The 267,829-nt window shown below is 38.5% G+C and overlaps 7 protein-coding genes across 13 annotated transcripts; 6 read left to right on the forward strand and 1 right to left on the reverse strand.

The window, feature by feature from the left end:
* The first annotated feature begins 584 nt into the window (after positions 1–584).
* On the forward strand, positions 585–78,926 carry LOC127651195 (intersectin-1-like). Of its 4 annotated transcripts, XM_052136909.1 has the most exons (41): positions 585–742; positions 22,349–22,412; positions 25,275–25,370; positions 28,451–28,514; positions 28,928–29,088; positions 29,379–29,513; positions 29,643–29,721; positions 29,808–29,914; positions 31,977–32,040; positions 32,228–32,365; positions 32,556–32,665; positions 32,859–33,121; positions 34,755–34,904; positions 35,132–35,272; positions 35,708–35,795; positions 37,298–37,437; positions 39,255–39,341; positions 39,969–40,052; positions 42,111–42,220; positions 42,330–42,535; positions 46,734–46,855; positions 50,729–51,039; positions 51,204–51,384; positions 52,629–52,834; positions 53,166–53,248; positions 53,388–53,554; positions 55,456–55,501; positions 55,746–55,867; positions 56,225–56,348; positions 56,925–57,116; positions 64,534–64,655; positions 67,233–67,339; positions 67,674–67,857; positions 68,010–68,108; positions 68,516–68,683; positions 70,610–70,822; positions 70,910–71,031; positions 73,558–73,640; positions 73,761–73,844; positions 73,950–74,123; positions 76,690–78,926. In XM_052136909.1, the coding sequence occupies exons 2-41, from the start codon at positions 22,385–22,387 to the stop codon at positions 76,836–76,838; spliced, it is 5,310 nt and encodes a 1,769-aa protein (XP_051992869.1). In that variant the 5' UTR covers positions 585–742; positions 22,349–22,384; the 3' UTR covers positions 76,839–78,926. The 4 variants fall into 4 exon arrangements, with proteins under 4 accessions (XP_051992869.1, XP_051992870.1, XP_051992871.1 ...); XM_052136910.1 differs by lacking the exon at positions 39,969–40,052 and having other exon boundaries at positions 29,379–29,558; XM_052136911.1 differs by lacking the exon at positions 39,255–39,341 and having other exon boundaries at positions 29,379–29,558.
* A 1,022-nt stretch (positions 78,927–79,948) lies between these two features.
* si:dkey-22n8.3 (uncharacterized) lies at positions 79,949–85,634 on the forward strand. The gene is made up of 7 exons (XM_052137832.1): positions 79,949–80,180; positions 80,338–80,418; positions 80,884–80,989; positions 81,318–83,716; positions 84,933–85,008; positions 85,102–85,226; positions 85,456–85,634. The coding sequence occupies exons 4-7, from the start codon at positions 81,757–81,759 to the stop codon at positions 85,485–85,487; spliced, it is 2,193 nt and encodes a 730-aa protein (XP_051993792.1). The 5' UTR covers positions 79,949–80,180; positions 80,338–80,418; positions 80,884–80,989; positions 81,318–81,756; the 3' UTR covers positions 85,488–85,634.
* Positions 85,635–85,803: 169 nt separating this feature from the next.
* Positions 85,804–103,291, forward strand: LOC127651573 (homeobox protein PKNOX1-like). The gene is made up of 11 exons (XM_052137472.1): positions 85,804–85,895; positions 88,748–88,861; positions 89,896–90,029; positions 90,163–90,334; positions 92,651–92,821; positions 92,912–93,026; positions 93,159–93,256; positions 93,500–93,628; positions 96,891–96,967; positions 97,052–97,215; positions 101,230–103,291. Exons 2-11 carry the CDS (start codon positions 88,811–88,813, stop codon positions 101,430–101,432), a joined length of 1,314 nt encoding a protein of 437 aa, XP_051993432.1. The 5' UTR covers positions 85,804–85,895; positions 88,748–88,810; the 3' UTR covers positions 101,433–103,291.
* A 126-nt stretch (positions 103,292–103,417) lies between these two features.
* LOC127652103 (transmembrane protease serine 3) lies at positions 103,418–118,849 on the reverse strand. The gene is made up of 13 exons (XM_052138158.1): positions 118,765–118,849; positions 117,245–117,472; positions 113,938–114,078; positions 113,614–113,733; positions 113,314–113,437; positions 110,300–110,428; positions 109,576–109,622; positions 108,999–109,164; positions 107,416–107,585; positions 107,234–107,329; positions 105,624–105,754; positions 105,369–105,518; positions 103,418–103,942 (listed from the first exon to the last, which is right to left on the reverse strand). Exons 1-13 carry the CDS (start codon positions 118,847–118,849, stop codon positions 103,877–103,879), a joined length of 1,653 nt encoding a protein of 550 aa, XP_051994118.1. The 3' UTR covers positions 103,418–103,876.
* A 4,220-nt stretch (positions 118,850–123,069) lies between these two features.
* Positions 123,070–148,702, forward strand: LOC127651644 (pyridoxal kinase-like). The gene is made up of 11 exons (XM_052137584.1): positions 123,070–123,437; positions 124,372–124,426; positions 130,703–130,807; positions 139,181–139,264; positions 142,077–142,111; positions 142,295–142,380; positions 142,618–142,663; positions 142,984–143,095; positions 143,339–143,475; positions 145,033–145,099; positions 146,695–148,702. The coding sequence occupies exons 1-11, from the start codon at positions 123,357–123,359 to the stop codon at positions 146,805–146,807; spliced, it is 921 nt and encodes a 306-aa protein (XP_051993544.1). The 5' UTR covers positions 123,070–123,356; the 3' UTR covers positions 146,808–148,702.
* Positions 148,703–152,992: 4,290 nt separating this feature from the next.
* Positions 152,993–193,114, forward strand: LOC127651974 (1-acyl-sn-glycerol-3-phosphate acyltransferase gamma-like). Of its 3 annotated transcripts, none has more exons than XM_052138040.1 (10): positions 152,993–153,203; positions 178,699–178,757; positions 180,317–180,573; positions 182,679–182,848; positions 183,430–183,591; positions 184,283–184,436; positions 186,924–187,026; positions 187,380–187,455; positions 187,805–188,003; positions 191,295–193,114. In XM_052138040.1, exons 3-10 carry the CDS (start codon positions 180,396–180,398, stop codon positions 191,384–191,386), a joined length of 1,134 nt encoding a protein of 377 aa, XP_051994000.1. In that variant the 5' UTR covers positions 152,993–153,203; positions 178,699–178,757; positions 180,317–180,395; the 3' UTR covers positions 191,387–193,114. The 3 variants fall into 3 exon arrangements, with proteins under 3 accessions (XP_051994000.1, XP_051994001.1, XP_051994002.1); XM_052138041.1 differs by lacking the exon at positions 152,993–153,203 and adding an exon at positions 170,775–171,323; XM_052138042.1 differs by lacking the exon at positions 152,993–153,203 and adding an exon at positions 172,945–172,964.
* Positions 193,115–194,330: 1,216 nt separating this feature from the next.
* LOC127652097 (leukemia-associated protein 7-like) lies at positions 194,331–197,051 on the forward strand. Of its 2 annotated transcripts, XR_007971660.1 has the most exons (3): positions 194,331–195,116; positions 196,074–196,340; positions 196,555–197,051. XR_007971660.1 is itself a non-coding variant. In XM_052138156.1 (2 exons), exons 1-2 carry the CDS (start codon positions 194,823–194,825, stop codon positions 196,284–196,286), a joined length of 507 nt encoding a protein of 168 aa, XP_051994116.1. In that variant the 5' UTR covers positions 194,331–194,822; the 3' UTR covers positions 196,287–196,408. The 2 variants fall into 2 exon arrangements, 1 of the variants encoding a protein (XP_051994116.1); XM_052138156.1 differs by lacking the exon at positions 196,555–197,051 and having other exon boundaries at positions 196,074–196,408.
* The last annotated feature ends 70,778 nt before the right edge of the window (positions 197,052–267,829 follow it).

Raw genomic sequence — 267,829 nt, forward strand, 5'->3', positions numbered from 1 at the left:
GGATTGCCCCTGTAATAAGTGCACTGTAAGTCGCTTTGGATAAAAGACAATGCATAAATGTAAATGTAAATAAATGTAAATTGGAACAGAAGTTCTGGCGCTAAACGGTCAATGGTGGATGTAGAAAGAAAGTCCCACCTTACAGGTAAAAGAGTCAATCACCTTTTAGATACAGACATTGCCAGTCAATCAACTCGAGAACGCGCAGGCAGACTAGCAATACAAGCCAGGAAAATATAATTTGTTTTGCGTTATCTGAGGTAAAGAATCACAATTGTCATTAAAAAAAACACATAGGATCAGAGGTTTTGGACTACAACCTGAACAGCACACTTTTTGAGCCGTAGCGCGCCACCTAGAGGAGGCCACACTTTTTAGCCATCCTACTTAGAGCTTGATACTGTCCCAGTGTTTAAACATAGGATGCATAATAACAGAAAACAGAACTTGAGATCATGCACTGAGGTATGTCATCTTATCTGGGCCGCATTGCGCCCCCTGTCTACAGTACATGCTCATACACGGATGCTGAATGAAGTTTAAACGTTTCTTTTTTCCTCCTTTTTTACCACACTAATAGCGAAGCTACTTGGGGGGAGCGAGCAGCCTGAAGGAGCAAATATATAATCCTGGAATTTATCTTGACCGTTAAAATAGGAAACGAAGAGAACTTCTCTCATCCCATGTTCCTCGTGCATTCTTCCACAGAGTGCTTGAGATATTATGGAAACTGAACGATGAGGTAAGAGTGTTTGTGTGTCGCTGGCCGTTTGTCCTTTTTTGACAGTGACCGCGGCCGCTGCGCGAGCGAGTCATCTTCGGAATTTTAGCGCGCGCCTCGCGCGAATTCAGTGATTTGTTCGTTCGCGTAGCGCAAAGGACACTTTCAGTGGTCACCCCTATGGTCCGTTCACGTTAGCAAAAATATTAATATTTTTAGTACTCGGTTATTCGTGAAAGAGGGCCTCTTTAAGCTTTCTCTCCACGCAGTGATCGCAGCTACACTCCTGCACTGATTTAGTGGTTCAGTTAGCACACCGGCTAACGGCTGCTGGTGTGTTTTTATGGGTGACAGCAGTTTGAATACTGAGATCATTTGGGTTTCTGAGGTAAAACTCATGGATATAGTGGGGTATTGGGTGTTTGACGTGCTTCAGTAATTTGTGTTAATTGTACGATGTAGTAACTGAGTAACAGCCAACGTGCTGGTGTTCCTGTGAGATTGAGGCGTAGATGAAGGTACTCTGATGGGGCAGTTTAACACCAGTAACCACGTGCTGACCACTGCATCTCTCTTATCTATACATGTGTGCAGCTCTCCATGCACATAATGTATGTAGCTGCATGTTCATGTGTGCATAACTGCAGCAGCATTTCTCCATATGGCTCCATGTAGCAATGTGCTCATTTGCCAGCTTGACTACATTGCCAATCATGCTCTGCAGTTTAAGGCAGAAGTTTACATACACCTTAGCCAAAATATTTAAACTCAGTTTTTCACAATTCCTGACATTTAATCTGAACACATTCCCTGTCTTAGGTCAGTTAGGATCACTACTTTATTTTAAGAATGTGAAATGTCAGAATAATAGTAGAGATTTAAGCTTTTATTTCTTTCATCACATTCTCAGTGGGTCAGAAGTTTACATACACTTTGGTAGCATTGCCTATAAATTGTTTAACTTGGGCCAAATGTTGTGGGTAGCCTTCCACAAGCTTGTAATTTTGGCCCATTCCTCCAGACAGAACTGGTATAACTGAGTCAGGTTTGTGAGCCTCCTTGATCGGACATGCTTTTTCATTTCTTCCCAAAAATTTAGTTTATAATCAGATTGAGATCAGGGCTTTGTGATGGCCATTTCAATACCTTGACTTTGTTGTCCTTGAGCCATTTTGCCGCAAATTTGGAGGTATGCTTGGGGTCAATGTTCATTTGGAAGACCCATTTTCAACCGAGCTTTAACTTCCTGGCTGTCTTTGAGATGTTGCTTCCTCGTTATGCCATCTATTTTGTGAAGTGCACCAATCCCTAATGCAGCAAAGCACCCCCACAACATGATGCTGCCACCCCCATGATTCATGGTTGGAATTGTGTTCTTTAGCTTCCAAGCATCACCCTTTTTCTTCCAAACATAATGATGGTCATTATGGCCAAATAGTTGCATTTTTGCTTCATGAGACCAGAGGAAGTTAATTAAAAAAGGAAGTTCTTTGTGCCCATGTGCACTTGCAAACTGTAGTCTGGCTTTTTGATGGTGGTTTCAGAGCAGTGGCTTTTTCCTTGCTGAGCAGCCGTTTTGGTTATGTTGATTTAGGACTCATTTTACTGTGGATATAGATACTTGTCTACCTGTTTCCTCCAGCATCTTCAAAAGATCTTTTGCGGTTTTCTGGAATTGATTAGCACTTTTCACACAAAAATACGTTCATCTATAGGAGACCGAATGCATCTCTTTCCTGAGCGGTATGATGGCTGCGTGGCCCCATGCTGTTTAGATTTGCATATTATTGTTTGTACAGATGAACGTGGTACCTTTAGGTGTTTGGAAATTGTTCCCAAGGATGAACCAGACTTGTAGAGGTCCACATTTGTTTCTGAGGTCTTGGCTGATTTCTTTGGATTTTCCCATGATGTCAAGCAAAGAGGCACAGAGTTTGAAGGTAGGCCTTAAAATACATCCACAGATACACATCCAATCAGAAGCTAATTGCCAAAAAGGCTTGACATCATTTTCTGGAATTTCCCAAGCTGCTAAAAGGTGCAGTTATCTTAGTGTAAAGTTATGTATGTAAACTTCTGACACACTGGAATTGTGATAGTCAAATAAAAGTGAAACACTCTGTCTGTAAACAATTGTTGGAGAAATTACTAGTATCATGCACAAAGTAGATGTCCTAAACGACTTGCCAAAACTATAGTTTGCTAATATGAAATCTGTGGAGTGGTTAAAAATGAGTTTTAATGACTTCAACCTAAGTGTAGGTTCAACTGTACATGCTCATATGTCTGAATGTCCATATGACTGCATGTTGGCCTGGAGAAGCAGCAAAACAAGTTTATTATACTCTTCTGATTATGTCTGCAGGAAGGTGATTAGGGCTCAGATCCTGTAGTGAAGTCTTGCCCTGGATTTGGGTGGTTTGTCTAAAGGTGAGACTGCTGGATTTAACCTCAAGACAAGATCATGTTCATTCTTAGAAAAAATATAGCTTGACCTTTGGCCCGGGTCATAAACCTGGTTTGAAATGACTATGACTAAATGAGTAAAGTATGACTATTTAAATTTTTAGGGGTGAACTATCCCTTTAAAGAAACACTCAAAAAAATGATACATTTAGTCCTGGTTTACTTAGCGTTCACACCGCATTTTTAACACCAAACCTAAAGATACAAAACAAAAGGCATCAGGATAAGGTCACAACCTGATTGGACAGCTTTTATGAAGGATATTTTGCAACGGAACTTGTCAAACATCCAAAACAATGCTGGCTGCTGGCGAAATGCGCTTATTAGATTTATATATGTATATATGGTGGTATTTTTACCAGCTGACAACAAACAGAAGAGCTAATAAAATGTGTAAAGGAGTCAAAATAGCACCAGAATTTCCTCCTTTGCACACACAAACGAAGATATGCTGCAATGACGGCTGACGGCGGTTCCGACCCCTGTACCGAAGTATAATGGTGAATATAGCTCCTATAAAGAACCAGGTATGCTTGAGGTTAGTATGAGGCAAATTACTTCCTGTTATTGGTCCGTTTAGACGTCTTTGGTCTATGCTGTGTTAATATATCAATCGAGAGTTCGTTTTGAAGGGACCCTGCTTGTTTGGTGCACACCAAGATTCGGATGACAGCGTTCACACTTGTTCAAATGAACCACATTAACAGAGCAATTGGACCAGAGTTCATTTTAATCAAACCAACCAAACCTGCCAAGTGTGAACACACCCTTGTGTATTGTAATTTTTAAACATGCGTATAAAATCATGAGCATTCACATAAGATGAAGACTCCAGTTAGATCAACTTTATAAAATCTGTTTTATTCTACATGGAGCGGGTCTCCTAATGGGGGCTGCCATTTAGAATCACATGACCAGCCGAATCCTACTCGTTTAAAAACCACACTGTTACTGGACACTTTTACTCAGGGATTACATTATGTCTGACATTGATTTGTGAATTTCTATTTCTAGTTTTCATCGGTAACTGAAAACTATTCTTTGAATGATGCTGCATCCATGCCACTAGGTGTCAGCGTAAGTACAAAAATAAATTTTCAAAAAATGTACGAGTGCTTTTTTTAAAGAGAGTTCACCAAATAATGAAAATTCTCTCATTAACTCATTTCAGATGTGTATGACTTTATTCTGCTGAACACAAACATTTTTTTAAGAAGAATATTTCCGCTCTGTAGGTCCATAGAATCCTTAGAATCCTTTATTTTGGTCACAAATTATACACAGTTATTTGCTCCAAAAAGCACATTAATGCAGCTTTAGAAATTCATATGACTCCAGAGGTTAAATACCTGTCTTCAGAAGTGATTGTTTGGCCATTTAGTTAATGAGCCGTTGGAGGCTGTTTTCTACAACCTCAAGTTTATCTGGCCACTTTCTCTCTTTATCCCTCATCCCCCACAGGTGTACAGGAGAGATTTAGTCAGGGGTGCGAGATAATAGGGATCTCCACTGTGCACAGATCAGTCTCAGCAGGATGTATATTATACGCCAGCTATGCTAGCTCTTTGTGTAGGGATGGTCCTTTTTTGTTTACCACTGATATTTGTGATGACATTTGCGCTACCCTTTTACTGCTCACTTTGAAATGTGATTCTCTTTGTACGATCGTTGGCTCAGATGCAGCTTTTTGTCGGAATAATTAGGTTTAACAGAAAGCGAGAGTGACACTTAGTCTTTCACCCCAGTGGTCTGCTCCGTTGGGCCTGAATAATTTCTCTTATTTCTATCTGCTTTATGGCTGACAAGAATTTTCCCCTGCACTTTAGCATGGCTATAAGTATAGATTAAGGTATATGAGAAACTCTTATTATTTCAACTTTGATCATTTATATTGTCTTTTAAAGAACATTATTTTGATATACTGTATAAAAGTAATGTAAACCTTTGAATAAATGAATTAGACAATTCCTAGAAGTAGAGGTCGACCGATATGGGTTTTTTCAGGCCGATGCCGATAATTTGAAATCCGGGTCGGCCGATGGCTGATAAATGCTGCCGATTTATTTTGGCCGATATTTGGCCGATATGTGCTTGTTTTTAACCTCTTATTTGAACCTTTTATTTGAAAGATAAAATGTAACACAAATAATTACTTAAGATAGACAAAATTTCTCAACAAATACATTTATTGAACACTTGACCAATCTGCACTTGTACACTTAAATTAAAAATGTATAATGTAAAAACATATTGTATAAATAATGTATAACAAATATATTAAATAAACAAAGCAGGTGTTACGAACTGCTCCGAGACACGAAGGTTGAGATCCAAATGCAGCTTTAATTAAGGGGCAATCCAGACACGTAATCCAATATTCAGAGCATCCAAGAGAAGCACAGTCATAGGGATGGGTATCGTTAAGGTTTTAATGGTATTACTATCTTACCGATACTGCTTATCGATCCGGTACTTCAACTGTATTCTTAACGGTTCTTTTTAAGATAAACGTTATATAGGCACAGTGATTTAATTTCAGGAAGGTCTACTAACATTAACTGTTCAGGTGTGGTCTAAAAAGAAATCTAATAATCTAGTAATCAATTGTAAAATAACACTGCATAGTTTATCATAGATAGATTAATGCTTATTAATGCAGAAGTTATTCATTCAAGAGCTGTAAGTGATTTTCTCTTTGCCTTTTGTTGTTTGATTCGCAGTAATGACTCAATCATCACATGTTTAATAGACAGCTTCCCCTTTAAGACCGAGTCTAATAGACTCCTGATGCAGCATATTGTCTCCCAACTATTTCCATAACTACGTCCATTTAAGACATAAACTGTGTCTCCAAGCCGGTCGTTTTGACCTATTTTTGTGTATAGTTGATCGTTTAGACGCACGCGCGCATAACCCAAAGTAGCCTATACTTTGCTTGTCTCGTTGCGGTCTGTTTCGGAGCGCGCGCCGCCTTGGGAATGGTATCTCTTGCGCTCTTTTTATTAATTATTATTTAGCAACAGTAGCTAGACTGCATTTTACAACAATCACCTATCGTGCTGATTCTGACGTTAAGTTTGAGTTTTAGCGAGAAATGTCAGTGTACCGCTGTGAAGGGAAGGAAGTGACAGAATGTGGCTTATGTATAAATATTCTTTTTATAATCTTTGGAAGGCGAAATCTAAAATAAAATCAGACTAATATCACAGATTTAAAGTGTAACCAGTTCTGTCTTTCGTCGTCAATCATTAAGCAGGGCTCGTGTTGTGCTTGCTGTGGCACCGCGTGAGAGATCGTCTCTCTCTCTCTCTCTCTCTCTCTCTCTCTCTCTCTCTCTCTCTCTGACTGTGAATAGCTAAATTGCATCACAGACAAATGGTTTAATATTATACATGGAAATGGCTGGCGAGATTAAATAACTTTCTTTTTATAGCAATATTAAATGTATTTTCTTAATTTCTCCAGTACCGACAGCAACTTCCGAGCTTACCAAAGCCAGTCCTTCAATAGACTATAGTGCAACCCTCTCAAATATAAGACACACAAACAGAACAAATAAAAGTCTCAGATTCACTGTCTGTAATTGCAAAATTCTTGCTTACTTATTGTGACATGATAGCAACCCTTCTGCTGTGATAATGCAACTTCAACTACACTATCAATATCAAAAGTAGCCGAACGTCATGTCGCCTCGCGTTTTTTCTCGAAGTTGGCAGTAACATATCAAAAGTTTTTAATTAAATATAAAGGAGTTATAAGAATTTAATCCTTACTGTTTTCTCCAAGGAATTTAGCTCCTTCCTTAGGCACTGGATGAGGTCTGCTCACTCTGCTGGAAAATGACTCTAGGGGCAGTGTGCGTTGAACACGTGTTCCACAAAAACACTAGGCTTCCCACAGATGTGCCTGCCTAATAATCTGCTTGATATACTTGGATATTGGCCGATTATGTTAAAAAATGCAAAAAATCGGCCGATTAATCTGTCAACCTCTACCTAGAAGTAATCAGTTTTATTGAATTAGCGATATAGGCCTACAGAGGTAATGAAACTGTCCCGCAGAAGCTAAAGAACTATTGCCACTCTTTATTTATTAGTTAACATAGTTATAGATCAGACATGAACAGGACTGTCGTGATTTATTAAATAATCGCTCTGATGGCAGACAGTTGATCTTAGGTGACTGTTGTTATTGTGCACTCCAAATTCCAATCACATTTTAATGCCCAAATAAGGGAATTTTGAGCTAATATAGAAATGCATCAACGACATGTATGTGTTTCGTTCAGTTATCACTGAGCCACATTACAGACGTCAACTAGAGTAGCTCCTGTCCAGAAAAACACGTGAAGCACTTCTCAAGTGCTCTCATGCATGCACTGTCACCAGACGCTCACACCAAACTCTCGAGAAAATATAAACAAACAAATATAGGCTGTGTACATTAATCCGGATACATTTGAAAACACCATTTTCGTTTTCGAAGTGCTCTCTGTCCACTGTCGTTTTCAAAAATTTTCCAAAAGTTGCTTGTCCACAATGAAACATATAAAAACACTTTTATCCCCATACTGCACATGCGAAAATCGCTGTCGATTGTACAGTCTGAAACACCCGTCGCCGGACACCAGTTCCAAGTAAACTTCCTGTTGCCTTAGAAGGAATGCAATGTGAATGTTTTACAAAGTAACATAAACCTTTATAAACTCGATCAAAGTGAATATCGGGCACAACAGCGCCGCTAATACACGGGCCACAATCTTGACTGTTTTGGTTGTAATGGATCTCATGACTGCTTCACATGATAACAAATACATCATCGTTTTCAGATTTATCTGTTTTCCCAGTCCACATTATTTTTTATGGCATTCACAAGTTTTTAGAGCCTTAAATGCAAATCCAATATCCCTGTTTTATTATTTGATTTATATATTTGAAGTTAAAAATGTAAAAAAGACTTCTTGACTTGGATTAAGGACACATGCACTAAGAAATATGACAATAATCTTGAAAGCTTTTAAAGAGACAATTAATCATCATAGCCCTAACACAGACAATACATCGTCATAATAGCAATTTTTCGTTTGACATTTAATCATCAGCCAAATTTGATCATTGTTATCATTGTGAATTTTTCGTGTGTGTGTGTGTGTGTGGCTTCTTGCGCAGAGCAGTGACTGTAACCTTGCCTTCACATTGGACAGAAGCACAACAATACAGGCTCTTTTCCGGAAGCTGTCATGTTCAGTCTGATGGTTGATACTCTGTATCGGCTCATATACTGCTCTGCCAAAACCAGCAGAAGCCATTGAAGATCAGCTGCAGTATCTGCCTGCGCTGTTATAGCTGAGCTGTTCTGCTGACCTCAGCTTCAGAGAAAGCACTTCTGTTTCTCATGTTTATGGCCTTTCCTAACTGCTTCAAGATGGACCTGAACAAATGTTGGACTGAGGGGTTAAACTTTAGAACAATGAAGGGAAAGGTTTGGGTTAGAGGTGGACCGATGGTGGATTTTACAGATACCGATAACTAAGTTGGGCAGTACCTGCCGATAACGATTCATCAACTGATAGTTTTGAAAATTGATACTGAATGAAAAAAATAAAGTAAAATAGTGCTGAAATTTATTGCAAAAATAAAAATTACTGACTGAACCATAAAAATGTATTGTACTTTTTTTAAATGAAATAAATATAGAAATAATATATATGAAACTAATATTCTAATTTTAAAGTCAGCTGAGTTTTTAATTGACATTGTTTCCTTAGTCCACTAGTGGGTGCAATAATTACATAAACCATTCTGCACCGTTAAATTATACGGGGCTTCAATAGACACATGGTCTTACACTTGCACTGATTCCAACTACCCCAGACTCAAGCTTTATAATAATGGTGAAATACCACATTTTTTTTATTCAGTACAGTTGTATGTAGAGTAGCAATATTCACAGGTAGCAGTGGTATTCGGCTGAACTCGTGGTGAAGCGGCTCAGACTATGAGACTGAGACTGGTCTATAATACAACAGACTGGAACTGAACTCGTTGATCTCGAAACACACATTTCCAAGTTGAACATCATTCCTGACAAAGCATTTAATCGACTCATTGCTTAAACTGAGAAACGCTTATAAGAGAACAAAACACAATGGCCAAAGACCTCCACCAACTGTAATGGGCTGTTCACACAGAACGCTATTGCAACCATCCATTTGTTTTTCTATGTAAACGCGTGCTAGATGAACGTTTTTGTTTCACTTTGTTTTTGTTTATTCAGCGTCTCATGTAGGATTGCTTTAGATAATTTTTTTGTTTTTTTTAGATGATATGTCTAATTTATTGAGACACCTGCTTTCTGTTAAACTGTATTTGTTGTGCTGTGTCTAGCCTTTTTAGTGCAAGAATGTGATTGATCAGAATTCATCGTATTACATTAAGAATAAAAATGCGTTATTGAAATCGGATGTGTTCCTGATTTGCTTAAATGTTTCTCTCGGCTGCATGAAGATATGATTTGCTTTCTCACATCACTAGCTTTAAATATGCAACTTAGCTGGCTAACAAATGCATAAATGTGACCAGTTGGATCACATAGATGGTAACAATCGTGACATTTAATAATTTGGGTAGGACTTGTTTGTATTTTTGTCACATTGTTCTAACCGCTTGAGGTTAGCTTTAATGTTAGCGTGCTCTCAGCCTTGTCGGCAAACATACTGCTGTTCTCTACTAATGCAGCATCTAGTCAACAAATTAATTACTTCATAATTATATGACGACGTGTATTGTAGTGTAGTTTGATGTTGAGGTTCAGATCCGCATCTGAAGTGTTCTGCTCCATGCAGACTGTAGTCTCACATGTCAAAACAAATACCACACGACATCAGTGAAGTGATCTTGGGGCCGCTCTCATACAGTATAACAACAGTGGACCCTTCCCAGATGCTCCAGCACCGGACGCAACAGGGAAAAACTATTGATGTGGATTTTTGCCAATAACCGAAATCTGGTATCGGTGCAGATTAATCGGCAAAACCGATATATCGACGACCTCTAGGTGGGGGTGCTTTGAAGATCAAACCGAATCCTTTATTAGCATTCATTTTAAGATGGATTCACCTTCATATGTCTACTGCATTTTATGGGTGGGGTACAGCTTGTCTGTGATTTGTTGAGTGGTGACTGTAACTGTTGGGGTGTCAGTGCTACCATAAGCATCTGAATGCTCTGCGTCTTTATAGCTTGCAGCAAAGATGGCTCGCTTCTTTGTCTGTTATGCACTTGAAGGAAATCTGAGTCTCTACAGTGGTGTTGTTTTGGTTGATGTTGACAGAGTTGTACTTGTATTCATTCTGCAACTCCTCAAATGACTGTTTGTGCAGTGAAAGTGACCTTTGTGGAGCTTGTTTAAATACCGTTCTCGCTCTATGCTCATGTTGAGTTTTTCAGCATAAGTTGTATGTTACATTACTCTAGGTTCAAATCTAAACACTATCCAGGACAGACTGTTACTCTTTTGTGAGGAATGCAAAAACATGTGTGGGTGCGTCTGGCTGTGGTGTGCTCATAGACGACCCCAAGTCTTGAAAGAAATGCAGACAGGCAATGTGTGTGTGTTCAGGGCTCCAGACTTAAAGGTATAGTTCACCCAAAAGTGAAAATTCTCTCATTATTTACTCACCCCCATGATATCCCAGGTGTATGACTTTCTTGCTTCACCAGAACTCATTTGAAGAAAAATATCTTAGCTCAGTAGGTCCTTAAAATGCAAGTGAATGGCAATTTTTCGTATGGATGTCGTTTATGCTGACTGTCTGTGATTTTTGTAGCTTCAAAAGAGAAATCTCCCTTCACATGTAGGGCTGGGCGATAAAATGATATCGATATATATCACGATAAAGAAAATCCACGATAAGCTTTTGAGGAATTTTCAATATTTACTGCGTGTCGCTAAAACACAATCAGTTCGGCTTTCTCAGGCTGCGTTTCCACTGGGGCAGATGAAAACCGCTCAATGGCGCTCACAGCGCTAGGAGAGAGCTTGCTCCACCGCTGCCAATCCTACGATCCACCTTGCGAGCATGACGCTCGGCTTTCATAGGAATGAATTGAAAACGCTCTCAGCTTCGCTCACAACGCGCTAGTGGTAATGTAGTGTCAGACTGGGTGAACTTGCTAATGCTAGCTGCCTTGCTAACAATTAGGTTACGTCGGACACCGGATTGATTCTATCCGCACCAACACAACAGTGATGTGGACAACAGCTCTGCTCTTTCTGCGCTGTAATCTTGAATATTGTTTTCTAGCAACAAACATGCATCAATTCTACCCTGTCCCGCTCCACACACGTTGCCTCTTTTCCCTGCATGTGTGTAGACATGAAGTGCCGAATGAGTAATCGTGGTTTCAAAGCACCTTTTAGACCAAAACGTTTTTCCCTTCTAAATGTATCTTTATTAGTCAGCATGTTACGAGCCTTTAATAATAAACAAATCGATTTCTGTTCTAATTTTGTGAAAATGTATTTGATGTCTGGATAAGGAAATACTAAAATTACATTAAGTCATACACACCTTAGCAGTCTTTTCCTATTTCACCACCTTTCAAAAAATAACAACCATGAATTCACTTCAGTAACACTAACTGTATTAGTATTTTAGGCAGAAATATATTTTATAATAATTATTATATTGCTATTATAACTCTATAGCTCTTTCATTTGCCCTCAGATTTCCAAGAGATGATTGAACTTGAATTAACAAGAACCTGATGAAAGGAGTCTCAACTCAGTCAGAGTTGGCTAATTTTAGCCCTATATAAATTAGGTGTAATCTTATTACTCTTTATGGATGTTATTGATAACCTTCCTGTTGTTGATACCAGTAAATTACATCTGCATGCTAAATCAAAATCAATGCCTTACTGACGAATGAGCATTTTAAGTAGGGCAAAATATGCAGTGTTATTCACTTTTATTATTGCAGTAGATTCTGATGCTACCAAATGAGGTCTGCAGCCCTGATATACATCTTTTTTGTATGCATAAAATGTTCTTAGTATTTTAGGGCTGCAACAACTAATCGATAATTATCGATAATGTAAATCATCGACAACTAATTTCATTATCGATTAGTTGAAAATGTGTGAACAGCAAGGAGAAGCTCCTTCAGTGATGTCACTTTTCAGCCCAGTGAAAATTTGTTTTATGTGGTGCATAACGAAACAAATTTGAAAAACACTGAGACAAGTTGAACGCAAGCAAGTCTCCATTAAATTTCATGGAGTGTGCGTGTCCGCGTCAATCAAACCAAACACAATCGAGAAAGAGAGCGCAATCACTTTGATTAAACTGTGCTTTGCTGTTAGTATTTTGTGCAACATCATGTCTTGATTCCGGTGTCAATGTAATCAATTGTGCAGCTTTCATGTATATCCCTGATGTCTCAGAGGTCAAGGTGTGCCTGTTTTGAAGTGTTTTAGATGGTTTATTCATGTAATACAATAAGCACCGGGATAAGAATTTTTAAGCATGAATCTGCACTAGAGGTCAACCGATATTGTTTTTTTCAGGCCGATGCCGATCTTTTGAAATCCGGGTCGGCCGATGGCCGATTATTGCTGCCGATTTATTTTGGCCGATATTTGGCCGATATGTGCTTGTTTTTAACCTCTTATTTGAAAGATAAAATGTAACACAAATAATTACTTAAGATAGACAACATTTCTCAACAAATACATTTATTGAACACTTGACCAATCTGCACTTGTACACTTAAAATTAAAAATGTATAATGTAAAAACATATTGTATAAATAATGTATAACAAATATATTAAATAAACAAAGCCGAGTGTTACTGAACTGCTCCGAGACACGAAGGTTGAGATCCAAATGCAGCTTTAATTAAGGGGCAATCCAGACACGTAATCCAATATTCAGAGCATCCAAGAGAAGCACAGTCATAGGGATGGGTATCGTTAAGGTTTTAATGGTATTACTATCTTACCGATACTGCTTATCGATCCGGTACTTCAACTGTATTCTTAACGGTTCTTTTTGTTATATATATATATATATATAACAAAAAGAACCGTTAAGAATACCGTTTATATATAAATAATTTTATTTCAGGAAGGTCTACTAACATTAACTGTTCAGGTGTGGTCTAAAAAGAAATCTAATAACTAGTAATCAATTGTAAAATAACACTGCATAGTTTATCATAGATAGATTAATGCTTATTAATGCAGAAGTTATTCATTCAAGAGCTGTAAGTGATTTTCTCTTTGCCTTTTGTTGTTTGATTCGCAGTAATGACTCAATCATCACATGTTTAATAGACAGCTTCCCCTTTAAGACCGAGTCTAATAGACTCCTGATGCAGCATATTGTCTCCCAACTATTTCCATAACTACGTCCATTTAAGACATAAACTGTGTTTAAGTGAATTCTCACATATTTTTGTGTATAGTTGATCGTTTAGACGCATGAAACCCAAAGTAGCCTATTTGCTTGTCTCGTTGCGGTGTGTTTCGGAGTGCGCGCCGCCTTGGGACCGGTATCTCTTGCGCTCTTTTTATTATTAAACGCGTCCCGCAATTTAGCAACAGTAGCTAGACTGTATTTTACAACAATCACCGATCGTGCTGATTCTGACGTTAAGTTTGAGTTTTAGGGAGGAATGTCAGTGCACCGCTGTGAAGGGAAGGAAGTTGTGCTAGACAGAATGCGACTTATGTATAAATATTCTTTTTATAATCTTTGGAAGGCGAAATCTAAAATAAAATCAGACTAATAATCACAGATCTAAACCAGGCTACGTTTGAATGTTTAGTTCTGTCACTCATTTAGCTGGGCTCGTGTTGTGCTCGCTGTGCGCGAGATCTCTCTCTATCTCTCTCTCTCTCTATGACTGCGAATAGCTAAATTGCATCACAGACAAATGGTTTCATATTATTATACATAGAAATGGCTGGCGAGATAAAATAACTTTCTCTTTATAGCAATAAAGAATGTATTTTCTTAATTTCTCCAGTACCGACAGCAGAACCAATAATGTCCGAGCTTACCAAAGCCAGTCCTTCAATAGCCAATAGCGCGTTGGTATCTTTTTTATTACTTATTTCTCTGCATTGAGTGACAACCCTCTCAAATATAAGACACACAAACAGAACAAATAAAAGTCTCAGATTCACTGTCTGTAATTGCAAAATTCTTGCTTGCTTATTGTGACATGATAGCAACCCTTCTGCTGTGATAATGCAACTTCAACTACACTATCAATATCCAAAGTAGTCGAACGTCATGTCAACTATCGCTTTGTCACATTTTTTCTTGAAGTTGGCAGTAACATATCAAAAGTTTTTAATTAAATCTAAAGAAGTTATACAAATGTAATCCTTACTGTTTTCTCCAAGGAACTTAGCTCCTTCCTTAGGCACTGGATGAGGTCTGCTCACTCTGCTGGAAAATGACTCTAGGGGCAGCATGCGTCGAACACGTGTTCCACAACAACACTAGGCTGCCCACAGATGCGCCTGCCTAATAATCGGCTTGATATGCGTGGATATTGGCCGATGCCGATTATGTAAAAAATGCCAAAAAATCTGCCGATTAATCGGTCGACCTCTAATCTGCACTGCGCTTACAGATGATTGTACTATATTAAACTGTGTATTATGCTGAATATAATGAGAAATAATGCTAAGGGTGCTCTGATGATGCCAAATGTAATGTCTGATTTCAACAGTAAATTTATACTATGTCAAGCATTATTTTACTAGTGATTATACTAGTGACGGTATACAAGCAAATGTATCTAATAGGGGTGCAACTAACGATTATTTTGATAATCGATTAATCTAACAATTATTAGAACGATTATTCGACTATTCGACGATTATTGCAATGATTAATCATTAGCTCTTAACCGATTATTCCGCTTGTGGCCTGACATAAAAGGTTGGATTAAACATGCTTGCTAACAATAAAGAGGACAAAATCATCTTTTTTTTGTATAATTCCCTCATACTTTGTGATCTACATCACCTGAAGCTGTTTGGAAAGTTTAGAGTGCATCTGGACTCTGAGCCATTTACTTCCTATCCTCAGTCAAGCGCGAGCTGCAGTGCTACTCTCGCGCTCCATCATTACAGTTTAATGTGATCCCATGTTATATTAAATGAGATCAAACGACTATTCAACAAGACATTTTTGTCGATAATTTTTTGTTGTCGATAATGTCGACTAATCATTTCATCACTAGTATCTAACATAATTATGTATTTCTCAGCAGGGCAGAATTATTAGTATTTCTATTCAGGTGTCACCATTGCCCTCTACTGGGCTGATGTTTAGTCCCACTCCATCTCCAATGGATCTTTTTACTCTTTGATGAGCAGTACTTTTTAAGTTTTACAAGAAAAAGAAAGCAACTGTTGTTCATTTGTCCTGAAATTCATTATTATAATAAAATATTTAAACCAAAATCTCATGATTCAGGCTTTGTTCAAAGTTTTGGGAGAGTATAGAATTGTGAATTCTGTACTGTAATTCTAACCAAATCCTTACCCCCTTATTTCTTTAACCAAAAACATCTTAATAAAATACAGGAAAATATATATTTATTTTTTAATCCAATTAATCGAAGAAATAATTGAAGATTAATCGATTATCAAAATAATTGTTAGTTGTTGCTGTTAGTTTTTCCTTGCTGGGACAGACACAGAGGCTGCAAAAGTCCAAATTGAATGAAATCTCAAAAGCAGTTTATTGTGCTCCCAAAATCCTAATAATAACCAGATAAAACAAGATTTAATACATAATGTGGAACATTTAAATATATACGATCCTGAAATTGACTGGGGACTCTTATTTTGAAATATCTGCGCTTCCAGTTTTGAACTCACTGATGGCTGATTCTTTGATTCCAACTGCTAACCTGAGCTCATTGGTTCTAACTTGTTTCGTGAAACTTTCTGACTGATTTAAAAAAATAAAAATTCAATCGAAAGATTCAAAAGAGTAATTTGTTTGCGAATCAGACATAATGGCGTTAGCGGAGTTATGGTGCCATTGTTTGTCAGTGGAAAAATAGCTATTATCTAACCCCAAGTATAAGCAATAATAATAATAATGCTGCACTAATGAGTATATTAATCAAGCATAGATAAAATAGGCTTGAACTCTTGACCCAGTTTTGTCTCTCCTAGTGATAGTATTCCAGTCCTGTGACATCACCACAGTTATCACCTCTCGAGGGCATGTTCTGATTCTAAGTCTGGATCTTCATCAGTGAGACTGGTAATGAATAAGAGAAACTAAACTTGACTGAGGTGTGCAGGTCATCTCAAAGCATTGGTTTGTTTGAGTTTCTAGTGTGTACCGCACAACGTTTCCCGTTTCCTGTGCTTTTATTTAGATTGTCTGTGTTTGAGAGCATTGTCCTGAGGAAACAAGCTTCATTAGAATCAGAGAAAGGGTGACTGGCAAAAGTAGGTCAGATACTCAGACACACACACACATACGGTCCTTAATAGGGCCGTGACAAGGGACAGTTCTACAGTGTGAATGTGTCACTAGCACTGCAGTGTTTGGCACTGCTCTCTGCCAGTAAGAGCGAGAGAATGTGTCACCACCAGTGTGCTGTTTAATCAGGGGAAATGGATGTTTTCAGTATTGAGTCAAGTTTTCCGTGGAGGGCTTAGTCCTCCATCTTGAGAAATACCCCACTGTTTCGGATTAAACCTCAGACAGTATAAACACGCCTTGGGCAAAATGGCATTCAAACAAAAGTGATTTCCACAAATACGATGTGGAAATTAAAATACCATATGAAATGTGTGCCACTGTCATGTCACAAATGTTCTGAGGCACAGACAAACCATAAAGGGCAAAAATGTTACTAAAATCATGCTTAAACATATGCAAAGCAATACTTCAGGTTAGGGGTGGTGGAAAAATTCAATTCTGTTACAAATCACGATTCTTAGGCAAATGACTTTAAAATTGTCTCGCTGGTGAAAAATCTTTTTTTGTTTGGGGTGATTTTATCCCCAATTTGGAAGTCCTCATGGTGGCGTAGTGACTCGCCTCAATCCGGGTGTCAGGGGACGAATCGCCTCCGCATCCGAGACGTTATTCCGCACATATTATCATGTGGCTTGTTGGCTCATTACCGCGGAGATGTATTACATGTGGAGGCCCACGCTATTCTCCGCTGCATCCATGCACAACATACCACGCGCCACACAGAGAGCGAGAATCACATTATAGCAACCATGAGGAGGTTAGCCCTTATTGCTCTACCCTCCCTAGCAACCGGGCCAATTTGGTTGCTATGGAGATCTGGCTGGAGTCACTCAGCACTCCCTGGATTTGAACTCGCGACTCCAGTGGTGGTAATCGGTGTCAATACTCGCTGAGCTACGCAGGCCCCTAAAAAATGACACATTTAGCTTATTATTAATATAAGGATTGAAGGATAAAAATAGGAAGCTATATTTTTGCAAAGTTCAACACAAACAGGTTTTCTCTCTGAGAAGTTTCGTCTCTTTATTTCTTCACATTTAGTCCTGTAATGCCCCACTAATGCATCATCAAAGTGCCTCTCTTTATTAACTGTTCGACCTAAAATCCTCCATTGAGGTAATGTTCCTGTTACTATGCATAATCCACAGGTTTATTTGTGAGGTATTGTGGAGAGTATTTGTTAAGAATCATTCTGCAGATTCTGTCTGACACTGCATTAATCAAACTGTTCGATGCCATGAACAACATGGCACACCCCACAAATGTATAATCTAACAGCTTTGCACTTCTGAATGCAGAGCTGATTGCCATGTAACTTCAAGAACTCCAGTTGCTTGAAGCGCGTCATTTCTCCGAGATCTGCTAAAGCACATTGAAGCACGTCATTCAGCGTCGGGGATGCGCATAAGCGGATTTGTGTCGCTCTCTATTGCCGCTTTTCATGTTTCTTTTCTTACTTTAATAATTTTTTGGGTTATGGTTATAGGTGTTTAGCCTATTTAATTGTTGAATATCCATTAGTTACTAGTTACGCACTTCCGATCCTATATCTGAAATCGCAGTATCTCCCGATCAGATACCAGTGTTGTTGTTTTGGCATAATCAGATTAGAATGTCTTTACCTCATTGTGTGAAAGTAATTGGGAGTACTCTTTAATATGTAAAGAAACACAAACCTCTAACTACACACTATTTCAATATAAATGTATTGCCTATTAAGAACATTTTTGTTAACTATTCTACTGGATAATGTAACAGCAAAATTAACAGTAATTCCAGTATAAGTCTTCATTAGAAAAGAAGCTTTCTTTGCAAATGTTGGTCAACATAACAAATAATAATGAGTATTATTATTACTGAATTTTTAAATACAACAATTATATGTTTCAGTCGTGCACCTTTAACCTTTAAACCCTCCTGCTTTTATTTTGACGATCCTAACACTCCAAGAAGACCTGTAAGTGTCTATATGTGGGTTACTTCAGTTGTTTAATTTGCTTATTCAAATTCTGGTAAAATGATCTCCCGGTACCATTCTTATTGCATTATATATTATAAGTGAAACGAACTACTGACATCTGAGATTTGTGTTTGTGAGTAGCGCTCGCATGTGAAAATAGCCGTGAGCTCTGAGGGCTGAAAATAGCCTCGATCGCCTCACCAGCCTGCGCGTTATGTTTATGTCAGCGCCATTCACTAACTCGTGCTGCGCATGCATACTACCTGTGTATATTTACTTATTAAACAGCCTTTTGTGATTCAGAAAACTATCGCATGTCTTCCAGTGCCTTTTGAATAAAATGTATGAGCCATATGGACTAATTTAATGGTATTTTTATGGTTCTTTTATGTCAGTTTTGTAGCTTGACGATAAAGAACACGACTAACACACAGTATCGGATTTGGATTGGTCTTGTAGGAACGTCGATACCCGATCCGTCTAAAAACATCAGTATCGGAGCATCTTACACATCTGATTGTGTAACATGGACATATTGCAGCCTTATACATGGGTTCCTTAATACTGATTAGTCGACTTATCGCTGAGACAATGCGTCGACTGGTCAGTTAGTAGTTTTTAATTGGTAGTTTTGCACATCCCTACCTTGTACCTGCAAAATCTGTATTATAGGGTGAAAGGGATGTCATGTCATTTCTTCACTTACAGCAGTGGTTCTCAACCGGTGGGGCGCGGACACTCTCCCGGGGGGGGCGCGAGTAGGCTACAATGGAAGGGAAAAAAAACTGAAAAAAAAAAAATTTGGGGCACATTTTTTTTATCACTAAACTACTGTCATATAAAGTTATAGTTTTGTATATACATTACTCCTGAATAAAAATGTAAATGTGTTTGGACTGATTTAAAAAAAAAAGTTTTGAACAAATTTAATTGGTTTGTCGATAGTGAGCGCAAATGCAGCTGATAAGCATAAGCGGTTTCATTAAGCGAGTCATTGAGTCGTTCATTCAAACGATTCGTTCAAACGGCCGATTCATCAAGAATGAGACAGATGTTTGTGAATGGGTAATTGAGTCTTTGACTCAAGCGATTCGTTCACAACACTGAATCATTCAAAACGCTTGAGTATTGCTGTGAGATGCGCTATGGCTATGCTGTGATCTTTGTTTGGATTCATCGGATCTATTTTCGCTGCTAAAATAGACCAAAACAGTCATTATTTCATCTAAAATGTAAGTGACTTAATATTATTAACTTGTTTGTTGAACTGTCATATGAAATCAGTGTCACATTTTCAATCGTGAGGTGGTGGTAAATTAAGTGATGGTCGGTTGTCAGCTCTCTTGGTCGTCAGGTCGTGTGATGTATGTTGCTGAACTGTATTCAAATGTTATAAATATAAAAACACCACATTTTGAAATTTAACTGCAGTATGTCAATTTAGTTTATTTGTGTGTGCTGCGCTCATAGACTTTAGAAAACGGCGCTCATTTGTTTGATTTCAACCTGTCTTTGCGAAACTCATATTTTGCTCCTTGCAGACAAATTGCACACCTTCACACAAAAACTAGACCTCTGGCATCAGTCATCAGTCGAGGGAACTGCGCCATGTTCCCCAGCCTTGCAGACTTTATCACTGATGCAGGCACGTCACACGATTTCTCCTCCCTATTTCAATCAGCGTCTGAGCACCTGTCAGCAATGAGAAAACAATATGTGACGTACTTTAAAGAGGATTATCGCTCTTTTGCGTGGGTTTGAGATCCGTTTGTGTGCACAGCAAACGAGCTATCAAATGATATGCAGGAACAGCTTATTGAGCTGAAGAATGACAGTAGACTGAAGGAACTCTTTAGCTCCTGCCCTCTTTCGTCATTCTGGGCAGCATTGATGCAGGAATACCCTGAACTCCGTGACGTCGCCTTGAAGATTCTCCTTCCTTTCGCGTCGACATATTTGTGTGAGACAGGATTCTCAAAAATGACTGCACTCAAAACGAAATACCGCAATCGTGCACAAATCGAGGATGATTTGAGGCTATGTTTATCAAACATTGAGCCAAGAATTGAGGATCTTTGCAAGGCAAAGCAGGCTCAGGTCTCACATTAACATCACCTACCAGCAAGCTTCTGTAAAAAATGCAGATGATGCCTACTATTAGGCCTAGTAATAATAACAATAATAAAGCATAAATTAATATCAGAGGTCTGGTGCCAATTCCCAATTATAGCAATAGCCTAGTAATGATAATAGGCCTACTGATGATGATGATGATGATGATGATGATAATAATAATAATAACAACAACAATAAAGCATGTAACCTCATATAATTATATAGCAATAGCCTAGTAATGATGATAGGCCTACTACTACTCATAATAATAATAATAATAATAATGCCTGCAAGCTCACATTAGAAGTCTGGTGCTACTGCCTATTATTATTATTATTATTATTATTATTATTATAATAATAATAATAATAACAACAACAATAAAGCATGGGGCGGGGGGCACTGGGGCCCCAACTGCAATGAACCGGCATTGGGGAGCCCAGCTTGCAAAAGGTTGAGAACCCCTGACTTACAGAATCACAATACTTATCAAATTGGCAAGTAAATATCGTTGTAATATCGAATCAGGATGTCTGTGCCAATTCCCAGCCTTGCTTCAGATAGTAATTGTGTTCTAGTGCGTGCGCTTTTTCTAAGTGAAACTGCTTAGTATAAAATGTCAGATCTAAAAAGCCCAAAATGAAGCACATTGCTGCATCAACATTTTTCTATAGTTTAAAAGCAGGATAATGTGATAGGGTGGGGCAGAATGATGCAACATGTGAGTGTGAAACATCATGGTTTCCACATGCCTTCAGTTTCTGCCCTGCTCTTTGCTAGCCCTGCAGAACTGTTATTAAAACTATAAAGAGGTGCAATAACAGGAATGGTGTTTAATAGGAATATAATAAAATGTCAAGACATCGATTATTGATTGGCATGTTAAGTGAGGAGGAACAGTGGAAGAGAGAGCGAGGGCGAGCAGTCTGGCACTGATTAAAATGCTTTGCCTGGCTGCCCCTGCTGGAGACAGCTTACGTGTGTGCGCTTGTGAATTCTCCTGGACTGCGTTTACACAGCTGGGAGATAACGGGTCGCATACCGAGGCCTTTAGATATCTCCTCCTTTGTTTGTTTCTCTCCCTCTTTCTCTGCCATGTACTCTCCCAGTCTCTGGTTTGGTCTTCTATGATGAGACAGGTCAGTTGTTTTGTGTAGATGTGTCTCTGTGGCGATAGGCTACTTTAAACTGAAATTACACCTCAACAAGACAGGGTTTTGTCTGTGTTTGAGTTTGAAAGAAAGAGTGAATTTATTTGGGTTAGTTGGTCTCTGTTTTGTTCTCTCATTGTAAATGTGTCTAATTTGCTCCTTGTTAGGTGTCTCAAGTCTCTTTTACTCCTATCTGTATAGTGATCCAGCGATACAGAGTATTACCAAAATTGACTCCTTCCAATGCATACACACTAAAATGTAGTTTTTCAAACTGTATATTTTTTGTTTTTTACATGGACCCTAGACTATTCAGGTTATATCTTAAATGTTAAGCACGTTGAGTGAGTGAATGCTTAAATCAATATAAGAATGAAAGCTCACGGTGTCTTTATGCTGTGTTGCAGGAGTTTGCTGCTGGACGGCAGCTGACGGACTGAACCATGGCTCAGTTTCCGACGCCCTTCGGAGGTGAGAGTGGCTGCTTACCTTGACTGACTGTTTTGTGTTTGTGGGTGGATAAATTATTAATAATGCAAAATGTATTCTCTTTTGGGTGTGGGTTAAGGTTAGTTTATAGTAATCATAGTTGGCTTTATATAAAAACAATAGAAGTCTATGTTTTGTCCCCATTTAGAAATCTGAGAAAATGTGCGTGTTACAGTGCATCCAGAAAGTATTCACAGCGCTTTACTTTTTCCACATTTTGCTATGTTACAGCCTTATTCCAAAATTGATTAAATTCATTATTTTCCTAAAAATTCTACAAACAATACCCCATAATGACAACGTGTAAGAAGTTTGTTTGAAATCTTTGCAAATTCTTAAAAATAAAAAAACTACAAAAATCACATGTACATGAGTATTCACAGCCTTTGCTCAAAACTATATTGAAGCACCTTTGGCACCAATTACAGCGTCAAGTCTTTTTGTGTATGATGCTACAAGCTTGGCACACCTATTTTTGGGCAGTTTCTCTGCAGGACCTCTCAAGCTCCATCAGGTTGGATGGGGAGCGTTGGTGCACAGCCATTTTCAGATCTCTCCAGAGATGTTCAGTCGGTTTCATGTCTGGGCCACTCCAGGACATTCACAGAGTTGTCCCGTGGCCACTCCTTTGTTATCTTGGATGTGTGCTTGGGGTCACTGTCCTGTTGGAAGATGAACCTTCGCCCCCAGTCTGAGGTCCAGAGCTCTCTGGACCAGGTTTTCATCAAGGATGTCTCTGTACATTGCTGCATTCATCTTTCGCTCAATCCTGACTAGTCTCCCAGTTCCTGCCGCTGAAAAACATCCCCACTGCATGATGCTGCCACCACCATGCTTTACTGTAGGGATGGTATTGGCCAGGTGATGAGCGGTTCCTGGTTTCCTCCAGGCATGACCCTTGTCATTCAGGCCAAAGAGTTCAATCTTTGTTTCATCAGACCAGAGAATTTTGTTTCTCATGGTCTGCGAGACCTTCAGGTGCCTCCAGGCGGGCTGTCATGTGCCTTATACTGAGGAGTGGCTTCCGTCTGATCACTCTATCATACAGGCCTGATTGGTGGAGTGCTGCAGAGATGGTTGTTCTTCTGGAAGGTTTGATTCCAAAGAGAAATGCTGAAGCTCTGTCAGAGTGGCCATCGGGATCTTGGTCACCTCCCTGACTAAGGCCCTTCTCCCCCGATCGCTCAGTTTGGCCGGGCGGCCAGCTCTAGGAAGAGTCCTGGTGGTTCCAAACTTCCATTTACGGATGATGGAGGCCACTGTGCTCATTGGGACCTTCAATGTTGCAGACATTTTTCTGTACCCTTCCCCAGATCTGTGCCTCGATACAATCCTGTCTCAGCAGTCTACAGACAATTCCTTTGACTTCATGGCTTGGTTTGTGCTCTGACATGCACTGTTAACTGTGGGACCTTATATGCCTGTGTGTGCCTTTCCAAATCATGTCCAATCAACTGAATTTACCACAGGTGGACTCCAATCAAGTTATAGAGACATCTCAAGGATGATCAGTGGAAACAGGATGCACCTGAGCTCAATTTTGTGTGTCATGGCAAAGGCTGTGAATACTTATGTACATGCTATATTTTAGTTTTTTATACATTTGCAAAGATTTCAAACAAACCTCTTTCACGTTGTCATTATGGGGTATTGTTTGTAGAAATTTGATGAAAATAATGAATTTAATCCATTTTGGAATAAGGCTGTAACATAACAAAATGTGGAAAAAGTGAAGCGCTGTGAATACTTTCCAGATGCACTGTATATAGTCGTCGACTGATGTAACAGTTTTACTGATTAATTGGCTCCTAAAGTTGTTTTTTGGAACTATCGGTTATCAGCATAAATTAACACTGATAGTTGCTAATAGTTCTGGTTTTTGTGTGTTTTTTTTCTGTTTTGCTCTGTTGAATTTAAAAATGAAATCTGCATCTGGGATTTTATTGAATTTGTCTCCTGTTGCCTCTTTGCCTGTGCTCATCACAGTAAAAAAAGACTAAGAAATATTTTAACATTCAATAAATCAATTATAAAAACTGTCGGACAATTCATTGGTAATCTGTCCACCAGTTTAAATATCGGGTCCGGCAAAATCCAATATTGGTCGACCTCTAGTTTTAAAGGAATAGTTAACCCAACATTTAAAATTCTCTCATTGTTCACTTACCTTGATGCCATCCCAGATGTGTAAGACTGTCTGTCTTCTGCAGAACACTAATTCAAATTTGTAGAAAATTGTTGAAGCTCTGTAGGTCCTTATAATGTAAGGAAATGGTGCCATCAGGCTGCTGGCTATTTGACGGTCCAAAGTCATATTTAGGCAGCATAAAAGTAATCCACACGACTCCAGTTGATCAATTAATGTATTCTAAGCAAATTGATTGGTTGGTGTAAGAAATAAATCGATAATTAAAAGTTTATTAACTTTAAAAAATCACTTTCCGCAAGCAGTCGATGCATCACTGGTGTAAGCGCAATGGCGTGTTCACGCGAGAAGTCGGAAGCTAAAAAGTTAACTTTTATAGTAATAGTAATCAGAATTTGATTCTTATTTCATTATTTACTTACTAAATGTCAATTTTACTTACAATGCAAAAAAGGCTAAAACAGTTTTTGTTTGCTTTGTGTAATGTACAAGTTCTTATTTTTTCTTTTGATGTTGTAGTGAAACATTTGATGTTGTAGTGAAACATGAGATTCACCCAGTTAGAGTTGGCCTCTGTGTGCTTTAAACATTGTCCCAATCTGTGGTCTGTCCCCTTAATGAAAATATTGACAAGTTAAACCCTTGTTGATGCATTGCACTGATGGCTGTCTCGTATCTCTTTCTCTCTCTCTCTATAGGGGGGTCCGATACATGGATAATATCTGTGGACGAGAGAGCCAAACATGACCAGCAGTTCCACAGTTTGGCCCCCAAATCTGCTGGCTTCATCACGGGTAAACACACACACTCACACACAGTTGGTTTTCTTTCAATCAAAAGGTGCTATGCAAAGTTCTGAATGCTCATTAGTGCTGAAGTTGTCTAAAACCCTGCAGATCTTGATGCAATCTGAAATTGTAAGATGCAAACAAATCCTTTGATTCCTTTGAATCCTGTGAATCTGCCATTGTCAACAGTCAGAGTCAAACACACAACTCTGGGAGACAAACAAATGTATTTCTGAATATCAGACACAGAGCGGGAATAGCAAATACCACATCTACACTGTCAGATTTGAAAGCTAAAAACAAAAACATGACAGTGACTTCCACATTCCCATTATCTTCCACTCCACCCTCTCCCCGATGCTAATAAAAATGCCATGCACATTGATTTTGATATTGATAATGACCGTCTATTAAAAGCCTACCACTTCCTGTTTTCTGCCCACGATGGATGGATATCCACTTATACTGGTCTAGGTTCAGTCTCCCAATAGTCTAGTATGAGTAAAACAGTATGACTCTTTAGAAAAGTGTCAACTGATCTCAGGTAAGACTAAGCACCACATCCACCTCTGCACATGCGATCGAATGAACTCTCACCTTGCTGCTGACCCACAATAAAACAATCCTACATTTACATTCGCCAGAAAAGCAAACATAAAATGCTTATGCAAATGCTTGCGCAATGCAGAATTATCAGAGTTCAAATTCTGATTCCCTGCAAACATGTAGTGAAAGCTACAGTAAAAAGAGAGAATTGCGAGTTGCTGTGTGATATTCACAGAAGCAAATAGATGGCGAAGGAGATAGATTTGGGTGTGGCATGTTGATTTCCTCACAACAGGTTAAGAGGAGGTCAATTCATTTCACAATTAAAGCCATACTGTCATGAATTTTTGTTTTTATAGTCTCCGGTTGATGCTTTGACTTATTTTTAGAAAGTCTTAGAAAGCCTCCTTTTCCTTGGGACTCTCAAAAATGTCACCACTCTTAGAAAATTCCATAAGCGTCTTGAGTACGTCTCTGTGAAAACTTTTTCTCAGGCTTACTTTACGAGTGAGAGAAAGACTGATATACAGTATGTCAAACTTTTCATATATTAGACTGAAAGAAGCATTTATAAAACACAACTCAAAAAAATCCCTTCATGTACTCTTTGCGTGATGTAGAACAAATGCATAATTAATGTGTAAACAGCCAATCAAAATCACAAAATGCAAATAGGAATTCCAGCTTGTTCCGGCTGGACTTTGGATGTCTAGTGAAGAGATCGCACTTGAGTGTTTCCTGTTGACCAGTGGATCTCAAAGAGCCTCTTTGTGTTGACTGAAGGATGGCTGAGTGGCCCACAGTCAAGCAGGCACGGACAGGGACTTTGTTTTTTTCCTCTAAGGGTATAAAGACGCTCTGTGTATGTGTATGTGTGCAAAGACACCTGTTATCAAGAAGAAAAGTTTAATGGGAAAAAAAAACTGCTTCATATAATCGGCGCATGTTATGCCTGATGTTTTGAAGCAATGGACCAGTACACAAAACTTCAGACTAAGTATCATAGTGTATTTATTTTTTTCTGTTTCACTCAAGTGCTGTCAATAAACCCTGAACATGTTTCGTTGATAGAACCATCTAAATGAGATTATATAAGTTATTTTATTGGGGGGCCTGGGTAGCTCAGCGTGTATTGAAGACGTGTATTGTACTGGAGTCGCGATTTCGAATCCAGGGCATGCTGAGTGACTCCAACCAAGTCTCCTAAGCAACCAAATTAGCGTGGTTGCTAGGGAGGGTAGAGTCACATGGAGTAACCTCTTTGTGGTTGCTATAATGTGGTTCTCACTCTTGGTGGGGCTTGTGGTGACTTGTGCATGGATGCCGCGGAGAATAGCTTGGGCCTCCACATGCATTACGTCTCTGCGGCAACGCGTTCAACAAGACACATGATAGATGCGTGGATTGACGGTCTCAGAAGTGGAGGCATGCGGTCTATCAATCGTGGGGCAAAAGTATGAAGAGTAAAAAATTATAGAACGGTTTACAAATCTGCAAAAAGATTTGGATAGTGAGAAGTGAGAACAGCACTCTTAATGCGAGAGCAGACATTACCATTAAACCCTGCACTGCTTTGAGACTTCACATTAATTCATAGATATTTGTTCTTCTAAGGAGTGTTTCAGGTTTAATACAAGTGAAACTATTGATTAATTACAACAAAATAATTTAGACTCGTCCCTTTTACTAAAGACAAAAATCATGTTCAGTAAGGCACAAAGTAAACGGGTCCAATACACAAAACTTTAAATACACAGATTTTCAAAATTGCAGCTGCAGTACTTAAGAATAATGCATGGTAACATGCTAAATTGTGATAAAATTGCTTACTTACCTAGTCTGTGTAAAGTTATGTTGTGTTGTCATGTTTATGATCAGACATTTGGAGAATAAGTGATTGAATCAGCCCTCCGTCTAACAGCCTCCCCTAATAAACAGTATGTTTGGAGCGTGCAGCTAAGAAACGCTCGCTCCGGTCCAGTTATGGACTGTGGTCCATTCTGATGAGTGATTTCGATCTCGTCACGGTGTTTAGTGTTAAAGTCCGCTCTTATATCTGTTCCGCGAGTGCTATTATAGTTTTGCGCCTGCCCGGAACAGCTGTTACGTCATTGAGTTTGAACTCTCCGCTGTAATGTGAGCTCATGCACGAGGCAGCGCTGTGATTGGATGGAAGCATGAATATTGTGCACAAATGCTCAGAATCTACTGACGTACATGTGTACCAATCATAACATTTTACGCATATACCTAATTTTTGTGACTTTCATTTTTGACTTTCAAGATCCCGATGGCAACTTTCATTTTTAAACCGGATGAACAAATGGCTCAATAAAATAAAAATAAATGCTGTGAGTGCTATCATTGTTTTCAATCATTTGCAACTTGTCCATATCTGTTAACATCTAAACATCTGTTTTGGGGATTTCACAACCCTTAATATCTCAACATTAATTTTGGGTTAAGGTTTGTTGAAAATCTGAGATTTTTATTATATATGTAATTATGTTTGTTTCCCTCTTCTCTCATTTTCTCTCTAGGTGACCAGGCCAGGAATTTCTTCCTCCAGTCAGGCTTACCTGCTCCCATCCTTGCCCAGATATGGTACACAATTCCTTTAAGCCATATTCCTTTCTCATCCAGACTTAATCCAGCATATGCAACAGTAATTAGAAGGGGTGTAATGGTGTATCTTGGGACGATACATCGTGGTTCAAAACTGTGACTACACATTGTGGAGATTAGAATTTTTTTATTATTATTATTATTATTTTTACAAGCATCTGTATCAAAAAGTGCAACGTCCTATGCAACTAGGGCATACACATGGAAATCACTTGCATGCACACAAGGAGCTTCTAATATGCGATTACTATCTGAATCTGCGAGAACTGAAAGTGAAACCATGTAAGCGAATGTTATACAGGGAGTGGGAGAGAGAAGCATCTTTTTAGTTGCCTGTTACTGCCTGTCAGATGGGAGGCACATCATTAAAGGGTGTGAACCTTTTTTTGCAGGGCTCTGGCCGACATGAACAACGATGGGAAGATGGACATGCATGAATTTTCCATCGCCATGAAGCTGATTAAACTGAAGCTGCAGGGTCACCCCCTCCCTCCTTCCCTGCCGCCCTCCATGAAGCAGCAGCCCCTCTCCATACCCCCACAGCCTCCCTTTGGTGAGGACGCTGAATGTCACTGAATATCATGTAACATATTGAGACATAGATTATGTCTTAGTCCATTACTACAGTAGACTAGACCTAGTCTCTGTCCTAAATCAGTCACTCAGATTAAAAAAATCCTTACAGAAAGTGCACACCATAGTCCTGGCCAGTTAACATATCCATTCAAGTTTTCATTGACGGATCATAAGTAAAGGTTTTTGAAGAGTCAAGCCTTACAATATAGACCTTAGCAGACAAGATCCATCTGTTAATATGCATTTGTTTCTGATTGCTTTCTGCAGGGATGCCCAGTATGGGTAGCATGCCAGTAGTGCCACCCATGCCCTTGCCCCCTCTGCCAGCGGGTGTGCCAGGGATGGGTGTGTCTCCTCCTCTGGTGTCATCAGTAACCCCACCTGTACCATCCCTGGCCAACGGTGCACCTGCTATTATACAACCTATTACTGGATTTTCCCATCCATGTAATCTAAACACTCACTCAGTTTCTTAGACCTGCTTGGGCTGTTAAGCATGCTAATTTACGAGTGTTTGTCTCTGTCTCTCAGCTGCTGGACTCAACAAAACCTCTTCGTTCAACCGTTCCAGTATCAAGCTACAGAAGGTCCAGTCTGTAGAGGCACCCAGGTGCATACACTCACACTTCACACAGCATTAACAGACAATTAATAGATGTTAGCACACCAACATTATCTGTCTCTCTCACGCTCTAGTGTTCCGACAGCTCCTCCTACAGACTGGGCTGTGCCTCAGTCCTCTCGGCTCAAGTACCGGCAGCTCTTTAACAGCCACGACAAAATGATGTGTGGTTATCTCACAGGTACACCTTGCATCACACAAACAGTCCATACTCATGGATGGGGTTTTTAAATGGCTGATGGCTAAAGAGCTGGGTGGTTGATGGCTGATATAATACTGATATGTGTATTATACAATTTAATGATAACCAATAAGGCATACACAAAATTGTGAGAATTTAGTGAACACCTATTTTTAGGGCTGTCGATTTAACGCGTGAATTTAGTGAGATTACTTATATAAAAATATGTTAAAAAAATTAACGCAATTATTCATGTCCCCAGAACGTAATATGGAATATTCCAACCGTTGGAGCAATTCAAGCTTGAAGTACCACCAGTTTTCAGCTGGTGTAGTAAGCGAAACTCAATATATACATTATATTACCTTCCATATATTGTCTGCAACAGTAATGTAATGAATTTTAGTTATCTAAATGGTTATTGTTATAATATATATGTTATTTATATTTACTTAAATATAACTATCAATAATTAGTAAATCATAAATTCAGTTATTGTTATTTGAAGGCCCTTCTCATCAAATATTTATAAATGCGATTAATTGCGATTAATTTGATTAATCGGCATATCATGTAAATAAGTTGATTTCAAATTTCAATTGATTGACAGCCCTACTTATTTTACACAATATTTACTTAATAATGGAGGTCGACCTTTAGTGGATTTTGGCGATACCGGAAACTAAGGTGGTGGGAAAGACCAATAACCAATTAATCGGCCGATAGTTTATTAAACTGATTTATAGTATGTCAAAAAATATATATATTATTCTTTCCTTACTATGAGAGGCACAGACAAAGAGTCCTAAATAAATAAAATACCAGATGCAGTTTATTGTTCAACCAAAATAACCAGAACAAAATTAAGATTTGGTGCAGAATGCTGGACTTTTAAGTTGAGCCTAAATCGGTCGGGCACTACTTTTAAGTATAAACTAGCCCGAAACACACGAGGGACTCTGATTTTGAAAAGACAAAATTATAAAAAAACAATCTGCAACTATCGCCATAGATTTGTCCAAAAAGCAACTATCGGCACTGATTAATCTGTAATACCAAAATATCTGTGTAACAGTTAAAGGATGGTAAAGGAGGAGGTGGGAACTGACTAAACAGTCAACATAAGTTTTAATGTAAAACTCAACATAAAACAAACATAAACAAACACATGCTGTGTGGCCGTGTGTGTCTCACTCTTTCTTGATCTGGTGTCTCCGGCTCCCCTTTATCTCGATCACCCTCTGATCGTCAGATTCAGCACAGGCCGTGCACCCTCACGGACTGGCCACGCCCTCCTCTTCACAATCGGTCTACCTCTACTTAATATTTGAAAACAGAAAATTTTTATCTGTTGACAAGGATGTTGAGAGATTTAACACTTTTTTTTTTATTTTTTTTTTATATGGGCAAGTAGGTATGGTTGTCAGCTGATGATCTGAAAATGGCCAAATATTGGCTGAATCAGTAATTGGTTGGAATATATCCCCGCCTACTCTACATAGCTGTACACTCCTATCAAAATGCCCATTAAAATTAGCTGTGGATTTTACTTTCATTGAGGACATAAAAATTACTTGATACAGTACTCTTGTCACATTGTTCCTACTTAGGACAGCATGTTGCACAAAACCTTAACATAATGTTCTGGCTGACAGGGCTCAGTTGTATCATTACTGCCCTTAGTGGCGATGGTTGGTTTTCATTTAACCTAAAGAATTAAGACTGTTTAGGTGTCATCAGAAGTTTTGAAGAGATTAAGCAGTTTTTGTTTTAGTATGATCCATAGTGGAAAAAGAATAAACTAGCTCATTCCTCATGTCATGGAAAATCAAAGCACTAGTCAATAAATATGTTCACAATGTAAATTTAACCTGTGTCCACTCTATTTTCTCATTCAGGGAACTGATTTTTTTAAATTCGATGAGCTTGCAGACATTAGAGTACTCGTGATGAGTAACATTGATTACTCAGTAAACTTTACAGGAAACAAAGGGTGCTAATTCAACATGCTCAACAACCTCACTTTCACATCTGTTTCTTTCTCTCTCCTTTTCTGCTCTAGGTCCACAGGCCAGAACTATTCTAATGCAATCCAGTCTACCGCAGGCCCAACTGGCCACCATCTGGTGCGGTTCCAATATATTCTTATTACTGTGTCTCAGTCTCGTATTTAAAACCCAATCAAAGCTCAGAGCATTCTGAGATGTATATCAGTGTAAATTGTTCATCAAACTGTTTTTTTAACATGCTGTTCTTGAGACCTTTGTATTGCTTTTTGACTCCCTAACATGCACCACCTTTTTGTCTCTATAGGAACCTGTCAGATATAGACCAGGATGGAAAGTTGACTGCTGAGGAGTTTATTCTGGCCATGCACTTGATTGACATGGCCATGTATGGTCTACCCCTCCCCCCTTTACTACCACCTGACCTCATACCTCCAACATTCAGGTGAGTGACCCAATGGTGCATTCATCATTATCAGCATGTTTAGGATTATATGCAGTCTCATTTGTTTCAGAAAGGTTAATTTAATTTACATTTTATTACAATTGTGGAAATGTACAGCTCAGGTTATAGATGTTTGTGTTTATTTTTGGCATACATTCACTTGATTTCTCTTGACATGACTCTGGTATAGAAGAATGCGCTCTGGCAGTGGAGTGTCTGTGACCAGTATGCACTCAACAGACCTACGGTCACAGGAAGAGCCCGAGGATGAGGAGAAAGAGCTAGATAAAAAACTTCCAGGTGAGGCATCAAGGGTCAATCCTGAATATTTTCATCAAGGAAACTCACGTCTTGTTCGCTTTTTAGCCACCAGATTAAATATTTGTGGACTCGATCCTGAGCACAAATGTAACTTTTTATGGTCACCTAGCAGTGACAACTGCTACATTATTATGTTTAAATGTCTTAAAATCTTCTTTGTGCCCTCCCCCAGTCACATTTGAAGATAAGAAACGTGAGAACTTTGAGCGGGGAAACCTTGAGCTGGAGAAACGTCGGCAGGCACTGCTGGAACTGCAGAGGAAAGAGCAAGAGAGATTGGCAGCACTAGAGAAAGAGGAGCAGGAGAGGAGAGAGAGAGAGCGACTGGAACAGGAGAGACGCAGACAACAGGAGCTGGACAAACAGCTGGAGAGACAGAGAGAGCTGGAGAGACAGAGGGAGGAGGAGAGACGCAAGGAGATTGAGAGAAGAGAGGTGAGTAGAAAGAATTCATCCCTTGTATGTGCGAAATCGTATCCAACCTTTCAACCCCTGTCTTAAACATGTTCACCTGCGTAGAGCAGTAGTCCTACTGTTGGTAAGTTATGTAAGGTGCATATCAGAATTATTTTAATAATAATGTAGTAATTGACCACATGCCACAGATGCTGCCAGTAGAACTTGTATGAATGCTCTTTTAAAAAGGGGCCATATCCAGCACATTTTTAATAATAATTGATTTTTTTCTCCCTGAAATCTTAATAATAATAATATATATCAGTTCAGTTCAGTCCCTTAGTCTGGTAGACCATTGGGGCACCACACAACCAGCTTCCTCCATTCCTCTTGGTTCTCTGTCTTTCTCAGGAAGTCACTCAATGTCAAGCCTGTCCACTCTTGGATGTTGTCTTCCCACCTCTTTCTCTTCCTGCCTCTCTTTCCCTTCCCTTATACGGTGCCTTGCAGGATTGTCTTGGAAAGTCCTGATGATCTTGAGACATGCCCGTACCACTGCAGTTTGTGCTTTTTCACAGTGGTCAGGAGGTCATTATGAGGTCCAATGGCTTGTCTGATCCTTTGCCATATCTCTTCATTGCTGACATGATCTTTGTTTTAGTCGCCAAGGATCTTTCGGAAGCATCTCATCTCTGTGGCTTTAATCCTTTTCTGTTAAGCTGTTATGGTCCATGATTCACAGGCGTAGAGAAATATAGAGATTACTAGTGTGTGCATCAGTCTGATCTTTGAGCTGAGTGCAGTGTTCTTGTCGCTCCAGATGGGCTTCAGTTTTGTCAGTGCTGCTGTTGACTGTGCAATCCTGGAGTATACTTCAGGCTTCGATCCAATTCATTACAATTCCCACCAAATACTTAAAGCTGTGGACTGTTTCCAGCTGCGTACCATTGACCCTGATGTCAGAACTGAACCTTTGGTGTTGTTGGTCATCAACTTGGTGTTCTCTGGACTGATCTCCATGCCGTAGGCTGTAGAGGTTTTGTCGAGGCTCTCTACTAAGCTTGCAAGCTCTTGTTCTTTTCCTGCTAGTCCATTAATGTCATTGGCAAAACGTAAGTTGGCGATTGTTCTGCCTCCGATGCTGACTGTCCCTTCATGCTTTTCCGGCACATCAGCAATGAATCTTTCCAGAATGATGTTGAAGAGTGTGGGAGAGAGCAGACAGCCTTGTCTGACTCTGATTGTTGTTCTGAACCAGTCCCCAATGCTGCTGTTGAAGTATACTGCACTGGTGGCCTTGTCATAGAGGTGCTCTATTGCTGTGGTGAGGTTAGCATTGATGTTGTGCAGTCTCATGGTCACCCTCAAGGCTTCATTCCATACCCTGTCAAATGCAAATAATATATATAATGATACAAATATTAATGTTGTTGTTCAAGGTTCTATAGCACCAAAACCTATAATAGTTCAGCTTTTCATGACCAATTCTCACATTCTTGCAGCAAGGAAAGTTGTTTTCATGATATGTCCCTTTTAAAAAGACAGAAGGAAAAAAGCACTACATACTTTTTTGTTAGGAGAAAAATCTTTAGTCTGTTGCACTTTCCTTGTGAAAGTTGACCTTTTAATGTATGTATATGTGCATTTAACCCTGTGTTTGTTGTGTGTGAAGGCTGCTAAGCGTGAACTGGAGCGTCAGCGTCAGTTAGAGTGGGAGAGAACACGGCGACAGGAGCTGCTCATTCAGAGAAACAGAGAGCAGGAGAACATCGTCCTGCTCAAAGCCCGCAAGAAAACCCTCGAGTTTGAACTGGAGGCTCTGGTACATACGCTTCAATACATTGTTTTACATTTACAAGCTTGTACATTTAAATAGATAAGCTTGCTCATGCATCAGATGTACTCATATTAGTAAGGCAACTTCAAACATGCAGACGAGTGCTAAGCTCAAAATTTGCATTTGTTCTGTTAAATGTCACCAATTCTGATGCTCATGAATTGGATAGTTTACCTCATTCTTCTATTGTACTTCTAATTTGTTTTCCACAGAATGATAAGAAGTCTCAATTGGATGGTAAACTCCAGGACGTTAGTTTCCGACTTTCGGCCCAAAGACAAGAGATCGAGAGCACCAATAAGACTCGAGAGCTCCGCATTGCTGAAATCACCTGCCTGCAACAGCAGCTGCAGGTTTGTTTTTGTCTGTTCATCCATTACTTCCCTCTTCTTCCATACTCTCACCTCATACAGAAGCATCATCACAAGTCTCTGCTTCCTTTCAGTATTCACACCATTTAAATTAGTGGTGTTGCGTTATGTAAGCAACAGTTTTGGGGACGTTATTGCATGTTGCATGCAGTGCAGGAAACGCTTGTTTCCTTCAGTCCATCATATTATATACATATTTACAAACACATATACACACATTAAAGATAGCAATGTTTTGATTAATATAAAGCAAGACATATTTACTTGTACAGCGCTTTTCACAACACGTCATTTCAAAGCAGCTGTATGGAAAATTATGCTAAAACAGAAAATAAGGCCAATAATATGTCACCATTGTGCTATTTGATAAAAACATGATTGTTATAAAGCAATCATTGTATTTTTTCTCTCTCTCAGGAGTCTCAGCAGTGGTTGAGCAGGTTGATTCCTGATAAACAATGTCTGAATGACGAGCTGAAGCAGGTTCAGCAGAATAGTCTGCACAGTAAGAATACATTCCTCCACATTGCTTTAAAGATCCAGCACTCTTGGCCAGTGTCCCGGTCAAATATTAACAGAAGATCAGGGTTAGATACCTCTTCCAGGATAAATAATATTTAAGCAGTCGCTGAAAGACTATGCTTCCATATTTGTGGTGCTGGTGGCCTGTTAAAGGAATATTCTGGGTTCAATACAAGTTAAGCTCAATCGACCGCATTTGTTGCATACTTGTGTCAAACCCAGAATATTCCTTTATATCCAAGTGGATGAACAACCTATTAACAGGAAATTTCTGTGAAAGACAATTCCTACTTTTGTGCAAAATTCTGAATCTGAAAAATTGGCCCATTTGGTGTAACCATAAAACTACTGTATTCTTTGAGTATATTTATTAAATCTGCCAAAGAATTATTGTCAGATGCTTCATATGCAATTAAAAACCCCAAATGAGTGACTCCAGCCAGGTCTCCTAAGCAACCAAATTGGCCCGGTTGCTAGGGAGGGTAGAGTAACATGGGGTAACCTCCTTGTGATTGCTATAATGTGTGGTTCTCACTCTCGGTGGTGCGCGTGGTGAGATGTGCGTGGATGCCGTGGAGAATAGTGTGGGCCTCCGCATGCGCTACATCTCCGCGATCACGTGCTCAACAAGCCACGTGATAAGATGTTTGGATTGACGTCACAGACGTGAAGGCAGTTGAGATTCGTCCTCCACCACCCGGATTGAAGCGAGTTACTACGCCACCACAGGATTTAGAGCGCATTGGGTATTGGGCATTTCTAATTGGGGTGAAAAGGGGAGAAAATAAAACAAAAACAAATGAATACTATGTGAAATGGTATATACTGTACAGAATCAAGTCCAGAGCTGGACACGCATCATTCACATCTGACCATGTCATTTTGGACCCTATTTTGTATCAAATTCTAATCTCTGCATTGTCGGTGTTCACCAAGTTAGTTGAATCTGAGATGTGTTCTACGTTCTGCCAGTTATCGCCTCTGATTAAGGATGAGGATCGTCCCAACATGCCTTATGCAAACAGCTTGAAATTCAAGACAAAATTAAAGGTGTATTCAAAGTACATAACACACCCACATAAATCATTTGTAACAATAAAAACCACAAACTGTCACTGTAATCTGCAATTGAAAGCATCTAGTTTTTGCTTGAAAACTACTGTGCCCTCAAGTTCACACAGGTGTCCTTGCAGAGTAACCACTGTGTTCATCACATTTACTAAAGACATGTTTGACAACAGGCAAGTGTCCAAATATTTTTGTCTTGATTTTGAACTGTATTATCTAATATAGAGCCTAAAGAAATAATTATTGTCCAAATACTGTTTGGGCTGATTAATATCACAGCTCCTCCAATCACAAACTATTTTTCATTGTTTTTTGTGTAAATGAGTGAAGAGTGAAGCTCTTTGTTTGTCGAACAGTTTAGGATATCATGCTCTCAGGATTGATCTTTAATGCTTATCTGATTGTCTCATTTTTTAGGAGACACCTTGTCTAATCTTCAGAGAGCCATAGATATGAAGGAATCAACCAAACAACAGTTGCGAGAACAGCTGGATGCTGTGGAGAAGGAGACACGGTCCAAACTGCTTGAGATAGACGCCTTCAACACACAGTTGAAGGTATCATTTGAAATTTCTAAACACAAGCACAACACATTCGCCTTCTGAATTTTTATTACGTTGGTTACTTATTGAATTATTACTTTTACGTTTTGCATTTCATTGTGTGTATGGAAGAGGAAGAAAGAGAGAGAATGCATTGTGAGACATCATTGGCCTTCCACACAAATATATGCACAGGGTCCAAAATTAAGTTGCAAAACAACAAACATGAGTAAAAATGGGCTCTGATAAGACGTTAGCTGGCAGAATAATGCATTATTGAAATCACAATGGCTATGCTCACACCGCACCTGAATGTGACCTAAATGTGATTTTTCTGCTTAAATACATTTTTTGGGAAGGTTGTTCACATGACAACTAATGTAGGTCATATCACTGGTCTGAACTGCCGACGCCCGTTAACTGACCCACATGCCTATCAAACGCTGGCATGTTAAATATTGGAATAATCGCATAAATTGCATTTAAAAACGTAATTAGCCTGGGTTTTTTAAGTGAATTGGACACTTAATGCTAATAATATGTCAGCAAGTGATGGCAAAAGACCATCTTGATGGATAAAGTATTTTTAAATGAAGTAATTTGCTTTCTTATGGTGCAGTTTAATTATCAGAATTGAATTTTACTTAAAAAGCAATACACACCATACAATCAAAGGACAGTAGGAAAAACACCATAACATAAATGTAGGGTAAGAAGAGTTGTCTATAATTATTTCATATTTCCATTGACTTGCTTGCATTCACGTTTTGATGCCAATGGAGAAAGATAGAAACTGTTTTCTGCACGAGTGACATGTGTAGAGCATTTGCATAAATCTATCTCTGCATTTTTTTCATCTGCCTATTTTACTAGTTTAGTCCAAACAAATCACTGAACCCAAAAAGTTGAAACCATAACATGTCTAAATTTGATGGAAATCAAGTATACAAATGATGAATGTTGAGTTAGATTGATGTAAAAATCACATTAAATCTAACCTGGCTGTGAACACTGAAGGCACATTGGAAGAAATCAGATGCATATACACATATTAAAGTGTCCCAGATTGGATTTGAAAATTTCAGAATCAAAGCACTTTTGGCTGCTCACATGGTCCTCCAATTAACAGATATGTGCCACATGTTAGTGAAATAATTAGATATGGGCCACTTTCAGCTACGGTGTGAACATAGTCAATGTACTCAAAGAACTATATTCCAATCTGCATCTTTTGCAGTATACAGTTTCCTGGACGGTACATTTGTGGGGGCAGTGGTGGCTCAGTGGTTAAGGCTCAGGGTTACTGACCAGAATGTTGGGGGTTCAAGCCCCAGCACCACCAAGATGCCACTGTTGGTCCCTTGAGCAAGGCACTTAACTCCATGTTGCTCCAGGGGGGATTGTCCCTGTAATAAGTGCACTGTAAGTCGCTTTGGATAAAAGCGTCTGCCAAATGCATAAATGTAAATGTAAATTTTCTCAACTTACTCCCCAATGGCAGGAATGGGAAAATGTTGATTTTGGACCCTGCATGCACACATTGGATACAGTAGACCATTCTTGATTTCTTCTTTGTGCATTCAATCTGGTTTTGAGAGAGAGAATGAGAGTGAACGACAAGTAAAACCATTTTGAGAGCGTGAAACAATCAGTTGTTCTTATCACTGTATCTGCCTGTTGCTCATCCCACCCCTCATCTTCCTCACCCTCATGCTTATACTCCGGGCCGAGTCCCTCTCAACTCTCCCTCTTCCACGTTTATACGGCTTGGCTTGTCGTCCTTGTTCTGGCTTGTCCGTGCCTTCCCTGCTTCACCCATCCTGGTGGTACAGTCCTTGGGGCTATTCTATCAGACCCATGCTACCAGAATGGAGAACCTACAGTCGGAGCTACTATTTGAAGACCAGATGGGGCGACAGGTAGACAACCGGAAATGCTGTTACCCTCTCCAGAAAACTACCATCAACAAACTCTTACCCCTACTCACAGCACTGTGCTCTCTGCTGCCCTTTACGAGGGGAGGTAGAGTAGCACACTTCCAGTAATGTCTTGTCTTGACTACTTCCCTTTAATAAGCATTGAAAAATGTTCATACTTATGGAGGATTATAGCGCAAGGCTGTTGCTCACACTAAATTAACAGCAAGGAACTGGCTTTACTTGGGTTCCGCTTGGGTTCAAATGTTGTGTCTGGTCTGTTTGTTTCTTGCTCCAAGTTTAAAGGGTTAGTTCACCCAAAATGAAAAGTCTGTTTTCATTTACTCTTACCAAACCCTTATGACTTTCTTACATGAACACAAAAGATGATGTTTGGCAGAATCTTCTGTGATTTATGAAAGAAAGCAAGTCATATTGGTTTGGTACAAAACGAGAGTAAATAAATGATGACTGAATGTTCATTTTTGGGTGAACTACCATTTAAGGTTATTTTTAATAACTTACAGTACTGTGAGCATCAGGGCAGAGTTCAAACAATGATAAAAATGATGAGGGTGGTAGTGTGACTTTTGACCCCTCACCATTTAGGTGGCTCTTTGTCTCTTGCAGTCAGGGAGCTCTGTGGACGAGGTGCTGTTGGACTGTCTCGCAGCACTGCTGGCCTGTTTGAAGCACATACACCTCTATTTCCAGGTCATCCTTCCCTCTCCCCCCCCGACCTTTGACCTCACCCTAAATTACGCTTCACCGCACCTCCTCCAGCTCCCTTTGAGAAGGCTATCAAAGGCTGCACTGCACCTGTTTTAAACCTTCACGTGTCAATAGAAGGCTAGACCTTGTTTTTGCACTGATCTGAGACTATTTTTGCTCTTTCTCTAATGGACAGGTTTAACTTCTGAGAGTGGAACGCTGGTCTTAGATCAGCGTAATTAATGCATAAGGTTGATCGTGCTGCTTTCCTTCCAAGCCTTGTGCTACTTTGTCAATTGAGTCCGAAAGCAAACCAAGGCAAGCCAATTGAGCTAACTACCTTATCCATGAACCCGGACATAATTTTTTTTGTTTTATATTCTTATTTATTTATGTTATTATTTATTTAGATGCATCATTTTAAATTATTATTGGAAATCTTAGCTTTTTTTGCATCCTCTATTGTTTCAAGGGCTTTGCTTTTTATATTTACATTCTAGTCACCTAGTTAGTTAGAGCTTGAATAGCTTGACATTAGGCCTGTTTAAACCAAGTCCACATTTTTGGTATGAAGAAAATGCAAAATTGTATATATTGTACTGCACTGATTTCTCTTTTTTTTTTTTTTTATTCGCTGGTTGGGTTGATGTATTGATATTATGTTGTATTGTTGAAAGTTGAACAATTAATTTTCGTATGCAAAGTTTATATTGGAACAATGATAAAAATTCAGCTTAATTGGTATTTTAGTTACATATCATTCCATTCACGTCGGTCTTGGTATGATCAGGCCATCACCCTGTTTTCGGGATGTTTGCCTTTGCATAATTAAGAACATCCTGTCGAAACATGCCCAGCAAAAATTACATGAACATTGTATTAAATGGATAAACAGGTTTAGGTGGCATTTACTAGAGACATTAACTGTATCAGTAAAATGTTTTCGAATAAGCAGGCCTCACATTTATAGAGAGTGAATTCTCAAACACTTTCGAAATTGCATGTCTGGTTCATGAAATCTTAACACTCTCTGCAACTGACACAGCCTCGGTGTGTGTGCATGTATGTGTGTGTTTTACACTCAAATGGCTAACTCTATATCCTTCTGGAGCCTTTATCTGTTACCAAATTGTTTGCTCTGATTTTATGAATGTTTAAATGCAAATTACGCTTGTGTGACATTCAATATAATACTTTTATTTAATAGATGTGCACATCTGACCAATACTTATTGCTGGAAATGGTATGACATCATATAAGCAGCAGTGTTTCCATTGGTCTGCTTAAACACGGTCCACTTTTTTTTTTAGATTTCCTGTGTTGCAACTCAAACTTTAGTGATTCATCCCATGCAGGCATTGCAGCCTGCCTTCATGTATGTGATGTACTACTGTATGCAAGTGTACGAAAAACAAGATATTTAAGATTTTTACACCATTTATACTTTATGTGCTCGACTGTATTTATTAAATTTTATTATAAAGTAGTGGTGCTATAATCCTACGAGTTCTAATAACAGTATCTTTAAAGTCTACAGATAGCACAGATTATTACATTTAAATAAACAGTAGAAACCTCTGAAATTTCAAATAGCTTTGTAAAATTGTTACTTATAACCTATTGTCTGCATGACCTGCATAGTTGAACAGAGTTCAAATCAGGGTTCAAAATTAACATTTTGCCACACCTGCCAATGCCTGGTGAGTCGAGACCATGAAACTGTGTTTTGCAGCATTTCATTAAAACATTATTGTCACTATTTAAAATGACTTCTAAAGAGTAACCGGCCAGTAGATCGTGTAGCAGGTCAATATGTTACTCACATTTGTCACTTAACGAGTGTTAATTCTGGACCCGGTTTCCATTATTATCTGGAGAAATGGAGACTAAGCGACTGAGACCTTAAACATATTGTCCCGACAGCACGTGTAGGGCACAGCTGCGAACATATTTAATGTGTGTGTGTGTGTGTGTGAGAGAGTGAGTGTGCAAACCGAAAGATCCACATTACCCCCTATACTTCCCTTTACCTATCCTCCAATATCCTATCGTGCTTTACAGGAGCTGAGAGAAATCCACAATAAACAACAGAGGCAGAAACAAAAGGAACTGGAGGCTGACATCACCCAGCCATCACTTGACAGGAAGTACACAGAGCTACAAGAGTCCAGGTGTGTTTGTATTTGTGTGACATTATGATTTGATAATGCCAGTGGATTGTAGAATTACTATGTGGCAGTCAAAAATCTAAACTTCAGGTTCTCTCTTTCTTTCCTCCAGGTTGTCTGGAACAGATGAGGGTGTGTCTCCGGCTTGGAAAGATGATGGTGTGCGTAAAGTTCCCACTCCTCCCGTGTCTAAGGCCTGGATGAGCCGAGTGAGTGAAGAAGAGAACCACAGCAGATCTGACATACAGGATAATCTCTCTAAACTCTTCATACAGCATCCGGGCAAACTACTGGGCCAGTCCCCTTGGTCTATGGCAGGTGAGAGGAAAATACATTTTTAAAATTGATACGTTTATTTTTATTTTGTTGATTCAGTGAGAGTTGAATTGGATGTTACTTGCGGCTGATTCCATATTGGAATGTGTTATGGTTACCCTTGGGCCCTGATTTATTAAAGGTTTGTGTGTACAAACTTGATGGCGCATGCAAAAATAGGTCCCGACTGATCTACTAACGTAGTCTTCTGAGGATTGCGTCTATCAGATGCACAAATGGAATGTTTTGGGAATTGTTGTGTGTTACCCCTAGAGATGTGCAATTGACTAATTGAGTACTCGTTCTGCCCCTGCTACTTGAATGTTAAAAACACTACTTGAATATCACATTTATTTTCGCTTTCAACGAAAACGCCTTGAGCAACGCTGAATTACACTGTCCTTCTGAATCATCTACCACATCTCGCCGTTACAATTGAGTCCACTAGTGAGCGCTGTGGATGCGTGTCATCGAGGTGTTGGATGAGAGATGATGACATGATGGGCTTTTGAGAGCAAAGCCAAGTGTAGAAATATTTGTAATATTTTGATTCTTATAGAGTTACACTATATTGGCATTCGGTTCATGTTGGAGTCATGCAAAACAATACACGGTGAACTGCTTTTCTGGTGGAATGAAAATGCGAAGCAGTAGGAGGAACCCTAATGCCATCAGAATTGATTTCAAAGAAAAGCCAGCACTCCACTAGCCAGTTTTTCCAATGATTCCAGTGAGTAGACTCAAAGTTTATGTACAGGTGAAACACGAAAAATTAGAATATCGTGCAAAAGTTCATTAATTTCAGTAATTCAACTTAAAAGGTGAAACTAATATATTATATAGACTCATTACAAGCAAAGTAAGATATTTCAAGCCTTTATTTGTTATAATTTTGATGATTATGGCTTATGAAAACCCCAAATTCAGAATCTCAGAAAATTAGAATATTACATGAAATCAATAAAAAAAAAGGACTTTAAATACAGAAATGTCGGCCCTCTGAAAAGTATAATCATGCATATGTACTCAGTACTTGGTTTCTAACCCTAACCCTTTTGCATTAATTACTGCCTCAATGCGGCGTGGCATGGATGCTATCAGCCTGTAGCACTGCTGAGGTGTTATGGAAGACCAAGATGCTTCAATAGCGGCCTTCAGCTCTTCTGCATTGTTTGATCTCATGTCTCTCATCTTTCTCTTGGCAATGCCCCATAGATTCTCTATGGGGTTCAGGTCAGGCGAGTTTGCTGGCCAATCAAGCACAGTAATACCATGGTCATTGAACCAGGTTTTGGTACTTTTGGCAGTGTGGGCAGGTGCCAAGTCCTGCTGGAAAATGAAGTCAGCATCTCCATAAAGCTTGTCTGCTGAAGGAAGCATGAAGTGCTCTAAAATGTCCCAGTAGACGGCTGCGTTGACTCTGGACTTAATAAAGCACAGTGGACCAACACCAGCCAATGACATGGCTCCCCAAACCAACACAGACTGTGGAAACTTCACACTGGACTTCAAGCATCTTGGATTGTGTGCCTCTCCATTCTTCCTCCAGACTCTGGGACCTTGGTTTCCAAATGAGATGCAAAATTTGCTCTCATCAGAAAAGAGGACTTTGGACCACTGAGCAACAGACCAGTTCTTTTTTTTCTTTAGCCCAGGTAAGACGTTTGACATTTGAAGCCCATGTCCAGGACCCGTCTGTGTGTGGTGGCTCTTGATGCAGTAACTCCAGCCTCAGTCCACTCCTTGTTGAGCTCCCCCACACATTTGAATGGCCTTTTCCTGACAATCCTCTCCAGGCTACGGTCATCCCTGCTACTTGTGCATCTTTTTCTTCCACACTTTTCCCTTCCACTTAACTTTCTATTAATGTGCTTTGATACAGCACTTTGAGAACATCCAACTTCTTTTGCAATTACCTTTTGAGGCTTTCCCTCCTTGTGGAGGGTGTCAATGATGGTTTTCTGCACAACTGTCAGGTCAGCAGTCTTCCCCATGATTGTGAATTCAACTGAACCAGACTGAGAGACCATTTAAAGGCTCAGGAACCCTTTGTAGGTGTTTAGCTGATTAGAGTGTGACACTTTGATCCTACAATACTGAACCTTTTCACAATATTCTAATTTTCTGAGATTCTGAATTTGGGGTTTTCATAAGCTGTAAGCCATAATCATCAAAATTATATCAAATAAAGGCTTGAAATATCTTACTTTGCTTGTAATGAGTCTATATAATATATTAGTTTCACCTTTTAAGTTGAATTACTGAAATTAATGAACTTTTGCACGATATTCTAATTTTTCGAGTTTCACCTGTATGTGCGTTACCCTAATGCCATCAGTATTGATTCCTAAGAAAAGCCGGCACTCCACTAGCCAGTTTTTTCCAGTGATTTTCAGGTGTGAGCTTCAATCACCGGCCAGGCGGAGGTAGACAAAGCACGCATTAGCATCTCTCAGCAAGAAGTGTTGATCACTTGACCATCAGGACTCCCTGCTGAGTTAATGGTTCCCTCAAAGGAAAAGTAATCCATAGTGATTCACCAAGCGTTTTCACTGCCTTTTTGTCCTACACTAAAATGACATTAGAAAGCGGAGTCTGTTTTTGTTGAACATTTTCTCTGAAAACTGCATATCGACAAACGTGTTCTATGGCAAGCCTCGTGGGGATAAATACGCAATTACACACTTTCACAAGGTATATTACTCCATGAATTGTACACCTGGATCGTTTTCAGCATTTGTCTCTGAACCTTGGGCATATTTTCCTTTGGTTTGCGTCGTTTAGGCCTTTATGTACACTGTAATCACACTTGGCTCTGCACCAAGACAATTCGGGCCGAGACCACTTGGATGGAAAAGAAATATGTAGGTCAGCTCGTCACTGTAATTCGGCATCAAAACGTGGATACTGCCTTTTAGTGGCTATATTGTATAGGTCGAGCTTCATAATCGCTACTCTCTTTTGGATAGTGACAGAACAGACACGGGTGGAAACGTGGCTCTTTCTGTGCGAGTGTTTGTGTGCAAAACGTAAAAGCAATTAATGATGGATAAAACAATTTTTTTAGGTCTGTTTTAAAATATAAACTTGTGAAAGTTAACCGAACCATGAAGAAAATGCAAAATGATTACTTTTTCTGCCCCTTTTTCATAAGAAATTAAGCAAGCTACAGGTAGGCCCTAAATCACTCTTACATCATTATTGTTTATGCTTACGAGGTAAACGGGTTACTTCGGCAAGCTCCACGTGACTGGGATTATGGACTCCTCCCACTGAAGAAGGCGAGATATCAGCAAAACAGTTTTCAAGTGTGACACCCTTTGCCAAAATAGAGTTGTTTGGAGTTTGCTTGTGTGACGCTGCGAGTTCCCACACGTCCTGGAAAACTTGGAATTTTGCAATGCAATTTTCCAGTCATGGAAAAGTCATGGGAAATTACGATTTTTGTTACTGCGTACAAAAACATGGTAACTATCGGGACTCTGAATTGTAAAATACACAAATTCGTATCGTGTTGACCCTGCCGGCAGCTGCACATTGTGAAACAATATCAACCTTTAACTGTCATGAACGAATCCCTGTCACATACTTTCTCATCTGCTGTCATCTCTGCTTTGCTCTGATGAAATAGTTTACCAGTAAGTATTGATATAGTACAAAATATGATTTCTTTCATTCCAACATTGCTGTTGTTTTGACCAAAAAAACATTATACAGTAAGTGAGTTAAGGGTTAGAAACTTTAGACAGCGATTACAGTTGGACCACTGATTCACACACTTATTTGGTTGCTTGGTGATTCGGCCTTCACACCTCATTATGTGAATTAATTTTCAATAATTCAGTGACACAATCAGCCTATACCTCATTATATATATATTATCATTGTATTTTTGCATAAATATGTAACTTTTTTGGTACATAAAATGTCCTGGAAAATTGTGCCTTGATGATAGTTGGAATCCTGCGCTGGCTTTAGAAAGTCACCTGCAATACGGCCACAACATGCACACCAATTGCATAAATTGCACAAGCAAATTTGTACCTGTTATCTGGGACCTCAGTAGATCAGGGCCTTAAGACCAAAGTATACTTCGGCTGTCCTCGTTGCTGATCGCAAATTTTGTCATGCACAGACCAGCAGCGTGCTTTCCAGATTTTCTCATCCACTAAGTTTATTTATTTGTGTCTGTGTGTTGTAGACAAGCTCCCGGTGTCTGGTTTTAACCAGGAGAATGTAAAGGTGGTCTACTACAGAGCACTGTACCCCTTCGAGGCCCGCAGTCATGATGAGATCACCATCCTTCCTGGAGACATAGTGATGGTAAAACAACTGTCTGTTGATGTATGTATGTATGTATGTATGTATGTTTGTTTGTGTGTGTGTGCGCGCGTGTGTGTGTGCACCTGAGCACACAGTTACTGACTTTGACCCTGCCTTTGTCCTTTCTGTGCTCACTCTGGCTGAAGGTGAAAGGAGAGTGGGTAAGTCTAGGTTTTCTGCCCCTCATCCACCTTTGTTTCTTGTTTGACTTGTTCCTTGTTCTTCGTCGTTGGCCTAGGACTGACCCTGTACAGAGATCATGATATATGGCTACATGTTCGTTGTTGTGAGTCTTTTGCAGGGATTTCAGAGGCGTTTTCAGAGTCTCTGGGCTTTTCTAGGAACCCATGACCATTTAGCCAATTTCCTATAGACCATTTTAAGCATGTAAGCAAGTTTTTTGGCAGCACTTCCGGCATCATTAACGGATCCTTTAAATAGGGCTCCGAGTTAACATATTTACCTCAAATAACGTCAAACGTTTACCTGAATTGACTTATCCAGACGTGTTGTTGATTCTGGGAGTCTACAAGAGAGAGGCGATGAAAATTTATCATTCAGATGCTCACAATTATTTCCTCATGAATGATCGCTCCTGTTATAACAAAGGCCATGTACACACTACAATGTTTTGGGAGTGGCAACTGCATTTAAATGCAGGAGTGAATCCTCTAAATCATCGTTCCATATGTGTACGGAATACAGGATTGACTCCCGCAACAATTGCGATGATTGACAAGAGTAGCCAAAGCAACGCTGCAGCATCTCACGCCTGTGAAACATGGGTGCCACCAGTTTAACCTGTTTTTGTTTGCTGTTTTTGAGCAAAGATTTTATCCACTGCAGATATATTATCATCCGACAATGTTTGTTTGCTGCCGTCGACAGAATTGTTGTAGAATATGGTTGTCACTACCATATTTATCAAACTGTACTAAACGGTCAACTGACAATGACAATCGAATTCAGCTACAGTATGTACATTTCCAAAGTCTTTTTAGGCAAGTCTGGTTACTCGGCAGCCATCTTTGGATTGCTCTCAGCAGATATTTTCTATGTAAACAAGCAGCATACAAGTGCAGCGCCTATCTACTGGGAAAAGACCAAAATCCCCAAAATGGTTGGTCAAGACCACTGGGTAGCTCAGTGGTAAAGACGCTGGCTACCACCCCTGGAGTTCGCAAGTTCGAATCCTAGAGCTTGCTGAGTGTCTCCAGCCGGGTCTCCTAAGCAACCAAATTGGCCTCTTTGCTAGGGAGGGTAGAGTCACATGGGGTAGCCTCATCGTGATCGCTATAATATGGTTCGTTCTCAGTGGGGTGCTTGGTGAGTTGCACGTAGATGCTGTGTTGGATGGCATGGGCCTCCACTTGTGCTATGTCTCCGTGGTAACGCACTCAACGAGCCACGTGTTAAAGAGCAACATGCAGGTTGGACACCCCTATATAGCATAGTGTATGTTGATGATAAAACAACTAGATTTTCTGAACTGGAGTAATATATATTTAGCCATTAACAATATTTTGAGATAAATTGTGATAAAATAACTTCCGCGTCTATGAAGCACTAACCGGAAGTGAAGATGGCCGAGGGAGTCTGGTCAAGCTCAAGCTCAGGTTACAATGGATGCGAATGAAGAAACCGAGTTCTCCGGTGTGGACGAACATGCCTATGATGGCCCACAGGCCTATAATTATGAGCCTCCTAGGCTAGATAGAAGCCAGGGGGAGGAACAATGGGCAGAGGAGAGAAGTAGAGTTGTGGTGTCAAGAAAACCAGTGCCGAATAGGGCAAGTGACTTGGTGAGTTAATGTAAGTTAGCACCGTGGCTAACGCTGGTTCATCTACTGTAGGGCTAGTACCTTGGTGTTATGCAATAAATCTGCTTTAGCAAACATACGTTCGACCTTGTTCTTGATTAAACATCCATTTAGATTGTCTTAATTTAAGCCAGCAACGTTTTGTCTTCTCATATTCTATGCTGACAGTGATTATGCAGTCCATCCAAGCTGGTTAGCACTATCTACACATTGACCTAATGTTAGCTACGTTGACTAATGACCATGCCATAACAACAAATAGCTATAGCATTGAGCAAACTACTAAATTCATTTCAGAAGGCAGACAATTACGTTACGACAACCTGTCCTAAAGCTCAGTCTCTCTCCCTCTCTCTGTATTATTATACTAAATAAATATTAAATATTTAATATTATAAAAAATATATTATATAAAAATATTATACTATTATTATGACGAAATTACACAAATTAAGAGTTAAAATAATTAAAAGTAAGACTTACTCTGCTAAGTGCTCGTTTAGTTGCACAGAATGTCTGCTAACGTTAGCACTTGGTCCTCCAGTCCCGCCCGCGCCAAAATCCGGTGTAAACTTTGACGGTGGACTTGATTCCATCGAGTACACCGAGGGAACAGCATCAGTAATCAGCCTCACGTGATCCTTACTCCGAAATCCCATCCGAGACTCCAACAAATCTCCAGGTCGATAATTCTCCGGAGTGAAATGTGCGCCACAAACGACCGAGTGTGTGGTAACAGACGCGGCAGTGAAGTCTGCTCTCTTCACCTGCACAAAACTCACCCAAGACCGAAAAGCCTTGTTTTTCCTAGAAGGAAAATGATTTACACGATGTCCTGACAGGCTGGAATTCGTGCAACCAGCACAAACACAATAATTTACCATTATGGCTTCTCTAAAACTCGATCTAAAACTTTCTGTCTCTCACTACTGCTCTAACTACATCAACACCCAACAATGAGAGAGCTGACCTCAAGCTCTTTTATTTGCCTCGCCCTACGTCATATGACGCGTTGCTATAGCGGGAAAGGCGTATTCCAGAGCCTAGCACATTTTCATCAAAATCTCTACATCAAATGAGATTTCATTAGTAATTTCTACATGTGTGATTTTAAAAGACCTCTGCAGACAATATAAAGTATTAATTCAGTTATAAATTCAACCTGCATGTTGCTCTTTAAGATGCACGGGTTGAGAGTCTCAGATGCGGAGGCAGCTGAGATTTGTCCTCCACCACCCGGATTGAGGCGAGTCACTATGCCACTACGAGGACTTGAAGCAAATTGGGAATTGGACATTCCAAATTGGGAGAAAAAAAATTTGTGCTGCTTATCCTCAGATTACACTAAAAAAACAATTTTCCTGGGGCCTGGGTAGCTCAGAGAGTATTGATGCTCACTACCACCCCTGGAGTTATGAGTTCTAATCCAGGGTGTGCTGAGTGACTCCAAAGCAACCAAATTGGCCCGGTTGCTAGGGAGGGTAGAGTCACATGGGGTAACCTCCTCGTGGTTGCGATTAGGGGTTCTCGCTTTCAATGTGGCATGTAGTAAATTGTGCGTGGATCGCAGAGAGTAGCCTGAGACTTGTCCTCTGCCACACAGATTGAGGTGAGTAACCACGCCACCATGAGGAGGCTCAAAAATAAGGCCGATCTTACAGCATAAATATCATGATTGTTCTCCCTTCAAAGTGTCCTTCAGAGGGTGATTTATCCCATTTGGAATGCACAACTATCAGGAAATGTTCAAGGAACAAAAAGACGTCACTTCCTGAAACCCTCTTGAAATGATCTAAATCAAAGCAACTTATTGAGTCCATCATGTTGATATCATACATAGTGATTGTGCACTGTGTATTGTGATTCACGTGTTTGTACTGTATGCTTTCGTCCATTGTGTATCAAGGAGTGTTTTCTGCTGTTCGAACTCACAGTGAAGCTGTTGTGGTTGTTTGTGATTTCATAATCCTGCATCATTCAGAAATCTTTGTTTTGTGTGCTTTCACATTCTATGTTTATGATTTACATTGTCTTTCTGTGTTTTTCTATTCAGGTGGATGAGTCTCAGACAGGTGAACCTGGATGGTTAGGAGGAGAGATTAAAGGGAAGACTGGCTGGTTCCCTGCCAATTATGCAGAGAAGATCCCAGAAACGGAAGTTCCTCTTAGTCTGAGGGCCAGCGCTGCGTCTTGCTCCGCTCCTAAATTAGTCTCTCGTTTGACGTCCTCTTCAACTACAGCTGCACCCATTCAGCCGATTTCCCCAGACCCTGCATCAATAGCCCCGACCTCTTCAGCCACAGCCCCTCCAGGCCCCGCTGCCTCGTCCTCAACGTCCAGTAACTGGGCAGATTTCAACACCACGTAAGTTTACTGAAATTGTGCAAATATTTGTTTGTTTCTTTAACTGGTTATTTCTTGTTTTTCAGTGGTACATTATAAATAAAACTTGAGCACCAGTCATTTGTGAAACATGTTTGCACTTGCAAAGACTTTCATAGATCAAATTGATTATTTATATTATTCAGATGGCCGTCTAACTCTGCTGTGGAGAAGCAGGATAGCGACGGCTGGGACATGTGGCCGACTCAGCCCACTCAACCCTCACAGCCGTCCCTGTCCGTGCCCAGTGGAGGACAGATGAGACAGCGCTCTGCATTCACCCCTGCTGCACTCTCTGGCTCCTCACCCTCACCTGTACTCGGACAGGTAAGTAATTTTTCTCTCAATTACATTCTCTGTCCCCAAATGCACTTTTAAACAATTTTTAAACTTGTAGTTTTTAAACGTTTCATAAGATTTAGGGTGATAAGTTCTAAAGATGATTAAAGGATTATTCTTGGTTATTTTTAACCTTATGTGTGTGTGTGTGTGTGTGTGTGTGTGTGTGTGTGTGTGTGTGTGTGTGTGCGCGCTTGTGGCATGCTGTTTGATTACCACAGACAGAATTTTTAATTTGTACTTCAGACAGCCAAGAAATGCTTGCACTGCTCCGGTTATGGACTGTGGTCAATTTTGTGTAGGGTTTTTGATCTAATCATAGTGTTAAGTGTAAAAGTCCATTCCCTGAGTGCTGTTAAAGTCTCGCAACTGCCCAGAAGAGCTGTTAAATCCATGAGTTTCAATTCTCCGCTGTGGTTGTAATGCCAGCTCATGCACGAAGCAGCGCTGTGATTGGATTGAGGCATTCTTTCTCATGAGTAATGATGGAAGAACTGTCCACAGCCCTGTGTGAAGCATGTCCATATCTGTTAACATCTCAAAATATTTGCTTTGTTTTATGACCCTTTAACTAGTGAAGGCAAAAAGGGGAATAAAAATGGTGAACCAGGAATGGTGACAACAGAAAGCACCTAAAATATGCACTTTTTATGTGTTCATATAAATTTAAACCAATTTAATTTTTATAAAAAAAACATCATCACAAAACATCATCTACACATCATCTACCCTTAATTCGGAAATATGTTCTACGAAGTGTAGTTTTTTATTTTATTTTTTATATATATATACAAGAAAAGGTAGTCCCTCTTCATCTTCACAAAACCAAAGATGTCTACCAAAGGCTAAATATTATTTAGCATTATGATTAATATTGAAATATCCCTGATGTTCCAAATGAAAAGATGAAGTTATGATGTTTATTCATCAGTAAAAATAAAACCGGGCTAAATGAGCTGTGAAATGCACAAATAGAACTGACTAATGCTGGTAATGATACGGATCTTCTAATTTTGTACAATGTAAAATATCAATTTGACAAGTTTTGTCTTATTTTTTCATCACTTTGGTCATTTTGGAAGACAGTACACACACACCCACATATTGTTAGGCCTGTAGGAGAAAAGGGCAGCGAGGAAAAAAATCAAGATCAAATGAAGAATGAATCATAATTTGATTTTCTGTATTTTCGAATTTGGTACTGTGTCCCAAAATCTCCATCTCTTTTTCAGGGCGAGAAGGTGGAGGGTCTGCAGGCGCAGGCTTTGTACCCATGGCGGGCAAAGAAAGACAATCACTTGAACTTCAACAAGAGTGATGTGATCACCGTACTGGAGCAGCAGGATATGTGGTGGTTCGGGGAGGTGCAGGGACAGAGAGGATGGTTCCCCAAATCGTACGTCAAACTCATCTCTGGGCCCGTCCGGAAATCTTTGAGGTGTGTTTTAGAGGGTGGAACTGAGATGGGCTGATTTTTAGTCTTAGTACATCTCTAATGGATCATTTTGCACTTTTAGCTTAATTTTAAAGGAAAGGAACAGTTCTGAACAGTTTTGCATACGTCTTCAAATTGAAAAAAACAACAACTTTCAATTATAATTTTCTTGATTCAGGCTTAGTTTAAAGAATTGTGAACCAACCGTGAGTTCAGTATTGTGAATTGAATCATAAGATCGTTAAAGCCCTATTAGCTTAAAGTATGATGATTGTATAGTTTGATATTTAGCTGGGATTCTGATGTTGAACATGTGAATGCTGTTTCGTTTCAGTATTGAGTCTGGGTCCTCAGACAGCCCTCCCAGTGTTAAGAGACCCATTCCCTCTCCGATCAAACCCACGGATCTCGGAGAAGGTGAGAAAACAGTCTCATACAAAAACACAACATCTGAACACGTGTATATACTGTATATGCTCAATGAGTTGTATCACTTCTTCTCTTTTTTTACCTCTTTTAATTGTTGGGAATATGTTTTTTTTGCATGGCATTACAGAGTATATGGCCATGTATACATATGAAAGCAGTGAGCAGGGTGACCTGATCTTCCAGCAGGGGGATGTCATCACAGTCACAAAAAAAGAAGGAGATTGGTGGACCGGCACAGTGAGTGGGAAGACTGGAGTCTTCCCCTCCAATTATGTCAAACCTAAGGAATCTGAGGTAGTGACTTGAAATCTGTCTCTAAAAACATAATTAACCTCATCAGTGGAAGACTCTTTTGTCAGAGAACCCCCTTGTATTTTAAGGAATGTTAAGCTTTCAAAATATTCTCATCATTTACTCCCCCCTAATGCCATCCCAGATGTGTATAACTTTCTTTTTTCTACAGAACACAAATTAAGATTTTTACAATAATATCGCAGCTCTGTAGGTCCATACAATGCAAGTGAATGGTGACCAGAACTTTGGCAGCATACAAGTAATCAATAAGACTCCAGTGGTTTAACCAATGTCTTCAGACACGATATGATAGGTGTGGGTGAGAAGGAGATCAATATTTTAGTCCTTTTTACGTTAAATGATCCTCCCTACCCTACCTCCCTCGAATTACCAAAAACAAAAGAAGAACTCTTAGGATAGAAGAGGAGGGCTGGTGCAAATGAACATTATTCAAAAGACTTAAATATTGTTCTGTTTCACATTCACACTTATATCTCTACTGAAGACATGGATTAAACCACTGGAGTCATTTGGATTACTTTTATGCTGCCTTTATGTGCTTCAAAGTTCTGGCCAGGACCTACAGAGCAGAGATATTCTTCTAAAAATCTTCCTTTGTGTTCTGCAGAAGAAAGTAAGTCACAGATCTGGAATGGCATGAGGGTGAGAATATGATGAGAGAATTTACATTTTTACGTGAACTATTCCTTTAATTTTACATTTTTTCACTTCGTTGTTCTTATTGTTATATTTTAATGGTCCTTTCAAACATCTATTGTTCTTAAAAATAATATTAATACATTATATTTAATATAATTCTCCATTGGCATTTCTATCCCAGTCAGAGACTGCTTAACATATAAATATTATCCATCACAGTAGTAAAATTTACAACAAAAAAAGCTTGTTAAATGGTCTATTTTGATCTGTCATTTCTGTTTTCATTTCCCTAGTTCTTTTATAAATGTATGTCATTCCATTTTTCTATGTACATTTGATGTCTTGGTATGATTACATTTACATTTTCAATAATTGAAAAATTACTTTTCATAAATGTAGCAAAGCCAGGTCTGTAGCAACCATTATAACCTGGGGTGTTGGGGACATATCCCCCTTCTAGAAATATGTTTAGGAAATGAAACATTGTGTTTATATTTTTAGGATTTATACATTATATTTTAAACGTTTTGGTAGTCATGCAAGGAAATAGTTGCCAGCCGCTTAAACGATACCTTTAAGACCCAGCAGAAGCCTCCGTCAACCGGTCGGCTCTGCTGTGAACCGAACCAACGCTCAAGTGGTACAGTTACAGCCATCGCCTATTGCTTTCAGGACTACAGGGCAAACAATGTCAGGTTAATGACTCTAAGATTACTTTGAAAACATATTGCATTTCTGATAATGGAAGTTAATATGTTACGTTATTACATTGTATGGAGTGTAGTGCGTAATTTTCTTTTGCATTAAAAAGTGACGTTTTCTTACTGCCAGTTGAGAGCACTCGCTCTTTCGCTTTCTCTCATACACGCATACATGGCGAGTAGGTTTAAATTGTTCTTTCTTGTTTGTTTTTTTTATTTGTCAATTGACATACATTTTAATTATCCTTCAATGTTTCTAAAATTTTGTATATTAGGGAACCTCTTCACTCTCTCACAAACCCCCATTTAGGAAACCCTGGAAAAGAGAAATAATACAAATAGAAAATTATTAAAATCAGACCTGCCGTGCATACGGAAGTAACCATTTAGTCAGATACTTTTTGTACATTTTGAAAGTTCATTTATACCTGATGCACAGCCTGTGTTTAAGCATTTGTATTGTAGTCAAGCAATGGATGGACATTTTTAAAGCTGTAATATCAGTATAATCATAAGTCTTTGTTCTGTCTCTCTGCCTAGGGTTTGGGATCTGCTGGGAAAACGGGAAGTTTAGGGAAGAAACCAGGTGGGTTGTAATGTGCCCATATGTTGTAATGTGCCCCTACTGTAAAACCTGGAAAGGATTTCATGTCTGTAAATGGTCAAATCATTTACATTTCAGAATATTATCTTTTCTTTAAAGCTATTTACTGGACATCAAACCTGAAATCTTGGAATAAAATGGCATGAAATAATTGTATGAGAGTTTGATCCAATAGTCCAGTCCTAATCTTTTCTCCTCTTACCTTTTGTTTCTCCTCGGTGTTCAGAAATTGCCCAGGTGATTGCCCCTTACACAGCCACTGGGGCCGAGCAGCTCACCTTGGCACCTGGCCAGCTCATTCTCATTCGCAAGAAAAACCCTGGAGGCTGGTGGGAAGGAGAACTTCAGGTTTGAAAAACACACAAACAGATATGCTAATGAATACACCTGCGCTTTCTGCCACATTAACACAAACCTTTGGCATGATTTTTCTACCAGAATGCCAAAAAAGCTTTTGGTATAATCTCTTTAGTAGTCGTAGAAGCAGCAGCATGTATTTGGTTCTCTGTAGTGTAACCTTTAGTTATTTGTAAGTTTTAATAAATGATGACATTCATTGCATGTTTCAGTACGTTTGTGTTGATATTGAAATGGCTATTAGTGAAAAATAATCACTGTCTTGATGATATATTTGTCTTTGTTATGATATTGTGCTGGAATTGATTTAAAATTCGCTTAATCGCCCACCTCCGTTTATTTCTGCAGGCAAGAGGAAAGAAGCGTCAGATTGGTTGGTTTCCAGCTAATTATGTGAAATTACTGAGCCCCAGCACCAGTAAGACCACACCCACAGAGCCCAACCCACCCAAGCTGCCAACACCCAATGCAGGTACAAGTCATAGAAGTTACTGTACACAAAAAGAACGGGTTTCCAAGGGCACACATGAGTTGAATGACATCTTAAATTTTTTACTTTAGAAAGCTAGCACAGGATTAAAGGAATAGGTAAAAATGCTCATCATATACTCGCCCTCAGGCCATCACTGATGTGCATGACTTCTTTCTTCTGCTGAATACAAATGAAGATTTTTAGAAAGATATCTCTGCTCTTTAGGTCCATACAATGCATGCGAATGGTGATCAGAACTCAGAAAGTCCAAAAAAAGGGCATAAAGGCAGCATAAAAGTAACCCAAACAACTCATCCACACAGTTGTATGGATTACTTTCATGCTGCCTTCATTTCCCTTTTGGATGTTCGAATTTCTGGTAACCATTCAGTTTCATTGTGAGGACCAACAGAGCTGAAATATTCTTCTAAAAATCTTTGTTTTCTGCAGAAGAAAGTAAGTTATACACATCTGGAATGGCACGAGGGTGAGTAAATGATGAGAGAATTTTCAGTTTTGGGTGAACTATCCCAATTGATAATTTTGACTACAAACATGTGTGTTTGCCTACCACAGTGTGCCAGGTGATTGGCATGTATGACTACACGGCTCAAAATGATGACGAACTACCTTTCGGGAAGGGCCAAATCATCAACGTGCTGAGCAGAGAGGATCCTGATTGGTGGAAAGGAGAGCTGAATGGTTCTGTTGGCCTTTTCCCTTCAAATTACGTCAAGCTGACCACTGACACGGACCCCAGCCAACAATGTGAGTCTGGAATTTTCTCACTCTCTCACGAAACTTCTCGCTATCCTGTCTAATTAAATATCAGCTACCATATAAATTAAGTTCCCTTTGCAAACATTTTTAAATTGGCCAATTAGATCCATTTATTGTCTATAATGCTTCTGTAACAAACATTGAAACCTATTTGAGGAGCTTCTCATAGGTAGCTTTAGGTATGTCCTCATGGTGTGGTGCGTTATATAGAGCGTTCAATGACCAGTCCTTATCCTCTGTCACACTGAAGCCCCTCCTCTTCCTGTCTCCAAGCAACCTCACACCTCCATGTTGTAGAGTATTACGTAGAACAACCTCATCTCTCTCTCTCAGCTTGCATGCTTGTGTCCTTGTCATTGTGGTGTCATGTGAAAAGTGTCTTGCAGATTCCATTTAGTTATCCTAGCTCGTAAGATTATTGCACATTGTGGTTTTTTCTTTTTTTTACTTTTTTCTCCTTTCTTTTTCTTTTTTTTTTTTTGCTTATGTGCTGTGTTTTCCTCTTTCTAGGACTCTTATGTTGCCCATATCCCACTCAGCCTTGAAAGTCCTCAAAGCGACCCACTATCCCTAAAACTGTGCCCAGCGGGATGATGGGAGATGGAACATTGATCATGTGACTGCCCCCCCCAACTGGCTTTGTGGCCAGAAGAGATGAATACTACAGAGAGCGTTAACCACAATATTCAGAATTGTAGACATTTGGCAAAATTGCCAGCCAGCATCCTCCGCATTTTAGCAATTCAATAAACAAGAATGCCTAATATTTGAAGGATTTCTTTCTTCTTTTTTACAAATTCATGAAATTAACCATTCACACTGAATTTGTATAATAAATTGAAACACTAATCAAATGAAAGTGCTGGATAGTGGGTCCTTTTGTGGCTTTCTGTGATATAGTACCAAAGCCCCGCCTCTGTAGGTAAAAAGCAGTTTTGAAGCGACCATTCGAAACAGTTCCATTCAGTGTTAAGTTCCACCACTCCATCTAACTTAAGTGTGCGTTTTGCTCCTTCAAGCCCTGCCCCTACTCCTACTCCCCACCGATTCATCATTAGATCATAGCACCACAGAATGACCCACTATTCATGAGTCATGACGAAACGGGGTGCAGCATCTAACGTGTGTCATAACTGTCATGCTTATTAGTGTCACTGCAGACGCATGAGGGCTCTGATATGTGGGTTTGAGATGTAGTGAATTGTGCGGCATATCCGACCAAATTCAATATGAAGATTTCACATTAAATGTCAAAATCAGTATCGTCTTTTGGGAAGCGAAAATATGTCTGTTCAAAATAAGTCACGAGAAGTGCTCTTTAAAACAAATATATGACATTTTAAGTGTCCCCAAATGGTCGGATATGTCTGGACTTCATGTAGAGTACTATTGTGTGTCATTCAGAACAACCTGCTCCCCCATCCCTCCAGTACACACAGGTGCTGTCAGTCAATTTGACGGACAGGATGGAATTTCATCCGTACCTCCAGTCCAGTCACGTGCCTCTCAGTGTCATTGTTTGTTACATGTTCATACCAAAACTGTGAATGAATAGAGTGGTTGTGTGCTTGCCTTTTTATATATATATATATATATATATGTATATGTATGTATGTATGTGTGTATATACATATATATGTATGTATGTATATATATATATATATATGTTTGTTCCGTTGTGTCTGTATGACGGGGTTGAGAATTTGTGTTGCAAACCAAAAAAAATAACTGCACAACTGCCACTTAAGGATAATGGTACAGTGATAGACAAATGTACGTACATGTTGTATTGGGAGTTACGCATGTGAGAAGGGTTCCCTCGCCTGTTCAGAAGAATGATTGGGGTTTCTGACGGTTAAATGTTAATTTCCTGTATAATTGCATTTCCCATGCAGATGAATGAATGCTTTTGTTTTGTTAATCTTTAATTGTTTACTGTCCTTATGTTGATTGAATTTGCAATTATTTTTGAAATGTTGATGTTGAATTTGAAGAACACTATATTTCAAGTTGTTCTTAATACAACAGCTTACTATTTTTATAATGATCAAAACTTGTTATGCATAGTATTTAAAAAAAAACATCCACTGTAGTATGTAGGACAATGTCCCTTTCCAGAAAACATGCAAATGAAAGTACAAGTAGTGAGTAGAGAACATTTATGAAATCACCAAATTCTGTAAACAAACAAATTGCTAACTTTAGACTTTTTTGAAATTCGCAATGCTTTGACTAAACCATATTGAACTGAGCAAACGGCATAAATGAAAAATAAATAGTGTACATGAATAATACCCTTCTAATCACAAATGGTTATGAATAAATTGAAGTTTACAAGTGAAAAATGAGACTGGAATTTTCTATTAAATGTAAGAACAAGAATCTTTGGGTTGGTCATTTTAGGGCAACTAGATCATCAATGTGTTTTTTCTGCTTGTTAGAAAATCTTGGCATTAATTTATACTCCAACAATATTGTACAGACAACACATGAGCGCTGATTTTATTATTTTGTTCTTTTTTTGTTTTATCATAACAGTATTGTCATTTTAATGCTGAGAAACAAAGACATGAAATTCCCTTCCAAGTTTATTCCATATCTGTGTGGTTCTTCTGTTCAACATTGCAAAATAATTGGAGGTTTGCTGCTTTATTATTGACTGGATTGACTGTCCATCATGTCCATGATCAGTCTATTGGAGGGTTTTCTTTTGTTTTTATTTTAAATAAACTGTAAGCATTCTTGGACTATAGAAGCACAAGTGCTTCCTTCCCATCCAATATCTACAATACTATGTAAGAATGCATCCGAATCTCTCACAACAGTGTCCAAAACATTTACTCTTGTATTTGGTTATTAAAGCATTTTATTAAACATAAAAATGAATGTACAGTTAAAAACTATATACAACATCTCCTAGCTTTAAAGAAAGTGTCATACCACCTTTATAAAAAATAAATGATGTGTAACCATTAAAGTAATCCATGGCAACTGCAGACTTGGTTGTTTATTTTCAATCTGCTAACATATACATTTGTCATTCTCAAAGCATAATCAATCAAGGTTATTTGTTTTGTTTTTTATGCAAAATAAAAATAATGGTGCAGTATATGCCTTTATGTATGGTGTTCCAAATGGCCACATATGAATACTAATTCAATTCGACGGTAGAACATATTCTTTTGTGTACTGTACACGTGGTTACGTGTACTCAATAGCACTCACAAGCAGCAGATGATTGTTTGTCATGTGGCACTCTGTACCACCTGTCCACTGCACCCCCACTGTACAGTACCAGTTTGCTAAGCCGTAATGGATGAAGACACAGCATGGGACTGTATAATGACAGTCGTAGGCTTTTCTTTCAGCACAGAAGTCCTGTTTTAGACCGACTCCCTTTCACTTGAAACCAAATGCTGGAATCATGTATAAATATAGATCAACATTTGATTGGCCCCGGAAGGGACTCTTGGCGCATACACAGCAGCTTGTTGATAAGCTTGTGAAATTGCATGACTTTGGGTATGTTGGGAATGACATACTACTACGTGTTTTTGAAAGTATGACAAATTAACCAAAAACTATATTTAACACAATTTTTAAGAGCGGTTTTAACCACAATCTCTTACTTGTCTCATTATTTGATTATATCGGCAAAATATTTTTTCTTAATAATTCATTTTAATAACATTAACCTTCCCAATCGTAGATAAATGTAGTGTAGCCTGCCAACACTGCTCGACAATTGTTTTATTAAGGAGTCAAACTTAACTAAATAAATCACACAAACTTGCTATGGAATAAAATGCCCGATACTTAATGCCCTGTTTGGGCCATTGGAAAACGCCCGGCTGAAAAGATGTTACTGGACATTACGCTGTCAGAGCCAAAGCTTCGGATTTAGACCAATTGACTATGTATCCTGAGAACTTCGAAAAGTAATTATGCGCCATACCTCCCACCACCACCCCTGGAAAATCATCTTCCTTTCTTATCGTGGTTGCTAAATGTTCCAGGGCAAGCCAGAACAATGGGGAAAGAGGGCAATCCTGCCGGGTGCCCCTATCCAGAGAACAATAATGTGAAATTAATCTATTTTTTTGTACCGCCACTACCTGGTGTCTATAAAGTAACTTAATCCTTCCAATCAAAGTATTCTCGAACCCTTATATTTCCCAAATTTTTTAAAGATTATCCCATTCTACCATATCAAATGCCTTTTTGGCAACAAGTGAGATGGCAGTGACCACATAATATTGATGAAACTCCAAATGTTATTAGAAGAGCTGCGGCCCTGAATAAACTCCATCTGATCTACATGTATAAGAGATGTCAACTTAATCGGTTATCGAAAAATCTTGACAATATTTTTACATCTAGCTGGATCAGGGAAATTAGACGGTAACTCTCTTACACTCGCTTGGACCATTGTCCTTTTTAAGAATCAGACTTTGTCATGGTTGGTGGAAGCTTTCCATTCTTTAATGATTCCATATAAACTTCTAACAATAGTGGAGCCAATTCTGTAGCATAAGATCTAAAAACAATTCAGAGGCAAAGCCATCTGGCCCCGGAGTCTTGCCTGTAGGCAAGGCCTTAATTACGTCGCCAAGCTCCTCTAAGGTTATCTCAGAATCAAGAGAATTTTTTTTGCTCAGCCGTCAGTTTAGGGAGTTCTAATGGTTGCACAAAATTTCTAATATCTTCATTAGTAGACGAAGACGTGGAGCTATAGATATCAAGATCTTTAAAAGCATTATTAATATCAATGGCCAAAGTAAATATTTCACCACCAGCAGATTTCACTGAGGGGAAAAAAAAAGACTCTCTGCTTTATATATCTAGCCAGAAGTTTTCCTGCTTTGTCCCTCAACTGACTTGCCCTGAATAGCCAAAACTTAAAGTCCCCACCCAATATTATATCATAAGGGTGCCACCGGCTTGCAACATCCCTTCTAGATCTATAAAAAAAAACCTGATCATCAAAGTTAGGTGCGTACATATTAGCCAAAATCAACCTTTGCCCCTGAATTTCTGCTAAAAACAATTATGACTCTTCCTAATTTATCTTTAATCTGTTTGAGACATTTGAATGTTGTCAGTATAATGACTCCCCTGCTCTTACTTGAGCCAGCGCTAAACATGTCCACCCCATATCTTCCCAAATTTTCCAGCTTCCTGTGGGGAAAGATGGATTTCTTGAAGAAACACGAAATCATATTTCTTACGTTTAAGAAAAGAAATAGGCTTACTTCTTTTTATGGGGTGCCCCAACGTATCCACATTCCATGTGGAGAGAGACAATCTGCTTATATTAACATTTGACATTTTGACAAATGAGTGTGTCAAAAATAAAATGATAAAGACCACATTCCAACATTGGTGCAAACAATCAACCTTCGATCATCCCCCAGAACAAAAAAAGAAAAACGTGTGCATTAACCCGCGCACAGCAGCAGCAACCGCTGTCCATCTCTCTAAAATTTAAACAGTCCTCTACAATTCTATACAAATTTTGTGAGACAGAATTACACAATAGAAACTAATCTATAAAACAAACTGCAGCCAATATACAGAATAAGCACAAAGAATGTGTAGATTCATCCACATAACTGTCCCGAAGGTGTTTTCCTCCACAAAACAAGCTCTAGCCGCTAGCTGTAAAAAAAAGCCATTCAGTTTCCTCGGGCAGTCAAAGGAATGTTCAGTGATCCGGCCCATTCGGCTGTTACATGAGTGTAACAAATGCCCTAATCACTCTGATTTGCAAGAAATATTCCACAAAACAAACTCCATCCAGTTGGAGGCATAAGCACAAAAAACGTGCAGATTCATCCACAAATTGTCCCGAAGGAGTGTTATTCCTCAAAACAGAAACAGCACAAGAAGAAACAAAAAGGTGCTCAGTTTCCTCGGATAGTCAAGTGAATGTTCAGTGAGTCAAGCCCACTCTTCTGTTATATGAGTGCAACAAATGCCCTAACCACTCCAATGTTTGCAAGACATATTCCTCAAAACAAACTCCATCCAATAGGAGGCATAAGCACAAAGAATGTGCAGATTCATCCACATCACTCAAGGTTTTTGAATGCACTGTAACATGCTGTTATTTTGTTCTTAAAGGTACATTCCAGTCATTTTTTCCTCATAAAAATTATGAGCACTCACATGAGATGAGGACTCTTGTCATATCGGTTACCTTATAAAAGCTGTTTTCTTCTACACGAAGAGGGTTCCCTCATGGGGGCTGCCATGTTGAGATCACATGACCTACTGAATACTACCAAAGTCTTTCTAGCAAGTCAGTCCTCTGCCAGCCATCTTTGGAACACTCCCTCGAGGCTGTTTCCAGTTATGACAGTGTAGCTCCTTTCTACTTGAATGAGGAAAGACTGAAATCTCCAAAATGGTTGGTCAAGATTACAATCAAAGAGCATGTTTTAAATATCATTTTGGTATCATAAATTGTGCTTCTTGACCTCATATTACACAATTTTCCTGGCTTGTATAGCTAATGCGCATGCACGTTTTTTAATTGATTGACAGGCGATGTCTGTATCTAGGTGATTGGCTCTTTTACCTCTAAGGCTGGACTTGCTTTCTACATCCGTTGCGTGCTAGATCTTCCAGTTTCTCACATTTATTTTAATTGAAGTGCCCCTTCTCTGCTAAATAGTCTCTGATACTACTCGCATCTCAGTTACCGCCCTGTTATTGGACACTTTCACTCAAGGATTAAATTAATAATGACTCACTGTGAATAGTGAAATTCTGCAGTGGCAGCAGTAACTGAAAACTATTGATTTTGAATAATTCTGCATCCAGGCCACTAGGGGTCAGTGTAAGTCCAAGTTGACATGAACAAAAACATACTGACTGCACCTTTAAGCCAACTTGTGCAAGTACAGAGGAATGAGTATTTCTTGAGCAATGATGAAGAAATGAATTTGCTTTATAACATGGCTTTCTATACTACCTGGTACTGAATGGTCAGATGCAACTTTCTGCAATCAAATATTTTTCTATAATAGCCTCTAAATTTTATATTTGACTCTTATCATAGATAACTGATTTCCACATATTTGAGCAAGTTTTATGTCTGAAAACATTATGCACTTTTTCTTTTATTGTAGTTATTAAAATTTGAATCAGTATATAATGTCCCTTTATTTAGTAAGTAGCCATGTAACAAAGCAGATAAATGATTAAGTCTAAAGTGTACTTGAAGCATTTATTTCCAGCATGATTCATAGATTTTCCAAAATAGCAATACAATTTTGTGCTTGAATTTTGTCTGCTTTAATTACAGATGAATTGACATGCTAATTAAATATGAATCTAATCATTAACATATTAATATAAGCTTGTGAGATTTGACTGTGCATGACCTCTGTACATTCTACAGGGTGTGCCGACCTCCACCTCCTTGACATGCTGACACCAATGGAACGGAAGAGACAGGGTTACACACATGAACTTATCGTTACAGAGGAGAACTATGTCAATGACCTGCAGCTAGTCACTGAGGTAAATCTGGCAGGAAATTACAGTATAAACACTTCTATCCAGGCAAAAATACATGCTAATGATAGGCATGTTAGATAAACTACGATGATATGATGTAATGTCATTAAATAATATGTATTATCAGTATTGTATGAGCATATAATATAGTTAATGGGTTGAATCTCATTAAGAAATGTTGGGTCATATTTCACCACAACAACCAAAATTCTTTTTTTTTGCAAATAATTATTTTTTGCATACATTTATTTAGGAATTTGTATATATATATATATATATATATATATATATATATATATATATATTATATCAGCAACTTTCAGCCTGAATATAGGCTTCATTTTCTTGATGCTTATGTGTGCGAGAGAGAGATATAATCACTGGGCACTTTATTAGAAGCACAATACTCTTACTGGGTAGGGCCTCCCTTTTCTCTCAAAACAGCAAACAAGTTTTTGTGGCATGAATCCTGCAAGAAGTTGGAAACATTCCTTTGAGATTCTGGTCCAAGTTGACATTGTTAGGGGTATAACAGTTATGACCCGGACCAGATATGGAGAAAGAAAACCAGGAGTCGAGAAATTCAATTAAAGAATCAAAATTTACTGAAGAATAGTTTGCAATGAAATTGGTAGAGCCAGCGACAAAGTCTCACGAGGAGATCGAAAGCTAACTCGTACCTTACACAAAATCTTACATCAATTATACCATTTGCAAGGACGTACATTCCATTATTTTACTCCTGATTGGCTAAAAGAACATAAAGTCACAACATATAGATAGTTAAATGGCCTATCAACATTAATCAGCGCACTTGTCGTCCGCGCCCGAGATTTACGTCTGAAGTGACCTCGCAGATGGTCGCGGGGCGTCTTCGAGTCGGCCTGGTGTGCATCCCTGGTTCAAAACCTGGGTTGAAAGTCAAACGCACACACAAAACACTGACGAACGACAGTCCTTCTCTGGGCACAAGACAGCTAGAGCACACATTATCAGGCCATTTAAACCAAAACAGAGAGATAAAATATTCACTCCTCGGGCAGAGGAGAGGGTTGAAATAACATACATTTCTTCCCTAAAGAAATAATAATAGAAAATCACACTTCTACTATTCAGGTATTATTACATAGGACTTTAAACCATATACTTAATCATAGAAAAGTAACGATCAAACACAGAACATATGTTTAACATTCTCCCTGCCCCCTCTCATCACATCTCATAAGAAAATAGAATTGATTATGTGATCATGCATATAGTTAATTCATCACTTTATTAAAGAAGTTAAGCAACAGAATATAGATAGATATTGATATAAAAGGTATATATATATATATATATATATATATATATATATATATATGTATTGATATATCTGAAGAGCCAAGGGATTTTGACCCTCACCCTTCAACATGATTGCATCACGCAATTTCTGCAGATTTTCAACTGCATCCTGTGAATCTCCCATTTTACCACATCCCAGAGATGGACTATTGGATTCAGATCCTGTAACCGGGCCACTGAGCAACAGTGAAATTATTGTCATGTTCATGAAACCAGTTTGAGATGGCTTTGTGACATGGTGCACCATCGTGCTGGACGTAGCCATTAGAAGATGAGTAAATTGAGGCCATGGAGGGATGCACATGGTCGGTATCAATACTCAAATAGTCTGTGGCATTCAAGCGATGATTGATTGATATTAACGGGCCCAAAGTGTGCCAGCAATACATTCCCCACACCTCCGCCGCCAGCCAGGACTGTTGACACAAGGCAGGTTGGGTCCATGGATTCATGCTGTTGGTGCCAAATTCTGCCCCTACCATCTGTGTACCTTAGCAGAATGTTTTTCCAGTCTTCAACTGTCAATATATTTTTTTTTTTTGTGAGCCTGCATCCACTGCAGCCTCAGTTTTCTGTTCTTGGCTGACAGAAGTGGAACCCAATATGGTCTTCTGCTGTTGTAGCCCATCCGCCTCAAGGTTCGACGTGTTGTGAATTTTCTGCTCACTACAATTGTACAGAGGGGTTACCTGAGTTACTGTAGCCTTTCTGTCAGCTCGCACCAGTCTGGTCATTCTCCGTTGACCTCTCCCATCAAAAAGGCATTTTCGCCCATAGAACTGCCGCTCACTGGATGTTATTTGGTTTTTGGCACCATTCTGAGTAAACTCTGAAACTGTTGTGTGTGAAAATCCCAGGAGATCAGCAGTAACGGAAATACTCAAACCAACCCGTCTAGCCCCAACAATCATGCCATGGTCGATATCACTGAGATGAAAATATTTCCCCATTCTGATGGTTGATGTGAACATTAGCTGAAGCTCCTGACCCGTATCTGCATGAGTTTATGCATTGCACTACTGACACACGATTGGCTGATTAGATAATCACATGAATAAGTAGGTGTACAGGTCTAATAAAGTGCTCGGTGAGTAAACATTTTGTATTTTGGGGTGAAATATAACCTGGATATTTCCACACTGCTTTCTTGAGATTCATATTTTAAGATTTACATTTGATTAAAATATTGTTTTAAGAGAAAGAATATTTCAATGCTGTGTTATGGTTTGCTTTCAGATCTTCCAGAAGCCTCTGTTGGAGTCAGAATTGTTGACGGAGAAGGAGGTGGCCATGATCTTTGTCAACTGGAAAGAGCTGATCATGTGCAACATTAAACTGCTCAAGTACGCCCCTTTCTGGTTGATAAAATAGAGCCAACTCTGAATCATGACCTTTTAACGAGCTCATCACAATGCTGTTTACCCCCCTAACTATTGTCCTGCATTAAGCTCCCTCTTTGTTTACTCAATGATGAAACTTTCTCTAAAGCCAATAATGAGAATGCAGTACACTGGAGTATTTATTAAAGTAATGCAGTGTGTCAGGTCATTTAATGAAATATTCACACTTCACAGCTTTATTAGAGAGATGGTAGAACAAATATAAAAATTGACTGAATGTAATTCTATATTATGGGTGTTCTGTTGCTTACCCATAATGCTCCTATCTGGCCTCCAGGGCACTGCGGGTAAGGAAGAAGATGTCAGGTGAGCGGATGCCGATAAAGATGATTGGTGACATCCTGACGGCTCAGCTTCCTCATATGCAGCCTTACATCCGCTTCTGCAGTTGCCAGCTCAACGGCGCCACCCTCATTCAGCAGAAAACAGACGAGGTGCCTGAATTCAAAGATTTTGTCAAGGTGAGACTGGCAGCTAGTCACCTGGTCTATCCATGCCATTGCAAAACTGCCAGAAGTACTTTGTACTCGGTTTGATTGTTATATTAATTTGTTTAATCATTTATTCTGATAAGCATATTGCTGAAATTTGTGGAATGTTTGTGCATTTTCAGAGGTTGGCGATGGACCCTCACTGTAAGGGAATGCCCCTGTCCAGTTTCCTGCTTAAACCCATGCAGAGAGTCACTCGATACCCCCTCATCATCAAAAATGTATGAATACACTTGTTGATTAAGGAATGTTAGGTGCTAAATACAAGTTAAGCTGTATTTTCCACAGAAAATAGCTTTGACTCATTTCTCGATTTGTAAAAATCAACAAAAAACGTGTACCGAAATGCATTTACAGAGGAAGTCTATGGGGCAACCGTTACATATAACATTTGCCCTGTAGATTTCCATTTACCGTTTGTGTGAGGTACATGCCACAGATACTGTTGATATTCCTTTCATATACTAGCACACTCTCTTCCACCTCATCACTGAAAACACACTCTTTCATTTGTAAAGCCAAGCATTTAATCTTGTACACAAATATTCATACACACTTTTATCAGTATGTACACCCTGAATATTACGCACTGTAATGTAATATCTCATGTCTCTTCTCTCTTACAAAGATTCTAGAGAACACTCCGGAAAGCCACCCGGACCACAGTCACCTGCGGCTGGCTCTGGAGAAGGCAGAGGAGTTGTGCTCACAGGTCAATGAAGGTGTGCGTGAGAAAGAGAACTCGGACCGGCTGGAGTGGATCCAGGCACATGTGCAGTGTGAGGGGCTGTCAGAGGTATGAAAACCCAAATATAGCATATATACATATATAGCAGTCAGAGGCTTTGTTCACAGTACACATCATATATACCTTTAGGATTGATTGTGACCTCACTGTCATTTTGCAAGTGATGAAATCGGACTAGGGCTTTGAATTGTTTAAAAAAATGTAACTAATTAATTGCACAGATTTCTGTGATTAATCGTGGTAGGTGGTACATTAAAATAAACATTCAAATATCATCATAAATATATTTTATTTATTTATTTGCTCTGGCCAGGCCCTTCTCAGTTTCTTTCGCACACACACACACTGGGTCTCTCTCGTGCGGTTTCACTTTGTCACTGGTACAGATGAAGGTGAGTGATCATTTTCGGCCGATGCAAATAGATATGGCAGCTTGCCTGTTACACTCCCACACCTGGCTCACCACTTGCAGGTGAAGTCTCCATTCTCTGTATGGTAAATCCACACCTGTGTTTATTATTCCCAGGACATGCATTGCGTGTAATAATTAAGCGTGCGTTGCTCCACACAATCCGTTTCCATGCTAGAATGTGCAGTCGAGTCAAACGTGTACCTCCTGTACATTTTTATATGCCAATTTTAACCACAGAAATTGGGGAAAAGACGGAGCATGTACGATCACTTGTTGCCACACCCAAGCAGAGATGCTGTCAGCTTTCTAAAGGTTCTCAGTGGAAAAATAGCATCGAAGCGGGGGTAGAGTCAATCACTATAGAAACCGCAATGTCCTCTGCCATTTTAAACAGCACGCATTGTGCAATTAATCAGTCTGTTGTGTCTCTCAGCTGTGATGAGCCATAATGCTGAAGTTGTTCGTTTAAAACCGCTTAGCTTAAGCTATTTTCTAGCTGTAGTAGTGTAGTATGTGTAGTAAGCGATCACTAAGAGCTGTATGTAACCGGCTGAGGCGGATTCATTTCACATCACCTAACTGGCTCATATTATACACAAAAATGATATTTTGCCACCACCAGCTGGCTAACATATGTAATGTCAAAAAAAAAAGAAAAAGACAAGCAGTAGCTCTTATCACATATGCGCTGCTCTTACACTTTAGTTTAGAACAGCACAAACACAAGCAGAGTGATACACACACAGTGAAGTGTCAGAGTGCTGATGGTGTCAGACCACCAGTGCTCATGGAACGTCTCTCGTCCAATCAGATTCCAGGACTTGAACTAACTGTTGTATATAAAGTAACATCTTTAGAAAAAATCTTAATATTAAATATATCCCCAAAAATGCATTAAGATTTTATTTGTCCACCTAAAATCAATTAATACCCTAAATCTCTCTCTCCTGCATGCATGCACACACTCCATGGGCATGTTTGGAATAAACGTCACCTTTTGCAGGCTGAATGATTTTTTTTTTTTTTGCATTAATTTTTAATCTAAGGATTCCTTCATAATCAAAGCTCATGCTTATGTTCTATTAAAAAGAGAGAAGCTGCATTTTTCAGGCAACAGGATGTGTTGTAATTCCCAAAAATGTAGTTTGATAAACCCTTGGTGTCTGGTTTCATTCAAAATGATTGGAACAAAATTAATTGGTTATTCACCAGTTACCAGCATTTAAAAATAATGTTTTCACTCTGGAACAATTTTCGTATACTTTCTGCAAAAAACTTCATTCCTTTAACCTTTTTATTCCCTGTTCTCAAATGAAAAAATGCATTTGACTTTGACTTGAATTTAAATCAAAAATGGATTTTTGCTAGCTGTCTGAACAAAGCCTTAGTCAATATTTGGACCATAGTTTTCACATAAAATACTTTTCACTAGATTCTATTTTATTATTGTCCAAATATGTTGGAAAGCGACTGAATTTTCACCTTGACACCACTGAAACATAGTAAAAGTTCTCCTTGAAGTCGTCCTCATGTCCAATCTCAAGCTTTCTCCCTCTTTACAGCAACTTGTTTTCAACTCGGTCACAAACTGCCTGGGCCCTCGGAAGTTCCTGCACAGTGGTAAACTCTACAAAGCCAAGAGCAACAAGGAGCTTTACGGCTTTACGTTCAATGACTTTCTGCTCCTTACGCAGATCATCAAACCTCTAGGATCTTCTGGAACAGACAAGGTCTTCAGTGCGAAATCCCACCTGCAGTATCGCATGTACAAAACGGTGAGATGTTCACACAGATCTCATTTACATGCATAAACCTTTTTGACTCTTAATAACATATTTGATCTGACCCGTTGACCTCTGCAGCCCATCTTTCTGAACGAGGTGCTGGTGAAGCTGCCCACTGATCCTTCAGGAGATGAGCCCATATTCCACATATCTCACATCGACAGAGTCTACACCATACGTGCTGAGAGCATTAACGAAAGGTATTTACATACACACACACATACCATAAATTACAGTATATTCTTAACACATCAGTAGTAGGGCTGGGCGATTTGACAACGTAATCGGCTATGACGATATCTGAAAAATATCCCAGTGTCGATTGCGACACTCATTTACATTATGATGATTGACAATATTGGAAAATTACAAACCCCGAGCTGGTAAGTTGGCAAATATATTAAATATCAGCACAGGGATTGAAATTAGCGCCCTCAAAATGCGGGTAGCCTACATCATGCACTTGGCGGGCAATTTTGCTCATTTACCTGGCACTGTAGCGGGCTAACTGTAAGACATCTCGGAATGGCACATAGCAAGAAATGCTGTAAGGCACAAAGAGAAACGCTTGGAGAAACACACTTTTTACTTTGAAAAACAGACGACAGAAAAGCCGTCGATGCGCACTTCTGACGCACTGTTTGTTCAGAGGTGTGCAGCGGGAGCGTGTCTCGTGGAACACGATTGTAAAAAGTTCTCGCTTTTTCTTTTCTGTTTCAGTCTTCTGAAAACTTTTTGCAAGAATAGTGTCGTCTATGAGAATGCTGCAAATTACCTCAGACCATCTCAGGAGGTGCTCAGAGTTTATTTCGCTTTATATCCACAGAGTTTAACATGGATATGAACTTAACTCTGCATGTTCAATTTATAGCCTAGACATGTGTTTACAATTAAACAAGTTCACCTTGAACCTAAAATTGATTTATATTTTTGATTGATTTATCTTTATTAATGTTATGTTTACAGATTGCAATCTTAATTGGTATTTGTAATTTTCCCACTGATGTAGGCAGATACTTGCGTGACGTCAATTGAAAGGGTGGTTATGTAACGGGAGCCAGCTGGTACGTGATAGCTGTGTGGTATTTGTAACCCTCACTCCCCTGGCTTCAAGAGGTGCACTAGTGACTGATGCTAGACGATGTAGCCTTTAGCCTCCTCGTTAAGTGTGCCCGCCTCCCATGCCGGCTGACACCGAATCCCGCCTGGAGCGGTAAAATTATGAAACAGTAAAATGTCTTATACATTTTTACATTGTTACTATTAACAATAATCAACATTACCCAAAATTGAACCTTTTTATGCTGCTTGTTTAAACTTATTTTGCAGCTTTGAAGATTTATGACAAGAACACATGAAATGTTCCGTTTAAAATGATTCTGACAGTCAAACTAAATCTAAATGGCATAATGACTAATCATCAATAGGGATGTGAACTCTCCGTGTGAGAGTGACAGTCATACTGTGTTTGTAACGTTTGTTGGAGTTCGGTGTGTAAATTAGCCATTAAATGCCTTACAATAAGCCTACAATTTGCATGAAATTAATCGTATAATGTAATCACGCCTGCTAAATCACACACATCTGAATGATCAATCGTGATGTTCATGTCTTGAGCTCAAAACGCACTTACAAACACAAACAAGTGTAACAATAAGATGAAATAACATCCGACTTGGATCTGATGTGGATTCTGATCACAGAATGAAGTAGAATTCATTATTGAGTTATATGTGATGCTTACTCTTATGCATACTTTCATACTAAATATACTTTAGGCCTATACTAAAACAAATAGCAGAGACCGCTTAGACAAATGTCTCATGTGCTGAGAATGTGCTAATCATAAAAATATAAATCATAAAAGTTTAAGAACCACTTCATGGTCAGAATGGCGACCTTTTGAATCACGCTCGCGCCAGAGAATTATTGCACCTCGACCTGTAATTGGCCAAAATGCTCCGTTCGACATTTCCGAGACCCTCTACTCTTCCCTGTGGAACACGGTAGCTTGATCGCTGACCCACTTTCTGTAGATCTGAATTTCTGAATATTGAATATTGAAAAACGGGATATTTACAGTGTAAGAATTCAGAACCAAAAATTTGCTGTTTGAAAATACATATTTATAAAATTGTGCCATAAAAAAAAAAAACAATTACATTTGGTTAAATATGAAATGTCCAGAGTTTAAAAAATTCAAATTCAAACCTATTTAAAATACAACGTAATATTAAATTTGGCAAAATCACACTTATAATTCGAATTCAAAAGTCTATAATTCAAATTTACACAATTCAAATTCAAATTGTTTTGTCATATTTCTGGCTTCATATGATTCTTGCATGTACTTTAACTTGGAATGCAGCACATAAGTCATATACCTGGAGACTACTTTCATGGGTTTTTGTTGCTGATGTTGAAACTTGACAGTGCTCATTGTAATTCACTTTCATTGTACGGGAAATTTAAAAAACATATTGTGGTAACACCAATTCCACGGAACAAAAAACCTCATATGGGTTTGGAAACATTACAACTTGAGGGTAAGTAAATAATATTTGGGTTAAATATTCCCTAAATTAATCAAGCCTAGAGTTTTAATTAGATGTGCACATTATGTTTCACAATATTTGAGGAACACATACACAAATCTCTCATTAAAGCTGTCAATGACTCATAGCTACAGAACATGATGTTCTCCTGTTCTATCTATAAACCCACAGGACTGCATGGGTGCAGAAGATCAAAGCTGCTTCTGAGCTCTTTATTGAAACGGAGAAGAAGAAGAGGGAGAAAGCCTACCTTGGTCTGTTTCACAGATCTCTCTCTATGCACTCAATAACAACACTTTACTGCATTTATGAAGTTCTATGAATGTTCTCAGGGTTTACTTAGCACTGGTTCTGTGTTCATAATGTGATTGCAGTGAGGTCTCAGAGGGCTACAGGTATTGGACGGCTGATGGTGAATATTGTTGAAGGCATTGAGCTGAAGCCCTGCCGTTCAAATGGTAATGAATGAAGCCATGTTGAATGATAACTTTTGGTTTATACATTTAGGGTACTTTTACTGGGTTGTAACGATCATTGACTACAAATGTCCATTTTGTGTGCAGGTAAGAGTAACCCATACTGTGAAGTGACGATGGGCTCTCAGTGTCACGTCACTAAAACGCTGCAGGACACCCTGAATCCTAAATGGAACTCAAACTGCCAGTTCTTTATCAAAGACCTGGAGCAGGACGTGCTGTGTGTCACTGTGTTTGAAAGGGATCAGTTCTCCCCGGACGGTTAGTATTAGGGGTGGGCAATATGACCAAAATCTTATTGTTTTATATCAAGTAATTTTACATCATGGTAACTGTATATATCGCAATATACCATAATTTTTTATGGAAATTGGTTAATTGGTTTGAAATGCCTATTTATTATAATCCAGAGAATGAAATATGTTATGAATGAAAGGTACTTCATTTGATATTTTGATTTCATTTGAGTTTTTTTATTTGATTTGATCTTTTTAGAACTTTTTTTGAACTTGATGGACGCAAACCAAAATATAAGATTATTCTTAATAAAAAAACTATAAATCTGGCATCAGTGCACTAGAAACAGTTTCACATTATGTTCCACCTGAGTTGAAAGATTCAAAACTTTAAAACTTACATTATTAAATGGATAGATCTGAATGAATTCTGATTGGATTAGCCAAGCCACATTTAGTCCCATTATACGAACACCTGTGACCACACTTCAGTTGAATTCAATTTTATGTGGCAAGTTCCAGCACCACTAGCACCACTAGCACATTAACAAGTTCTTCCTCGTCTTGACTTGTTTGTGACTGCTCTTTATTTTTACACACTAATTTTTTCTGAACAATGCAACGGACATGGATATGAAGTCACATGGTAGGGCTTCTGATTTGAATAAATAATACATCACAAATAACTAGTGCTGTCAGTCGATTAAAATATTAAATCACGATTAATTGCACGGTTTTTCATAGCTATTCGCAGATTTCGCAAGTGCTTAAATTTCACTCTATATTTATACTTCTCTTCCTGTCAAAATGTATTTAGTTCCTTATTAAGAGAGAAAAGAAAATATGTAACAATAACATTTAACAGTATAAAGATAGAAATGCCCTAAAATTGCACCAATTCAAGTAACATTAAACATTTCCCAGAATCTAAGTTGGAGGTTGACTAAATGAAAAAACTAGTCCCATAGGTTGAGTATCCATTGTAATGGACATTATATTTCTTAAAGGAATATTCTGGGTTCGATAGAAGTTAAGCTCAATCGACAGCATTTGTGGCATAATATCGATTGCTATGAATGATTACCACAAAAAATTTATTTCGGCTCGTCCCTCCTTTTCTTAAAAAAAAAAAAAGCAAAAATCTGGGTTCCAGTGAGGCACTCACAATGGAAGTGAATGGGGGTCAATTTTTGAATGATAAAATACTCATTGTTTCAAAATTATAGCCACAAGACATAAACAATATTTGTGTAAACATGATTTTAGTGTGTTATAAAATCACTTACTAACCTTTTCTGTGTAACATTATAGCCGATTTTTCAACTTAGCCATGACAATGTAATGTCAACAATACCTGAAACCTTAAAATGACTGTAAAAATCATGATGTAAACAAATTTACAGTTCAAGTAATACAAGAGTTTTAACAGAAGAATTAAAATTTTAAAATTATAAGTATCCCATTTCTGCCTTTAAACCCTCCAAAAATCGGCCCCCATTCCATTGTAAGTGTAACCTTGATTTTTGCTTTTTTTAAAGATAAAGAGGGATGAGTCGAAATTCCTTTTTGTTGCAATCAACATTAAGCTTAAATTGATTTGACCCTGGAATATTCCTTTAAACCTTCATCCTCCACAATGTTAATCATGGCTATCCCCTTTGCTTCGGCAATTGTAAAGTCTCTTTCACATGATTTGTGCCATTTTGAACTCCACATGAAAAGCGCTTGCAGAGAACTTCTTGTTTTGCTTTTAGCGCTAGCACTGCACATGTAATTCTCCAGTAAGACAGAAGCGTGACATGATGCCGGGAATGCTTCACTCGAGCGAGTCATGTGAATGCCGCTTTTGAAAGGTCCCATCTGGGTTTGTTTTGTTTAAAAAATATGGTTAAGAGGTCCTTTCTTCATCACTTGATCATTGTGTTATTGAAAAATGTCTGCCCCATTCCAACCAGTGTTTGAAACTCGGAGCGGAATAAAAAGTCAGAATCTAATGTCAAATTGGTTATGCGTTATAAATACACGTAAAAAAAAATTTTTAATTGCATACTTTAACGCGTTAAATTCGGCAGAATTTTTAGTGTCATTAATTTATTCAGTGTGTAACGTTTCAACCTTGTATTGGTCACACGTCTTCTCGTCATACATGTTCTTCGATCAGAGTTCACCAAACTTGAACTTTAAGAAATACGAAATTTCTTTGCGTGAGCTAGCGTTTCTGGTCTCCCGTGTTTGGATGCATGTGAAGGGGAGTGAATAATGTGTAGTGTGAATGTGGCTTCACTTCATATTTCTTTGCCACTCTCAAGTGCAAATCATGTAATCATGTAAATCAGCTGCGCAAATATATCTACCACGGTTTTGAATGGTTATAGCAAAATATCCACCGGTTGAGACATTTTTACTATCACATGGTATATACTGTAGCATCATACCATCCCGGTTAGTGTGCTCGCATATACAGTACTCACTCACATAAAACATAATGTATGTTTTAATATATATTTACATTGTTCAAAGACACACAACATTTTGTGTTATATTTTATCTCCTTTTTCTCACCCCATTCCTCTTCTTTATTGTTCTGGTAGATTTCTTGGGCAGAACGGAGATTCGGCTAGCCGACATTAAGAAGGACCAGGGCTCTAAAGGCCCAATCACCAAACGTCTGCTTTTACATGAAGTCCCTACGGGAGAGATTGTGGTCCGACTGGACCTTCAGCTCTTTGATGAACCCTGACCCATGTTGTATGACCTGACCTTATGACCCCCAGTTTCCATATCCGATACTCCTCCGTGGTGAAATCTCACCAGCCTAACGTGACAATCCCAACCACCCAGCATCATGAGTCGCAGAGTGTGAATGTGCATATTGTGTGAGTTTGCAGACAGCTGCAACAGTCTTAATCAGTTATCCAGATTGAATATTTATGTTCTTGGTACCATTTAAAGACTTGTCTAGTGTGTGAGTGTACTGTAAATGAAGGATGTACTGTAGTTGAATGGTGGACATCTCAGGATCTGTATGTCTTAAAGAGTCTATACTTTCTCATTAGAGAGCTACTGCTGATAAATATAGTAAAAGCACTCCAGGAACAGGAGTTCCATTTGCCTCAACATTCTCAGAACTCTTTGTTCTAGAATGCAGATTCATTCTAGGATGAAGACACATTCCAAGCGATGTGCCATTCCAGTGAAAGTCTTAGTCTCATTGCATTTTATTTCATAATTTGAGTTGTTAACACTAAAACCTCAAACCTGGTTTTTCTGGCAAGCCTCTCTAGTGTCTCTAGAACAACTAATTTATTTGTTTAATTTATGTTTACTGAAAGATATTGGTGACAAATGGCCAAATGGTTTGTTTTTGTGGGTCAATTAAGCATGAGCAAATTTATTTGAATGGGGAAAAATATCTAAGTTTTAGCTGAATATGTCCACAAACTCTCCACGACAAGATTATTTTAATATATGCAAAAATGTATCGTGGGAGGAAAGTTGTTACCATTGTTTGCTTGTTTTTTCAGCATTTTATTTTGTGGAGAATGGGGCAGAAATATCATAGCGAGTCTCAAGTGGTTTTTAATGGCATAGAGACTAGCAGAAGCCCTAAATATGTTAAATATCTCTGAAACGCTCCAAAAAAGCCATAGTGATAACCTCAAATATTTGGTTCCACCATGAGTTTATTGGTTTGAGCAATAATTCAGCCAATTTGTTACTTTTTGTGTTCTTAGTTTTGTTTTGGTACATACTGTAACAGATTAAGCTATTTAATATATTGTGCTATATTTAATTTGATACTGCATAACTAATGAGTTCATGTATGTTTTTTTTTTTATTCTTGTACTGTTGTTAGGCATTCGTGATAAAAACTGCAGTAATGTCTTGGGAAATCTCAAGAATTCATATTTTGTTAAACTGTGTTCTTATTTGCTTTTGTCTTGTTTGCAAAGTATAGCAAGATGTAATATAGTGTTACAGATTTGCAAGGGTGCAGTACCTAGAAATGGTATTACAACAATCTGTTTAATCCTAAATCATAACTCATATCTGCTGCAAATGTCTTCAGTTCTCCAAATATGCACATCACAGAAAGAGCCCGCTGTTTTTACATGGTATGATCAAATGTGTATAATCTGTGTGGATTTGTTAGTTTGCACCCTATTTATCGCACTACTGTGCCTGAGAAATGTGCTGTTTCCTTTTAGACTGTAGGGGGGCTCTGTATCATTACATTTTTGTTTATTTTACTTGTCTAGATGCAATACACACAATACATTCCACTGCTGTGCAAGTGAGATGCCAGTGTGATCAAGGTGAACAGCTATTTTGGGGCCAGCAAGTTAGTCCACCATGTGTCTGAGTGTGTGTGTGTGTGTGTGTGTGTGTGTGTGTGTGTGTGTGTGTGTGTGTGTGTGTGTGTGTGTGTGTGTGTGTGTGTAAGAGAGAGAGAGTGATTCTGAGTGCTGTTTTGCTGGGTCACTTTCCTAAACCCCCTCTTTCAAAGAATATTTTAGATGATGCAAGGGGTCATGGTTACATGTTTTTCCTAAATCCCCTTTTCTCTTTCTCTCATGACCTCCCCCACGTTGCCCCATCTGATGTCTCGCACACTGTACATTTCCAACCAGAAGATTTGCCCCCACCTTCATTATTTTTTAATGAGCAAAGTCCCATTGATTCAGATGTAAAATGTGTCTATGTTTAAATCTTTGAATGGAGTATAATATATTACAACTTGAGAAGTAAATATGTTGATGACAGCATATTGTTATCAATGTAGAAGCAGTGTGTTGTCTTAATGTTGCAAATAAATCTCACTTGGACCAAGGGAAATATGGTTATCCATAACATAATTATTATTTGTCGTAATAGTAAGTAGTATTGTTGCTTACAGTATTTCTCATTGTAAAGTTTACTACAATGGTATTTATTCAGTATAATGTTACATTGGTAGTGGAAAAATGTACATTCCGGTTTAAACTTGAAATTAAAAAACAATTGATGAAATGTAACATGTCCCATTGCAGTTTAAAGGGATAGTTCACCCAAAAATGACAGTTCACTCATCATTTACTCACCCTCATACCATCCCTGATGTGTATGACTTTCTTTCAGCTGCAGAACACAAATGAAGATTTTTAGAAGAATATTTCTGTACAATGCAAGTGGCCAAAACTTTGAAGCTCCAAAAAGCACATAAAGGCAGCATAAAATTATTCCATACGACTCCAGTGGTTAAATTCATGTCTTTTGAAGTGGTATGATAGGTGTAGGTGACAAACTGATAGATATTTAATTTTTATTACCATAAGTGTCTGCTTTCCCTTCCACATTCTTCTTTTGTTTTTGGCTATTCGCATTCTTCGTGCATATCGCCACCTACTGGGCAGGGAGGAGAATTCATAGTAATAAGGACTTAAATATTGTTTCTGAAGATATGGATTTATGGATAAGGAAGTTGAATGGGGTACTTTTATGCTGCCTTTATGTGCTTTTTGGAGCTTCAAATTTCTGGCAACCATTCACTTTCATTGAACGGCTCAACAGAGCTGAAATATTTTTCTAAAAACCGTTGTTCTGTGTTCAGCAGAGGGGAAAAAAGCCGTACATCTGAGATGTTATGAAAGTGAGTATATGATGAGAGCATTGTCATTTTTGGGTGAACTGTTCCTTTAAACGACATGCCATCTGGTAATTACCGTTGTTCTGACACTGTACTTTTGATAAGAGTAATTTTACGATAAATTTGCTCCTGTTTTGTTTTTTATGGTTTGAATTGCTGCTCTTGTGAAAAAAGAAATGCTTGGCCACAGTGACACTACTTGCCATTTCGGGGGGCGTGCCATTTTAGAGCTCGATTACGCAACGGGACTTCACAAAATCAAAAATGTACATTTATTATACCTAAACTTTTCTTTGTTTGTACAGAAATCCTGCTTTTGTTCGTCTCTGCTCATGTAATTCAATGAAAGTCATTATAATCCTATTTTAACATCAACGAAACGGGCATTGAGCGCGAGCTGTCCTCGTTCATGAAAAATACACGGTCGAAAGAGACCAAGAGTGAAGCGCAGAAAGGGTAAAAAAAACTATGGATTGTGACATGGCCTTGGACTACATTGTGTTATATTAGACTGATTCAGTGTTGTCATCTCGTATGCTTGTTACGAGTTTCGTTGTGAGGTCTCCATGTTCTTCACGAATGCCCTTCATGTACTGTTTACTCTCACTATAAGAAGGAATCGTCGTGTTTGCTGTTCTGAAGGATGTTTGCAGTAATGTCCTTCCAGAGAGCTGGGCGATTAAGGGGGTTGAAGGTAAAAATGCACGCCTGTGAATCAAGTTGAACACTTAAACTATTAGGTAAATTGTGAAAAAGTAACACACTTTTGTGTGTGTCCCGTAAACTTTCACAAATCCCATATTTGATCAACTTTTATCTAACATAATACAGCATGAACAGTAGGCCGTTTTAAAAACATCAAATATTTCTACCCCCTGTCCCACTTCAGTTAATTGTAGTAGGCCTATTACAATTTTTTTATATATATAATAATTTTTTCCATCAATACATTGCAAACCTCATATCCAGTAAATAGAAAATGAAGCACCTCATGTAGTTATATATATATTGATAATTTATTATAATTTTTTTTTGTAGATTAAGCACCTCTTTTCATTGGCATTTCGTTGAAAAACAACAAAAAGTTTGACTTTTGTATGGTACAATATTGCAGAAATCTCTGTTGCAATTTATATGACTATGTTTCTCTCTCCATCAGTTCCTTCAGCTGGAGGTTTCTCGGATTCAAAGGAAAATTCCACCATTTGTGGGTTTCAGCACCAAAGCAAATAACATAAACAAGCCTGTCCGGTATACAAGCATAAGTAAGTCCATGAGTTATCTATTCACATTGCGAAACAATATCTATTTAGATGATTGACAGTTATTTCATATTCAAAATTTATTAAATGGTATATATTCCACCATATACAGTATATGATATATTATAAATGCCATTTTTGGCATTTTGTCTGTGTTAATAAATATTGAGGCACCTTGGAGAACTAAACGTATTAGTTTTTGCTCAGAATTGATAAAGGGTCGTTTCTAGTACCTATGTTCTACTAAGTCTGCAGCATGAGTTATTTGAGTAATATTGCAGTTTCTTGTTACATGCGTTGATATTGTTTTTTTGTGTTATCTTTACCCTAGAAAAGGCAAAACCCAAAACTATACTTGATATTGCCAAACTACTGCAGCTAAAATCTAAGGAATTAAAGAGAGGAAACAGTCTTTGATCACTGCCACTGCTCTGAAAGCTGCTGCAAGTACTACCAAACCTTCCACACCAAATCAATATAATGCTAAGGTTGATGTCGCAGCCACCTTTATTCCTACTGCAAAAGATACAGTTTTGACCAGTATCCCTCAAGCAAACGATGCTGTAGAAGGTTTGTCAATAGCTGCCAGTCTTGTGGACGAAGGACCTTCTCAGGACATTGCAGATCTGGGGGGGGTAGCCAGCCCTTTAATTAAAGATTATTTTCGAACTGAGGCCTCCACATCCAATGAGGATGCCCATGTTCCTCAAGCAACAGCAGAGAATAAAACTGTCTTTGAAACTACTCCTGCCCCTACTGCAGCACATAAAATGACCTCAGTTGCTTTTGCTCTAGATGTCACATATTTAAAGGATGTAACACAAAATCCAAAAAAGATGTCTGATAAGATTTTAGATGTAAAAGTTGCAGGACCTAAAGTTGTTGCTGCTTATTCAGGAGTAGAAGCACTACCTGTTAGTGCCTTAGCTTCACAAGAGGCTTGGAGTCAAGGTGATATGACTACAGACGTCATTTCATCTTATGGGGAAGTCGCTTATGTATCTAAAGATGTATTTGTTTCTAAATTTAAACGGGACGTAGTTGCTAGTGATAAAACCATTTACACTCCTGATAGTATGGCATCCTCCAAAGGTATGGCAACTCCTGAAGTTTCTGCTGGTCCAAAGACTGAATTAAAGATGGAGTCTTTTGATGTTTCAGAAGTGGCTGAAGCAACCAATGAATCAACTGATTTAAATGCTGCATCTGCACAGGATCCTAGAAAGCTTCAAGCCAGACAATCTCTTGAGTCTCTAGCTGCCTCTTGGTCTCCCAAGGATGCTATGTTAAATTCAAATGTCCATGCAGATAAATCATCTTCTGACACAGAGACTGGGTCTTTTCCAGATGTTGCAGTTGACTCTGATTCCAAAATAGATATTTCCACCGGTGAAGCTGTAGCAGTTAGCTATGGTAAAGTTGCAAACCTTCCAAAAGTTTGTCTTAAAGAAGCCTTTGCAGTCACTGACCACAACCCAGAAGTCACTTTACCTGATCCAACTGAGGAACCTCCCATTTTTAAGTCCATAATGGTTTCTGTAAATGAAGCTGACAAGGTAGTTGGTGTGACAGAAAGGATTGATGATGCTCCAGCCCTTGATCATTTGACTGATCTGATTATAATGCAAACTGAATTTTTAGAGAAAGAGCTGCAGACAAATTCAGATGATGCAACTGATACTTTCCCAGATGGCACAGCTGACTCTTATTCCATACTAGACATTACCACATCTGAAGTTGCAGCAGTGATTTCTCACGAAGTTCCAACCCCTCCAGAAGTTTGTATTGAAGAAGCCATTGCAGATGCTGACCCCATCCCAGAGGTTTCTTCATCTGAGCCAACTGAGGAACCTCCCATTGTTGAGACTATAACGGTTTCTGTAAGTGAAGTTGACAAGCTAGTTGGTGTGACAGAAATGACTGGTGATGCTCTGGCCTCAAGTAATTTGACTGATCCGGTTCAAATGCAAACCAGAGTTTTAGAGAAAGAGGTGCCAACAGATCCAGTTGATGCGCCTGTGTCTTTCCCAGATGGCACAGCTGACTCTGCTACCATACTTGATATTACCACTTGTGAAGCTGCATCAGTGATCTCTGATGAAGTTCCAAACCTTCTAGAAGTTTGTCCTGAAGAAGCCATTGTGGTCGCTGACCCCATTCCAGATGACTTTTCACCAGAGCCCATTGAGGAACCTCCCATAGTTGAGACCATATCAGCTTCAGTAAGCAAAGCTGAAAAGATTGTTGATTTGACAGAAACAGTTGGTGTTCCTCCAGTCTCCAGAAATGTGACTGATCCGGTTCAATTTCAAACTGAAGTTTTAAAGAAAAAGATACTCACAGATCTGGTCAATGCAACGGTGTTTTTCCCAAATGGCACAGCTGACTCTGATTTCATACTCAACATTGTCCCTCCTGAAGATACAGTAGTGATCTCTAAAGTGCCCTCCTTTCCAGAAGTTTCTCCAGAATATGTCGTTACAACCTGTTATGCAACACATGTAAAAGCAGCAGTCTCTGACCTCATGCCAGATGTATCTTCATCTGGACCTTCTGAGGAACCTTCTGTTGTTGAGACCTTATCGGCCTCTTTAGGTGGAGCTGACAAGGCAGTTGGCATGGCAGAAATAACTGTCGATGCTCCAAGCTCTAACAATTTGAAGGACCCGGTTCCAGTGCAAACTGAGGTTTTAGATGAAGGGGTGCAGGCAGATGTAGAGTTGCCTGAAGGTATGTGTCACTTTTTCTGCAATCAGCACCTACATAAATCCATATTTTCCAAATAAAGAAAAATCCTAATTAGATTTTTGCATCATCCTTTATTTGAGTAGACAGTCTTTGCTAGATAGCATGATATTTTAAGATAATACAAATGTTAAATTACCATAAAGATAGCGTTCACAAGGTTTATGTACTTTATATAACCACATAAAAGCCAGAGGTGAAATTGAATTAAATCTGTCAATTTTGCCCTATAAATATGCCATTCTATAAGATGTGTGCACCTTGTTGTGCTTCATATTATGCTTCTGTTATTCGCCCCTCCGACACTAAAATGCAGTAGATTGGTCCTGATGAAAATACATTTACATTTATGCATTTGGCAGACGCTTTTATCCAAAGCGACTTACAGAGCCCTTATTAAAGGGACAATCCCCCCGGAGCAACCTGGAGTTAAGTGTCTTACTCAAGGACACAATGGTGGAACCAGTGTCCTTCTGATTACCAGTTATGTGCTTAGACCACTACACCACCACTCCCACAAATACGATTGAATATGATTGTGTTCCTTCTTTATACAAACCGTTTGCATGTCTAGTTCTAACACCTGGGTTACCCAGCCTTATTTTTCTCATAGTAAAACGTATTTATCCATGCTATCTTTATAAGTATTTTAAGATTCCTAATTCTAACAGAAATGCAGACCTGCCATGCAATGCCATAAAAACATGAGGCAGGGAATTTGACATTTTATCAGTCTGAAATATTTCAGAATCTAAGAGCTGACTTGCTATAACAACAAAGTGAAAGCTTCTGTAAACATTTTCTCAAAACACAAATACAGTATTTGATTGTGCTAATCTGTGTTGAATCAGTGTGGGTGACTTTGTAACAATGTCTTGTCTCATGGAGGCGTTGTATCGCTTCAGTTATACTGAACTGTACCACAAGAGGGTGGACTAACCAAGTACTTTGGGATCCTTTATCATGAAAATACTCTTTCTTATGGGTGAAATTATTTTGTTTGTTTCATAATGCAGATAATTTGTGTGTTTGTCATTTGTTATAATTGATTACTATGTTTAAATATTGTTTTGTTTGAATTTCAACAGGCATCGCAGTGAAGTAGAATTATAATAAGAATTCTATCTTTAAAGTTGCTCAACACAGTATTCATAGTTATTAAAACTTATGATATCTCTTGTGCTTGTCTTGTTCTCTGCAGTACAATCTGCCGTACAATTGGATCCAATACAGAGTCTCTTTCTCGACAAGATTCGTGAATTCTCCATAAAGAGCCAGTATGAAAAACCTTCCATAAACCAAATAACTTTAAAAGTTCCTTTAATTACAATGGATTCAATATGAATAATCCTGTTCATGTTGCCCCATAGAGCGTCTGGTGGTCTTTTAGATGCTGGACCAGAGTATGAAAAAGCTTTCAATGAAGAACTTGCCAAAATCCAGAGATTTTACGGGGGTGGAGACTTAACAGTGTTCCCAGAATTTAAGTTCTGTGGTGGGTATATCTCCTTTATTTATGTTTATATATATATATATATATATATATATATATATATATATATATATATATATATATATATATAATATTATTATTATCATTATATAAAGTGACATTGCGCTTACTCTATTGAGTTGAACCACATTTTCAGTTATTGTGCATATTCAAGTTTGGATGATCCCAGAATTATTAGTATCTGCTAATTTTATGTTATTCTATTTTTCAGAGCCTCAACTGGTTGAAGACAGCTCGAAATGAAAAGCACCCATGCTGGCATTGAAGTTTCTAATTCGAATTATGAAGATTATATTTCAAGAAGCAATCATATAATCTTTTAACTTATTATGCAGTGACAGAACTATACACAGTAAGAAAGCAAGCAAAACAATAAAGTTGTTTGCACCATTTTCAGATAATATGCATCTGTTATTAAACTCTCTGAATGACCAACAACAAGTAACTAATGCACATTTTCAACATGTTACATGCCCCACATTGAAGTCTCTAGGGGGCGAGCACTTTTTCTCAATACCGTTATGTCTCCGCCCTCTCCATAAATATACATGAGGGAAGTTGCCTGCGTGCCGTTACGCTGTGACGACATGGAAGAACTGCGGGTCCCGATTGCTGCAGCCGCTTGTCATTGTGACGAAGATTGGCACTAAGGTAAGCTGTCACTCAAACTCTTTTCCGACTCCCTATCAATCAGGCGATCTGGGCCGCGCTCTGAAAATGCACGCGGCACATAAGAACGAGGTTTGCGCAGGAGGCACGCGTTCTGGACACTTTTGGGCTGAAATCAGATATTTGAAAGCGGTTTTTCTGGCTCGACACAGTCTAGGCCCAGCTCTTTTTTATGATCTTTTGTAGAAGTGCGAATGGCGGCGGCGGTAACACTGGTGGGGAGGGATAGCCTGGTGTCCCTTAGATTGATTGATAGGCGATAATGGGCAGGCGTTTTATTATATTTAAAGGGACAGGGTCGACTTTATTTTTAAAAGTGAGCGAAAACGAGTCAAAGCAGCAGATGTTTTCCATTATGACATAGATAAATAGTTCTTTAGTATATTAATGATATCAGCGATTCCCATGATTATATAGCACTTCGAATGAAAACGATATATTTACATGAACATACATGCAGTGGTTCAGACTAAAGGCTCAGTACAAACATGGCGCCTACAGTAATATTGTAAGAGAGACCATCTGATACAACTGTGGATGAAGAAATAGACCAAGGCGAATATACACGACCACGGTTTCCATTACAGCAACCTAATGAGTCCCTACTACTAATACCCTTTTTTTTAGGAACAAATGAATATATTTTTATTCTCAAATTCAAAGACAAGCACTCATTGAAATCCTACTGCATTGCAGACACGTTATTTAGCGATGTTACTATTTATAATGCAAAACTGTATTTGGTCGCAAACGAGTAGGTGTGTTTATCCAATTACACATTATCTGTCTGAAACTGCACAAGTTCATCGTACAGATGTCTACACACCAATAAGGAATTATTTTATGCATCTTTTAGTTACTTTCAGATATGCATGCAAAGAACAATGTTTCGATTAATATGCATACAGAAAATGTAAAAATAGCTTTTTTTAAGATTTCCTTTATTCAGTCAATGTAAAGTATCATCTTATTTTTAATTTATTTAATTGATATAGTGGTGTGTTATAGTCACAGATGATACTCAGTATTTATAATGGCAAGTAATAATATTCACTTTTTATTATACGTGGAGTTTAAGAGTCTTGAACTGGTTTGAAATGTGGATCACTGTCAAATAAGGTTGTCCGAGGTATTAAAAATAGGAAATCTTAAAAAAATAAATAAAAAAAAATCTATTTTAAAACCCTTGTGTCAAGTTCTTAGAAATGTTATCTTTGTGTCCAATTTGGCTTCATACATTTAATACATCATATTGCATTTAAAAAAATAAAATAATGTAATGTGGTGTAAGCATGAAGTATTAAAATAGTTTCCTTGCACCTTGAATACATGAGTGAGTTAAAAACTCAACACTTGTGCATCAATTTAGTTACTCAGTTACTCAGAGGTGCTTAGATGACAAAAATGTCCACATCAAAAAACTGCCATAATGATATTAAATATTAATATTAATTTCAAATTTCAGTTAGTTAATATTTTTTAACCAACATCAGTCCTGATCTTAACTACCAAATATTCATTCATTTTCAGGATTTTAACCCTTTAAATGCCAGTCAGTTTATTTAACGCCACTGTTGTTTGTGCTCGCACACATACACACAATTCTCAATACGCCCATACAAAACACACTCTGACATCCATACCAATACACCCACACAATTTTTCTATAGGCCTGCTGTGCTCTATAATACAGCAAACAGAAAATAGGGGGAAAGCATGTATTTGCTCCATAGGCTATACGGAAAATATAAAAGCAAGGGCTCCGGAATGAAAGCAAAATATCAAAGAATTCATGATTTTATGCTTTAATGGCACTGGGATCAAATTCTGCAGTTATAATGGGTTTCAATGGAGACATTTTTGTCCTAAAGGTCCTAAGTGTAACTATTTTGTGTACACAGTGTATTATAGATGTATTTTAAGAAATATCAAAATTCCCCAAAAAATACACACCTTTGGCAAACTTTATGCCATTGGCATCGACACAGCCAAAATGATCAATAAAACATAAATGAAAAAGACAAACATGTCCTGAAGGTTGCACAAGGGTTAATCCATTTATTTAAAAAAAAAAAAAAAAGTTTTCAAAAAAATGTTAAGGTGAAAAGTATTTTTGATTAAAATCATGTATTTTTTAGTAAACATTTTCAAGACGTATTCTCAGGGTTACACCAAATGACCTGAACAAAATGTGCGTTTTTATAAAAATGTTAAAGCTTCTGATTTTATTCATTAATTAATTCATTCATTTTAACTTCATGCTCTCTGTTTTATGGTTCTTGTCAGCTTACATCGTGGTTATGCCACATGACTGATTTGGTGGACAAAATCAGATTTGTTTCACTGATTATTTTTTTAAAGAAATAATAAAATATTAGTCTGCACTACTCATGCCAACATTTATTTTTTCAAGAATGTTAGCTTTAAAAGAGACTTTGACTTTAAGCCCCAGAAAAAAATACAAAAATAACTTTAAATTTAGAAATCTGAAAAAATGCTCATCTTGGAAGAAATGCCTGTTTCGTGTGCACTCTTTTCTACTCCAGCTACTGTCAAAACTTGGCAGTCCAATACTGCAGATATTGTTGATTTTTGTATGACCAATTGCTTGTTATGTTCCTCATTTGTAAGTCGTTTTGAATATAAGTATCTGCTAAATTACTAAATGCAAATGTAAGTAATTGTTTTGTGTGAATTGCCTTTTTTTTGGTGGTATTTTTGAACTATATAATAGAAGAAAAAAGAGGGTCATGTCATTTAACCACGTAATAAAGAGTTTTAAATGTCTTCTTACAGCTCTTCCAAATAAATGTTTCTCTTTGTTGTTGCTGTAGGTTTAGTGGTGCTGAAGCTCTGCTTTATAGAATGCCCAAGCGTTTTCCACGGCAACAGTAACTATGATGACATCCCCATCAATGTCCATGGAGGATTACCAAGAGTCTGAACAGGTTTGTGTTGCCAAAGAGCTAGTGCCTTTTTATACTGCTTATGGAGTACTACTTTGTTTTGTGTTTTAGTTTTAGCTTGACTGTGGATACTGAATAGTCTAGGAAAAGTAATAGAAATGGTAACACATCTATATCTAAACATCCAGAATCCACTCTTTCAAATGAACAAAATTGCATTGTGTAGCAGGTGATGGCAGAAAAAACATTCATAGGTCAGGATTGCTTTATTTGAATGATATGTGCCTCAGTCATTAGGCTTATCAGGCTCCATACTGTTTTAAATAATTGATAACCTACTTTATATATTGCAGTAAAATCAACACATGTTGCTAAAATCTCACATTCTGATCTCCTGTTGTGAATTCTGAGAATGTTGACCTCTGTTTTATCGGATGGAGAGAGAGAGACACTCGAGACTAACCCGAGATGTTCCTGCTGTTGTGACATATTTTTAACATTTCCCCCATTTCAATCAACACTATTGTTGCTCTCCATCACATGCACTCAATCATGTGGGCCTTTCCAACTGCCTGTCCAAACTCTAATGAGAAAACATAGCAACAAAGCTCACTGTTGTAATATGAAACTATTATTCTATATTAATCATGCAAATTATCCCAAGAGACAAGAGATATGTGCTCAACTGCATTTTGGACTCCCAATAGTCACGTAAGGGGCAGCTAGCCACTTTTTGTCCTGCTAATGTCTGAAACTAATGTGGAAAGTCATCGTGCTTAAACTGTGAAACCTTTTTTAAATCTGTCAGACAATGATGTAGTAGTCTGAGATGTGCGAGAGAAGCCCCTCTGTGAAAATTAGGTTTTATTACATGCTTTGAAACCCCAGGGTCTCGTTCGCCCTGAGGTCTGTCCTATGAAAGAGAATCTGTGTTTATGGCTCACACATGGACGTTAGTGCCCGAAGACATGGCGGCTGACAACGCTAACTTTCACATACCTCACCCAGCACAAACAGACTGCTTTCAACATCTTCCTTTTCCAACTCCTTACACCCCGCTCCACTGTCCCGTGCAGATGCAAATGGGGGAACAGACAGCGGGACAAGCAGAAAAGAGATTGGAAGAAGAGGAGAGAGAAGAGGAGGAGAGCAGCGCAGCACCTTCTGAGCCACAAACTCTTATGGAGGTCTACAAGACAGCCATTTATAGGTAAGATATTTGTTTCTCACTCTCACTCTTGGGATATGTTTTTGAGGTGTAGTTGAACAATTATTCATGCATGTGTGTTGAAAATATCATGTGGTGTGAATCTTCGGCTAAACCATGAGTTTGTTGACTTCAGACACCCCTTGTTTCCTCTGTTGGCGCTGCTCTTTGAAAAATGTGAGCAATCCACCCAGAGCTCCGATTGCGTGACCTCGGCCAGTTTCGATGTGGACATTGAGAACTTCGTCCGGAACCAGGAGAAAGAAGGCAAGGCTTTCTTCAGCGAAGACCCTGATTTAGACAATCTGGTAAGTGGCTTACTACCTCTAAATGGACACTTGCCTTTAAATAGCATAGATTGGGCCCGTTTGCTGGGCAAACGGGCAAACTGGTCGCTAGTAAATCAGTCTGCATTTTCAGCTTGTCAAACACCAAAATTAGACACCCAAGGAGAGCTAAAACCAATTGGGCTAGCTTAAATATCAAGATCATCTTAAAGGAATATCCCGGGTTCAGGGCTGGACTGGTAAGAGAAATCGGCCAGGGATTTTACATGGCAACTGGCCCAAAACTTGTTGAGCGGGGGGTGTTCGCTGTCCTATTCTGCATATCGCAGTGCAGTTTTGTGGTCCGTTCTGCATAACGCGGTGGCTCATTTTAGCTTATCGCGGCCCATTCTGCATATTTCGCGGCCAGGCATATTCCCAATGGCAAGTCCGCCCCTGATCGGCCCCAAAGTGTGTCAACCCAATGGGAAAATGCCCGGTATGCCAGATTACCAGTCCAGCCCTGCCCGGGTTCAATCCAAGTTAAGCTCAATTGACAGCATTTGTGGCAGAAGTTGATTACCAAAAAACATTATTTCGACACGTCCCTCCTTTTCTTTAAAAAATAGCTCAAATCTGGGTTCCAGTGAGGCATTTACAATGGAAGTGAATGGGGGCCAATTTTGATAATTGGTAAAATACTCACTTTTTTAAAAGTATAGCCAAAAGACATACAGGATTTGCATGTAACAATGATTTTGGTGTGGTAAAATCACTTGCTAACCTTTGCTGTGCAAAGTTTTAGCCAATTTTACTACTTCGTTACTATGACGATGTAATGTCAACAGACTCTAAAACAACTGTCAAAATGACCATTTAAACAACTTTACTGCTCAAATAATACACAAGTTTCAACAGAAGAATTAATGTAAGTGCTTTTATAGAAATTATAAGCTTCACATTTCTGCCTTTTAAACCCTCCAAAAATGGACCCCATTCACTTCCATTGTAAGTGCCTCTCTGTAACCTCGATTTTCACTTTTTTTAGAGAAAAGGAGATACAAGACTACATTAATTTTTGTGTATCAAATATTATTCTATAAATGCTGTCGATTGAGCTTAACTTGTATTGAACCTGGAACATTCCTTTAAAGCACTTACATAAATTATTTAGTTAAAACTCTTATTTGAGCAGTAAATTTACCGGGAATACAGTGCTTAAAGTGTTACGCCATCAAGGCAATAGCAATTTATACACACCAAAATCATGTTAAAACTCATATTGTTTACATCTTTACCTTTACTTTTGAAACAGTGAGTATTTTAACATTTACAGATTATTACTTTCCATTGTAAGTGCCTCATTGCAATACAGATTTTTAACTTAAAAAAATAAAGACATTTAATCCCCTTTTCTCCCAATTTGCAATGCCCAATTCCCACTACTTAGTAGGTCCTCGTGGTGGCGTGGTTACTGACCTCAATCCGGGTGGCGGAGGACAAGCCTAAGTTGCCTCCGCTTCTGAGACAGTCAATCCAAGCATTTTATCATGTGGCTTGCTGTGCATGACACCGTGGAGACTCACAGCATGTGGAGGCTCATGCTATTCTCTGCGATCCACGCACAAATTACTACTCGCCCCATTGAGAGCGAGAACCCCTAATCGCAACCGTGAGGAGGTTACTCCATGTGACTCTACCCTCCCTAGCAACCGGGCCAATTTGGTTGCTTAGGAGGGCTGGCTGGAGTCACTCAGCATGCCCTGGATTTGAACTTGCGACTCCAGGTGTGGTAGTTAGCGTCAATACTCACGTCAGTGGGAAAATTTGGTCTGTTACTGGCACAAGCTGGTTAAGCTGGTTATTTTTGCAGGTAGACCAGCTTGTCCAGTGTAGCCATGATGGGTGACCAACCAAAACCAGCATGAAATTGCACATCGCATGCTTTATACTGATCAATAAAATAGGGTAATTTAACATTTACAGTATATTGACTGGTGAACGAGCTTAGACCAGCTAGGCTGTTTATTATGTTTTTAAATTCCCCCCAGCAGAGGATTTGACAAAATGTTCGGGTCATTTTTGGGACAGTTATGTATATCTTTGGGTTTGCATGAAAATAATATTTTATTATTTTAATTTTGAATGAAACTACAGTACTTATATAATTCTGAGCATGTGCACAAACACTGTCTACCTGAGTGTGCTCACTCAATAAGGAAATGAAAAGAGGGTGAGCTTTTCCCTGTTTGGATTCGGTTTTCGAATTTGACTGGAATGGTGGGGTCGGGTTGGTTTACTGATAATGTCTTGGTATGATGTCTTGTTAACTATGCCGTATGCTTTGACTGGGCTCAGATGGTGAAGGCCATCCAAGTGTTGCGGATTCACCTGCTGGAGTTGGAGAAGGTGAGTGACCTGTGTAAAGATTTCTGCAGCCGCTACATCGCCTGCCTCAAGTCCAAGATGAACAGTGAAACCCTTCTGAGCGGGGAACCAGGAAGCCCCTACTCCCCAACACAGACACAGGTACATACAGAGACCCCTTAAATCTGTCTCCATCTTTACTCAGATGTCTATCAAATAGGTTAATGTCATTTGCATGTATTCTCTTCTCAGCCACCAAGCTCATTCTCTGGAGCCCTGAGTCCTCAAGGTATTGTAGTACCAGCATCTGCCTTACAGCAGAGCAACATTACCGTCACAGCTTTAAACCCCACACAAGTGGTCACAGGTGTGTTATTTTTTGTTTTTACTCTTACACTTTCTCTCTGTGTGTCTTTTTTATTTTCTGTGTATTTACATTTTTTCTTTCTGTCTCTCATGTCTCCATTTATTGACTGTGTGTGTGTGTTTGTTTGCTCAGGTGGTACAGTATATCAGCCCGTTACAGTTGTTACTCCGCAGGGGCAGCTGGTCACACAGACTCTGTCACCTGGAACAATACGCATCCAGAACTCACAGGTGAGAGATGTCCTAAACTAACACAGTCTTTCAGGAGATGGCACATATTCCAACATTAATGAATGAAAGTAAAGTTTCTTTGAGTGGCTCCACCTTGATTTTAATCAGGGTGTGCAGATATATATACTCTTAAAAGATCATTCAGAGTACTGCATATATTATATATGAGTAATAAATTATTATGAAGCATCAAGACACACATACACACACAGACTCCTGACACTTGTGTTTGTTTGCCCACAGCTTCAGCTGCAGCTGAACCAGGATCTGAGCTTTTTCAGTCAGGAAGAGTGTTCGTCTAAAGCAAAGAGAGGCATCCTGCCCAAACACGCTACCAACGTCATGCGTTCTTGGCTTTTCCAGCACATCGGTGTAAGTCAGAGTCTTCTGTCTTTTACAACTGCACTGCTTTATAGTGTTGGATTTTGGACCGGTCTTAAAGACAATTGACGAAATGACACTAATTGCAGACGAAAATCACGAACGCACCTATACAATTTAAACCAAGTGTGACACATTTTTTATCTTGGAGAACAGTTTGCATTCCTGAACAAAAGTGAAATGAAATCTGGTCACGTCACATGCTTTATTGCAAAATGTAGAAGCTGATCATCAACAGATATTCAGTACATTTTGGAGAAAAAAAACAGAAATAACATTTTCCATGATCTTTTGAATAAATTGTTAAAGGGATTGTTCCCCCAAAATGAAAATTCTCTCATCATTTACTCACCCTCATGACATCCCAGATGTGTATGACTTTCTTTCTTTTGCTGAACACAAAGATGTTAATTTTAGAAGAATATCTCAGCTTTGTAGGTCCATATAGTGCGAGTGAATGGTGTCCAGAACTTTGAAGCTCCAAAAAGCATATTAAGGCAGCATAAAAGTAATCCATACGACTCCAGTGGTTTAATTCATGTCTTAAGAATCGATATGATAGGTGTGGGTGAGAAATAGATCAGTATTAAAGCCATTTATTACTATAAATATACTCTTTCACCAGCACTCCTATGCATATTCAGGAGAGGACAGAGTTCTTGTTCTTCTGTTTTTTAGTGATTTGCATTCTTCGTGGATTTCGCCACCTACTGGGCAGGGAGGAGATAAAAAGGGAGGGATAAAGCAAAGGAAAAGAGTAAATAAATCATATTAGCACAACAGCCCAGTAGGTTGCGATATGTACGAAGAATACAAATCGGCAAAATACTGAAGTAGAAGACCTCTCTTGAACATGCATTGGGTCCATTGTACAAAGGAGCCTTTGTTTGTTCCTGGCAGGCATCAGATGCCCTTACCCCGCCCCCACCCTTATCCTAACCATATGGAGCCTCTGAGGCTGAATACTCTGCCAGGAACAACCTTTCTCCCATCGCGGTGCATTGGAGGGCTGTTTGAAATTAGATTTATAGTAAAAATAAAATAAAAAAATACATAAATATTGATCTGTTTCACACCCACACCTATCATATCATTTTTCTTAACTGATTAAACTGCTGGATATGGATGCTGCCTATCCAGTGCATCCGGAAAGTATTCACTTTTTCCACATTTGTTATGTTACAGCCTTATTCCAAATGGAATTAAATTCATTATTTTCATAAAAATTCTACAAACAATACCCCATAATGACAATGTGAAAGAAATTTGTTTGAAATCTTTGCAAATTTATTACAAATAAAAAATGAAAAATGTACTTAAGTATTCACAGCAAGGTGCATCCTGTTTCCACTGATCATCCTTGAGATGTTTCTACAACTTGATTGGGGTCCACCTGTGGTAAATTCAGTTGATTGGACATGATTTGGAAAGGCACACACTTGTCTATATAAGGTCCCGCAGTTAACAGTGCATGTCAGAGCACAAACCAAGCCATGAAGTCAAAGGAATTGTCTGTAGACATCCGAGACAGGATTGTATTGAGGAACAGATCTGGGGAAGTGTACAGAAACATTTCTGCAGCATTGAAGGTCCCAATGAGCACAGTGGTCTCCATCATCCGTAAATGGAAGTTTGGAACCACCAGGACTCTTTCTAGAGCTGGCCGCCCGACCAAACTGAGCCAAGATCCCGATGGTCACTCTGACAGAGCTCCAGTGTTTCTCTGTGGAGAGAGGAGAACCTTCCAGAAGAACAACCATCTCTGCAGCACTCCACCAATCAGGCCTGTATGATAGAGTGGTCAGACGGAAGCCACTCCTCAGTAAAAGGCACATGACAGCCCGCCTGGAGGCACCTGAAGGTCTCGCAGACCACGAGAAACAAAATTCTCTGGTCTGATGAAACAAAGATTGAACTCTTTGGCCTGAATGGCAAGCGTCATGTCTGGAGGAAACCAGGAACCGCTCATCACCTTGCCAATACCATCCCTACAGTGAAGCATGGTGGTGGCAGCATCATGCTGTGGGGATGTTTTTCAGCGGCAGGTACTGGGACTCTAGTCAGGATCGAGGGAAAGATGAATGCAGCAATGTACAGAGACATCGTTGATGAAAACCTGCTCCAGAGAGCTCTGGACCTCAGACTGGGGCAAAGGTTCATCTTCCAACAGGACAGTGACCCCAAGCACACATCCAAGATAACAAAGGAGTGGCTACGGGACAACTCTGTGAATGTCCTGGAGTGGCCTAGCCAGAGCCCAGACATGAACCCGATTGAACAACTCAGGAGAGATCTGAAAATGGCTGTGCACCGATGCTCCCCATCCAACCTGATGGAGCTTGAGAGGTCCTGCAGAGAAGAATGGGAGAAACTTCCCAAAAATAGGTGTTCCAAGTTGTAGCATCATACACAAAAATATTTGTGGCTGTAATTGGTGCCAAAGGTGCTTCAACAAAGTATTGAGCAAATATTGAATACTTATGTACATGTGATTTTTGTCAGTTTTTTTATTTTTAATACATTTGCAAAAATTTCAAACAAACTTCTTTCACATTGTCATTATGGGGTATTTAATAAATTTTGGAATAAGGCTGTAACATAACAAAATTTGGAAAAAGTGAAGCGCTGTGAATACTTTCCGGATGCACTGTATGTGCTTTTTGGAGCTTCAAAGTTCTAGCCACCATTAACATTTGTATGGACCAACAGATCTGAACTATTCAGCTAAAGATCTTCTTTTGTGTTCAGCAGAAGAAAGTCATACACATCTGGGATGGCATTTGGGTGAGTAAACACTTTTTACTTTTGGGTGAACTATTCCTTTAAATATAGTATGAAAACATACTGTAACTTTCAGAGCTCAAAGCTTTATCTTTAGTGAAACAAACACCACTTATTTAAATTAAGCTGAAAACCTGACCTGTAATTTAAGCAAATTACTGTAGTCAGATAGATGAAGATGTTAGCTCATGCCCGTCCATATTGACACATCAACAACACATAGGTTAGTGTTCAGAAACTTGCTTGCCTGGTGACAGTGAGTTAATTCAGAGATATATACTGTTTGTGTGTGTGTGTGTGTGTGTGTGTGTGTGTGTGTGTGTGTGTGTGTGTGTGTGTGTGTGTGTGTGTGTGTGTGTGTGAGACTGTGTGTGTGTGTGTGTGTTTTATTTTGTTATTTATAATTTGTAAAACACAAGAATATACTATTTTTACTAACACTAAGTTCAGATCTTGTTTCTTTCCCTTTTAGCACCCTTATCCTACAGAAGACGAGAAGAAAAAGATCGCCCTACAGACCAACCTGACCCTACTGCAGGTTAACAACTGGTGAGCTATTAGAATAGTGTAAAACAGAAACCAGACACATCTTGAGGTAGGTCAGTGTACATCTGATTGGCAAAATCTCTTCAGGTTCATAAATGCACGGAGACGGATCCTGCAGCCCATGTTAGACGCCAGCTCCTCAGACACACCCAAGAGCAAAAAGAAGACGCCCCAGACACGCCCCCTCCAGCGCTTCTGGCCCAACTCCCTTGCCGCCTCTTTCTCCCAGCAACAAGTTACCATGGAAGACGGTACGGCTATAAAGAACTTCATAAATAAGAGCTGTCACACAGTATTAGTTTAGTTGAGGGTACAGTGGATTATACATTTTAAGAATATAATTATATTTAGATTTTTACATTTCTGAAGAAAATGTGTGTTGTGTTTGCCCATGCAAAACTCGCCAACATGCTGCTAGGGTGTTGTGGATGGTTGCCAGGGCGTGCTAAGCAGTTGCTAAGGTGCTCTGACTGTTTTTATTGTTACGGTCAGGGTTCGCACAGTGATGGAAACCCCGGAAATATCAGGGAATTTTAAAGGCCTGGTGAAGTCATGGAAATTGATCATATCTTAATAAGTTATGGCAATTTTTTGTAGTGATTTTTCTAGTTTTCCTCGGTTCTATAAAATATCTACTCAGCTAGATATTGCTGTTGTGTAGAGTAAGGTGCCATTCAGACTAGAGGTAGACCGATATATCGGTTTGTTGCCAGCACTGAAGGATTCTACAGTTATAACGGTATGGTAATGCAGTATAACAGCGGCCTCTAGAGGTGAAATAAAAACAATCACGTAGGATTCGCTGTATTTAAATCTTTCATCATTTAAAATAATTATCTAAATTTGAATCCTCACTGCAGTGCATATTTTGCCAATGTATTTTGAATAGATAATCAAGTTGAGTAGTTCACAATTGAAGTGAGGATATGCAAAGAAAAATTTGACTATATGGCAACGTGCCCCGTCAGCACATACATTGTGTCATTCATATCTTGTGTAAATCAAATATTGAGCATTGTAATGGAGCCAAGTCTCTGCCATTTCAAAATGAGTGCCCCTTGTGTGTTTTGGGCTTGTTTAAAGTTGAAAGTCCTGTGTTATGCACCAAATCTTCATTTTTCTGGTTATTATTGGGAGTTCGCTTGAACAAAAAACTTCATCTGGGATTTTACAAATTTGTTTCAAAACTATCGGCCGGTAAATCGGCTATCAGCCTTTTCCACCTAGAGCCGAAGCCATTTGTTTTGAGAATAATGGCTGGCTGATGAAGTTATTGGCTGACTAGCCGGCTCAGCCAAAACCTAAATGGCTGCTGCAGCCACCAAACTTTTCATAGCTGCAAATGGCTGATGCTGCCACTTCATGTCTACAGATGTCTATGTTATACTGATTTACTAGATCTCAATATTTCCAAGCAATGCACGGGTTACACTATATTTCTACAAAATGCAATACAATGTAATAAAGAAAACACCAGATTTTCGCTTTTATTGAAAGTGTTTTTACATTTTGCATCACCTGCTGGTTTGGAAATGTCACAGTGAAGCAAAAAAGTTCGCTTAGAAAGGTCTTGATTACTGCGAGTAAATTAATTGGTATCCCTTTAAGAGGTCTTGAACAAATTTATAAAACTAGATGCCTTAGTAAAGTAAGACAAATTATATCAGACAATAGACATCCTCTGTTTGATAAATTTGAGATATTACCCTCAGGTAGAAGATTCAGGATGCCAGCAATTTTTAAAAACAGGGGGAAAAATTCCTTCTTGCCACAGGCAGTAAAATTATTAAATGATAGGTAGTGTGGGTGTTCACTGAGCGGGTCTCAGTGAAGATTAGAATTTGTTTTTATTTATTTTGTATATAAATCTGCATATTTGTTACATGTATATTGTTGGTCTTATATGTACGCATGTTGAAACACAAGGGGATAATAATAAAGCAATCAAATCGTGAATTTGCAATGTGGAAACGGTGGTTTGTTACTGCAGCAATATCACGTTCAGTGCTATAAATCTCTCCGTTCCAGAATATTTGTTTCATAACATCAATCTTTGATTCAGGTGTTTGTGCAACCGTGCCCTGAAGATTTAACAAAAGTCTGGGTAGGCCTAAGTTAAAAAAAAAAGTAAGTAGGAATTAGGAAAGTATGTGAGAAGTGAGATCAAAATTACCTCGCTTTCTTCTTTCCGCCATTTCACCTCAGTGCGAGAAAAAAATGCATCGCTTCTTCTGTACGGAAAACAAGCAATTTTAATTGGTCGTCAATTCACTGTGAGTCTGTGTATCGTAGCAACGAGCACAAGACTGTGCTGTTATGAATCCAGTGGGAAAATAGATCTTGTGTATTGTTTATATATTCCTTGTGTGTATGTCCCTATGTGATAGAATTATTATTTGATGCAAATAATTCTAGCCGGCTCAGCCAAACTTTATCAGATGGCGGCTCAATTTGGCTTACGAAATTATTGGCTGGCGGCGGCTGAAATTCTAAATGGCGCAAATAGCGGCGCCTGGCGGCGGCTTCGGGGTCTATTTCCACCACCTTAGTTATAAGTATCGGCAAAATCCACTATCGGTCGACGTCTAGTTCAGACAGAATGCGTTCTTGCGCTTTAAAATAGGTATATATATATATATATATCATGATGCATCGAGAATCGTTTTATAATCGAATCGTTACCCTTTGAATCGTAATCGAATCGTGAGGCCAGTGATGATTCACACCTCTACTGACGTGGCATCTAAACACGGCACTCCTGGGCGAGATGCTGATAAAACTGCGAGACGCTGCGCAACAGTCAAAGACGTCCCTCTAGTGCATGTTTACAAAGAAAAACTATACAAAAAAATGCAGACGTATGTTAACAGCCCCTGAAATTTGCTCGCAAGCCAAAATTATTTCAGATTTGTGAGACAATCGTTCTTTTGGGACAAAAGTGATTCATTAGCTAATTGGTCTGAATAATATCATCTTCTTAGAAAAGTGATAGTACACTTCTCCTCAAGAAGCCACAGGATTTGAGGTATCAATCATGTCCATAGCACAAGCGATATGGACGAGTTACATGCCGAAGTTTAATATAAAGTATCAGGGGTTTGTTCACATCCCTAACCCTAAAGCCCAAAGTATACTTCAGTCTTTTGACATCTGAGTACAAGACGAGTGACGCAAATTTCATCATCAGTAGAGTGCCCGAGCACCAAGTGTGGCCCGTGCAGCCCAATTTTGCATCACGTACTCTGAATGCGCAGTATACACATAGAATAATTTGCACTTATGAGTGGGTCCATGAGATGGAAGAACTCACATTTGAACTGATACTTTCAAGAAGAAGCGCTAAAAGATGTAATCGCTGCCAAACAACAGGAGACGAAGGTAGAAACAACAACAGTGGGTGTCAGAGGGAGTCAGGAGATAACGGCATTTGTATAGCTCAAGTCTGAAGGAATATAAAGACATCTTTATGGGTCTAATAGTCCAGTATCTCATAGCATCCCAGCACACATGCACCCAACCGCCAGTGTATGCACACACAGTCAAATTAAGTAAACTTTAAAAGGCTACCGTTCGCCTGTGCGCAGACGCTAAACGTTTACGTCAAAACCAAAGTATACTTTGGGCTTATTACTGCCTTCATGTGCTATTGGAATTTTTCTACTTCCTACTTCTGAGGTGGTAATTACGAGCATGCCGTGTTCACGTGCTTTTTGTCGGAAAGAACAGGAAACATGGACGACGCCAGCTTCATTTATTCATATTTCTTGATGAACTTTTATTTTGACACCGTAAAACATGTTACTCGGTTAGCTTGCTGACGATAATGGCATTTTGGTCAAATTCAAGCTATTTTTACGGTGTAAAACCGTACAACATGCATAGAATGGTTGCAGATATACATAAATGAATATGACCAAAATGGCAAGCGGTAAAAATGAGCTGCATTTAGAAAAAAGAAACAAAACCTGTCATTCACTACAGAAAATATACTCCCCTACGCCATGTTGGAAGTTTAGGACTCCTACCATCTCAGCATAGAATTCCGAATTATCCACTTGAACTTCCGACTTGGGTCATTCGTGTGCTCTGAACTCGTAATTACGATATTTCCGAGTCCACATGAAGGGCGCATTAGTATTAGCAATAGCAACTTAGCAAACATAACTAAGGTTATTATATGTAATTACAATAACTTGCATGAATGATATTATTACATTTTTGTCTGTTTTAGCAAGGTTTGAACATTTTGGTTGTCGTTAATTTAGGTACCATGGTGACAGTCGGTGTGGGCGAAGATGGGCTGCAGACGCTCTCATCGGATGGAGCTACGCTGGCCATGCAACAGGTCATGATGGGAGGTCACAGTGAGGAGGATGATGATGAGGAAGATGATGATGAAGATGAAGACAATGATCCTTCTCACTCCGACATGACCAGGCTGGGTCTGGAAACTAGCGACTCGCTGTAGTATGACCACACACACACACACATTCTCTGAGAGTGATGTGGAGAAAGACATTAATCAGAGGAGTATAAGAGCACTAAAATGAAAGAATGTGGAAGGAGGTAGGTAGACATGACGAGAGAGAGACTTTCAAACAAACAAACCTTGGCTGATGTTTTGATGGTCGGTCACTACACACATCCTCAAGTTGTCAAACAGCTTGTTTGGAGTACAGATAAAGGGCTTTAAGCCATACACACACACACACACTCTAACGACCCACACATGCACCTTTATAGTCAAAATGAAGAGCACAAGTCTGCAGTCATTCTCTCTCGCGGTCGAACACAAGCATAATTTCCTTAGCCGTGTGCACTTTTTTTGTATGATACTGTAAACTTAAAGTGTTCAAAGCACAGTTTGAAAGAAGCAATGAGGAAGGAATTTAAAAACAAATGGTCACCCAAAAATGTATATTCTGTCATCGTTTACTCGCATCTTTCCGATCCTGTATGATTTTTTCATACGCGTTTGGAACAACATGATGGTGAGCACTGTAAATAACGACAGAATTTAGATTTTTGGGTGAACTATGGCTTTAATGCTGGATGATTTGGCTGTATTTCTCCTAATCATCTTGGATACCTTGACAATGAGATTTCGTCTTGCATGCCTGTGTTTGCTTTAATTGCCAGGCACCAGGAAAAGAAGGAACTATTTTTATAGTACACTGTCATAAATGATTGGTGCCAATTTTTCATTTGTTTTTTTTTTCATTTGCTTGGTTTTCTCTGGTTTGATATGTTTTGTAAGGAATATTTATATATGAAAAGACACTTTTAATGTGGTCACCCTGTTTTGGGGGGGGGTTTGGATTGTGGTAACGAATTACTTTGTATAACGAAATAAATTCTACAAAGTTATTGACTAAAGGTGTAGACTCAGAAGCCTTATGTGATTACATGTCTAATGCCACAATGTGAGACGCTATCATATTTGTTTAAAAGATCACTGATGTCCTGTGCAATCGAGATGGAAAACATTGTCCAATAAGTTGATCATATTTATGATATTCAATGCTTGTAATTGTTGTGTGTCAAAAATACTTTGTATTTATGTACATTTTTGGCAGAAAGACTCATTATTGGTGCATTCAGCTCCAAAAATTACAGATATTTTCTTTTTTCTCCAGAGTTATCTCAGACAGTTCCTAAAGAAATATGTTCTTAAAGGGACAGTTCACCCAAAAATGAAAATTCTCTACATTTACTCATACTAATGCCATCCCAGATGTGTATGACTTACTTTCTTCTGCAGAACACAAACAAATATTACTAAAAGAATATGTCAGCTCTGTAGGTCCATACTATTATTTACAAAATATGCTCACATGCTCACAATAGATTACACAAAATCTATCACACAATGTAAAGCCCTTGAGATTTGTACTGTTGACCAGTTTGAATTATAAATAAACTTTCTCAGTGTTATTTTTCGTGCATGGCATATCAAGTTTTTTAAAAGCCAATTTAGAATTTGACATGTTTTGCCCCAGTTTTTGTGCTTCTTTTTTATGAACTGATATTCTTCTTTACAGATGTCACTTCATGAATTGACCTTGTATATCCTGTTTTATTGTTACTTCGCATATTCTCTGCTTTAGGCCATCTTTTCTAAGCGGCTTTTCATTTGCAGCAATAGTCTTGTGATGCCATCAGTTAGATGACTAACCCAAAAGCAGACACTCCTCCGTTGGTTCAGCATGGGGGGTTTAAATGCTGCTCTTTGGGCTGTGAGCATTTTTTTTATTTGCTTCTCTAAAGCACACAGACACACTCAAATTTGCCTTTCAAACTCTTCATTTTGTAATAAAGGACACATACTTGAAGAACATATTGTTGTGCTTGATTTTCTTTATTTAAATTGAGTTCTTTAAAAGTACATTTGTAATGTAGATCAAGAAAAGAGGAAACTGTATATGGAAATCGTTTTTTCACTGTATTTGTTTCTCTGATTTTGGGTTCATTAAGATCATTATTCATTTTTGAGGAACGTTTTGTGTATTCAATACAAAAACTGAAAGTGGAAGGCAAAAATATGGAAATTTTGGAGGAGCAGAATAGAGACTCAAGAACTTTAGTATTATATGACATAAATCTCTACATAAATACATTTGATGCATCTTAAGTGTGTGTACAATTGTTGGCCTTCAGTACCAAAATATACACCGAAATGCTCAGACATGCATGCATAGAGCCAGTGATAAATATGCAATGACAAATTAAATGATGAATTTGGTCACAAATAAATTAATAGTGCAATAAATTACAAAGAAATTGTCAACTGTGAATATTTGTATCAGTGTCTTTGAACATGACTGTAAAACACATCACTATATGACATAAATTATCTTTCAAAAGCCTCATTTGGCTACTAGGTCATGCCAAACTACAAATTCTTTCAGTTGATCAGATCCATAATTCAGCAGGAGCTCGTCCACCATGAGATGCTCCCTGACTCTGATCTTCTGCTTTCTAATAATAAAAACATAAAAGAGAATCTAGATTAGCATTTTCTCATGGAGTTCTGGAGATGGAAGTCTTCAGACATCCTTTAAACTTTTGATGGTAAATTCTACACCGAGGTAAAATATTTGTGTAGATCCAAAAGTAGCGGCAGATGTTTCCTTTAATAAACAGTTCGATTTGAATTGTGCATGTCACTTTATTTAGCGAGTGTTAGATTATTGTACTTTCACTTTTCGATGTAAAGCATAGGCCTACGATTTCGGCTTCAGTTCTGTAAATACTTTGACGACTAGACTCTTACGCCGTTTTATTCCTACTATTAAAACGTTATTACTACTGCATATATAACATTTTCCTGGTAAAATCATAAGATATTAATATTGCCTTTCTGTTGGCCAACCTCCAGTGAGAGCCGCTGTTACTAAGGTCCACCATTACCCCTGATCCAACGCCCCTGTCTGACTGTACACGATTTCGGACACAGGGACTGATTCGACGGTTAACAGTCTGTTCCTCACACAACACTATTGTGACATTTAGCCGCCATCTTGTAAATGAACAATGCTCCTATCCTCACTCTGAGGCCTGCGGTGACTTATTAATTCATAAGAAAAATGTGTCTGCAGTTACCCATTGGAATAATTCTTGTGTTTTTGTGTAAGCTTTCGGGTGCATCAGTCCGAAGATGTCTTTTATCTTATATTTGCAGAAGTTATACGGCGATAAAGGCCCATATAATTGTGCAGCTAAAGACCCGTAATGGCTGAATGGGGGAAAATTAATCTAGCTAAACTTAACAAACTTGTGCCTTTAGTGTCCAAAAGCTTATTATGTGTTAATAGAAGAAATAGTGATGTTACTTAGTGGTAAATACTCGACTGTCCCAAATTTTTTGGAGCGAGTTGCAATCATCTGTTTTGAAATGTGTATTTAAAGAAAAACATTAAAAATGGTTAATCTCAGTGTATATTTAAAGGAGAATTATCAACATGAATTTGTTAATTTAAGTGACTTTAACAAGTGGATATTTTCATATTTTATGTAAGCCTAGATTGGAAGCAAAATAAACTCTTACTGGTACAATAAACTAAATTAAAATACAAGCCACTGTCTAGCTTGTTTAAGAAGGAACAATTAAGTGTTCACTATGACAATACATTTGTCCCACTTTACCAGTATTGACTGACAAAATCTGGTATTTGATAAAAAAAAAAAGGATCCTCAAGGGTTATTTTTTCTAGTATTTTTGCTTTTGAGTAAGGTTCAAGAATCCTAAACTTTCTATAAAGGTATAAAGTCAGGTTATATGCCATTTGAATCATGATTAAAAGTGCCAGGAAAATACATTTCCAAAAGTGTCCCACTTTGCCCATATTCACCTTACTTGTTCATAATTATGACATCCAAACATGACTCATCTAGTTTTTTTAACCTCCATTTGTTGGTGAATCCACATAAGAGCTTGTGTTATGCTGGTGTAAACTCCTGGTTTGTTCTCCTTTCCACAGCTCTGAGCCGAGCTGGCTGCCCCCACCAGTGTCCATAATGACCCCCGACAGGCCAGATGCCCTCCGCTGTCCCCCTACAGACACAGAGGAGGTGATGCCCAAATATGTTCAAGTTTACCTGTTTCAATAGCTGAGCACACAACTTCCATTCCACACAACTTCAAACACATACTCAATACCTGACATGTTCCAGCCCCACCCTTCAGGTATCCTGCACAAATGTCCCATGAAGAGAGACTCACCAGCCTGCGGCACTCTCCACTGGAGAGTAAGGGCACCTGAGCAGTGTGAAGGGATATACTGGCCTCTCCTACACAACATACACACAGGAGCATTCAGAACAGTCATCACCAAAAACACACACATTTAAAACTATACTATCCACCTCAGCCTGTCTTACGTCAGCAAAATTTGTGAGGTTTGTTAAACGCAACCAATTGTTGTAGGAACACCAGCTGGTCAATGCTTATTTAACCCTCCTATTTTGAGCAAGAAGGGTGCGTACTTTGCTGTTCCTGTTCATTTTTGATCAGACACAGTACAGGTGTTACTTTATTTTTTTCTTTTCTGAAGTAAAAACAATAAAATTGTTCTCTTCTTTTGTGATTTTATGATTTTTAGATCTTATTTACATTTAGGTTTTTCAAATTCACCATTAATTTGCTTATACAAATAAGCAAATGTATGCAACTTCTAAAGAGTAAAAACCTACACTTCGTGAAACATGAAGGAAATATGGGAAAGTGTCATGTTTTGGAGCAGATTGCTGCCATCTGGTGAAAACAGAAAAATAACATGACTTGAAAATAATGTTATGACAATAATTTCCAGTTGGTGGCTACAGTGTTCTATGCAGAGTAGTAATTCTACATTTTATCAACATTTTTGCATTTAAAAATATATTTTGACAGTATCAAACTATTATTTGTCAAAAGTTTAACATTTGGTTTTTTTCTGTTTTGAAGTGTCATTTTTGCAATAATATCACATTATGCTTATTATCAAACCTAACTTGGTGTTACAAAGAGACGATTTTGTACCCAATCATTTATTTCAAACATCATAATCTAATAACTTAAAGTAATAATGTCAATAAAATGAGCAGTAATAGACCTTTTAAAATTTCAAATGGACTATGAAAATTCAATAAGTGGATAAAACAGAAGACTCAGATTTTTCTCTTTGTTGTGTGTGTGTGTGTGTGTGTGTGTGTGTGTGCGTGTGTGCTTGCTTGAGTATGTGCGTGTGCGCATGTGCGTCAGTGTGTTCATGTGTGTGATTGTGTGTGTGTCCTTCTGTCTATGTTAGTCTCACCCATTTATTTCATTGTGTGTGTGTGTGTGTGTGTGTGTGTGTGTGTGTGTGTGTGTGTGTTTGTGTGTGTGTAAGTGTGTGTGGTGGTGGGGGAGTGAATGTGTGTATGTTTTGCACTCTGCATGTTTTATAGTCTAACCCCTTTATTTCTGTGTGTGTTTTTTTTCTGCATTGTGGCTGATTTATGTGTAGTTTTTGACAAAAATACAAACAAACAAAACATTCATTTCCTATGGTCGGCCAATTTTGACCATAAACTGCAAAGGTGTCGCTTTTTATTACGACCACATAGACTTATTGAATCTAGTCCAGATACATTTTGTGTGTTCAGATGGCAAGTGGAGGAAAAGTCTTGTTCCGCTCAGATAAACAAAACCATATTTATTACACAGGAAAAATTTATCGAACAGAATAGGAAGGTTAAATTAAGTGCCGTAAAGATGAACACCTTATGACCCACAGTCCACACACTTACCACCATCCTGTGTGGCTCCCCAGCCTGAGATCAAACACATCTGTCCAGCCTCAAAGGTTTCACCATAACCGGGCAAACAGATAGGTACCACCTGATCTGAGGATGAAGGGGGAATTTAAATTCCCATTTAAATATCTATTTTCAGAAATATATCCAGCCAGTGATATGAGGCAGACTCTTACCGTTAAAAGACAAAGGAAGCTTTAGCTTTATTAATGCTATGTCATAGTTGAGTCCCTCTGGATTGTAGCTAGTATGGTAGATGATTTTCTCCACAGAAAGAGCTTCAGATCCACTCACTGGCTGATCTATAATCCCAGCATGCACTGACCATAACAGTGGCTGAGCGAAACTTCAAACAAAAAGAGGAAGATGAAAAGACTGTTTATGTAAGATGCACATAGTTAATATGACCTGGATATATAAGGTTGTTGTGGATTAGGTTTGCTGTGATTATAAAGTTTTGCTGGTAAACAACATGGCAATGCCAGTCCACCAGCTTTACAAGGACAAGATCAGAATAAACTAATCTAGATGAGCATTAGACCGGCATAAACAAGTCTGGATAAATATCAGACCAGCATAAACCAGCCTGGAGCAGCATCAGACTATCATAAACCAGACTTGTTCAGCCTCAGACAAGCATCAGCCAGTCTGAATGATCATAACACCAGCATTGGATTGGATCAACACCAGCATAAACCAGGCTGGATTAGCACTGGACCATCACAGACCAGGATAAACCAGCCGGGAGCAGCACCAGACCATTTTAAATCAGTTTTGATTAGCATCCGGCCAGCAGAAACCAGTATGTATTAGAACCAGGCCAGTTTAAATCAGTTTTGATCAGAACCAGACCAGCATAAACCAATTTTAATGAGCACTGGACCATCTTAAACCAGTCTTAATAGCCTGAACCAGCATAAAGTGGCCTGAACCAGCACAAGACCAACATAAACTAGCCTGGACCAGCACTATACCAGTATCAAACCAGTCTGGAGCAGCACCAGGTCACCATAAACCAGCCTGGATCATCTTAAAACCAGAATAAACCAGTCTGGATTAGCACCAAATCATCATAAACCAGTCTTAATCAGCACCAGACCAGCATAAACTAGCCTGGATCAGCACCAAATTACCAAATTCAGAAGGGACCAGCACCAGACCAGCATAAACCAGTCTGTATTAGCACCAGACCATCTTAAACAAGTCTTGATCAGAACCAGACCAGCATAAATCAGTCTAGATCTGCACAAGGCCAGAATAAACTAGATTGTTTTAGCACCAGACCACCTTAAACCAGATTTGATCAGAACCAGATCATTATAAATTAATCTGGATCAGCACTGGACCAGCATAAACCAGTCTTGATGTACCCAAGACCAGCATAAACTGGCCTGGATCAGCACTAGACCAGCATAAACCAGCCTGTGGGTGATTTTCATGAAACCAGTAAAGAAAATGTCCTGGTCCTATTTTACTCAAAAATCAAGTTTTAGGATTATTAAGATTTTTTACATTGTGACATTTTCATGACAGTTATGCACATTTTACCCCCCTAATTTTCATAAACATAATGCGGGGAAAAATTATCTATTATTCATATTAAATATTTATACATCATAGTTGGCCTCCCTTGGTACTGCATTACATTTAAGATGATTATAATTAAAACAGTTTCAATTAAAATCAGCCTTATTAAATTATTATTATTATTTATTTTTTTGCAGCAAAGAAGTTATATTATATTATGTATAACACTTACCCATAGACACAGTGAGCAGCAGTGACTATCCACCGGTCACTGATGATTGATCCTCCACAGAGATGCTGGTTCTGGTAATGCAAGCTGACCTGCCATGGGACCTGCCCAGGGCTCGAAACATTTCCCCCTACAATACGACTCCTGATAGCTGGCCTGGAGCCACACTCTATACAACAGCAAACAAAACTAGATTTGTATATATTATTATTCTGGAGAAAAATAAATGGTGGTGTTTGCCCATGCAAAATCATCGTCCTGATGCCATTGTGTTGCTATGCGGTCTATGCTATGAGTGTTTTTTGTGCATTGACATTCGGTTGATGGGGTGTTCTAGGTGTTACAATGGTTGTAATGGTGTTCTGACACTTGTTGTAAGCACTTAATAGGGCATACTAATGATCAAATAATGCCATATACACATTGCCAACATCAAAATGGATGAAAACTTTATTAACTCCTACAACATTCATGAATAAAATATACTGTATGCTTTGTGTATTTGTATGCAGTGTAATTATTGTTAATTTTATCCAAATGTTTTTTCAAAAGAAAATAAAAAAAACCATTAGCCACTTACCTATACATTTGAGAACAGTCACTGTACCAGAACTGCACCGAGTCTTTCTGTATAGATGGAAAATAAGCTTTTAGTGGCATCAATAGTTCTGTCTGTAACACACACACACACACACACAGACACACAGTTAGTTTTCCCATTCTACCTCATTTATATGCCTCTATTTAACATCATTTTAAAGCATATCGATCTTAGCTGTCATGTCAGACTGTGCCACAGCTCTCTCATTTATCATCCATCCCTTTTCCTTATTTCAGAAAGGAGTCGAGATGCCCTCTCTTTTTTAAGACACATTAGTAAAAAGACAGCGTCTGCTTAAAACACCCTCTTATCTGCTAAGTGTAAGAACAGGCAGCCGTTCTTACATCTCAATTAATTATTGTACTCTAAGTCTTAATTCACTTCACGGCAGAGAAACAGAGAGTACCGACTGCTTTTTCAGATGCAGAAGAGACTCTTGAACATCAGTTTGTCTACTGGCAGACTTCAAAATGTTAGGATACAGTAGAGATCAATCTGCCATGTAATGTGTCAGTCACTGGACTGATCTTATTGGACAGTTTTTGGCCCCAAAGGTTTGATCTGATATAGACTCACAGACTGAAGCGCCCCTACTACATTTCGAAAGGTTTCCACAAATCATGCTGATTTCAATTTCAAATTGTCAACAGAGATGAGTCATTTCAAAAGTTCTATGCAAGCAGGTATGTAAGTTTAGGCTCACCTGAGGAAGGAGGCGGTGTGGATCTTGAAGTTTTCTCGAAGGGCTTGTTGGTTGATGTTAAGAGCTACTAGACTGTTCTTGAAGATGGCTTCAATGGATGTGATAGGAATGGCATTAGAGTTCACGTAGCTACAATGAGAGCAAGACAGAGGAATGATAGAACAATATCATTTGCTATTCAGAAGCAATTAAGAAACAATCGGATAACACTTGAAAACGCTAATGAACACACAATCAGAAAATGGCTTTTCGCTGATTGCAGTGTAACTGGCTGTTTAATAATAAGTACACTCATAAATAAAAATGCAACCTTCTCATTCAGATAAAATACACCAATTCTCACAATTTATGTTCAAATATTTAAAGGGGTAATGAAATGGAAAAAACGTGACTCTATCCAACCTAGCAACCAACTGGTTGCTTAGTAAGCCTGACTGGAGTCACTCAGCATGCCCTGGATTCGAACCTATGACTCAATTTTTTTTTGGCATGTAACTTGCATTAGACAGACGTCTTTGACCGTTGTCATGTTTATCGTGATACTTTAAAAAAGACGAGGTGTCAAATTATAACTCAGAAATGGAGATGCCATTCAGTTTCATTCAGCTGCCCATTTGTGCTATTTTTTTATTTTCTTCTGATTTTCTCCCAACTCTAAGTCCTCGTGGTGGTGTAGTGACTCACCTCAAACTGGGTGGCGGAGTATGAATCTCAGTTGCCTCCGCATCTGAGACCGTCAATCCGAGCATCTTATCACGTGGCTTGTTGAGCACGTTACCACGGAGACATAGCACATGTGAAGGCTGTTGTACTCCACGGCATCCATGCACAACTCACCATGCGCCTCATCAAGAGCGAACCACATTATAGCGACCACGAGGAGGTTACCCCATGTGACTCTACCCTCCCTAGCAACCAGGCCAATTTGGTTGCTTAGGAGACCTGGCTGGAGTCACTCAGCATGCCCTGGATTCGAACATGTGACTCCAGGGGTGGTAGTCAATGGCTTTACTCGCTGAGCTACCCAGGCCCCCATGTGGTGTATGTAAACAAGCACTAGCTGGGCGTCTTTGATCTAAATATGATGGGTGCATGTGGGCGACCTTAATTTCTTTTTTGCTATAATATTGTTTTGCTCTGTTACGTTTTAATGCTTAACTAAACACATTTTAGACACTTGGTAATGCATCATAATATTAGGCTTAATAATTAGTCATACAATTTGATTAAATTATTTAGTATTCATAATATTTGTTTTTTAATATGCTGAAGACCAAAATAGAAATGGTGGGATGATTTGCACTTTACAGGAAAATTGACACACAAAAACCCACCTGGGTTAAGGGTAAATTCACTGGTCCAAAAACTTAATTGTGGCTAAGAAACAGATGTGCACAATTATGAATAATGAGGCAGAAAACTGCACAAAACATTCTTAATTAAAAGTGTACGTTTGTTTCCTCAGCCCCACATCTGTTACGAGACTGCGCTTGTAACCTGAGATGGCTTTGTTGAATATTACATTTCATAATCAATGCATCAAAATTTCAGCATAATATTGATGCATTTTTACACGCTTAGATACTATTATTAAGCATAAAATGTAATTTAATTTAGGTGTGAAAGCATTCATTTTGAGTGTCATTTGCTATGCCACTGCTCCATCAGATGAGCACCTCATTAAAAGGGCAGGGCTTCAAGCCCCTAGAGCCACCCCCTCTGCACCTGCCTGAAAACGATTGTTACATTCCCATATAAAGTAAACAGATTTGACTTACTGTCCACAATGGATGGGAACAAACTTCACTTTATACACTGCACTTACAATAACTATCAACTCTGGCCAAAATATATTACGTAGTAATGGCAAACAGTGATGTCAAACATATTTAGACCTTATGAGAACAAAGCTCTAAAATTAAAGGAGAAACAAAATAATATAGACGGTTCAATCTTGACCTATTTCTGGTGAAAGTGTTTGCAATAATGATAATTCTTTCTTTCATTTAATGGGAGACTGATTTTAATTGGATTAACTATGCAGGTAACGAGGCCACCGGGAACAGAGAAACATTATTATTCTAAACTCCCACACTGTGCAAGGAAATACACATGCACACACACACTCAAGGAGAGAATCAGCATATTTCTGTGTTAATTAATTTTCCTTAAATAGCATACATGCACAGCATTGATGCAATGAGTGCAGTGGCGGATTTAGGCATGGGCGGCATGGGCAGTCGGCCAGGCCATCTTGCGGGGTGTGTGTGTGTGTGGGTGGGTGGATTTCTGGAATTCACACGAGAATTCCAGAATTACAACTTGTAATTACGAGTACTACGAAGACGTGAACGCATCTTACAAGTTGAAATCTCATAATTACATTAATTCCGACATGACTTGAATGCACCATTACATTGATTATGCATAATAAGCCGGTAACGTGTAAGTTTGTGTAAACGTCATAAATGGTTTATGCAAAAAACGGTCGGCACACGTAGAGTTTTGCTCATTACCTCGATTCTGTGTTGCACGTAAACACCTTTACCGGCGTTCTTACCATCTAATCCAGTGTGTGCAAGTGTTGCACACATGACTTCTTACGTATGTCAAAGCAGAAATAACCTGATGATTTTAAATCTTATGTAAACACGGTTTTCTTGCATTGTCAGATTTTTTCAGTAAGCTAATCTTTGGTCATTGTCAACGTATTGGAGTGCATCCAAACATTATCATTATGTCATACTTCCTTATACACTGACAAGTGCTTGTTCGCTGTGAAGTCCACACCAGTGTGGGCTCGGAAAAGAGTGTACGTGCAAATGGAGTGCCCTACATTCTTCATTTGAGCGGAGTTCACATGAACTGTGCAAATTGCAATAGAGCCAACAGTTTCTGTTTTTAGGGTGTTTTTATAAATATGTTGGCGTGTCCCAAAGGTGGAATCTATCTGAAACTCACCCACTGAAATCAGAGAGACTCAATATAGCACATACTGTAGTATTTATTTGTACCTGTTGTATCCCAGTTGTCTGCATGCTAAAGAGCTCAGGTTGGTATTCCAACCTTCAAAACACACAGTCCTCCATGAACCCCTGTTGAACACCTGCAGAACTGAGCTCTTTCCACTCACACGCACTGAGAGAGAGACAAAGAGAATGATTTGGGATAACAAAGTTTGTCAGTTCATTGTTTGCAAAGAGCAGCAGTTCTAGGGTCAGGTTATGATGCTTATGCTGGTAAGTATAAAATGTGTGGAAACTTGATTGGATATTATCTATATAGACTGCAAGAGACTGAGAGTCTCGACCCACCACAGTTCAGTTCATCTTCTCCTTCTCCACAGTCCTGGACTCCATCACAAACAGCAGCTACACTGATACACCGAACAGACAACACACAGCGGAATTTTCCGGAACAACTCTCCAGACCCACTATAGAGAAAAACAGACAGACACACTAACACACACAGACACATCACTGAACTTAAAACAACCATCTGTTACCAGAGTGACCAAAGTAAGTCAGAGAACAGGGTGGAGCTCATTAAACATTTACAGTTACCAATGCTCAAGATGAGTATCAATAGCTAAGAAGGACACTAACACACTTACGTTCACATACACAAACACACTCACCTCCTAAACCAATTCCTAGAGCCAGAGTCAGAGCTATTATCAAACCTAAGCTAATGAGCAGTGCCAGCAATCTGCGAGATATGTACGGCCAACACAAAGACTTAAAGTCTGAAAGGTCTTCTCCTAAGAGAGACAGAGAAAGATATACAGAGAGAGGGAGAGAAAGAGAGAAGTGGGTGAATGACATCAGCCTGCTAAAAGGCCAGTGCTGCCAGCAGTGTAAGACTGATTAGATCAGCGTCAACTCCTCAAGTAGTTGTCCTCTAACCCCTGAGTAATCAACTGTGTAAGCACAGGCTATAGCTGTGCTGAGAACGTGTACAATCTAATTTTACTTGTGCAAAGTGACAGAGCACCTCTAATGTAACTATCAAAGCATTTCTTGAAATGTTGGCTTTCACTTTGACTTTGATATGCCTTAGATGAAATGTTAACTACATAAAGAATGTAGTTCTATTCTAAAAGGTTGCGTTCCCTCAGAAGAAGTTTTGCCTTCCCTCGCAAACACAACCCGATTCCGAAAAAGTTGTGACTGTCTGAAAAATGCTAATAAAAACAAAAAGGAGTGATTTGTAAATTACACTCACCTAAAGGATTATTAAGAACCCCTGTTCAATTTTTCATTAATGCAATTATCTAATTAACCAATCACATGGCAGTTGCTTCAATACATTTAGGGGTGTGGTCCTGGTCAAGACAATCTCCTGAACTCCAAACTGAATGTCAGAATGGGAAAGAAAGGTGATTTAAGCAATTTTGAGCGTGGCATGGTTGTTGGTGCCAGACGGGCCGGTCTGAGTATTTCACAATCTGCTCAGTTACTGGGATTTTCACGCACAACCATTTCTAGGGTTTACAAAGAATGGTGTGAAAAGGGAAAAATATCCAGTATGTGGCAGTCCTGTGGGCGAAAATGTCTTGTTGATGCTAGAGGTCAGAGGAGAATGGGCCGACTGATTCAAGCTGATAGAAGAGCAACTTTGCCTGAAATAACCACTCGTCACAACCGAGGTATGCAGCAAAGCATTTGTGAAGCCACAACACGCACAACCTTGAGGCGGATGGGCTACAACAGCAGAAGACCCCACCGGGTACCACTCATCTCCACTACAAATAGGAAAAAGAGGCTACAATTTGCAAGAGCTCACCTAAATTGGACAGTTGAAGACTGGAAAAATGTTGCCTGGTCTGATGAGTCTCGATTTCTGTTGAGACATTCAGATGGTAGAGTCAGAATTTGGCGTAAACAGAATGAGAACATGGATCCATCATGCCTTGTTACCACTGTGCAGGCTGGTGGTGGTGGTGTAATGGTGCGGAGGATGTTTTCTTGGCACACTTTAGGCCCCTTAGTGCCAATTGGCATCGTTTAAATGCCACGGCCTACCTGAGCATTGTTTCTGACCATGTCCATCCCTTTATGGCCACCATGTACCCATCCTCTGATGGCTACTTCCAGCAGGATAATGCACCATGTCACAAAGCTCGAATCATTTCAAATTGGTTTCTTGAACATGACAATGAGTTCACTGTACTAAAATGGCCCCCACAGTCACCAGATCTCAACCCAATAGAGCATCTTTGGGATGTGGTGGAACGGGAGCTTCGTGCCCTGGATGTGCATCCCACAAATCTCCATCAACTGCAAGATGCTATCCTATCAATATGGGCCAACATTTCTAAAGAATGCTTTCAGCACCTTGTTGAATCAATGCCACGTAGAATTAAGGCAGTTCTAAAGGCGAAAGGGGGTCAAACACAGTATTAGTATGGTGTTCCTAATAATCCTTTAGGTGAGTGTATATTCACCCTTTGTTATATTGAAAGCACTTCAACTACACATTATATTAGGTTTTCCCTTGTGAATTTCATTGTTTTTTTAAAATGTACAGTAATTTCATGTCAGATTATTGCAACACGCTCCAAAAAGTTGAGACAGTCATGTGTTTACCACTGTGAAACATCACCATTTCTTCTAATAGCACTTGTATTTGGGCATTGAAGATACAAGTTTATTAAGCTTAGAAAGTGGAATCCCCCCCAATCATCCATTATGCAGGTCATTAGCTGCACAATTGTACAGGGTCTTCATTGCCATATACTTTTTGTAATGGAATATTTGTTTTTAATACAAAGATGGTTACTGTAGTATATATATATATATATACACACAGGGTTGGGAGGATTACTTTTGAAATGTATTCCACTACAGATTATAGAATACATGCTGTAAAATGTAATTTGTAACATATTCCATTAGATTACTCAAGGTCAGTAATTTATTATAAATACTTTGGATTACTTCTTCAGCACTGGTAGATTTTCACTTGTTTTGACTATAAAAACTCTGTCAGTACAGTAAATCAAAATACATGTTAAAAATACATTCTCTGAAAAACCTAAATATCTTATGCAGTGTTGTTTCTAAAACAAGATGAATAAAATGTATCTTGTTTTAAGGATTTTAAGATATTTTAACAAGAAAACAATACAAAAATTATTATCAAGAATACGATTTTCGCCCTAATATCAAAGGACTTACTAGAAAAAAACTGCTTTTGATCCAACATGAATTTTCTTGATAAAATAATATGATCGTGTTTGGTAACATGTGCATGTAAAATGGCTAGAAATAGCATTTTAGCTTAGAGTAAAGCTGACAATTTACACAAAGTTTATTTCAATTTCTTCTGCTCCAAACTTACTTCAAATGTACTTCTCTGTCTGCTCGTATGAATGTAACACATCATAAGAAAGTGTTTCACCGCTGTTCAAATGCACTTTGGATCGCATCATTTATATGTATAAATGTTTTCCATATGAAAGGACTAAATATTAAATGAAACAAATGACAATAAAATGAAAAATAATCTCTTCAGTAATCAAAATACTTTCTGAATGTAACTGTATTATAAATACCAATGATTTAAATTGTAACTGTAGTTGAAAACAGTTACTTATATTTTGTATTTTAAATACATAATCCCGTTACATGTATTCCGTTGCTCCTCGACCCTGTATGCACATAGTATATATGGTTAGTTTCCTTTAGGGATGGGTAAAACTATTTGTGAAGGAACAATCCTTGCAAAATGTATTGTGAGAAATTTAAACTATTGTGAGTGAATGTAAAGGTTTAAATAAAAAATTCCTTCCCTTTCCTCTAAGTAGCTCCGTACTTATGCATATTTTTTTGTCTATATTTTTTATCATCGTGTGGTATATATGGAAAACAACATAAATAAAAGCAGACAATAGTTTACCATTTGTTATTAGTAGTCAGTGAAATTGTTCTAAGTCTGCTTACCATCAAAATAGGGCTGGACCTTGATGATGGGCACACCTGGGCTGGGTGGGATCTGAATGTTAAGTGTTTTATACACAGGCAGTTGGGCGGACGCCTCAGTGGGCAACTCATCAGGCACATGGGGGTCCTGCGTGCCCGGGCCATTGAAGTGAATGAAATGACTGTTTTGACTGCTAAAGGAGCTCACGTTGAAGGTGGTGGGGGTCTCAACAACAGGAAGGTCCTCATCTGTAACAGAGACCACCTCAAGAGCACCAGATTCAGTGCCGTCTTCTACTGGATCTTTCTGAATGTGTGTGTGTGTGTGTGTGTGTGTGTGTGTGTGTGTGTGTGTGTGTGTGTGTGTGTGGGAGAGAGAAAGGGATTATCAAGGTGGGGCAATAATGTAAAAAATAGAACAACTTTGTCAAACTCTATTACAAACTCTATTAGGAACATCTATTACCGCATATGATTTAAAAGTGTCTCAAACTTAAGCCACAGACAAGCCATAAACAAAAGGACACCAGCTAGCACTCTGACATGAAATACCATTCTTCATGCTTCCTTACCCTCTCCTCTGGGCTTCCTCCCTCTGAAACTGGCTGCTCTGTCTCTCCTGCTGTCTGGGAAGAAGCCATGACTCTCCTTTCATTGTCTCATCTTCTCTCCATCTTGGATGAATGAGTCAAATGTGAGATGACAGTAACACCGACCAATTTTGAAGCAAGAAATAAAATAAAATGGTGTCATGAACTGGATTCCAGGGCACTCTGTCTGTTTAATCCTTGACTGGAAGAATGAAAAACTGATGAATCCAGAGTTATATCATTCCAGTGCCTCCAATTACACTAACTAAACTTGTTCCTAACGGCCTGTGAAAGACTAAATGGAAGCTATACAACTGTCCTTCTGAGTGACTTTTATCTAATTCTTGTTCCGCCTCTCTCTCTCCCTCTCTGCCACACCTGTTCTTGAGCACAAAATGACACCAGAGCAGGTGTGCAGCAGCGTTTTGTTGTGTCACTACAGCTGTGGATCAGGTAATGCTGGACGGTCTCCGATTTTGAGGTCCGGTTACACTGCAAGGGGTCACAGGAGCAGGAGGACACCAAGCTCAAAAAGGTCATCAGTCTTTGGGCTGTTCCCTAATTGTTCGTTCAGGACCAGTAGTTATTTCATTAAGGACCTTGGAAGTTTCTAGGTTAGCTTTTAAATCCAAATAAAAATCGGAGAGTATGATTAAAGGAATAGCTCACCCAAAAAAATACAATTCATGAAATCATTTACTCACCCTCATGCCATCCCAGATGTGTATGACTTTCTTTCTTCTGCAGAACACAAATGAAGATTTTTAGAAGAATATCTCAGCTCTATAGGTCCATATGCAAGTGAATGGTGACCAAAACTCTGAAGCTCCAAAAGGCACGTAATTGCAGCAAAGAAGTAATCCATACGGCTACAGTTGTTTAATCCATGTCTTCTGAAGTGATCCAATCGGTTTTGGGTGAGAACAGACCAAAATATAGTTCCTTTCTCACTATTCATCTTGACATCAGCCATCTCTTTGACGATCCTGATTTCAGGCTCGTTATATTTCCTAATGCCATCTAGCACTCTGTGCATGAGTTAAGCACAAGGAAGTGTAATGGAGCTTGAAATCTTGATCGTGCCTAGAGACTTCAATGGCAAGATGTACAGTGAAAAAAGAGCTATATTTTGGTCTATTCTCACCCAAAATCGATTGGATCGCTTCAGAAGACATTGATTGAACCACTGGAGTCTTTGAATAATTATATGCTGCCTTTATGTGCTTTTTGGTGCTTCAATGTTTTGGTCACATTGCATATTAAAGACCTACAGAGCTGAGATATTCATCTGAAAATCCTCATTTGTGTTCTGCAGAAGAAAGAAAGTCATACATATATGAGATGTGAGTAAATTATGAGAGAATTTAAATTTTTGTGTGAACTATCCCTTTAAGTCGTTCATGCAGTATTTGTGTAGTGTCTTTTTCCAACAACCAGCGGCACATTAATGCCCGGACTTCCACAGGCAAAAGCCCAGAGTACCTTACTGAGTACCTAATGATTATCCAATGATAAAGTCATAAAACCTTTGTTGTTAACTTGTTAACAGTCTTATATATGGAGGAATAGCTGTTGGATTTGTTCAAACTATTAATCTCATGGGGGACAACTGCCTCAGTGTCAAAGAGAGTATCATTACATCAGTCTGTTACTGAGAACCCCTGTGTTTTGATCCTCTTTTAGTTTTCCATCATGCTCTAAGAGCTATATCTGGTGTCCTGGTGTGGGTATGTGCGTGCATGCGTACTTAGCTTTAGTTTGTGTACAGTATTGTCCCCAAAAGTGAGCAAAAACTTGGCAAACCCTACATTTACAGACATTTAGGAACATCCTTAATCGGAAAATCCACTCATAAATAAATGCTTCTACTTTTTAAATTCCAAAATTGTGAAATGTTTTTGTTTAAGGGTTTAAATTAGTCTGTAGTAATTAGCTCCTTATCATAATCTATAGTGTGTCCCTTTTTAGATTTATAAGTAAACGTGTGTGAGTGTGTATAGGCCTACAGGTATTCATACTTAATAGGGCATCTTGAGAGGACATTTGGTGGTCCTCACAGTTTGAAAGGTTCATAAATTGGCCAAGTTATGCTTTAAAATCTACTGATAATGATATTAACGGGTTTCTGTTACGTTATACACCACCAACATGTGTGTACATACAGAACAGCTTCCCTTAATGTATATAGTAGCACATATGCATGTAATTACGCCGTTTCACCAGCAGACGTCACTGAAGTGCTTTAATTCGTCACGTCTCCGCATCTGCATGACTCATCATTGTTCGAGAGATTTAGGCAGTTGTTCATGAGTCAGCGGCTTCTCAATTGTTTCGGGTGAAGTGAGCTCTGTGGCAGAGATGACTCAAATGCTTGTGTGATAACGGAACCGTTTTTTTGCGCGTTTGTAATACGTTCCTCCTCCCCCCTCCTGCGTGCAGTCACGACTACAGGATAATCTGAAATGCGTTTGACTCAGCAGCATGATGGAATGACAGAAAAAAACAACACTGAGACTGGAAGAAAATCTGAAAATACCCACATCAATATTTAATTACAAACAAAATGAAAGAAATAAAGAAATAGATATCGTGATATTGAACTTATACAGATATGAAATAATCATAAAAATATTAAAAAGCAGCACTATTACCTCCTAGGGTCTCTAATGGCCCTATACACTTTTTGTACTTAAGCAATTATAAGAAATATACTTTTTGCCATTTTGTGTGTGTGTGGGTAGGTTTAAGTGGTTTATGAGGAATTTGTTTTAGGTTACAAACTGGTAATTACATGGGTATTATGCTATAAATGTGGTTTATAAGGACATTTATAGATTCCCCATAATTCAAATCGCATAAAAAACATACTAAACAATGTTTTATTAAAAATGTAAAAATGCAGAAAGTTTTCAAACAGTATAAAAATCGTAATGTCTATGGAGAGTCCTCATATTGATAGCTGCTCCAACACGTGTGTGTGTGTGTGTGTGTGTGTGTTACACTATTCATAAGAGAAATGTTAAGGAATACTAATGGGGTGTACTACTGCACAACTACTGGGTGTAATGCAACATCAAGAACACATAATTCACCTCTCTTGAAATTAGAGACATGACAAGTAGCTTTTATAGACCTCTATACAAACTAAATATACATACTGTAGTACTGATTATCTCATAATTTCTGCAGATAATTTATGTTTGTGTGCTTCTACCATACTGTATGTACGAGCACATTTTTACTAAAAAATCTGCCCAGAAGCATCTGATTTTTAAAAAAATCCAAATTCTTGAGCAGATATCTTTACAGAGATCACACATCGTTCATAAATACAGTAAATCATGTTTTTTAATGCTTTTGTAAAAACATTGTATAAACAAAGCTATTAAAACAATTCTAAGTAACATTCTAAAGATGACTATTCTAACATTCTGACAGGTTTATTCTAAAAAACATTCTAACACTCAAATTCTTATGTTTTTCTACTAAAAATACAAAATGTCTGGTTATGGATTAGGATTAAGATCCATAACACTCTTTTCCAATTATCTGTTGTCCAATGTCTGTGTAACCTTTTCTTTTTGTTTTTCTGTTTCAGAAGTGTCTTTGTCTTTGCAATTCTTCCCACAAGATCCCCTGAGTCTTCTCTTTACTGTTGTACATGAAACTGGTGTTGAGCGGGTAGAATTCAATGAAGCTGTCAGCTGAGGACATGTGAGGCGTCTATTTCTCAAACTAGAGACTCTGATATACTTATCCTCTTGTTTAGTTGCACATCTGGTCTTCCACATCTACAGTATTTCTGTCCTTGTTAGAGCCAGTTGTCCTTGTTTTTGAAGACTGTAGTGTAAACCTTTGCATGAAATCTTCAGTTTTTTTGGCAATTTCAATAAAAAGCTTGTATAGCTTTCATTCCTCAAAACAATGATTGACTGACGAGTTTCTAGAGAAAGCTGTTTCTTTTTTTGTTGTTGCCATTTTTGACCTAACATTGACCCTAAGACATGCCAGTCTGTTGCATACTGTGGCAACTCAAAAACAAACACAAAGACAATGTTAAGCTTCATTTAATGAACCAAATAGCTTTCAACTGTGTTTGATATAATGGCAAGTGATTTTCTAGTACCAAATTAGCAATTTAGCAGGATTACTCAAGGATGAGGAGTTGGAGTGATGGCTGTTGGAAATGAGGCCTGTCTAGAATTTATCAAAAATGACATTTTTTTAAATAGTGATAGTGCTGTTTTTTACATCAGTAATGTCCTGACTATACTTTGATCAGTTGAATACCACTTTGGTGAATTAAATTACCAAATTCCTTCTGAAACAGCAAAATCTGTACATTATTCCAAACATTGGTATTGTAGTATATATGCTTCGGGAAGGCGTGGAGTTATACAAACTGCTCTGACCTCTTCAGTTTTAGACTTTACAGTCAGGTACATAGGCTAAAGAACAAAGATAACAAGATGAACTGTTTCTGAAGCCCAAAGCTAACTGCCCACCTTTCCAAAAATAGTTGAATCCCAACCTGAGGCTGTGCATATGAGTCAGAATATTTTAGCTTCAGTTGATGAAAAAAGTTTTTTCTTGTTTTTGTTTTTTTCCTCCAATAAACCTAAGCTAATTAATAAGAATTATTGAGGATTAAGAATATGAGTCAGCATCGTTATGATCTACTTTGAAATTTAAATTACATGTAAAAAAAATAAATAAAAAATGACAACAACTAAGATTTAAAATTAGCAAAAGAATTAAATTTCAATAGACAGAATTAACTGTTCAGAGAGTTTATTGGATGTATGGACATGACAGTATCGACACTGGTGACGTCAAACATCACCCGTTCACGGCCTGACGTCACTGCTGACCGCGGTAATGATTGGATTTTTTCAGAGCGCGTCTGTACGTAGAAGGACCCCACTTCCGCAATACTACAAACCCTTGATTTAGCTTACATTTTTTGCGCTAATAAATCGCTGTGGAATATGGTATTTATTAAGGGGACCACAAACAGCATTGTTCGTGCTATAAAGCCCAAAAGAACGTTAATAAATAAATTTTCTGCAATCCAAACACAAAATATCCAATGCTCATAATTTCCCAAAGAGAGAGAAACCCGGATTTTTTATGGTTTTGCTATGGTTTATGTGCAAGAGTCCTATTGAAATCAGCACTTTTTATTCGGTCCCTCGTTACTACCTGAAATGCAGGATAAATATAGCCTTCGCTTCCAGAAAAAAAAGCAAAAACATAAGCGCGCGCTGCACGACCGTCGTGATGTCAATGAATTTTAGGTGCCCCCTCAGGATGCCTGAGTACTTGCGCTCGCCAATGAGAGTCTCCAGTGTGCATGTCCTTCATTTCTATCAACTGAACTTGCCTTCACGGAACCCAATTTGAATAAAAATAAAATAAATAAATAAAAAAAGAGTAGAGAAGAAACATATCGCTCAGGTTCGTCGCTGCTCCTCGCGCTGCCCTCGAGCTCCTCGATCGCGTGACATTCTGGAGCGTTTAAAACAACTTTAACTGCGCGTGACATGGAGTGCCGAGTGCTGTCGATTCAGAGTCATGTTGTGAGAGGATACGTGGGGAATAAATCGGCATCCTTCCCGTTACAGGTGAGAGCATCGTTTATTGAAGGCTCGAGACCGCGGGCACTGATAGTGCACTCATTTAATTATGTTAAAGAAGCATGACAGCATGCAGCTGGGTAAAAGAAAGGTCACATGGTCAAAATCCTCTGGTTTGATGGCTTGTGACATGCATGCAATTTACGTGCAGTTTGTTTGTAGATACGTATGATAGCAATAGAACTGTCCACTGTATGCTTGTTTCAATGTTGCACGAGACTCAATTCAATGCTTCAACATATAGTAAATTGGCTAAGTGATGGCCATATAAAAACTTCCTCTGGTTTGGAAATAAAGCGTTTATTATCATAACACCAGTGGCTGGCAGCGGGCTGAATTGGCACAACCGTTTGTGGTGAGACCATTATTACAATGCCGTTAATCATCTCCTGAAATGATTCGGATATCGTTGAAGCTCGATTTCCGTAAAGATAATTTGGCATGAGGGATCGTGCAGTGTCCAAAACTATCAAATAGGCTAATTCACTTCTGAATGGCTCCAGCTGTCATGCTGTCTGCAGGAGCATTGCGAGCCCTTCTGCATGTTCGAGCTGTCTTCTTACGTTTCGAGATTGACGTCACAGCTGGGGGGACTCAATTCCAGCAAAATCGTGACATATTTTTTCTTTTTTTTCTTTTTAAAGGTTCTTCCAGCCTTGCCAAAAACGCGCGCTCGTGCATGATTTTCATCTTTCCTTAATGATGCAACAGTCCATGTTCTAAATGGAACATTCAGTGTTTAAACTTTGAGCCAACGTGATTCAATGGGAGAATGATTTAGAATTAGATTACATGATGTAAACTGTGTCATTGTTTATACCACAGACCACAGTGGTTGTTGCATTTCTGATTCAAAAGCTTCTATGCATGTGCTACATTCTGAATGAACTGCTTTCAAATAAGTAATGTGTTTCTTTTTCAGGTTATGGGGTTTGAAGTGGACTCGATCAACTCTGTTCAATTCTCCAACCACACAGGTAGGCTGTACTGACCAAACTAACTTTCTACTGACAGATTTCAGAAAGACATAAAGGTTTAAAGGAATTAGGAACTAAAAATGGTTCAAGGAACGAAAACGAACAACATTCTTTGCAGAATGTAACAGAAAAACGAATGATTTTCAATTGTTCCAGAGTGAAAACTGTATTTTTAAATGCGGGTAACCTGTTATAACCGGTTAATTTTGTTCAGGTTGTTCATGAAACTGAAGGCCAAAGGGTTTGTCACAATACATTTTTGGAACTATACCACTTCATGTTTCCCCAAAAAATGAGACATGTTCTTTGATCCTGATGGAAACTGCTGCTTCACACAATTCTTTGCCTTTTCGCCCATTGTGCATGTTGCGTTCTCTGAATGAAGACCTTTTTAACAACCATGTATATTTACTACATATACATGCATTGCTAATCCAGGTACAAGGAAAACATTATTAGAGGTAAAAAGAAAATTTCTCAGTTGTTTCCAAGTCTTCACTGCATTACTGTGTTAGATACAGTATGATGCATTAATACAGATTTGATGCTGCCGGGTTTTGACTCCAAAGCCGATCTGTAAATAAAATTATACTTAACTGTTAATTAACTGCTTGTAATGATTTGTATGCCGATAAATCCACCACACAGGAAATGTATTTATTTAGCTTATTTTGGTGAGGCAAGTGGGTTATTTTGGGCTTGTTTTTCCAGGTCGCTTGATTCTCTTGCGAGATCTGGCAACATGACTATTGTTATTTCACCCACCCCTTTGCGCAGAGTACTGTCACTTTAAAAAGAACGTTATTAACTCTTCTTTTATTTCGTAACCTTTTGAAAAGGAGACTGTGGGAAAAATACAGTTTTTCAGCTCTGTAGGTCCTTAGAGTGCAAGTGAATGGGTACCAACATTTTGAAGCTCCCAAAAATACATGAAGACATAAAAGCAATCCATAAAACTCCAGTGGTTTAATTAATGTCTCCATAAGTGATATGATATGTGTGGGTGAGAAACAGATACAATTTTTAGTCCTTTTTTTTACTATAAATTCACTTACCTGCCCAGTAGGTGGCGATATGCACAAAGAATGCAAATTGTCAAAGACATGAAGAAGAAAGTGAAAGTGGATATTTATGTTACTCAACCATACTTTTCATATTGCTTCTGAAGATATGGATTTAAGCATTGGGGTCATGTGGATTACTTTGATGCTGCCTTTATGTGCTTTTTGAATTTTGATCACCATTCACTTGCATTATATGGACCTACAGAGCTGAGATATTCTTCTTAAAAATGTTGTTTGTGTTTAGCAAAGGAAAGAAAGTCATACACATCTGGGATGGCACGAGGGTGAGTTAAGAAGAGTTTCATTTTTGGGTGAACTATTCATTTAAGTAGTTTCAGTAGAAGAGAGGAGGACTTCATGAACAGATGCTTTATTAAAGTGTTATTACATATTGCATTTACTGGTAACACTTTACAATAAGGTTCCATTTGTTAACAATAAACAATAATGATTAAGCAGTTATTAATCTTAATTAATGGTAATTTCAACATGTACTAATACATTTTTTAAATCAAAAGTTGTATTAGTTAACATTAGTTAATAATTTGGATAATATTTGTTTAGAGTCTGAAAAAGTCATTTGTATGACAAATTTAGATGATTGAAGGGTGTTGTGGGCGATATTTATTTTGTTTTTGATAGTGTTTTTATTTGTAAATGTAGAATACAATTTCCATTTGGGATTCCAAATTTGGATGATAGAGCTTCGAAAGAAATACATTTCTTATCATGGATGAGATGGTGGAGGTGTGTTAATTTGTTCCCACTTGCTAACATAAAGAGTTAATTTATTGGACTCAAAGTCAGGATTGTGCCAGATTGGTGTATATATATATGCAAGGTTGTATCTTTGAGTGTGTTATTTCTAGAATTTTCCACCAGACTGTCAGTGTTGAGGAGATTTAAAGTTTTAAAACACTCGTGACCTTTGATATTTGTACCAATGAAGGGTAGATCACTTAGTTTGGTAGTATGCATTAATTTAGTTACAGTTCAAGCTATGCATTGTGAGAAGTGTTAGGATGTATCAATTTAAAAAGATATTGTAATTGGTTTGACAAATAGTAGATACAAAAATATATAATAAAGTGAACAAACATTACATACATTTATTTTTAGCTCTTTTTTTATAATGACTTTACTATGCAAATTAATGACACTTTTATCAATTGTTTTGGTTCGCCTGTTAATATATCAAAAATATTAGGCTTTATACAGTATATATCATAAAATTGAATTAAATCATTTTTCAAATGATTCAATATTTTTTTTCAAAATATGCTGAAGATAAAAATGTAAATGGCGGGGCAATTTGCACTATACAGAAACTAAAATACATCAGGTTTTACATTCACTGGCTCAAAAACGTAATTTTGCTTTTGAAATAAATGCACAATGAACTGTGTAGAACAGAGGAATGCACAGTAGTAAGAAGACTTTATCTTTTCTGAACATTAGCATTAAGGGAGTACATGTTTTTTTTTTTTTTACTGCAAATTTAAACAGAAAAATATTAGGCAACTAATATTACATTAATTATTGAGCCAACACGAATAAGATGCAAACTAACAAACGGAGAACAGACTATATGTACTGTAGACCGTTCTATATGCATAATAGATTTGCATATTATCTAAGGGGAACAATTATGGAACCAAAATGTCACCTATATTTTTTATATAAAAATTAAACAGGATCACAAAATTTACATCAACAACAATTTAATGGTGTACTCCTGTAACACATTATGAACAAATAATGATCACAAGGAAAGGCACTTTACAGTAGCCTACCATTCCAAGTGTATTCTCCATATATTCCATAATATGCACAATACAGTATATTGTAATTGTGGAACAAAAAAGTACAACAATTAACTTATTTTGCTCATATGTATGCACACAGCTTTTAATTATGACAGCCAAACTTGGTTGCATAAACTTAAATTTAAAGTGTGCATGTATTTCATTAGCCTTGCGCTTCTCGCCTGATCCAAGAACATGCGTTTAATCTGACACCTCTGTAACACACTGGGTAATAAAGTCATTACAATCGATTAACAAATTTCACAAATTATTTACGTCTAAGCATCATATTGGTGCATTTTACACCCCTTTTGTTAAGCATCAAAAAACGAATTTAATTTGGGTGTGCAAGCTGATGTTTTGTATGGGGCAATTCCACTGGTTTTGCTTAATGCCCCTTTACTACTTCATGCTAGAATTTTTCAGATGGTAGAAATATTCATTTTTAGTGGTACTAAAAATCAACATTGTTGATTTGGTTAATTGTCTTAATGCATTCTTTTTTTTACATCACTAATCACATTAAATTAACGTGTTAAATAGACAGCCCTAATAAACCATGCCTTATTGTGTCTTGACAAACACTTGACAACATTTGTTTACAAGAGCAGAATACATTTATTCAAGAAGACTTAAAAGATCTCTTTTAAAAATGACATAAAGACTGAGTCTGCATCAGTTATTCTATACATTTTATCACCAAAGAGTATCAAAACACTTAGCCTACATGAAAACACACAAAAAAATGAAATGGTATTTCCATGTTTTTTGGACATGTACTATTTACCTGTGAGCACCAGGTTAATACAATGGTATATTCATTTGGTAATCATTTTTGTTTCTAAAAAAACATTTACTGGCATAATATAATACAAGTATATACTGTCCAGTACATGCCATAAAACCATTTGACATGCTTTAATTAAAAGTTGGGCAAAATCTTCTGGCATTTAACTGTGGACTTTTTAAATAATAGGATCACTAACTTATATGATAGGGCAGATTAAATTCATATCAAGCTTTATTGCCAAGATAAAACTTTGCCAAGGCATTATTATACATTATACCGTACATACAGATATAAAACAAATTGAATGCTGAAGTATAATTTGCTGAAGTTTAAAATCTCAAAACTAATATTTTCTCTGGGTGCAGTTCAGTCTGTACAAGTTTACCTGGCTGCAGCTTGCTGAACGGCCACATCCTTTTAGTCTCTTTCTCGCACACTCTGGGTCTCTATCACGTGTTTTCGCTTTTGTCACTGGTTCAGATAACAGTGAGTGAGCGTATTTGGGCAATGGTAATAGGTACGCTGCTTGCCCTTATCTCTCCCACACCTGGCTCACCACTTGCGGGTGAAGTCTCCAGTCTCCGTACAATAAATCCGCTACCATGTTTATTATGTCTGGGACATGTGTCGCAGATTATAAATAATCATGCACTGCTCCAGACAATCAGTTTCTTTGCTAGAATGTGCAGTTGAGGTCGAGCGTGTACCTCCTGGAAATCTATATATTTAGCCACAGGAGGTGGGAAAAACAGTGAAGTTTCAAGAAGTGAAAAATCCTAAGCAACCAAATTGGCCCAGTTGTTAGAGAGGGTAGAGTCACATGGGGTAACCTCCTCATGGTCACTATAATTTGGTTCGCTCTCGGAGGGGCGTGTTGTGAGTTGTGCGGGGATGCAGCGGTGGATGGCGTGAAGCCTCCACACGTACTATGTCTCCGTGGTAATGCGCTCAACAAGCCACATGATAAGATACGCGGGTTGACGGTCTCAGATGCGGAGGCAACTGAGATTTGTCCTCCACCACCCAGATTGAGGTGAGTCACTACGCCACCACGAGGACTTAGAGTGCATTGGGAATTGGGCATTCCAAATTGGGGAGAAAATCACTCCAAAAAAAAAAGGGGAAAAAACTGATACTGCATGAATGTTTTTATTTTACTTGTCAAACAGTCAACTATTAATTGCAGAAATTGACGCTTTAAATTTACCAGCCCTTAAAGTATTTTATTTAATGAAAACATGCAAGATGTGATAATTTTTTAGCTGGCCAAAATAACAAAAGTCTTACTTTTTTTTTGACTTTTATTTGTCGTGTTTGAGGGTTTTTAATTTGCAACCATAGCTGTAAATTATACACCTTTAATATAAAAGCTTTATTCACATTCACACTTTTGCTGGAAAACATTGGCAGACGAAGTTAAACATTACTTACTGGTTTACATTTTTTTACCCATTTTTACTGATGCTTCCAAGACTATCATAAGTCAGTCTCGCAATTTCAACAAAACCTCATCAATGTGTAACAGTAAGATAATGTTACCGTGGTGCTAAGTTTAAATCAGCAGAATTCGAAACAACAATGTTCAATAAATAGCATAATTTCATTAGAGGCTTGAAAATACAATCAGCAAACGTAAGATTTTAGTAACGACGCAGCACAGGCTCGATAGAGCAAGTGACAATTCCTTCAAGTGGCCCAAAACTCGCCCTGTCACACAAAACAATGTCCCTAGGTTAGGTGGCTATCCTTATCATTAAGCCCTGAATGGTACATAGTCATTATTATTTTTAGCACTTTTTTGTTAATTAGTATCCTGGTAATAAAAGTGGGAACTAAATGTACTTTTTGCCTATTGATGATCTCCAAACACTCTCTATGACTTTGTTTGTCCTTGGTGATTCATTTACAGATGGTTGCAGGAGTTTTGTCTGTGTGTGTATACAATTTATTAGTGCTTTCCCTGATCTTTATTTGGTGTGAAATAGAGTATCTGCATAATATGTGTGGGAGAAATTATTTGGATTAGAGGTTTGAGTGTGTGTGTGTGTGTGTGTGTGTGTGTGTGTGTGTGTGTGTGTGTGTCGCGTGTGTGTCCTGCAGAGAGGCATTGCAGAATTGCGGCAGTAGAAAATGATGACGACAGATGCCGGTCTTATCACAAAGATTTCCCTTTGCAGCCATCTTCCTCCCCAGATCACTCAAACACTCACATCAATGCCACAATGATGCATACTTTTTTCATCTAGCTCAGGCTTTCCTCTGTTCTGTTTATTAGAAACAAAAAACACTGTGTGACTAGCTTGGTGACTCACCTGAATTGTGACATCACAGCACCTGTTGCAAATGTAATGGCCTCTGACGAAACAGTGGGGCTTCTGTCCATGTACTCATAGATGCGAGGGCAGACAGACAAGCAGGCATGTGTGTTTAAGTGTGACAATGGCCAGAGATCTCCAGAAGAGATCTGCATACTTATACTCATAGCCAGTGATAATACATCACTATCTTACTATCTAAGGACTTATCAGCGGTCACTCTCTGTACTTGACCTCTGGATTTGATTTCTACTGTTGCTGAGTCTGACTGTGTGTTTGACACTTGATCTGTCATTATCTAGGGTACTCACACTGGAAAGGACAGGAATTGACTGCAGATGAGCTCCACGTCCTCTATGAAGGGATCAAACTGAACAATGTCAACCACTATGACTATGTTCTAACAGGTGAGTACTAACACCAACGCAGCATTTTTAAATATGTCTGACACTGGCACACTGCTGTAGATATTATTTGCATACTTGCATCATGCATTGAGCTTATATTGTGTCTTCATTCCAAAAATACAAATCTATTCAAATTGATTGCATTATGTAACTACTTTGAATATGCATCTAATGCAGAACAGTGAATTTCTCTTTTTGGGGTCATTCTGTAAGCCCGTTTATCGGTCCAATGGCGGTCTCCAATAATACGGGTGAAGGTCTCTGCGCGTTACTGTCTTTCTTGTTACGCAACACAACAATATTAAATGAAATACATTTTCTCTTATGTATTACCTCATTATTTCATCTGACTCCATAAATGAAAAAGGGTTTTAATGATATCTGAGCATCATTAAAAGTGAGCAAACGTTTGATTATTCTTTTAACTTTAAAATTAAAATTAAAATTATACTTTACCCATTTAGATTAAGAAACTATGTTGCTTTGAGGTCCTCGCGTGTTTTCTGTACACCGCGGGTCTCACGATCACAAGCGGCCAGTATTGGATCATCAAACAGAGGTAATTGCTATATACCTGAGATCGGTCACGTTCAAGTTCACACAATCAAAGATACTTCAGTATAGCCCCATGGAATTGCATACACTTGAATGTAACTTAACGTTTTCTTCAGTAGAGGTCAGGGCCACTATTACAAATGTAAGTTGACCAACATAACTTCTCTTGTAATAGCTTTGGATTGGCCATGCGTGGTTTCCCACGTAGACTTATCTGGAGAAACATCAAATTAAAACAGAGGTAAGGCACACCCGAATTTAGATTGGTCAAGCAGCGTTTGCTGTTCTAAACGGAAATTCCCTTTTTGTCTTTGCAAACCAAGTACACTTGAATCGATGCCAAATATTAGTCGTCACTAATCTGACGCAGACTTGCGGTAACATACGAATAGTTTAATCTGTTTGGGAAACACAATGTCAGAGTCAGTCAGAATCAAATCAAATGTTGACAATTTATTGATCAGGTAACAATCAATTCATCAATTCCAATTAGACAGTGATAAGTCAAAGTTAGACATTTTATCAAAACATAAGAAATTCGAATTGCAATCGCCTGATATAAATTACACACAGTAAACTGTGTGGGCTCCTCTGACTACAGAGAACCCTGAGCAATGTGTCGCCTTTCCTTAAATACCCAGATAATTCAACATGCTTACCAAATGGTGGTGTCTGTCATTATAATTAGATTTTGGTCCCCTGTTGAGGGGGTTCCTGTAGATTTATAGGGGGACTATAACTCCAGAAGTATCTCAATATCCTTTTAGATTTTGGCTTTGGACAAACTTTACTGGGTGTATCTTTATTTTCAAGATCCAATATGGTAAAATCCCAGAGATATGGGGCTCTCAATGTGACTCCATTTGTATATTTTCAATGCTACACATTTTCAGTTGTCAAAAACCAAATGTGGTCACATGGTATAAAGCTATGTTTTGTCTTGTCTTGTCCAACAAAAAAAGGACTGCAGTACAAATCATGTTAAAACCAGAAATATACCTCCACATAAAAAATAGGCTATCATTCATTTATCAATATCTAGGCTTGTTTTTGGACATAACAAATACTGAGAAATTCTAGGATGTTGTCCTTATCTCGCAAATTAATCAGCACTGCGTATTTCCTCGCAAGTTGTCAGTCATCATCAGTTCTATACTGAAAATCAATGGACGTGGACTCCAGTTGAATTACTGCCCATTCATTTAGCTCTGATTCAAGAAATCTCAGTTTTATTTGCCCCACACTTATTTGTGTCTGCTTCCTGCACATATATTTTGTCTGTCTGCACTAGCGCAACATCTGAAGTGTGTGGCATTGTTTAAGCTGTACGTGCACAGCTTAAAGGCCATATTGGTCCAGACTGATTGATTCTTTGTCCTGTGAGTCTAGTAGGTTTGTCTTGTGTTGTCTGGGGTAAGAAGCAGAGAGACCGTGAACAGATCTCTTGCTCTCTCACGACACTCCTGTTCAGCACTAGGAGAAGATAGAGGACACATGTTCCTAGCACAGTAGACAGAGATGTTGTGCTCTGTTGAGTGTGTTAGGTGGCGAGAAATCTCTGGTGCATGAATTCTCCTTTTTCATCACCTTCTGAGGAGAGTAAGAAAGGAAGGGGTGTGTGTGGGGGGGCACAAAGTCCAAATTTTATAAATGCAACCTAATAGAGGGATATTTCACATATACATTTGTCTTTTTAAAAAGAAACAATTAGTTTAGCTCATTGGAACACACAAGGAAATATTTTTAAGTATGTTCACTCTGCTTAATCGATACAATGAAAGCAGAATAAATGCAGTCCATATGCCTTGTGCACATATTCAGATTTGGCCCATCAAGACTTGTCAAGGTTTACATCAGTGATTCCACATGGCAGTGGCGCTTGCTTGTTTCCCAACTTAATGTAGCATATTTGAATGTAAGCAAGTTTACATTCCCATTTACATTTACAAATTTGAGAGCTAACGGCATAGGGAAAAAGATGATTAGTGAATTACGACTTAAATTCTGGGCTGTTCCTCACACAATCTACATGCGCAGAACATCGCAGAAAATTATGCAGATTTCCTCAAAGCTGCAGTGTCAGTTATTCACAATTTTTAAACATTCTCCACCTCTTGCATCTTTGTTTATTAAATATTTTGGCTAATTTGAAAAAAATTTCAGGTACCAATAAGAGCATGGATCTTTCAGCTCTGTTTAACACATTTTAACACGTTTAAATACATTATGCAGAATTCTGCAGATTTTCCCTTAAATCAGCGCAGAGAATGTGAAAAAAGTCAGCAGAATTTTCCGGCGTCTACGTATTGCTTCTGAACACTTGAAATATAGAGCATTAGTTGTATGGACTGTTTTTATGGGCCATTCACACTACAGGCCTGCACTCCCTTGGACCCGGCGCAACAGTTCAGTGCGGGACAAGTTTTGATTGATGAGTGCGGGTGCGAAGACACTATGGCCCAATTATACTTCACGCAAGTACGCAGACGTGAGCACTTTGCCAATGCGAAGTGCTGTTGTACATACATTTTGTGCGCGTTCAAACCTCGGACCACAAGATGGCGAAAGAGTTTTTAGGCGCCACAAAACCGGATGTGGTGCAGCCATTATGTCGGCAGTTGAGGAGTATGTGCTTTGTATTTGCTAAAAAGAAACAGAAAATTATGTTTGTATTATCTAAATTGTTCGGCAAGACTCTCCTCAAACTGCTGCTCTGCCATGGCAGATGTTGAGTGAAAAAAAGAAAATCTGCTGTAGCGCTCCTTGTGGCAATGCTGAGAAAACAGCGTGTACTTGCGTTGAACAGCGCTCTGACACATTTCACAACGACGCGTGAATTTGAGCTTGCATAGCAAGATGCATCTGCGTTCACGTACATATGTAGAGTTTGGGCCTTAATGTATGCATGGGGTGCCGGAGAAAGAAATGACTCATGGGACTCCTGCAAAATATTAATTTCTAAAAATGAAACGAAAGTTACTCAAAATTATTTTAAGTTTTTAAGGTGCAAAATGTTATTGATGCTATTCGTCTATTTCGCAAGAGCAACAAAAAGTAAATGAGGCACAGGGTTGATGGCAAATTCATACAAATTCTTCCTAGTGCTTCATGCGACTAAACACATTTTTCTATTTACATGTTGAAATGAATGGAAATAAAGAGTGTTAGCGAAACTCTCTCTCTTTCTCATGTTTTTTGCGTGTGGAAATAGGCCAATTTCACAAGAATCAGAAACAACATCACCGCAGGGCAAAGCTACTTCCGCTACAGGTTTGCGGCTATTGGCTGTAGTTTATGTTTGCCTTTTGTAATGTTTCTTACCTCTTCTGCATGGTCTGTTTTACACATACACAGAAATTATTTGTCATCTTTTCCCAACTGATTCAGCTATTCAGGCCTGCGATGGTTTCTTTGCCAGCTCACATCTCACATTCCTGCCAACAAGAATATTCATTCGGCAATTTCCCTCTTCTTGTCACCATATTATGGGAAATCAATTCAAAATCAAAATTTTGTTAGTCATCTTGTCCTGTTTAACATGTTAATTCAGTGCAATTAATTATATAAAAAATAATGTGTTAAAAAAAAATAACGCATGCAATCATGTCCCCAGACCGTGATAAGGAATATTCCTTCCATCTGAGCAATTCAAGCTTGAAGTACCACCTGTTTTCTCCAGGGGGCAGTAAGCAAAACTTCAGCTGTTTGGGCAACACGGTTATACAGAGAACAAACGACACTCACCGACAGCAGATAAAATAAGACGAGAACACATTCTTGCGTTCAAACACAGCTTGATGGAGTGCAAATACGGACTCTGGGATCTCAATGATGTATATAAATGCATATACTAAGCTTCAAACTAGACACTAGTTTGAAGCTTAGTATATGTCCATGCGCCCTTAGAAAGGCGTCTCGAGACCCCTGCATTTTGTTATCTGTCCTATGTATTGGATTACTGATTTATTTATTTTCATTTTAATTAACTTTGGGAAGGTGAGGGTTAATTTTATTTAAAGTAGAGACTGGAAAAATAGTGTATATATAAGCTTTCCACCACTAGAGTCACTAGACTAGACCAGTGGACAGACACTGTTTGGAGCACATGTCAGACAACTCTGGCCTCCGTTGTTGTTGGAGGTCAATTGGTATTGCTTTAAGTACCAGGAACAGCCTAATTGGTTTTTTTTTCAATGACCTTGCTTTATTTAGGGACACACACCGATCCGATACCTGGATTTTTATTTTAAATACTGTTTTTATTTGCACCTCAATGAAACAAAACTGCATTTTGGAAGGCTGTTTCTGCTTCATGGTGTGATTCTCTATGTGACTGCCTTGTTCGCCATCACCCTGCCCAATGGAGTAAATCATTGTCCATTTAAACCATATAAATCAACATACTTTATCAAGTGACCATGATTGGCTGCATTGTTTTATTCAGTTTGCTCAATATTCAGTGGCAGTTTAGTGTGAAATCTTTTAACTGATTTTGCAATCTTGCTGCATACCTCAATTCCTAGTGGCTTATATTGTCACAGTGCGATTTTGTTTGTGAAACATGATATCATGAAAGGCAGTGTGGGTCAGATGAGTCGGAAATGTAGAGCTCATGTGTAGCATTTATTTTCCTGACCATAGAGACTGAGCAGCCACATGGCCAACAGCTGCAGAGTGACCCCTGAACTTCTGGGGATCTCCAAGGAAATGCTTACACCTCAGATACTATAACTGGATATTTGTATTTTTTTGTCACTGACTTTGATACAGTGCACAGTTTTGGTGTGTTTAAAACTAATTGCAAGTTCTGGGCCTGTTAATAAACAGGTTTTTAATGCTTTTTATACAAAGTGAGAAGATTACATGCTGAAGCAATTAATCTAAGTTGTAGTGCTTTGTGTTGCTGTAATACTTTTCCAACCGATAAAGGAAAATATTGTCCATTCTGCCATACTATAGAGTGCAGTTCTGCCATACTATAGAGTGATGGGTCTCACTCTCTCACTTTTCAGCCTGACATTCAACCAATGACATTTGTTTTAGTGTAAATGTCTATAAATGATTCAAATTTTAGCTTGTATGCAATAGCTTCACTGTATGATGTGATAAATGTAAATGATATATCATTATAATCAAGATGTTTTGAGTCTTTTTATTAAACTAAACTCAGTCAGCTGACTTTGCTAACTTTTGTGGGTCATTCTCAGGAAACAGTGTCATTTGTGCTTTTGTACACAAGAAGATACAATTGAAAGGATATTTACTAGGATACTACTGAACCTAGTCATATTATAGATTTGACTCAGTTTAGTGTGTAATGCAAAATAATAAAACAGTGAATTGAATATCAGAATTTGTCTTTGTTCCTTACTTTACTAGGGACCCCCTTTTAAATGTAATGCTTGATCTTTCTGACAGCATAATTGAGGCACACATAACTTTTAGACCACATGATTTTAACAGAAGCAAGTTGTTCCTTGCGGTCTTTATCATTATTTCACCAGATAATAACCTCATGAGGCTCAAAAGTTAAACTCTGTTACAAGCACACTAAAGCTGAGTGGACTCCGTTATCTGTTCATATTTCAAGTATATGAATGCTGAACTTTATGTGATAGGTTTGAAATACAGAAGTGCTTGAAGGGTTAGTAACCATAAATAACTATTGATACTTCGAAAAAACTAAAAACTTTTATTGACCACTAATCTAATTTTTTTTACTACACTGTAAACAATTTCGGTAATTTTAATGGTAGAAGACTGTTATTTGGTTAACGGTAGCATCTATGTGAACTTCTATAGCGAATCCAGGATGGACTTCAAAGACGTTACTCATCAAGCTTACAGTTCATACAAAATATTTGTTAAACACTGGCCCTTAACGCTTACTTATTTTACTAATTTTAAACCATGACCTGCACTGCACATAAATAACTAATATTGGCATTATATTCATGATGTTAGCCAGAGGGGAGCTGGCGCCCACAGTGAGTCTGGTTTCTTTTTCTGGTTGAGTCTGGTTATTTTTCTCCATTAACCAACATCTTATTGAGTTTTGTGTTCCTTGCCACAGTCGCCTTCAGCTTGCTCACTGGGGTTATAAATACAATTATTATTTAGTTATTTTTTTTATACTATATTTATTTTCTGTTAATGCATGATTTTCTGTAAAGCTGCTTTGAAACGATTGTTGTGAAAAGTGCTATAAAAATAAAAATGACTTGACTTGACTTATTACCTTACAATATACATACGTTAAAAAATAGAATACATTTAAAAAGACAATAAATGTAGTTTTACGGTCAAATTAAATGATAATTGGATGTAAAAATGTATTTAGATTTTCCCCTATTTATTAATGGTAAAAATGTATACAATGTTTAAAAAGAGAGTACATGTACTTTTCACATGAACATATTATTGTTACATTTACAGTAAAAAACAATAATCAGGTGTTCCCTGAATTCCCTGCGTGACCCATTATATTTCATTGTATTTTATGCTAATAGTTGTTTTGTTTTTTTATCCCCTTTTCTCCACAATTTTGGAATGCCCAATTCCCACTACTTACTAGGACCTTGTGGTGGCGTGGTTATTCGCCTCAAACTGGTTGGCGGAGGACAAGTCTCAGTTACCTCCGCTTCTGAGACAGTCAATCCGCGCATCTTATCACGTGGCTCGTTTTGGATTACGCCGCAGAGACTCGTAGCATGTGGAGGCTCATGCTACACTCCGCGATCCACACACAACTTACCACGTGCCCCATTGAGAGCGAGAACCACTAATCGCAACCATGAGGAGGTTACCCCACGTGATTTTTACCTTCCTTAGCAACTGGGCCAATTTGGTTGCTTAGGAGACCTGGCTGGAGTCACAGCACACCCTGGATTCGAATACAATACCTTATAAAGTGAAAAGTAGATTTGTACATTTTCAGAAGGTTAATATATCAAGTTTATCATTTAATAATATAAACAACGGTAATGTACCGTAAAATAAACAGGCAATAAAATTACATCCTGAAATTAAAGCCTGAAACGTGGTTAATGGATTTTTTACGGTGAATCTCTGACAACCACAGATGCTAGTTTTTTACCATGATTTTAACAGGACTTTTGTCTATAGTGTAAATTTGCTCACGGTATGGTAAGGAATCGTCCGGTTAAATACAGAATCATCCTATTTTTAAAGGGACAGTTCACCCAAAAATCACCCTGATACTATGGACAAGGAACGGAAATCTTTAAGAGGTATAAAACTGGGATTGTTAAATTAATGACGGTCATTTCTGTGTAATTTAGAACCATAAATCTATCAAATGCCTTATAAAATGTAGTTACCACTGCTGCGATTGGGTTCCTAATACAGCTGCCGAGGGAATGACAATAAATTTGACATATTTTTTTCTTCTGACTGACTGACTACCGACCTAATGGGAACATACAAATAGTATTTGCTGTGCATCCTATTCACAGTTGTAAAATGTTACCCTGCTATGTGTTTCTTCCGCTTCCCAAACTAGAAAAAGTGTCCATTCTTGAAAGTTCAGCAGTAACCTTTTCAAATGAAACAACATTTTTGGGCACAAATGGCACTCTGTCTTGACAATGACCTTTGCATTAATGCTGAGTATTACTATATTAGTATGGTGGTCTGTGTTTTTGTTGTACATCTTTTAGCAAAAAGAGCTTTTTTAATTAGCCCTGGAAATAATCCAGATCCATATATTTAAAAGTCAAAGCCTTTCAGAACAAGAGTACGTTTTTGGTTGGAAAACAAATGTGTTAATATAAGCTTCTCCTTTTCCTGTCGCTGTAGGTTATACTAGAGATACATCATTTCTGGAGATGGTAGTTGATATTATACAAGAGCTTAAAAGGGCCAATCCCAACCTTGTATATGGTAAGTCTCACTTTCTCTCCTTTTAAGATGAAATACAATATCAGTTAAAAGTTTGGGCACGCCTACACATTCTTTATTAGTACTGTTTTCCACATTTTAGAAAAATAGTGAAGTCATCTTAACTATGTATATAACACATATGAAAGTATAAAAATGATGTAATGACCAAACAAACACAGCAAAACAGTCTTATATTTTGGCTTCTTCAAAGTGGCCACCCTTTACACTACAGCTCTTTACACTGGGCATTCAGCTTCATAAATTCAAATCTGGGTTTTGCAAAGTGATTGATACATAATGTGTATAACTTTCTTTTTTCTGCTGAGCACAAATTAAGACTTTAAATGAATAGTTTAGCTCTTAGTTTCATATAATGCAAGTGAATGGTGGCCCGAAATGGGACACTCCAAAAAGCACATAAAGGCAGCATAAAAAAAACTGTACGAATTCAATCCAGATCTTTTGAAGCAATATGATAGGTGTGGGTGAGAATCCTTTTTTACTAAAATCTCCACTTTTACTTCCACAGTCTTTTTAAAATTATTTTCTCCCCCTTTCTCCCCAATTTGGAATGCCCAATTCCCAATGCGCTCTAAATCCTCATGGTGCTGTAGTGAGTCACCTCAATCCGGGTGGCGGAGGACGAATCTCAGTTGCCTCTGCGTCTGAGACCATCAATCCGTGCAACTTATCACATGTTTTGTTGAGCTCGTTACCGTAGAGACGTAGCGCATGTGGAGGCTTCACGCTATTCTCCGCAGCATCCACACACAACTCACCACGCACCACACCGAGAGCGAGAACCACATTATAGCGACCACGAGGAGGTTACCCCATGTGACTCTACACTCCCTAGCAACCAGACCAATTTGGTTGCTTAGGAGACCTGGCTGGAGTCGCTCAGCATGCCCCGGGATCTAACTTGTGACTCCAGGGGTGGTAGTCAGTGTCTTTACTGGCTGTGCTAACCAGCCCCCCTTCTCTTCCACATTCTTGTGTTTTTTTTTGTTTGTTTTTTTTTCCACAAGCTTCTCACAATAAGTTGCTGGAATTTTTTCCCATTACTCCAGACAGAACTGGTTTAACTGAGTCAGATTTGTAGGCCTCCTTTCTCGCACATGCTTTGTAAGTTCTGCTATCGGATTGAGGTCAGGGCTTTGTGATGGCCACTCCAATACCTTGACTATGTTTTCCTTAAGCCATTTTACCACAATTTTGGAGGTATGCTTGGGGTCATTGTCCATTTGGAAGACCCATTTGCGACCAAGCTTTAATTTCATGGCTGATGCATTGAGATTTCGCTTCAATATATCCACATAATTTTCCTTCCTCATGATGTCATCTATTTTGTGAAGTACACCAGTCCCTTCTGCAGCAAAGCACACCCACAACATGATGCTGCCACCCAATGCTTCACAGATGGGATGGTGTTCTTTGGCTTGCAAGCCTCACCCTTTACCCTCCAAACATAACATTGATCATTATGGCCAAACAGATACATTTTTGTTTCATCAGACCAGAGGACATTTGCCCAAAAAGTAAGATCTTTGTCCCCATGTGCACTCCCCATGCAAACTGTATTCTGTTTTTTTATGGCAGTTTTGGAGCAGTGGCTTTTTCCTTGCTGAGCAGCCTTTCAGTTTATGTCGATATAGGACTTGTTTTACTGTGGATATAGATACTTGTATAACTGTTTCCTCCAGCACCTTCGCAAGGTCCTTTGCTGTTGTTCTGGGATTGATTTGCACTTTTCGAACCAAACTACATTTATCTCTATGAGACAGAATGAGCCTACTTCCTGAACGATATGGTGTTTAAAATTGCATACTATTGTTTGTACAGATGAACGTGGTACATTCAGGCATTTGGAAATCACTCCCAAGGATGAACCAAATTTGTGGAGGTCCACAATTTTGTTTTCTGAGGTCTTGGCTGATTTCTTTTTATTTTCCATTATGTCAAGCAAAGAGGCACGGAGTTTGAAGGTAGGCCTTAAAATACATCCACAAGTACACATCCAATTCAGTAAACCTCCAGTCAGAATCTAATTAGCTAATTGTCTAAAGGCTTGACATGTGGCAAGGCACAGTTAACTTGGTGTATGTAAACGTCTGACATTGTGATAGGCAATAAAAAGTGAAACAATCTGTCTGTAAACAATCGTTGGAAAAATTACTCGTGCACAAAGTAGATGTCCTAAACAACTTGCCAAAAATATAGTTTGCTAATATGAAATCTGTGGAGTGGTTAAAATAATGAGTTTTAATGGCTTCAACCTAAGTGTATGTCAACCTCTGGCTTTAACTGTAAATATTTAACTTTTTCTCACCCAAACCTATCATATCACTTCAGAAGACATAGATTAAGCCACTGGAATCAAAAGGATTACTTTATGCTGCCTTTATGTTATTTTTCGAGCTTCAAATCTCAGGCCACCATTCACTTGTATTGTATGGAACTACAGAGCTGATATTTCTCCAGAATGTTTTCTGCTGAAGACAGAAAGTCATACACATCTGGGATGACATGAGGGTGAGCAAGTGATGAGAGAATTTTAATTTTTGGGTGAACTATCCCTTTAAAGTCTTTAGGGCATGAAAAACATTTCAGTCAAGTGTGACCAATATTTTGACTCTTGTCCTGTACATGACAAGATACTATATCATCAACATGTATAATGTCTTAAAAAATAGTATTTAAGAGTAAGAAACATGCAGCATAACAGCACAGAAAGTATCAGTAGGCAGTAGGCACGATAACTCATTAACCTTCTTGTAAAGTATAACCTGTTTCTGTCTGTTTTTCTTTCAAGTTTGTGACCCTGTCCTAGGTGACCATGGTTCAATGGTGAGCTTTCCTGATAACTTTGTACTCCTTTTTATCTCTTTCCCTCAGTCTCAAAGCATTTCATGATGACATATTTGCAAAATAGACAAGCTCATTACACAGGATTTAGAATTTGCTACAAGATGACATTCATATTCCATAGCACAGTTATCCATCTCTTTTCATATGTCATCTTCTTTGCAGTATGTTCCTCAGAATCTACATCCCGTGTACAAGAATAAAGTGGTACCAGTGGCTGATATTATCACACCAAACCAATTTGAGGCTGAGTGAGTAGATACATCCACTCTGCTACTTTGTGTGTGTTTCTTGAGTGTGCGATTTGGATGTTTCTTTGCTGCAAATGTCAAACCTGTATCCCGTCACTGTTGCAGTAAGATTGCTGATAATACAGTGGTTGCTTAGTGCCATCTGCTGGTCATGCACATGTTAAGTCACTCCCTGCTGCTCAAATCACACTGGTGCAGAGTCGTGTCTTCAAAGTCTGTACAAATTCATTATTTCAGGTTATTGACTGGGAAGAAAATCAGCACAGAGAAAGATGCTGTCCAGGTGAGTTTTGGTATACAAAAACACAGGAAACTCCCTTTGCATAATGTCTGCTTACAAAAAAAGTAGGGCAACAAGAAAACAATCAACAGTATTGGATGCAACTGCAAAACCCATTCGATTTCCTTAGGCTTTTGCTATAATTTAGTTTTGATGTGCTTTTGAACCCTTTCAGGTTCTTTAGATTTCATAGAACTATTGAAAATTTTGAGACACTAAAGCACAAACATTATCACAAAGCTATTTCAAGCAAACTCAGGCATATGCTGCTGGTTATGTTAACTGGTTTCAGTGAAGGTCTCTGTGTGTGTGTGTGTGTTCAGGTGATGGACCTGCTTCATAAAATGGGTCCAGACACTGTGGTCATCACCAGCTCTGATCTGCCCTCTCGACTCGGAGACAGATTCCTGGTGTCTCTTGGCAGTCAGCGCATTTGTAAGTGTGTGTGTGCTTCCTGTGAACTCAAAATTGCTTTGTCATGACTTTAAAAAGAAAAAATATAAATTGCAAAGCTGTCAAATTGCTATAGAGTAGAAGATAATATCACTGCATGTAAAATTGACAGATAAGCTGTATAAAGAGTCCTTATTTGAACCGCCTCTGTTGACACTAAATTCCAAAAGTCTGAACAGAAATAAAATTATTATTTATTCTGTGCATGTGTACATATTATTTTAGTGATGCCAGACGGTACAAGGACAACCCAGCGGATACGAATAGAGGTACCGAAAGTGGATGCTGTGTTTGTGGGGACCGGTGATCTATTTGCTGCTATGCTGCTGGCATGGACTCATCATTACCCAACAGACTTGAAGGTGCACCATACATTGCATCATCATTATGGCATAAATGCATTCTTATATGGCATAATATTAGTCAGAGACTTGGAAGATCAGTCTGATTTTTTGCATGTTCTGAGACCAAAACTTTAAACTAACTTGTCTTAGAGCTTTCAAGCCACATGCACCAAATTTTTCACAGACCTTAAGACTGTTGACTTAAGACTTGATTTGTCTTTTCTAATTAATCGGGCTTACAGTTTCCACACAGCAGGCGATCAAAAAACAGAAAAATCCCATTTACTTACATTGACGGAATGCTCAGATAAGATAAGACTTTTCAAACTCCCAACTTTCAAAAAACAAAATCTATTTATCACTCCATCACTCTTTTCTATCAAAGTGCTAAAACATGCTAGAAACACCTAGCAAGGTGCTAAAATATGCTTGCAATACCTAACAACATACTAGCAACGTCTAGCTACATACTAAAACATGCTAGCAACGTCTAGCTACATGCTAAAATGTTTTAGCAACATGCTATCAATGCCTAGCTACATGATAAATCATGTTTGCACCATTCTATCAATTCCTAGCTAATAATTAAAACATGTTAGCTATGCCTAGCTACATGCTAAATCATGTTAGCACCATTCTAGCAATGCCTAGCTACATACTAAAACATGCTAGCTATGCCTAGCTACATGCTAGCAACTATCTATCTGTAAAACCCCACGTTTTTAAACTTACATTAAACGTTGGCTTTTTAAAAGCCATCCACAATGTTTGTCTACAAACTTTGAAATCTAGTCATACACTACTCTAAGACTGTGCTTAGCTTGGTTTGCTTCTGTATGCAGACTAGGGTTGTGCCGATAGACGATGATCTCGAGGATCGACAATGATCAGGGTGATCGCCAATAGCTGATGCCTTTGACGATGTCAAAACGATATTTGACTAATTTTTCCTTTAATGTATTAAATTGTTATTATTATTGGGCTTTAATTATTATCAAATTAATATCATAAAGCCATGATGTTAAGACGGATTCTTGCCCGACAGTAAATGGAAAGGTGTATATAGATGTATGTATATGTATATATATATATATATATATTATTCTTTTATCACTTAATTCTTTTAATTGCTTTTTCGTTTCATTTGTAGTGCAATTTGAATTTAAAAATGTGTTTGATTTATGTTTTTATTTTTTTAAATATATTAATTTCATTTTCAATGCAAAATCACAAAAGCAAGAATATTCACTGATCTCTCAGCCCAGGGGTTGCCGATGTAATTGGATATTGCAAGATATATATACATAAATCGTGAAGGAGAGAAGAAAAACAAATTTATTTACACATATGATGTATTTTCCCGGACAATTAAATACCCGACCAGTAGAGAATGCACAGATGAAGTAGGTTCTTTGCCAAAGAGATGTTGCCCTTCACAACTGTTGTAAAGCCATCTTTCAAAAAGTTGAGCAGCACACATTTTAATTGCACTTAATTTTTTCCCAGTTTAATCTGGTTTTAACGTGAACTGTTAGCTCTTTATATCTTCCTCCCTTTGTTTCCTTGTTGTTTCAGACGGCATGTGAGAAGACTTTCTCTGTTATGCACCATGTAATCCAGAGGACTATCTCTTATGCCCATGGTAACGCATCAGCTAAAAGCTGTATTGTGTGTGTGTTTTTATGCTTTTTTATGTAGGTTGGATTTGGGTAAATTACACCACTTTTTGAAAGTCATCTTTAAGTCGAAAAGTGTTCCAATTTACCTGAATTTACATATACAGTGGCCCATAAAAGGATTTAGACACTCAACCCCTTAAACTGATGGGGCAGGGTGTTTGTAATAAGTTTATGCTTAATTATTTCAGAACACTGTCACGTTTGTATTTGTTTCATAAAATAACAGGATAAGATCTAAAAACCTCTGCAACGCAAATGAGCGCCACGCTGTGGTAATGACGTAGAAATATGAATATTTAGCATTAAAATATACAAGTTATATATATGCTGGAACACCACCGGTTCGAATGATTATCGAAAGATTCCCAAAAAGAAAAATTATCTCTGTAAGACAATAAAGACAAACATCCCATGTTTCCTACGATCGCTGCCTATGTAATCCTCAAGTAACCACAAACTCTGTATCAGCTCTTACCTTAGGTATCTTTTTTCAAAACAAGACAATTTCTTCTTGTCTGTGAGCTTGCATGGTAAATAATCCAATGGAATGTCTTGGGTGTACAAAACAAAATAGGCAGTCCAGCAGAAATGCATGATATACAAAATTTTTTCTCACAAATTGATGAACGATTATACAGCATCCTTAAGTTGAGAATCTCAGATTTTCAATGACATAAAGACAAGCTACTAGTCCGCTCAGAGGCCAAGATATTGTACGAAATACAGGTGCGTGGGATCACAACATAGACTGAATGGTCTAGCTAAACACATGGTGAGGGCTCAGCTGCGTTAGAGCGCCACCTACATTTCATATCTGTATAGTGTGATGGAAGGTGATGGAGGAAAATGTATTTTCCCGAGAACTTCCTGCCATCTAGTGGAATGAACTACACTTTTGGCTGCGACATAGAGCAAACACAGCCAGGATTTCAATGACGAGATAAAAATTGTATGTTCATCTTAAGATTTTAAACATACAATATAATTTATGAATTAATGGAATTTTTTTTTTATTAGTGGGGTTTTCTGTAAAATGAGACCAATATTTTGCAATTACTCCACTGGAAATGGATGGGTAAGGTGAACTTTTAATTTTGGGTGTAAAAAATTGCCGACGGCAGCCAAAATATTTGATAATAGTTTGGTTTCTCTGACAACTGTTTGAATTTGAGGTAAACTGACATCGTACATTCATTAAAAACACTGATACCAGTTAGTTAAAAGTCATTGCAAAATTGACTCAGAAAAGGGAAATTAGTTCTGAGAAAGCTCTAAAATAATTTTTTTGCAGATGCCACTTTGGTATTTAAAAAAAAAAAAAAATTATGTAATGCAATGTAATTAATACATTTTAAGTGTGATTTATGTGTCGAAATATTTGTTGGGGCTGCTGTATGGGTGTATATGTAATACCGAGTAATACATGATTATCAGAATGAATATGATCAGTAGTAACTTGTATTTCATTGTATAATGTTCTTCTCTTGCTCTCTCTCTCTCTCTCTCTCTCTCTCTCTCTCTCTCTCTCTCTCTCTCTCTCTCATTCTCTTACTCTCAGAGATGGCAGGCCCTGGTAGAAGACCCAGCCCGGCCCAGCTGGAGTTACGAATGGTACAGAGTAAAGCGGACATAGAGGATCCAGCCATAGTGATGAAGGCCACTGTTCTATAGAGCTGCCGCCACACTCCACATCTTATCCACACATCACCCTCCACTCACAACTGCACAATGTATAGATGTTGTACATTTGGATATGTAATGTGACATTGCCTTAGAATCTCAGCCAGAGCACAACAGTTCCATTTCAAGAGATTCAGCAGGGTACAGCCAAACAAGCCAGAGGGCGAAAGCAATTATAACACAGAGAAAAAAGAAAAGGGGAGAAATGAATGGGAGAGATCACCACCCTTTCTCATTCACTCATTTGTCCATTATTACCATTTCTCTCTCTCTCTCTCTCTCTCTCTCTCTCTCCTCTCTCCCGAAGCTCCTCAAGATCTTCTGTTCATCCTGCACATAAAGCCCAGTCACTGACATTTCCACACCAGGTCAGTTATGTACCGAAACTGCCGTTGTTCTAGTTAGGACCAATGAAACAAATTATTGGCATCTATAAGAGTATAACGCTTGCATCTACTTTCAGTATTTTGAGTGAGAGGAGCAAGGACTGTTGAGCTTTTTTAACACAAAAATCAAGATGTTCAGTATGAGAGACCTGGACCTACTTTGAAAAATATGTTGAAAAGCCAAACTTAAAAATAAGCAAGTACAGTGTTGAGTGTGTATTATTGACCCAAAGCACTAATTTGTGTAAAAGAGTCCAACAGTGTCTGAAATCTGTGTATTTTATTGTTGTGTGACTATTTTCTCCCACAAAAGGGAGATTTTATTGAAGACATGCGCTGCTGTATTTGTGACTTTGATGTTTTTTAGTGAGAAGATGTACTGTAATAATTTGTAGGCCTTGCTTATGCTTATGATTTAATTCTCTTTCCATTGATTTCATTTTACATTGAGCATTTATATGGAACTTAAGCATTTCATTTTTGTTCGTCAGTGTAATTGTTAACATGGTCATCTCATTTCCTTTGAACTGATTGTATTTGCATCGATAATCTACTTGTTTGTACAGGCAGAAAAGACTTATAAAAGTAGTTTTAACTTTTGATTTGACAGTATTTTCATATCTTGCAAGAAAAGACTTGTATGAAGTCAGTTACTGGGGAACTTCTTAAAAATGCCTTGACAAAAATAGCTGTGTATATGGTAGTCTGGTGACCTGCACCAAATTATCTCTCTGTGTTGGAGAACATATTGGTTTATGGTTACAAAGCTGTGAGAGAAAATAAAAGGCAGATGAGTTATAATTTATTATATTTGTTCTCCTTTATTCATTTCACAAGGAGATTCAGCCTTTTTACTTTACAATCAGCTTCTTCTTTTCCTCCTTTTTTTTGTTCTCAACATGGTTATTATTTTATTTTTCTGGACTTTTGTCCTAAATAATGCTCTTCCAAGAGTCAATTTTTATGTACTTTTTTTCCCATTTGTTCAATCTGATAATTTTTTTTGTTGTATTTGTGTGGTCACTCCCGATTCATTCTGGGTGAATCTCACGACAACACATCACATTTCCTTCCAAAGTCAAAAAGAAAATGAAGCCAATTTTAGGACCATTAAAGGAATATTCCGGGCTCAATCGACAGCATTTGTGGCATAATGTTGATTACCACAAAACTTTATTTCGGCCCTGCTTTTCTTTTCTTTTTTTTTAGCTTTTTTAAAGAAAAGGAGGGACAGTTTGAAAATATTTTTTGTGGTAATCAACATAATGCCACAAATGCTGTCGATTGAGTTTAACTTGTATTAAATCTGGAATATTAATTTAAGATTTTATTTGCATTGTGACTTCATTGAGAAATTCTCATTATTGAAGAGCAGAGAATAATACAGTGATCTCGTGAAAATTCGGGTTTATTGCGTTGTCAGGTTTTTGCTTGTTTGGTAGTACAGTAATAAGGTTTTTTGCATTGGGGTAATGAGAATTTAAGGTTCAAATTGTGTATAATTGTCATGCAAATGTCACAATGCAAAAAAATAAATAAATAAATAAATATATATATATAAATATATATATATATATATATATATATATATATATATATATATATATATATATATATATATATATTAGGACTGCACATATATATATATATAGACAATTTCTCAATTCTTTCTTTTGGTTTTTGGGCGAAATATGACCCAGCCATGTCATCATTGAAGTTTTGTGATGTTCACCTTTCATCTAGATTTGGAAAAACCACTAGCCTTTCACAATGTTTTCCTTATCCAAAAAGTATGGCCATGTGCAAGAATAATGAGGGGTTGGCATTGCTGTCGGCATTGCATACTTGATGTGTACTTGTACATGGTTAGTGTACATATGTGTGTGTACTTTATGTGTGAATGACAAAGGATCGTTCTACAGTGAGTGAGAGTATTTGTGTTCTTTGTAGGAATATGAGGGTGTAAAAGGATCAAGTCTTTGCTGACATTGAGGTATACAGATGATTATGACATAAGTGATGAAGTCACTGTGTCGGACTGAACTGTACTGGTACCATTTGCTCTTGGCACTGGCCAAAGATGCTAGACTAGTACAAAATGTCCACTTCTGCCTAAAGATGCCTTGGGGAGCAGTTAACATTATTCCCAGTAGCAAACTTAATTCTGTCTGGACAGCCATGTTGTGCACAGCTTGTGTATTTAAAGATGTCAAGCTCACTATGCTTAAAGTTTTTCATTCAAAAATGGAAATTCTCATATAATTTACTCACCCTCATGTCATCACAGCAGTGTATGACTGACTTTCTTCTGCTGAACACAAACAAAGATTTTTAGAATAATTTTCCAGCACTGTTGGTCCATACAATGGAAGTGAATGGGTACCAAAATTTTAAAAGAAAAGAAAGCCTAAACTAAAGAAAAAGTAAGTAAATGTGGAAATTTACACTAAAAATGACTTTGATATTGATCTGTTTCTTACCCACACCTATTATATCACTTTTGAAGGTATAGATTTAACCACTGGCATCATATGGATTACTTTTATGCAGCCTTTATATGCTTTTTGGAGCTTAACATTTATGGTCACCATTCACTTACACTGTATGGACAAACAGAGCTGAAATATTCTTCTAAAAATCGTCAATTGTGTTCTGCATAAGAAAGAAAGTTATTCACATTTGGGATGGCATGAGCGTGAGTACATGATGAGAGAATTTTCATTTTTGGGTGAATTATCCATTAATGTGTTAAAGAGATAGGTCACCCATAAATGAAAACGCTGTCTTTGTTTACACACCTCATATCCTTCTTTAGTCGGTGGAAGATACAAAAGCAGATATTTACTGTATAGCAGAATGTCCAAGCTGCTCTTTTCCATACAATGAAAGCGAATGGTGACCAGTGCTGTCAAGCAAGATGTTCCTGACTCAAAGCAATCATATGACTTTAGAATTCTCAGAATATAGTTCACAGATGGTTTGGACTACTTTTATGGTGCCTTTATGGTGCTCCTTTGCCCTTTTTGGAGCTTGATGGTTAATGGCCACCATTAACTTACATAGCATTGGTAGTGTGAACATTCCTAAACATTTCTCCTTTTTTGTTCCATGGAAGAAATAACGTCATACAGGTTTGGAACGACATGACAGAATTTTCATGTTTGGGTGAACTATTACTTTAAAGTTAATTTGGTGAGCATATTCCCAGACCAGCCACTGCCAGTGTGTGAAGAAGAAAAAAAAAAACTTTGAAGAAAAGTGTGGAAAAGTTAAGTGATGAATGTTGTGGTTGTCTTGATAGGACCAGGGTGGCTTGATGTAAGAAACTCTGTCAGAAAATGATTAAGACAAAAACAGAAAAGTTAAGATGCATGTTGCTCTCTTAGTGGGCAGCCAAATATTTTGACTGTTATCACAGTGATGTCTAGTGCATTCCCTGAGGGAAGTGTGGTGAAGAATTTCTTGTGAGAACTACAACATTTTTGTTTGTTCGGTATAAAAAATGTATGTCAAATATATATTGGACATGACATTCCACATTAGTCTGTGGAAATTGTGTGTTGTCTATTGTAAGACTGTGGATTGAAGATGACCAAATGACGCTGAGCTCCTTCTAGTGAATGGGAGCTTATATCTTCTGGGAAAAACCTTTCCACTTCAACTAATTAGGCCATAAACAAAGTGTCATATAGACAAGACCTTTAGCACGTAAGGTTAATTATTACTGTTCTTTTTAAATCGGATGGGTTTAAACAATGTCATTACTCCACAAAATCCCTTGTTATATTGCTTGTACATATACCTCACCATACCATTCGCATCCCTGTAGATCATTGAGTTTGTACTCAAAGTTCGTATTTTAAGCTGCCTTCCATTACAAGGCACGGAACTGGCCCTGCCTTACAACATGTACTGCATATCAGCCTAAATAGAGCTCATTATGATATAATACAGAATGGGTTAAACAGAATAACAAAAGACCTCTAGAAATTATGGGATTTGACAGAAATGATTCATTGTATATTAGTCTCTCAGTGTGAATCATTATTCCCATCAGTAAAATTAGTTTTTAAATCACTGTGCTTTCTGTAATGTACTGTACTCTGTTCCTCAACAGTAATAGAAGATTGTGTGGCAAGAGTACATGACACTTGGAACACTTGGAAAATGTAGAGGGACAGATTGCCCCAAATATGAATTTCAGTGGCATCAAAATGGGAAGTGTGACATGTTGCTTGGGCAACAATTAGAGGCACCAATCTATTCATCTGTATATATGGATGTTCTAATAGTGACACATCAGTGCTACACAATGCATTTTAGTTTCACCTCTGTAGACATAGTAGTTGGTATCAGAAAATATTTTTGTTTGTTTTCTGTTCTGAATAGGGTCAGAAAAGACAATAAAAAAATAAATGTTTGTTAAAGATTTTAGTGCTTTGTTTACATATTCTGAATATTTTATAATATGTAACAATAAAGATTGTAGTGTACAAATCCACATTTATAATGTATGTATGTTATAATGCAATAAAGAAAAACTAACTATTATATTATACACTGTACATCTGTGTTTGTGTGGGGAGGGGGTGTTGAAAAGAACCATTATTTAGCTACCTGAAATTAGTTCATTTTTTTTATTTACTAAAATGTATTTTTATTTTATCTATTAATTTATTATGGATATGAATGCTTCTCCCATTCACTCACCCTCATGCCATCCCAGGTGTATATGACTCTCTTTCTAATGCATAAAATTATAGGAAAAATATTTCAGCTCCGTAGCAACCAATGCATGTGAATGGTGACCAGAACTTTGAAGGTCCAAAAAGCACATAAAAGCAGTATAAAAGTGATCCAAACGACTCCAGTGGTGAAATACATGTATCCAGAAGCGATATGATAGGTGTGGGTGAGAAACAGATACAAATGTAAGTCCTTTTTAGAATAAATCTCCACTTTCACTTTCCTGTTCTTCATTTTTTGGCAATTCACATTTCTCATGCATATCGTCAGCTTCTGGGCAGGGAGAATTTATAGTAAAAAAAGAAGACTTAAATGTTGATCTATTTCTCATCATATCGCTTCTGAATATACAGATTGAACCACTGGAGTTGTATGTTTTCTTTTATGCTGCCTTTATGTGCTTTTTAGAGCGTCTAAGTTCTGGGCACCATTCATTTGCACTGTATGGACCTACAGAGCTGAAATATTCTTCTAAAAATCTTAATTTGTGTTCTGCAGAAGAAAGAAAGTCATACTCATCTGGTATGGCATGAGAGTGAGTCAATCGTGAGAGAATTTTCATTTTTGGGTGAACTATCCCTTTAAGTACTCAGCATAAATTCGAACTCCTTCAATGATGTATAAAAAGCTAGAAGATATAAGACTGTTATGATTTGTTTGACATTATTGGTGACTAAATAATAATTCCAATTCTTCCATTTGTGTTTTCAAAGTTTTGATGACCGATCATTCTAGAAATGGGACGGTAATAAAGAATGATTCACTGCTCCTAACATACCATTTATGAAGCTTCATCGTTTGATTTTATGTGCTTGTATAACCAAATAGTCATTCTAATAATCCTGTAATTCAATCAATAGTTGAATTGTCTTATTTTATAAAACTATAGTATTGTCTGGCGATTCTACCAGCAGTAAGTTTATTTTAAAAAGTATAAAACACTCCCAAATGTATTTAAGCTCCAGATTGACTCGATTGGCTAGTTCAGTGATTTACAGCAGGCTGATGATTCTGAAAGGAGGGGAGGAACTACAAAACGCCATTGTTTCCAGTCGAAAAGCAGAGGAACTCGGACAGGATTCCCATGGCTGTAATGTGTGCGTTATGCGTGGCTGAATGGCGACCTATGGACACAAAGAGTAGCGATCATCTGAGCAACACTCTAGAGGCTTAAACAGCAGACAATATCATTATAGACGATTGCATTGCATTCACCGGAATTCTCCACGCAAATTCACTGATGACATTAGACAAGGTATTTATTGCACGCGCATGCAATGTAACTCACTAAACTCGATTAATAAACATCCCAATACTTCTGTTATCAACACTGACAGGCGTATGTCTGCGTCCGGCGCCTGTTCCTGTATATTCTTCATGTTTGCGTCTGTATTATTGTCCACTTTTGATGCAGTGTGTGTGCAAGCGCTCGTGCTGCAGTGGCCAGCATGTTTAGTGCAATTTATACACTCCCTGTAGATCTTATTCACGCTTGCGCCATCTTTGATTTTTAATATGAATGACAACGAAGCTGTGATGGGTAGACTTATTACAGTCTCTTTAAAGTACTGTACTTTAAAGTGTTTTTGGATTATTCCGGGGATTAAAAACTTCCAGTACACAAAGAACTCCAGACAACACGAGTTATGGAAAATCATTTGTGATCTAGGAGCTTTATACAGCTTTATGCATTTCGTGCCATTGAAGAGACCGTATGTCTATCCCTCACAGCCTCGTTTTCATTCCTGTTGAAATTCAAAGATGGCGCTAGCGTGAATAAGGTCTATATTGCGCACTACTTACTAAGGCAACCCAGTATGACAGCTGAGGGAACACCTGTTCAAGATCTCCCGCCATTCGCATTATGTTGCAAAATTGTTATTTGTCCTGTTTATTCAGCAATCATTTGCATGGCTTTAGAGATAACTGTGTTTATGAATCGGTTGCCATGTGCCATGCCCGACCTGCTGGCATGTCATTGTCATGTGATTGGGGGGGTTACTGAAGTTCAGATGTGGTGCCAGGCTGTTCTCGTCTTTGATTGGCATGAGTATGGCTGCTGAGTGTGCTATATTTAATATTTAATGAAAAATATTCACTAATCAGCAGATTTGGGTCTATAATGTTTCTATTATACATCTATTATCTGTCATTTCTGTTGGGTTCTTTGATCATGTGTAGTTGTGGTCAGTTCTAGTTTGTCAGTATGTTATGTTATAGTGCCTTTTCCCAAAATTCCTTAACAAATTCTACAATTGTTGAATGTAAGCGACTCCTACAGCTTTTCAAGCTTTCACTGGGACAGAGAGAGAGATTTACGGGCAGCTGCCCGACACCTTTGTGTGTTTGTCTTTTTGTTTAAGTTCCTTATTAAAATATTATTTATATTGTCAAGCTGGTTCTCGTCTCCTCCTTTCCATTAATACCTTTTACAGTGTTGTTTTAAAGACTTTACAGCGCATATAGGCAATATAACCAGCTCTTACCAGGTGCTTTTTAATTTGCTGAAAAAGAAAGTGTTCCATGACCATATCTTTTGAAGTCATTTATTAGTGTGCTGTATTGTCAAACATACTGTCAAATTATTGTGCCAATATGAAAGTTCATGAGTAGAATACAACCTATTATTTCACTCTCATATCAAATGAATATCAAAGCTTTTAAGAGTTTATAAGCTGTAAACGGACACCTTTGGTCGCTCTTCGCTTGTAACTTCATGAAATACAAACAGAATACAAAAAAGCTGATGCTCCTGATTGAGACAATTGCTTTAATGGTCCTGAGTCCAAGTATAATGTAATATAAATGCATAGATATTAAAATAAACTTGGATAAAATGTGACACTACCTCAGGTTTCCTTGTTATCCTGTGTGGTGGTCTCTGGTTAATGTGGACCAAACACAGCTGTTGTGGTCTGTGTCGACGTAACGCGCAGTTAAATATTTGGAGAAGTGCAAGTCAGGCTGTGGCGTAGGCTACACCGTGGGTTCGATGCAGAAGTATAAATCGGCCTTTAGCCTACTAGATAAATTTACTAGTACATTAAATGTGCTATAAGCTATGCAAAAATGTTTACTATTCCTATAAACGATGACATATCGTAAAAACAATTTGCACGTTTTTTTTTTTTTATGTATAATGTTTGATACATTCTGTCTTTAAAGGTCATTGTCCTCCTGAGGCCCAGCAATAATTTTTTGTACAGGACATTTGTTATTTAAGGTTTTCTTAGGCATATATGCTACAGTGGAATATCTTGGGGTATTATCAGATTCAGAGGACTCCATGGGCTTTTCAGAGATGCCAAATATTTGAGAGGTTGGCAATGGCAGCTTCCCCTCATTGGTCTATAAATATGGATCGAAATGCATCACAGTTCAATTCAGAACATCAAATACAATATGAATAATATATATATTATTCTTCAATAAACCTTTTTTATCATATGTATTTTATGCACCATACATTATTTTGACATTTAAAAAGGGAAATTGTAAAATGTTTTTTGCTGGGTCTCAGGAACTTATGATAAGATGACATAATAATAGCTTGTAATGTAAAATAAAGACATCTTTATAATGACAGAGAAGGCTGCTTATATGAATATTCACAGGACTATTAGTTCACACTTAAAAAACACTACCGGTCAAAAGTTTTGAAACACTTGACTGTTTCTTATTATCTTAAATCTTTTGATCTGAAGGCATATGCTTAAATGTTTGAAATTAGTTTTGTAGACAAAAATATAGTTTTGCCACCATATTAATTTATTTCATTATAAAACAAAAATTTATTTTAAAAAAAGTTTTTGAAACTGATAACTTGGACCAAATAATAAAGAAAAGCAGCCAATAACAGTGATACCTCATGAAGTTGGTTGAGAAAATGTCAAGAGTACATGTCTGCTAATTCTAGGCAAAGGGTTACTTCTTTGAAGATGCTAAAATATAGCACAGTTTTTATTTATTCATGTAATGGTGATTAAGAGATATACATCAAAAGCCTATTGTATATAAATTCAACATGTTTTTAATAAAATAATATACAAAATTGTTACAAGCATAAGTTGCTTATAATCAGGAAATACTCATTTTAAAATATCAGTAAAAATATAATAATTAGGGTCATTTATCACACTATAAGAGTCATTTTTTTTGCGGAAGTCTGACACAATTTTAAATGGATTGATATAAAAATGAAAACACATTTTTTTCACAAATAATCACTAGATTGTGCCATAAACATGTGAAATTTACATACCATACATTTTATGGCATTTCAGCTTGAACAGACTGTGAGACAGGAGCTTTCAAACATTGTGGATTATATTTGATACATACAGTGTTATAGGGTTAAAGATATTAATGAAATAAGTGATAATATAGATTTTGTTAACAGCAAACAAAAATGTGTCCACAGACATTGACGCTTTTCATCTGTCAATCATTTTGCTCGTTCTCATCGCGTTGTCTTTGAAGTGGATCATTGAGGCTTGTGGGTATTATTGTGCCACTGTTGAATTTGACAGCCATAGGAACAAACAATGCAGCTCTTTTGCTCTGTTTTGGTCTCCAAATTATCTTTGGAGGGCGGGGTTTTGGATTGAGGGGGCGTGGCTAATTCAAGGTCTCGGTCACGTGAAAAGCTTAAGAACATACAAATTGTTTACATCACCTTTAATTTGTTTTGAGCTGAAATTGCTAAGCACATGGCTGTCATCTTGATCTGTCCATGATGCTTTCTATTTTTTTCATGTACCACGTAACCATGGCACAGTAATGGTAATATCATGGTACTTTGATATGTACAGTGGTATTGAATGATTACCATATTCATCATAAACCATGGTATTTTAATGGTACTCCAATGTACTTAAAATTCTATCTTATTACCATGGTACATGCCCCAAGAATGGTAAAATCATGTTATATGTAAAAAAAAAAATAACCCAATAATAATTTAAAGTTCACTTACCATATTGTTTTTGTTCTGTTAGGGTACTTTTTTTTTGTAAGGGCTGTTACCATTGTACCCATATACAAAAACATGGTAATATCATGGTACCTTTTGTTCATGTCAGCACAATGTGTACTTGTATCATTTGGGAATATTCTTAGGATTTATTGTCTTTTATGTCCTAATCAGTGTTACCATGGCACTGCACTATTACTGTGTTAGACGCAACCTTATCGTTAATCTGATCCAGCTTGGTAATTAAACCCAACACTATTATTCAACTTCTGCAGTAGATAACAGCAACCACATCCACCCTTTTGATTGGGGGCATGTAGTCACTGTTGTTGGGCAACTTCGTTTTTCCCGATTAGAATGTGGGTCAAAGGTTTTCAGTGGTGACATCTTGACATATTATCCTCTTAACAGTTTCCTTTGGACAGCAAACTGCATATTTATCTCAACGCCTGTTTTTGTTTGTCTCTGTTTGAATGACATGCATGATAATGGCTTTGATTTTGTTTGTTTGTGATGGCTGTTCATTAAATGGGCCATGACTGGGGGGTGTTTGAGATTTAAGGGAAACAGTATAACGGTGCAGACAACAGAAAGAAACTATCTATTAATGTCATCATGTACTGTTCAAGAATCAGTGGTTTGAATAATTATCCATTAAATGTAGATGTAGCTCCCACTTGAAGTCCGGCCTTCATTGTTTCGAATAGAATATACTGTTTCACTTGGAAATGCATCAGATAATGGAAGAAAAATGGGTTGCGAGTGTAATTTCATGTTGACGAATAAATTAAAAGTCCTTTACTCCTTTTCAAAAATGTCATCCGCATTCTGCATCCAAATGAAGGTTTTAGGTTAATAATTCTGTACCTGTATTATAGTGCATTATTCTTGAGCTTATTTACACACAAATAATGAAGAGCTGGCAAGTGGTAACAAATAAATTTTTATATTAATGTTATGGTTAATGGTTGTAATAATGGAAGAAACCAAAGGCTAATAGAATTATTGCATTTTAGTGCATTAGTGCATTATTTGCCCTTAATACTCCCCCTCCCCCTTCCATTTTGAGAGGGCAAGGGTGGAGGTTGTTGATGTGCTCTTGGTTGGGGTCAGTAGGGAAGGGCAAACCAAAGATGTGCAGTACTGCACAAGCCATCACAATACAGAAAGCCGAATTTGATTGTACAGTAGTGGTCAGCTCTAAAACAGCCATTAAATGTTCAACATTGCACAGTTCTACCACCAACTTTGTTCAATGGTGTTGTCATTATATCTTCTCTATGGCTCTGTCTTGAGAAGGTTGATTGGTGTGAGCAGTCAGTTCTAATTAGGTTCTCAGTGTCACCCAAAACGTATCGGTTACCTAACGTAACCTCGGTTCTCTCTAGATGAGGGAACGAGTATTGCGTAAGCTAGCTTACGCTACGGGAAAGATTCATCTTTTCTGAGATATTGAAGCCAAAAAATTATCCTTAATTTTTGTATCCATTGTCAACGCAGTGCGGCAGCTGCAGACCTTGAGCGGGCTATCTAGCGAGCTCATAGGTTGCTCTGCGGCAACTGCTGCAGCCTATAGACGAGCTTGGGCGTAACTCGCGATCCAATGAGAGGCGCCCGACGCTCACTGCATCAAAGCCCGCCAAAATGGGCGTGACTAGAGTGCATATAAGCGTAGTTCGTGAGGCTGGAACCCTGGTTTTCATTGACTGAAGCGTAAAAGTCGCCGTGGCGCGAAAGCACGGCCGGCTACGCAATACTGCTCCCTCATCTAGAGAGAACCGAGGTTACGTTAGGTAACCGATACGTTCTCTTACGAGAGGTTCTCTCAGATATGCGTAAGCTAGCTTACGCTCACGGAACCCATTGTCAACGCCGCGCGCCAAGCATCCACTGTATGAGCCCCAGGGAATTAAGGGGGACCCGGGAGCCCTTATGAGTGGGGAAATAATATTTGGCCGGCAAGAATGCGGGTCATTGATTGTGTAATACATAAGCACATAGTGGGAAGGGAATCGACAGAGCGGCGGTGCCGGTCTGTGTGGAATGTGACTCCATCAGTGCAGCTCACCAGGGGAGCTGTAGCGTATTAAACCGCTAGTAGTTTTGCCTGCAGAGCGGGCACTTCCATATTGTAAAATCTGACAAAGGTGGAGGGGAAGTCCATCCCGCTGCCACACATATGTCGTGAATGGAAATCCCGCTGGACCATGCCCACGAGGATGCCATGCCTCTAGTGGAGTGAGCCCTAATGCCCAACGGGCATGGCAGGTCTTTTGACGCCGTATGTAGCAGCAATAGCGTCCACTATCCATCTAGATAGTGTCTGTTTCGAGGCGGCGAGACCTTTGGTGCGCCCTCGAACGAAACAAAAAGCTGCTCAGAGCGCCTGAAAGCGGCGGAGCACGCAGTATACAATCTCAGTGCTCTGACCGGGCGAAGGAGATTGGCGTCGCGCTCGCTATCGGATGCTGGCAGCGCCGATAGGGAAATGACCTGTGCTCTGAAAAGGAGTACCGATCACCTTGGGAACATAGCCGTGTCTAGGCTTTAAAATGACCTTGGAGTCACTTGGTCCAAACTCAAGACACGCAGCTGACAGACAGCGCGTGAAGGTCTCCCACACGCTTGACTGATGACAGGGCAGTCAGAAAAACGGTTTTGAGTGAAAGGTATTTCAAATCCACGGATTGAAGTGGTTCGAAGGGGGGCTTTCATAGTTTCGAGAACTATAGAAAGATCCCAGATAGGAACCGATGGGGGCGCGGGGTTCATCCTTCTAGCTCCCCTGAGGAAGCCGGATGACCAGCTCGCTTTTACCCCATGACTGGCCGTGCAGGGTTCAGCTAACGCCGCAACGGCCGCCACATACACTTTGAGCGTGGATGGGGATCTGCCCTTATCCAGCAGCTCTTGTAGGAATACGAGCAGCTGACATACACCCCACATGTCCACGGGTCCAGGTCTCTGTCGGTGCACCATTTTGAGAACACAGACCATTTTGACGCATAGAGTCTTCTCGCGGAAGGGGCTCTAGCGTGTATGATGGTGTTTATTACTCCTTCTGGCAGAGCGACGGTAGTCGCTGATCACCCACGCATGCAGTGCCCAGCTCTGGGTGGGGATGCCAGATTGTGCCGCGAGCTTGAGAGAGGAGATCTGCTCTCACTGGATGGGCCACGGCGCTGTCAGTGACAGCTGCGTAAGCTCCGGAACCATGTCTGATTCTCCCAACGCGGGCTATGAGGAGCACCGAGTGACGCTGCTTCCTGATCCTCTGCATTACCTGTGGCAATAGCGCAGACGGGAGGGAAGGCGTAAAGCGGGCGCCTGGGCCAGTCCTGGGCCAGCTGCCCTCGCTGAGAAAAATATTGGGCAGTGAGAGTTCTCTTTGGACGCAAAGAGGTCTATCTCTGCTCTGCCGAATAGGTGCCATAACGCCTGGACTGTTTGAGCGTGCAGGGACCATTCCCCTGGGGGAATATTGTCTCTGGACAGTCTGTCCGGCCGCCGCTCAGGTGGCCTGGCACGCGCGCCGCCTCAGCAAGCGCAGGTGGCACTGGGACCAACTCAGTATGCTTGGCCAGATGGAAGAGGTTCCTGGATCTGACAATCGCCCTGACGGTTTAGGTAGGATACCACAGATCTGTTGTCCGAACGACCAGGACGTGGTGACCCTGAATGACCGGGAGAAAGCGCACGCAGCCGCACTCGACCGCTATCATTTCCAGACAATTTATGTGAAGGAGCTTTTCCTGAACTGACCATAGGCCTAAAACCGAGAGCTCTCGCGAGACCGCGCTCCAACCCGTGTTGGACGCTGCCTGTCGAGATGACTTTTCGGCGAGATACAGCTCCCATTGTCACTCCTCGCTGATACCATTCGCCACTGTCCAGGGCTGCAGAGCTGATATACAGGTCTGAGTCACCTTGATGGGCTGGCGGCCTGTGGCCCAAGCCCGGCGAGACGCCGGGTGTTTAGCCAATGCTGAAGCGGGCGATGTGCAGTAAACCCAGCTGAAGTACTGCTGCGGCTGAGGCCATGTAACCTAGCACTCTCTGGAATTTCTTCAGAGGCGTGAGGCTGTTCATCTGAAAAGATGCGGCTAGTCGCTGAACACGGCGCCGCTGTGTAGATAAGCTGAGCCGCCATTGCCACGGAGTCTAGTTCTATTCCAAGGAAGGAAATTGTCTGACTGGGCTGTAGTGAGCTCTTGGTCCAATTGACTGCAAGACCCAAACTGTTCAGATGGCTGAGGAGAACTGCTCTGTGAGACAGAAGCTCCATATGTGACTGTGCCATAATCAGCCAGTCGCCCAAATAGTTCAAAATTCGCAAACCCTGACTCCACAGGGGTGCGAAGGCCGCGATCCATGCACTTCGTGAAAGTACGGGGTGCTAAGGACAGGCCAAACGGGAGGACGGTGTATTGATAAACCTGGCCGCCGAAGGCGTAATCTCAAGAATGGCCTGTGACGGGATTTATCTGAATCTGAAAGTATGCATCTTTCAGATCGAGAGAAATAAACCAGTTCCTCTGGCGCATATGCGCGAGGAGTTTCCTGATTGTAAGCATTTTGAACGGTCTTTTGCAAGCACCTTGTTCAAAACCCTGAGATCTAATATGGGTCTGAGGCCACCGCCTTTCTTGGGAACAAGAAAATAACGGCTGTAAAGCCCCGACTCAGCTCAGAGAGGGTGGCACTTTCTATGGCCCTTTTGCACAGAAGGCTTGCTATTTCTGAACGAAGCATGCACGCTAAGCTTCCGTGTTCACAGTGGTTTCGAGCCAGCTCTGAAGCTGAGGAGGGCGGCGATCGAACTGTAGCAAATAGCCCTGTTGTATTGTGCTTAACACCCACTTGGATATCCCTGGAATAGCTTCCCACGCTTTGAAGCTGTAACGCTAGAGGGTGAATGGCCAATTCGCTCTGATTGCCGCACACAGAGCCTGAACAAAATGTGTGAGCTGCGTTTAGTGTGTTCATGCATGATTGCTCGCAGACAGCATGAACAGGCTGTTTTGTGAGTGACTTCCGATTGGAATGAATGGGGAAAGAGTCACATCTGTTACGTGATGCGCAAGCATAGTCATGGGCACGGACTTACACACAGAGGAATGTTTGCTGGCCGTGTAACAGAGCCGGCAGAGAATGGGCGCCGCGACGTATTCGTGGGCGATTTATTGACTCTAGCGCCGAGCTGTTCAGAATCGCTTTATGTGAGCATGCTCTGGTGGGGACACGAGACATGCAGTGCTTGTGTGCAGAAGTGAACACTGGATTGTGGGCACATTTTCTACACATAGGGCTGGTCATGTGACAGAGCTGCCAGAGAATGGGCGCACAAGACGCATTTGTGGGCTCTTCATTGACTCTGACGCCGAGCTGTTCGTGAATCGCTTTATGAGAGCGTGCTCTGATAGGGGCACGGATGTGTTATGCTTGTGTGTAGGGGCTAACACTGGGTTGTGGGCACATTTTCTACACATAAGACATGTTTGCTCTTTACAAGATTTATTTGGGTCGCCGTGAAAACGGCGCTTGAGTGCAGGCAAGCCGGCAGTGTCACCGGCTTGTTGGCTGCTAAATTCACCACTGTAGTAGCCTGAGAGAAGGGGACTGACAGGGGCAAAGCTTTGACGGTGGTCCGCCGGCGGCGGACTGAGCCGCCGCTTGTTCAACAAAGTTAGGAAGACTTCAGTTGCTCTGGTTTCAGCGCTACCTTAAATCGAGGCCCGCTGGGGCGGCGGTCTGCGGCGGCTGTCTGAGCGCTGATCGAGGGCGGCCGCCCTGTCGACGCTGAGAAGTCTGAGATTGTTGAGCTGGGCGCTGTGAAGAGGCTCGTGCAGGAGGCTGATCACGTGAGCGCCTGCAGAGGAGCTTAGCGCGACGAGGCAGAAAGAGATTCATGGCTTGTGTGGCTTTTTGACCTCTGAAAACCGGTCAATGATACCACTCACCGCTGAGCCGAAGAGACCGGATGGAGAGAGCGGTGCGTTGAGGAACGAGAGCACTCTGCTTCTCCCATGTCGGCTAGCGCTAACCACAGATGTCTCTCGGTCACAGTCAGCGCGCCATGCACTTCCCTATAGCTTGGGCTGCAGCTTTGGTAGCTGGAGGGCGAGGTCCGTAGCACTCGTATGTCTGCAACCGCCTCTGGATGCCTACTTTCCTCATCCCACTCCCGCAGAGAGGTCCGCTTGGAGGATCTGTAGGACGGCCATAGAGTGCAGAGCAGATGCAGCTTGGCCGGGCGGCGGAATAGGCGCTGCCAACACAGGCGGAAGTTGTTCTGCAGGCCTTAGACGGGAGCACTGGTTTAGACCGCCATCTCGCGGAGGGCGGGCAAAGGTGTGCTGCTACCACGATCCTCGACCGGAGGGATGGAAGCGTAGCTCTTCTCAGTGGCGCTGCCCACCGGGCAAGAGAGGTGGAGACGTGGGATCGGACCCTGGCCGAGAAAGGCGCTGCTCCATGATTTGGAAAGCTCGGCGTGGAGTTCCGCAGGAAGGGAGCGGCCCGGTAGCGGGTGCTGGCAGCGGCGGCTCTGTAGAAAGCAGCCGTCAAGTCTGTTGGGTGCCTGCTCAAGGGGCGGTGACCACTCGAGCCCGAGGCGGTCGACGGCCTGTGTGAGGAGGCGCGTTAGTTCCCTTCGACCCGGCGCTGGTCCTGCTGGATTCCTGGGCCGAGGAGGAGGCGCGTGAGCCTGACCACTCTCGCTGTCCGGCCATGATGGAACAGCCCTTATCCTCCGCTTCATCCGAGATGGCAGCAGAGCAGCCGCCGGGCGGCAACTGCGCATCCCGGTGGGCGGGAGGGTGAAGGCGATGCTCGAGGGATGGGCTCCGGCGAGGCAATCGCTTCTACCATTGTTTCCGCAGCCTTTGAGAGCGGCACTTTTTCTGCGCGGCTGAACGGAAGGCGCGCGGGCGGCTTCGGTCCTGAGCGCTCGAAGTCGAGCCCGCAGGGTCGACATCGGCAGCTCCTCGCAGAGATCACATCCGCCGGGCGAGGGCGAGCTCTGCATGCCCCAGTCCCAGGCAGAGAGCGCAGATGATGTGGCGGTCTCCGGTGCTGAGAGGAGCGCGCATGAGGCGCAAGTGGAGCGAGGCATCTTAAAAAGACGCCAGTACTTTTTGTGAAGTTCTTAAGAACTAGCTTGCTTTTAAAAGGATACATCGCCGGATGGCGTAGCTCGCAGGACGGCTGAAGGTGGCGTAAGACGGCCGGCTTCTTCGAGCGCTGTCCACGCTTGCTTGATGCCCCTCGAACGGCTACGCCGCTTCCAGTTCAGTGATGCGAAGAGCTTCGCTGAAGAGATGAAAATCAGGGTTCCAGCCTACTGAACTACGCTTATATGCACTCTAGTCACGCCCATTTTGGCGGGCTTTGATGCAGTGAGCGCGCGGACGCCTCTCATTGGATGCGAGTTCGCCCAAGCTCGTCTATAGGCTGCAGCAGTTGCCGCAGAGCAACCTATGAGCTCGCTAGATAGCCCGCTCAAGGTCTGCAGCTGCCGCACTGCGTTGACAATGGATACAAAAATTAAGGATAATTTTTTGGCTTCAATATCTCAGAAAAGATGAATCTTTCCCGTAGCATAAGCTAGCTTACGCAATACGAGAGAACCTCTCGTAAGAGAACTTGAATGAATAAAAGATTGTTCATGGATGCCCAAGGTGGCCACAGTTGTAATTTCATTGCTCACCAATTTATTGGTTAAGCCTTTGTACTTAAAAACAACAAACACAACTTAATTAAGCTTGTCAGTTAGTCCTGATTAAATATTAGCTCTGTAAAGTTTACCAGTGTAACTTCCTGAAGAGAGTAAACACTGGCTCAGTGGAGCTTTAAAATATTGCTCTGGAGGTCACGTGACGCCATGTGAGGTTCGGACATGTGAATGGCGAGCTCTGCACACTTTGTTAGTTTTAACACTTTTAATGAAATAAACTTGTGAGATTCGATACACTCTGTTCCATAACTGTTCTAGGAGGACAATATGCCAAAGAATGAAAGAATCTCAGGCTGTGGAGACATTAAATGAAAACATACGTGCTCAAGCTGATACCCCTGAGAAGGCCGCAGGCCCAGGACACGATTTTGTCGGGGAAGTGCGGGAAATTCAGTGAGAAATGTTAAACATATCGGCAATGCTGACGGAGGTCATTGCTGACTTGGAAGATCTTGTTGTAATACGTCAATCTATCACTGCCATGGAGACTAAATTCACTGGTGTGGTCACAAGAGTAGGGGATGTCGAGAAACGGAATGATTATCTGGAGTCATTGGAGAGGGAACTAGCTGCTTATGCGCTAGCAACCAAGGTGGATTTGGAGATCGTCTGGAAGAAATCGGAGGTCTTTGAGAATCGTAACCTGTGGAATAACGTTAATTTATATAGCAAATTTCGGAGATCATCCGATATAGATCTTGTGTTATGCAAGGCGAGGATTAAAGGAAGGCTTTCTTGGAAGAACCGTATAATTTATTTTGTTCCCAGACTTTGCAAATTAAAAAAAATGTTTGTGCTGGTTCCGCCTAGTGGCTGGGGTTTGTTTTGTGGAGTATTTCTTGCAAGACATTGGAGTGATTAGGTCATTTTTTGCACTCAAGTAGCTGCCGAATGGGCTGGCTCATTGAACATTCGTTTGACTGTCCGAGGAATCTGAGAGCCCCTTTTGTTTTTTTGTTAGTTCTGCCTAGCAGCTGGAGATTGTTTTGTGGAATAACACACCTTCAGGACAGTTATGTGGATGAATCTACACATTCTTTCTGCCTATTGGCTGGAGTTTTATAGATTATCTGTTGTTGTGTAACTCTGTCTCACAAAATTTGTATAGCGGATTGTCCACTCCGCATTGAATGTGAATGGGTTGTGGCACCCCATAAAAAGAAGGAAGGTTCTCTTAAGTGTAATTATGCATCAATGCTTAATGCAAGCCTGGATCAGTCTGATTCTTAAAAAGGGCAAAGATCTAAGCGAATTTAAGAGTTATCATCCAAATTCCCTGATCCAGCTAGAGGTAAAAATATTGTACAAAATGTTTGGCTAACTGATTAAGTTGGGTTATGACATCTCTTATACTTAGATATCAGGTGGGGTTTACTCAGGCCATAGCTCTTCTGATAACATTAGGCATTTCATCAATATCATGTAGTCCATGGCGAATGATCAGACTTACTGCCATCTCACCTGATGCCGAAAAGGCGGTTGATATGGTAGAATGGGACTGTCTTCTTTAAGATTTTGGAAATGTACAGGTTTGGGAATAATTTTATTGGTTGAATTGTTACTTTATAGACACCCTGTAGTGGCGGTACAAACTAATTAATTAATTTCAGAATATTTTACTCTGGATGGTGGCATGCTGCAGGGTTGCCCTCTTTCACTTTATTGTTTTGTCTTGCCCTGGAACCATTAGCAGCTGTGATAAGAAAGGCGAATGATTCTCCAGCGGTGGTGGCGTGAGGTGTGGTGCATAAGCTTTTGCTTCACACAGATGATATTTTATTATCATACCTAGTAGATCTGTGCCTTACCTCCACAGAATTATTAATTCCTTTTCTAAGCTCAGGATACAGAGTTAATTGGTCTAAATCCGATGCTTGGATCTAACAGCTTACTGCCACGTAACAGCTTTTCAGCAGGGCACCTTCCAGTGGCCTAAACGGGGCATTAAGTATTTGGGTATTTTATTTCCAGCAAATTTGTGTGATTTATTTAGGTTTAATTTTGACCCTTTAATAAAAAGTTTGAGCGACGTGGGAAGGTGGGCTTCATTACATTTATCTATGATTGGAAAATGTATTCCAAAATTCAACTACCTGCTACAGTCTCCCTGTAGATGTCCCCCTTTCTTATTTCAAGCAATTTTATAACATAGCAAAGTCCTGCATTTGGAATGGTAAATGTCCCAGATTACATTAGTATGTTGCAAAGGCCGATTGACAAAGGTGGGCTAGGCCTACCCAAGATTTTGTTTTATTATTATGCATTCGGTCTCACCTTTCTATTACAGAAGTTAAGTCACACCCCGTTATCTCGCATTTGCACTCGGTATGGACAAAAGTGTCCAGAGTTTTTAATTTGGACATTTATTTAGTTGTTGCCTCGCAAATGGCTGAACCCAAAATTATGTATTAAGTCCCCTTTCTGCTGGCCATAGTAGATTGTGAGGGAGGATTATACACTTTATGACCTATATGAGAGTGGGGTGATGAGGTCTTTTGAAAATTTGGTTCAACATTTTGGGATTCCCAGATCTCAGTTTTTTTAGGTATTGACAGCTGCGCCACCTGCACTGTACTGTTTTTGAGAGTAGCATACACCCTCCTAAAGCGGCAGATACTCTGGGAATGGTGTTTACTGCTTTTGGAAAGGTCACGAGGCATCAGTTCAATCCCTGCTAATTTAGAGTCTGGGGGACGGAGCTTTAACTTGTGTCAAGTGATCATGGAGAAAGATTTAAACTTTGTAATGGAGGAGGGAGTGTGGGCTTGGATTCTAAAAAAACGTTGCTTTGTCTGAGCAGCCAACTTGTGACTCAACCAATGGTGTGAGGGTGAGGCAAGATTACCTGGTATTTCCTAGCAATAGGGTGGAAGGGGTGACGGGAGTGTTTTTAGAAACCTTTTGTGGAAATGGAATTTTATTTTTGCAACTTTGAATATCTTGAACCTTGAACATGAATCTTTAATAAGCATTCTATCCTGACAGGCGAATTCACTGACACTTTTTTTTTTTCCTCCCCTATTTGGAATGCCCAATTCCCAATGCGCTATAAATCCTCTTGGTGGAATAGCGACTCACCTCAATCCAGGTGGCGGAGGACAAATCTCAGTTTCCTCCGCGTCCGAGACGTCAATCAACATATGTTACGTATGAGACGTAGCGCGTGTGGAGGCCCACGCCATTCTCGGCGGCATCCACGCACAACTTGCCACGTGCTCCACCGAGAGCTAGAACTACATATTATAGTGATCTCGAGGAGGTTACCCCATGTTACTCTACCCTTCCTAGCAACTGGGCCAATTTGGTTGCTTAGGAGACCTGGCTGGAGTCACTCAGTATGCCCTTGATTTGAACTCATGACTCCAGGGGTGGTAATCAGCGTCAAAACTCACTGTAGTTATACACAGTAGTAAATACAAGTAGAAGTGTGTTTTTCTGGCATACACTGTCTTCATTTTGTGGGTACCCAATGTATACAGTGCTGTGAAAAAATATTAGCCCCTTCCTGATTTCTTCTGTTTTTGTGTATGTATGGCAACCTGAGTAAACACAAAAATACAACTTTCAATATATAATTTTAGATTTGTTTTTGGAAGCAAAAAAGTTATCCAACACCAATATCCCTCATGTGAAAACTAACGGCCCCCTTAAACTTAATAGCTGGGTGTGCCATCTTTAGCAGCTTCTTTTGAGCCATTCAAAGGTGGACTTACTCCTATGCTTTGGATCGTTGTCTTGCTGCATAATCCAGTTGTGCTTGCGATGATGACTGGAAGTTCTCCTTTAGTTTCTGGTAGAGAGCAGAATGAATGTTTCCCTCAATTATTGTAAGTCGCCCTGTCCCTGAAGCAGCAAAGCATCCCCACACCATCACACTACCACCACCATGCTTGACCGTAGGTATTGTGTTCTTTTTGTGGAATTCTGTTTGATTTACACCAGATGTAATGGGACCCCTCTTCCAAACAGTTTCACTTTCGACTCCTCAGTCGTAAGAACATTCTCCTAAAAGATTTGAGGATCATTAAGGTGTGTTTTGGCAAAATTCAGACAAGCCTTAATGTTCTGTGGTAGCAGTGGTTTTCGCCTCGCCACTCTTCCTTGAATGGCTTTTTTGGCCAGTGTCTTTCTGATAGTGGAGTCATGAACAGTGACCTTTTTGATGTGAGAGAGGTCTGCATGTCCTTGGATGTTGTCATTGGATTTTTATTGTGTATCTAGTCCAGCTGAACCCCATTATGAATGCAGTTTCATAGATTTGGGGATTTAGTAACTAAGGGGACAAACATTTTCACACAGGCCCAGTTGGTATTGAATAACCTTTTTGCTTCAATAAATAACGTTATCATTTAAAAAATGTATTTTGTATTTACTCAGATTGTCTTTTGTTTATTGTTATATTGTGTTTTTATTTTTTTTTTACAATTTAGTATGAGATATACACAAAAACAAAATAAATCTGGATGGGGGCAAATACTTTTCCACAACACACTATATGCAAGACCCATTGTGTTCTAGGACTAACAGCACTGTGGACTGCTCTTCTTAGAATTATTGACCACTGAGAAGCTTATGCAGATTAGTCTGGCAAAGCAATGAAGACTTGACCAAAGCATGTTAATTGTGCACCAGCCCTGTCAGTTGTTGTCACTTACTTTTGGGATGCATTTCTATCTAGAGGAATCATGCTGTGAAAATATGCTAAGACAAATGAAAGTTAACCAACCTTTTTCATTAATTGTTTAAGGCAGTTTCAATCAATCCAGTTACATATGCTTAGGAGAGTGGCTCTCTAGAAGTCATGCATCTCTTTTTTGAGAAAGTTGGAACCTATGTTCATAACATTTCTTGTACAAGCATGTCTTATGAGAGTTTTTCTTAATTCTTATTTCACCACATTTTGTAATCGTTTGAAGACTACTAGAAGGAATGTTTCTTTCTATGTCTAAGAAACCGATAAGATTATAGATTTAGACATATGCTTGTTCTAATATGGCTCGTAATGTAAATGGTTTTATGCTGTAAGCCTCATCATAACAGGCGAAGTAGGCATTTAAATAGGCAGGCCCTGAAATTGTAAGGGAATTCTCCCCCTTGGATGCTTCATGATGAGGAGTTCCCTTCTCTTCAGTTACTTGTTTCCCTCAAAACATGCAGCTGTCATTGAGATTAATGGAATTCTAACATATAGCTCCAGGTATGTATTATAGACCTCCTTATAAACTCACTAGTTGGACTCACTAATTGATTAGTTGGTAGTTAAACCACTTGTTGAACAATCCTAACCTATCTAGCTGTTTACCACTATCTTCCTTCTTTCTATTCTTTTATTTCCCAGCTGGGTACCAAATCAGAAAGGTGATTTATTATTTGCCCTCTGTTACCTTCAAAAGGATTTACAGAGGCCAAGTTCAGGTCTCGCGTCTTCTGAGAAGCCTATCATTACGCATGCATTATTGAATGGGGTTATGCTGACACAGAGTAGACCTTTATGAAATTGAAGAATCAGAGTTTCATACAAGTATAAAGGGTTTGCCATCATAGTGTAATCAGTGAAAGAAAGTCAGCCGAAATGAAAGCTGACAGGGAGTAATGAGTGGAGTATGTGAGGATTCAAGAAGCAGAATGAATAAAAAAAGAACTCTGAGGTCATTGTATGACATGCAGGCCCATGGCGCATTGTGTTCCCTTTTTCTGCCAGTAATTCAATTGTGCAGTCATGGCTTTGGGCCACAACCTGCCCAGTCGTCTTCATCACCACCTCATCTAAATTGGACCTTGGGCTCGGTTGACCTTGGATACCCCGAGAGGGTTCACACATTTGCTTCTGGGCAAAGGAGAAGGTTACTCACTGTGTTAGAACACCCGACATACACCAGAACCATTACCAAATCTTGTATCACTTTTGTCTTCTAAAAGAAAAACACTTCTCCTAGTGGTTAAGCATGTCATAACAGCCCTGTCCTCCTTGGCTCAATCTAGTCCATCCCAGCTTTTATTAAGGTTGATGTAAATGCAATGTGACTTATTCAGGGTGCTGCTCCAGAGTGCTAATCATTGGTAATCTAATCCAGAGGAGATTAGGAAGAGGAGGGAACACTGGATGCTGAGAACAGCTCTCGCTGTCTTAACCGAAGGCTGCCAATATGTTCATTCTAGGCTGTCAGGCTGTTGCGTCTTCGTAAAAATTGCCAACTGGAAATTTTTGTAGTTGGGCTAGCATTTTGAAACCATGTCTAGTTGGAAATCCTAGTCACTTTGGTAACGTGCACTATTGGTGTGGTCTTGAGTGGTGCCGCCTCTTCCATTTATGGGATCTGGATTTGTTCTTGCTTGCATCATTATAAAAGTGTTCTCCACAAGTGGGATTAGCTCTAGCATTGGGCAGTAACAAGGGTGATATTCTTGTACCTTCGTCTTTTTGAAAGTATTTCTGGGACAAACTTTTTCAGGAACAGTTGCTACAGTGTCACTTGTCGATCTCGAAGCCTTTTGAGCTGAACCAATTGTCTGCCTTTGAACGAATTGAGAAGAGGCCAATTTCAAATTTTTTTCTGCTTTGAAGGCCAACTGTCAGAAGCGAAGATGCTGAACCAGGGGGCTGTAATGATCTTCACGGGGATCTGTGGGGCGTTAGTGATCATGGCGGTTGCCTACTATGCCTACTGGTGAGTCCAGCTACTGGTCATCCAAAGAGACTATTGGATTGATTAGTCCAGATTGATTGGCTTACTTGAAAGTTTATTGGATTGAGCACAGGTAAAGGTCAAGTGAGAGAGACCTGCATGCCTAAGTCTTTCATGTTACAAGTCCTTCAAGTTAGGTTGTCGTTACTTACACCCCTGTTATGTACATGTATGTTTTGAGGGATATATTGGCCACCAGTTCCTCATGTGCCTCCTGGAAAGACTGAAAGGTCACATGGGTGTCTTTTATCATAGTTTCTTTCTTTGTCTTGTGCAGTCAATGATTTTGAAAGATTTTGCCATTTTGTTCGTCTTTTTAGCTTAAGTATTTTTACTATCCAAATGAAGTAACCAGACACACTTCCTTGTACCTTTTTTGTGTAGCTGTTGTTACTTTTGAGGGCACTCCATCCTATTTGAAGGCTTGTTGCCTTCTTTTTGAGAGGTACATTGTGGCCATCTTGTCCTGTTTTTGGAGATGGGGCAGGCTGGTTATACAGGCCAAGCAGCTGTTTCCTCTTAAGCAGTTTTATCCCTTCATCTCTAATCTCCTCTCCCATCTCATTTCTGTCTCTCTGTAGTCCTCATGCTAATAACACAGTAGTGAATGAGGAACAAGCTAAAAACTACAATATTTCTTGGGTGTTTATGGCTCACACTGTATTGATAACTGCAGAATTCTTAGCAGGTTCACAGATCTGAGGTTAAATCAGTATGCCTTTTAAAGCAGTTAGTCAACAGTTTTGAGTTAAATAGTACCCTTGAAGTGATTGTAATAAGTGGTTTCTTCTGTGGAACATAAAATGATATGTTTTACTGAATGTCTGAGCTGCAGTTTTCCATAGAATGAAAGTGCATGGGTACTGTCAGTTGTGTTAAATTGTGTAATTCACAACTCCATTCTCACACTGCCTTTCCAAATAGTCGTTATTCATTTATGTCCTGAAATAAGGACATAACTTCTTTCTCTCCTTTATTCAGAGCTGAACAAAAGCATGCTCATTCTCTCTGATGTCTGGAGTGCTAGTTGGCGTTGAAAGTGTGATGGGTTGTGTGTGTGTGTGTGTGTGTGTGTGTGTGTGTGTGTGTGTGTGTGTATAGAAGTATATTAGCAACAGTTGTTCATATTTCTTGTTGGCTGGGCCTGTTCTCTGCTCAGACAAGTTGATCAGGTGATCTTTAGAACACTCCGTCAGAATGTGCGTATATACACATCAGTGTTTCCAACAGGATTTTGGGAGTCTGTGGTGGCTGGACCTTGGACCCTCTTGGGGGTTCTGGGGGCATTGTCCTCCGTAAGAACATTTTGTACATTTTAAAGTTAAATGCATCAATCTGGTGCTCTTTGAGAGCAAAGTAGTAGCTCTAGTAGTAATTGAATCATAAACACTTTGCTTGTATAGAAATGAATAGTGATGACACAGCAAAAGTCACACCCACAAAGCATAAACGAGAATGGGTTTAACCTCTTCCCAATCCTGTAAAATTAGCCTAAAACGCCTAATCAAGGCATACCCAAAGTAAATTTAAAGCTGTTCTTGAACCGTTTGGAGTACATGCATGGTTTTGGTCACATTTGAAAGGGGACACTCTGAAGTTTTTTCCCCAGCAGTCAGAATTACTGTAAGTGCTACTGATTTTGAGTAATAGAAGTTTGAACACAATGAAATAGAAGTTTGTTTTTCTGCCTGAAATTTTATTTTGCATACAGATGCCTGCAGATGACTATAACTTGTAGCTATTAGCTTGAGAACACAATGGGATCACAGCATGAAGCCTTACCTAGTCCAAGTTCAAATGTTATAACAATACCATGAAAAATTAATATTTTACACATGTTTTTCTAAGGGTACACCCAGGCGTTTTACAAAAGTGCCTTTTGGATACTCCAAAAGGACCCTTTGGTAACCTAAGACAAAAAGGCTACTACTTTTGAACGCTTCAACGTACAGTCATAATTTTGGGCTCTAATGAAAGATGCCACTTAGAGCTATCATATTCCATATCCAGATCCACTATTATTTTTGCTGACACAGAGTAACTGATGCATAAACACATTAGAGTGCCTTTTCCCTTCTTGAAACTAAATGTTGTGCATATAAAAGAGTCAAAACTAGTGCTATGGTGGACAATTTGTTTATATAAAAAATACACAACAAACTATTTACATGAATTTTTACACAAAGTATTTACAAACCATTATAAAATTGTACGTTTCTAGCAACATGCCAGTCATTGTAGCAGTCACATTTGGGTACAAAGGACAAAGGCACATCACAGGAAGAGTACTTCACTGGTGTCTTTGCATGACACTGCCTGCACTTGAGACGACCAGCGGTGCAAGATTTGGTGATGTGCAACGGCCTGTGATGTGCTCTTTGTGGAGCAGGAGATACGGGTCTGGCTGTGGAGTGAGACCCCAACTCTGCCAGCTCCTCAGCAAGGGTCTCTCTGAAAGCCCTCCTCTCTTGATGAGGTGCTGTCCTGCTGCTCCACTTTATGTGGCCCGCATCCGGCTCCCAATCGCTACCTGATTCAGTGAGAATAAATGAATGTAATTTGCAAAGCTAGACACAACTTTTCCATCTCTTCTGTATTCTATATATATATATATATATATATATATATATATATATATATATATATTAGTTTTTCTTTTCGACTGTGTAAATATGTATTATTGTATGTATATTTACTGTAAATACTGTATACTTTGCCAATGTACTATGGAACAAATAGATGGGCCTACACCTCCCCCATGAATTCAGCATTGTAACAAATAGACTCTCAAACACAACATATATTCTTATTTTCAACTTATATTTATTGATTTATTTATATATGTATTTCACGTCCATTTATATTTATATATATATATATATATATATATATATATATATATATATATAAATACATATTTACAGTAAATATACAAAACGTCTATATAGCATGTCAATAGATCTGAAACAAACAATGAACTAAAACACACGCACAAACGGTTCAAACACTCACTGAGGAAACACACGACAAAGGGTAATTACAAAATGTGTATTCATTATTCAAACTAAAGCTTATTTATGCGGAATATACAGTAATATATGTTATAAAACACAAGAAAACACTTACTTGTCCAGAGCAATGTCTCATCTCTCCATAAACATTTCCTCTGCCTCCGAATTATCCGTATTGTTTTCAGAAATTTCATCTCCAAACTCATCATTTCCACAGTAAATGCCTTCTTATATCACATCCTGGGGTGAAAATCCTGTTTTTCGCGTCCGTTTCACCATATTTAAATCGCCAAATGTGTAAATAGTTCCAAAAAAGCTCTCCAATATTTTTACGCACAGACGCACAAAACACTGGGTAATGGCAAAGCAATTTTGCGCACACACATTACAGAACCGTGCTCTAATCTTCCCACTAAAGCCGCATATCACTATTTTCAGAATTTCATTGGCTATACGATGCGTCAGTCATTTCCACTCTTCGATGTAATTGGTTTGATCAGTAAACAAAGGAAAGTGGGTATGCCCTTACATTCGACACAGACTGTGGTTGGGTATTGAAGGCTTTGGACAGGACATGGAAGCTCCTATTGGGTCAAATGAGGTGTCAATCGAAAGGTCAGAGTGCGTGCTTCCATTTTGATACCGGATATAGGAAATGTTTACATCTGAACTGAAGTTATTACCGATAATATGTGAAAGATTACGTACAGCTGCCAGGTGCTTTGAAATGATGCAACAAGAGTCTGTGGATATTTATTGATGTAATAATGTGATTTGGACTAAACATTTTACTTGATTTGATCGTTTGGACATTTGACAATGAAACAACACCGTTTTTGTCGGGAAGTTACGGATCAGTGGAATACTATGAGGCTTCATAGGTGAGTTGCCTAAATTTTGTTATTGGTTGTTTATATGTTGGTGGTCTGACAAAGATATAGATTGTACCTGCTGTTGTGATTGTATCTTAAAATGGTTTATATCAATAGAAAATCAAGAAATGTAGCTTTCCAAAGATATGTGGCATGTGTACCAATGTACACACAGCAGTTTTGTTTATCGCATACTTTTATTTTGTACATTTAAGGGCCCGTCCGCGGGCTGTCTCAGTCCATAAAGTTAATGCAGTTCACAAATGTTCAAATCACAAAATGTATGCTTGACTAGAGCATACATTTATTCCAGGGCTCGACATTAAGAATTATCATGTGCTTGTCCTCTGGACAATTAAATTGGTCATTCACTTGTCCGAGTGAAAAAGTTACTTGTCCGGAAAGAAAAAAAGGATATTTACATTACATTACAATTTGTTGTATATTTTTCTAAAATGATGTCCGATGCCCAACCTAATAGTGTACCTGTGCAATCAACTAAATTCTCTGTGACAAAAATGTAAACTGCACTGTAGAGGAGGAGTTTATTGTCATATGGTAATTATTTGATGTTTTGTATGGTTGTCAAATAAAGAAAAGCCTCCATCGCCACGATTAACAGCAGGTATGCTCACACTTCATGGTATAAGATGTACTTTTTCATCATATTATTGCAGCAAGATCTACCATGTACAATAAATGCTATACATTATCACAATACCAACATTTAAGTAGTCTGTAGTGAAATTTGATGATTCTCAATACCAGCTTTAATACCACAACAAATAATAACACTGTCTTTCACTTACCCCTTCAAAAATCCACTTGTCCCGGACAAGCGTTTATGTCGAGTCCTGTGAGCAATTTAAGAAATGAAGCAAAAGTGGTTACCTGTGTTGAACGTGTTCCTCAGATGCTGAAAATTGTTACGTTGTCAGAGCTGCTGGTAATAATGTTAACATTAGATAATTGGATGCGTACGTGTGTGAGAGAGCATGCGCGCATACAGCAGGGGGGGCTGACGCTTTGCCGAATCACCGCTGCAAAACACAGTACACGTAGCTCAGTGGTAAAGATGCTGGCTACCACCCCTGGAGTTCGCTAGTTCGAATCCCAGGGCGTGCAGAGTGACTCCAGCCAGGTCTCCTAAGCAACCAAATTGGCCCCGCTGCTAGGGAGGGTAGTCTTTCACATGGGGTAACCTCCTCCATGATCGCTATAATTTGGTTCTCTCTTGGTAGGGCGTGTGGTAAGTTGAGCATGGATGGCGTTAAGCCTCCACAAGCGCTATGTCTCCGTTGCAACACGCTCAACAAGCCACGTGATAAGATGTGCAGGTATTCCTCCGCCACCTAGATTGAGGCGAATCACTACATGACCATGAGGACTTAAAAAGCACATTGGGAATTGGGCATGCCAAATTGGGAGGAAAAATGGGAGAAAAAAGTACCTAGAAATAAAAAGCAAGACTGCTGTTTTTTAATACAAGTTTGGCAAAAAAAAGATGCAAAGATGACTTGTTGAAAAGTAAAGGTTTTAAGAATTAAGTGATTAAACACCATGTTAATGATGAAATCCATTATTTCTGGAAAATAATAATAACAAAAAGGAAAACATGATTTGGTAAAGAATAAAACCGATTTCAATAGTGTCCTTCTTAAAACATGGATTTCTTTTCATTTATTATTTACTTTTGAAAAGTACCTTTTAAAAATAGGCTAAACGGTTGTGTTCAATAGCACATTGTCATATTAGCTTATTTATGCTGTAGTTCCGAAATTGGTATGGAGAACTGTGAAATTTCACTGGTATCGTTTCCAACTACTGAAATTTTGGTACCGTGACCGCACTAGTGGTGTCTATTGTGTTTTTTTTTATCAAAAGCTCCTATTATAGCTTTGTGGGTTTTAACTTTTACTCTCTGGTCTGTAGCTGATCTCATGTTGTAACATGATTGTTCTCTGTTTTGATTGTCTTTCTTTTAAATTACAGCACATATATACAGTAAATTTGGCTGCTTTACTGTTATGAATCACTTAAGTGATGATTCACAGTAGTAGTGGACTAGCTGTAATCTTGGGCCCAGACATTTGCTGTGCATTTGTTATGATTTTCTTGGTGGTTGCTAGGGCATTGCAAGGTGGTTGCTAGGGTGTTCAATGAGGTTACAAGCTAGTTCTTCATTGGTGTTCTGAGAGCCTAATCCATGTCTCTGACATTTTGGTCCCTAGGTATGGCTCCAATTACTCCATTTGGTTTCCCATTTTGTTCTACCCATTTGCGCTGAAGAATAATCAAAGGGACGTCAATGAGTTTGCAGGATAGTGTATGAAGCCAGTGCAACTGCGCAAACTGAAAGATTAGAAATGACTAGGCTATAGTGATTTGTGTCGAATTTAATTGAAAACTATGTGAGTGGCATGGGAGGATTTTGAGCAACCTCCGGAGTCATGGCTGGACAGACAGGGTGGCGGCGTGTGTAACAATTCTCCATTTTTTTTTAATGCGATGTGTTATCTTGTCTGCCAGATGCATCTGGTGTGCATATTCCCCAACACATTTACTCACTACAAACATTTTCAAGTGCAAGACTATTGTCTTAACTCATGCTGTGATGTTTGAATATTAATGGGCCACCCACAGATTTTGAGATGGACAGTTGAGGTTGTTCTGCAATTTCATCCTGTGAATCAGATAAAACTAAAAGGAGCAGCGACAACTTTTCTGCCCTGAGCTGAATTTCTCTTAGGCTGCTTTTTTTTTAAACATATTTTAATCTTGTTAATCAGTGCTTGGCAAGACATGCACAAATAAATCTGCTGAAACTATCATATTGTTTGAGTATTTGATATTAATCATCCAGAGCTTTCGTTTGCAGTTGCTGTCTTGTTATCGGATTAAGCAGTACTTGGAGATTAAAGCTTGATGAGCTGTTAGAATCGATTTGAAAATGGAGACCTTCAGATTCTATTAGAATGTTTATGTGATACTGTGTGATTTGTTAATTCATTGGGGGATTTTTGTGCATGATGAGTTCAGTTTAGGTGCTTGAGCGTTATGGAGATCTGAGAGAAACAGCAAGGAGGGAAAAATACAAGGCAGTATCGATGCTTACTAAAAGGAGAGTATGGTAATTGGAGGAGGTGACTAGAGTTTCTCCAACTGGGTGAGAGGATGTGCGTTTGTGTGGATCATGTGTGCGTGCAGTACAACCACATGGTGTGTTTGGAATTTTTGTCGCCTAAAGGGCTGTGTTCATGAACTCTCTCCTTCTTGACAGTTGACCTTTGTATCTTGAAGCTGGATTTGGACGGTACTGAATATGTTGTTGCGCTCCTTTTGTTGTTGTTGTTGTTTTTTTTTTTTACTGTAGTGCAAGTTAAATTCCACCTTTTGAGAGCCAAAATCATGCTAAAATAGGGTTTGAGCCTGTCCTGAATTCTCAAATATGTTCTCTAACTTTCTTTCTCTCAGGTCGGTGATACTAAGTGAAGGGCCGTGTAAAAGAGGGCTGTAGAGAAGACCCCACCGTGGTAAGTTAAATGTCCATCAGTGATATTGATCAAGATTACAGTTGATTTACTTAATAACGTAGCAAAACAACTCTACTAAATAAACATAAACGTGAATGGATTGACTTGGTTAACTTGGGTCCCCAAAGACTTGCATAAGTGCCGTGATATTTGCTTATTACTTAACAAGAAATGTATTTATAATTTCTATACATAATGGTCGACCAATATGGGTTTCAGGGCCCAATACTGATATTAGAGTGCAGGGTGGCCGTTACATACATAAAAGGAATGCAGAATTTGTTTCAGATGCATATACAAATTTTGTGTGCCGATAAATTGTCTGATCATCTGCTGATGTAGATAATTTTTTTTTTTATGCTTCTGCACATTAACTGAGTTCTAAATAGCCTCTTCTTAGGCTAACTTTAAATCAGTAAGAATTCTTGATTTTTTATTTTTATTAACTGAATTCTGAATGAAGCGTTTCCCTTTTAGGTTTTAAAGGGTGTATAATCAAAATAATTGAGTAAAAAGTTATAACTTTTTATACTTTTTGCCCCCAGTAAAAGTTTTTGCCCCCAGTAAAAAGTTATAACTTTTTACTGGGGGCAGTGGGGCAGTGGTGGCTCAATATTTGAGGCTCAGGGTTGAGGCTCAGGGTTACTGGGTTGAGGCTCAGGGTTGAGGCTCAGTGGTTGAGGCTCAGGGTTACTGACCAGAAGGTCGGGGGTTCAAGCCCCAGCACCACCAAGATCCCACTGTTGGGCCCTTGAGCAAGGCCCTTAACCCTATCTGCTCCAGGGGGATTGTCCCTGTAATAAGTGCACTGTAAGTCGCTTTGGATAAAAGCGTCTGCCAAATGCATAAATGTAAATGTAAATGTAAACTTTAGTTCCACCTTGTGAAATTCTAGCAGTGCAAATCTTACAAATTACAATTCACCCAATTAAAATGCCACACAAGAGGCTTTCCACTTTCACACACCGCACAAGTTGTAGGCTAATTGTATAACATTCCCCCTTATAACATTTTCCACCCTCTTTTGACAGGAAATAATGGGCCCTGATTATCAAGTGATTATTAAGTGATTGGTTATACTGGCTAATAATAAGGTTTATTGACAGCAAATGTTTGAGCAACCAGACATAACCTTGGCCTAACTAATGGTATACATTTGGGGCAGCACCAGGGTCAGAAATGAATGGGGGCTCAGCCACTAAAAGTGACAAAAATTTTGTCAAAATTAAAAGTTTGATGTCTTCTGTATTATCTGATATTATCTGATATATTTCTCGGCCTAGGTGTTAATAAGTTAACACTTGTGTTAATATGCCAAGTGGACACAATTATTGGCCCTTTCAGATAATCTCACAATGGCTAAATATTGGCTGATTAATCGATATTTCGAGTGCTGCATTAATATGTAATGTACATAATACAGTAACTTTGCTGTAAAAAAGAAAGATACACATGAGTTTTAAACACGTGGGTTACTTCTAAATAATTTTAATGAGTTCTAACAAAAAAATGAATGTTTATTAATTTGCACTCAACCCCACTCTGGTCTTCCCTTTCAGCTGTGTGTGTGTGCGTGCGCGTGTGTGTGCGCGTGTGCGTGCGCGTGTGTGTGTGTGTGTGTGGAAGGGGCTCTCCGTCATGGGTGTGGTAACGTGGCTGAAGAGCCTGTTCATCCTGCAGCTTTTGATTGGCTTTGTTTTTGTGGTGAGCGGCCTAATTATCAACTTCACTCAGCTGTGCACCTGTGTGCTGTGGCCCATCAACAAACAGCTCTACCGCAAGATCAACACCAGACTCGCCTACTCTCTATGGAGCCGTGAGTACTTTGTGTGATACTCAAAATGCTGTACACACAGTTTGCAAATGTGATGTTGACATGTACTGCTGTGCGAAATGCTATACTACCATCTAAAACTATTTTAAATGGCATTTTATTACTTCTGTTATAATAATTATGTAATGTTTAATGACCACATATAAATTGAGACTACATGTAACATTTTTACGGATAAAAAAAATTTCAATTTTAAAACTAGATGGGTAAAGTTTGTCAAGACAAACTTTGATTTTGGCTTGAGAAAGTCTTCGTTTTAAAAATTAAAAGTGCACTCAAATGCACCCCTCCCTTCAGTGCTCCTGTGGAAGCTCCACCCCCCAAATTCATGCACGTGAGACGGTTTTACACACACCAGCTCCAGACACTCACAACTCTCCTGCTACTAAATCTAACATCACAACAGCAGCATACATGGGTTCTGTAAAACATAGCAAAATTAATGTTACTCCCCTATTGAGAAGAAAAAGGGCAACTTCTGCATCCGTCTTCAACCTTTTACGCCAATGTTGACGCAACTCCTAGCCCTCGACTTATCATAATCCTTCTTTTTAGTTTATATTTGTCTGACCTTTTTCTCTTGGTCTGTTTCTCAGCCATTTGACCTCCTTGGATTTTAGAAAGTTCGCATCAGCCAGATTTGCCATCGCTCTTCTGATGAATTTCCCTCTCGCTCTGCCCCACCCCCCATCCTGTGTACGTGCAAGAACCACCCCTGTTGCTGATTGGCTGGAGTAGTGTTGTGTGGATCGACCCAATCCACTTTGTTTTTGTCCCATTTACAGAGCCAGGGCTGTGAACAAAGAGCGAACACTAGATTTTTTTTTTTCAGCCCACCCACAGAATAGAAAGCTAGCAGACTGTGAGGAGATATTTGCAGAATTTGACAAAGTGTATTGGATTAGAATTACTGAGTGCACCTTTTAAATTTGATGGTTATACAGACATTATAGTAAGACAAACAGCTAGATAGTCAGACAGACTGTCACATAGTCAGAACAAATCATCAGGTAGATAGATATATTAATAGATGGAGAGAGAGCAACTTAAAGCAGGTCAAATGTCATTTGTAGGTTTGTTTACTTTTTGAATTTTTGACAGCTGCAGTTTGAACATTCTGTCAATGTTAGTCTTTGGGGGTTTTTCCCTTTTTTTTTTCTTTCTTTTTTTTATTATTGTCCGCTGTGCAAAAAATGGAAGTCTGATCGGTTGGAAAAGACAGCACACCATTTCAAAACAGTCTGAAAATCTGTGCTGAGTTTTGTGGATTTTTAGTTGAAGATGATTTTGATGATAATAATAATAATAATTAAAAAAATCTCAGACTATGCTATGCATGCTATGCTGCAATTACCTATATGCTTTTATTATTGTTGTGAACTGTGTTAATGGAAGAACTTATGTTTAAGTGCTTTTATATGCTTTTAGGCCAAATTTAGCTTGTATTTCCTTTTGTTAATGTAATCTCATAAAGCATTAACGGATAGATATCAGGATTATTCATAGCTGATATCTTCAAACAGGCACAAAGGAGGGTTTTTCATCTCTTTGGCAATATGTAAAGTATCTTAGGATCACATTTATTTATTTGCCATTATGAACTGTGCAATGCGAGTTGCTAGATGAGCAAACGTCATAAAAATTTGAATGCAAATTTCGAGGAATGGCGGCATATATTTTATTGTTTTGCTACAATTATGTACAGACTTTTGTACATTAGCAGGACCTGTCTCTGATGCTTCATGTATGGAGTTGGGGCAAAACATTTCAAGTAACGTGTTACATAATCAGGTTACTTTTAAATAAGGTTCTGTTTAATTTATTTACTGACAAATACATTCAAAAACCAATTCAATTGCCTATAACGTAGTCAAATAAAATTACGCAGAGCATGTGACCCAGTGTGTGTACTGCCAGCAAGCACAATGCAACAAAACTAGCAATCTCAATGTAATTTATTTCTAAATCAGTAATTTGCAGTATTATTTTTGAAAGTAATCTTCCCCAAAACTGTGTATTAAGATTGTAAGAATATTGTTAACATCGTTATATTCAAATAAAAAATTCTCTCTCTCTTTAAACACAAGAGTTGGTGATGTTGTTGGAATGGTGGTCTGGCACAGATTGCATGCTGTACACCGATCAGGCCACGGTGGATAAGTTTGGTAAAGAGCACGTCATCATCATCCTCAACCACAACTATGAGATCGACTTCTTGTGTGGCTGGACCATTTGTGAGAGATTCGGTGTGCTGGGGGTAAGTCCTGAGAAACAGTAAGGCAACGTTTGTGAGAGCAAAATAAGAATGGCCCTAATTTTGAGGCGTAACGGAAATGCATAGGGCATGTGTAGGCCTGTGCCTCAATATCAAGTCCTGAGAAACAGTAAGGCAACGTTTGTGAGAGCAAAATAAGAATGGCCCTAATTTTGAGGCGTAACGGAAATGCATAGGGCATGTGTAGGCCTGTGCCTCAATATCAAGTCCTGAGAAACAGTAAGGCAACGTTTGTGAGAGCAAAATAAGAATGGTGCTAATTTTGAGGCGTAACTGAAATGCATGGGGCATGTGTAGGCCTGTGCCTCAAAATCAAGTCCTCTGACTACATATAAACAACATTATCACTAAAATTTGGAACCATATCAATGTCTGATTTGAGGCACTATTCCTAGGCACGGGCTTTATTAACAGCCACTCAAATAGCACTCATATATTGAACTTGTCTTGATAATCTTTATATTGCATTAGGTTTGAGTGGATGGTTTGAATCCTTCTCTTTTCCTCTTTCCTTCCCTCTCTGAATCCTTATTTGCATCTCTCCTCATACTCTCTTTCTCTAGAGCTCCAAGGTCCTGGCTAAACATGAACTGCTGAAAGTGCCTCTGGTTGGCTGGACGTGGTACTTCCTGGAAATCGTGTTCTGCAAAAGGAAGTGGGAGGAGGACAGGGAAACTGTCTTCAGCGGGCTGAACAGTCTCAAAGATTACCCAGAATACATGTGGGTGAGTATACTAGCCAATTAGGATAATCCACTGAACTGATAATTAGCCACAGTCTTGAAGAGTAATGCGTTTTCTATTTAACATACAGATGTCCCCATTCATGTACATAGTAGGCTCGGGTATAACAGATCAAATTAAATTAATTTCTATGTGTGTGTGTGTAATTTTGTCAGTTATGTACCTCTAAGAGATTTTGCCAGATATTTGTATTTTTGCCAGTGTATATTAAAAGTATGTATGATCACTATTCATTGTTTATATTTGTAGTAACAATTCATGGTATATTTAATTTTTGGCAATTATATACCTCCATAAAGGGAGATCTTGCCAGATATTTGTTGTATTTTTGCCAATGTATATAAAAGTATTTAGCACAACTCATTGTATTTGTTTTCTTATAACAAATTCTGATGCTACATTTAATTTATATATATATATATATATATTTAAGAATGAGTCTCTTGTTCGGTATGTGTGAAAATGTAGTTCAGTGTTTAGTTTTAGTCGTTCTTTTTTTGTGTTTTATTCTGTTTTGTATATTATTTCAATATGGGTCAGTATGATTAGACAGACCCCCAACTCAAGTTTCCATTGGCAACAAGAGGCCGAGATTACAGAATGATGGGATTACTCTGTTTAACACTGACCTGAGTGTTACAATCTTCTGTGTTTGTTTGTGTGTGTCTGGCAGTTCCTGCTGTACTGTGAAGGAACAAGGTTTACAGAAAAGAAACATCAGATAAGCATGCAGGTGGCTGAGAGTAAAGGCCTTCCCAAACTGAAGTACCACCTGCTGCCCCGCACCAAAGGATTCACCACTACACTGCAATGCCTGAAGGGAACAGGTTAGACAAATGCTCTTACAGTAACAGAGATGCTTTTACATGCTAAAATAATAAAGACAAACTCTCAGTGATTAACCAGTTACAAAACACACTAGAAAAGTAACACCCTTGAATGAAGTATGTTAGACTTTAAAAATGTAAATCGATTGAAAACCGTCAGACACCTGTTATAATGTGTCCAGATGCATAGGCAGCCGTATCATCGAAAAACCCAAAGGTATTGCAGGCTGCAATACTCCACTACATAATGTTGCTTGCAGTGATGCTGATAATTGTCTTCACTGAATGTACATATTCACAGAAGACTCTTGACCCATTCAGATGAGAGATTCTCAACACATTCACCACCTCTGAGGTTGAGGCTGTGACCTTAGAATAATTTTATGTGTAAATTGGCCGTAAACCAGTAGATACCAGTTATCTCTTATTTATGGCATTTGTGTCTCTCTCATAATCTCCATACAACTCCACAATATGATGTCATCACGATTAGAGATAGTGTTGCATTTTGGAACATCCGAGACCATTCCTCTTCATTCCGAGAGCATGCACACAAAAAAATATGACTCTATGGAAACATGCCCCGTCAGCACATACATCACATCTCCAACTTTAGATCTTGTGAATAATAATTAACCTTACTCTTTATTATACCTCATCTGCTGATCAGCTATCTGGCAAAATCCACTGTCAGTCGACCTCTAATCACGATACATGTCACTGGATGAAACTTGAAAACAGTTCAGTATGTCAGGTGATTCAGTACATTTATAATTTCTAAGTAGAATAAGTTTGATATTGCTTTTATACATAGTTATTTAAACAATAACAATTTTAAATCAAGTAAATTGCATTTAAGACACTATGTCCATTTAAAAAAAAAAAAAATGTATTATTATTTTGGCTCTACTAACTAAAAGAGTTTCAAATGAAGCCATAGCAACTGTTGCATGTGTCTCAAGAACTTCAGTCTGTGCATTGCCATCAGCTCTAATGGACCGCCGCTTGTCCAATCAGATTAAAGACCACTAACTTAAAGGCAACATTCACCCAAAATGAAAATTCTCTCATCATTTACTCACCCACATGCCATCCCAGATGTGTATGACTTTCTTTCATTTTCTGAACTCAAATTAAGATTATTAGAATAATTTCTCTGCTCTTTTGGTCCATTCAGTGCAAGTGATTGGGGGCCAGAATTTTAAAGCTTCAAAAATCATATAAATCAGCATAAAAGTAATCCATACGACTCCAGTGGTTAAATCTATATCTTCAGAAGCTATATGAAGCTATATGAGAAACGGATCATTTCGTGTTTTTGGTGATTCACATTCTTCATGCATATCACCTCCTTTTGGGCAGGGAGAATAATTCCAAACAAAAAAGGTAAATATTGAGCTGTTCCTCACCCACACCCATCATATCACTTCTGAAGACATGGATTAAAACACTGGAGTTGTATAGATTACTTTTATGCTGCCTTTATTTGCTTTTTGGAGCCATAACATTTTGGCACCCATTCACTTGCATTGAATAGACCTACAGAGCTGAGATATTCGTCTAAATTCATAATTTGTTTTCAACAGAAGAAAGAAAGTCATACACTTCTGGGATGGCATGAGGGTGAGTAAATGATGAGAGAATTTTAATTTGGGTGAACTATCCCTTTAACTGTTGCACTGTAACTAACTACATTGAATACTTGCTTGTCTGCTGGTCTTTCAGATGACGTCATTTAAAAATTGATGGTTACAAAATTCCCTGTTCTTATGAGTTCACGGAAATGAACTCTCAGGCTTAATTTGGCTGCAGATGGGGCAGCACAAATTTGTGCGTCCATTCTACATTGACTTCCATCATCCTGATTTTCAAACCAATTCAAATGTTCTATTTTGGTAGATTTTCCTCCTGTCTTAGTACCTTAGTACAAGTTGTTCTGCCATTAACACTGAAACATAATTTACATTTACATTCTAGAAATTGGGTAATTCTGTGTCAAAATTACTGGTGAAATAAATGCATAAATGATGATGAAAGCCAAAATCTTAAATGCAGTGGATACATATTTACTGGTTAATCCATTGTTTAAAAAATTTATCAGAGGAAGATTCTGAAATTTGATTGATTTGACATGGAATAGCCCATTATTTACTGTAATAGATATTTGTTATAGCTTCAACAACAAATACGGTTCAGTCAACCAGTTACACTTTATAGTACATTTATACACATGATCAAACATAAAGGTACTCTGCCTCCAGTAACACACATGAACATGGTTCTACCATGTTTTTGCACCAGATACCATGGTAATTTCATGCTTTTTGGACATGGTACATGAATAGAGTAATTATTCAGTTCCATGGTATTACCATCTGGTAAAATCCCTCTATCGTGGTACTGCCAAATTACTAGTCTATAAGTGTCTCTGTTTTTGTACATAAACAAGCACTCCAAATGTAATTGTTAATGCTGTTATTTTAACAGTAAAAGCGGTGTACGATGTCACGCTGAACTTCAAAGACAAGCAGAACCCCACCCTGCTGGGCATCATTAACGGGAAGAAATACAAAGCAGATTTGAGCGTCAGGTGAGTCGTGATCACAGCTGCAAGAGCTGATGTCTGTTCTGCTTTCTTTACAAAATGCAAGAATATGAATTAAATGTCTAATGATAAATCATGTTTAGTAGTCACTAGAGGCAAACCGACCAAGCGTCTGTCTGTACTGGTTCGATGTTTCTCAGTCACAAACTTAAAACAATTTGTATCTTACCGCTGACCTGAAATCTTAAATATTTGGGTTAAGGTTGTAACGGAGAGGATCTATGCCTAGTTAAGCACTTCCACACAGGTCTCTGAACTCCCCTGTCTGTTGCATGCAGTAATAGTGCCCTCTAGTGGTATGTGTAGTGTGCTACATTGATCCCTTGTTATGTCCGCAGACGCTATCCTGTTGAAGAGATTCCTGAGGATGAAAAGGAGTGTGCTCATTGGTTACACAAGCTGTACCAAGAGAAGGTCTGGAACTCAAAGTAGAAATCAAGATATTATTTAAAGGGACGGTTCGCACAAAAATACTCTTCCGTGGAACACAAAAGGAGATGTTAGGCAGAATGTTCGTCTTGGTCACAATGACACACAATGAAAGTTTCTGAGACTAACGTTTTGCCTAGCATTTATTTTTGTGTTCCACAGAAAAAAAGTAATACGAGTTTGGAACAACGTGAGGGTGAGCAAATTATGACAAAGTTATCATTTTGGGTAAACTGTCCCTTAAATTACCAAACGAGAAGCTTATTGCTTGTTCGAATTGTGACTTATTGGATAGGTGCAGGTTGTAATTTGTCCCATCTTGCTCTCTTTCAAGGATGCACTGCAAGAGTATTATCAGAAGGAGGGCTGTTTCCCTGGTCCCACCATTAAACCCAAACGTCGAGTTTGGACACTGCTGAATTTCTTATGCTGGGCTACAGTCCTGCTCTCTCCGCTTATTAACTTTGCCTGGGATGTCTTTGTCAGCGGCTCTCCCCTCCTCATCATTGGCTTCATGATCTTCCTCATTTTCGGTCAGTTTTGATAATGGGATATCGCCGTTGTTTAGAGTGATTCTTATTTTGTGACACTAAGGCCTGATCATGATTATTTGAAGTGCACAATACTTGCGCTTTTCAAATCAATCACATTTTTACTTTCCAAATGAGGTATTTTAACCCTTGTTTTGTGCTAACACATTTTGTGTTCCCGGTCAAAATTGACTGGCCCACTAAGAGTTTAGAAATTGCTCATAGTTTTATCAACATTATTTTAGTAATTATGTGAGTTTTTGTACTCCTTTGATGAACAGATATGTTCAATAATATATTATTATTGCTAGAAGTATTAATTGAACTGAGCATATACTGGGCCAGTTGGGGGGGGCGCTCATTGTGGAAAGAATTCAATAATAATTACATAATAAATTAATAACCACTTGCTTGATCAGAACTAAATAGGTGTCATTTTAAAGCATAGAATCTGGACTTGACAATGCATATAGCTGATCTTACCAATTTGTTAATAATGCTTTTTAATTTGTTTTGTTCTCATCATTTGCAAATTTGTAATCACAACAATTATATTCAGTGTTAGCAAAACCATAAAAAGATGAGATTAGTAGCTATGTGTTATATATCGTTTGAAAGGTCTGAATTACTAAAATGCAATGAGTAATTTAGTTTCACTAATAGGCCAAACTGCAGTGAGTAGTAGTGTATGAAAGGCACACATAAATATAATAAACAGGAGTGGCTTTTTTTCACGTTTGAAAAAAATGTATAACATAACATAGACAATGACATATTGTAACTTATAGCACACTATCTTGATTCAAATGTGTCTGAACATAATAGGATATGTAGATCTTGAAATATTCCTCAAAGAGTGTACATGGAAAGACAATGCACAAAAGGGTGCTCAACGTGTGTGCGTTGTCGTCATATTGTAAATCCAAGTTTTGAAAATTAATCTAGAGGTTTTTTTTTTTCTGGCATCTAAAGCCTTGTCTGTCAGAATTTTCATTTTTGGGTGAACTGCCCGTTTAACACCGATTTCGTTGTGTGCGAGCATGTCCGAAGACTTTGTGCAAATACACCCACATATGTGCTCATCTAAAGGATTGGGATGCTCCTGAACGCTTAATATTTCTGTATGTTGTAGTCTAATCCATTCATTTCAATGGTTAGAAATTTTGACCAAGAACACAAATGTAACAGTGAAATAAAACCAAAAAGATTTTTTTGTGTGTGTGTTTTCAGATGTCATGTGTGAACCATGTCAAGGAATTTTATTCCAAATGGATTAAGTAAAATAAAATATTTTAAGAAAATAAAAAAAGTTAAGAGTTAAGCTTATATGCACTAAGGTTCCACTTGAATTTAACGTTTGCATAATAGCAAATGTTCTTGGTCATTGCTGGTTCATAGCAATAGTGACAAAGGAGGAGATGCCCGCTAACTGTACAGCCGTGGACAAAAGTATTGGCAGTAACAAATTTTGTGTTTCGCAAAGTTTTCTGCTTCAGTTGTTGTGGTGTTGATTCACATTATTTCTAGATTATTGTGCAGGGTGATCAGATGCATTTTAAATAATTGCAAAAAGCTTAATTGGCCTTTATTACAAAAACCCAAATTTCACAGTTTTTTGTCCCTGGCACAAAATTACCAGATAACATAATTTCACTATGTCATCATAGCAGCAGCACCTGTGAAAGTGTGAACAAGTACTAGTCAGGTGGGACTGATGAGGTTCATCTGCAGTGAAGAAGGCTTCAGGACGTCCCAGATTGTCCAGCAGGCACCAGGACCGTCTCCTCCTGAGGTGTCAGCTGTGGAATCGTGTCACCACCAGTGCAGAGCTTGCTCAATATTGGCAGCAGGTTGGTGTGAGTGCATGTGCATGCACAGTGAGGCGAAGACTTTTGGACAATGGCCTGGTGTCAAGAAGGGCAGCAAAGAAGCCACTTCTCTCCAAGAAAAACATCAAGGACAAACTGAAATTCTGCAGGAAGTACAAGGATTGGACAGCAGAAGACAGGTGCAAAGTTATTTTCTCTGAATCAGCCCCCTTCCGACTGTTTGGGACATCTGGAAAATTGATAGTCCGGAGTAGAAAAGGTGAACGCTACCATGAGTCCTGTGTCGTGCCAGCAGTGAAGCATCCTGAGACCATCCAAGTGTTGGGTTGCTTTTCATCCAAGGGAGTGGGCTCTCTCACAATTCTGCCCAAAAACACTGCCATGAATAAAGAATGGTATCAAAACTTCCTGCAAGAAAATAATCTACAAATACCGAAGCAGAAAACTTTGCAAAACACAAAATGTATGTCACTGACAATACTTTTGACCACGGCTGTACTTATGTAAAGATAATGGAATGAAGATACATATTTTAAATCTCAAAGGTCTTCCTTCATGCAAAATAAGGGCTTGTGGGTTTAATCAGAGAGCTTTAAAATGTAAAAAGTAAAGAATTTCGGACTAATAATTTGATATGCTATAAAAGAAAACACTGATCAGCCACACCATTAAAACCACCTGTCTAATATTGTGTAGTTCCCCTCGTGCAGCCAAAACAGCGCCAACCCGCATCTCAAAATAGCATTCTGAGATGACATTCTTCGCACCACAATTGTACAGAGTGGTTATCTGAGTTACCGTAGACTTTGTCAGTTTGAACCAGTCTGGCCATTCTCTGTTGACCTCTGTGTGTGTGTGTGTATATATATATATATATATATATATATATATATATATATATATATATATATATATATATATAATGGCAATTATTTGTATGGAAATTAATCTTCAGCCAGATATCATAATCAGGACAGCCTTTTAAAAGCCCCATGAAATCAAAACTGGAGACTTGTGGCTTTTAGTCCATGTCTGCCTGCTGTAAGGCCAGCTGTATGGTATTGTACTCCTAAGTTGACCAAACATTGTTTTACTTCTAGCAGATATAGGCTTTTAAATTTTACATTATTTTCCTAGAAGTTTACCAAAAAGAATGATGTCATCTTGTAAGCATGGGCATATACAGTTTTGTCTAATGAAATGCTCTCAAGAATGAGAAAGTCCCCTCCCCATAAATTATACAAAAAATAACAAAGTCCTTTGGCAAATCATGAGATAAAAACAAAATCAGAGTAGTAATAAATTCCCACACAAATAGCCACTTTGGGACGTGAGATATCAGTATAGTATCAGTAAATGAGTTGGTGACATAGGTCGGAGTTGATTGCAATTGTTAACTCTTTTGGCCTCAACCGAAATAATTGTGTCTGTCTCTTTCTTACCTTGTCTCTCTTTCTCTCCACAGCTTCTTTAGCTGTCCGCCGACTCATTGGAGTAACTGAAGTAAAGAAAACAGGATCCAGCTATGGCAATATAGAGGCCAAGAAAGACAACTAAAATGTTTCACCGTGTCAACACCATGTGGCCACTAACATTTACTCTGCAGTCAAGCCTTAGGCACTGAGCTGTCCTGTGTGCAGTTATCCCTCTTTTACAAAAAAATAATAATAATAAAAAACACAAATGTAAATCTCTTCAATGCAGCATTGGGGGGTACATAGGGATATAACTATAGACATAACTTAATACGCTAGTGTATAAACACAGCTAAATGGGAAATAGAAAATCAAATGCTCATCACCTGTGGATTGGTGGCGACATACTCGCCTCCTTGGGCAAAAAAGAAGAGCTGACCATCATTGACACATTCCCTTCTGTTTAACTCCACCCCTTTCAATGCATAAGACCCCGCCCATCAAGGGTTTCAACAGCAACATTTTCCCAAACAAACCACAACGTAGTGGGGAAAGCCCACTTTGTGCGCTAAAGATTTTTGTTCTCAGTAAATATTTATATTCTACTGAAAGGGGACCCATTGCAAATAGTCTGTCGTTTGCAACATTTCCATGTCTCCACCTAAAATACGTCCCTGTCACTAGCCATTTCTTTTAACTTTGTGTGAAACACGCAACACTCCTGCACTGTCACGTTCACATACGGTCAAATCTTCACTCGGACTGATTTTCTACGATCAGAATTTCACTTCACGTGAAAACTGAGCATGCTGCAGAGACCCTCCTTAGCCAGGCCAGCTATTTAGAGATGAGGTGGGCACACCACAGCCTCTTACAAACCAATGACTGCTTTGGACCTTTTTCAGATCTCTGTTGCTGGAGTGATGGTAGTGAAAACGTTTTGTGACCAATATTGCAATAGAAATACATTGAGCAGGGTTTCTAAGGAAAAGCATGTCTTTTATTCTGTCATCTTCTGTAACTACTCCCCTTTTTGAAACCTATCCTCACAATGGGGTCTTAACCCACTTTGCCTCCAATGAATTATTGGATATCAAATATTTTGAATGAGGGAGACGGCTTTTTACCAATTTATTCTAACTCATGGATTTTAAGAGTCCCCAATGTTGTCTACCCAATTAAAGTTCCATTGACCATGATTTATAAAAATATGAAATATTGGGCTGAAGAGTGGGGTATTAAGAAAGTAACTGAAAGACCAAGGGGAAAAAATATAAATCATGTCAATAAAAAGATTGTGAAAAATGTTTAGTATGACAACTATTGACACTTATGACTGCTAATGGCAAGTTGGGTTGTAAATAAACTCTAGAACTTTCTTCTTGACTCTTAAGAGGTTTGTCAGCTGTTTCGCAGTTGCATTGATCGATTCTGAAATGTGCTGTCTGCTGAGAGTAATAGTTAGCACGGTGGAGTCCGATCTGAATGATTATTTGTCCATTACAGCTCTTTTTAAAAAGATTTTAAACGTTTGAATTAACACCTTTATGGTTATTTTTCAGAGTTTTCTGAGACAGATCCAAGCCAGCATTTACAGAACATAACAGTGCAGCTTTTTTTAGTTTGTGTACACATCAAAAGAGCCCTTCACCCCTTAACAGTCCTGTGTGATTGTGACTTACATATTATGCAGTTCAGTGCAGATTTGCTTATCCTCAAATTGTCATTCACTTGATTTCATGGTTTAAGGAAATATTCTGGGTTCAGTACAAGTTAAGCTCAATCGACAGCATTTGTTGCATAATGTTGATTACGACTTGACTTTGACTCATCCGTCCTTTTCTTTAAAAAATAAAGCAAAAATCTTGTGAAGCTTGTACTTCTATAAAAGCATTAACATTAATTATTTTGTTAACTCATGTATTATTTTTAAATCATAATTTTTTACAGTGGTTTTAGGGTTTGTTGTCATTACATTAACAAAGTTATAAATATATATATATATATATATATATATATATATATATATATATATATATATATATATACATATACATACATATACATATACACCGATCAGCCACAACATTAAAACCACCTGCTAATATTGTGTAGGTCCCCCTCATGCCGCCAAAACACATCTCAGAATAGCATTCTGTAATGATATTCTTCTCACCAGAATTGATCAGAGCAGTTATCTGAGTTACCGTAGACTGTCAGTTCGAACCAGTCTGGCCATTCTCTGTTGACCTCTCTCATCAACAAGGCATTTCCATCTGCTGAACTGCCCCTCACTGGATGTTTTTTGTTTTTGGCACCCTTTGAGTAAATTCTAGAGAATGTTGTGTGTGAAAATCCCAGGAGATCAGCAGTTACAGAAATACTCAAACCAACAATCATCCATGTGATTATCTAATCAGCTAATCGAGAGGCAGCAGTGCATAAAATCATGCAGATATGGGTCAGGAGCTTCAGATAATGTTCAAATCAACCATCAGAATGGGGAAAATAATTTGATCTCAGTGATTTGGACCGTGACATGATTTTTGGGGCCCGATGGGCTGATTTGTTATTTGGTGCAAATTTGGAGACCAGAAAATAAAAAATGGAATAGCAGATGCTTTAAATAATTAAGGCCATAGACTAAGGTTTATAACTAAAATATGGATATACAAGGCTTATTGTTAGAGGAATACTGAACTAATGTGAGTAATGTACTCATTTAATTTGTGAATGTTTTATATATATTTTTAGCTGAAATTATTTTCACATCTTTAAAAATCTTTGTTGTGAAATTCTCATATTTGAAACGGACCACATGAAGGCTAGAACTAAAATGTATTTACTTATTCAGGTATTCACTTCCAGATCAATTAATACTTTCAGGATGGTTGTATTTGGAGTTGTTTTTTTGTTTTTGGAACAACCAGGCATCTGCTTTCTGAAGTTAAATAACATTTTAAATATAATATTAATGGTAATTATAATGTCTTATAATAATTTGTTTACTCGTGAATAAAGTAGACCATCTGACATTCAGATGTCTTAACCATAAAGTGTTCTTGCAACAAGTGTGCAAAGCTGTTTAGAGCATTTTCACTCAGATGAAACCTCAGATCTGGAGGCTTCATATTACGAAATGCAACTACAGCATGTTTAGATAAAATCAGCCTATCTTCTCTTCTCAGGAATCTTGTGACTTCGGTCGCATACTGTGTTGCTGTTGTGTAATAGTAATGCTTTTAAATAAATGAGATGCGGTATGCACCACGATCTAAGGGGCGTTCACAACGAACACGTCTTTGCACACAAACCGCCACGGGGAGGGAGACAGTGCTAATATAAACCTGTTAGATGTGAAATGTTCAGTAAACCGCTTTCTGAACGCCTCCCCAATGAATGAGGCAGGACTATAAGGCCACATTTGCATGTGTAAGCAAGTTCAAGTCTCAAGAAACCGCTTCTAAAATGGTTCCATCGACGTTCTCATAAGACCCGAGTTTATTCTATAGCTCATTTAGCTGAGTCAAGGTCATAGACCTGGTGAGATAGCCTACTTCTTGTGTCTTCACTCAGAAATGGGGCGCTGCTCTTTGACACATCAAATAGATGCATTAAATATCCTTTACGAACTGCGCGCTCATACGACGACCAGTGATGGAGAGTCATGCCAGAGTCCCGGTACTGCTGCGCCAGGTGTACTTGGTCAGGTTGAGTTCATGAAAGCGCCCTGTAGAGTAATGACGATCGCGGAGAGAGCTCGAGAAAACTGCTTCTCACGACTGGTCGAAATACTGACAAAGTTGATATCAATCGAGGAAGACTTAATTAAAAGTGTATCTCGGAACGTAAGGAGTTTGCTCTGGCACAAGGTAAGATGTCTTTAACAGTGTCATTGTGCCCATTCTTGTCTATTGCTTATTTTGTGTGCAACAGCTAAACTTAAAATATCAATTATAAGGTGAACTTGGAGTGATAAATAATGTACAAGAATAATCGTGAGATCACTGAACTTTTTTGGCTCAAAAATGCTTTAATTTAAGATTTCAAGTACTACTAACTCATTATTATTAGTGTTTCTTTTGGTGAAGTTGGATCCTGTTCAAATCAGTGGGAATGTGTGTTGCTGAAGTGCGGATTTATCTGCACTTCTTTGAGGGATCAAGATTAATAAGTGACTTCAATCATTATTTTGTTTAGAGCCAATTAAATTCAATAGAAACAGTGATATAAATGTGAATTTGAAACAATGCGCTATTTAGTTGTTAAATCTTATACGTGTTACGTACCTTTAAGAAAATAAAGTTGAATGAACTGATACGTTTGTGTATTTCTAACAATGTTTTTCTATTTATGCTGACATCAAATTACCATAAGTCGAAATTTCTTAAAATGTGTGACACACTGACTACCACCCCTGGAGTCGCAAGTTTGAGTCCAGGGTGTGCTGAGTGACTCCAGTCTGGTCTCCTAAGCAACCAAATTGGCCCAGTTGCTAGGGAGAGTAGAGACACATGGGGTAACCTCCTTGTGGTCGCCGTTAGCTGTTCTCGCTCTCAATGGGGCGTGTGGTAAGTTGTGGGTGGATCGCGGAGAGTAGCATGAGCCTGCACATGCTGGGAGTCTCCGCGGTGTCATGCACAGCGAGCCACGTGATGAGATGCGTTGTCCTCCGCCACCCGGATTGAGGCGAGTAACCGCGCCACCACGAGGACCTACTAAGCAGTGGGAATTGGGCATTCCAAATTGGGAGAAAAGGGGAGATAGTAGGTTTGAGGACTTGCACATGCTGCATTGGTCTATAATCATTTGTGTTTTTGTGCGTTTAGGACAGCGTTGACTTGAAGAACATATGCTTGAGGATGAAGGTGGCTTTTTGTGAAGGAGGTTCTCGCTCAGACAGAGACTTGAAGGAACTTTGCGACTGTCTTCGGCTTATAGTCAGTAACCTGCTCGCATATGTGCGAGATGAAAACAATCTGTCATCCACAATGTTCACCAGCAGATTGAGGGAACTGTCAAACGCATTCCCTGATATCTAAAGATCAGTAGATGTGGGATTTCGTGACATCAATTCTAGGGAACTACCTCCTCGGGTAAGAAACCAGGAGAGACAAAATTTTCTCAGGAAATAAAAAGCCATATATCCTTTATATATGTAGCATGAGCCTCCACATCCCCTATAAATATGTCTGATGTTTCTTGGCTTGTTTCAGATCTTTAAACAAAAGGGTTTGGAGATTTGAAACAAGCCAAGAAAAATCACTTTTTTCCTTTTTTTAAAGTGATATTTTTGCCTTTATTAATTAGGTCAGTGGAGAGAAAAAGATACAGAAAATGACCGGTAAGAAGAGGGAACATTTTTATCTTGAAAGGCCTCGAGCCAGGACTCAAACTCTGGTCACTCAGGATGAGACCACACAGCGCCTGCCTACAGGGCTAAAGCCTCGACAGCATTGTTTTTTCCTCCGTATTTGTGTTCTGTATGTCAGATATTTATTGTTTTGGGTCAGTACTCCAAAAATGTCATTCCATTGACTACAAGTAGCATGAGTCTGCTCTAAGCTTACTGTACAGGTATAACAAGTCTAGTAGCTGATGGTGCTGAATCCACTCTCAACTCAACGGATGGGATGCCTGAACAAAGTCACACCTCTGGGATGGGTATGGTGTGACAAGCATTGTCATCTGATTGTATGAAGAAAAAGAGCTGGTCATGAAGTAAAATGTTTTGGGTGGAAGCAGGGGCTTGTTTTAAATTGCATGTGTTTGTCTCTGTCATGTATTCCTGTGTCCTTAATAGTATTATGCCAATATAACACAATTATGTTGTGACTTGTTGTAATAAATTAATTATTCACAAGTGTCTGTTTATCAATTCCAAGCTCAAATTCATTTTCATCGTTTGCTTAATTTCCTAATCAATAAACCACTTTGCTAGTGTACAAATTTGATCAACTGTTCTTGTAAAAGTACCATCTCTTGTCACTAGATGGCGCACAAAACCAGCATGTTACTTGTGCAAATTGTCTCGCGCTCCACTCACTAATAAAGTGCACAAATATCGAAATATTTGTAGTCAAACTTTATATGAATGAGGATCCAGTGCCCCCCCAAAAGTATTTGAGCTCCAGGCACACTTAGAAAAATATGGAATGTCATTAAATTTGATAAAATGTCAAACTAAGTGTAATTTATTTTGAAGCAAAATAGCAGAAGAACACTTTAAAGCTCGTTAATGTTTTAAATGATAAAATGTACTGTTTTATTATGTTAACAACAGTTGTATGGACACTTTCAGTTTTCTAATTGTTACTGTAATATTCATTGCATCCACAAAAAAAAAAAAAAAAAAAAGTTAAATGTAATTGCAAAAACAGCAGAAGTAAAACCAGAGAAAGAGTCTAGCATCATCTGATTGAAAATTCCATTTGGTTTGATATTAAGTTATCTATGCAATGGAATTCTTACATTTGAAGTGGGCCTTAAGTGTCCAAATATATTATGATGTCACTGTTTCATGTAATGTACTTGATTGGTTCATTTTCATCAGTTAAAGGTGCACTCAGTTTTTGTTTGTGTCATTTTGATCTTACACTGACTTTTCACTATTCACAGGCAGCCATGATTAATTTAATCTAAGAGTGAAAGTGTCCAATAACAGTGCGGTTACTGAGATTAAGGGAGTTGTATTTGGCTGGTCATGTGATCTCAAAATGGCAAACAAAGCCACTTAGAATGCTTTACAAGCAATACTGAAAGAGTTCCCATGTTTGCCGGACAGTTGTTGGTTTCTTTTCTTTCAATATCCAAAGTCCAACACATCCATAATATATATATTACTAAAATACTAATTATATATAAGTTTAGCAACTTTTAAGCCTTTTAATCATAGGCCGTTTGATCAGTCACGTGCTTACAAACTTTTCACTGGAGTTATATTTTCACAGGTAGAAAGATGTTAATTTAAATATCGTTAAGATGCACTCATATAAGAAAAAAATATATATTAAACGCTTTTACACGTTACAGAAACAGGGCATTACATATGCAAAACTATCAGACGTTTGTGAGATTATTTGTCAATATCAAGTCTGACCAATAGAGGGCGCCATATGCAAATATTCTGTGCTTTGTGACTTCACAATGTAACGGACAGCAAAACATTTGAAATTTTATGGCAGCGCGTGCCATCTGTTTCACATCTTCAATTGGCTTATGGTGTGTGAATGATTTTTCCACTTGTGAGTAATAACGGTAAGCTACTTTAGATTTGTTTCAGGTTTAATATACAAGAGTTGATGACCAGCTGAAATTGCAAACTAGTCACAACTGGGGGAAATAAACTAATATTATTCAAAGGTGTTCAAAATGTTCTGTATGTTTCTTTATTTCTTTTAAGAAACTGCATGTTGGGGTTCAAACGTCCACTCATGAAAATGCGTTTGTTTTGAAGTTATTTGTTGAATTGACATGAAACATTTTATATGTTTATGTCCCCTTTTACTGTAATGACAGCATCTGCTTGAGCTGGCTTGGACTTCTGTAAGTTTTTACAAAATAACATGATTCACGTTATCAACAATATGAGCTGAAAATGTTCTTGTGTGCTTCAATGAAAACAAGGAAATGTGAACTTTCATACAACAGCGTTAATATAGACAGTCTCAGAAATATGCTAATTTGATTTATTACCAAGTAATAGTGCAGAATCTTAAATATTTCTCGTTCATATGGCATCATAATGTTTCTTTCTTTAAAATGTTTCAAAATCCACAAACTTTCTTCTTATTTCCAGGTTAAAATTACCCCATTTTAAGGTGCATATTTTTTGTCAGTATCCTACACCACTTTTTTTTAAAGGAGTAGTTCACCCAAAAATTCATCATTTTCTCACCCTCATGCCATCCCATATGTGTATGACTTTATTCTACAGAACACAAATAAAGATTTTTAGAAGAATATCTCAGCTCTGTAGGTCCATACAATGCAAGTGAATGGTGACCAAAATGTAAAAGCTCCAAAAAGCAAATAAAGGCAGCATAAAAGTAATCCATATGATTACACTGGTTTTATCCACGTTTTCTGAAGTAATCCCATTGGTTTTGGGTGAGAACAGACCAAAATGTAACTCCTTAGTCCCCATTCATTTGCATTGTATGGACCTACAGAACTAAAGATATTCTTCTAAAAATCCATGAATATTTTTCTTTTTGTTTTTCTCCATAAAAAGTGTGTTTTATCTTTCCTGGCCTAACTGCTTGAGGCTGTCCTTTCTTGTCTTTGTTGTGTCCTGTTGTTTAGGCTCTGTTTCCTTTGCACAGGACTGAGTTGAACTCAGCAACCTCAGGCACATGGAGGTCTGTGTTAAACTGCTGTGGGCCTGCCGGCAGGCCAGTGAGAAACAAGCATGTTGGTTGCAGACAGCGTCGAGTGGGATGGATGGCTGGAGTATTATGTCACTTCCTGGGACATGGTGAGACCAGACAGATGAGTAAAAGGATGAGTGTTATGTGAGTGAAAGATCAGAGGAGGAGACCAGGCTCTGTTGGGGGTCTATAACTGCCTTTCTCTGTCTCTCCCTGTCTCGCTCTCTCCCACGCTGACTTTTTGCGACACATGCTTAATCGCTTCTGTGTTTAGTGTATTTCTCCTGACATGTGCTTGATTGTCTTCTCCTTGCAGTCTTGAACTGATTTTTTATTTGTCCTTGTACCAGTGGTGTAATTTTCTACAATTGTGGGGCAAGTTGTCCCAATGAGAACCTGATATTAAATAACATATTATTTTTAATATTTAATGTCTAGGATATTTAATGTTTAAGGCTATTAAATATTTCAGCAGTAAAAAATTATGATGATAAAACTCGAAGCAATAAAAACGTGAAAGTTAACAGAAAATTGTCAAACCATTTCTTGAATTAATCGATTGTAGAAAATTACACTTAAAAAATGTGACAAATTGCTTCGAACCTTACGTTTAAAAAAAAAATTACTTTAAGAAAGCAATACGAGTTATAGTTAAAACAGTCAACAAATGGCTTGCCTTAATGTCTGGTTTTATCATGTTTTCTGAGCTGTTACAAAAATCTGATGATCTTAGAATTTCCAATATCCCAAAAAAAGATGCTTTTTTTTAATTATTATTATTTTTATACAATGCTAATATAGAGCTCCTGAACCTCTCTTAGACTCCTATTAAAGGCAGCCTGGGGAGGAGGCCCGCCAGGTGCCGGAGGTTGCTCCCTTCACACATAGTACGGGCGGTGTGTACAAAGGGCATGGACTTAATCAACGCAAGCTTATGACCAGCGCTTACTGGGAATTCCTCATTGATGGGAAATAGTTGCAATCCCCAGTCCCGATAACGAGTGGGGTTCAGCGGCTTACCCGCCGCGCCTCTCGGCGCAGTATAGACACACACTGATGCAACCATTGTGGCATGCGTGCAGCCCCAGATGTCTAAGGGCATCACAGACCTGTTATTGCTCCATGTCGCGTGGCTGAACGGCACTTGTCCCTCTAAGAAGTTGGACACTGACCGCACGGTCACCGCATAACTTTTTAGCATGCCGGAGTCTCGTTTGTTATTGCAATTAACCAGACAAATCCCTCTACCGACTAAGAATGGCCATGCACCACCACCCACAGAATCGAGAAAAAGCTATCCATCTGTCAATCCTTTCTGTGTCCTGGCAGGGTGAGGTTTCCCATGTTGAGTCAAATGAAGCCGCAGGCTCCACTCCTGGTGGTGCCCTTCCGTCAATTTCTTTAAGTTTCAGCTTTGCAACCATACTCTCCCTGGAACCTCCGACTTTCATTCTTGATTAATGAAAATATTCTTGGCAAATGCTTTCGCTTTTGTCTGTCTTAAAATACTCCTGCTGTTCGAATGGGACCCAAAATTACGTGATTAGAGTCTCTTGAACATACATTTTTTACTCTATAGAACTCTGCAATATGGTTTCATAGAATGAATGTTACTTCAACTACATTTTTGCAAAATGACTTAAGAAACAATCAGAAACATGTACAACTGAAGTATACTTTGGCCTTAAGTAATTAATTTTGTTCATGCAGGCCACAAAATATATTTATAAATACATATTATGACATACACTGGCAGCCAAAAGTCTGAAATAATGTACTGATTTTGCTGTTTCGGAAGGAAATTGGTACTTTAATTCACCAAAGTGGTATTCAACTGATCAAAGTATAATCAGGACATTACTGATGTAAAAAACAGCACCGACACTCATTTATAAAAGTCATTTTTGATCAAATCTAGACAGGCCCCATTTCAGGCAACCATCACTCCAACACCTTATCCTTCAGTAATCATGCTAAACTGATAATTTGGTACTAGAAAATCACTTGCCATTATATCAAACACTAAATAAAATAAAGCTTAACATTGTCTTTGTGTTTGTTTTTAAGTTGCCACAGTATGCAATAGACTGGCATGTCTTAAGGTCAATATTAGGTCAAAAGTTTTCTCTAGAAACTCGTCAGTCAATCATTGTTTTGAGGAATGAAGGCTATACGATGCTTGAAATTGCCAAAAACTGAAGATTTCATGCAAAGGTGTACTCTACAGTCTACAAAGACAAAGAACAACTGGCTCTAACAAGGACAGAAAGAGATGTGGAATACCAGATGTACAACTAAACAATAGGATAAGTACATCAGAGTCTCTAGTTTGAGAAATATAAACCTCACATGTCCTCAGCTGACAGCTTCATTGAATTCTACCCGCTCAACACCAGTATCATGTACAACAGTAAAGAGAAGACTCAGGGGGTCTTATGGGAACAATTGCAAAGAAAAAGCCTGAAACAGAAAAACAAAAAGAAAAGGTTAGAGTGGGCAAAGAAACACAGACATTGGACAACAGATAATTGGAAAAGAGTGTTATGGATCTTAACCCCATTGAGCTTTTGTGGGATCAGCTAGACTGTAAGGTGTGTGAGAAGTGTCCGACAAGACAGCCACATCTATGGCAAGTGCTACAGGAAGTGTGAGGTGAAATATCACTTGAGTATCTGGACAAACTGACAGCTAGAATGCCAAGGATCTGCAAAGCGATCATTGCTGCATGTGGAGGATTTTTTTATGAGAACTCTTTGAAGTAGCTTAAGAATTTTTTTTTTTTTACATTTTAATAGTATTTTTTCACATTATTAATGTCCCGACTATATATTGTGATCTGTTAAATGGCACTTTGGTGAATAAAAGTACCAATTTCTTTCCATCAGAGCAAAAACTTTTGGCCAACAGTGTAGATATTACATTAACACGCAGGCCTATATTAAAATAATGAAAGAATGAATTAACTAATATTTTATCAGGTATTTCCCATTAGGCACGCCCTATAAATGGAGGAAAAACAATTCCAGGGGAAATGGAAGAATTATGCAAAAAAACATTCGATGCCATTTTGAAGCAAATAAATAAATAATAATAATAATAATGGGAAGATGACCCATCATCTTGTTCTCTGCCTGATAAATATTTGTTTTTCTACTGTTTTGCACTCTTTACTCTTTGCAAACTTTCACACAAAATACACATTTACATTTGAGACATTTTGATAAAAACAGAATTTCTATAATTTTTGGGACACACGTTGTTTTGCAAAACCTTACACTGTTTAGGTGCTGCTGATTGCGGTAGGTCTACCACTTTACTGGTGTTTGCATTTCATGACATTGTAGCACTCGTATGTGATACTTATCGTGTTGAGCTTCGATGATTATTCCATTTCACCATACAGAGTTCAAATGACTTAAAACGTACCACCCTCGCACATGGATGCATATGTGTGTTTGAGCTAGCGAGAGAGAGTCCGAGACAGAGAGAGGGAAGGAGCTGCGATGCTGATCCCATCAGATCAGATCCAATTCCATTCAGGTTTTAGAAAATCACACCAAGAATAAAACATTATGATGTCAAATTCAATCATTTTCATGGTGTTCTGTTGCATCCAGGGGGTCTGAGACCCTCAGTAATTCACACCATGCTAAGATAAAAGCCCTTGTAACAACTTCTCCATATGACAACCAGCTCTGTTTTAGTGAAGCATCAGACAGCAGACGTGATGTTTAAGTTTTGTCATGTGAGGTTCCATCGTTCCATCATCTTTTTCTTTTTAATTAATCTCTCACTTTTTTTATTCCTTTTCACTATGATAAAGGCCGTATGAAGGACTCTGGGCAAAAGTAGGGGGCCTAAAGCCCTGAGTATGTGTGCACTTTTGTGTGTGTGTGTGTGTGTGTGAAACCTCTCCCTGTGAGTGGGTGGTGTGTGATGACCACTTACTCTCCAGCACTCTTGACACTTCTATGTGTGTGTGTATATGTGGCCTCGGCCCCCAGACAGCTATCTCCAGGGCTTGATCTCATGCTGAATAGAACCACTACTGTGTTTCACTGCGGGGCTTTCCCGCACACTTCAGTCTCAATGTATGATTCATTATCCAATCAGAGGGCGGGTGACGCATCCGTGAGTGATCTTATCGAACCCTGGTGCCCACGCTCCAGATGCTCCCTCCACTAAAGAAACAGAATTAATGGAGTTATTTTTAGTCCTGATAACCTCAAAAATAGGCTTTGAAGGGTGTGGTGGGACCTCTCATGATCGTGGCCTGTAACGAGCAGAAATGTGCATGCATGAAGTCACGAGAAACTTCGTGACTTGTGTGGAGAGCCATTTTGAGTGTTTTGTTGTTTTTGTGGTGTGTTTCATTTTTGTGAGAATATCACTAAACATATCCTACAAGACAAATTCTTTGTACTGTATGTATAAGCATACTTGCCAATAAAGCTCATTCTGATTCTGATACTAGCATCTCTAACTATTTATTTAGGTGTGTCACATACACTGTGGTCATCATGGCATGTTTAACAGAACAAATCTCCCAATAGTTTGATCCCCTCAAGCAATACCATTAGCATAATTATATGTAGAGCAGCTCTACACTTGCTACATTAGTAAAATAAAGATTCTTCAGTGGTTTTTGCAGCACTTACAGTAGCTATATGGTTCTTTGGAGATTAAAAAAGTTCTTACAGGCTCTTTTGATCAGTGCATTTGTTTTGTGGAACCGCAAATAAAAAAACGGAATAAAGTTCTCCTGATGACATGAGGCTGTAAAACCCCTTTTAGGTCTAATAGAAACTTTAGTTTTAAAGAGTATGTCCTGTAAATAAAGCTAAATATTTTTTGGAGATAAAAAAAAAAGTTATTGATGTTACATCATAAAGCACCAGTACATTTGGCTTGGATCTCAAGGGCCCCAGTCAGGCCCCGTCTGTCATTTTTTTCCTTCCAGGGGGATTCGCCACTGAGTGTTTTTCCTGTAATGTTTGAGATCTGTGTTGTTGAAAGATTTAAATTTGTCTTTTTTACTTACACTTAGACTATAGTTCTCCTATAATACTTGCAGTGAGAATTTAATTTTAGCAGAAGCAAATCCAAAGCACATTTTTTTTCTTCTCTGCAAGTTGTTTGTGATATGTTGCTGCTCATTTCCCATCAGTTTTGTGTACTACTCTTTGAAAGTCAGTCATTACGAGAAAACAGGAAGCTCGCTGCCTCTTTGGTGCTTGGACTCAGGGAAGGTCATCAAAACATCTCTTAAATGTTTTAATGAGGGGTTTGTGGCTACAGTAAGATTTTTTTTTATTTTCTTTTTCCTTTTTTTTTACGAACAACAAAAAAACTCCTGTCTATAGGATAAACATTCTCAACTTGAATAAGAGCTACAGAGTTATTTTGGAAACCCTTTACAATGAGGTTGTATACGTTTACATTTATTAAAGCTATTCATGAAGTAACAATGAACAATGCTTTTACAGCGTTTAGTAATCTTGGTTAATGATTATTTGTACACATACTAAAACATTTTTATTTGAAAAGTTGCATATTGCAATGCATACTGAACTAACAATGAACAATAGTATATTTATAAATAAACATTAACCAAGATTAATAAATGAAAACGTAAATACCCTTATTTTCAATTGTTACCAGTAATTTTCCCATTACTTTACTAAATCTGGGCAGGGTCACACATTACCAGCACATTTTTTTGTAAGTCTGTGTGTGTGTGATTGGTTTCATATTTGCATTATAAAAGCTGTGCTGAAAAAATGAAAAAAAGGATGAAAGACAGTTATAGTCGCACAATTGAGTTTCATTGTCTGCGTGGGGAAGAACCCCATTCTCTGGTTAAGAAACATGATGTAATGCAATGTTGAGGTCATGCCGTGGTTGCCATGGCATTAACTTAGGAACGTAAATTTAGGGTGTCAAGCCAAGCATTCAATCAGTTTCACATAAGTCAATTAACCTTCAACCGAATCACACTCTTTCTTTGTTCATGTATCTTGCTGTAACAAGGTTTGGGAAAGGAGGAAGCAGGAACTGGATTAACAATTAACAAGACATTAATAAACATAAAACTCAGAACTGAATCACAACGACACATTGACAAACACACAAAGAGTGACTGCGTGCTTCTCTCTCTCTCTCCCTCTCTGTCATCCCGGCTCCTCCTTAATCTCTCTCACACTGATTGGGCTACTCAGCACCCGGTCCTCAGCCACTCCTCCGCATCCTGGAGGACCACAGAAGGTCCTCCATCCCCTGGTGGACGGCAACAACTCCTCCGCTTCCTGGCAGACGGCAGCTGCTCCTCCGTCTTCCGGCAGACGGCAGTGGGCTCGTCCAGCCCCTGTGGACGGCAGTGGCAAATTCTCACAGACAGCGTGCTCTTCCACCTTTCCCGGGTTTCAGCACCAGTGTAACAAGGTTCAGGAAAAGGAGGAAGTGGTCTGGTCTGATCTTACTCTGTTCTGACTTCCTGGAGGGGAGGAGTTGCCCCTTCGGCCATTCCATCACTGGCTGGTCTTCCCCGCCTCCTGGGAACCTGTGTAGGACGAGTGGAGGGTGAGGGGAGAGGGAAAGAGAGCGGGAAAGCCAGAGAGAGAGAGAGAGGGCTTGGCGCTTGGCAGCGGTTCCTCTGCCTTTCAGCGGACGGCAGAGTGTCCACCACCTCCCGGCGGATGGCAGCGGGTCCTCTGTTGACTAGTGAACGGCAACTGCTCCTCCACTTCCTGCCGGATGGCAGCGTCTCATCCATCTCCTGGCAGATGGCAGTGGGCTCTTCCGCCTCTCCGATGGGGACACCGAGTGGCCACATGCGTCTCTCTCTCTCCCTCTCTGGTGTCCCCAGCTCCTCCTTTAGCTCTCTCTCGCTGATTTGGCAACTCGGCACCTGCCGTGCATCCTCTCGGCCCGGCCACGCCGTCCTACTCGTCACACTTGCCTTAAATCGAGCCATTAGAACAGTGGTTTCAAAGTCAAGAAAACCTTATTCTGGTTGCAATATGCGTCACTGAGATTTTAAGCCACAGACTTAATTTGAACACCTGTGAAGGGCTTGAAATGTTTACAGGAATCTAATTTTCAAAAAACTTGTATTTAAAGAATCCCTAGACTGCAAAAAACATCTTAATTTTTCTTAGGTATTTTTTATGGGAAAAAAAAGCAATACAAATAAATGAAGGCTGAATTTTAAATTTTATCCCTTCATTATCTGAAATAATTTTGCTTCTCATGTATGTATCATGTTTTATGGATATTAGGTATTTTTACTGGAAAACAACACAGAAAAGAGGGGAACTGCAAAACCCTTTGTGTCAAATCTTCCTTGGGAGCGTGAGAGGGTATTTATTTATTTTCATCATTGCTTTGCTGAAATCGGACTCTGATAAAACACTCGATTGTTCCATAGTTTCATCCCGTTGTAGCGCTCATCCTATAAATGTTAAGTTCAACATATGCCATTCAAAGTTCTCCTTTTACAACCATGACTTGATTTTCCACCTCTCTCAACCATTGCAGTTTAAAGAAAGCAAATCAGGTTACAGCAATCCTCTTTTTGGATTATTTTCTTAGGGTTTGGGCGTTATAGTTTAAATCACTCCCTGTCTCTCTCTCTCTCACACACACACACACCAGCAGGCTCAACAAATGTTAGAATATAATTTATCTCACAGTTTATATTGCGTATACTCCAGCCCTCAGGTGTCTCTGTAATGAAGCCTTCACGTCGAAAATCATCACTTCTCGGATCGGATTTTAACACTTCTCTGTGTATCTGCAGCGCTGTACTCATGTGAAAGTGTTTAATTGAAGGCTTATGCACACTCACCATTGCCCCTTGTCCCTCTTTCTGACACAATTGGACCAGCTCAAGGTGTCTCCTGGGAGACATTAGTCAGTGCAAAAGCAAATACTCTATTTTGAATCCATGTTTTCAATTTGGAGGCACATGGTTTGAATTAGGGTCATGCTTACTGAGGTGGGTGAGTGGGAGGGTTAGCCTCAGGACAGAGGTGAGTGAGAGCTTCCTATACACCCACAGAAAAACACACCCACATTTACACTTTAGGAATCAGCTTTGTTTCAAAATGTTAGGGGATTTTGCATTCAATAAGAGGTAATCATGTATAAATAATGTGCTCAAAGTTATACAGTTGTACTGTAATGATCAAAACATTTTGTTAAAAATCTTAAGAACTAAAGAAAAAAGTACCGGTCCCTTTAATGTTTAGAGAGACTAGGACTAATAGTCACTTAGGGAAGTTGTTACAAAGGGCTATCTCAGGAACTAAAACTAAGGTTTTGAGTCAAATGTAAAATTACACAAATACACGTTTTCTTGAGCAATGGCTTTATATTTTAGTTTCAAACACCTAGTTAAAATTCTCTTAAATTAAATAAAGTTTTGTGAAATTTGTCCTCCAAACTAAAATTCTATATTTACATATTTTTGTAATAGATGTTGGGTTATAAGTGAACGGAAAATCCAAGTTTGGATACATTAAAGCATTTTATATTGAAGGATGTTTTTAACTTGAATGGTTAAAACAGGGATGTTCATAAATTCTTAAATGTCAGGTTTGGATAAGTAAAGTCTCATTTGTTTTTAATGTTATAATTTTAATGAATTACAATTGATATTGGCTAAACCATTGGATTGATTTAGTGTTTGTTTTGCTGTTTCATGTTTTGTGCTTATTAATGGTTTAACTGTTACCATTATGGCAACCTACAAAATACACTGTGAGATCTTTCCCCACAGCAATACAATGAATACCATGTGTATTGTACAACAACATATTGTTACATTAATGTTGAAATGGTTGCTACACAACTGGTTGTAACAGAATCATTTAATGTGAAAATCGATTCTTAGATTTATATGAAGAGTTTTAAGAAAAATTGAGTTCCTGAATAATTGTGTAATTGTGATTTGTTTCGAAAATAGGCATGAGGGGGAAGTCTGGAATTCTTGGATTACATCATCGTTTATGATGTCATCATTATTGGGTGACTTTGGCACATGTTAACGAACTGGTGAAGTCAGGCAGAATTTTTGGTTGCGCTGCCCAGTGCAAATCATTTATAATGGAGCCTCAGGTCACTGCATAGAGACAACTGATAACCCCCCCTCCCCCATCCACTCTCCTTTCCTTTCATTACTCATCTCTTCAAGGAGAGAGTCGAGAGAGGGTGACGTCTTCACTTTGAAAAATGGGGGGAAAATGGAATGGAAGCCTGTTGTGTTTGTCTCTTGGGGACATCATAATGATTTGATTTACTAGCGCTCATTTGATCAACCTCAGAGGAAATGTTTGTTGCTCAGAGGTTGCATTTTCAGAGCTCAGGAGACTTAATTGACTTAATGGAGTCAGTTTGTCTCATATGTTTCTCCTAAAATTCCTTAGGACAAATAAAAATAGGTGCAAATGAGACAATTGTTAAAATACAGTATTAGTATAGAGGTATGAAATGAATGTGAATTGAATAGCTCAGATAATTTGGTTTTAGTTCATATTGAAACCTCATATATTTCATTGCAGACATTCTTAACTTGTTTAATCTGAGCGGGGTGCTGAGAACTCTTGTGAAACTATAGAGGAAATGTGAGATTAAAATATCTGAGAAACTGACTTCTTTTGCATTCCATTTAATCTCTGATTGTCTTCAAGTAGAAATAATCAAGATCAAGAATAATAGAGAGATCTCATTTGTGATTCTTCTTTCCTATATGATTGTGTAAGCCCGACTTCTCAAAAGCACACATATACAAACACACACTCAAACTAGCAGTGACAGGGACCCCCCTTAATAAGGTGCAGACTGCTGGGCATCTCAGGCTGGAATCACATTTATTCTCATTAGATTCTGATAGTGTCAGCTGGAGGCAGGGTAGGCACGAGCCAGAGTCATAAAAACGACCTCACTACCTCTTCTCGCCATTACCTCATGCAGATCACATCACCCCCCGTCAGCCCTTCTCCACTCTCCACCTAGGTGCGTACTGCCATATGTTTTTTATGTTTGGTCATGTACATTTTTTTGCATGTCAGTCTTACCGGCTACCTGTCAAATTTGTCTACTCAGGAGAGAACCAAATGGCCTGTCCTCAACCTTTTAACATAAAGCAGATTTCAATCGGTTTGGGGTTGGGTTAGCAATTTGCATATGTATCCCAAGATTACAAGCAAGTTTTCACTTGTTCCAAGCCAACAAAATACACATGCTGTGTTTGTATATCTCCTGTGCTAGTAGACAATTCTAAGGTTCTACCACACCTTTGCTCTCTAGGCTAGGCTATACTTCGTTTTTCCACTTGCCACTATGTCTCGCACACAGTTGAGTACTCTAGCCTTTCAAAGTATGCTCTTTTAAACGCAAGTCCTAATTTTTGCGCACACAAAATACGACAGCTTTGTGATATTCTTTAGTACAGTCAACTCAAGGCACATGCGGTCACATGCACAGAGCAAGAGATGTAGCTGGATGCAGAAAACTGAAGTATACTTTGGCCTTTAGGCTTTTTTCACACTGGGTTCGAATGCTTGGTCCGAATCCAATTCAATCCCCTGGCCCCACAGGCCTTTTCAAATTATACTTTGGGGTCTGAACTGTGGATGATTGCATCATCAACATGAGTGCCACTGTGGGTACTAGTGGCAGCTTTTTACAAGAATGGGAAGATGCCAGCTTCGCGGATTTATTCATTTTTCTGTCGCTTTGCATTTGCCATCCAAACTTTAAATGTACAGAACAAGCTTATGTTTGTCTGCTGTGGATACATTCCAAGATATGCAAAGAATGAAAATGTGAGAAATATATTTTATTATAAATGCAGAAGGCTAAAATGCAAATTGTACATAATCAAAAGCGGTTCACTTCAACGATTTAGGATAGATTGCTCTCCAGTTTTTCAACCAAACGAACTGAATGTTGATTTGAAAAGACATCAGCTCCATTCCAAAATCTGTAATATGAAAGCACCCGGTTGTTCTCTCTCGTTTTCTTTCTCTGTTATTGTTATTGGTCATCAAACCATATTTTTGCCACCAAAGCTCTTATCTCCCTGTTATAAATCAATCTCAATACTCCAACACTCCCAGAGAGCTTCTATTTCAGTTGCGTCAAGGCCAGTTAATGGCAGTTAACTGTGCTCAGGCCAGTCGAAAAGACCCCCCCACCCCCCCGCTCGTTTGTCATTCACAGTAAATATTTTGTCAAGATGTTTTTTACAGACGGCTGTTTGTTTTACAGCGACAGCAGAGGTCAATAGAGATGGCTCAGAGAGATGAACTAGCTTCCCCCGAGATGTGCATTCTCAGAGAAGGCCAATGATAGATGAAGTGAACGAGGGATTGGTTCAGGCCCGCATTCAATCAAACAGCTTCATAGCTTCCATTACAGAGTGTGGATGCTTTACATGGACCTGTTGTTATTGGAGAGCTCTGACTGGTCATTAAAATCAAGATGATTTGGCATTTTATATGTTGTGAATTCAGTGTCAGTTTGGAGTAAAATGAACGTCAGTTCTGATGCTGTTCCAATACCTTCCTATACTCAGATCTGTCGCTGTTCCAAAACCTTCCTTTAACCAGATCTGTTGCTCTTCCAAGATCTTCCTATACTCAGATCTGTCGCTGTTCCAAAACCTTCCTTTAACCAGATCTGTTGCTCTTCCAAGATCTTCCTATACTCAGATCTGTCGCTGTTCCAAAACCTTCCTTTAACCAGATCTGTTGCTCTTCCAAGATCTTCCTATACTCAGATCTGTCGCTGTTCCAAAACCTTCCTTTAACCAGATCTGTTGCTCTTCCAAGATCTTCCTTTATCCAGATCTGTTGCTCTTCCAAGACCTTCCTTTATCCAGATCTGTTGCTCTTCTAAAACCTTCCTTTTTTAAGACCTGTTGCTCTTCCAAAACCTTCTTTATCCAGATCTGTTGCCCTTCCAAAACCTTCCTTTAACCAGATCTGTTGCTCTTCCAAGACCTTCCTTTATCCAGCTCTGTTGCTCTTCTAAAACCTTCCTTTTTTAAGATCTGTTGCTCTACCAAACCTTCTTTACCAGATCTGTTGCTCTTCCAAGACCTTCCTTTATCCAGCTCTGTTGCTCTTCTAAAACCTTCCTTTTTTAAGATCTGTTGCTCTACCAAAACCTTCTTTATCCAGATCTGTTGCTCTTCCAGAACCTTCCTAAATTCAGATCTGTCGGTGTTCCATGACATTCCTGTATTCAGATCTGTTGCTCTTCTAAGACCTTCCTTTACCCAGACCTGTTGCTCTTCCAAAACCTTCTTTATCCAGATCTGTTGCCCTTCCAAAACCTTCCTTTAACCAGATCTGTTGCTCTTCCAAGATCTTCATTTATCCAGATCTGTTGCTCTTCCAATACCTTCCTTTATCCAGCTCTGTTGCTCTTCTAAAACCTTCCTTTTTTAAGATCTGTTGCTCTACCAAAACCTTCTTTATCCAGATCTGTTGCTCTTCCAGAACCTTCCTAAATTCAGATCTGTCGGTGTTCCATGACATTCCTGTATTCAGATCTGTTGCTCTTCTAAGACCTTCCTTTACCCAGACCTGTTGCTCTTCCAAAACCTTCTTTATCCAGATCTGTTGCTCTTCCAAAACCTTCTTTATCCAGATCTGTTGCTCTTCCAAAACCTTCTTTAACCAGATCTGTTGCTCTTCCAAGATCTTCATTTATCCAGATCTGTTGCTCTTCCAAGACCTTCCTTTATCCAGATCTGTTGCTCTTCTAAAACCTTCCTTTTTTAAGATCTGTTGCTCTTCCAGAACCTTCCTAAATTCAGATCTGTCGGTGTTCCATGACATTCCTGTATTCAGATCTGTTGCTCTTCTAAGACCTTCCTTTACCCAGACCTGTTGCTCTTCCAAAACCTTCCTTTATTTAGATCTGTTGCTCTTCCGAAACCTTTTTATATCCATAACTGTTGCTGTTCCAAGACTTTCTTATACACAGATTCATTGCTTTTCCAAGACCTTCCATTGCTGTTCCAAGACCTTCCTATATCCATTTGTGGCATTTTTTGTTTAGTTTACAACTTTATTAATCCTGCATGGGGCAGTTAGAAGTAGGGCTACTGACACAAACTTCAAACACAAAATCAATAAAAGACCAAGTATGGTCTGCACTTATATAGCGCCTTTTTTACCTTAGCGGTATTCAAAGCGCTTTACACTGCGTCTCATTCACCCATTCACACACACATTCAAACACCAATGATGGCAGAGCTGCCATGCAAGGCACTAGCCTGACATTGGGAGCAACTTGGGCTTCAGTGTCTTGCCCAAGGACACGTCGGCATGTGGGTCGTGTGGGCCAGAAATCGAACCACCAACCCTGCGATTAGTGGACAACCCGCTCTACCACCTGAGCCACAGCCGCCCCAATATAATCAACAATACATTAAAACCAAACAATTACAACATGAACATAATAAAACATACTGCAGCACTCTTTCTCTTTTTCATACAATTAATTTTTTTTTTTTTGTATATTCTTCAAATCAATTGAGAGTTAGCACTAGACTTCAAATGCTGCATTTTTCAAACTCATTCTTTCCTAGCAACAGTTTTTAATAGTTTTCTCTGATATTTAGGCTTCTGATGTAGACAGCAAACTTATTTCTGCAGTCGTGAAAAGACAACAGCAAACGCTCACAGTATAAATGGCATAAATCAAACAAAGTAGTGAAGGTAATAAATTAAAAATATTTTCATCAGAACAGTGTTTCACTTACTGATTTGATTTATCATCTTGTTATCTTTTCTTATCTATTGCATGTGCGGTCACACACACACACACACACACACACACACACACACTCATATTCACACAAAGTTACAATCACACAAAGAAATCATAAAATCCAAACACACAAGACCATTGAGGTGTTTCTTGGGCTCAAGCCACATCCAGTGATGTCACTATGCTTATTCTGATTCTTTTGTTCTAATGTATGCTGACTTAAGCTTCCGAGAACACACACACATACACACAATGTACACATTTACATATTACCTATTTAAAACAACAATGTGTATTTATGTTGGGGTTTGCTTATGTTGCATAAATGCATTCTTATCTATGTATCTTATCTATCATACAGTATATTTGACCATATGTATATTATAACTATATAAAATTTAGTAAAGCGGAAGTTGGAGGTGTTTTGTAAAAAGATTGGAGAAAGTATTTAAAGGTGCAATATGTAAAATTAATGTAATATTTGCCTTTTTTTTGCCAATGTGTTAACAACTTGTAATGCAACTTTAAAAATTAGCCCTTCCCGGACTTCCTTGGTTGCCTATTAAAGCCTGTAGACTGATTTACATGCGAAGGGAGCGTGTCGCTTTTGCCAGGAAAATCCAAAGGATGTGACGTTTATGCACGCTCCCAAGAGCCTTGCCTCAGTAATCGCATCTCTTCTGCTATTCAACAGTGTCAACAGACAGTCTGTAACACTAGGTAAATTTATCTTAGAGATGGAATCCAGCAAATGTCCGGCTCCCAGCACAACACCGACTCCTACACAAACTCAAAGCCAAAAAACTAAAAAACATTTATCTACTGAATCCCGTCTGGCTAAGCGGGAAAGTGATCGTGGCTGTGCGAAAACTAAAGTGAACATCCTAGAGGGCCCTTCGTTTGGTTTTGGGGATCAAAACTGACCTTGAATTAGCATTCTTCTTATTGGACAGGTAATTTTACATAACTGCAAAGCATGTGAAATATAGTGCCATAAGGATCGATCTGTGTAACTTTAGCTAAGTTAATCTTGCATGCTAACGCTGACAAATTGCAAGCTATCTTGCTCCGTAACTTTCAGATAATTTAAATGATCTTCTCTTTATGCTAAAAGTCATGTTAATGTTAATGTCAATGTCAGTCTGTAATTATTCAGCAAGATAAACTACAATAACACATGAAATTAATGCTAGACAATGTTCAAGATAATGCAAAAAGACCCAGTCATTAGTGTAACGTATCTTGGTTATACAGAAAATATATACAGTATATTATTATAAAACAATAGTGCATCAATATATCAAAATTACAGTTGTGATGGAATCACATCAATACTGAATTGTGTGTTTATAACATATTTATAATGTACAGTCTATTTTATAAACAGCTACTGTCATCATCCACCAAATTAAGCTAACAGCTATTGATAAAGCTAGCTAGCTAATGCCGAAATATGCTATCGTATAAACGTAGTCAATGTATCATGCAAAGAAAAGTGATTAACTCAAACTACAGTCTCGTATAGTCAGACCTGTATCCACACTTTGTTTTAGCCCTGTTCCAGCACTGGAGAGTCAAATATAATATACAGTCTCAAAGTTTGTAATAAAATAATCATAACTGTCATTTTAATTATGATACCTCATCTGTCGGTGAATCACGTTCAATCTCTTTGTTTTGGTCGATGCTTGTGTCCCTATGGAGTGTGTGCATGAGCATGAGCAACAGGTAGCTGCAGTTCACTTAATGGCCACAAGTGTCATTAATAACAAGTGTTTCTGATATATAACCCTTAAAGGGTTTTGTGCGTCTTTGTCATTTAGCTTTTATCCTGTGCGTCACAGTATATTTATTTTATACAGTACAGTTATTACAGTCAGGGACTGTAACTTTTGAACAACCTAGGTTTAAGTGTTTTACTCAAGATACTTTTGCTCTAATATACGTATGTATTGGAATTATGATATTTTATTGGATTTATTATATTTTATAAATTAATATACACATCTGTTCCAGTGTTGTACTGTGGGATTTACAGAAATCTGGCACATTTGATGATTTTTAATTGTGTTCTCTCTTGGACTAACTGTTTTTGCTTATATTATTTCTATTTGTTTGTTTAAGATAGACGTATCTGCTAAATAAAGAAAAGTTAATGTCATGGGGACAATGGTGATGGTTTATGGATTGTCCCTTGTGGGGTTTAAACTTACAACATTTCGTTTGCTAGCCCAGACCTTTAATCAATAAACCACACAACACCCACTGTCTTACGTTCTATAGTGTTATTTATTGAACATTTATACTATCTAATCAATTCCAGTATTATTTGTTTCAAAGGTGCCTGTGTGTTTGTTTCCCAGACACCAAACTTGTTGTCTGGTTAGACTAACCAAATGGTTTACACCATATGTGTTTTGAAGGCTTTTGGATCATTTGATGATTAAAGGAGGACAAATATTTCTGTGAGGTTTTCTCTTTTATAGCTATGTTTGCAATTGTAATTATTTCATGTGATTTATAAAAGCAGTGTGTAGATCTGTTTTTCCACTATTGTAAAACACACACAAATCTTAAAGGGATAGTTCACCCAAAAATAAGTTCTGTCTATATTTACTCACTCTCATGTTGTTTCAAACCTGTATGACTTTTCTTTGTGGAACACAACCAGTCACTTTTAGTGCATCTTTTTTTCTCCATATACAATGAAACTGAATGGTGACCGAGGCTTTCATTCTGCCTAACATCTCCTTCATGGAAAATGAAAGTCGAATGGGGTTGGAACAAAATGAGGGTGAATAAAATCATTTTTATTTGTAGATGAACTATCAAAGCTGGTAAAAGTGCTCAGTTTTAAATGCTTTTAAAGGGATTCTCTAAATTAGCAGTTTGATAGGGCAATATTTCAAATTTCCTCAGTCTCCTTTTCTATTTTCCCAGTAACACTTAAGAGTTTCTAAACTCTAAACATAGTCTGAGTCCCACCAGCTTCCCCTGTGGGAGTTGGACACACTGTTTGTTTAGTCTACTGTATAGGAAAAAAAAAAAAATAATGACAGAAAAAACAAGCATGCAAACACTCACACATTGACATGCACAAATAGAAATGAGTGGATTTTTCTGGTTCCATTTACCATGCTATTCACAGTGTGTGGGGTAGCGGTTGTGCATGTGTGTGTTCATTACGTCTAGCAGTGGCAATTTTCTTTGTATTCAGAGGTCTGTAGTGATGACATCATCCACCCTTCTGGCAGTGTGGTGGTTATTTTGATTTCCTGTGTTACTGTGCAACTGCCCAAAGATCAGGACTTATCATCTATGGTGGTATTTGCACTTGGCCACTTCATTTGTTTTTACTCATCGGAGAGATTTCTGATCATGAAAAGACCAAGTGTAAATGCCCTTTAAGACACATTTGAGGCACTTTGCAATCCAATCAGATAGCATAAAAAATTGGACACCATCAAGTTTAATCTACATGCGAGCATTACCTTTTGTACAGCGTCAGAGCAATGTTAGCAATTGCTTTTAGTTTTTATGAGCAACATGAAGTGCAGCAAAATTTTGCTGGCCAGCATTAACATCATCCCTAAAGTGAGCTCTATTATATTTGCATGTAGCGTGGCTATAGTAGATTTGATTTATATGCGTTTTGTGGAGCCAAAAGAAATTGAAACGTGCAGAACCAATTGGATAGCAGTCCGTTCAATTACTATTCATATTAATTAGGTAATATTATATTTAATAATAATGAATATTAACATTAGTTAATATTATTATTAGTTCTCCATAAATATGAAATATTATGATAAATTAGATGAATAATTAATATATCAAAACAGCATAGAATAATAACTTGGACATTTCTAAAAGTTATAATGGTTGCTATGCCCCTATATTTAATATTGACACATTAAAAAAATTCAGGGGCACTATAAGACAAGACATATTTTAAATATTATTATATTATAGAATTTAAACATTTATTTTTAATTAAATATTTTAAGGTTTATTAAATACATTTTGTTTAAGATTACACAATTAAATTTTATATGAAATAAAAATGTGTTCATCTTAAAAATTGGATAGCATTTTTTTTGTTTACTTGCTTAAAGCGATCAATTATTATTATTATTAATATTAAGATTATTACTTAATATCAATACATATAAATAATTATTTTTATTATTTAGTTGACCTACCTGTAATATAATATAATATAATATAATGTAATATAATTCAAAATAAATAAATAAATTAAAAATTTCTGAAAGTTATAGTGGTTGCTGTACCCCTGCATCTAATATAAACACATATCATTAATTCAGGGGTACTATCAGTCAGTGATATTACCCATATATATTTATTATATTTTATAATAATGAATAATAGTTGTTGTTGTTATGGTTGCTATGCCCGCGTATCTAAAATAGACACGTATAATGAATTCAGTGGTATCAACTGTCTATTATTTTCAAGAAATATTTGGTTATGCTTGCCCAAAGCCGACTGGCATTTCAGGTCACTGATTGGCCCAAACAAAGTGGAGGTCCTTTCCTCTGATGTGAGCTCATGGTTGGCAGGGGTGGGCAGAGGTTCCCTATCTTGCACTTGTCTGCTGTGAGGTGGCCACAGATGTGTCAGTTCCATGTGTGAATCATCGTGATTTAGACATGTCTTTTCAATCCCCCTGAGTGGCTCATTCAGTGGATTAAGAGCAAGGCATTGAGACAATCAATTTTATCACAATGGGGCCTGTTCCAGGGGTGACGTCATCGCCTACTCACGGGATTGAGTCAGAACAGAAGAAATGTGAGTGTGTGTGAGGAGCCGTGAGTTGAATGTGAGCCCTTAAATTACCACAGTAACTACTTTCCACCAAATTGCCATAGTTAAAATAGTTATTAGTGGGTTGATCACTATTGCTATTGCTCGTACTTAGGGTTTAAACTTGGGTGTGTCAAGCCTCAGATGCGAACGCTTAGCGTCTACGTACAGAACGCCTGACGCAAATCTCGTCATCAGCAGAGTGCTCGAGCACTGAACATGCACAGCCCAATACTTCTAACCACACCTCTTTGAACGTGCAGACTGCGCATGCGCCTAGAAATATTAGCATGAATGACTAAGTCCACAAGGAGGCAATACTCACATTTAAGGAGTATACTTTGGAACAAAGTATACTCCATATACAAATGGAGTATACTTTGACAGGTTCACGTTTGACATTAAGTACATTCTGAGCATTCATGTCAAAATCAAAGTATACTTTGGGCTTTACCCGTCCCACAAATTTTCCCATTTGTGCTACACTCACAAAAGATACTTCAAATCCTTTCTAAGCGATCAGACCTATGATTTTCACGTGGACAATAGAACAGGAGACAAATTATTTCTAGGGACCAGAATATCTTAAAGACTTGGGGTGGACTATTTTAACTTAGGAAACTTGGTCTCATCAAATCACGTTATTATACCTACATTTTTGCTAAATGATTTTACTCGTACACTCATTGTTGCTCATTGTACATATCGCGGTAGTTTCCTGGTGCTACAACAACAATGACTCTATTCACTTTCACACAAATCACGAGTACAATGGCAGATTATTAGTTCATAAACACATACTTTTCGCCATGTTCCTCACACAATGCTAACTTGTGACCTCAAACATTTACTATTTTGCATGACTTAGTTTCACAAGACAATTTAAAATTTGCATTATACAAAAATTTAACTTTCAAGCTTGTTTGAGTGTGATTAAATTGCATGGAAGCTCAACAGATAGAATGTTGCTCTTACAAAGGACTGGGATACGAGTCCTGAAGGGCACACGGTACGACATGTGAGCCAAAAGAGTAATAGAAGCATCACTGGATTTTTGTTGTTGGGTACTATCCTTAGTAATACAGGTCTGGAAACCATATTGTCAGTGAAACATCCCTCGCACAAGTTCTTAGAGTGAATTATGACATCACTCCACCCCTACAAAGGTGAGGTGGAATGTTTGTGTAGGACTAACGGGAAGAATGTCGCAAGTGTTGGTCTGGAAATACTTGGGATAGTTTCACTGGCACCGTTTCATGAGAGCCTTGTGCCCAGTAGCTTGCATTGTTTGGGATGACCTCAGTGGAATGTTACTACGGAAATTATTTTTCATGTGTGGAAGATAAAGGAGTTTGCAAGGTGTGTGGTTCCTGTGTGAAGAATTTAGACGGTTAGTCATGAACATCGGCAAAGACCTCACAGAAAGAGACATAACAGTTGCATAATTTCACGTCTGCATATTTGAGTGATAAAGTTTTCTCATCACTCATCACTCATCCATACGATGTAACTAGTTCCATTCATTCAAACATGTTTTTCAAGGGAAAAATTATTTTGTAGAAATATCATGAATTTCAAGTCATAAAGATCAAGAAATGTTCTTGGGATTGTTCCATTTGACCTGTACCAATGATGTGTCATTTTTTATGCTTTTTCATAAAAATAAAAAAAAATGGCAAAAAGATATTTTTGTTTAACTTCACACACATTCATGAGAGTCTAAAGAAGCCCTCTCTGTTTTTTATTTTATTTTATTTTATTTTTTACACCACCTGTAAGTTTTTCACTGCCTATTTCTAAAGAAATAGTCATACAAATGATTCCAAACCTCTTATGCCAACATCTCAGCTTGTATTTTTTTACTATCTCACCGGTAACTAGACATATTTTACTTTAAGCCTCAGAAAACTCAGAAAAAAAGGTGAACTAAGACATTGAAAACTGCTTATCTAAAAACTTAAATAAAATGTTGGTCATTTTTATTTTAAGTGTGTCTTAGATTCTTTATGTATTTTAGTTTAGTTTCCATTTTTCCCCATTTTGTTTATTAGACATCCAGTACTCCGGCAGATGGGCCAGTGTCCCGTTGCCCAGCCCATAGAAAAAGCTCTTAGTCAGGCTTGGAAAGTAAAAGGGACTCCCCACTCGTGGGAAACCACAACTGCAATTCCAGTATCCCTGACTGCTGGTTTCTGAACTCTGTTAAGATGGCAGGATCCTGCCAAGCACCAGATCAGCATAAGGTCCAGATGGAGCCTTGTTCTTCTTATCCTACGGCAGAGAGCTCACATTGTGTTGACCCAGATGTGTTTAGTTATATTGGGGGATAGTTTGCCCCTTTTTTTTACTAATGGTAAACTGTATTAAAAGTGATTGTAGTGATTAAATATATTAGTACTTTTGTAAGGACACTCATAAATACTCAAGACACTTGTAAAGCTCTTTGTTCGGGGGCTTCCGGTTTAGGCGCCGTAGTGGATGGCTGCATACATTTTTAGCTCTGGTTAGTGAGTGAGATTAATCCCCTGAATCCAAACATTAAACTCGTAATATTGACTAAAATGAGTGGGAGTACTAAATCAAGAATTTTAAAAAAACTTCTTAACAGTCAAACAAAAGGGACTGAACCGAGTGTAACAGAGGACGAAAGCAACTTATCCAAACATGAAGACGATGGCGATGAGGCGGAGGCCATGCTAACATGTTGAAGAGAACACTGCTCTGTTCAGTATACTCAGACAAAAAAGGTCAATACAAGAAAAATTAAATGACCTGGAATCAAGATCGAGAAGAAACAACATCCGTATTTACAGGGTTTGTGGAGACTCTTCTCTAAACTGAGCTCTGTCTTAACATTGATCTTCAAATTCAACGTTCACATTGAGCCTTAGTCCAGAAACTGAATTCAAACTCAACACCAAGATCAATTACTGTGAACTTCAGTTTTCAGTGAAAGAGGTTGTTTTGAAGCAGGCCTAGTGGGGGTGGATACACGTGCAAGGCTCCGTGCTGGCATTTGATCACAACTATGCTGCAGAATTACTCCAGAAACGTAAAGCCTAATCTGGAATAAAAAAATACTGAAAGGAAGATTCGGTTTCAGAAAATTTGCATACACTGGACACACTTCTCCCAACGATCCAGGAGCAATTTGGTGATGATCCGTGCATTTTCCAGCATGATGGAGCACATGTCACAAGGCAAGAGTAATAATGAAGTTGCTCAGAGATCATTACATTGAAATTTTGGATCCGTGGCAACTCCCCGGATCTTAATCCCATAGAGAACCTGTGTTCAGTCCTCAAATGGCGAGTGGACAAGCAGAAGCCCACAAATTGTGATCAACTCCGAGCATTAATAAGTCAAGAATAGCTCACCATCAGTCAGGATTTGGCCCAGAGCTGATATCCAGCATGCCAGAGCGAATTGCAGAGGTTATGAAGAACAAGGGTCAACACTGTAAATATTGACTCTTTGCATATATTGAGTGTATTTACCAATAAAACCCTTTAAAAACTTAAAACTTATGAAATGCTTATCATTGTTTTCCAGTATACCATAGAAACATGTGAAAAAATTATCTATAAATACTGAAGCAGCAAACTTTGCAAAACACAAAATGTATGTCACTGCCAATACTCCCAGCTTATAAAACAGCTTATTGGTAACATGCTATTTCATATTTCAGGTGCGGGCCCCTCTTTAGGTTCCTCCAGCGGGATCCTGTCTTTGGTTACAGTGTTTTTCCTTAAATGATCAGTATGTTTGTTAAAGATAGTGGGGTACTGCATTCTTAGGTTATTTTATGTTTTAAAATTAAATGAAGGTTGTCTCACAAAATATAAATGGGCTGTGTAACCCAGTAAAACACGGTAAGGCTAGTTAAATTCAAGAAAGAAAAGGCACAGATTGTACAGGAAACACATCTCTCACAACAAGAGCACGAAACATTTACAAGGAAGGAAGGAAGATATATTATTGGCAGGAGTAAAATTAGTAACAAAATGGTTACTATGTTGAATGTGTATGCTCCTCCTGATAGTGGCAAAAACTTCTTTAAAACCTTATTTGATATAGTGGCTCATGAATCGGAAGGGGTTTGAATTTTTGGAGGAGACTTTAATGCTTAGAGTAATACACCAAAAGTCGTAGACCACTAGCAGCAGCAAAAGACAAATATAGACGAACAGGTTTAATGGATGTGTGGAGGGATCTTCATCCTTTAGAGAGAGATTACACTCATTATTCAATACCACACAATCACGAATCGAGTATTTCTTGATGAATAGCCTGTAGCCTAGCGGGCTGTGCTCTTGACATTTGGTACTAATGCATTGTGGGTGATCTGAGTTCGAGACCTGGCTCGTGAGGTCCTTTCCCGATCCCATTCCCACTTCTCTCCCTCTCATTTCCTGTCACCTCTCTACTTTCCCTATCCCAGTAAAAAGCCCCCCCAAAAAAAATCGGTGTAGTTGACCTTTCAGAAACTGTTAGACAATTAAAAATGGATATAAAGACATATATGGAAGAGAATGATACAGGGGATGTTGACCCCGCTATTTTATGGGATGCTGCTAAGGCAGTAAAACGTGGGAAGTTAATCTGTTTGACCACTTCCCTTAAAAAAACTAAATTGGTAACATATGACAGTTTAGTCAAAGATTAAAGAGATTTAGGACAACAATATGAAAAAAGCAATCCCAAAATATTTAGACAAGTGAAAGAAATAAGGGGGAAAATAGATGGTATTTTAAAAAGTGAACTGGAGAAAAACTTGAGATATGTTAAGCAGACTTTTTAGGAGTCTGGCCCTAAAGCCACAAAGATGTTAGCAAGACCTTTGAAGAAACAACAGACTTTAAAAACAGTCCACAAGATCCTAAACACAAAGATGCAACAACTGGTATATTAACCAGAAATGTTTTTATCTGTTTTTGAGTTCTATTATAAATCTTTATATACTGAACCCACAGCAGATGATATTGAAACAATAAGAAATGTTTTAATACCTTAGATTTTCCGGCAATTGGCACATCACATAATTAAATTCTTACTTCACCTATATGGAAGAGTTGGAGAGTGCAGTTAGCAGATGGGTAGTGAAGCTTCCGATCTGAATTATTCAAGAAAAACATACAAGGCACACTTTTGAGACTTGGTGCTGAAAAAGCATTTGATAGTTTAATTGGATTTTTCTTTATCAAGTGCTTGAAATATTTGTTTTTTTAAAACAATCTATTAAGAGCCTACTGCAAGAATCAAGGTGAATAGCCATTTATCGGCCACATGTAGGCTTGGAAAGGGAACATGGCAGGGCTGTTGTTTGAGCCCTGTTCTTTTTGCTCTTTGTTGTATCTTTTTCAGTCTATACCGGTCATGATTCCCCTGAATCAATTCAGGATATGAGACAAGCATTTGTCAAAGTTTATATGGGAGGGAAAGAAACCACGTATAAGATACAGTATGTAAATTTACAGCTGGCAAAAGTGAAAGGTGGATTAGCTTTGCCAAAACTAAAAGAATATTTCTATGCAGCACAAAAGACCGTGTATGTTGGTGCAGTCATGATTATGTATCAAAATGGAAAGACATAGAAGTTGACAAGCAGGATTTTCCCATACAGACCCTTTTAGGTGATAAAGAACAGGCACTGGCTTTAAGAAGACTTTGATTCAGTTACAGCTACCACACTTGAAATATGGTTTAATGTGGTTGAAATGTACAACCTGGAATATCAGATTAAATTATTGTGTAGGGTTGCATTTGATCATTAATTTAAACAAGGGACATTTGTTTTGAGATTTCATCATTAGGCAAATAAAGGTCTCACTGCATTATGTATTTTTATAGAGAAAGGAAAAGTTAGAAGTTTTGCAGATTTAAAAGAAAATTACAAATGAGAAAATAAGGACTTCTATCATTATTTACAGTTACAGGAATATCTTTAGAACGAAATAAAAAAACCAGCAAGCTTTAGATATGATTAAAGCAATTGAGCTAATAGTAGATATGTATACAAGAGTAAACCTAGATTAAACTCTTCACTCTCCCATGCTCTGATGGAGAGTAGAGAAAGCACATCTCTTTATATAAAACAGAAATGGGAGAAAAAGTTAGAAAAAGAAATTCCGGACAACGTGTCGTATGCTGTGTGCAAAACGAAGCATGCAACTTCTTCCTCTTGAAGATAGGAGATGGGTGAAATATCTTGTACGCTTTATTACACTCAAAATAAAAAGTAAGCAATTATCTTTGCGACGGCCATACTGGAGGATGTTTGGGTAAGTAGATGTTGATCATTTTCAAATATTCTGGAGCTGCCCCAAAATAACAATTTTCTGGTATACTGTTTTACTAGATGTTAGTAGGATTTTGAGTTTCAAGATTCCAAGGGATTTTACAATACTGTGTCTTGGAAATATTTCAAACATTGTGCTGAAGATGTGTACCTTGTTAAGATATAACTTACTGCATGTAAAAAAGCCATTACCAGAAATTTGTACAAAGCAGAACCCCATCTACATGGTCAATGGATAGAAATTATCAAAGTTATAGGCAAAATGTAGACTGTATATCAGTGTAGAAACTAACAAATTATTGTACTGTAAGTCTGTAATTGTACACATCTGTGCAATTGGCTAAATGGATACCACAATTAAGTTTTATTAATATTGAATTGTTTGGTAAACTGAGCATAAAAAAAAGCTCTTTGTTAGATGAAAATAGATTTTAAAACCTTATATAGGTTTTAAATAATACCTTTTTTTGTACTTTAATGTGTTTTTTATCATGAAAATAGCCATGGAAGCTGTCATGGCGTTATGTCACTTACAAACAAACAAACAATCTATGTTAGATGTTTTTATTTTTAATATACAAACGTTTTTAATAAAACTTTTATATCGTTGACAAATTTCATGGATACTGTATAAAATTAAATGGGCTCTTTTGCCAGTCAGCAAACACCCAGAAATCTCAAACAACAGCATACCATAGCATTGAGCTAAAAGCCCCTCAGAACACCTTAGAAATAACATAGCAACGCCTTGGCAACCAAGTATTACATGGGCAAGCTCCACTCACATTTGAATAAAATGATATTGAATTATGCTTAACAGATCATTGAAATAGAACAGCATTCTGAGATGATATACAGAGCGGTTATCTGAGAGTTACCGTAGACTTTGTCAATTAAATCCAGTCTGGCCATTCTCTGTTGGCCTTTCTCATCAACAAGGCATTTCCATCTGCAGAACTGCCGCTCACTGGATGATGAATAAAATTATAATTGAAAACTCTGGGATTAAATGACATTGTAGATTACTTGCAGGGTTCCAGTAATGTCTCCAATTTCTGCATTGACATGTGCACTATCAATATATATATATATATATATATATATATATATATATATATATATATATACACACACACACAGGGTTGGGGAGCAACAAAATACATGTCATGGGAATACATATTTATTCTGTAATCTGCAGTGGAATACATTTCAAAAGTAACCCTCCCTCCCTGTATATACAATTACAACATTTATATTACATATTCATATTAGAATGTACATGAACTACTGATCTGTTAAGAATTCTGTGACTTTTATTAGTAACTTAATGAAAGTCTTTATAAACTGCTACCCAAAATTATAAGGTCTTTTATCAACATCATTTCATCACCTTGAGGAGTTTAATACTTGGTGCAAAACATTTTATAAGTATTGTCTATTTTTTTATTAAAATCACTCACAAGGCAATATCTAATATATGCTAACATATAAAACCTTCTCTTTTTTCACACAAACCCATTGGTCTTTACTGTTCTTTACTCACAAACTCTAGTAAATAACAACAATCTAACTGTATTTGGCGGTTCTTTTAAGGTTTTAAAGACTATTAACACAAAAGTTTTTTTAGTTGGAAAAGGGAAACAAACAACACAATGGTTTGCGTTGATAGCTCTATTTAATTACAGCATCGTAGTCTCTCTGCTCTCTAATTTTACCAGTGCGCGGTCCTCTCTGAGTCTCCCGTGGGGCATATGGGTCTGTTTGCTAGCATTTGTAATTGCAGTGGCGAGAGAGAGAGAGAGGGAGGGAGAACTTGCTGCAACAGTAGACAAAAGAGATGTAGAAAAACAGTAATTAGAGTTAGCAGTAGTGGAGAGCCAGTAAAGACTTCAAGTTATCATAGACAATTACTTTAGATATATGTCAAAAATCTAAAGATGGAAAGGTGCTTTTACCAAGATACTATTACTTAAAAGACACACATATGCTGATTTAGTTTGTTTTGGTCATTTTATTAAGAGGCTACTACTAAGTAAACCGTAAAGCTGAAGAGTGTAATTTCTGCAGCACTTTTGCCACCAAACTGACTGAATAATCACTGTTTTCAAACTGTTTCCAGAACACTCTTTCTAACATCAGTTGTACAAACAGATTGTCCCGCCCCAAACTCACACCATTGGTTGAGCCAGTGTTGCTGTGTTGCAAGATAGGCCTCTTAAACAAACTGAGGAACGTTTGATAGTGCCACAGAGCCAAAGTGTTGAGGGGTTTACTTATATCTGTCCCTGCATAATAAGCTGCGATACAAGAAATAATTTAACATACAAAAAATTACACACATCTGCTTAGTTACAGTAAGCAAGCAATCATATAAAACTGCAGGAATTTCTTAGAGAAAGCATGTTAAGCTTTTGGAATACAATGGATTTGCAAAAATAACTCATAATAAGTTCACATCATTCCTAAAGGTTCGCTCACTTTTCTCACAAATGTAACTCATCTTTACATCACGCATTTCTCAATGCTTCCAACATTGTCTCATAAAACTTGCATTTTGTATGATTTGTACATTTTATTTAGTTAAAGATTTAGTATAACAGCATTGGGCTGCTTCACTGTTTGTGTTATTACAGTCAGTCTGGGTTGTTTGGAACTTTCATTGGCACAAAAAAAAAAAAATCTATAAACTAACTGATCAGTTTCAGTCCTCAAATCTGATTGGACAAGCAGCTTTCCAAGAGTGCTGATATACAGTCTTAGAGCATAGGGACGATTCACTATTTATATCACTCAACTCTGTTTGTAGCTTTCAAATGCGAATTAAACGAATGCCATTTAATCATTTTTCACAACCTTACACATTGTCAGTTTACAAAGCACTGTCTACCTAGTGTAAGAATGTCCATGTAAATGCACTAATTAAATCACTGACTGAGCTAATTTGTCGATCACCACCAAAACAACGTAAAAGATTTGTTCAGAAACTCTATTTTGTTCATGAAACGAAACACTGCTAGTTCAAAACCAGTGTATGAGAGCAGTGCAGAGAGCGGAGCTGTGCTTGATTCTTTGAATTCTTGTGGACCTATTTTTGCTGGTGGAGATGAAATGCACAAACTAACTCAACTAAGGTCAATTTTTGTCTGAAAATTCAGTTATTTCATATTATTTATTTATTTATTAAACTGTTGTGTAAAAGCAATATCACACGAGCATTCATGCTGTTGTTCTGTTGATCAGATGATTTGTGAGCATACTGAATATCGACACTACTGTGATTTAGCCATAGATCTTCAACATTTCTATAGCGTTAATTAAACAATATCACACAAGCAAGAGTATTTTTTTATTGTTTATATCCTTACATAGCCTATTCATTGTTTTATATAATCAAAGGCTTAACACCATCCACTCCAAATTAACTTTAATTGATTGCTCAGACTCTAGAAAAACAAGCAAGTCTTACTGGAAATGCCTGGATATTTTACTGGGCAGGCCCATATTAGAGGTCACCCATAAGGTTTTGATTGGTTTAAATTCCTCTCGGATGATTAGTCTTAAAATACTAGACATTCTTTGTCAAATTGTCCCAATGAATTCCTGGCTGCCTAGTGTGAAGCGCGCCACAAACATGAGGCCAGAGTGTTACGAATGCATTAGCACACCCCTCGCCCAGGGCCCCAATCAGCATTCCTTCCGTAAAACACTCCATTCTTCCTGCCCATATTTGGGTGAGAGGGGAAGGGAATCCCTCGCAATGACTCATTGAGTTTCTCCAACCGTAGAGGGAGTTCACTGGATGGAACGAACATGACTTGTCCATCTGTGGATTAAAGGAGGAACAGCAAACTCCCTGTTAAGTCATCGGAGCTGAAAAGGGAGCATTTTTGTGTATTTTTAAACTGTGATTGTTTTTTATTCCTGCAAAAGCTACAGCTAAACCTATTCCTGATACCCTGTTGGCAGTAGTCTTGCATATAAACTCTAAATCGTTATCGTATTTAATACTATTTTTACTATAAACATAATTTGGGCGATCTAATTTTCAAACAGTGTCCTGATTAAATCACTTAAACTCACCCTACATACAACCCACAACGGACATGTTAGAGAAAGAATCGCCATTGGCTAGTAAACCAGACTTTTGATGACATGTAAGCATGATGCAACTGAAAACTGAAAAAGATAAGACAAAGACAAACCGATAAGGGGCATCTTCACATATATCAATATATAAAGTATACAATACATATACAGTATATGCCTTCACACAGCATAATATATAGGATTGTACATTTTATATTGTATTTCATTTTTCATCATTTTAATCACATTTTAGCTTTTTTCAAATGGTACAAATGTCACATTCTGTCAATTTACTGTATATGATGTCATGAAATTGCATGACTAATAGTGATGATACAAGCTGTTGCTTCTATTTGAAATTTCATAAAAACTAACTGATATAAAATTAATAAAAAAGGTTGAAACAAAATAATTAACATAGAATTATACTCATAACAATTAGGCTATAATTTTGTAATTACAATTTATAATTGCATAATAAGAATTATAATTTGTGCTACTACAGTATATCATTTCTTTTACCAAACCCTTGCATAGATGCAGTATGAGCCTATTTGTTAAATTCTATAATACTTAACAGTGTTTTCTGAAGTTCAAATATTTCATAAATTTTAATATTTATGTATTTACATATTTATTACACTTAATTTATAACTACATTTTGTTTAATTTTTTTACATGCACTATTTTTATATGTGTGATTGACATTGAGTTTATGTTGACAGGAATAACAAGCACTAAAATGGTACTGTCTCTTTAAGAGAATGGCTGCTCCGTGAGCAAGTGTTTGCGTTTGAACGAGCGCAGTGCACATTAATGAGAGAAGTTGCAGTTGTTTTTACCTCATCCGTGCAATGTGTTATTAGAATTCATGTTTATTTGTACTTTTTTGATCACCAATTGACTGATAACCGAAGGGATATTAAAAGAGATATTAAGTTAAAATAGGATGTGTGGATCTCATCTTTGCTCACATAATACATGGAATGAGCCAAAAGAAAACATTTACATGCATAATAAGTATTGACTTGCTTGTACAAATATTTATTGTGCAAGTTCTCAAATTTAAATCTACAAGTGGTTGAGTTTTGCAGCACTTACCTTCGAACAGCCATCTAACAGGGCAGGCACATTACAGGTCTGTGTACAGACAGTCTGTGGAAAAGTGCAGACAATTAAAGTAAATTTCCTTCAGAGTGCGCGCTCACAAGGCACAACACGCTGTAAAAGATTGTAAAGATTTCGGTACTTCGCTACAAAACTCAATAACTGGCATGTGAAATCTAAATTTTTTACTCACCGTTGGCCAATAACAGACATATATCATGGCCTTATCAACGAAGCTATGGAACACTACCATATCCCCTACCACATCAGGGGAATGATCACCAGCTACTTTGGAGAATTTAAGTTTTGTTTCAAGACTGCCCATTTTACAACTCAGTGGCAGGACCTGGAAAAGGAATCGTAACGGGCTGTACTGTCTTCCCCATCTTGTTTATCATGGGAATTAATCTGCTCATAACAGTGTTAGGGGTATAACAGTTATTACCCGGACCAGATATGGAGAAAGAAGACCAGGAGTCGAGAAGTTCAATTAAAGAATCAAAAATTTACTGAAGTATAGTTTGCAGTGAAATTGGTAGAGCCAGCGGCAAAGTCTCACGAGGAGATCGAAAGCCAACTCGTACCTTACACAAAATCTTACATCAATTATACCATTTGCAAGGACGTACATTCCATTATTTAACTCCTGATTGGCTAAAAGACCATAAAGTCACAACATATAGACAGCTATGCGGCCTATCAACATTAATCAGCGCACTTGTCGTCCGAGCCCGAGATTTACATCTGAAGTGACCTCGCAGATGGTCGCGGGGCGTCTTCGAGTCGGCCTGGTGTGCATCCCTGGGTTCAAAACCTAGGTAGAAGGTCAAACGCACACACAAAACACTGACGAACGACAGTTCTTCTCTGGGCACAAGAGAGCCAGAGCACCACGTTATCAGGCCATTTAAACCAAAACAGAGAGATAAAATATTCACTCCTCGGGCAGAGGAGAGGGGCAGAAATAACATACATTTCTTCCCTAAAGAAATAATAAGAGAAAATCACACATCTACTATTCAGGTATTATTACATAGGACTTTAAACCATATAATTAGTCATGGAAAGGTAACAATCAAACACAGAATACATCTGGAACCTATGTTTAACGCATTCTCCCTGCCCCCGAAGAGAATGGAGCCTCACAGATAAGCTTATCCCCAAAAGACCTTCAGCCTACGTGCAGGACAGAGAGAAAGTCTCTGGAATGTTCCTAAAAGAGACTAGTTAGCATTCAACACACATATGATTCAAAGTATATTTCAGTTATGCATAAGAAAATAGAATTGATTATGTGATCATGCATATAGTTAATTCATCACTTTATTAAAGAAGTTAAGCAACAGAATACAGATAGATATTGATATAAAAGGATATATATATATATATATGTGTATTGATATATCTGAAGAGACAAGGGATTTTGACCCTCACCCTTCAACAGCGGCAGGGAAGGAATCTAGGGGCCATTAATGGAGTATGGAACCCGCCAGCCTCCAATAAGAGGCTTTGTGGATGGTTTAACTGTAACAACTTGAACCCACGTACAAGCAAGGTGGATTCTGAAGGTACTTAATGACGTAATAACATGGGCAAGGATTAAGTTCAAACCAAGGAAGTCAAGAAGCATGGTGATCAAAAATGGGAAACTGACCAGCAAGTTCCAATTCCAGGGGGAGGTTATACAATGGATTGAGGAAAACCGAATAAAATGCCTAGGGAAGTGGATTGATGCCTCTCTCACTGACAGAAGCAGCATATCCAGGTCAGAGAAACAGGCAGATAAATGGCTGAGAAACTTAGATGGATCAGGCTTACCAGGGAAGTTTAAGGCCTGGCTCTTCCAGCATGGTCTGCTACCAAGAGTCACATGGCTACTGACAGTCTGTGAAGCGTCTATGACATCAGTGGAAGGAGTCGAGAGGCGAGTGAACAAACACCTCCGCAGGTGGCTCTGAATTCCACCAAGCTTCACGTCAGTAGGGCTATACATCATGTCTGGACAGTTACAGCTACCCCTGTCATCAGTGGTGGAAGAGTTCAAGGTGGCAAAGTGCAGGGCTGTGATGTCATACAGAGACTCCAGCGATGAAAAGATCAGAGGCGCAGGTGTCACTACAAGATCAGGACACAAGTGGGCAGCTGACACATCAGTAAGCACAGGCAGAAAGCATTCAGAATTCAGACATCATTGGGAACCCGTGCATGGGGAGACAAGGACTCGGAACTACCCACTTTCAGCAATGGGGGAAAGCAGACCCAAGGCAGAAAATAGACATGATCCAAGCCAAGTTCCGACACCTGGAGGAGGAAGGGCGATGGTCCAGGGCCATGGAACTTGGAGTACAAGGAGCCTGGACAAAGTGGGACTGGACAAAGTGGGACCTGCCAAAGCAAAAGATCACATGGCCTGAACTTTGGAGACTGGAGTCATTTCACATCTCTTTCCTGCTCCGATTAGTGTATGATACTCTTCTATGGTGGTGTGGCGTATTGGGCTAAAGCACATAACTGTTAATCAGAAGGTCGCTGGTTCGATCCCCCATCGATGGCCACCACCATCATGTCCTTGAGCAAGGCAATTAACTCCAGGTTGCTCCGGGGGGATTATCCCTGTAATAAGTGCACTGTAAGTCGCTTTGGATAAAAGCATCTACCAAATGCATAAATGTAAATGTTCTAACACCATCAAACCTGCACAGGTGAGGAATGAGGGAGGACCCAATGTGCAAGCTATGTGGAGAAGAGGCGCGTTGGCGCACATACTGGCAGGGTGTAAGACTGCATTTAGCCAGGGAAGATACATATGGCATCATGAGAAGGTCCTCAGAGCACTGGCTGACATCTTGGAGCAGGAGAGATGGAAAAAGCTCCAGATCCACGTGAGACTGGCTCCATCCATTCTGTTCATCAGGGAGGGAAGAAGCCACCCTCCTCCAAGAAGACCAAGAAGAGCCTCCTGCAGGCAGCACACTCGTGGGAGATGAGGGTGGACTTGGGAAGAAAACTACAGTTTCCTCAGGTCATCCAAACATCCGTCATAGGTCTGAGGAGGTAAGGAGGATCATCCTGATTGAACTGCCAGTCCCATGGGAAGATGAATGCGAAAAGGCCTAGGAGAGGAAAGTCACAAAGTACCAGGACCTGCTCCAACAATGCAGGGACAAAGGGTGTCAGGCCTGGCTATTTCCAATTGAGGTTGGCTGCAGGGGGTTTCCTGCACAATTTGAGTGGAATACGCTCACAGTCTTGGGAGTAGCAGGAAGGGAGACGAAGACAGCTGTACGCAGGTTGGAGAAGGCAACTGAAAGAGCCTCTAGCTGGCTCGGGAATAGGTGGGAGGAGTTGAGCTGGAAGCCAGGAGAAGATGGGCAGTGACTGGCCATCACTGCTGACCCGCCAACTGGAGGGGGTTGTGGTTTAGGGTCGAAATGTCCGATGAAAGTTGGATGCCACCTGATGACATCTCCTGGCTGAAAGCTACAGTTATAATCAAGTAACTAAGGTGTTAGCATCTAGATGTATATAAAAGTAGAAGATATTAGTCGCATAGTGCGAAATTTAGTCGCATATGCAAGTGATTAACTCACTATGTAGAGATAAGATATTCTTTTATAGTATAAAATAGCAAGGCTGTAACCATGTCTTGAACATTGTGGGAGACCAAACCATTTTGGGGCTGGGGGGGTCACGGGTGTTGAGGTCACAAATATAATGGTCCTCTTTGGTTCTTTAATATAGTGAAGGCACTGAATGCAATAATTATCTGAATAAAGGCTTGAAATGCGATAAAGGGCCAACATTTTAAAATAATTTATTTTTTAAGTTCACAAAGTACAAGACAAATACTGTGTCTGCATTGCTAGCAGCTTGCCTGTTTCAGTCATCTATTCTGTCTTTTTTGTGCTGTCTCAAAGAAAAGATGAATATCATTTGAATTTCTTTTTATTATTGATGTATCTGTAAAATTGCATGACTGTGTCTTCTGGCTAGAAAAGACTGCCCTCAAGTTGTCCCTCATTGTTTTTCCTCTCAGTACAATCGTAACACAATGTTTTCTTCAAGAATCCTAACACTGCTTTTCCATACAAAAATATGTGAGCTATTGACCACTGCTGTCAAGGTCCAAAGAGAAAAAAAATCATAAATTTATACCATAAAAGTAGTTCATACAACACCTAGCTGTTGTATGGCCCCAGAAAGCTTGGAATATAATGCACATGTCATATGGACAATTTTATGATGTCTTTATTGTAACAGTGTGTATCTGACAATGGCAATGACGAGGACGATGTGTAGGACCCAAGTGCAGATTTATTACCAAAACGATGATAATACAAGAAACCCTATCTATACCCGTGAACATGAACTAAAGTAGACATAAACTTGAAACTAGACTAAGAACAGGACATGACTAGGACTCTGTTACACAAACTAACATCAATACTAGACAAGAGACAAAGGCAAACATGAGGGCTTAAATACATGGACATGGGGAAACATAAGCCAATGAACAAACAGAACTCTAAACAAGATAACAAGGCAATGAACTAAAACCAATGACAAACTAGACCTGATAACAAAGTAATCAAACAATGAACCAATGAAAACAAGACACAGGAACACGGAGGGAAAAAACAGGACATCATATGACTGGGAAACAGGAACTTAACAAGAATTTCAAAATAAAATTACACAAACAAAAGACAACAGGGAATGTGACATTTATACTGACCCTTTAATAGTAGTAAAGGCTCCTGCTCACTACAAACTGTTATTCTATGGAATAGAGTTGCTTAAAATATCTATTTTTATGTTCCAAGAAAAAAAAAAGAAAAGAATATGGGTTTTGAACAACATATGGGTGAGTAAATGAGTGAGTGAAAGTCCATTTTAGGTGAACTACTCCTTTAACTTATGGCTCACAAACCTGACAAGACATAACTCAAAATAAAATGTCTCTTTTAAAAGTAGACTCATGAGATACAGTACAAAATTCAGAATTAATTAAAGACATAAAGAAATGCTTTAGAAAATCTTAAATTGATTTTAAATGATTACCTAATAATATTTGCATTAAGAATATATGACACCGTCCTTACCAAAACCTAAAAGCACAATAGAAGTCGCGAGTCACAGGTCTTACCATGTTCTAGTTCTAATCTGAGGGTGAAAATGATCTACTATGTGTTTTATTGATCATTTTCAATCTGGCCATATCTGATTATTGGGGGGGACTTTTTCCCCTCAAAGTACATTGTGGTTACAGCCCTGTATAATAGTATAGTATTATAGTATACACTCACCGAGAACCTTATTGTGAACACCTGTACACCTACTCATTCATGCGATTGTCTAATCAGCCAATCGTGTGGCAGCAGTGCATAAAGTCATACAGATATGGGTCAGGAGCTTTAGTTAATGTTCACATCAACCATCAGAAAGGTGAAAAATGTGATGTCAGTCATTTCGATGATTTTTGGTAACCAGTCTGCATAATATACTATATCTTACTATATACTATATTATATAACTTCAAAGTTTTATTTGTTTAATATACAAATAAAATTATAATCTGTATATTGTAGGATATTCCCAGCCTTTTCTAAATTAAAGTTAATATCTAAAGTAAATCTAAACTAAATATATATATATATATATATATATATATATATATATATATATATATATATATATATATATATATATATATACACCAATCAGCCACAACATCGAAACCACCTGCCTAATATTGTGTAGGTCCCCAGCATCTCAAAACTGCATTCAGAGATGATATTCTTCTCACCACAATTGTCCTGAACGGTTATCTGAGTTACCGTAGACTTTCCGTAGAGTTCGAACCAGTCTGGCCTTTCTCTGTTGACCTCTCTCATCAACAAGGCATTTCCGTCCACAGAACTGCCACTCACAGAAAATCCCAGGAGATTAGCAGTTACAGAAATACTCAAACCAACAACCATCCATACGATTATCTAATCAGCCAATCATGCGGCAGCTGTGCAGTGCATAAAATCATGCAGATACGGGTCAGGAGCTTCAGTTAATGTTCACATACACCATAAGATTGGGGAACATTTTTTGATCTCAGTCATTTGGACCGTGGCATGATTGTTGGTGCCAGATGTTTGATGTTTACTTAAAATTGATTGAGTCGCATATTCTACATAGTCCTAAAAAAGTAAACTCTGTGACCGCAACAGTAGGTAAAAACAATCCTGAATACACTCTCTCACTGGATACATCACTCTTTTTTACGCTTTCTGTTTCTTTCTCTATTTCCCTCTCTCTCATTTTGCACACATCACTTCTTCCACTGTTATCCAAAGTGGATTCAAACACAAACAAGCAAGCAACGCTAACGACTGCAATCACCACTAATTTGGAGGCCCAGTTCTCCACCCCCACTCTCTTCTCCTGGACGCGCTCCATCCCAAAAACCCTTGGGGCTCCAGATGGGTGTACTGGTTGTCGTGAAGGGGAGAAAAGGTCAGGAGGAGGTGGTTGGTGTTTCTAAAGAGAGTGCAACACTCTCTCTCTCTTTCTCTCTCTTTCTCTTTGCTTTGAAGTGAATGTTCAAAATACAGAGCTGCTATTTAAAAAGAAAAACTTTATAACAAAGGGTAGTTTTAAATGAGAGATAATGTTCAACATCAGCCTTAGTTCTGAATCAAGATTCAACCACATCAAAGTAGATCTCGGAAAACAACTTCTTATAAGATACTTTGTAGTGTCATTAAAGGGTTAGTTCAAGCAAAAATTTAAATAAAATATTTTGCCATATTCGAAATCATGTCGTTTCATACTTGTAGGACTTCTGTATAATTTGAAAAGTGAAATGTTAGGGACTGTCAGCCTCTGTTCACTCTTACATGGGCACCTGCAGGATTTAATCTAAGGGTACACACATAAATCTGCCTAATAAACCTTATATCATGCTCCTCCGTGAGATTTATTTATTATTTATTGATTGATTGCAAAAACAACACCAAAGCGTTCAATTCTGAGGGCTGTTTCACAAAAGCAGAATTTAGAAATCCAGGATAAGAGATAAAGCTGGGCTTGACCTAGTGTGATCAGTGCATCCTGGCTTTATCAGTTTCACAAAGGCCAAACCAGGCTCAGGAGGAGCGGCTATGTCAAGCCAGGTGTAAGTAATTCAGATAAGTGGGTGTCAACAGCTTTCTTCAAGAGACCATACGGTCCATCACAGATTCATTGATGCTACAATGGATAAGTTGCGTGCGCCATACTTCACAGCAAATGAGCAACATCTTTTAATGGAGACTTACGACGAATTGAAGCACATCATACTCAGAAAAGGAAACACTGCCGCTATTATAAAGGAGCGAGAAAGGGCATGGCAAACAATAGCGGATCGACTGAATGCGTAAGTAGCTACTGAAAACGTCATAATTATACATTCAAGGAGTTACTTGTCATTTGCTCAAATGAACAACTGTAAACTTAAAAATGAACAGTGGAAGTCAATGTTGTAACATGTGTGAATCTGACAGCTGATTAATTTATGTTACTCTTTTTTGTTACACATCCTATCAATATTTATACAGAACAAACATGACTGGACCAAAGAGGACCTGGCAACAGGTCAAGATCAAGACTCGGGAGTCATGGACTGAGCCAGGCCACTTTGCCTCGATATTGCTGAAGATGCAGTCAGCATCACAGATCATCTGAAGCAATAAGTGTTGAGGTCATTTAATGCACATAATAAATGTATGTAGTTGATAGTAGGTCTAATCATAACCCACTCTTACCTGAACATTGATACTATGAAAGGATTTTCTGTTAACAAAATCACCTTCATGTGCACCAGAGGGGCGTTTTATCCTAATGTGTGTGCAGTCCAGCGCACCAATAACATTAGGGAATCCTGTATCAAAAAAGGAAAGAAAAGTATTCCACCTGTTCTAAAGTTTATTTTGTGATGTGTAGCCTAATTCATGTTACCTGCAATGTTGTAGAATCCCTCCTTGATATAGTTCATTCTTCTGTGGCCGGGGAAGGTTATGAAGATGTGCGTATATCCTTTTAATGCCAAATACACACTTCTGACGGTGCGGCAAATAGTGGCTTTGCTAAGATTTTCAGCATCTCCTACTGCATATAGGAACATACCACTAGCGAAAAATCTGAGCCCAATACAGATCATCTGTGAAATGGTCAAGGCATGGCTCCATGCGGTGCGGTGCTGAATTTTGGGACCCAACAGTCTGCACAGGTAGCGGATGCCATCCCCAGAAAAGCGGTAACGCTCTTGCAGGTAATTGTCGGGAAAAGCCAATGGGTCGGACCTGTCCCGAAACACTTTTTCACGTCTGAAAGCCCTTCTCAATATAAGTGCTTCATCTTCTACGATGTCATCCAAAAATGGGCATGCCATTGTAAAGGACGAAACATGTGTTTAGAGCTACTTATATTGCCTGACTTGATTGACAACACTTTTGCTTCTTTATCAGCCATTTCTCTAATTCCCTCATCACATACAATAGCCTATTAAAGACCTATCTGTCAAACTTAGAACAACAGCAGTCTTCAAAAACACAATTGAACAGTAACAATGCCCATATGGATAATTATTATTAATAATGGTAGGCTACCATCATAATGTTACAATAATAATAGTACTTGACTGAATGCCAATATGTATCTGAGGTATTTTAATGCAGGCTGATAAAAATTGCGCTGAACACATAGATGACAAAACGGAATAACTGACAAAACACATTGGTTTCTGATCGGCGAGACCACTGACTGAACAGATAAGGCACCAGGATTGACTAAGCCTGGCTGTTAGCCTGGTCTGGAGCAGGCTAGCTGCACAGAATAAATCGCCATGGTAACTTATGTGCTACTGCTTTCGTGAAACCGAGTCCCGGCTTAATTCAGCCAGGATATCTGGAAAATCCCGGCTTAATCCGCTATCTTGGTTTTGTGAAACAGCCCTCTGGTGACTTTGAGATAAGCATTTGTTTTATTTTTATTCGAGAATGAGTAGCATTCATGTACCTATTGGCTATTGCATTTCTTACAGTAACCATTCAGACAGACGCATTTTCGCGCTAAAAAACAACAATAAACGCACCACAATGAATAGAGCAGAACGCAGGTGTCTCGAGACGTGTTTTTATCAGTTGAAGAAGTTATTTTTAACTTGACAGCATCCAACAAAATCAGTGCTCCTGTGAGAGATGCTAAATACCACAGTGAAACGTGACGAAGTTGTCAAAAGACATCCATCTAGCAAATGGAAAACAACAGCGCGACCGGATGCGTAAACACGTTCGGTTTGAACAGCCCCTTGTTCACACGACACAGCACTAGCTGACATTTCTCAAAGTTACCTCTCAAAAAGACAGCCTTTTGTTTCAGCTGACTGTAGGTAGATTTACACTGTATCCATCGATGTAACTGTAAATATCCCGATGCTGTGTGAGAAACCGCTCCAAGTGATTCAGTGAGAGAGCTCTGAACGAATTGTACTGAATCACGAATCGATTCAGAACATTTTGCAAGCCCTTTTGGCCAATTCACTGAAAAGAACCGACTCAAAATAATCATTCATTAGCAAATTGGGTATTGTTAGTTTTTTCTAAACAGCCAACAGAAATACGGGACACATTTCATGATTAGTGAAATATTCTGAGAGTACATATTTCTCAGGTCACCATATCCTTACCAGATGTGATGCCGTGACATGAGATGAAAGGTTTCTTTTCCATGTTAAACAGAGTTTTTGTCCTATCAGCAGTGACATGGGACGGGTGACAAGGAACCTGTATTTTTGGAATGGTTTGTATTTCTGTGAAGTCGCGCCGGGCTGTGCAGTCAACAAATGTGTCTATCTTTCTCATAATAGTTTATTAAAGCCGGCATTTCATTAGCTGGTTCAAAACTACTTTCTTTTGTCTGAGGGTGTCGCACACCTACCGAATGTTGTGCTTGAAGTCTCGTTCTCTTCAACTGGTGATCTGTCACACACACACCGGTTCAGCATGGCAGAGGGATGACAAAACAGTTAATTCTGACTTTTTTTCTGTCTCGTGGAGATCGGTGAAATAATAACAAGAGTACTGACTGAACATGAAAAATGGTAACAGGCTGAAATTGGATGTAATTGATAAAGTTACTTTGCCCTGTGTAAGTGCGTAGATTGTGTATTTATCCTCGAAGGTTTTGCCGTAAATACTGTGTCCATATGCAGCTTCAGTGAGATAATAATATACATTCAATAAACAGACTGTTCTGTCTGACTGTTCTGATTTCTTATTAATAACGTTATTTATCATTTTATTCTATGAATATTACTGTGTCACATTGGCCTGGTGTGGACAGACAGATTGCTTGTAGCTGGACTCTTATCGCATTGCCTCTGGTTAGAACAAGGTGTTATTGTATGGAAAAGATGCAATGAAATTGAAAGGTGACTTAGTCTGTCCCAAACATTCAGCTTTTTATACAAGATGGAAGAAAGAAAGTCATACGAGTTTGGAACAATATGGGGGTAACAGAATGCTAGAATTTTCATTTTGGGCGAATATCCTTTTAAATGATCACACCCATTGAAAGTGCAAAACTTGACCTGAGACCAGTGTAAAATTGCCCCAGCTGTAAACACGCCACGCCACAGCCACACCGCTGGGTTTTGAAAAAGTGTGCAAATGGAGCCCTGTCATTTACCAGACGCCCGTTGGGTTGGGCGATGTGAATGCAGCTCACAACTGTTCTCTAATTAACTCCTGCTCTGAGAGAGAGCGAGAGATAGAGAGAGAGCTCAGCTCTGCCAAAGCTGACTAAATGGGAGAAGGAGAAAAGAAAAACATTCAGTTTGGCTGGAGTTCGTTTGATTCAGCAGAGTTCACAATGAAAGTCAGCGCATACATTGTCAGGCTCAGATAATTTTTTAGTGCTTCCAAATTCTGAATCTAATTCGGATTTACTTCTAAAATAAGACCAGCTGTAATTGAAACATAAACAAAAAAGAAACACAGCATTATCCAGCACAAAAATGAGTCTCGAGTGTGTCACAAACACATTTCTTTGTTACAAACTCTTGAATTTTCAAGACATTTTCTGAAGAAAGAAGAACACATTTGGGTGTTCTGACTAGGGATGTGCACAGTTTCCGTTTTTAACCTTTGGTTAACCGCAAGGTTTCATGGTTAATCTGTTTGTGTCGGGACGTGGGAATAAAGAATGTTTATTGCAATGAAAGTTCCGCAAACATTACTCAAAATATATGTAAATTAAATGCTTAGTGAGCTATGAGCTTCAATAGCAAAACACAGATCTTCAAATGATAAAAACTCACATTAATCTCAAACAAATATAATCGTATTGTCACTGCATGTAGTAAATGTGCTCTGCCCAGGCAGACCATGAGGCAGTGAACGCAAGTATTGTCATGTGGGTGGAGTTAACAGTGCTTCGATTAAATAGCCTCTTCCGGGTGCTTAGATTTTTAAATGGTTTAAAATCAAATGGCATTGCACTTGTCTAACTATTGTACATATATGCACATTAGAGCAAAAGAAAAAACAATGTCTACCATTTATAAAGCACTGAAACTTTCCTTGGTGAAAAACAACCTGGAATCATGTTTAATGGTGTAAAAGTCCTCCATGCAACCTGAACTTCTTCAGAAAGCAGCTCAGCGCAACGAATGAAACATCCCAGGTGTTTCAATGATACATTTGTAAAAAAAAAATTACATTATTTTTAACTTTACTTGGTGTCTAAAAATGTGTCGTTGCACGAGACGCTGAAAGAGAAAACGGTGAGATTCAGTAAAACAGTCAAAGACGCCTGTCCAGCGCATTAACAGTACATAGAAAAACAGCGCAGATGCACAGAAAATCATGTTTGAACAGCCCCTAACTCACCCTATACTTGAAAAACTGACACACAACCCGACAGTTTGTCAGAAGTTGTCAAGCTCGGGTCGAGTTGAAAACCTCTATTGCATGTGCAGAATAACCAAAAAGTGATTTCGGTATTCGAATAATGGATCATCGAATGGTTAACCGATTGTCAATTATCCGTGCACATCCCTAGTTCTGAGTGGTTGGTAGTGCATTGTTATGTGGTTGCTAGGTTGTGCTAGATGGTTCCTTACTGACCAAAGTGCCCACTCCAATGTAATAGTACACCTTTAATCGCCATATGATTTGAAGTATAAAAAACGTATTAGGATGAGTTATAGACCAAAGTTAATAAAGGAGAAATAAAAAGGAATAACATTTCAATTCTGTCATTATTTACTTGCCCTCATGCTGTCCAAACCCCAAACCTGTATGACTGTCTTTGTGTTTTCTCTATGGAACACCAACGGAGAAGTTTAGCAAACGTCCGTGCTCCTCAAGCTCCAAAAACAGACAGATTAAACTGTGAAATAGGCGAGTGTACATCATAAATTTTGCTGCTGAAATCAATCCGTGTATACCGAAGTTCGAACCACTTCTCCCAGTGGCCGAAGCTGGAATTGCTGTTGAACAGGCATGTGTAAGCTCCACTTTCTGGGGGAAATGTCCACAGAGTGGTGTTAAAAGCAAGTTGTAATTTTAGTTGTAAATGGTGTAATATAGTCAACAGGAATACATATTTTATTAACTCTAACCCCTAACATAAACCCCAACCCTAAACCTAACTGTTAGGGGAGTGCAAATGTCATTTTAGAAATTGCGCTTACCATTGTTGCCCCACCAGACTAAACATGTGTCTTAGCGGTTTCTTGCGCAACACTATTAGCAGCATTAGAGGGAAATATATTTGTGCTTGAATTGATGCAAAAATATCTAAAGACATAAGGGTGATTAAATGACGACAGAATTTTCATTTTTGGGTGAACTATCCCTTTAAAACTTGAGGTTAGGGGTTATGGGGTTAATGCTCAGTATGAGCAACAGTAAAACTAATGCTTGCCTTTTCAAGCACCACAAATTATTCTGAAGGAGCTTAGAGCTTTACAGTAGAGTCTGAATAATGGAAGTGTGTTTATACATGTTGGAGGCAAGAGGCCCACATTAACCGAAAGAGAAAGAGAGAGAGCGGCTGAATTATACTGAGCTGGTTTTTCACAGCCCTTGGGGATCTGCTAGGAATCAGTTTAAGTATTTCCTTTCACACATGCACACTCTTAAGAGTGAGGTCATTCCTGCTGGGCTTTTCGGCAACTCCCCTGACCTAAGTTACTCTTGGGATCAAGCTGGCCGGTGTCATGCGTTCGTTCAATGTACACGATATGCATTAACTACATGAATGAGGATGAAAGCTGTTGAAGTCAGTCTCTGTTCATCAGACAAATGATTCAGTTCAGTTCATCTGACAGGCACGGGCCTCCCTTTAGGGACTATTGTGGGACGGAGTGACAAGAAATGCTTTGTGTTTGATTGACATGATTTTTGCTGGCCTCACAGTGAATGGTGAGGTCAAAGGTCAAACCCAGGCCTCCATCTATAGTCACTTGCAAAAGAGATGAGCTCTGCTAGGGGAACACTGTAACCAAGATTTTAGCATAGCAAAGAAAGACTGCCTTTGTACTGATACAGAGAGAGAGAAAACCCTGCATCTTTTTGGGCATGAGGAACCCTCGGTAATTCTGTCCAAACACCAGCTCTACTATCCCATACATCTTATCACTAACATTATCATATTAGAGCTTCTGAGAAAATTTGTAGTAACACTGTAGCTTAGACACAGTCTAAATGACAATCTGCTTTTTGTGATGTCCTCAACAGGAAAAGTGCTATGTAAAGGTTTTTTTTGGTTGAGTCATAGCGCTCATGGCACATAAGAGCTGTTGGCTCATGGGGACCCAGGTTTGAATCAAACCTGGGTCATGTCCAGATTCCATTTCCCATCACATTCCACTTCTTTCCTGCAGTGTGTGTGTGTGTGTGTGTGTGTGTGTGTGTGTGTGTGTTGAATCTTTTTTAGAAAATTAAACGATTCATCCAAAAATGAATGTTCTCACCATCATGTATAGTGGTTGACCAAATGGGTTTTTCAATGGCCAATTCCGATACGATATCTAAAGATCAGGATGGCCGATATAAATGCTGATGAACATAATACTAGGAATGTCTCAGTACCATTTATTTGAGAACGAGTATGAGTAGCGATACTTCATTTTTGGTACTCATCGATACCGAATCTGATACCTGTTTTTTTTTTTCTTCTGATCTCCATATCAACAGTTTAGCTAAATGTTATTATCAAAAGGGTGTTGAAATAAATGAATTAATTAAAACTTTTATCAAATGAAAATACTACAATTCATTTTCAATATAATACTGTATAATTGTTTTATCAATGAAGTGCTTATATATAGAACCTCACGACTGTGAGACTGCGTAAGTATAATAGAATTACTACTGATTTATTAGTAGTATTAGTACAGTGAATATTACATAACTTTACAGAAGTAATTTTTTTCCTGTAAATTAAGCTTTTATTTTGAAGGAACTTTTATTTTATTTTAAAGTGTTTTGTGCTGTTTTGACAAAGGAGCTCTGATCATATGACGGCAGATTTCCACTCTGGAAACGCTGGTCGCTACATGACTCAAAGTGATTATAAAGCCGCAAAAGGCTGTTATTTAATTAAATAAGTATGTACTCTGCATGTGCCTCACACTAAAGTGTGAATTTGCACTCTGTTTACTGTCTTCTGCTACAAACAGATCATGCGATTCTCATGACGGTGTTTTCCTTGTATGAGCCTTGGAGAGTACTACTTAAAAGTTATGAGCAGCAACACTGTTTCCACACATTCACAAGTGCTCACATTTGAATTACATTTAAACAGGGGCAGACTGGCCATCAGGAGAACCAGGACTTTTCCCGATGGGCCGGTCGCGAAACTGTGCCGAATGGGCTGCTATAAGCTGAAATGGGCCGCCACGTTATGCAGAACGGGCCACAAAATGGCACCGCGATATGCCGAAGGGGGTAGCGATATGCAGAAAAGGACAGGACCCTCCCGCTCAACAACTTTTGGGCCAGTTTCTATGTGAAATCCTAGGCATATTTCACTTCCCTGTCCACCCCTGCATGTAAACCATATATTTATCGAATTAAATCGGATCTTTTGCGGTTAAATAATCTCACTAGGAAATAACGTGATTTAATTTGTTGGCTGAATGTTTATGTAATGATATTTGTACGTCAGATGGTATTTTTTGTTAGTTTTTTTTGTATCTGAGCATTTTTTACGAGTACAAGTACCAGTATATGAGTGCAGTATCGGGACATCCGTACATAAACTATTTAACAGCAGCAAAGGAGATGTACACAAAATTTCTAAAGTGAAACAACCACTTATTTTATGCAATATTCACTCAAAGTTGAATAACTTTTAAAAGAAAAAAATTTAAAACAGAAAATGTTGACTATCCATTTACAAATCTATTGGTAGATTTTGGAATTGACACAAGGAAAAGTTGATACTTTTTAATTGGCCAAGCGAACAACAAAACGAAAAATGGCCAAATACCATCCGGTTAATTGGCCTGGCCGATATATCGGCTTCAAGTTTTTTGCACAGTCATGCTATAGTCTTCATCTGTGTCCAAATATACATGACACAAGGCGTAAACAGATATTTAAAGGAAGGACGTCAAATACGCCGGGTTAAATACACGTTGCGCATCAACGCTGTTTTCAGGGCATCCCAAAGGCCAGTTGTGGTCTGAATAATGTGTATTAATGCTGGATGAAGCCAAGCTACAATCAAATGATCTAGATCTGTTAGTCCAACTATGCATAAACTGGACTGGTAAGATTTCAGCTGAACTAAAGCACTTTACTGACATTTTAAAATGTGCATGAAATCAAACTTTTTCTGTGCATGGAAATGTGGCTGGCAAGTTGCTCAGATGTTCACATAAACGGTAAAAGCAATGAAAGTTTTTGTGTGAGTATCACTGTGAAAGTGACAGGAGAGAGAAAGAGGTATGTTAAAAAGTGTTTGAGAAAATATCTTTTTTTTTTTTTTTTATTGTATTTCCACAAAGTTTCACAGCAGAAACCAAAGCATTTCACTAGAAGTACCCTGAACTCTTCAAAGCCTTGACTGTAACATTGTGGTCAGTCATTTTTACCTTGAAGAGCTTCAATGTTTATGGAGCACCACATATTAATGATAAATGCTTCAGTTTAATAGCTGCTTGTGTAGCTGAACTTCAAAGTAACCTGGATCATGTTCTCCTCTCTCTCCCCCCCTCCTCCCTGCAGAAATTCTGCGTAATTAGCATGTCGTTAATGGTCCGTACGATTAGAGCCTTTTAGATGGTGAGGTTTTACACACTGACCCAGTCTAATTACTAACAGGTCTGTAGAGTTGTTCATTCGAACCATGTGCAGTTAAGTAGCTGTAGAAAGAAAGGGGGGGGGGGAGAGAGAGAGAGAGCGAAGGTCAGATAGTAAAGCATATACCTGGTTGACCTAGTTTTTGGGCTACATTGTTTTTCAGGAGTTCCTCTCAAGGGTTGCCCTCCACTACCTAAACCAGTGTATCCCAGCATTTTTGCCTTAAGTACCCCCACAGAACCATGAGTAAGTCTCAAGTACCCCTTCATTGACAAAAAAACTAAAATGTGTACCCAAAAACTAAATATCATTGAAAGCTATTATGAATATTGATTATTGTTGATCAGTCAGTATTGGTTTGATCTATTGACATCCCTGTTAGGGCTGAGTATTGATAAAGATTTCTTGAAAAATGGCATGTTTATTTTATAGAGTGAAAGTTCAGTTTGGGATTTTTAGAATTGATATCCGGATCATTCAAATGAAGATTGTGATTAATCTGAAAATTTATATTTTTACCCATCCTTAATCCCTTTTATTTTTATATTAAGTCACAAATTTTGTTACACAGGTTCAACATAGCATACTCCTATTCTTGTCATGCACGCCCTGGAACCTGCATACAGACCCCTGGGGTAGGCATACCCCAGTTTGGAATCACTGACTTAAACAAACTTGAGGACTTTTTAAACATTTTATGGATGTAAATAAAAAAAATCTTATGGAAATAAATTACAATTCCAGACTCTGTCTTAGTTCTACAGAATAAGTACACTGAGCATTCTTCCTAAACCAGTCAAAATGATGTTGTTCATTAGGATTGAGTGGACTAATCAGAACTTTTATTCTATGATGTTTAAAAATATCAGTCCGGTCCCTGGCCTAGGATTCTGTATCAAAGCATCAGGTACTGTATGTGCATTGTGGAATGTTTACTGCTCTGATTATAACTTGGTTTTCATAATTTTGAAAATGTTGCCAGACTGTTATGGCTTATTATGGGGCGTTTTTACAGTTGTGAGGTAATAGAGCCCAGTGAAATTTATTCAAATTTAGAAATTAACTAATTATATTAGGGAGCAATATGGGTGTACTTCAGTGAACACAGATAATATCCATATCCAGAACCCAATATACTGTGCCTGGGTTATAGGAAACCATATTTGTTTTAGCCATACTTACTTAATAACAATCTTTATATGTGCAGATGACTGCTGAAAATGCACAATTAATTTAACAGATTTTTTAGAATAGACTGTATGTTCAACAATACAGCTTTGCTTTCATTAACATTTATTTTCAATATCAGATTTTATATTGGTTCTTTTGAGTCAGGGTGACAGATGCTCTAGAATCAGGAGTCCTGGCAGCAATACATCTTTCTTTTTTCTGCTCACTGTAGCTCTCTCTCTCTCTCTCTCTCTCTCTCTCTCTCTCTCTTGTTTTTCTTACTCGCTTTTTCCCTTTTCCCCCCTGTTAGTCCAAATCTAATGCTTCCCTGCTTGGCCCAATCTGGAGAGAGTTAGTGCCATCCCAATGGACTGGGTCAAGCAGGCCTTTTTTGCTGATTTAGGATCAGCTTTTGCTAATCCAGATTCTCGCCCTATACACTCGAAGAAAAACCAAATGATTGATTACAGCATGATTTTGATCAAACCCTCAAATCTCTGTCACAGACCAGCCAGTCCAATGTGTCATAATGAGAAGGACAGAAAAGACACTAGATTTAACTAATTTATGCATATATATATATATGATATATATATATATATCACAGTTCAATATGTTCCTGAAAACAATATAAATATTCATTTATTTTGAGATTGGGCTTTTCAGGATTCCTTTTTCCACCCCTCCCTGTGTCTTGCTGTGTGTTGGTTTTGGAATGTGAATGTGTGTGTATGGTGACTGTTGGTCCGTATGGCAGAAGAGTGGCACTGAGAAATGTAATTAAACTAACCCACCCCCTCTCCATCCCTATCTTTCCATCTATTTATCTTTCTCTCTCTTTCTCCAAGTGCTTATTAGTTCTCAATCTCTCATTTCCTCTCAATATCCCATTTTCGTCACCTGAAACAGACTCTGTATCATAGTCTTCCATTGTTCCTTTTTCCATTTCTCCATCTTTCTCGCTTTCCGACTCTCTCTATCTTTCTGGCATGGATGAGTGAAGCAGCACCTTCTCTGTTAGGGAGAGAGGGATACAGAGAAAGAGGGAGGAAAGTGTGTTGGGGGGTGTAGTGATGACACTGCATGGTGAAGTCATACTCTATGACATCATCCTTTGGAGCAGAGCCAGGAGAGCCAGCAGTCTCTCTTTTTCTCTCTCGCTCTCTCTCTCTCTCTCTCTCTCTCTCTCTGTCTCGCTCTCTTTACACCCTCTTTCAGAAAGAGCAGGAGTAAAAACTCTAGGAGTCTTTTGTTCCCCCCCCCCCCCTTCACTACTCTGTCTCCCAACCTTTATTTCTTTCTCTCTGTCTGTCTGTCTCTTGTAGAGCCTGAGGCTTGTGCTTGTAGATGAGTTCTGGCTGCAGCACGATCGATACAAACACGGCAAGTTGTGTGTCACTGATTCCCCTCCCTCAATCTACACACCCTCACACACTCCCAGTTCATTTACAGCTCCCTTTTATGCAACATGTGGTTTTGTGCTCAGCACTTTGTGAAGTGCTAAGTTCTCGTACAAGGTCTTTCTTTGTCATTGCGATGTCTTTTGTTAATGTGCAGTTATTGTGCTTTATTGCACTGATCAAATGTGATCATCATCTACAATTACATGCAAGACAATTAAAACAACATATCAACAATATGCGGTTTAAGGCAGAGTGGTTTGGTAAGTGCTTAAGTTGTCATACAAGGACTTTCTTTATCAAGTAAATGCCTTTTGTTAATGTGAAGTTAAGGTTTTTCATTGTACCTATTATTTTGTCATGCACAATCACATACTGGGCAATTAAAACAATATCAACAGCAACTACATTTTTTTTTTTTTTTTAAATGTGAGTGGTGTTTGCCCATGCAAAACCTGCCACACAGTGCTAGGGTGTTGCTAGGGCATTGCTTTGCTGTTGCTAATATGTTCTGGGGTCGTGTCCACGCTAATCAGTTTAAGTTTGAAATCTCCAATTTCAGTTTTTCAAAGTATGCGGTTAAGGAGAGCGTTTTCAAAAGCCTCCTTTTTTAGTGGAGAAAACTGCATTCGACTGTGGATGAGAGGCATAAACGTGGCAAAGTCGATGCATTTTCAAATGAAAACGTTTTAGTGTGGACGTGGCCTGAGTGTGCTTGCTATATGGTTGCTAGGGCATTCTGGGCAGTCGCTTGCTGGTAGTTTACTGGCCAAAGTAAAAAGATCCCACATCTAAGTCTCCATGATATTCGGGTCTTTGGACTATGCTTCGATTCCTCCCAAATCAAATCAAATTTTTTCCCTCCTCATGAAAATTATGTGACTGTGGCGATATATATAAAAAAAAAAAAGACATATACGTGGTGATTTTCACATTTTCCGAGCTGAAATGTCTACTGTGTGTCACTAAAAGTTAAACGTTCTCTCAAACAGATTAGTTTTTTTAAGTTAACGCTCTTTCAAGTTTTAAATCAACAAAACCGACCTCCCTACCTTAAACCTGATAGTGTCAAAAAGCAAATGTGAGGTGAAAAATGTGTTGACAGGACTCGTACCCCAGTCAGTTGAGCTACCGCACAACTTTTTTACATTTGAACAAGCTTGTAAATGTAGCAAACATTAAAATGCATACTTTGTTTTTGCGTGTTTCATATCGGCTCTTGCCCGGTCAACCGCGTTGCTTTTGTGAGGAGATACTCTTCTGACCGTGAGCGAATACGAACGTGTTTGACGCATGCCCAGTACAACAACTTTGTGATACTCTTTTAGTAGAGTCACATATGCCGACGATGTACACAGATGATGACCTCGTCCGCGAGTCGATAAAATCCGACCCATGCGCAGTTAGGCCGCGCAGACTGGATTATAACAAAATTAGCGCGGATGGCCTTTACAAGTCATGCGTTATAGTCAAAAGTGTTTTCATTTAATTAGATAGCATTGTGTGCGGAACAGGGAGAAACGTTTTTATTAATTGATAAATCGCCCTTTTTACTCATGAATTGTGCAAAAGGGAATAACAGTCATTGTTGTAGCACCTCCAGTGTTCATTTCACCACAAAACTACCATGATACATACAATAAGCTACATAAAAACATTTATTTTATTAGCAAAAATGTAGATGTAGTAACGTGATACTATGAGATAAGGATGGTTTTATCTTTAGTAAGGAAAATTGTATGTCTGATCGCTTAGAAAAGTAATAGCACACCTCAACTCAGGCTTTTTTGTCATGTATGTGTTGATTCTTGTGCGGTTGAGTCTACAAAGATTTGCTCAGAGTTTTGTCAAGACACTAATCTTTGTTCAGTCAATAACATGAGTCAATGGACACATATAAAGCATGTGCAGTCCAATCGTTCTCTGTGAAAACAGCAGACCCCTGGTAGACCTCACCCCTTCATCTTCTTTAGATCTCTGGCCTATGGGCGAAGAGAAGAGCTGACCTTCTAGTTCAGGACCTGTGGACTGAGTAACCAGTTTGCTTTTCTCTGCCTGATTATCAGAGGTTTATGCTGTCTTTCTCTCTATATATATCTCTTTCTGTCTCTCTTTGCTTACTCTCCCTTTCTAGTTTGTAGCATGAAGACACATTACCTTTGTGCTCATAATAAATGTTCAGTTGTGTGAACTGACATCTGTCAGGTAGAAGGGCCATTTTATGCATTGTATTCCACAAAGTTTGCCTATAGCACCTTTAAATATAGCCTAGATCATTTGTTTGTTTTTCACTATCCACGTCTCATGAATTTGGGATAATGAGTGGCATGTTCAGCAGTGGTGCTGTCAAACCTGTTCTTCAGAATGCAGTTGCAGAACCAGATCACCAAGGGCACTTCCACACATCCACAGAGACCTGCTATGACGATAGTCTCTATAGCAATAGAGTCACCAAGCACTATTTATGCAACCCTGTTATGTCCAACCAGCCTATTTGGGGATTTGAGAAATTCAACTAAAATTAACAAACAGATATTATAATGGTAAGGGAGACCAGGGTAGTTATTACCCTTTTTTTATCTAGTGAATATTTTTTAATGTATGTTCCATATTGAAAGTCCGCTACAAAACATTTCCACCATTATTGCCAAGGAAGAAAAATGCAGTTTATTGAACACATGTGTACCTTTTGTGACTACATGCCCCAATAGTGGGCCATAGGGTAAGTTATCACTGTGGAACCTGCCTTTAAACAGCCTAGTCTTGACTTTTCATGAAACATAAAAAACCGTAAAGGCAAAACAATGAATAAAACAGCTAACATATATAATGTAACAGAATATTTTTGGCCAACAAATATCGCAATAAATAAATGGTATACATTTTATAACTTATACAATAATTATATTTGAATTATATTTAAAATCCAATTATTAATTAAAAAATAAATTTAAAACACAAACAATTATAGAAAATGTAGGATTTTGACATTTTGGTTTGCAGGATAGAATTTACAAACTTTGATATTATTTTTGAACTAGGTGTAGCGAAAAAAGATAAGCCCGTGTGACAACTAACCCCAGTCTGTCCATTATTCTGTAGTTAAAATTATTTTCAGGTTTTTTTCGGGAATCGGATTGGATGAAGAGAGCTCTTGCATGCTGTTATGGGCATTTTGTTTGAAACACTAAATGCTCCTCGTTAAGAGGAACTGACCTCACTGCGTTACGGTACAAAACACTAAAACCTGTAATTTAGTTTCCAAATGTCTGGCTCCGTTCTGTACATGTAATGATAGAGAGAGAGAAAGAGACAAAGTGCTAAATGCCCTTAGTCTTTAAAAAGTAGATAAAGCCAAGATCTGAATAATATCACATGGGGTATGACAGGCCCAAACACAGAGATCATCAGTATGTTTGTTTCTTCTAAAAGCTCTTGTGAAACTGCTCTGAAACATCATACAAGTCCAATGCTGTACACAAAATGGTGGTAATAATTTTGTGATAAATAAGTAACAATAGGGTTATTAGACTGGATTATGTAAACCCCAGATGAGTACTTGACCACTTCAGTTTGACATTAAGCCTTGTTCTTTATAGGGCTATCTATTCTAATATACAGTAAAGAATATTTTGTGTAAGCTTATTTGTTTTTAAGGCCTATTGAAAAACTTGACGGATGCTATTTGCACCATGGTGCAAATAATTGTATATGCTATTTAGACCCCAGTGCAAATAGTGGCAGATATTATTTGCACCCCAACCACTCCCAGGGGTGCAAATAGTCACTCTGTAAAAAACAATTAAATAAAAAAACACCGTAAATAAAAATGTTGGTTATTTGATCAACTTACAGTACTTTTGTCAGTAAAAACTAGGCAACAACTATAGTATTACCAGCAGGGAAATTCAGTTAACAGTGACAGTGAGCAAAAATAACCCATTTTGGGTTATAACCCATAACTGGGATCCGTATAGGCCCATTAGATGAAAAGAAAATCTGTTTTTCGCATCGGCTGTTAAAATCCTGATCCGAGCATCCCTTGTATTCAACTTGACTCGGTCCCAAAAAATAATGGCGATGAATAGTGAGAAGAGACCCTATAACAAAGTGTACAAAAACAGGTACACAGAGGACAGATACAATGTGAATATAATGAAGACATAGTTTTTCTTCTCTTTGTTACACTGTTTTATTTATTTGTTTGTTTGCTTGTTTGTTCCTGGTTCAAGTGAAAAAGATCAGTGTAGTACATTTTACATAAAAAGTATATATTTGGCCTCCCAATATATAAATTATTGCATATACTGTATATTTTCATTTTCATAAATATACTCATCAATAGAATTTATATATATATATAAAACTATAAATGTATTACTATTATAAAACAGTGTGTATGTATAATATATACAATACACACTATGTATTATAATAGAAATAATCTAAAATATATAGATACATTTATAAAACAAATTATAAATATGCTGTATACTTATAGCATGTATAATATTACTTATTAAGTATAATACTTTAAAATTATGTATAATAATAAATGTATTATCTTTATTTTTCCTTATTATTATTATATAGATTATAGAGGTGAAATATGGTTTCACCCTTTAGTTTTTAATAATAACTTGTCACATTTCACAGTGTTACAGTTATGCATCTCAAAGCAATTCTACCTTTTCTACCCCAACTTAATTTGGGGGATCGTAAAAAGGGATCGTTCACACCAAAACGGGAAATTCTGTCATCATTTACTAACCATCTTTCTACCGTGATGCTAAAAGAAGATGGTATGCTCAATGTTAGCCTCAGTCATCATTTGCTTTCATTTGGAAAAAATATGCAATAAAAGTCAATGGTGACTGAGGCTAACATTCTGCCTAATAAAAAAAAGTTATACAGGGTTGGAAACATGAGAGTTAGTAAATGATGGGAGAATTGTTTTTTTATTGGTGTACTGTTCCTTTAAATCTGATTTTAAGAGCAGCTTGATAGTCTACATCTTCCTTTGCTTCTAAAATGTTTCAGTTTGAATCACTTCTACACCAGTCACAGTCTCTGCTTTGGCCCAAGTTTCAACAAGCGCAGTCTCATGAATTAGCATATCTGCATGTTCACACTGTTTGGTCTCTCCTCATGTTTTGATGTGTTGGATGTGTGTGGGTGAAAATGCAACAGGGTGTGCGTGTCACCAGAAGAAGAGTGCGTATGTGAAGTGCTGGGTAAGTACAAAGACACATTTACGGCTGTGTCCACCAAACATAAAGCACAGCATTTCAGTCTACAGGCTGGAGAGAGCTCATGGGCTCGATCGCCCTCTCCTACTCCAAGACACAGCTCATCATCCACACCTCAAATCCCTCTCTTTCGCTCACATTAATCTCTAATGTTGGTTCTGGTCCATGATGAGTCCATTTGGAGGCCTCCACTGGTTCAGGTCTGAAGCTCACACATGCATGGCCACATTTGTAACACATGCTCACCCTCAGTCCCCTGTTGCTCTCACTTACAACATATAACTACTGAGGACATTGCATACACAGCTAGATAGATAGATAGACAGACAGACAGACAGACAGACAGACAGACTTTTTTCCACTTCAAGCTGGGTTCAGTTTTGGACCATCTACTAAACCAATCCTGCATTTATTCAGAGTATCTGATCTGGAATCACTTCCACTGTATTCTTATTACCATAGAAAACCTCTGAGTCAGCTTTGTATTAGAGGTTGTCTTACTGATTGTACCCACTGTCCTCCACATGGCTGTGCTGTGGACTGCTGTTAGCACCAGTATTATGGTTCTGGAACCACACTCGCTGACCCTGGATTGGCCTAGACATGTGAAAAACTGGTCTCAAATCAGTGGGTAAGAATAGCACAGTTCTAGCTCTGAAAGAGAAAAACACCAGTTCTAATGGAATTTCACATCAGTTGTAATCAAGACAACATTAAGAGTAAAATAAATTATATAACACGCCTTCCTTACCCAACTTTCTTACACTAAAGTCAACATGTCATACATTTAACCCTATTTTCTTTCATATTCATGATCGTGGTCTAATGTTGCACGATTCATCAGTGCATGCTTTTCCAAAGGTAATAATTGTCTTTGTAATCCTTCATCAATATATAATAACTTGATCTGCCTCTGACATGACTTTCCTCTTCGGGTGACATCACATAGGTCATGTAATAATTCACATTTATAGGTTAATAAACCTAGAGCCAAATAGCTATTCAAGCATTGTTTTTAGGCTACCGATGTAGGTAATGCAACCTCTCTACAATATTGCCAAAAGATAATGCAGTAATTTAATGCAGGTTAACATCAATGCAATAAATGATAGATTTGCAAAAGAAGCATAGTAGGATACATCGAGACGCTCTTGATGGTGAACTTGACCTTCTGTCTTTCATGTTGACTTTAACCTTTGTATAGAATAGTGAATGTTTCAAGCTTTATACTGTATTTTATAGCATTTCATACCAATGCACCATTTTCTTGCACATTCTGTTTATTGTGTATACAGGGCACGCTGAAAAGTGTGTATTGTGTTCTTTATTAAAAATGTGCTTATTTTTTGAGGTCTCATTGTTGGCGAGCAAGCAACATTTTCTATCAGTTCTGTGTATGGGAATGTAAAAAATAAAGTTATTTAATTTTGTTTTATGAGTTTTAAGGTCATTTGTTGCACAGGATAGTAATAACCTCTGTACATAGTTATAAGGCAGTCATAACTAAACCTTACTTTAATTTGGTGGCTCGCCTGCCACCACAACAACCAGGTTTGCAGGCTGATGGAGGGTGATTCAATCTGAAATGAATGACTGCATGAACAGAACGGCACCAGTGACCTTATGGAAGCATCATCATCTCACCCTGTTGCCATCTGGTAGTGTGATCCTCTCTCTTTCTCTGAGCTCAGGGGGAAAAGAAAGCCAAGATTGAAATTAATGAGTTGACCAAAAAGGCATGTTAAATATTAGGTTCTGTATCTGGGTGATAGATTACAGCATCTTTTTGTTCTGCAAAGAGGCCAGTACGTTTGTGATCAAAGAAAAATATTTGATATACAAATGTGCTATAAAAGCACATGCTTAGTTTGAGCCTGTGTGTACAAAGAGTCTCTGAATTCATTAATAATTCAAAATTAATTTTTACCGCCACCTATGCACTTCTGTGCAGCTGAATAGCTTTGCCAATGGAGCATCTGCAGATAGTCAGTGTTATCATGTCTGTGTTGAAAACATGTCCGCAGGGTGAAGTGTGGTGTGGCTGGCAAGCGTCACTAGCAAGTGCAAATGATTTATATACAAGGAAAGCATGCCCTGACCCGCACCAGACAGACAGACAGACCCACACATACATACAAGCAAATCTCTACGCATCATGTCGTTCATACTATTTTGGATGCTACAAACATATATACCTGCCCACAATCTCTTTATAATTTTTACTCACTGATTCAAACACATAGACACATGCACATACATACGCTCGCACAGCAGGTGCGTGAGAGTCAGTGAGTCGAATGTGGGAGCAAGTCAGAGGAGGGGAATATGTGAGGAGTCTAAGTATCTGGTATTCGCTCACATTCGCTTGGAAGCTTTGTCATGCAGTCAGACAGCAGCTGAGCAGGGAGGCTATAGACAGCACTTTATTATACGGGGCAATTTTTTATTCTGTAGACACAATTCTGAGAGATCCACAAGCTGGTGTAGCTTAAAAATCATAATGCAGGACATCGGATCTGATCAAAGAGAAATGACAAATAAAAGAGCAATCTCAACCTTACCCTAAAATCCAATCAGTTGATATTAACCATTGTTCCAGGAACATGTCCAAGGGTGTGTTTCACAAAAGCATTGTTAGCCAACCCTTGTTGCATGTTACATCCTTACAAACATACACTCACCGACCACTTTATTGGGTGCACCTGTACACCTTCTTATTCATGCAATTATCTTATCAGCCAATCATGTGGCAGCAGATCAATGTATAAAATCATGCAAATATGAGTCAGGAGCTTCAGTTAATGTTCACATCAACCTTCAGAATGAGAAAAGAAATGTGATGTCAGTGATTTCGACCATGGCATGATTGTTGGTGCCAGGCGGGCTGGTTTGAGTATTTCTGTAACTGCTCAACCGTGAAAATCCCAGGAGATCAGCAGTTATAGAAATGCTCAAACCAGCCCGTCTGGCACAAACAATCATGCCACGGTCCAAATCACTGAGATCACATGTTTTCCCCATTCTGATGGTTGATGTGAATGTTAACTGAAGCTCCTGACCCATATCTGAATTATTTAATGATTTGCACTGCTGTTACACAATTGGCTAATTAGATAATTGCATGAATATGGTGTACCTAATAAAGTGGTCATGAGTGTAGTTTGCTGACATAAAAATACTGATTTGGTGTTTCCTAAAACCGTAGTTCCAATGAACATTCTCAAACAGCATCGCAAAATTGCATGGTTAGAACTACAGCTCTCCAACTTTGGTTAGAAGCATAATTTCTTTACAGTTTCCACTGTTTATTTTTTCATCAACTTTCTTGTCAGCATTTGTGACAGAATTGATTAAACTTTGAGAATAGCTGTTGGTTCTGATTTTCTACCTCCTCCAAAAGCACTTGAAGTCTTTGAAAATTGTGGTTTCCATGTAATTTTAGTCAAATGTCTTTAGCAGAGGACTGGTATTACAAAAGGACTTAAATAGATAATGTTCTATCTAAACAGACTTCACCATGTCTTTTCACACTTATTATGTTCATCAATATTCACAAAATTATTATTTATTTTTTTCCATAATTATACACTTTGGGCCCAGAAAATGTCACCTTTTCCTTATTAAGTGGTGATTTATGTTGTTGAACAGGAGAAAATCATAAGTGCAAGGCATCAAAAAAAAGATGACTGGAGCTTGTTATATTTTGTTGATTTTGTGTGAAAATCCCAGGAGATCAGCAGTTACAGAAATACTCATACCAGCCCATCTGGCTTCAACATTGTTGAATGATTATCCATACGATTATCTAATAAGCCAATTGTGTGGCAGCAATGCAGTGCATAAAATCATGCAGATACCGGTCAGGACCTTCAGTTAATCTTCATATCAACCATCAGAATGGGGAAAAAATGTATCTCAGCGATTTGGACCGTGGCATGATTGTTGGTGTCAGACTGGCTGGTTTGAGTATTTCTGTAACTGCTGATCTCCTGGGATTTTCACGCACAACAGTCTAAAAAATGTACTCCAAATGGTGCCAAAAACATCCAGTGAGCGGCAGTTCTGCGGACAGAAATGCCTTGTTTATGAGAGAGGTCAACAGAGAATTTCCCGACTGGTTCGAAGTCCACCACAACCACTCTGTACAATTGCGGCTTGATGCTGTTTTGGCAGCATGAGGGGGACCAACACAATATTAGGCAGCGTGTGTTACAGAGGATGCCAGAGAAACAAATGTACATTTAAAAAAAAAATGTAGGTCTACACTGAAAAATCCACACCGTCTTTAGTCAGTCCACAAGGACTCACCTGACCTGTCTGCCCAAGCACAAACCATCAAAGTAGAAGTATATTTAAACAAAATGTTTTTTCTCCCATTACGCAAAGGTAGGGTTGTTTGTGTATGGAACTACAGTTTTTGAATGCAGGAATCATCAGTACTGTACATATGTGTCAGTTTAATCAGTGACTCTTCTATTTTTCTTTGCACGTCTATGGGTATTTTCAACAGATTGTAGAGCCAGGTCATATTTTGGGTATAGAATTCAGTACACACAGACTCACTGGCCCTTCTGAATTCCCCTCTGTGACCACTTTCTTCACAGAGCAGTCAAGAAAGCCTGGATACAGTGGGGGATCTGGGAGGGGGTATGGGGATATGTAATCAAAGAGGGCAGCGCTCTTTATAAATAGTCTTGGGTCACTATCATCATAAAGTGAAGAGGAATCTGATCCTAGATCAGTTTGCCTAGACTTTTATGAATATGGGCACATAGATGGTGCAGACAACCACTTGATGGTAAGAGACATGCAGCTTGAGTGATGGATATAAATCTGCATGTGAGGGACAGTCTCACTTCTTTTAAATGTTTTGCTATGACAGGTGTACTGAAAGGACAGGGTGGTGCAAAACATTGTGGATTAGATCATCACATTTGCACTTCAGGCTAAGTGAGTTTGAACTTAATAGGTAATATGAATTAATATGTGTTAGCATCATGGTTCCAGCCAAACCAACTTCAACACAGAAGTCACTTTGGACTGACCACCAACTTGATTTAGATTTCTTTGTCAAGGTGCCAATGGTGCAAACCTAACGTGTATTATGTTTTCGTGGTTTAAATCCTGTTGCTTCTTGCATTAGACACAAAAAGACAAAATTTCAATAGTTTTGTAAAGTCCATGTTTATTTAAACAATGCAAGGTTGAGTTACAAATGATCTACATTAGTCATGCTTTTTAATTTCAGATCACGTCTCCAAAAGTGTAATTTATACAGATGTGGCGCTATCGCACATCCATTTCATAAATCAACGGCTTAATTAATTACGCTAATCCATATACACCAAAAATTGAATGAATCAACATATAAATGTTATTTCAAATTTGGCTCGCAATGGAAATCATTCACGATGGCCCACCCAAGAGCAATCCTCTTGTTTATAACGAATATAAAAAACTGCACAAGATATCACACGACATTTTCTAAGTGTATTTGCAATTTCCTCTTGTATTAATTAAGGTTAAATAAAAAAGTTAAATCCCATGTAAACGGACATCAAAATAATCTTCCTACATCTTTGTGCCCAAATGTCACATCCAAGTCTCTGCGACGCAATTAATGTGTTTAAAATAGTATTATAGTATTAAAATATTATCATCTGATAATGCCATTGCACAAAGACAAACAAGACTGTATTCAACGCATTTCCTCTAATGCAATTTCTCATTACACTAAATAAAACTCATGTTCAGTTTGGCAACTCTCAAAATGATACTAATTTTGGAATTGATCCCCCAAAAGCCATGTATTTTGTTCAAGAAAAAAAACATAATAAAACATAGGCTAATATTCTTTTAATCTCATGAAAAGACCGTTATATGTAACAGTAATAATTGTCAAGTCGATGTATGGAATTCTGTTTTAAAGATTCACACACAGAACGCATTTTGACGTCACACAGTCCTTCCGCAAAATGAAATCCCACATTTCGTTAAATAACGAAGAGCAAACTATCTTTTACGCACTACTGAGTATTTTCCCACACACATTTCTCATCTGTCATACGGATATCTGACCAGTTGTTTGACTAAAATGACATGCATATTGTATATTTGTCTCTTCCAGTTCAGAGCATTTTTGAATATTGTATCGATAGTTATAGTTAAAAAAAAAAAAAAAAAAAGAGTACATTGGCGAGGTTATATAGGCTGTTTGTGTCCCAGTGTTCGTCATTTTACAGCCATTGATTCACGTAGCCTTATCACAGGAGCAACATTTTTTTATTTATTCCAAAAAAATATATAGAAAAAAAATTCACATAGGCCTAATAGGCTAATTAGGGAAATTACAGGTAAACATTTAAGATGACATATTTATCACAAACAACTGACAGAATGTATTATTTAAACGATATTCTTGCAAATTTTGTTAGATGTCCGCAACTCCTGTCTTTTTAATTCATGCTCCATTATTTGAACCTGTTGCATATTGAAATGACCGGCTATCAGGAGCATATGCTACTTGCGTTCTGGAATTTACTGTTGTGTTTTAAAGCCGTATTTTTGTAAAAGAGAGAGAGAGAAAGAGAGAGATATATAAATCTCATCAGCATTGTCTACAGTTATTTAGCACCAAAAATGCATTTTCAAAAGACATGGCAATTGATGACTAGCAAAAAAAACTGTAGTTCCTCTGTTGTACCCGGAGTAACTTTTGCGCCCATCTCGAGAAACAGGTGACATATCGGCCTACACTTAGCTACTGAAATGTTCGCACGTGGGCCTGTTTTACTACAGAAAAATATAGATTTACTGCAAATTATCAAATGACAAGAGTTGTTAAAGTGTGTTACATAAGTAAATAGGTAATGCGTCATAGGCTTGTAATGTGCTAAACGTATCATTATGGTTTTGCTTGTAATTAGGCAACACGTTATTTACAACAGTATGGTAATGCATTATAGTTGCCTACTAATTATAGACTATAATAATGTTGCAGTGTTATATCATTGTTATCCAAACTTTTGTGCACTCTAGTTTATAACATGTTTGGCATCTGATTTGACCTTTGGTTTAAAAAAATAAATAGAAAATGTCCACTTTGTGTATAGGCTACCGAGGTGAACACGTTTACTTTTCTTTCCTTGGAACGATTCCTTTACTTACCCCAACAAGGAACGATATCAGAATTACTAACGTGAATTATTTTGGGCCAATGTCAATTCAACAGGCCCCACTTCCATTGTCTCAATATGCCATTTTGGAGTCACTGTCAAAAGTAGCTTACTATTACAATCAGGACCTTAATATGCACTTGTCCCGTCTGCAAATAGGCCTATTGCTTTAAGTATGAGCAACATTTGACCGTGGAATTGTAATTATCGCGTTTGTCTTTGTGCACGTGAGCCTTCCTAAAGCGTGGTGCGAATGTGCTTTTAAATGCGAATTTCACATAATCTGTCCATGAAATATTAAAAAGGACTTCGTGATGTTTAATCGCAATTGTGATTATCTGTTGTGCAGATCGGACATCTTATTGGCCGCTAAGCGAAACAGACAAAGCGACAAGCAAACTTCGTGATGCAACTCTGCTGTAACTGGGGCAATGGTCCGGTTGATTCAATAGGACACGCATGCATCATCATATAAAGTAATTCAATTCAACAGTACGAGCAACTGTATGCATGCATGTACGCATATTTTGAATGTATTTACGTAAAACAAATCTATGATTCAATGCATTTTTGACTGCACTGTTAAGACAAAGGCGCTTCACCTGAACTTTGGAGAGCAGGATCACCACCGCGCACTGACAGGGCAGACGCTGCCGATACACAAATCCGCACTACCTCTTTCTCCTCTCTGTGATTCAAGATTCAAGAAGCTTTATAGCCATTTACACTACCAAAGCATTAATAAACATATTCCTAATTTGCTTTGCATTGCCAATATACACACACATAATCGAGAGAGAGAGAGATCATTTTTCGCTTAGGCTCTCATCGTAGCGCATTGGTGAAGACTTGCCTGGCACTTCGCACCACCGCGAGCGCATATCTTGCCCCGTATGAGTTCGGCTGAACAGTGAGGGGGAACACGTGATCTCATCTGATCCCGTCGATTTTGTTATAGGGTGGAGGGTCTGTGTTTTGTGTACATAAGGTCGTGTGCTGCGCGCTTCTTTTTCTCTTTCTCTCTCTCGTACTCCAAGTGGCACCGCTCCGCCTCCTCTTTTCGCATCATTGACGCAATGTATAAATGCTGGAACAAAAGGACAACTTCCTTGAAGCTTAGCGTAATTGCAATAATAGCGATAGAGAAGCGCTTCGGTGACGCGCACTGATGGGAGTCCGGTATTATACCGGAATATCTTTCGCGCGGATTTTTTTATTTTGTTTTGTTCGATGGACACATTCAAATGGATTTGCACTTCCCCAGGGTTATTCCCACCATGAAGTAAGTATCATAAACCAGTCGTGGTGTTTGTTTTCTTTTCACTGTTCAATCTATCTAGCTCCGCTCGCTCCTGGTTCATATGAGGAAATAGGGCTACGACGGACCAAAAGCTTTGTAGTTGCCACCCACTGTTTTCTTTTTCTTCTTGTGTTGGTTGTACGATATTTAAAAATGTGTGGACGAAAGTTGGGTTGCAGTGTTGTTTACGATTAAATATCACGCTTATCTAAATGTAGACTCTGTATAAGCGGAGGTGGTAAACAACCAACGCTTAAAGAAGTGCGCTAGTTTTTTGAATGAATTTTTATTTGTGTTTCGCGACAGATTCGTTCTCGTGGGGGAATTTACGTAGAAGTCAATGAAGTAGCATGTCAATTATACTTTTCCACGATTCATTTCGGTGGAATTAAAAATATTGAATATCAAATTAAAGAGCTATACAAACGCTTATAAATTCATCATCAACCACAGAACTAGCTTTGGTGAAAGCCAAGCAGTAAAGTGCCGGTTTTATGATATAAGCAAATATGCATTCCGCCGCTCCAAAATTATACGAGGGTGTGTTGTGTGTCTCAAAACCAATATATATATATATTTTTATATATGTATATTCTCACATGTTGCTCATTCTCACAGCTGACCATTAACACGCGCGATTTATAGTTATAGCCAAACGGTGTCTGAGTCTTTGTTTTTAATACCCATGTAGTCGTTTACTTTGCGAACAAAGGACCGGGGAGAATTTCGTGAGGTGAAGGACGACAGCAAAAGAACAGGGAGACTGTTTACAATAATAACAGGATAGTCGTGACGTCGAGTGATAGACAGCGCTCTCAGCCAGAGGAAAAACTTCAGAGGCATCAACAACATTCTAAATTTGGACAGGGGTTACATCATCGAACTTAAAGCTGACGAGGGGCGGGACTTCCGGTTGTATTTGAGTTCGTACCGCTGAAGCTCGCTGTTGTGTCTTTGTATCGGTTGAATTGCCTTCCTTAAACGGGGCAGTACTCATAATTTCGGACACCTGCTTCACTGACGGATTTAAAAAAAATTCGACAGGCTCGTCAAAGGTTAAACAGTGTCGCGGACGCACTCACTTATTCAAATGCTTAAAGCGTTATCGCAGCTAAAGCTAACTTAAAAGAAGTCATTAACACGTATGACTTCCAGGCATTATAGGAGTTTGTTATTAATTGTTCTGTGCAGTTCCATTGAGTCAAAACGTGTGGTAATTGTATAGGAGCAATAGTGGTATGCCATACATAAGACAGAGTTGATGAAAGACGGCACACTTACACATTTTTTGACACAATTTCAGCAAAAATGATTAAATTACTAAATTGTCACTGAGACATTATTGCACCAGGACAGCAAGGAAAACCTGGAAAGCTATAGGAAAATCTGATGTTCATCAATATACTGAATAGCATGAAATACAATGAAAAATAGCTAAATAATACTGACATTATGTTGTACATGCACTTGTGTTCTGCAGGATTCCTCCTGCTGAATGTATTACAAAAACATACATGTTACATGTAATAATTATAATGTGTGTGGATGTCCAAATCATAATATAAACATACATCTTAAAGACGGGTGGTATGATTTTTCCCCCAAACACAACACAACAGCAGTAACAATTTTAAGATAAACAAAAACACTTTAAACAAAGAGCGTGTTTGCACATAATGGCTTTTTTGCTTTGTCGACATGTTTTGTGAGTTGGTGTCGCATCTTACCCACTGTAAACACTAATGTTGTCATTACTGGAAAAAATCAAGTCATTTAAGTCATTTAAGATGATTACTCATAAAGTACTCATAACTGAAATATCTATGTTCCTATAACAACAACAACAACAACAACTTACATATATATAGCGCTTTTGTTTTTTTCTCAAACTCAAAGCGCTTTACATAGTATAGGGGGAATCTCCTCAACCACCATAACATATTTTAATAATCCATAGATTTAAGATTTAAAGTGTTTATATCTCAAAAGATTGTGTACAAAATTGAAGCGATGGGGAATCCCCATAATCCCTTGATTTATTTAATTATGTCAAAGGGAATTGTTGCAAATAGTTTTGTGAGATATTACCATTAGGTTGCTCGTTGCCACTGAAATACAGATATGCATGTCTGGGGAGAATAAAGGTTATTTAATAATGACCTAGAATCAGTTTTAATCTTCTTTATTTGACCTGTGTTATTGTATGATCTAAATTTGAGTAAGTTAAATTAAAATTATTAAGTGTTGAAGTAACAATATTTAAATAGAAAATCTGAGTTACATTTACTTGCAGTCTTATCTTAATATTTAAGTTAATTCTATATGTACAACAAGTTAAGTGAACTTAATAACATACGTTTTGGAGACGCCATTACTCAATTCAATTGAGGGAACAAGTTTACTCAATCAATTGAGCAAAATCAATTTATTAGGGGTTTCATTGTAAGGAATAATCCATAACCTACTAAAGCTTTTGACTTTCCCCGTCTGTTTATTTACAAAACCATTATTTTAAGATAAAACATTTTTTGTAATGCCATTCACCTAATGCACCATACAGTAGTAAGATCACTTTTGCTGTGGGTCTCCAATGAATTAAGTAAAACCAAACAAACCAGCATTAGTCAGTGGCTGTGTCTTGTTAGGCCATCCCACTTAACAGGGGTCGAAGGTTGCTGTTGTGTTCTCAGACATGACTTGCAGGGCATCTATTGGCTTTTGATGGATGTTGTTACTTAAGTGTGTAGGCTCTGGCCTCTGCAAAAGGGGGGCTGTCCCCTCACATGCTACCACCCTCCCTCGCACTAAAGAGATCACAGGGGTGCAGCTGCTTCAGACGGCTTTTGGGTGGGGTGGGGGATGAGGGTCCGAGACCCTTCAATGAGAGAACAAAACCCTTTCATAAACACACCCTCAAGTTCACCCCTTACAACTGCCCCTATTTTCACACTCCTACAAAAAACATGTTTGACAAGTGGAGGGTGAAGGAGTGCGCTGGGTGCACAGCAGACACATTTGTTCTTACTTGTACACAGCTAATTACTGACATTTTAGGATTATGAAAATGAATAAAACTGAAAGGGATTTTGTCAGTACTGTTTTCTTTTCTGCATTCTAAGGAATGATGTGGCATGATTTGTTTTCAATGCATTTGTTTAAGATCGGCAGATTTATTTATGGTGAATGTGTCACCCACCAGGTCTTGAGTGCAAATATTTGTCAATGATTAAATGTTTTTTGAGTCCACCAGACTGTATAATTATATCTATTATGGTCATAAAAGGCATTGGCAGACAAGTACACACCAAATTTCTACTCTCAGTGTTCCAACAAATGTAGCGGGCCCCTAACCTAATTTGCTGACTCAGCAAATTTTAACATCGGTGGCTCATTTTTCTTTGACACTAATGTCCTCTTTCAATCCTTCTGTAAGTTGTCATACCTCTTACGCCAGAAAACTTACAGAACAGGTTAATCGAATTAACATTCTGTCACTTTTCGTTCAATATTTTTTCTATAATTTCCACCCCTGTAGTGTGTGTATTTTAAGAGTTGTTTAATGTTGAAATTTGAAGCTGGATAGTTTAATTTGATTTAGACAGTTTTCAACTATGAATGGAGAGTGTGACTGAACTTCAATGGCAAACATTTGTTGTCAAACTCTCCTTGCATTATGAGAAAATGCATGACATGATACATGACCCATGACATCATGTGCAGTCCTGAATTCAGAAACATAGTCAAGAGTGATGTAGCTGCTGTTTAAAATGTGCTGTGAGACAGGGCCTTAAACATGGGGCAAATCACGTGTTTGCTGTGTGTATATAAATGTTGCATTGTAAGTCACTGTGCAAATTTCTTTTAAAACTATTATTAAGTGTGAACTGCACCAACGAAACTGACCCGGTACATTTTTTTCAGTGTGCCTTCAGTCACATTTGCAGATATACTCAAATGCTTTGTGCCGCATTGCATCTAACTATTGATTTATTTGGAGAAATTCGATTTTGTATCAGGTCAATGTCTTTTAATAAAACGACAGTTCTATAATAATGATACCAATCTACACTTACACTGTTCTCTAACAGTGATGTCCATGCTATATTTGATTTTTGTCATCTTCTGTGCACACGTGCAACATGTACATGACAATTTTGTTTAATCATGTGTCAATGCTTTAACAGTGTCATTGTGCAGTGTTTATTAAATCAGCATATAGCCTTGATGTCTGTGACATCACAAAAGACTGGCAATAATTAATAAAGAGCCCAAGATATGGGGTAACCCTTGTGTTTGGGTTGGCATCTCTATAAACATATCCGTGTGTGGATATCAATGGTCAGCATTCCATTTAGGCCGTTCAAGAGTGTTATAAAGCAGTTGCTGAGGGGGGGAAAAAAACAGGTCATTTTCCCTCTTTCTGACCAGAATATTTTACAGCACCACTGAGACTGAACTCTCAGTTTGCACAGGGCAGATACAGAGGAACACCTTGCAGAAGTTTCTCTGTAGGGAACTGGCAGGGAAATGGTGGATGAATAGCTTAAATGACAAGGATTAGATAGCCTGAAAAGCATGGACATCCAAATCCATGTTCCCGGCATGCACATGCAAGCTGGGGGCGGCTCTTACAGATTTGAATGAGGAGAGTCACTTTCGGCGCCATTTTCGAGTGAGCGGCGATAACATCAACACTGAGCGCGCGGATGGAAAGACAGTGCGCGCGACGCTTCGTCTTAAAATATGAGGTTTTGTTATCCGAATGTGGAGAAACAACCATATCAGACAGCAAAATCGCCTGACATGTGGTGCGGACGACCACAGGAGTGACCATTACGAGCCGAGTATGCAGCCGGAGGAGACAAGGGGGTCTATCGTTTTCAGCTACGTATTTAGAAAACCAGCGATTTTTTTAAATAAATAAATAAAAATAGCGCTCGATGCTAGGAAAAATCTAGAAAAATTCTGGAAAATGCAGCAGGATCCAAAGATTGGTATTCATCTAGGCGACGGCTAGGATTGTGTCATTTTGGTGTTTTTTCTCGTCGTTTTTTGAGCGGGAGTAACGGACGTGCTTCTGGCGCAGATTCACACTGATGCATCCGAGCCGGTAAGAGCTCTCAAACTCATCGCGTTTGCATTATAAAAAAACACTTTGCACACTTGTGTCTTCTTTTTTTATTTCATTTTTTACAGGATGACATTGTTGTAAAATGCTCTTAAATTGCAATGTTTTTTGGGGAAATACTTTGCGCCATTTTATTATGCGTTCAGCCACGGAAGCCTGTGAAGATGGGAGAGAAAAAAGATAAAGTTTTTCGATTAAAGTGAGCTTGTTACAATATGACATGACGCTGACACAAAGCAACACGCTCAATTCAGACTTCACGATGTAATTTCTGTACATCCGGTCATTCATTTAACAGTTTACGTAACTTTTGTTAAAAGGGAGAATGTTGCATGATCTATGTGT

This window comes from Xyrauchen texanus, chromosome 11, assembly GCF_025860055.1.
Source record: "Xyrauchen texanus isolate HMW12.3.18 chromosome 11, RBS_HiC_50CHRs, whole genome shotgun sequence".
Taxonomy (NCBI): domain Eukaryota; kingdom Metazoa; phylum Chordata; class Actinopteri; order Cypriniformes; family Catostomidae; genus Xyrauchen; species Xyrauchen texanus.

What these genes read in the sequence shown, in the direction of transcription:
- LOC127651195 (XM_052136909.1), top strand. Translation starts at nt 22,385, where the DNA reads ATGGCTCAGTTTCCGACGCCCTTCGGAG. An exon ending in GCTGAGAGCATTAACGAAAG is followed by an intron (nt 71,032 to 73,557) that starts GTATTTACATAC and finishes ATAAACCCACAG; the next exon opens with GACTGCATGGGTGCAGAAGA. An exon ending in GAGGGAGAAAGCCTACCTTG is followed by an intron (nt 73,641 to 73,760) that starts GTCTGTTTCACA and finishes ATGTGATTGCAG; the next exon opens with TGAGGTCTCAGAGGGCTACA.
- si:dkey-22n8.3 (XM_052137832.1), top strand. Translation starts at nt 81,757, where the DNA reads ATGACCTCAGTTGCTTTTGCTCTAGATGTCACATATTTAAAGGATGTA. An exon ending in GAATTCTCCATAAAGAGCCA is followed by an intron (nt 85,009 to 85,101) that starts GTATGAAAAACC and finishes GTTGCCCCATAG; the next exon opens with AGCGTCTGGTGGTCTTTTAG. An exon ending in CCCAGAATTTAAGTTCTGTG is followed by an intron (nt 85,227 to 85,455) that starts GTGGGTATATCT and finishes TCTATTTTTCAG; the next exon opens with AGCCTCAACTGGTTGAAGAC.
- LOC127651573 (XM_052137472.1), top strand. Translation starts at nt 88,811, where the DNA reads ATGATGACATCCCCATCAATGTCCATGGAGGATTACCAAGAGTCTGAA. An exon ending in CCCCACACAAGTGGTCACAG is followed by an intron (nt 93,027 to 93,158) that starts GTGTGTTATTTT and finishes TTGTTTGCTCAG; the next exon opens with GTGGTACAGTATATCAGCCC. An exon ending in GGCTTTTCCAGCACATCGGT is followed by an intron (nt 93,629 to 96,890) that starts GTAAGTCAGAGT and finishes TTTCCCTTTTAG; the next exon opens with CACCCTTATCCTACAGAAGA.
- LOC127652103 (XM_052138158.1), bottom strand. Translation starts at nt 118,849, where the DNA reads ATGCACAGAGTGCTAGATGGCATTAGGAAATATAACGAGCCTGAAATC. An exon ending in AGAAGATGAACTGAACTGTG is followed by an intron (nt 113,438 to 113,613) that starts GTGGGTCGAGAC and finishes TCTCTCTCTCAG; the next exon opens with TGCGTGTGAGTGGAAAGAGC. An exon ending in GACTGTTCTCAAATGTATAG is followed by an intron (nt 109,165 to 109,575) that starts GTAAGTGGCTAA and finishes GCTGTTGTATAG; the next exon opens with AGTGTGGCTCCAGGCCAGCT.
- LOC127651644 (XM_052137584.1), top strand. Translation starts at nt 123,357, where the DNA reads ATGGAGTGCCGAGTGCTGTCGATTCAGAGTCATGTTGTGAGAGGATAC. An exon ending in CGGCATCCTTCCCGTTACAG is followed by an intron (nt 123,438 to 124,371) that starts GTGAGAGCATCG and finishes TTTCTTTTTCAG; the next exon opens with GTTATGGGGTTTGAAGTGGA. An exon ending in CCAAACCAATTTGAGGCTGA is followed by an intron (nt 142,381 to 142,617) that starts GTGAGTAGATAC and finishes TCATTATTTCAG; the next exon opens with GTTATTGACTGGGAAGAAAA.
- LOC127651974 (XM_052138040.1), top strand. Translation starts at nt 180,396, where the DNA reads ATGGGTGTGGTAACGTGGCTGAAGAGCCTGTTCATCCTGCAGCTTTTG. An exon ending in AGAGATTCGGTGTGCTGGGG is followed by an intron (nt 182,849 to 183,429) that starts GTAAGTCCTGAG and finishes CTCTTTCTCTAG; the next exon opens with AGCTCCAAGGTCCTGGCTAA. An exon ending in GCAATGCCTGAAGGGAACAG is followed by an intron (nt 184,437 to 186,923) that starts GTTAGACAAATG and finishes TTATTTTAACAG; the next exon opens with TAAAAGCGGTGTACGATGTC.
- LOC127652097 (XM_052138156.1), top strand. Translation starts at nt 194,823, where the DNA reads ATGGGGCGCTGCTCTTTGACACATCAAATAGATGCATTAAATATCCTT. An exon ending in GGAGTTTGCTCTGGCACAAG is followed by an intron (nt 195,117 to 196,073) that starts GTAAGATGTCTT and finishes TTGTGCGTTTAG; the next exon opens with GACAGCGTTGACTTGAAGAA.